The sequence below is a fragment of the Polyodon spathula genome, chromosome 3 (genome assembly GCF_017654505.1).
Source record: "Polyodon spathula isolate WHYD16114869_AA chromosome 3, ASM1765450v1, whole genome shotgun sequence".
Lineage (NCBI taxonomy): Eukaryota > Metazoa > Chordata > Actinopteri > Acipenseriformes > Polyodontidae > Polyodon > Polyodon spathula.
Window position 1 is genome coordinate 9,086,540 of NC_054536.1, and position 288,358 is coordinate 9,374,897.

Sequence of the window (288,358 nt, forward strand, 5' to 3'; positions counted from 1 at the left end):
GTATATAGATGCTGTACTCAGTGACTGCATTGCATTGAGAGTGCTATGCAAATCAACTGACAGCATGCAGGTCATCATTTGAAACAACTCTTAATTCAGCCTTGCTTACATTTGAAGCATCTATTGTTCCAAAAAGATTAAGAATAAATAAATACATAATTCCAGTAAAAATGAACTGTTTCACCTTTATTTATTTATCTAATATTCTTTCTGTGTCTGACCGTATCAACGATATGGAGCACAGATTTGGTAAACAGCTTTATTTTATGATTATCTTGATCATATTACATAATGGTCATTAACCATTTTTCTGCCACATTTGTTGTAACCTCTAGCCACACACACACACACACACACACACACACACACAGAAACCGTTACTTCATACTGTATATACTTATTCTACACAACGCTTTTCACATATGCAGTTTACTTCAAGTTTACAAACCCCGATCCCCTTACAGCTCCATCTTGGTTCTGAATTAACTTTTGTAACAATTCATTCGGCCTGTGTTCCTGTTCTGCTTCACAGTTGCTGGTTTCCTGGGGCAGAAGAATCCCACTGTCCTTGGAAAGACCTGCGTGACTAATAAAGGTTTAAGAAAAAAAAAGCAGCAGTTGGTTCTACAGATGTTAGAGACCGTCTGTAAAGCTCATGTTCTGGATAATTTCATATTTTTAAGTGCACAGGTAACCTCATCAGTTGATAATGTTTTAAATGCCATCAAAATGAAAGTGTAAGTCCTAAGCTATATTAGAAAATTGTGGAGTTCACCATATTGTTGTACTGTATATAAAACTATATATTGTTTTCTTTTGATAAACAAAGCCACCACTCAGAAGGGTATTACATATGCAGTGTATGCTTTCTGAAGTTTAACAGTTGAATCTAAAATGGTAGAAGAGAAAAAGAGTCCTGCAGCAAAAAAAAAAAAAAAGGTCATGGTGCTCTTGCAGTGAAAATTAAGCCATTTTTAAATGCTAATGGCCTTTATTAACAATACACTATAGTATTCATTAAAAGTCATGGGCTGTATGAAATACTATATGCAATATAAAAACGCAGTGCTGTATATTTACAGATGTAGTCCGAGTTTACTTGCTGGCTTTGTTCTGCAGCTCCCAGCTTCATAGTGGCAGTCTGACAAAGACAAATACAGACATCAATAGATTAAACATTCCACTCACGTTTCCACAGTCCTTGTTTCCTCCCATTAACCACAGCAAAGGAACAGATTACAACGTCATGTCCCCCTAAAGTACCCTAAGCCCTGCCTCCTCCAATTCATGACTGACACTTCACTCACCGTACTAGGGTGATGACTCCTGGTACTGTGACTCCACCCCTTTCCAGAATGGCCGGCTTCCAACTGCCCCTGGAATGAACTGCCCAACCATTCAGTACAAGGTGCACAGTTCCTCTTGTACAGTACCCTTGCATGGCGAGAGGGAGATTGTTGATTCAGATTCATTTGCTCTCTGTTAAAATGGGACTGGTGGATGGGCTTATCAACTATGACCATTTTTTAGTAAAAAAAATCTCCAAATGGTTGTTAGGATTATCGTAAGCAAAGCAATAGCATCCATCCTTTCGATTTTTGCTGGGAAAGAACCGCGATCATCAGTCGAAAACTTGGGTAGACTCTCGGTGGGGGTTCAGGAGGAATGTAGAACAATCCAGATGAGCTCAGATTGGAGGTCAATCCGTGCTCATGGAAACGAGGAATGTCTACTGTTTGGAGACTGCAAATGCAAGAAAATATTGCCCCAGAGGGCTAAGAATACTAATTATTAGTCTTTGTGCGGTCAAGGGCTGGTGTGTAAAGGGGAAAATGTATCCTGTAAAGACTGACCACTCACTTCATAATGAATAGGGATCACCCTGTTGGTTAATCATTAAGATATATTGCCTCATTATCAATGTGTAAACAGAAAAGGTGCAAGCAGGCAGGAAAAGTAAGTGAATAAACATTCATTTATCAACTTTGGGAATAACAAGCAGACACTAACAATAACAAACAACTGCACATCCTTATGTAATTTTACACTTCTCTATTTCTGCAGATTTCTGATTAATCTACTAAATGAAAGCCATTGAAGACATGCTGTAAATTGAGAACACAATAATGTGGGTTTGCTATGTGTTTAGAGAGTGCAGAATTTGCTGCCAGATATCTAGTATTTCCATTCTGCAGTGTTTCTGCTTGAATTGTTTTCTAAATGTTGCAAGTCTCAGTGCAATTTTATCAATTTGTACCACTGTTGTAGATACTATATATGTGTGTGTGTGTGTGTCTGTCAGTTTTATTGAAATTAGTCTGAACCTTGAGATCTGCAAAACAAACTACATAAAGAGCATGCCTTTCATTCTTAATCATTCAGTATAACATGTCTGATTATTTGTTTAATGCTTACATGGAGAACTGAAACCTCGACTTGGCCTTCACAGCCTTATCCTATTGCAAGCATCTTTTTCTCCACAAGCTTTGACCTTTCTCATAAAGGCTGGACCTCATCTCAATGATGACTACAATAGAAAGCTAATCTTATAAAGATTTCATTGGTGGCAGTGGGGTACTGGCACTGTTAAGCAGAGAGATTTATGAGGTTGTCGGGAGAGTCACTGCAGCCAGATTGATATAATACACTTGGTATGAATCATGAATGCCACCATGTTATGTTTTGTTTTCTGGAAAGGTTGCATTTAGCTGTAATATTCTTAAGTCTTTTTATTTATTTATTTGTTTATTTCTATTTATTTTTTAAATCTAGTGTGCCCAATTATTTTACCCTTGATTTTCTCCCTGATTTGGAATGGTCAGTAATTATTTTCCCTCACCATAGCAATTCCCCACACAGTTCAGGAGAGCTGTGTGCCAGTGTATTACATGGAAACTGTGAACAAATTAGATGAAACCATTTTTTGAAAAGCTGCCTTTTACAGCCTTTAGAGCTCTACATTACTGTATTCTCTTACAGTACATGTAGTATGTCTGGACAATATCCATTTAATCTTTAAACTGGTGTCACCTGCTGCTCCAGATTGAAATGATACCCACCCCTACATTGAGGTTGAGTGAAGTCTCTGAATGGATTTGATCATTTTCTCTAGACTTATTATAGAACAAATGTTTATAAATATCAAAATTAGGGCTGTCAAGTGATTAGAAACATTAATTAAGGTTAAATTTGAGATTTAAAACACTACTCTCAGTTAATCATGGTTTTAATCACATATTTAATTGATACAATTACTGCATCCATCTCATTTAAGTTTGTTTTATTACTGATGCTACTGTAATGTTGAAATGTATTTTCTATTTTTTTTTTTTCTGGCCAGGTTACAGTATTTGCACTGCTCAGATTATTGTATTAATGTTATCAGTGTAGAATTAATACAGCAAAAATGATTAGTTGCAAGTTTTGTACTACGGAGCTAATGCTTCTGTAGCTTTAACTGGAAGACCTCACGCACTGTAACGTGGCTGCAAGTTTCATTGAGCTCTGTGTTCTAATGCTGTAACTAAAAGTAACAAACCTGTGCCAAAGCAATAAAGAATATTGAAAGGAGACATTGTTTATACACTTCACGAACCCGGCCAGCTCCTCTGAAGAGAACACATAAACTTTACCGGCCTGCTTTATTATTATTATTATTATTATTATTATTATTATTATTATTATTATTATTATTATTATTATATCATCAAAAAAAAAAAAAAAAAAAAAAAAAAAAAAAAAAAAAAAAAAACCTAACCTACCTAGCTGAAAATCATTCCTATTCTGGATTCTCTTTATAGTTTTATATTTATTTACAGTCCAGCATTGTTATTAAAATGTTTTAAACAACTGCTAAATCACAATGGAGTCAGTTTATTACTCACTTTACTGCATTTATAAAGTTTCCTTTATAGTTTCCTTTACTCATAAACTGATGTTTTTCACTGCTGTTAAAAAAAAAAATAATAATAATAATAATAATAATAATAATAATAATAATAATAATAATAATAATAATATATTTTTAAACATAAATGTGGTTATTGAAATAAAGCAGAGCTACATTGTTAATGACTCTGCAGTCGGTAGCTATACACCTACAGTGTCGTACTTAGCTTGATTCATGGGTTTGCAGCGATCCTGAATTTCTAAAAGAGTAATCTGTCAAAACTGACGGGTTTCATTTATTGTTTGTAGCAGAAAAAATACTAGAGTGTATTTTGAGAAGTGAAAGCATGTTTAGCACGCAGGTGGTACAGCAGACTAGATGCACTTAGTGATACTAGAACTGACTTTAACAGTAGATACAAGTAACCCTCTTTCTAAATTAACTGTGAGAAAGTTAAACAATAAACGTCCCATTTGCAAGTCCTTCAGTTTGAGTGCTTTGCTACATAATGCAGTTCTGTGACAAGTTTTGCATTCAATCCTGTCATGCACTAAATCATGCCACAGTAAATTTACAGTATGCTAAGAATAACAAAACAGCGTCGCAAAAAATATAAGCGTTAATCGCAGAAGCTGACTGCGATAATAGATAGCCCCAATTGAAATGCTTACCTGAAAAAAACAGTACATGCTAAATTATATAATATTTCGTTATTTATGTCCACCTGACATCAGTGAAAATAAAAACAATTCTCTTAAATCTGGTCTCTTCTGTCAGAAATGGAAATGTTCACGGGGAACTACATATTACACTGCAATGGGTACATTTCAAGGAGAGAAGGAAGACAACAATTTTTGGGTTTTTTTTTTTTGCCAAGAAGCTCTGGTAAAACACGATTTTACTGTTCAATCTTTATCAAGTTATTGTTTTAAATGTAGTTCTGGATGCTACGGTTTTTCACGTTTTGCCATCAGACATTACTGAGCTCGACTGTCACAGCAAAACCAGCTGTGCGGAAAGTAAGCGCTCCCTACAGCAGTGCAATATGGTGCTGATAGGTTGAAACAATAAGAACCCGCCCACAAATGGCAATAATTAGTGCTAATTGGTTGAAACACTAAATGCCATCCGTCACACAGCAATGCTAATAATATTCTTTCAATCTTTTGCACAATGCACAATAACGTGTTTATGATACTAAAATGGACAACTAGTGGATAAATAATTGTAAACAATGATCTATTATTTTAACATTTTTAGGATAATTTATGGACATAATGTACCGTAAATGTTTATTATTAAATGGATCGAAGTTTAAATTATTAGCACACAAGTTTCGATATGAAAGTTGAACGTTTTCACTAAAGTCAGGCTTATGTGGTTTTGAAATGTCACTTGCTTTATTTACTACTACTTAATCTAAGTAAAAAAATAAAAGATTTTGGTGGTAATTGAACTTGAACTCGTTCATGGCCCCGCGGGAAGATTAACCTGCTAACTTCTTATTTCACTTTTAATACACTCCCTTCCTTATCCTTTTCAGATAGTTTCTGGTAGTAATAAAAATTATTCTTCTCTCTTGACCGCCGTTCTTGCCATTTCCTTAATAAACAAGATTTTTATAATTTTTAATTGTAGCTGACGGCGAACAGATCTTGGGCAAAACCAATATGTTAGTGTAGGGAGAATTGATTGTGACTGTTTATAAATTTGTCCAATTTTCTAAACATCTTTCAATTTTTAGATGTTATTTTAGAAATTTAAAGACAAAAACATTGTTAAACATATTCTAAAGTGTATATAATGCACAAAAAAGTGGAGAGGCAAAATATATAGATTGCCCCCCCCCCCCCCCCCCACACTCCTATTCAAAGTGGGTGGACACCTTTCCTTTCAGACTCACTGCTTATGGAACCTATGACTTCAACTATACTCTTAGTAATTGGGTACATTGGATATTTTTTCAGGACAGAGATGCACCATCAGTGTTGGTCTTACTCTGCTTTTACAACTAATAGGACTGAAGCCAAGCATGGATGCCTGACTGATTCAAGTTCAATGAGTCAGTACTATAAAATGAGTCTGAACTCAAAAGCTTGGCTTTTAGGCTTTTGCTCAGTGCAATAGACCAAAGTACATCTCTTGAGTTTCACCAGTTTAATAATAAAATTAACAGAAATAAGTAAGATACAGAATGTTATGATTGCTAAGGATGTCACAGCATTGCCAAGTTGCAGATTATATAATGTTCTGCCTCAGTTACTGCTCTACACTCTGACCATCCTTTTCTACTGGAGTATGGTAATGGCCACTTTAAGGCGGCTCTATTATACAGGAGAAGCATAGCAAAATGTAGAAAAGCATAAGATCAGTGTGGTAGTAAGGGAAAATCATAGTAAACTGAAAAACTACCAGTTTTACCATGGAAAACTTTTATCAAGGTATTGCCATGCTTAATTATAAGAAAAAGGGACAAACAAAACATTTTTAAAAATAGTTAATATCAAAACATTGATCATCTGGGTGCTACACAAATGTTCCTCCAAACAGCCTGTTTTCCTGATTTGGGAGAACTTGATGGAAAGCAAAACGCTGTGTAAGTGATTCTTCTTCTGATCCTTCAACTCATTTTTTGTTTTCACACCTTTTTGAACGTACCATTGTGTGCTTTATTGACGCTTTCCCAGTGTAGGTGGTTCATTGCCATGCAGCAAGTGAGAGGCCTCAGAGTTGTATTTATTCTAGCTTTTCACATCCCTGTGATGTTCACAGATTAAAGTCTATAGTTCTTGACCAGTCTCTCCAATGCTAACATTACTGGCTTGGATGGAGAATCTCATAAATTACATGTCTGTTTGTACTGGACAAGGGGCCTCTAATTTTCTGCACAGTAGATTGACAAAAGCTGTAATTATGGACTTAAATGGGGAGCACCTGTAACACTACTGTACCATATTGACCATCACTTGCAACAGCCTACACTGTCTTACACCTCTTTTCATTATAGTGTTTTAATACTCCCTATAAACCTCATCTGCAGTATTATGCATTTATTTTTCAATCAGGTCCAAACATATCTGAAAGCAATAGGCTGCCAGATGAATATTTAAATTACTTTTCAATTGAGACACCCACAGTCATAAATAGACTCATTAATATTGTATACATGTTTTCAGTGCCACAGTGACTAGTTTGGAAACATGTAATTAACTATAATCCAAACTGTAATTTGTGTTGCAATTTGCTTGGATCAGTACAAAATATAATGAGTTCATCCACTTTTAGGGGCTCTCAATCTGGGATTAAACACATATTAAATGCTTTGACAAACTGAAGTGTAACACATTTCTCTTCTTGGACAGCCTTGAGAATATTGTCCTAATATTCATTAGGTCATTGTGACTTAGGCCTTCTTTAATGTTAACATCCCAATTTAAATGAAAATAATTTTTGTAAAAATACTGAACTGATCTGACTATTGATTTTCATTACAAACCAAAAAAAGTCTGTTGGTGTCGCTGTACAATAGTGTCCTAGCTTTGCGCACAAGTTTGAACCTCAAGTGAGGAAATATATATTTTTGTTTTTTATTCAAGGCAGCAAAGAGTTTAATATTTTAATTTTAATAGTTTTTTCGACTGAAAGTGAAGTTATTCTTAATTACTATTTTCCCTTTCTCTTAACTTTAGTCCAGTTAACCCTAGGTATCTCTCTTTCTTCAGCCCGCCCCTAGCCAAACTACAATAAATTCATAACCTTTATGTCTGAAAAATAATTACAATAAAAAACGTAAACTCCTTGTCGCTTTTTAAATATACATAATATATACCCACCTGGGCTTATTGTGTGACTTTATACCCTACGTAAACTGAAGCATTGCATTCATCCCAACCATTGGGAGACTTTCAAGATCCTATAAACTCTTGCAGTTGAAAAGTCACATTGTCACGTGAAACAAGTCAAACAGGTAAAGAGAAGATTTCAGAGTTATAATGAGTCACCAAAATTGGGACTCGAGTCAAGTCGAGTCATTGGGGAGTAAAGACTCGAGTCAAGTCGAGTCTTTGACATGCGAAGCTTGAGTTGAGTCACTTAACTGCTCTAGTCAAGTCAATTCAAGTCACCAATCTGGCTCGAGTCACTTCGAGTCCTTAGTTCTGACAGTTCAAGATATCTTGATTTAATCAGGTTAGTTTTACAGGAGATTAGCAGTCTATATATATATATATATATATATATATATATATATATATATATATATATATATGTATAAATACAAAATGAGGATGCACAATAATCTGGTCATACTTGCCCCACTTATGTTCATCATTAAAAGTCCACAGTTTCTGCTTTGTTTTCATCTTTCCAATTTAGTGAATTTGATTCCTTGATCTATTTATAAGCACACTTTGCCACTGTATAAGACTCCTCTGTGCTCCATTGGGTTGGATGTTTAGTAATGAATCATGCCACAAAACAAAGAACATATCTAATGTTTTTTCACTTCTCAACACTGACACTCCCTCCCTTATAGTTTTGTTTCAGATACATTAACCAGAAGGAAAGGAAATTTGGTGGCATTTAATTTCATGTTGAGATATTACATCACAGTTTTACCACATAGGAGACAAATTGAAAAATAAAGAAATTAAGGCAAAATTGTATATAATTCAAAGGTAACATAGAATCTGTACTACATATCTCTCCTCTTAGTGTAAGCTGAGCTATGGAGTGTCTTTTTCCATTAAATGTCAACGAGAGATTTTTAAATAACAGATACTGTTTCACAAAAGCACAAACATAATAAAAAGGTGTCTGCTGGCGTCCTAATGGCATAACAAAATATAATACTGGACTGAAAAAAGTACAAAAACAAATGAATCTTTTAAACATTCTCTCTGGTCACATCTTATACTTTAATATGTATATGCATGTTAAAGTATAAGATGTGCCCGGAAAGAAAGAAAAGAAAACTGATTAAGCCTTAGTGAAAGTCTTTAACTAAGACTTTAAACATAAACCTCTAGTTTCACAGACACTAATTAGTACTGACCTTGGACTATTATTAGTATTACTAATATTAGTTTAGGTAAAATTCCAAATGCTTGTAGTTTTTATTAGCTTGCATTAGCTTAACACGTGTGTACTGTAAACAATGTTTTATTCAGAATTGGATTTAAAGGGAAATTTAAAAATAGCTACAAAGCACCAACTCCCTTAAAAGATATGGTGTCAATAAATAAATAGATAAAATACATACAACCATCCATAACTACATTAAATAAAAAGAGAACAGCGAGCACCAAATCCACCCCTGCAGGTGCTTTCATTGTACTCTCCATGTTGTTGTTTTCATGTCTGTGACAAAACTCAAAATTTGCTATCTTCCTCAGGATTATCAGGGATCAGAAATCTATCTTTGCTTTCTGCCTACACATTCTGATTCTGGGGCTTGTCTTTTGAGCAGGGAGTCAAGCTGAGCTGAGTCTTTGCTTGCAGGGACTCAAGTCAAGTCCATAGCGTCCATAGTGGATAGTGAAGTGAATAGCGTGGACTTGAACTGGCAACCTCTAGGCTATGAGGCTCATCCTGCACTCAATGTGGAGTGCTTTTACTAGATGCACCACTCGAGAGCCCCTGTATGTTTCTTTTTTAACTAGCTTTAAAGTAGTAGTTATTTTTAATAAAAATGAAGAAAAAAATGTTTACCCATGATATAAAACCTTTTTCCTAACAATGCATTTTTTTCTCAAACTGTAAAGCAGTTTGTCACCCGCTACTTGTTTGGCTTTCCATAATAATTTGAAGAATATTCATTCCTTTCAGTTTGATGAATGTGGTGGCTTTGAAGAAACATGAGAAATTGCAAAGGACAATTTGTTTCCACTTTCAGAAAAATGGAGCCGCCTTGAAAATCTATCAGAAGAAAATTAAAGGTCTGAAGTAAGCAGCTCTGACTTAATTTCTTAAACAATAAGTGACTGCTCATGTTGAAAAATGAATGCGGCAACTGTTTATGTCAACTGCTACTGAATTATCATCTATTGATATTCAGATTTATTTCTGCTCAATGAGACATACCAGTACTGAATGGATAGGATTTTGAAACACATACCTATTCATTTTACCAGCTTTTCCCTATAGACCAGTATGCAGAATATGGAGACTGGCTTTCTTTTCACGTGTTATTAGGAAAACAAACCTGATGGTTTAACTTTGCAAGTCTACAGTATTTAAAGTGTTTTTGTAATCCTTAAAAAAGGGTTTCGATCTGATTCAGTCTGGGCAAAGAGGGCAACTTCCCTTTCCAGTCGCTTAATTGGGTCAAGATTGAGTTCCAGCATTCAATTTCTTTTTCAGGGCTGAGTTAAAGTAAAAATATACAATACCACTCAAGTGCCATTGCCATCTATTTCAATTGCTACACTTAATATATGTGCTGTGTTTTCATTTAGTCCGGAAGGACAGTCTACACAAAAAAAAAAAAGAATCATATATTATTAATATAGATGTTTCTCATTTAAAACATTAATAATAAATGAAACCAACATAATTTAATCTTTTTTTTTGTGATCAGATTTTTATTTGAAACATTATTCAATCTAAAGTTTGATTTGAATACAGTTGTTTCTCTCTAGGTTGATGGCATGCCTGCCAGCACAGATTTCCTGTTGTGCAAGTTGGAAGAGTTATTGCAGAAACAGCTGTTGCAGTGAGTCTGTTAACAAACACATGCTTATTATTGTCGTTTAATAATATGACCACCACAGATATTGCTGTTATGGCAGTAACACTCATCACACAGCAGGAACCAATGTTGCATAGAGACAGAACGATAGGAATATATAACAAAAGAGGCCTGTCTACATTACTTATGCATGTTAATGAAATGTTTTGGGATATAGCCAACAAGAATACTGTTTCAAAGGAATGATTTGTATTTGTAATACTGCATTAAGTAATGTTATAGCATAGCAGCTAAGCCCAAAAATTGTGCACTTTATCCTAGAAGCATACACTTTTCCATGATCATAGACATTTCATTTTTGATATAGTGTCAAGAGGACAGGCGGAAATATAAAACATAATTGGCGACTCTTTCAAAAATGCATGCTTTTAATGGTGCATTTGAAGATATGTGCGAACAGTGGTTTTGGGATCATACACTGTTCTTGAAAGTCACAAACACAAAGCTTGCCTATAACTATTCAAAGGTAAGACCTACATTTCTCAAAAGATCTTTTCTCAATCTAGCAGATCAAAGTTGGTGACTACTACTATCCTCCCGTCCTTGATTATGAAGATTGCATTTGCCAGTTCACTTCTACTCAGTCTTTACATAAACTAGATGTACTGCACAACTAGTGCTGCAGATTTGTATTAGAATGCCCCACCTTGACATTGCGACATGTATGAAAAATTAGTCTGGTTTTCAGTTACAGACCGAAGGCTTTATCATTGGTACTGCATTGTGTTTAAGCTTCTTAAAAGATTGGTGTCTTGTTGTTTAACTGCTCTGGTTAACAGGTATGATACCAACTATAATCTGCGTTCCTGGGATTCTGCCAACCTGGTCGTTCCAAGGGTTGGCACATGTTTGGGTAAAATGCCCTTTGCCCATCGACTTCCAATAACTTGTAACTCATTTAACCATGATATAAGGAGTGCATTTGATAGTCTCTCTTTTAAATGTTTTAAAAAGTATCTCTCTAAATTGTTTAGGGCTTCATGTAAACGTTTTGATTAAGGATCTGTACATGTTTAGGTGAATGTCCTTTGCTTATGACTCCTAAAATGATTAAGTCAGGAGTACACACAATATTGTGTTGTTAAATATCTTACAAGCACTTGGACATTGCATTGAGTAGACTTTGTAGTGGTTGAACCCCCCCAAACACGCTCCTGCATGAAATAGAGGAAACCTCTGGCGATCCAGACTTGGAACTGGATTTACCAGCTTGTTAGGCAGCAGTTTTGAAAGTGGCACAATGAACCATTGCCTAAACCTTTTGTGAAATGTAATAGAGGCAGTTGTCTGATAAGACATCTGTAGAAAAAAAGGGCAATATACATCTATAGTGCTAATTAACTAAATTCATATTCTTTCCAATTGTGTTTTTATTTAGTTTGTTTACATTGTGAAACTTGTATTTTGTTTACCATTCCACATATTGCCTTATACAATGTATGTTATGGTAGAAGGACTCATGAGAGCTTACGCAAGTGTGATCATATTGAGTCTCTTAGAATCTGCTGTACATAATAATTATTATCCAGCTTAATAATTTAAAATAAAAATAATACATATTTTACTTTGCAAAAAAAACTTGCAAGTGCATATTGTAGATTTGTTTTTGTTTTTGTTTTTGTCAATTGAATACATTTTGTGAAATTAATTCAATCCCTTCCATGCAAGAATACACTAAAAAAAGTATTCTTAAAATGGATACCTCAGCTACACTGGGAGCTGCTTCAGCTGCTATCAGCTGTCAAATGATTACAATACCAATAACTTCAATGAGCTGATATTAACAACAGAACGTCATATTCGTCAAAGGTTTATGATTCCTCCTTATTTTGACAATTTAATATTGCAGGAAATAGCAATATGTTTGTCGTTGAATTTCATTAGGAAGAGGCATGATTATTAACTATTATCTGACATGGTATTTGATGAGAGCACAGATGTTTTTAAAGTCTATTGAAGCCACAGCAGCATTTGATACAAAGCCTTGCTTCTGAATTACATTCCAATATGAACTTTTTCATTGATGAGCCTTAGATGGTAAAGACTTTTGATTGAATTCATGCTTTAAAGCTTTTCTATGTGACATACTGAAATAGTTTTTTATACAAGATGTTTGCCCTACATGATGTTAATTTAAAAATTGACCTGCATTTTCAGGTAGAGCGTCAGTCTACTATTCACCGTTAAATCAGCACCACCATCTGCATTCTGTAGCAAAGTTATTATGTATTAATTGTCCAGAGAGTGGTGCTGGTATATACAATCAATTCCAGTTAATATGAAACTTCAAGGTACCAGCAAAACAATGTGTAATATCAGTATTTTGCATAATCCGGAGTCTAAGATCTAAATTGAAGTTACAGTAACACAGAAATCATATTTCAATTACAGAACAAACATCAGAGTATTGAGCAAATCGGACACACTGACGACTTACATCAAGTTCGCTGTTCATAGACCTCTATTATTGTACCCTGTTTTTTCAATTGGCTGAAAGATTGTTTGTGGGAATGTTAAAATCTGCAGCAACGTCTTTCTTTTTCCTGTATGGTGATGCAATTAGTCTAATCTGAGTTAACGAGAATGTTTATGTTTAGAACTACAAACAGGACCAAAAAATAATAAGACAAGTTGTTTCATCTCTGGTTATTAATTGAAACAATATTATTATTAACCTTTAAACTATTTCAAAAGTCTTTAAAGCCCCAGAGGTCTGTTTAATTTATTTTATTGCCAAGCACTTTCTTGTTCCACCAGGGAATTGGCAGTAAAACTCCTGTAAGGGACACATGGTATATTTTTGGCATAGTTTTGAATGCGTTTTACAAAATATATAATCAGCTTGGGTATATTTAACTGAAAATGCAAAAATGAGCAATCTTTTAGTTATCCTTTGTTAGTGCATTTACATCAAAGAAACCTTCTTGGTTTCAGTAGTCTAGCCATTTTAGTTTAGTGTCCTTGACATAATTATGGCATTAAACAGAAAACTGTTTTCACTATTTCCTTAATGAAAATCTTAATGATTTATGTAATGAAATCTAATCTCCATAACACCTTACTGTTGGAATGGAAGATGTTAATGCCACAGGAGTCCATCTTTATAACGGTAAAGATAGCTATTTTAGAACTACAAGGCTTTTATTTATTTATTTGCAGTGAACAGAACAAATATTCAGCACTGAATGCGCAAAATAGATAGTGCCCTCTATTGAAGATTTGTGATTGGTGGATCAGAATTCTATAGTGTACAACTTGTATTTATCTTTAAGAGACTGGTTATGTAAATGGGAGAAAACTATTAATAGCTTGTATTTAAAAATATATATACATTGGCAAAAGTATTGTAGTTGTTGTACTTTTATGTTGAACAGGGAATGCTGATGTTTTCATAGTAACTACAATACTGCTAGGAATTGCATTCTAATGTATTATGTATAAAATAAATTCCTAATGAGTTTTTGGCTCACTTGAACTGTTTTGTCATGCCAGACATGCAGGAACAGCAGACAGGTTTTTAGTAACACATACCACATTCACTAAAATAACTTGATACATTTTTAACAAGGAGAAGAAAGACTTTTTTTTATCCATTTCCTGGGATAGAGTTAACCATGCAGATGATTAACAGAGCGGTAGCGCTTCATAATTTAAAAGATGGAGATAACAGAATGCATGCAGAAAATAACAAATACATTCATTGTCATTGGCAAGATAGCTGTGCCCTGGCTCAGTAAACCACGTCTTTTGGAACTGAAGTATTCCGTATTATGTTGATCCATGTGGTATCTATCTTAAAGTTTATATTCTGACCACCACAGGCGTTGCACAAGGCAATAAGAGCTTGACTCATGTCATGGCTGTTTATGTAATTCATCTTCTTGTGAACCATGTGAAGGGAGACCCTCATGCTATACATTGGATGTTGCAGTAGAATCAGAGGTGCTGTTTGTAGTATACCACTCTGTGCTTATTTTGGGCAGAGGCAAGTTACTCTGCAGATAAAAGGCAAAAACTCCTGCTTCTAGGTTAACAGTAGTCTGTTAACGCTTAGTTAGAGAAAGGAGGCAGTTAAGGAAGCAATGGAAAAAAGCAGAACAAAATCAGAAGGAGGGACTCAATCTGTTACAAAGGGTCATAAAAGATAAGCTTGCAACATTGCACAGTGCTGAGCGCCTACGGAAACGCTACAAAAAGAAAGAGCGTGCAAGAACTAACTTTTATAAAGATCCATTCAAATTTGTAAAGAAGATATTCACCAGTGAGAAAAATGGCACACTAAAATCATCTAAGTTTGGGCTGGAGAGATATTTGGAGGAAACACAGATTCAAAAAGGCAGGAGGCTATGTCAGTTCCTTCAGATATTCCACCTATCAATCCACCCAAATACCAAATGAAGGACTGTGCACCTAAGTGGAAAGAAGTAGAGCAAGCTTTGAAAAAATCAAGGGCATCATCATCTCCAGGGCCTAATGGAGTTCCATCCAGAGTGCTTCAGGAGTTCTACGAATCCTGTGGAAATTGATGAAAGTGGAATGGGAAAAACAGGTTGTACCAAGATCGTGGCACCGAGCAGGTGGAGTCTCTATACCAAAAGAAAAGGATTCTACAAGCATGGGTCAGTTTCATCCTATTTCCCTATTAAACGTAGAAGGCAAGACTTTTTCAGCATTATTGCTCAGAGATTGTCAACCTACCTATTAAAGAACTGCTTCATTGACACTTCAGTACAAAAAGCAGGCATTCCAGGTTTCCCAGGATGCTTAGAACACATCAGCGTAATCTGGCAACAAATTCAATCAACAAAAAAGGAGAGGAAGGAGCTCCATGTGACATTCCTGGATTTGGCTAATGGATATTGCTCAGTGCCACATGAACTTCTTTGGGCAGCATTTGATTTTTCATCGTACTGATGATAATACAAATTTAGCGAAAGCCTACTTTGGAGATTTTCAATTTAGTTTTTCAACTTAAGAATTCAGAACTACATGGCAATAATTAGAAGTTGGAATAATGGCAGGATGTACCATTTCTCCACTGGCTTTTACCATGGCAATGGAAGTAATTATAAGGGCATCAAAATGGGCAGTGGGAGGAGAGGGTTTGGCTTCTGGAATGCGACTACCACCAATTCGAGCATACATGGATGACATGACAACAATGACTACAGTAGCCTGCACTAACCGGTTATTGGGCAAATTAACCAATGACATTGAATGGGCATGAATGCAATTCAAGCCCACTAAATCAAGGATCATCTCTATAATTAAAGGCAAAGTAGTAGATAAAAGGTTCTACATTAATGGTGAGGCAATACCAACAGTGTCCGAGAAGCCAGTGAAAAGTCTAGGGAGATGGTATGATGGGGATCTAAAGGACACAGTTTGTATGGGAGAAGTTAGACAACAAACAGTGGAAGGGTTGAAGAGCATAGACAACAACGCTTTACCACCAGGCAAACTGAAACTCTGGTACTTTCAGTTTGGTATACTGCCAAGACTGCTGTGGCCACTGACTGTGTTTGAGGTTTCCTTGACAGTAGTTGAGAAGCTGGAAGCTTTAATCAGTTCATACTTCAGGAAATGGTTGGGAGTTCCACGCTGCCTCAGCAGAGTGGGACTTTTTGGTAAAGGAATACTGCAGCTACCAATCTCTTCTCTAACCGAGGAGTTTAAGTGTGCCAAAGTCTGACTGGAAATGACATTATTAGATTCACGTGACAAATGCATAAGGGAGGCAGCACCTGTGTTGAACACAGGAAGAAAATGGACAGCAAAGAAAACTATAGATGATGCTAAGGCTGCCCTTCGAATCTGAGATATTATGGGACACGTTCAGCATGGAAAAGGAGGTTTTGGTCTCAGTTCAGCTCCTCCTACGTGGCACAAGGCAACCCCGGCTCAACGGAGGAAGCTGGTAGTCAATGAGGTCCAAAGGCAGGAGGAGAGGATCAGGTGTGTAAAGGCCATTTCCCAGGCCAAGCAGGGAGAATGGATGAGATGGGGAAGTGTGGAACAATGCAAGATCAGCTGGCAATATCATCACCTATGGACAATGGAACATAGCAGAATCAGTTTCCTCATCAGATCAGCATATGATGTTCTCCCATCACCACAGAACCTAAATCTCTGGGTGGGTGAGGATCTCTCATGTCCTTTTTGTTCAACACCTGCAACATTAAGGCACATTTTGACAGGATATAAGGTGGGTCTTCGCCAAAGACGGTTTACTTGGCGCCATGACCAGGTGCTGCGTTGTTTGGCCTTAGCATTGGAAGACAAGCATAACCTGACCAATAAGTTGCCAACCGTTCCATCAAAGCATTACACACAAAAGACAATATTCCTCCATCCAGGAGAGCAACCGCCAAGAAAAGGTGTTAAAACCAAGACTCGCTCAGGACAACTGGAATCTGCTTTAGAGACTGGAAGATGCTGGCAGATGTTGGTCAACAGCTTATTTTTCCACCTGATATTGCCACCACTAACCTTCGACCAGACAATGTCTTGTGGTCTGGATCAGCACACCTTGTTCATCTGGTAGAGTTAACAGTGCCATGGGAAGATGCTGTGGATGAGGCGTATGAGAGGAAGAAACTTTGGTATGCTTAATTAGCTGCTGAATCGGAACAGCGAGGATGGAGAGTCCGAGTTTACCCAGTGGAGGTGGGTTGTGGAGGATTTGTGGCACACTCTACAACTCGGTTTCTCAGAGACGTCGGGTTCAGTGGCCAAGAGTTGCATTGCACAGTGAAGAACTTATTTGAAGCAGCAGAAAGGAGCAGTAACTGGCTGTGGTTGAGACGGAAAGATTCTGGATGGGGATCTCAAGCACAATAGAAAGAAAGCAACGCTGATGTACAGGTAAGTAAGCTGGGCTGATCTGAGTGCGGGATGGAGGGGGGTGATGCTGGGACGCCAGAATCACTGTTGAGCCCTCTTGAGGTGTCGTGGGCTAGTCAATGAAACACAGAGGATGGAGGGTGACCACTTGAAGACCCCAGACATGTACCCTACTTAGCTCAATCCAGACGGTTGTCATGCTGATGCGCTGGGGAGACCGCACTGGGTTGATCCCTGGAGCCAGCATTGCAGCCGTTGTGTGAGCTGATCCCTGGAGCCAGCATTACTCTTCAGCAATCAAAACACCAGACAGAAGTATATCTACATCATCAGATTGAAAACAATGTAAATGTATGGAGATGCAGATGGATCACATTAGTTTACTGCAAAGCTACGTCTTAGTTGGCGAGAGCCGAGTTCAAATCAGCATGAAGTTCAATGTCTACTCTCATGTAATGGAAATCATGTTGGTCCCTTTTTATTGCCTCCCATGCTGAACTGTCTCAATGATGTATCGCCCTTCTATTTGACACCCCTTATCTTTATTGTGATATTTGTACTTCACAGAATGTGGACTTGTAGTAAGAGTCAAAGGACTTCTAAATGTTCTTTTTCAAGACACAGCTTACCCTTACAGGTGTAGTTCATTAACCATCTATCTTTCACAACATTCCCCCCGACACGGATATAGCTTTTTCCAGTGTTCCAGCAGCTCCCCTTCTCCTTCTGAATCATGGTTTTGTTTTTAATAACCATTTAATCAATGTGCAATAATTGCACGTTTAGTTACATATTAATAAACAATACATTAATAGGGTGTTTGGTATTAGTTTTACATAGGTTGAGTTTCAAAATATCAAAAATAAAAGTTGTGCCGCAAGACAATAAGCATTACATGTTGATTGTCAACTGTTGCGTACAATGCTGCGCCATACTGAGCTAAATTCTTCGCATCTATACAATGTCAAAGCCAAAGTAAACTAAATGTGACATTGTTATATTTTAAGCTCTACTGGAACAATCAACGAAAAAAAAAAAATCTATTGGTATATTACCCACAGATACAGTACAGTATGCCTTAAAAACTCCTGAAATGAATCTTCACAGATTAATGTAAATCATTATTTTTGTCATATATGACTGCTTCCATTACTTCATCCCTTATGGGTAATGATATTTCCAATGATAACTGCACAAGCGCCTCAATTGCCTTCACAGATGTGCTCCACATATGGGCCTAGTTTTCTGCACCAGGAATCCAAGTGGAATGTTGTTTACATTTTGGCAATGTGGAAATGGCATCAAGATCTGAGATTCCTCACCTGCTCCAGCACTGTGAGGGATTGTTATACCACTGACAGCTATAGAGAAGAACTGGATGAGTGATGTACAGGGAGATGTTGCTGTGCTGACAGATGGGAAGAACACTTGTGTAGGTCAGTAATCTGCTGGGTCAACTGTTTACTGTACAGAGTTCATATTAGCACATACATCAATATACTTGTAAAGGTAAGTTTTGCTCTCTTTGCTTTTTGTGGTGTTTAAAATATTTCTAGATAGTCTATTTTAATCAGTACATAATATATAAGTGTTTCTGGATCATGTCTGTATCCATGCCCTTTGATTTACCGTACAGGTATGTTTTAAAATAGCAAACCAAGTTTTTGTTTCCACAAGCTGTGCCTAAAAATAGCAGAACATTTTGGAATTATATATCTGCAGTATGGGAGTTTGACATGTTTTTTTTTAGGTTAATCTAAAAGCACTGAAAATTGTGGTTACCATGGTTACAATTTTGCATTCCAGAATAACCTGGGTGCTTTTCCCTCCGTTAGCCAGATGTATTTTCTTTCTCGCTAATACAATTTTGGGGGATCAAAAATAAAAAAAAAAAAAGAAACTACAAGTACCTGCTTAACCTTTTTATCATTTTGGTCAAATTCGGCAATTTCTCATTTGCCTGTGTAACACCTCCTCGATACAGGGGGGTACACAAACAGCATCACACATGCCTTCAATATCACAAAATGTAGAGCGACTACGTCAGTTCAGTGCAATAAAGTTGTAGGATAAAGGGAACAAGGTCGCCAGTAAAATCACCTAAAAACATTTTCAAGACATTTGTTTATTGTAAAAATCATAAAGTAGCAACACATTGTTTTCAAGGAACTTGTTTAAGAGAATCCTTCCATTCACCTATAAATAGGTAGAGAGATTTCAAACAGTTAAACAAGGGTCACATTAATGGGAATCATTTATTTTGTAAAGTGCAAATGCAACAAAGCTGCTACCACAAAAAGAGCAGATATACATTTTTAAAGAGCACAGTAACAGCAATAATAAAAGCAAAATACCATGGTCTAAAAGTCTAAACCCACACACACACACAATGTCCATACAGGGGAAGGATCAGAGAGAGAGAGCATCACAATGTAACTTATTCTGTTTCTTAAATTCCGGTTGGCTACTGCCAGGCTAAAAACACTCAAGCCACTCACATTCATTATTCAACATCGGCATACAATCAGCCCAACACTTAGTCGGGATGCTTTATTTACTGATCCATTTCACTCTCTGTTGCACATCGTTCCAAATTCCAAACGCTGCGTTCCCACTCCTGCACAGACAAACACAAACCCCAGGATGGCCATCCAGTCTGTAAAAACATGTGCTATTCATATTCAGGTGTGTAAATGGATCAACAATTCAGTTATAAAGTGTCAGACAAAATAAAGCGTGCACTAATCAAAATCAAACACAATTAGAATATACAATTATAATATAATAATCTTTATTTTATATAGCACCTTTCATAATGGACCACCATCACAAAGTGTTTTACAAGATATGAGACTAGGGTGTGTGAACTATGCATCAGTTGTAGAGTCACTTACAACAATGTCTCAAGACAGAGCACAAGGAGATTAAGTGACTTGCTCAGGGTCACACAATGAGTTAGTAGCTGAGCTGAAATTTGAACCAGGGACCTGCTGGTTACAAACCCGTTTCTTTAACCAGTGGACCACACAGCCTCCTATAACATCATTATAACATACAAGTGCAGAACACATGTGAACAGGACATTCTTAATCCTGTTACATGAAAACTACAAAAAGCACACTGAAGAGCTTCCATCAACGATATACTAATTATTTAGCACTACCATCCATCTTCTCCATGACACAGGACACATTGGGAAATTACATCTTAAAAATTAATCCTCATTAAAATAATATTGGTCAGCACCTTCGAGTGACAGGCAAAAGGGATATCTGCTCCATATCCAAAACAAATATTGTATCTTGTTGCAGCATCCTGGTCACAGAGAACACATTATATTGGACCACACTACAGATTACCATGTCCAAAATATTGCATTTTATAACTATGTCTATCACTGCTTTTGTGGTCCCTGTCTACAGTATATGCAGTAAATATCCTCTTTCTGAAGCACCTCCCATCAAGTGCAACCAAACCTCAAAGGTTCCTCACCCCAAGAAGAAAGCAATGAGACTCAGTAACACAGACATGACCTCATAGCATGCCAACTAATGATGTCTGATCGCCCATAGCCCCAGGGGACACTGTAAAACTAAATCACAAGTTTAGGCAATTCTGGGGGGCTGTACAAATGTGCTGTTTGATAACTTCTATTTCTTCACAAGGAAGCTGCAAGTCATACTTCTTGAAAGTCTTTTAAAAAAAGTAAATTTTGTTGTAGGTTTCAAAGCCTGTACTGCTGTCAGTACACCCATACTTTTGGTTGAAAGAGCATATTTCAATTTCTTCACAATCCTGTCTAAAACACGATCATACATTTTGTTCTGTAGCCAGTGGGTGAGGTAATTCAGTCAGGGAACTGATGCAATAGCTGAAACATTTCTTACAGATTAGACACGTTAACATTTTTATGCATATTATATCTTCTAGGATAACACATTTAACATATAATATATATATATATATATATATATATATATATATATATATATATATATATATATATATAGTAATATAGCCTGCCGTCAGGGAACCCCTGGTATTAATTTTTCATCTGGTAAGTGGAGAGGCTGACTGTAGAAAGCCACAGGCAGGGGGTAGGTTAGCTGCCCTCCCTCTTAGACTAAGCCAAAAAACAGGTTGAGGCTGGGGAGGAGGAAGCAAACTCTACTCACAGCGGGGAGGCAATCGATGAGGTAAGAGTTGAATCCTTTCCCTGACAATCACTGGACAAGTAATTACTTTGTTAGCGATAAGGTACTGCTATTTCGATTGACAATTGTCTGGTTACCAATGCTTAATAAGCTTGATTTGATTGATTAAAAGTGAGTTCCTTGCCTGAACCACCGCTTTGCATCACTGATAGCTCCCAGTCCAGTCACTTCATAGTCTGCATTACCACAGATTGCAGGGGTTGCATTATGAATATATTGGAGCTCATTGTGGGGAGATATTAAAGGGTTCTATGTAAATGTTTGGGGGAATACCAATGTACTTTTCTGTTTCAGATAAAGGTAGCTGGAGCCTGGGAAACACAGGCTATATTTCCTGTCAACAAAACTGCCGCAGTCTCTTCAAACAATGCTGACAAAGTAAGAGGCATTGAAGTAAACCTTACAGATCTGTTCTGACCAGTTATCAGATGTGGCCTGTATAACTTAAGCTCAACCATAATGAAAGGTTTTTTTATTATTTTTTTATTCAAACCATACGTAATAACATGCCATTCTGAAAGCCTGGCTGTCTACATTGTTGTAAAAATAAATATTTAAAACAGCAGAAGGAAATGAAAACTTTGATCCCAGGCTGTAGAAACACCAATATTTTGGAAATAAAAATACATCTGCCATATGCGCTGCTAAATTGTACTTACCTACCTACAGCAACTGCGAGGTGAGAATATAAGATGGGCTAAAGAAACAGACCACCAATATTGATGTGTATATAACACTGAAATTGGAAAATGGCATCTTTATTGACAGTAATGACAGCTAAGTGTCTCTCCAAACTGTTTATGCTGCAATATCAAAAAGTACTTTCCACTGGACTCACTGAATAATCAACTCTTATACCCAGTGCATTCCCACCAATGACCGCCCACTTTACATTCAAAACACGTGTGTGCATGTGCACTAATTCCATTGCTGTGTGCCTGGAGTTGACTTTCCTCTTAAAGACTCGCCCCAGTGATAGAAATGCAGCAGAATAGAGTCTACATGCACAAAGATCAACAACGTCTACAGCCAAGACCTTCTGATATTGTAAACCTTACTAAAGACGCATACAGATGTCTGGTTTATTCCTACATGCTAGACCTGAATTGCCCAATGAGAAAATTGAAGATATTAAAAGATGAAAGCCACACAGCTCCCTGTACTGTGAGGTGACCTTTTCCTCTCTCTCTCTATGACTACTTATCACCGGTAAGTTATGTCCTTTGGAAACACTTTAATCATCCATAGAATTCAATACAAATAAAATATTTGGTTTACCTTATTAAAATTCAGAAGCAAAAATAGATGCTGCTGGGTGTCATTATACATTTCCAGACCTTCCATGACGGCCACTTCATCAACGCATTTTATTCTGCTGAGAGACCCCCAAAACCCCCAAACACAAAAACCCAAAGCCGATGCTTTCAGACTAGAATAGTCTCTTCCTAATCCAAAAAAGCGCTGTTGGCTTCCCTGAGAATAACAAAAGTATTCTCTCATAATTTTGTTTCATTCTACCCCTTTAAGAGCAGCAGCATATCACTTTCTGCTTCAAAATGTGATAGTTTAAGTTTTTAATTTACTGTAATAGGAAAACATTTTTGGCATTTAAGGGAATGGTGTTAAAATTGTTTTCACTGTTCACTGTATTGTTCTCTACCTTCAGGGTTTCAGGAATTAGATGGTCAATCTGTTCTCTTGTAGACAAGCTAAAAACACTATCAGACAATATACATATGCTATATATGACAATCATCATATATAGCATAAGAAAATGTATTGTAGTTACACTGTGGTAGCTATAATGAAGATACTACAATACAGTTTATTACATCCACTGCTTCTGTATCTCTCTGGAAATTCAATTGATAACATTGTGTAACAATTTTTTTTTTGTTAACATTAACATGTATTTATACTAAAGAAATACACAAATGACTACAAAAGATTTAGAAGTGAGTAGTTTTTCGAGATTTACGATTATACTGTAAATACAGTATAATCGTAAATCTCGAAAAACTATTCACTTCTAAATCTTTTATAGTCATTTTTGTATTTCTTTAGTATAAATACATGTTAATTTGGATTCATATGTTGTTTTTTTTCTGACCTGTGAACAAAAAGACACACATTTGCCCGTTTTCCCATTGGAAATAGTGATATTTTGAAATATCACTGTCCTGGTCACAAAAGCAAAGCAAATCATGGGTGTCTGTTATTACAGCTTTCATTTCCAGTTAGCAGCGTGATTTGAATGACAAATCATTTCCAGTAATATGTGTGATTTGAATGACAAATCACTTGGTTTTAAAGAAAAGGGGAGCGAATGATTTTCAGTAATACACATTGTGAGATGCGTTTGGGTTCCTTTATTCTTTTGCATTATAGGATCTCAATCTTTATTGTGAGAATTGTGAGTATATTATTTTTATTTGATTGTTTTGGGGGCAAAAGCTGCAGAATATATTTTAGAATGTAACAAGGGCCCTGCAGGACAAAACAGAATACATTAAGAACCTGATTAGACAAGTCTAGAGGTGGCATACATGAATTTCAATCACCCTCTCTTTAATATTATTCCCACATTTTAATATTATCAGGAATTGTTATTCAGCATATTTGTTTTATAAATTCAGTTTCATATTATTGCAGTTATATATATATAAGTACCACAGATGAGGGAAAGGGGGCGCAGTCCAAAACGTTTGGGCACCACTGAATCAGCTCATTACAGAAAAACGATGACAGGGCCTGACACACATTGCTCCAAACTCAGTCTAACTACAATTTCATCCTCAGACTCTGTCTACTCCGAAAGCCTTACTGAAAGAAATATCCGACATCTGAGTGCCTATTATAACCACAGACCTTTGGAACCCCACAGGACCACAAGCTGGACCTTTAACTGAGGTGTACCTGAGGAATACAGGGTGTTAGTCATCTTCGTAATTGCTGCAGTTTTTTTTAATGATTTATGAGTTACTCATACACACAATGTGCCCTGTAGTTTTTAATTAAGTGGTACCCAAAAGTATTGGTTTCAGATCTCTATCAATCATCAGAATGCATAACTATTAGTTAATAGATACAGCAATCAGTCACATATCCGCCTGTCACATATCCACCCTAACAGTTTAAACGCCACGATCAACCTCTTCAGCAATGTTAGTTTATTATTGAACATAGAAGATTAGTTCAGAGATTGTAGATCCTACCAAAGTTTTCGTACACTGTGTTGTATGTGCTCTGTGCACTGCCATTGCTGGTAGTGTCACGTGAGCTTTTCAGTGTGCTGATATGTAAATAAATCCTGTTCGCCTGCGAGGCATATCAGTTTCAACCTCCGTCTCAATCTCTGTTAGATGTCACTCAGCAACGAATACACCCCCACATGGCAGACGGATACTCTGTCACAAGGATTAATACCCTGTATCTTTTTAAGCAAGGGATTTAGGGGAGGTCCTTAATAAAAGCTGAATCTCAAAACAATAGGTGTGTGACTATAATAATTGTTACAGCTGTGTATAATGATATTTAACACTAGAACCACCGCGGTTAAACTCATTCCTAAAACCGCCACCGACAGTCATTATGATGGTTACAGTTTAACTCTAGAAAGACCAAGGCGGTCATTTGGACAATTTTTGGAATTGAAATTTAAATTGCGGTGCATGTGTTTAAGATACAGAGCTTTCCCGACTTTTACAAAATATATGTACTAATTTCCCTGATGAAGAAAGAATCTTGTAGCTGCAAAAATTAGGGAGACAAAATACTGTCATAGCTATTCTGACGGGGTGACAACTGAACGTGCTGCATGTGTCATGTTGCCAATAATGGCAAAGTGGTTTGCAGTGCGCAGGTGTAGAGTTGATGCAGTTCTCAGGAACAGCACAGTTCAAGGTGAAAAACAACTCTTTTATTTGGCTGGTTGCTTGAAAGCAAAATAATAAATAACTGGCCCTACACAACGATGTGTATGGCCCAGTTAAACCCACAGGATTCAGTCCCGAAATAATAATACCACACCCAACCACACACACGGCCACAATATCCAACAGTGAGTGCTCCAAGTGCAAGTGATGAATTATACAGCAATTAATGAAACAGTAGTGCAGTGCAGTCCAGGGTTGGTGCTGCCTGATTGAGACAGCTCCCAGATTTTAGTTACATTACAAATGTGACAATTAATAGACAGATAGAGATTAAACAAAACACTCACAGTTATTTTTCACTCGCACGTCCTTTACAGGTCTTTTCACAACAATAACAATGGAACAGATTGCTTCACCACATCCCCTGATATACCTTCTATCACGCCCCCTTTGGTAGTGAGTGCAGTCGCTTTTCCTCCAAACCATGATTGACACATCGGCTACCGCATTAAGGTGATGACTCCGCCCTTTTCTGGATGGCCGACTTCCAACTTTCCCTGGAATGAATTGCCAACCCATCCAGTCCGTGGCACACTGTTCCTGTTATACAGCGCCCTCACAAATAAGGAAGGAGATTTATGACTTGGATTCACTTGCTCTCTGTCACAGGCCCCCTTTGGGCTCACAGTTTCAGCTTGTCAGACCATGCACATAACAAACCAAAGGACAATACAGTGTCATTCATTGACTCAGCTGTCATTCCTTTCTGATTCCCTCCACTCCCCAACCTGTCATAACTGATGTATCAATGAATGACACCTTTCTGGTTCCCTAGCACCCAATTAAGAGAAGAGTCAGTCTAATGCAGCACTGCATTATGACACGTATTTTAGATTTCTATACTGACTGTCTTTCAAGATAAGACAACAAAAAGCCAAATGCAACAAATACATGTTTCATATTTACATTCAGCCATAGCCCACAACTGCAATAATATAAGTTTTTGAAGTTGTGGAGGAATAAATAAATATTGTGGATCACATGGGAAGATATCCATTTGGTAGATCAATCAATTTTATCATTTAAACCTTGACTGGATCTTAAGTTTACCGTGTTTGAATAGAAACAGGAAAAAAAAGTCCCCAAAGAAAAACACGTCCCTTTATTGAAAAACGAGGTCATTGTGTAAACAGTCTGTACAAAATGAGATGGATAACTTGAAACAATGACGTCAGAGGACATATTGTGTTCTCCTGCTTTTATGTGTCTGTAAATGTAGTACCCTTAAACACTGAGTAATTTTGTCTTGGGCTGAAATTAATTGCATTGTGTCCTCCTACCATGACCCCCTAAGACACAATTAGGATTTATGCTAACATTCCAGTAGATTTGCCTTTCCTTTAATTATCATGATTTATTATTCATCCAATTGCTTAGTTAAACACAGGCTGGCAATTACATTTTGTCCTCAATATTGCATGAACTGACTTGACTCAGGAAGTCTGGATTAAAATGCCCTGTTCAATGTCACAAGAAGCTATTTTTTAAAGTTCAAATCACAGTGCTTCTCTTCGTTTGTATCCAAATATCAACACAAACCTGTTCCTCGGTTAAACACATAGAGTGAGCTCTATGTTGATAAATGACTCTCTCTAGAGGATGTCTGTGAATTGTTATAATATACAGTATAATAAAAAACATATATATTTTTTTCAATTTTCAGAATATGTCAAGAATTTTAAAGTGACACCCCAGTATCTTGTGTAAAGTCATCAGGTTGTGAATTATTAAAAAAGACCATTTACCGGGTATACGGCATAATTTTCAAATTAATAAAATATGTTTGAAATCTTTACAGTTCTTTTTTGTGGTTCATTCAACTAGAAGCAGCCAGCAGGAAAACCTTTTCATTGGAGGAAACTTCTGGGAACTTGCATCCAGAAACCAGAACTGCAAACTGCACACTGCAAAACAGGCCTTTGGATTCCAAAAGTTCTGCTGTACATGTTTGAAAATATGACCCATATTCATATAAAGATGTGAAAGAATACTGTATTCCTTTTCTGCCTCAGGTTTTAGTCCTTAATTGGAGTTACAGTTTACTTTTTTTTAAAATTTATTTGGCAATAACCTGGATTTGAAGGTGCAATCTTCTGATTGTAAGGCAGTCCTGCAGTCTACAGAAAGCACCTTTACTGGATGTGCCACTAGAAAGCCTCGCTATTTACTTCGTTAAATGCAGTAAACTAATTTTATGTATGATTCTATAATCATACTGAAATAAAATCAGGTCATATCCTGTGCATTGAACCATGGCATAAAGTTTTTACCATTCAGTTTAAACTTCAATGTGTTTGTCCAACTATGCCTCTCCTCTCGTATCAGAGGATAATAATGCCTTTAAGAAAACTGCAGATGAGATTATAGGGCATGTTTTAAATCACATGCTAGTTCACATCTTAGATGATTCTCAAAGCTGTATAGATGTAAGCCAGTAATCCGGTTCCCTGCTGTTCCATTCAGGATTTGCTAAAATGCAGGAGTAGCTAGCTCTAGACTTAGTGTTAAATATGAGCTCATCTTGGCTCTTGACATAGACTTCCCTTTCCGAACGTCCCTCAGTTTCTTCGGACAATTAAAAACCAGGAGGGTTCAGAACATTCCAGGTAGGTAAAACAGATGTGCCAGAAAGTCCAAGCTACACTTCAAAATAAATTAGGACAGGGAATAATTCCATAACCACTGACCCTAACCCTAAGTCTTGTATCTAAAGTTGGGATAATTATTGCATTTTTTTATTTAATAAAACGGAAACATACCCCTAAACCAGGCAGTAACTCTGGGGCAGAGAATATCAAATTGAGAAGTCAATACATTTGATAGGGTTCAAGTCCAAAGATCATTCCATTAGGCTCCTGGAAGAAGACCATTTTGACAGCTCCATATAGATTTGGAGAAAATGATGGTAGAGGAGACTTTGATTCAGGCTGTTAATTGTCAATTAATTTATCGCTGATATTATCTGAATAAATACATGTTTTGTATTGTAGCATATATATTCTTAGCATTTTTTTTAAAGAAATATTTGCTACTGGTAATGCCTCCTGGTAGATTTTAAAAGGATTGAGAGAAGGATGCATTAGACTTCAGTGCTTGAGCCTCTGATCAACTTGTGGCACCCTAATATAGATGGAGAACTATGAATTTGTTCAGACATAGCTTTGGATACATCAAGGGAATACGGTTGTCAATATTTAGTTAAAGGTTTGAATGAAAAAAAAAAAGAAGTCATAATTAAACAACACACTCAGTTAAACAACGTTCTTTATTAATTATTTAAAATAATCAAAATGACAGTAGTTACAGAAATTACAGGCAATTGTAGTGTGATTTTTTAAATGAATCATAGAAGCAAAATGTGAGAAAGCTTGAAACTACAATCAACCTCACAGTAGTACATTTCAGTTGTTGTTCTTTTTCATTTTTTTTTGACAGTTTACAGAAAGTCTAATTCTAAATGCATGACATAGTTACGCTATGTTTGTTTCAAACAATTCATGGATTTATTTTACTATTATATTTTTTTTTTCACAGAACACTTAAATTAAACGTATTTAATTACATCAAAACATTTTGTTTCCTCTTAACAGGTAAACAGGTAAAAAAAAAAAAAGGATTTATACTGTGTAAGTGATGAAAGTACTACAGTAAACCACAATAAATGTACAGCGTTTTAATATTTCCACATGAATCAATTGTGAAAATCATAGCTGAAAGTTGTTAAACAGTCTTTGTAGTTACGCAGGGGTCACTGAAACACCACCTGGTCCTCAGCTGAGTATTACTGTAGTCCACAGATAACTCGTTACCCATTCACTGCATCCTTCTTTCTTTCATTACAAACTTTAGAGCACATCTTGGCACAGCGGTATTAGATTTGCAGATTCAGATACTTTTATTTGATAAATGGCAGCTAACATATAGTATGCTGCAAAAGTGGCTTAATGAAGTGATCTCTCCCTGAAGAATTTTTTTTTTTTTCATCAGACAAAAGAGCTTTCTAATGTTTGTCAAAATAATGCTTCGGCAAAAAAAAAAACAAAAAAAAACAAAACAAAAAAAAAAAAAAAGGTTCCGCAGCCCCCCCCCCCCCCCCCCCCGGTAGCATGTTGAATTATGATGCTTCTTTGGTGTCAGTGTAGTTATGCCATTTCGATGAATGTAATGATTTATTCGTCCAATTCTAGTGCTCCATTCTAAGGAATGAGATGCTTTGTCGTTTTTATTCTAGTGCTCTTTGTCAGTTCTTGTGCAGATAGAGGGTGACAGTGAAATAAGATTGGTATGTGCATCTGGTATGATATGGAAAGCAGCACAGGTAAAATCACTCACTTGGGGATGTCTATTTATTTATTCATTCATTAATTCATTCATTTATATATATATATATATATATATATATATATATATATATATATATATATATGTGTGTGTGTGAACATAATTTAGATATTTTATTTAACATCATGTAAACAAAGAAACTACAAAATGATATCACAAAAGTCTACTGGGAGCCATAATAGTAACATAACGGTTATTTATAACCATAACAGTATTTCATGTTAGATTTCTTTAAATGTCACAGTTTTCCATTTTTGTCAGTTTTTCGTTAAGTATGTGGAAAACTACAAAGCAGTATGTAATTCAGTATGTTAATGTAACATTATTCAGCAGGCTTCATTTGACTTTATGAATTGGTTAATTCTATAAGATGATGCAAAGCCTTTGGCTATATCTGTACATATACATATATATATATATGCATATACATACAGCATATTTTTTTAAAAAAATATTATTGGGAGAATAATTTAATGTAGTTCACTAGGTGTATCACATCAAATTTGATTTGCTTTTCAAATCTAATTCCTTGTCTGTGGTGTAAATCATGTCATCTAGGCTTTTCACTGACAAATACCACTTAGGCAAGACTAGATCCCTGGCCCCGAAAGGCGATATAGAAGCCAAAGCAACTGAAACATACAGACATCCCTATTGCATTTATATTTACAATGCATTTGTAATTACAATCCTGTGGAGTGCTAAAACCACTTGCACTGTTTGATTTCTGTTTTGGTTTCCTAATGCATAAAAAAAATCAGTTCTGATAAAATGCTCTACTTCACACTGATTATAATAAAACAATATATTTACCCTTGCAAACAGTTAGCATGAAATGAAAATCAAATGCTATTAAAATCATAGTCAAATCATTCAAAAGTGAATAAAAAATAAAGTAACTGACAGCGCAATCCTAGACTCCCCACCAAAGATAAACATAAAAGGTATGCATTATGAAACGGGAAGCTGCAAATGTTTCACAACATACATGTTCAAGTGCCAATGCCTGAAAGCATTAGAGATATCATGTAAAAGATTGCATTCAAATATACATATCTGATTTAAAGGTTTCAGCGACTCGCATTGCTAGGGAAGCTCAAAAGAAAACTAAAGAAAAACAATGAGAAATGACCTCACTGCTGCCCCGAAAAGCCTGCTCCACCCAAGCAACCTCCCATCCTAAGTGTAATGACTATTGGGTTACAGCCCCTTAGTAATTATTTCATTCTTCAATTATTTAATCAACTCATATGGATGAACAAAAAGGCTGCCTAAAATTCACAAGAGCCTGTCTTGAGTCTGCTATCAAAAGAAAAGCAAAATTAAAAAAAGATCTATATGCAATTAATATGTGCATCAAACACAAGGGAACTATTGGGTTGTGCAAAATATCCACATTTGATTACAGAAGAACCACGAAGACCCAGCAAAAGCAAATTGATTGTGCTTTAGAATTAATTTAATCACAAAAAAAAAAAAATAATAATAATAACAATCTGATTGTTGCTGGTTGATATTTATCAGACTGTTTTATTTTCTTCTATAGCCATCTGTTCTCTCTTGTCTCAAAGACCATTACAAAACATACTCACCCCTCACCAGTGACCATTTATAATAAAAGGTGACTTTGTGGGGGGTCTGTATTTTATTTAGGGATAGTGAATCACAATTGGTGGACACACAACAGCGTATGACGTGGGAGATGCTAAAGTAAAGCACGCCCCTATCAATACAGCCAAACTGGCCATTATGAACTGCAGAAGATGAGATGATGAGATGGAAGAGGAAGAATTTCATAATAAATTACATGCCATTTAACAGTATAAGTCCAGTATATGCAGTTTATTTATTCAAGAAAATATTGTTATTTCAGGACCAGGAAAAAAAAAAAACGGAAGGGCATGTACTGTGGAATAGTTTGTTTCTCATCATCTCAACACTACCTTGTCATTCTCAGAACTGTATTACCTCTACAGGCACCAAAGAAAACCAGGCCAAAATGTTTGGAATATAATTTGAGATTAACAAGTCTTCCTGTTACTTATGTGTGTGATGAAGTAGTATAAGATATTAAATGACACAAATCACATTGATGGATACTTAGCTATATCCAGATATGACGTATCATGCAATCCCAAACCACCCATCTGATTGGTTAGAGCTACAGTTGCCACTGCGGGAAAATGTCTCAGATGCAGAATAGCGACCTCCTAGCAATATTTTGCTGTTCTAAAATTCTGCCGCTGCGATACTTTTCCGCTATGGTATTTTTTCGTCAATGTGAGTTCAGTTTCATAAGAATAAATGGTGAGGGATATGCGTGGCAAAATGCTGCCTTTTCCGCACCGCTCATGTGTGTCCCAGGCTTAAACAGAGTCACTACTGGTACCTTTCCAGTTAAAGTTCTGCTAATGCTGACTCACTGCTGTTTAGCAACTATTAAAAACATAACAGATATCTAAACTAATGTGATTACAATCCAAAAAGAAAAAAAAACCTCTCCCGAACCCTTTTAGATATATATGAGTGCAAAATTCCTTATCGAAACTAAAAACTTGAAATAACTTTGTCATTTGAAAAATATACTCTCCACCTACACAAAACGGCTGCCTAAATGGTTCTGACACAGGTGGATTTCAGCTTTCAGTGAGCGGTGGGTTTCTGTTGTAATTTAGCTCCAAGGCAATAAGAAATGCATGATTCACGTGACGACTGATCTCTGTGAACTAGATCCTCTCAGGTTCTAGTTTTGTCCAGTAGGCCTTGGTCTAACCTGTGATACGTGTTTCCGTGTCTCTAAGGAAGACTACTGTGTAGTGGTTCTCTTGGATAGAAGAGTCTTTTTTTTTAATTCAAGGCTTGATCCATTAGTCTTTCTTCAGAGGACAGCAGTATGCAATAGCACTTCTGGTTTATCAAAGACTTGAGCAAAAGCCGCCACACCTGTATGCCAGTACAAGTGAGCTGTCCTTGTTGACATCTCATCACTGTTCTGATACAATAAAGCCTTCCTTTTCCTGTCCAACTGGCTCCACTTCAGCGTATGCAGGGTGGCCAGAGCCCCTTCGGAACTTCATTGCAGGCCATCTGCTTGGGCGCCTCTGTAAATAAAACAAACAAACCGGGCATGTTAGGTATATAGCCATAGATGTGAAAATGAAGACTCCTACACTTACAGTATGGGGCATTTTCATTAGCTACAATATTCACAGTTATTGATGTATGCTAACATAACATAAATAATATGATTTTCATTTGGGTATAGGCACATTTTAAAATACCGGTAAATAAAGATTTAGTAGTTTTCCTCATATAAAAGTCCCCAAGATATTTAATTTGAGTGTGTCTGAATTGAAAATAATGTCTGAAGTTTTACATCCCCTACCCCACTATAATCATAAATGTATTATTTTTATATTTGTGTCAGTAGTCAGTACAAAGAAAACAGGTTTCCAAAGTAGTTGAAAAGTGGAACACAAAGTCATTTGGTCAAAGAAAACTAGAAGGGTGAGTTGCAATGTTCCACTTACCTTAGTACTGAACTTAGGTTTGTGTTAACCCCAGTTAGGTCAATAGAATGGTCTCAATTAAACCATATCCCAACAGCCCAAACACTTGAGCTGGCCTTAGTGTGTGTCTTTATTTCTTATTTTAATATACTAAACATGTTAACGTTATTATGACATATAACATTTGTATTATGTTAACAGCAATTTATTCAAGTTGTACAATAATAATAAAAAAAATTAAAATCTACACCCAAAAAAACCAAACAAACAAAAATAAAAATGGAAAATTCAAGACAAGATATCTCCAAAAATTATTTTGATTAGAAATGCAAAGCAGACATGAGGATAACCACTGTTAAACTGGGATATTGCAATTGATCAAAAATGTTTTTTTAACAAACAAAACAAAACAAACATTTATAAAAACAGTTGGCATAATGTAAGGAGAATGTCATGAAACACAGTGTAAAGAGGATAAGAAAAGAGGAGTGCAATCTGTGGCATTGGTATGGGCTGCGTAATGACAATGTGGCTGTGAAACGGTTACATTTCTATTGACCAACACCGTATAGACCAGAGGTCAGAGGTCAGTGTCATGATAACTAACATATTTAGCACACAGTGTTTACATCACCCTGCAGATATGACGTCAGTACCTCAAGTGGTCTCTGAAATATGAAGCTTCGACAGTGTGGGGGCAGCAGCTTGTTAAGATTACCTCCACACGGTTCATTTTTGTTGTATGATATCCATGCTCACACTTGATCTACTGAATCCTATAATATAGTTGTGCATAAAGCTAATATCACACACCTAAAAGCTGTAACATTACTTATTACCAGCATGTAGATCGAGTCTAAGACTGTGGACGGAGGGATGTGCTCTAAATCTGGTCATAAAAATGTCAATTTTAAGACGACTTCTCCTTGTTATGTGAGAATATAATATATATATATATATATATATATATATATATATATATAGATAGATAGATAGATAGATAGATAGATATAGATATATAGATAGATAGATAGATAGATAGATAGATAGATAGATAGATAGATAGATAGATAGATAGATAGATAGAGATAGGTTAGATAGATAGATAGATAGATAGATAGATAGATAGATAGATAGATAGATAGATAGATAGATAGATAGATAGATAGATAGATAGATAGATAAGCAAGTGATTCATTTACGATGTCCAGCTTCAACCGTAGCCTGTTCTGTGTAGGAGTTCATATTTAAACCTGACTAATACTGTAAGTAGTGGCTTGGTTATGTACTGCTGTTTCCCTTCATAACATGCAACCAAGACTTGCATTTAAAAATGGAATGCTTTTATCCGTCTTTTAATAGAAAATGAACAAATCAATTTTAAACTTGCACAGAAAGTAATCTCTTAAGTTAAAGAAGGTTACGTGCCACACAATTTCTATTTAAAAATGTGTGGGTTTCTTTCAAAACATTTCTTATGAATTGCAATTGCTGGATGCAGTAGGCCATGTTCACTTGAATAACAGTTTAATTTTTCAAAGTGTGAACACAGCTTTATATGCCTATGATCCAGAAAGCTAAACAGATCTATCATATCCAAGCACCTATATTGAGACATGAAAGGTTATGTCCTACTACAATATTTTATATGAAAGGATCATTTTAAATAAAAAGAGATTGGACAAATACACATTTGCAGAATCACCTTCAAAATGTCTGTTGTAAGTGTCTCAATCATCAAATCTAATTTTTTTTTTCCCAACATATTCCTAAGAAGTATGTTCAATTTAAAGTCTGCTACTACACTTGGTTAAATAAACCTGTTTGCAAGACATGCTTTCAGTTTGTCTTGCACTTCCTGTGTCATTTCAGGGGCTTCTTTCCTGTTGGAAACATGCTTTTCAGCCAGTAAGATGCTTTGACCCATAATGCACTGCAGGGGTGCAATGATTTTGGAAGTAAAAGAGTCACAAACTCCCTGGAAGCCACATACCCATTAATCTAGTGCTGTACCAGATGTCAAATTTCAAAATGCAAACTCATGTGTGCTAAAACATAGTTTCTGCACTTTTTAATCCTACATTATACAGTGAATAACATTTCTTGTCAGATTTGTAAAATTATTTCTGACAGCTACAAATACACAGCAGTAGGTTTTCTTATTTATCCCTTCAGATATCCTTTGGCTAAATTTCTCAACAAATTATAATTTATGTTAATAAACTATATTGGCAGCAACACACTGCAAGTCTATTTCAAAAGTGAACAGTAACTCACCTCGATGAAGAAGAGGCTGGCGGCGGATGTGGGGTGATGGTACATGTAGACTGTCACCAGGATTGCTGCTGCCATGATGAGAACAATTAACAGGATGCCTGCTATCAAGCCAGCGTGTAGCGAGCCTTTCTTTTCAGCAGTGCTCTCAGCAGGGGAGGCTGCAAAACATTGAACCAGGAGAGCTCTGTATCTCACACGTTCCCAATGGTGTACCATACATTCGTCTCAGGAAGCACTACCTACTGTATATCTGTGAATGAAGACATTTCAAACATGAACCCTTTCTGTCCTGGCAGGACCACAAGGTCCCAGCTTATCTTAGCGCTGTTTAGAGTTCTGAAAGTGCTGACAGGACTTTAATGTCCCATTTATCAAAATAATGTGTAAAAAAAAATAAATGGGTGTTCTGTTCTCACATATCAAGGAATTCCATTTTTAAACTATTTAACTTAATTTCACATTCTTCAGCTCGCCAAAAATAATTCAGGATTGAAAGGGTTAAAGGCTCATTGTATGGCATGGTCTTGGCATGGAGAGAACAGAGTCCACTCAACTGCTCTAAATAGGGGAGGCTCTAAACATCTCAAATATTATCAACCTGGGCATTTTACTTTTAAACACTAAAATACACACTGTTACAAATGTTTTTCACAAAGTCCCCTTCCTCTTATGTAAGTTCATATGTGTTCAGTGGCTACCTCTGATCAAGTTGACAATGCATGGATGTCAAGTCTCAAGGTTTACGAAATTCACAGTTTTCCACAATTTAGAGTCTCATGGCCATGCAGTGGATTCTCACGTTTATGCCTAAGTTTGCTATTGTTTGCAAGGCTGCGAAACCCTTTATAGATGATAAGGCGGTAAATCCAATACAACTGTCCAAGCTTATTATTTCATTTTCGGGGAAGGGCGGGCTCACCCCGAAGAAGTGTGCACTATCATTCTATATTCCTGTAGCTGAGACGCAAACTCCCCCATTACTCCAAAGATAGAATTGCCTTGTTGTCTCAAAGAAACGGTTGGTCTGCGCGAGCCTTCTATGTTTCTGTACACAACATGTCATTACTGGGACAGAGTCGAGACTGACATTTGAGAGTGGGAAATGGAGCCACCTAACAGTAACAGGCTAAAAATTCTACAACATTTTTACCACAGTGGATGACACAGTTTGACTGTATTGTTATTGAAGCATCGAAACTCTGGGGGGGGGGGGGGGGGGGGGGAATGCTTTCTGTAACATTCGTAGCCGTTAAGGTGGCGGTGTCTGAAGTGCATGACCTGACAATGCACTTCAGAACACAATGACACTGTGACAACCTTAAGCAGAGACAGACGAATAAGTTGATAACGTCATACATTCACCAGAAACAAGCACCAGCAACTGAAGCGGGCACGACGGCAGAGATTTTGTTTTCTCAGTTTGCTTAACAGTTTTTTTTTTTTGTTAATATTACAGGCTGATTAAACACAAATAGGGGCCATGGTACCAGAGATGGATCGCCTGCTGAGGGAATTGATTTAGAAATTTGTTTCCATGAGGTACATCAAAGGGCAGGCTGATTTAACGAAAGTGGAGTATGATGTCCCAGAAAAGCAACACGACAATAATATCATAGCAGCTGGTATGTCTGTCAGGACCTTTCCCTGCTACAAGGACCAGGTTCTTTAGGTAAAGGGGCTTTTGCATTTAGTGTTTACTAACATGCAAAATTTAATTTGGTGAGTGTTTTGATTCATGTGTGTGCATGCAGGTATTTTTTACAAATGTTTATTTTATTTGTACTGATTCATGTGCAGCATGTTATATAAAATTAAAAAACAAATCTTGGATCTTTCCATAAACCCTGACTTGCTTAAGTTGAATTTTATTTGTATTATTATTGTTGTTTTGTTTGCTGTTCTAGGGAAGTTAGAGTTTTCTACTGTGCTGTGGTCAAAAAGATGCTTCAGAAGTTCCCTTTTGATGATAAAGTTTTGAACGATCTAGTCATCATGGACCCTGCTAGAATGAATGAACTTACCTATGAGCCAAGTGTGAAAGCTCTGTCCAGCTTTTCTGTAGGACTGTTGCTTGCTTTAAATTTTGTCAATTGTCTTTGGTGGCATCAAATAATCATGGCTTAACTGTGCATTATATATTAACTTTTCTAGATATTTCCATATTTTATATCTTTGTTTTTCAGTTGTGAGGCTTGCAATTAGATTCACCCCCAGTATTGATTCAGAGGTGTTGAGTATGAGGAGTTTCAAGTGGTAGAAGATGAAGCACTGCCCAGCATGATAGAAGATGGAAAGCCAAAGAGGGTGGATTATTTCTGGGCTGAAGTGAGCAGGATGAAAACAGCAGTGTGTGAGCAGAGGTTTCCATGCCTGTAGCAATGCTACTGTGCGAGGGCTTTATCAAGGTTAGAAAAATCCACACTGAATGTAGGAAGAATATGGGGGCTGATACACTCACTGCTTTAATGCATTGCAAGCTAAATGTGAACTGTGTTTGCATCAAATTTCCTGTCACTTCAGAAATGATGCATAGTGCAAAGAGGGCTGCTCATGAATATAATGAAGAGCATCCCTAATGTTTTTGATGATTTTTGTGAACAGCAGCAATTTTAAGAGAAGTGTTTTAATTTAATGTAAAAAAAAAAGCAAATTTTATATATATATATATATATATATATATATATATATATATATATATATATATATATATATATTGTTCTAATTGTTCTAATATGTTTATACCGAACAGGTATAAACATATTAGAAGTAATTAAATCTCTATAAAAAAAGAGATTTAATATGCTAATCTGTTTATAGAACCTGTTGTGGCTTAAACATTTAGAATGCTTTGTAATTGACATTCTGAGTGCAAGATCTACAGAAACAATGTGATGTGTGAACAGACAGGGAGGAAGCTTTACATGTCCAAGGTAGGGGATGGTAAACAGGAATGTGATGCAGGTGTTGTGAGGTCGGCCACACACGTGCTCACTATGCAAGCCTTCACAATCCAGGAGGGAGTGCATTTTGGTGCAATATGGCAAACCGGAGTTTGATTTACATCATTTAGTCAGGAACACAGCAGCACACACTGCACACATTGATTATTGCTTATTTGTCTTTTCCATTACAGTACATGCAGAGTTTTATCACAGTAGACCCGCTTGAATTTAAAATCAACTTGTAGCCGCCACTTTATGTAGACTGTACCTGATGAATGCAGCACGCTGTAACAAGTAAGTGTATAAATGTAAATACTAACACAAGAACAGAGAAGTGTTTTTAGCAAACAGATTAACATTCCGTATTGAATTAGATATTCAAAACTGTTCATTCATACTGAGGTAACAAGAAAACAATCTTTCAGAATATTAGATGTTGATTATTAGAAAATAGCTTATATATCAGGTTAGGGAAAAATGTGGGGTGGGGATCTATCCAGTGTTGGGGAAAAGGAATAAAAGTAAATCTGTTAGATTACAAATGAGTCGAATACAATTATAACTAGTTACAGTAACTATTTACTAAAATATTTTGTTACACTTAAAATTACAAAATTACATTTTACAGAGATATACTTACTTTGTATTTTGCCAGATTCTGCTGGAAAGATTAGAGGATCACTTATTCTCAGTGGGAATACATTTTCTGTGGTGGTGCTCCAGTTAAAGACTGTACAGCTAAACTGAAAATTGTTGTAGGCATCCAGAGCCACATGGAGTATAAGATAAGAAAAATATATATATATACATATACTTAAGAATAAGCAGAAGATTAGCATGCTTTGTGGATTTTACTCTAACACCACTCACAAACTGACCTGGCTTCATAACGAAATGGATCATTAAATATACAATTTTTATAGACGTACCAGAAGGTTGCTGTATTACCCACATGTCTGTGTACTCAACCATCTATGTTTTCAGTTTTAAATTAGTTTTAGTTTTAATATATAAACTTGCTAATAATTCATTTTACACTGTGAAAGCACAATGGGTTTCTACAAGATACGGGTCTACCAGGATTTTCTGCGATTGTGCATGCCTTGTCAAAAGTGAAAAAAACAAAAACAAACTTGTGTATTATTGAATAAAACTGATGTTATGCTACTTGGCTCTCAGGACCAACTAAATAATGCAGAGTCACTTGGGTTGGACATTAGCAGTCTCCCTTCAGAAGTAAAACTAGAAGTGAGAATATTTGACCCTTTTCTTTCCTTTGAGACTCACATTAGGAACATAACTAAATCATTTTTTTTTTTTATCATCGAGAGATATTGGAAAAAATTTAGACCAATTTTCTATGCACCTGATGCTGAAAGACTAGTGCATGGCTCTGTGTCATCTAGGATTGAATACTGCAATGCTGTTTTCTGGAATTCCAAACCGTGCTTTGTCTCGCTTGCAGTTCGTTCAGAATGCTGCTGCTAGAGTTCTGACTAGAAAAGTGAACATATCACCTCTCTGTTGGCCTTGTAAACTTGACTGCTTTTCTGCAAGGATAATCTGCCCCTAATCAACACATTATCAGCAAGCACATAAAGGCTCTGTGTGTTATTCTCCCATGTTGCTGCATTTGTTTCGGCCTCTCAGTCATGCGCTTAGAGTCTGGAAGAAGGGCTGCCCTCAGCCACAGATTCCCTGAAGTTCCCCCTACATCAATAAATAAAAAATATGTGAGTAGGGGTTTTTCCTTACCTGAGTGCTGAACGGTTCGTATTTAGTTCTGTGGGGTGTGTGGTCAGGCTGGAGAGGCTGGCTCTTTCCCCCAGTGCAGTCACGCTCTGGGGGACTGGCCGTGCCTTTCTTATGAAACATTTAAAATATTTATGTCACTATTTAACACCCTAAATGTACTGAATACTTTTAAATAGAAGCCATAGTTATAATGATGCACAGTACAGTATAGTTAGGGCTTCTGATTTTCGGTTTTAACCAATAAAACCCATTAAAACACCCCTGATACAAAAAATAAAATTGATAGCCAATACATTGTGGACACGGTTACTCCATTCACGTTGACTTTACTCTTTTCCCATTAAAAAATAAAGCCTACTACAAAAATAATAATAAATACATTCCCCAGTGCTGCTGGGCAATGTCCCTCCTTCCTGACTTGCATCTATCATTGATTCGTTCTGAATACTTTAAACCTGGCCCAACTACTGAGAGACAGCACATTCCTACATTTCTATTGGAGACTCCACTTGCAAGAAAGCATTTAAATCAAGATTGCAATCAGGATGGAGGCTTGTTAGCAGGATTTAAAGCTGTATTACAGTTAAGATACAGAGGATTAAAAACAGAATTGTGGCAAAATGTAAAAAAAAAATGCCTGCACACAAAAATCCCAGAGGAATGTGCCCGTGACCACAGGGATTTCGTTGTGGAAGACAACAAAGGAAAGAAGGTACAACTTAATGTGCAAGTACTGTCGAGTTACTACTATACATATTGACAGAAAAAAAAAAAAAAAAAAAAAAAAATTCAAGCATTTTGGAAAGTAGCCAAAAACACTAATTTCATGCAGTATATCAATAGTGAAAGCCCCCCAAAAAACCCATTTACATAGAACTCGAAAACAGCTAAAAATAAGCACCGAAAAATACAATAAAACCCGAAAAACAGAAGCCCTAAGTATAGTATATCAATACCTATAGATGATATTCATCAAGCATTCTATAGTAAATGCAATATATTGTTCTACATGTTCTACCAATGATGATCTTCTGTATATAAAATGGACAATAGAAACAACAATTCAATAACAGCAATAACATGCAAGTAATTTCCATTACAAGTACATCACTCAGCTAACCTTACACTAAGAACATTTGGCTAGAAATGGATTTCCGTTTGCTTGCATGGAAGCAATAAACAAACTGACTGCTTTAAAAGCTTCCATTACTGGAGATCATCTAACAGACTGTGATTGTGATCTCAACAGGAACGGATTAAAGGGGACTGCCAGATTGTATTTTTGACTGCAAAAACTATTAAATCCAACTCAGCACCATCTGGTTTTGCAAATATAACAAACCACTGGAGAAGGAGTTGAAATACAGATTACAGCAGCAACCCTGTCCTTTTTTTGGAAAATATATTATCTGGACTACCTGCAAATCCTTGGGGTTTGGGTGGCATTAGTTTAGATGGCAGGAGGATGTGCCGCTGCCTACCTTGTAAACTGTGAGTTAACTAGCTTTTGTCCAGGTGGGCAAGTTGCGTGTCCTTGTATAACACTCCCAAAGCAAGACGACCATATCCATACTGTACCCCCATACTCCACACATATTGTAAAGTGGTAGCCATCACCAGCTATAAATCTGATGAAGTGTGGTGCGAAATGTCTTGTATCTTTTGCCTTTTCGAGGGCATGTGGAAGCCAGGCTGTGGGGTGATAGATCAAGCTGCACATCACTGCGGCAATAAGGGCAGAATATATCAGTAATAGCTGTGAAACTTATGTCCAGTTTATTTCAATAAAATCAAAAGTTTTTCTGGATGCTATAAAAAGCAGCTGTGATTGAACTAAACTACACCCATCAACACTGGTCAAACCTGACCTGGAGCGGCTACTCTCTGCTCACTGCCTAAGAAATCTAGTCTTTTCCATGCCTAGTTTACTAATGATAAAGACTGGAGAGGATATTACATTTTTTAACAAACTTTTTATCATTCTACACTATACACTATGGGCTTAATTTACTAAGGGGTGCTAAAAATTTGCGTGCGTGTAATGCCAAATATATATTTGTATATATATATATATATATATATATATATATATATATATATATATATATATATATATATATATATAATATCTTTAAAACAGGAAGAAGCATCCATACATTTAGTTATGTTTAGTTGTATACTGAGATACAGTGTTGGGTCTTAACTTGTCAGCATTGCTCTGCTTTACAGCTTTCATAGCGTAATGTAGCATAAATATTATTTGTAATGCAGCGTGTAACATTTTGTGAAATTTAATTTAGAATGATATTTCTGTTTTCACGGATACAAGCCCAAGAGCCCCAGAGGTAAGAAGGGTGTCTTTGTGCAGCCAAATGATGATTCATTGTAACGGTTGTCTGACCAAATCCATTTCTCACTACACACACCATGGCTCTTATCAATAAACACTGACATCAAGTACAATTGTCAGAAACCAGTGGGACACCATTTAAAGTTACTGCATAGAAATAAATACTCAACTATTCTCAATAAAATACACATGATTTAACAATTAAACATATGTATGTTGATTTGTGCATAACATTTTAAAATAAACACAACCATTACGGGGACAATTCAATAACTGTAGAGCGATATTGAGCCATGTTTATTATTTAAGTAACTCATGATTGGTAGAATGGGAATTTCTCATGGTTTAATTTTGTAATGCAACATTTTCTATACAACTGGTTCACAGCGGGTACTTTTGTGTTGTGTTTAAATAAAGAAGCATATGAAGTCAAGTAAAAATACTGATAAAGCATTCATTACCAATTTCAAATATAAACAATATAAGCAGCACTACAGAGAACAAGGTTTAAATACTTTTGCTGAGAGAAACACCTATTTCAGTACAGAGACTCCGCAATGTGATGATTTATTGATTTGCAATTGACAGATGATATAAAATTAACCGTGATGGGCGCTCTAGGCCCGATGACTGTGGTGGGCGCTCTAGGCCCGATGACTGTGATGGGCGCTCTAGGCCCGATGACTGTGATGGGCGCTCTAGGCCCGATGACTGTGATGGGCGCTCTAGGCCCGATGACTGTGATGGGCGCTCTAGGCCCGATGACTGTGATGGGCGCGCTAGGCCCGATGACTGTGATGGGCGCTCTGGCCAGAGTGAACGATAAATTTGGCTGGAGGCCTCGTCTGTGGGTGCTCGACAGCTAGCTGCACGAGGCCGGCTGGAAAAACATGAACAATATCATGCATCCCAGTGCCGCAGATAGGAAGTGGCTATTGGCCACCTCCCCCCAGAAGACGAGACCGCCAAACCATGAATCAAAAAATAATAATAAATGATTAACGAAACCCACAGTGACGCACTGCCACCTACCCCCCCAAAAATAGAAAAGTTAATGAAAATGAAGCAGCTGAGATACGGCCCGTCCCCCAGAGCATGACTGTGCTGAGGGAAAGAGCCCAGCCTCTCCAGCCTGACTACACACCCTGCAGAACTAAATATGAACCGCTCAGCACTCAGGTAAGGAAAAAACCCTGCTCACATATTTTTAATTTTTGATGTAGGGGTAAACCTCAGGGAATCCATTGTTGAGGGTAGCCCTTCATCCAGGCTCTAAGGTCAATTCCCATTTTGGCCTCTCTGTGCTTGACTGAGAGGCCGAAACAAAAGAAACGTCCCGGGTAAATAACACATGGAGACATGGAGTCTTTATGTGCTTGCTGAAGACGTGTTTGTTAGGGGTGGATTCCCCTTCCAGAAAAGCAACCAAGTTTACAATTAATTTTAGAAAAGGAATAATGTGACGTCGGTCTATGAGTAAGTAGCTGAAGTCTGTTCTTGACCTGAGCTACAATGGAATATAATTCATATATTACTTATACACATATACATACATTACTCTCAGCAGGAAGTATAATACACCGAATACAATATCAGGCATGGCAAGTTGTGACCTGAGCTTCCAAGCTCACAGCTGTATGAGTGCTACAGCTTTTATTGTGATCATTCTTTATATAAAAAAATATAAAACAGCTTTTCAACTAAGAAAAAAGTCAAGATGTGAACTCTACTATCTTCCAATAGGTATAGCAGTCCAGTTTATTTTAGTTTCTTCAGTCCTTTGTATGAATTATCCATATTTTATTTTCCTCAAATCCTTGTAAATCAAGCTTACATAATTGATTTCATTATTTAAACCAATACAATCAGTATCAAGACCCAAATGCAGCACTAGGCTATTTTCTTATACTGGTTCCTTTTTGTGGAATAAAAGATTCTGCTTGATTGAATATTAATCCCGAACCCAAAGCATTACAGAAAAGAATACAGTTTTCTGAATCAGCAAAGCATTGACGCGTCAGTGCAAATCAACAGAAAAACAATGAATCAGTAATCAGAAGCTAAGAGCAGATCCATCTCCTGGAGAGAGAAAAATGTTCTCCCGCCATTGCCTTTATCACAATAGTTACACTTGGAGTGGTTATTTAATTGTTGTTTGTCACCACCACCAAAGGGAACTAAATCAATAAAAAAAAAAAAAAAAGGTACCATTTTAATGATACAAGGGACTTGGAACAGGGCAGAGCTTTGCTAGAAATGTATTGTTTTGTGTGTATTTAAAAAGAGTTATTGTATTGTCAGACTACACACCATGACAATGTGTGGTTGGCAGCTAATGATTTATTGACAAACTGGCTGTCGACCACGCATTTAAAACTGACTGATTAAATGACTGATAATTCGGAGATGGCCACGTGTCTATAAGCTTATCTTGGTCTGTATTCGGGGTGAGATTTTTGAATGAAGAGAAAGAATGAAAGAAGGAGGTAAAGATTTAATTGAAAATACAAATCGCTACTCGTGCACGGTACTTGTTTGGTGTCAATGTTCTGTGTTCGAGATTTGTTTTTGTGAAACATTTTTATTTTGGCTCTGTGAGCTGTGTTTGTTTATGTCCTTTTGACTTATTTTTGTTTAAATAAATGTGAGCTCCGTGCTTCAACATATAGTACTTGTCTCTGTCAACTTCTTGGTCTGGGCATGTCACCACTCAGCTGTCCTGCCACAAAGCTAGATTCACAATGCTATTTAAAGCCAATTTTTTTTTCTAAAAGGAAGAGGAACACCAATTACTATAAAACCAAAAAACTGTGAGAATTTAGCCCATAATCTGTTTGTAAACAGTATGTCCTATCCATAAATCATTAAGGGCTGTTTTAATAAATGTTTTGTTTAAGCTCATTCTTATCAACTAAATCATGTTGCAGTTCAGGAAACCTTTTGTCAACTTGTTAGAGCGGTTTTATGTACAGATCTACCAGTATATCCTTTACAGAGATGCTGGAGAACTGTGCAATAAGGCAACAAGTTGCTTCTGTGAGGGAACTACACTAGTAAACCCTTCTATGAGAGCTGTATCCATACACCTTTGGCGTATGCCAGTGTTGGGAATCAGGGTTTTCTTCAGACTTTCATGAAGACTAATGGCACAGGATTGCGGTTTGACATATGTAACAAATGACATGGCTATGCCTGCCTTAAGGAAAAATAGAATGAATAGCAATGAGAATTGTAAATGGGTACTGTTAACATTTCCTTCTTACAGGTCTGTTGGGGGTCCAGATTGTATCTGTCTTGTCATACAATACAAGATACAGTATACAGGATAATCAGCAATGATAATTCAATAGCAGTACAGTTTATCTCATATAGTTCTCTTTCTATCCATTGCTTTGCCTTTGGTGACCATATTGTGATGTGATAGGTGTTACAGAAACTTGGTTGTCTGAGAGTGATGGGGACGAATATAATATTTGTGGGTATACACTGTATAGGAAAGACAGGCAGGACAGAAGAGGAGGAGGGGTAGCGCTATACATAAGAAACAGTCTTGAAGCCCAGGTGTTAAACCTGGACAAAGAAAATAAAGCTGAATCAATATGGGTCAGAATAACGGACAAAAATTCAAAAGGCATAATAAAAGGAGCATGCTATAGACCGCCAGATTCAGACGGTGAGCAAAATAATCTGTTATACAATGACATTAGAAATGCATGTAGCAAAAGAGAAGGCATACTAATGGGGGATTTCAAATTCCCCCATATAAAATGGGAAAACCCGGTGGGGAGCACGAGGGATGAAACTGAAATGGTGGAAATGACAAATGACTGCTTCCTAATACAATTTGTCAAGGCACCGACTAGAGGGGGGGCATGCCTTGATTTAGTCTTTTCAAATAATGAAGACAGAATAACTAAAACAGAGGTCAGAGAACCACTGGCAAACTCAGACCACAACATGGTCTCATTTGAAGTGCTTTTTAAAACCCCAAAAGTAATGACTAAAGCTAAGGTTTACAATTTTAGAAAAGCAAACTATGAAGGTATGAAACAGAAACTAACAGAAGTAGATTGGAGTAAAATAGACAAAACATCCACAGAAAAAGGATGGCTGTTCTTCAAAAATGTAGTACTAGAGGCGCAAAACAATTACATCCCTAAAGTAGGCAAATCTAAATGTAAAACTAAACTGCCAAAATGGTTTAATAGATCAATTAAAAAAAAATTCAGCGAAAAAAGGCACTTTACAGAGCATTAAAAAAGGACCAAAAAGAAAGTACGCAGAAAGAGTACACCGAACTGCAAACGCAAGTCAAAAAGTAAGTTAGAAAGGCCAAGAGAGAAATAGAAATGAACATTGCTAAGGGGGCTAAAACCAATTCCAAAATGTTTTTCCAATATTACAACAGCAAGAGAACATTCAAAGAGGAGGTTAAATGTCTAAGAGATACAAATGGCAAAATCGTAGATGAAGAAAAAAAAAAATAGCAAATATATTAAATGATTACTTTTCACAAGTTTTTACAAAGGAGGATATGGGCAACATGCCCCACGTTATACAGTTTCTATCCAGTTTTAAATAACTTTAGCATAACCGAGGCAGAAGTGTTAAAGGGACTAGGAGCTATTAAAATAAACAAATCCCCTGGGCTGGATGAGATCCTCCCAATAGTACTCAAAGAAATTAAAGAAGTTATTTACAAACCGCTAACCAAGACCAGACTGGAAAATTACAAACGTAATACCGATCCACAAAAAGGGAAACAAAACTGAACCAGGTAACTACAGACCAGTAAGCCTGGCTTCTATTATATGCAAACTTATGGAAACTATAATAAGATCCAAAATGGAAAAGTACCTATATGGTAACAGGGTCCTGGGAGACAGTCAACATGGTTTTAGGAAAGGGAGATCGTGTCTAACTAACTTGCTTGATTTTTTTGAGAATGTGACTTCGGTAATGGATAATTGCAAAACATATGACATGGTTTATTTAGATTTCCAGAAAGCTTTTGACAAAGTCCTGCACAAAAGATTAATTCTCAAACTGAACGCAGTTGGAATTCAAGGAAACACATGTACATGGATTAGGGAGTGGTTAACATGTAGAAAACAGAAAGTACTGATTAGAGGAGAAACCTCAGAATGGAGTGTGGTAACCAGTGGTGTACCACAGGGATCAGTATTAGGTCCTCTGCTATTCCTAATCTACATTAATGATTTAGATTCTGGTATAGTAAGCAAACTTGTTAAATTTGCAGATGGCACAAAAATAGGAGGAGTGGCAAACACTGTTGCAGCACCAAAGGTCATTCAAAATGATCTAGACAAGATTCAGAACTGGGCAGACACATGTCAAATGACATTTAATAGAGAAAAGTGTAAGGTACTGCACGCAGGAAATAAAAATGTGCATTATAAATATAATATGGGAGATATTGAAATTGGAGAAGGTATTTATGAAAAAGACCTAGGAGTTTTTGTTGACTCAGAAATGTCTTTATCTAGACAATGTGGGGAAGCTATAAAAAAGGCCAACAAGATGCTCGGCTACATTGTGAAAAGTGTTGAATTTAAATCAAGAGAAGTAATGTTAAAACTGTACAATGCACTAGTAAGACCTCATCTTGAATATTGTGTTCAGTTCTGGTCACCTCGCTATAAAAAAGATATTGCTGCTCTAGAAAGAGTGCAAAGAAGAGCGACCAGAATTATTCCGGGCTTAAAAGGCATGTCATATGCAGACAGGCTAAAAGAATTGAATCTATTCAGTCTTGAACAAAGAAGACTACGCGGCGACCTAATTCAAGCATTCAAAATTCTAAAAGGTATTGACAATGTCGACCCAAGGGACTTTTTCAACCTGCAAAAAGAAACAAGGACCAGGGGTCACAAATGGAGATTAGACAAAGGGGCATTCAGAACAGAAAATAGGAGGAACTTTTTACACAGAGAATCGTGAGGGTCTGGAATCAACTCCCCAGTAATGATGTTGAAGCTGACACCCTGGGATCCTTCAAGAAGCTGCTTGATAAGATTCCGGTATCAATAAGCTATTAACAACCAAACGAGCAAGATGGGCTGAATGGCCTCATCTCATTTGTAAACTTTCTTATGTTCTTATGTTAAGTACTAATTGTAATGCTAAGGACTGTTTAATGTGTACTAGTGTTTTAATGGTTTCTTAATGAATTATGTCAAGTTACCAAGGGTAGTCAATGCACAAGTCAACAGTTTTAACATTGCTACAACATGCCTTCACCCAACAGAGAACTTGCTTCTGTAATCGATTGAAATTCATGCTTTGCCTGTATCAGTCTCTAAGCTCCCATGAGATCTTATTTGGATTCAAATTAGCAACTACTAATCAATTGGATCAGCAGCCTATTTGCATGGAACCTTGTGCTCTCTTTACTCAAAATTGATTTGCCATTACCCAAGGACACATCTGGTCATCATCTTTTATTGATCAGATGTAGTCATGGTTTTTTACACTTCCATTTCATTATCCATCACAGATAGCTGACCCTAACACAGTGAAGTTATGGTTTCATCCTAATGATTACTTGTACTCTTCTGAAACAGTAATATTTCTAATCGAATGAAAAGGAAACACCCAGAGCCTTTAGATTTTGTCGTAATTTTATCTCAAAGAAATTACAAAATGCAATAATTGACACAATTTTTACATTAACCTAATTTCTTCTGGGATGACCCTGTGGGTACTATTGTGGGCAGTTAATATTCTTAAAACAATAGCCGCGTCCTATTATAATGTACAAACCCGTTTTCAGTATCACTCTCTAACAATGATGACGGATTTACTTGTTACATGTACAACAAGCCAAAAATAGACCACATTCCAGACTGTTCAAAGTTCATAAATCGTCTTTGTTCAACATGAGTGACCAAATAAATATTGGGAATCTCTTCTTAGAAAGATAGTATTTATTAAGAATGCAACAAAATACGTTTGAAAATCACACAAAACAGTTACACAATTAATATCCCATTAAAGCAATACAATGAGAACTAAGGTTTTAAACAACAATTTGCCAAAGACATGTTAGTACATACTGACACTACAACAAGGGATTACCCAATTTCTGAATAGATATTTAAGAGTATTGTTACCTAGCCTGGAAAGCAGTCAAGTTTCAGCATACTGTTACTTTGTGTTTCTCTGATTGTCAGGGCCCCTGACCTCAATGGACAGATACTGAGATCTGTGGGGCCCATGTGCAGTCTTATTGAATCTGAGAGAGCAGCCGGTGGCCAGAGATCAGGGAGCAGATCAGGAGAACCGAGGGCCACGGAGCTAACGTTTACAGTCGGCTGTTATACTTTTCAAACAAAGATGGTTTGAATTTTCCGCCACATGCTCCTCTTGGCTAGTTTGTGCCTGACTGGGCTTGATCCCCCCCCCCCCCCCCCCCTCCTTCCTCTTATCTGGTTAGTTCATTGTCATAATTGTGAAAAGCGGCAACTTTTGCTAAAAAATTCTGATTTGATTCTGAATTCCCGTTATTTTTACCATAACAAATGACATTTCTTAAGATACCAAATACGTCGGGTTGCGACTTTGGTTAGACATTGCAAACAGTTTAATTCTCTTAGGAATTTATTACCTGGGTTATTCTGTGCTTATTGGACGGTTTAAGAATAAAAACGCTTGCATATTGTTTTAGATTAATATTGTATTAAATCAAAATGATGTGAAATTTGTCTTAAATCTCTAAATCTTTAAGCTAATTTAAAGCGGACATTTTTGTCTTTCTTTCAGGCTCTGTGTTAAACCCCCTTACCTCACTAGACTGGGTAATTCAATCGCAGAGACGGGTTTCATTATGCTATTGTTTCCTGGGTGCCTGTTGTATTTGAAGATTGGAGATTTGGCAAAGCCAGACAAATTAAGTTAAAGATTGAATTCAATTTAGTTCTGTTAAAATGTAAAATATGCATGACATCTGCAATATATTTTTTATGACAAAGTCTATATGACCTACAACCCCAGTGTAAACTTAATGACCATTTATTGTGTAGGTCTGCTGGACTCCAAGCAGGGTGTTGTCAGAAATGCTTGAAAGTTTTACACTCAACTGAAACATTTTTTCTCGAAGATAACTGCTAGTTTGTTTATTGGCAGTATTGAAAACAGCAGCCTGCCGTATTAAGAAAACAGACATTTTAGAATTCATATTTATGGAATGCTCTTCTTTTTGACTGGTTACTAAAACTGTACCTCTCACTAGCCAATATTCTCTCAAGTGTATTCAATCCTGGCCCCTACCCTGGAGTTGCTGCAGGTTTTTTTCTTCCATGGCTCACGGCTATCTGACCCAAATCTAAAGAAACCCTCACAGCTTGCAGTCAAGTTTTGTTTTACTTTTAATCAGCAATGCTAGCAATCTATGTACTGACAAGAGTAGTACAGTATTCTTCTTCTTCTTCTTCTTCTTCTTCTTCTTCTTCTTCTTCTTCTTCTTCTTCGTTCATTTAACAGTCACTTTTATCCAATAACTTCTGATCACTCTTCTGTTACTTTGCTTTTTTTTTCTTTTTCTACTAACACTTTATTGTAGAGGGAGAAGGTCAGAGGCAGATTAAGGCTTCTTGGGGACCTGGGCACAAACATTATTGGGACCCCCCTCCCCATTAAAACAGCAGTAGAACGCATGAATTGGCCCGTAGAACATTTCCCTGCTGCATTAATATAAAGCAAATCATATCACAATATACTACACTTAAATGAAACTGCTTGATTTTGTAACATATTAAACAACTAAATAAAATACCTATATATGCATTTGGAAAAACATGAAAACATAAGAAATTTTACAATACTAATGCATTGTAAAAGTTACTAATGAACATGAACGATTACAAACCCACAATCGTTAGTCCACTGCCTCTATACTAGCCTCCTGACCAAACACGAAATAATAATCATTGCTCTTAAAAAATTATTTCTTTTATTTTCAGAACCATAATACCTCCAAACAATCTACTGTATATCGTTATTAAAAGGAGGCAGCCTTCCTTAATGGAATATCTTATCAGAAAACACTTGACCCGCAGCAGAATAAGGTTGTTCAAAAGGAAAAAAAAAGTGATACAATAAGATAGATGTATACAATACAATATAATATATGACCTGTGAAACGATAAATACAATTAAACAAAATGTGTAGTTAATTGAAAAATCAACTACAGTTACCTGCATTTCAAGTTTTACATTAGGATGTGTTTTGTGTGTAAACTAGTGAATAATACAATATTCTTCAAATACTGGAATAGCAGCGCTACTGCTTCAGATATTTAATAAATCCCAACAGTTTATATTCACACTGAATAGTTACATCCATGACTCCATGCACTCAAGCCAAAGATCGTTTCAAAGCTAAGAAACTTAGCAAGTAACTGCAAGGTTTAGTAAGTTCAGACAGGTAGCCATATACAACAACACGCACACTCCTAGCATCTGAGCACGCACACATCACTTATCTGTATATTAGGGGCCCAAGGTGCACATGTGTGTTTAGTTTGTAGCAAACAGACATAGTACTGTATTTGATTTGAGAGCAGAGAGGTCTTTCAGCGACAAAATTCTAATATATTTACAAACACCTGGATACTGTATTCATCTATTATTATATTTTATTAAAGAATAGTTATTTATTGCTACATACTAATAGTTATTATCTTCCCTGGGAGAAGGTGGTGGTGTTTTTTTTTCCTTTAAAACAAAAATAAATAATGTGTGTGTGTATATATATATGTTTGTGTGGGGGTGTTATAGGCAGGGGTCCTAGGAATCTGTTTGCTGCAGAATAACACTGATTTTCTATGCTGTCAGAGAATTTGTTGTTTTACATTTGCCAAAAACATGCAAGCCTTTTTTGGTTGTTTATAACCAAGTCAATACAGTTATCATAGATAATCATCAACACAGGCAATTTTGCTTTAATTTTAGTAAACATGCCTGTTCAATAAAACTGCTTCTGGTGAATGAGATACATGAAATGTAGTTGTAGTTTACTTCAGGCTGTTTTTACTACTCAACAAGCTCTTTAAAGATGCTGAAAACAATTTTAGCCTTTTATTTTAATTTACGGAATAACGCAGATATTATTTATTTATTTAATCAGAGATTTTCGTTTTTTTATTGCGTAAAACTAGGATCCCTGGTATGGGGTAATGGTGGAATATAGCAATTCAATGCACACTTGTGAATCATCTTAAATGGGCCTGGCCAAATTAGGATGCAATTTGAATGGTGTACAAATCTGTACAAGCAAGCAACAAGACCAAAATAATACATTGTGGCCATCTAAATCTGTTTAATGTATAAAATCAATCAATCAATCAATGATCCTGAGAAATGTCTATGTAATAATAGAAAGAAATCCATAAAAGAACACCAAATTGTAAATCCACTTCATTTCATAGTGTTGAATAGCCCCCCCGCTGTGGGAAGTTTGTGATGTTAAAAGCACAAGTATGACATGTTATAAATTGCCCTGCAATTAATTAAGCCTTCTGAGAGCACCATATAACAGCCAGCAAACAGCGTCTGATGGATCTTTGCTTTTATGAATGTGCTAGATTATTCACCTGCCATTGCTTCCTCGTTTCCTACATGGCATTGTCTGTGTGGGTTAAAATGCCAACAAGAATGACAACAACAAAACAAACTATATATTTCACTGGGGCTCCAGATAATATACTGGTAGTATATCATCTATTTGAACTATTGCAAATCATTCATATAAACTAGTGTACATATACAGTACATGGGTGGGTGTTTATATCCCACAGAGTTGATGTTAGAGAAAATAATATTGTGGGTGGGTAGGGCATTCCTCCAGTTTGGAAAAAAAAAAGTGGCGATATACTGTACAGCATTCATATAAAAGCATGTCAAGATCGATTCTGTGAATTCTGCAGTTTTGTCACTGACAAATAAACCGGAAAGTGCTATGAAGAATGCTGATGACTCTTATTTCAAGTAGTTATTCACACAATTCTGCCCAGGCAGCCTTCCATTTACAGGGTCTGCATATTAAAATAGTCAAATCCCTTGAAGCAAGCAGTTTTCCCCCCACACAACGTTCAAATTAACGATGTGTGGAGGTACAGTAGTGCAGCAATAGATAAAGATGCTCACACAACAGAGGGATATAAAACATAGCGCTTACCTCCGTGGTCTTTCAAGTGCAGTGCAATTTTTGTGTCATCTACAAAAAAAAAGAAAAGAAAAATGCAAAATATCAGTTTTGCTATTGCTGATATGCACACATAAAAAAGAACGATTCTGCCATATACTTCAGCACTTTCAAATTGCTTTGGCTTCAGTTAAACTGCTATCACCTGTGGTAGTTGAAACATTTTAATGAGGTCTGAAGACGACATTACATTTGGTGTTGAAACTATGGTATCTGTCACCCTTATATTATGAGGCCGACATCAACAGGGATGCTGAATATACTGTTTTGTTTTTCATCTTTGTCAACTGGCAGTACACTCCACATCAATTACACAAAGATTGTGACAGATTTACAAACTTTGTCATGCATATTAAAGACATACTTGCTACAGTACGTCTGTATAGTTTTCACAGCATTGGGAATGCTGATTTAAAAGGAACCCTTCACATTTATTTGAGTAAGACTGAAAAGAAACTTGCCATTTATTACCTCAGAAGTAAAGAATGCACATACACAGAGAAAATGAGACCTCAATGGTATGTCAAAGCAAACTGGAGTGGTCAAGAAAGTATTTAAATCTGAAACCTGAATACAAGTGTTATTTCCTGTGATTGGCTTGCATCCCTTGGGATCCCGATACACACTGGATACATAGTGGTGTGTTCTGTTTTAAAATCCTTAATTTCTATCTATCTATCTATCTATCTACACACACACACATTGACGGTCAAAAGTATGGTGTCACCATTCTTGAAATGGAATGAGGGTTGACCCCTTAATAACTAAATATCTTGGTATCTCTGAAAATGTAATCATATTTTCTTTAAATATTTGCAACTGATTTCAGTGATCAAGCCATCTCATAAGTACAGTCATACCCCCAAATGTTACTGCTTTAAGAGTGGGGCTTCTAACGCCCAGTATTTACGCACTCTGGCCCCTCGATTATTAAATATCCTTGTATCCCTCAATAGATGATTCTCTCCTTTTAATAAAAAAGCCATCCCTCATGTGCAGTGGTACCCCAAAGACTGCATGGGATAATTATTCTTCACTTCACCACAAAACATTTATATTGCAATCTGCCTTCGGGGGAGGAAAGCATTCCTGAAGATTGCTGAAATAATAAACAGAGAACTTGTGGCAATATATTTTTTAAACTCTGCAGAGCAAGGATGTTCAAACAGGTTATTAGCTTCAGTGAGGAGCTGCTCCAAAGCCAAAGTGTGTGTGTCTATATATATATATATATATATATATATATATATATATATATATATATATATATATATATATATATATATATATATATATATATATATATAATATATACACATACATACATACATACATACATACATATACACACACAGAACAAAAGTACTATGACACTGAGAGCAATGCTCTTAAAGCCTTGACAATTGCCCTTTAATTTTGCTCTTTTTTTATTAAAAAGGGAATGTACAAAAAAACTGCCATGTGAAACTGAACCCTGCAGCATCTAAATGGCACCCCACTGTTCCAATGGCTAACAATATTTATTGCAGACGTGAAGTATGAAATCAAATTTGCCTGCAATTAGAAATCAAAGCCAAAAAGAACAAATCCTACTTAAAATTGCATCCCAGTGAGCTCCTTGTCTGTGAATTTCAATTTTCAGCTCATCCCTACATTATTCATGCCTTTTAATAACCAGGTAGCACACAATAGAACAAAACCACCAGACTTATTAGTGTTCATCCAGCAAGTTTTTTTCCTTCTTCATGATGACTGGAAAGATGCTGTAAAGGCAAAGTGTCAACAGTGCCTCCACAGCTTAACTAAAACACATCAGTATTATTTCCTACAGCAGGACTGACTTCTGGTCATCCGTGAGAGAACGTAATTTTCTTATATCACGGAGCACCCAAGCACTTGCATGCACAAAAACATTTGCAGGAAAAATTCAAAACTATGCATTGAAGGAAAAGAACATATAACCTTCTCTCATTTAAGGATCAAACTCAACTCACTCATGCAAGGATACAGTACTTCCTGGTTTTCTTTCTTTGGGGAGGGGAAATCTGATTTCAAGTCTTACACTTGAAATAGTGTAAGAAAAAAAAAACCTCTTTCTTTCAATTCTGATTCACTTACTGCAACTCAACCATGCACGTAGGGAATACTAAACAATTACAAGTGGAAATGCAAACTTAAAACTGTTGGCTGGTGTCGGGAGAGGTTTATAAAGCACCAGCTATAACCTGACCTTTACAGCAATTTGCACCACTGTCTCAGAAAAAAGAAACCTAAGTGTCACAAAGACGGCCGGAGTGGGTGGAGTCAGACCAGAGCGAGGAAATAAATGACAGAGAGGTGTGGTTTGGTGGAGCTGAGAGAATATTTTCGCTCAGCATTTAATAAACAGAACAGAAAATAAAAAGGTTGTACAAACAAACACAAACACAGGACACGGCCCACGTCGCCAAAACAAAAAGACAAACAAAACGGACTAGACAGACAAACACGGTGAGCAGATACTTTAACTATTCTTTTTAACTTTAACTATGCTTTTTATCTTTACCTCTGTCTCCAATCCCGTTTTCCACTCACCGAAAACATGTGAAAACATGCTGCTTTTATGCAGCTGTACCGAGACTCGATTGCTAATCAATCATTCAATTGGAGTCTCGGTACAACTGCACATGAATTAATGAAGTGCAATTCCCCGTGCTCACAAATCATTACATTTTACTTGCACATGAAGTGCTGTGCAATCCTCGTGCCTAAATACAAAATATACATTTTAAACACTCGTGTTACACAGACCCGTTTATATCCCGTGTACCAATGACTATACACCAACATTTAACACATCACACGCAACATATAACAGAAAATACACACAGGGGCGGGCACTTCGTCACACTAAGATATATTGAGGCATGTCCAATTACTTAAACTCAAAACTTTTCTGTTCTTACTGCTTTTCGGGGGGGGGGGGGGGGGGGGGGGGGGGGGGGGGGGGGGGGGGGGGGGGGGGGGGGGGGGGGGGTGTCAATGAAGACAACTTCATTCCCCCCCCAACTTCTCTTTTCCCCCACTAGACATACTCTCTGTGATGCGTTTGAAACAGTAACTCTTTTTTTGTCTGTCCGACCTTCACACTCACAAACTAATTCATGGAGGTCACTGTCACACAGGTAAAAACAAGGGAGGTCCACTCTTGATGGTCTTGATGACTTGCTTCCGTTTCACAACATCAAAAGCAATAGGACCCTGGTTTGTACCTAACTAACTGTGCAGTGTGTCTCCATATTGGATGATCGGTTATACTCCCTGTTATGTCGGAAACAGAAAAGAAAAGGTTCAATTTCAAAGGTAACCCCGCAACTCTTGTGTAACCACTTGTTTGTCTACATGACAATGGCCTCCCAAATCTCATTTTGTGTGACATGGAGCATTAAGACACAGGGAGACGAAAAGCATAATTTTACATACAAATTTACATTGAGAGAACAAGTCGGCTGTTTTTTTTTTTTTTTTTTTTTTTTTTAAATGAACAATTTTTATATTTAAAAACAAAACATATACCTCTCTAAACATTAATTGTAGAAAACTAGTATCTGAAACATTCATTTACATAAATTGAAGCAACTGAATTTATGCAGCCTGCAGTTATTTTTTCTGACAGGAAGAGAGCAGGTTTTTCTTCAGCAGGTTTTCAATCTTCTCTGTTTTGGTATTTTGCCACAGAAGTTTGTGTAAAATGCTACAGACCCTTGAAACAAGGTTACTTGTCTGGCTGGTGGAGTTTAGTATAAAGGGAAGACAACATTAACAGTGGTAAAAACACAAATGTACTTATGAGTGGAAAGAAAGTGATTACTAAAGGCTTTGTTATAGACCCTTTAACCTTAGCATGCTGGCCACCATTACTAGACCATGTCTTATATAGGACCCTGTCCTGTTGATAGTTCCAAATTAATTTTTTAACAGCAACGTCAAAGGTATTGTGAGAGTTTTTGTGAAATTATTTCTTACAGCAAATCTAGTCTATACAATTAAATAATGAATTGGTATAGACATGCAATACCACAGTTATCTTAAAAATGTATTTTTGTTAAGAGTTTAAAACTCAGGAGTTTAAAGCTATCTTCAGAAGGGATCTCAAACATTTTAGCCAGTGTCAGAACATATATGTTCCCCCAGATATTTGTTCCCCATCAGAACAAATATTCAGGAATATTGGTTCCCCTTCTGAATATTTGTACCCCCCTTCTTTTTAGCATACAAGTCTACATCCATACACTTTCAACTAAAACCTTAATTTTAGGACAATTATCCCTAACCTTGTACCATCCAGTCCCCTCTGAAAGGACCAGTCTCACCTACAATAATACATATTAACAACCTGCAAACATTGTTCACATTTACTAGCATTATAAATACATAATTTACATAAAATAGTATAAATGCCAAACATGCATGTATGGGGAACAAATGTTTCCTGGTGGGAACAAATATTCGGGGGAACCAATATTCATTTACACCGTCACAACAAAGTGTAATAATGAACCTGTCCCATATTTATGCAAGAATCAGTAAAAAATACCACACAGTTTTGGTATTCCTTATATCCACTCTGGGCGAAGTGTTTCAGGGAGACAAGTTAATGGTTACATTCTGGTGTATCAGCTGTTCTTAGAGACGACACATGTCTGGGAACTTTATACAGGTGATATTAAAGAGTAAGTAGCAGGGTTCAGAAGAGAAAAACAATATAGCGTTACACATCCTTGTGTGCTGCTACAACTGTTTAAATAACGCACCTGTCATTTTTCATTTCGTTGTTAACACCCTGTCAACTTTTTACACGTATAACTTAAAGTCTGTTTCAAAGTTCTTTTAAACTCTCTAGTGTACTGATAGTGTAAGGATTATTGTCTACTTTGTCAAACAGGTAACACAGCAAGAGCATTCCATGGTGTGGTACGGAACAGAAATGCCAGAGCACTTTTTCTGCATTGATTTAGATGACAGATCTCAAGCCCCAGTGGACTAGCTTGAACATTTTGAAAAGAGCTTTGAAACAGACTTTAAAGTTATAAGTGTACAAAATTGTTAGGATGTTAACAATGAAAAAAAAAAAAGACAGGTACATTATTTAAACAGTTGTAGCAACATGTGGAGACATAATACTCTGTATTTGTCAGAATGCCGCTGCTTACTCTTGGACCTTTTAGTTATAGAACGCCAGGTTAGTTAATTTAACTGTGATTTTTTTAGGCCGGTATAGAAATTTCTTATTTTTTGACTACCTTCCGTTGGGATACTGGTCGGAAGATGTGAGGTTGAAGACGCAGTGCTGGTCGTTAAGAGTCTGGGTGATGTTTGGGGAACAGTAGTGGTGGTAAAGGGATACAGCTGAGTGACTTCTGGGACATTTTCACAAATCCTTTCCTTAGCCTGCAGGGGGAAAAAAAGGCAATTTCCAGCATTTATTTTATTAAAAAAAGTACTGGAGGTAACACACGATTATAATTTCAAGTGACATAATCTGGGAGTTTCAGAAATTCTTATTAAAGAAATTATACTGGATTACCAAATTAATTAAGATTTTATTTCTCAGCACTTGCTGTACAGATAAGCAGGTAGAAGTAATCTAGGCCAGGTTTAAATACACCATTATTGAACTAGGAGTGCGAGTCTTCCATTTGGAAATGGCAGTGGACAAGGAGGGTTTTATTGTTGTGTCTATTGCGACTCCTGTAGCAAAGGAAATGTGTGTGGAGGGCTTAATTTGGTGCTGAAACAGTTATTAAGATCAATAAAAAAAACACTTTAAAATAAATAATACAGAACATAAGGTAGCTTATATAGAGCTTCACTACCCTACACACAAGCCACTGCATTTCCTTATTTCTGACAATCTATGCATTGAAATTTTAAACAGCTCTTGTTTGGAGCAAAGACCATGAAGAAAATATTTCCCCATAAACCATATAATTGATCATGGTTGGGTTGCTCTCTTCTAATTATTGTCATCAAAGGCTTTTATACTGTATAAAATCACCCAGGACCTACAACTCAGTGTTGGCTTCTGACAGCATAGTTGTGTTTAATAAAACAGTAAAAGCTAGAGGTCATGGTATTGATTCGTATAATATAGAATGTGTGGGGATTCCAATGTAAATGACTCCTCCACTAATCTTCAGTGATTTCGGTGTTACCAACCAATTTGGATATTCAAATGTCTTTGTGCATGACATCCATTGCCAAAGAAGTAAATGCTCAAAGGGTGGAAACAAATCATGATGTTTAACAACAGTACAAGACTGGTATACAAGGATAAACACTCCACTAACACATGTAACAAATAAATATCCCTTTTCTTCCTTGGGGGGCGCAGCGTATTGATTAAACACAGTAACCTATGAAGGTGAACAACTAAGCAAATTAAAACCTAATAAACTGTAACAAGCAATATATTTCATTTGAACCTGACGGTGTGCAGTGTTGGGTATTATTATGTATTGCTTTTCCCATTATTGCATTGTTAAATCACTGCATGGCATTTGAAGTAAACATCAAAAACGGCAGCACGGCTTCAGATAGCTGTATTAAAATAATACAATACCAAAACTGGGGTTTGAAACAGCAGCTGACAAAAAGCATTTATTTTCACCTGACCTGAAAAATGCATGTCTCCCAGTCATTTTTAATTTATTTTTTTTATCACAGAAAAGCAAGCAGATGTGGCTGAAGATAAAATGCTGTCATTTCATTGCAATGGGTGAGGTGAAATTGACGTATTTTCAAAATGAAAACGAGATTATTCCTGTTTTCAGCACAGATTCAAGTTAAACTAAAAACTTCTCGTTTCAGTGGTGTCATTATTTTTTTATTTTTTTTAATGCCGCTGCTTTTAGTGCTGATGAAAGCTGAGGGACAGTGGCAGAGGTTACAGTCAGGCATGGTGCAGACAGGCCCTTGGAGAACCTTCCTTCATGATCCTAAATTACAGATTATTTAGCCCTCCTCAATCCTGACTATCACCCCTGCCATTTAGCCCAGGGCCTCACTTATGGAAACACTGCCAACCGTGCAGGATTGTGCATTGGTTTTGAAACAGGGCCTGTGGAGACCATCAAACACATTTTAGGTGGACCTAAGTCACATTTTAGCACAGTTCTCCAGAGGTCAAAAGGATGACTGGCTAGTGAATTAGCCCACTGTGCCTCCTAGCATCTCCTATAACTGATTAACAAGCACGCTGCAGACACATTTAATCGATCCAAGCTTTGTCTTCTATATCTATAAAAGTTAATTACCAAGTTTCAGCAGCTTCTCAAGTCTAACTAAATAGTCTGTGATAACAAGCAGTGCATTCACCAATGTGCCAGCCTCCATAAGAGATCTGATACAAATTAACATGGCTATTCCCATTTGTGAATCTCATTCCTTTGCTTCAACATCATTTAGCATTTACAAGGCAAGGCCTTCGGGAGCAAACACAGTACATATGAATCGTTTCGTTGTGTATTTAACTTTAAAACTTCAAAAGAGCTGTTGTACCTCGTCAATGCAGTTGCTATCTACCCAGTCCTGACGATGACGGTCAAACCCACTGGAACATCTGAAACAAAATAATCAATTCATTAAAACTTACATCCTGGCAATGGCTTGTGCTAATCTCTCGGTGGTCAGTAGTGAGACCACTGATCATACTTCAGTTTAATGGCGCTCACTCATTTCCAGTGTACAGTACACAGTATGTGCTGTGACCTGAGAGCTAGGCTATTTTCTGTTACAACCAGCTTGATCAGCAAATAAGGACTGATGAAATCAATTACTTGGAGCACATGGCGAAACATTGGTCTCAAACTGCACAAAACCCACATTTTTATTATAATAAATAATATAATAAACAACAGCATTAAAGGACATACCCACTGGGGATCTTATATGTATGGCTTACTAAATGTAACTGTGTATGTATGTGTTTTTGTATTATAACTGCTATTTTTTGGTAAATTATTGTACTCTATTCTGTAATGACAACACAGAAATTAATATGTTGACACATAAAGTAATACCCTATGGATCTAGAGATAATAAACAATAAAATGCAGTAACTTTACCGGAATGATGTGATTACAACATTGCTGTTGTGGGTGTTATACCATACATCCTAGATTTACTGAACTTTACTCTGAAGCATGAAACAGCTTGTAGTTATTCAAGTGCACATCCTAACCTAGTGCATGATGTGTGAAATGAGGGAAACATCGACTTCAATCATGGTTCTCTTAGCAACCACATAATAACAAACCCTTATAATCTCCATAAAACAGCTGCCTTTTACCTTACTTCAATTTTAAACAAGCACACCGTTAGCAATTACAGCAAATCACATCGAATGCATCTAACACATAATATATGGACTCAGATGTCAGTTTCAAAACTGATTTATGTGTATGAAAATCATAAACTGGGGATCATGTATGCTAAAATATGGTGTATTAGCATATGTACCTAGCATATGAAAAACCCTCCTGTAACCACCCTGCATGTCCCAATGCCATGAACAGATCCTTCGTATTTTTTGACAAGACTGTTACCAGTATGGATGCTCTTAATTTCAAATCGAGCCATTTCTGTTTGGCTTTTTCACACATGCAGTTCATCAGCTCGTTCAGGCTGATCAATTCCAATAGCTTCCTTGTGGACTTTCATCACCATATCTGTCCCAAGTTTGAGGGATTACTTGTATGATTCATGGTGCTTCCGTCCTTCCCTTTTACTTGTCAACACCAGGGGGGCCACACATAAAAATCCTCAATTACTGCATGCAGATTTCACACACTGCGTGTGCCCAAGTGATTCTGTTCAACTGAAAACAAAATAATAATAAATCTATCTTGCTTAATGAGTAATTTTCTGCTTCATGAAATACGATTTGCATTCTCTGATACTCAATTAGCTAAATTAGTTGAAAGCATAAATATCATTTAGGGTTATTTCTCATTTTTATTCCTCCATGGACAAATACACTGCCCTCTATTTGCAGATAGTGGTATCTCCTCCCCAATCTCCACTCATTAAAACAGGTTGACCCAACTGTGTGAGAATCAGCTCAATATCAATCTGAGACCCAGGTGCCAGGGGTGAAGCCACTGAGCCACTCTTTCACAAGCTCTTGTCTGACATATGCTTATTTGTATTATTTAACTTGCCTTTCTACTGAAAAGAAAGAGTTTATTTTATCTTTGGATGAGCGTTTGAAATGTTCACCCATCTGAATCAGAATTTACTAGTGAATGACTCACACTTTGACCTTTTACACTCTTTGATACAAGGTAGAAAAAAGGGTAGGGAGCAGCTACATCAAGAGAGTGCCTTATAATTCATGTTTTCAAATCAACTCTACAGTCGAGTTTCTTTAAAAAGCTATCAATATAACAAAAATGCAAATTTCCTTTGTGTATATTTTTTTTTGTATGGCTTCCCTGAGCAACACTGGCATATTTAGCACATCCTGTTTCTGCAGGTTGCAGCAAGAGCATACCTGATAAGTTCAGTGGCAAAGCATAGCATGACTTCCAACATGTGTCTGTAGCTGAAACTATGTTCTAATCCAGCACTGTGCAGAGAAAGGTAACCTACTCAATAATGTAGAATACAAACACCCAGAAATGATATGAGCTTTAAAACCATATGGTGGGTACAGTGGACATACACATCCAATATTATCCAGTGGTTTAATTTAAGGAAGGAATAGACGGAATAGCCCTAGTCCACAATGTGTAGCTCCCAGTTCCCAGCGGAAATCAGGTGTTTCTTTTCCAGGTTGAAAGTTTGTCACAATACTTTGCACACGTCTATCGGTCTTGATCCATAATATCTCTCTTCAAACAGATTTTTACTTCGAGATGGTGGTTTTCTGCTAATGTTGGTCACTGCAACAAAAGCGTTGCGGGAAAAGATAGCTGCACGGGCATCAACTATTCTTCTCTTTGTGATTTCAGTGCGTTCGTTCTGCTTTCCCATCATTGTTGCTGAATCGTTGCACGCAGCACCCCAACACAGCTTACAAGCACAACGAATGTACTACGTGTATGAGTAGAAAGCATAGTGTGTGTGTGCATCGCTTTGAGTGGATGCTTTCAGCTTGTTTTTAAAAAACTGAATTCTGTTTTTCTTTAATTTTTATATGCATGAATTGTATTGTGATTTGCTTCTGATATACTTTCTGTATGAAAGGCGCTATATAAATAAAATAGTGGATTGATTTATTTTTATCTTTATAGCTGCCTTAAAGTACCACATAGCAAAACACTATGGTAAGTGTTTCCATTTCTAACATAAAATATAACTTCATTGCAGGTGTTGCTTGTTTTATTATTTAGTGCTCTTTACAAACTGCTCTAAAGAGCAGATCATAATTCAAAATGTATTTCAGCGATACAATGACGACTACACTAGTGCAGCAGTGTGTATCATGCTGTTGTTTTTAGCCCTGACTTGCTTCGAAAGGACTTTTTATTTGGTTTTAGGCAAATCATCCACAGTGCATATCAATAACAAAATATTATTATTATTATTATTATTATTATTATTATTATTATTATTATTATTATTATTATTATATAACATACTGTGGATTACACTTTCTCTAAACAAAGATTTATGTTTTTTTTTTTTCTCTCTGATAATAACACAGCCTTCACTTACTACAAATAGGTTGCAAGGTTTTTGAAAAAAAAAAAAAAAATCTTTCCTCATGTCCAATTTGCTTCACTGTAATTTCTAAAAGTGAAAAATATGGTATTTTGTATCTGTCTGACTAATCATGTTCTAATTGCTGCATATTGTATCAGACATGGTATCAGTTACTTATATATTGTATTAGAAATAAAAGTGTCAGGTAATTCAAATTAGTTTTTGATTTCATGCCGACACACAATTTGCACAGCTACAATTCCTAAAACAAAAGGCAGCATATTACTTGTATTGACTAAATGGTCAGCACTGTACTATTTTTTTTAACCCTGTTGAAATCATGATCCTAAATTACACATTTTCTGACCTCTTTATGCTGGTTTCCCTACTATTTCCATTTCTGTTTTCAGGAGGAAGACAAACATAACAACTGCTACAAAATGCTATCAGGCTGACATATGCAGCTATGAAACTAGGGGTTGGCAATATTTCATATCCAAAGTCCTAACTGGCCATGTAAGCAGAAAATCTAGATCTATTAGTAGATCTATCAATTTGCCTGCCTGGTACCCTGCCCTGCAATGACACTGAGGTTATGGCTTCTTTCATAAAAACACCATGCCTCAGAGTTTCATGGTACAACTTTAATTTACAGCAATAACTTTAAGCAATGCCCAGGGGCCATGGTTTTTGGTACTAGTCCATAACTCTGGTCTTCTCTGAGTTATTATATGTCTACTAAATGGAGCTTCAGAGAGCAAGCAGGTCTGTTGAATTGATAATAAAACAAGTGAACTTCCAAGCATTATCAACATGGATGCAGAAGACAAACACGATTTGGAGAAATGATGCTGCTGCATAGAGCAAATTTTCAAGAAGAATAAATACAGTGCATGCTCTATCCTTGTACCCGAAGATACATACAATTCCCCAAATATACACTACATGGTATTTGAGATCCCTAATTTGAACGTCACCCATTCGCTGATCAGGAGGAGTGATGCTCATTAGGCCTCCTCTGTTCTCATTGACAAGCCCGTAGCCTAATTAACTGCCAAACCTATGCAATGAATGTTTACTAAGATAACTGACTTAATGGCTGAACTTAGAGTATGATGTACAGCAACAGCTTGAGTGTAATATTAACAGTAACTTGAAGCACTTCAGGAGCTGCAGACCACTTAAAAATACTACCGACAGCAGACTATCAATAGCAGACTTCATTTCAAAGAGGAACGGATAATTAGTGAGCATCCTTTTATCTGATGGTATCCCTTCTTATCCAGAGAGCAGGTCAACGCTGTTCAATGTCACTATTACATATAAAAGCGATGATTCATTTTTAAGTGCAGTGAACTCAGAGGTAAACATTATTGGGCAGGCCTTGTCGTTTATTAGACAAAACAAATGATCACTTAAGTGTATTTTATTTGAAATTAGTACAACATCTGTAACGCAATCCCGTAATTCAAAAACAATATTCCACCGATTACTGAAATACATGGAAACAAGGCTGAAAGGAATACAATCGACAAAAATTGATCTTCAGGCTAAACCAGTGTACCGTGTATTATCCCTATTAGTATTTTAGATGCATTAAACTGAAAAAATAAGGCTATTTTGCAGGTCTTGTTGCCCATCTAGAAACAATAATATACCCCTAAATGATGGAGTGGGACAGAGGGAAAAGAAATTTTAATTTTAAAAAGTCATATAACCATCAAGCTCATATTAAGAGATCTGCCCTGGTAACAGTAAATCTGAATCATTGCCATAGTCACACTTATTATTGTGGCCTGAAGTGTGTTTGTAAATATGTGGCAGTATTACTGTTATCAGTGTAAAGGGAGCCTGGATAGGTGTAGACTCAGTGACTGCCTTTATTAATGGGTGAGACTGCAGTGGATATCCTGCCTCCCTTAGGAGAACCCTTTTCCAGTTCATTGAAAGCAACATCATTTCAAGAGTAACCTATGTTCAAAGTTAAAGCACAGTGGTTAGACTGAACTCCTTTCTATGGATTTTTAATTACTCCTTCACTGTGATTGAGACTAAGGGTTGCTCTCCTGGCACTGTGCCAGACAGCCTCAGAGCTTGCAGCTATGCAGTCTTTAACGTCTTATTTTCACAGACACAGGTAATCTTTTTGTCTCAAGCCATGTAACTTTGCTTCACTCCGGTATCCAAACAAACACATGGAGCTCAAACTTTGGGCAAACCCACTTCTACCTCCCGACACATAACCGTTGACTATTAACTGATGCAATTACATGGTGACACTGTGGCGCAGGTCATTTTCATGTAATTCCACCAGTAGTTACTATGGTAGAGAAGAAAACGTTGGTACCCAGTTATTACCATGTTATTGCATAGTTATGAAAGCCATGCAATCTAAAACCCTATCAAACATTTCAGCCCCCTGTTCCGACTGGCTGAAATGACCTTGAGGATATACAAGTAAGAATATGAAATGTTTTTATCCAACAATTCTATCCGCTTCTAAACAGCATTGATTTCAAGTCATGGCCCATTTCCCACTGCCTCTGTCTGTCTGTTTGTCACCATTCTGTTCCCTCCCTATACAGTCCACTCACTTCTGCAGTAGAATAAGCACAACTGGAGTTCTCATGAAATATGAATGCAATAACATTTCATCTTACTGGCTCTAAGGGGGTTGTGCTTTTATTTTTACTCTCTCAAGAAAATCAATATAGCTTTTTATATTGATTTTTTTATGACAGTGGAAGCAACATAGCTCTGCATCTCACTGTGAAAGTTGGAAGGGTAGCTGAGTCTCAGGCATGTATATTGTGACTACGATTAATGCTGAACACGTGATGCAGAAACAGCGCATTTGGGACACTGCAGAGAGAAACAAACCTCATTCAAGTGAGCAATGACCAACTGTACAGAAGGGTTCAAGCATGCCAGTCATTCGGGGTGGTTGCTGGTTGGGTAATGATAGAAAGGGTGTTGAAGAGGTAAAATTATTTTCAATCTCTAGGTGAAACGGCCATGGAAAAGCCAGACTACCAAGGCTTGCAATCAGAACTACGCAACCCAATATAGTCAGATATCATTTTTAAAGATGACAAGAAATCTTTGCAATAAGACATGCTTCTCTCAGAACTGCCCAAATGTAGCAATACAGCAGCATAAAAAACAAAAAAGACATAAAAAAAAATGTGCTCCAAATGTGCTTATTATTTTGAACACATTCAATGAAAGTGTTGTAGAATACAGAAGTTAACACAGACACATACACACACAATGCACTTACTTGGAATGAGCCTACCTTTGCAGTTTGTTACACCAGCTACAGTTAAATCCAATCTGGGAAGAGATACAGGGACCACAGCTTCTGAACTGCAAACAAGCTAGAGAGAGCAGGGGGGAGGAAGGGAAATGGTTTACAATGAACATGGATGCAATGAGCAACCACACCCATTACAATCCGTGTGTGCAGAGAGTGGGTCTGCTCAATTAATCTAAACAGTGATAGAACTAAATACTGCTGTAGTCTCAATTAATAAAACAGGACCCTCCCTGTCATCCTACATGTTTCTACAGGCAGAAATACATGCAAGACTCACGAGCAAGATAACAGGTGGGATGTAGGTAACACACGCACACACAAACACAAACACACACACACACACACACATATATATATATATATATATATATATATATATATATATATATATATATATATATATATATATATATCTACATATATGCACGCAATAAGGTTGACGGGGTGTCCGTACACGTCGAATATCCATATATTTAATGTATACCGATACCCTGAAGGACCTTATTGCTTTTATAATCGAAGTGAAACAGTGGATTTTAAAAAAGCAGATGTAATGTTTAGGGTAAATTTTTTAAAATGTTTTAATTAAATATCCTTATGCCAGTAAAGGGACCACAAAAGTAGTCCAATTTATAACTACAAACTAAGTTAAGATGAGTAAATTGATTGAATTGAAACATGCAAAAGTAAGTAAATATACAGGGTGATTAGAAAGTAAGTTTACCACATCAACGCATGGTGCACAGAGCTGAGACAGCAATTCATTTTTTTTTTTTTTTGTGAGTGCAAGACGCGTTTTTTCCACCAGAATGGGAGTAAAAAAAAATAGTAATAACAACCTCTCTGATTTTAGTAATTTTTCAAGGTCTGTGTCGGAGAGGGGTGGATAATGTGCAGAAGTGTCTTTTTGTATTTTTCTGTAACCACTAAAAATACATTATTATTTGAAATGTGGAAGTTGGGGTGAGTGAGTATAAAGCGAGCGATTATTATTTAATGTTTTTATTCCACAACCCTTCTTTGTGCAACCAATTTAAGTATTACTAACTCAAACTGCCATACAAATAGGCCCTGCATCACTGATGATACTGCTGTCGTTTAATAAGCTACCCCATTTACTTACTAGGAAGAGGAATCATCTCAACTGCTGACGAGCTTGTAATCTTCGTCTTCAGCAGCTCAACTCGGTGGTACTCGTATATTGTTCTTCTGCGAATATCTGAAAAACAACAAAAATTGGATAATGTTCTTTCTACATACCATTGGCAAGAAGCTGGGCCAGGATTTTGTGTGCTGAACTTGATACAAAGTTTGCAAATCATCGAAGGAGATCCCCTCTGTTTTTGAGTTCACCATGTTATTGAAACACGTAAAATACATGAGGTCGGGTGTATGCTTTTACTTCTTAAGATGCAGTAAACAATAATCTTAAGACAGAACAACAAAGGTAGATTTATGAGACTTGCACATTATGTTGTACAGGAAGCATGAAACTGGGCCATGGTTATTATAGACTGTCAGCGCTGGTAACAGTGAAAAATATTCACATTGTTTTCTCTGCGGAGGACTGTTATAGATGAGTTCTGCACACTGAATGATACCACCCATAGTGCCAAACTGCCATCTTTATGTCTTCACAACTGATTATCCTGTATAGATAAAAGGAAGTACAGTTTGTATGTTTTACCATTTTGTATCTAAAATACTTTTAACATATATGTATATTAACGGGAGGTGAAATACAACTAAAATGGGGTTTATTTTAATGATCCTAAAAGCAATTTATTCTTATTTAGAAAAATCCTGGTTACTTTTCCTAAGTGTAAACACCCCTGTGGCCTCACACGGGCTATCAATCTAGTTTCAGTCCTGTTAAGACTTGTCAGGCCGTAGGTCTACATTAAGCTGTTTGAGCTTGCCAAGTGCCAAAATGATTGTTTTTCAAAAACGATAAAGTTTTCTAAAATTAAAAAAATGGACTACATGATTATTTTTTGAATATTATACATTTCTAATTTATTTAGGTAGATATACAGCAATGACTGATACTTCAGTTTTTTTACATAACACTAGTATCACTCAGTCACAGACACACACAGGCAAAAATGATGTGTCACTTTAGGGATGCTTAAATAAAATTTTAAGGTGAATTTTAAACTTAAACCTATTATGCAAAATCATTGACCTTATTGTACAATGGATACAAATCCTGCAACTATTGAACTGTCTGCTTTTCAGAATTCCAGGATTAGTAGAATAGTTAATAGGAGCCAGTGGAAGGGCTACTGTGCGCTCACAAGGCAATTATTGCAGAAATAGCAGACACAGGAGGCTGCAGTTCAGCGCTTCTAATGTAAAAATACAAAATAAAGTAGCACACAAGCAAAGGCTATATTGGTGCAGGGACAAGGATCGCAACCTCGTGCTCCTAGTCCGTTTCCTAATTACTGCCCAGAACAAAGGAACTGGCTCCTTTTTCATGCCATGTAGCCAGGGCTAAATGACAATCAATTAGCATCTGCCCAACTTCAATTAAAAAAATATAAAACTTTAATTATAAACCAAATTGCGTGTGTGGTGCCCCCTAGTCCTATTGCGGGACAGAAATTCACTTTAAAATTTGTGAACCTTGAAATGGAAGACAATTTATCCTAAAATGCCATTCTTGTAAAGCCATCATTTGTAATGCGACATGACCTTTAGGCTTGGCTGGAATGGCTTTCATCTCTGCTGCTCTCTGTCATACTTTCATTGGCAGTGTTGATTGAACACCCCATGTAACTGATGGATTAGTTCCTTATAACAGTTTTTTTTTTTTCTTAAACTTAGAAAAATGTGATTTGCTTGACCCCTGTAGAGACAGGCTAATAAATCTGTTGTGTTCGAGGCCTCAACCTGCATCTCAAAGATCTCATAAGCATCTCATAAGCATCTAGCATTAAAATGTGTGTGGGATATATTTTTAAAGACTGCATTTGTGGATCAATCTCTGCTGCTGCCAGATGGCTCTGTAAATGAGATGTTTACCTAAGAGGTCTTCATCATATGTACATTTCTAACAATACTAAACATAGGGCTCCCTTTAAATCACAATGATGTGTTCAAAATATCAATACAATTAGATTAAAAGGTGATTTATAATCCCTAGTAAATCGAAGGAGTACCTATTAAGTGAAAATAACAACAACAACAAAATCCATAATCGGTATTGTCATTGAAATATAAACATCACTAAGACCTTCCACATTGGGAATTGCTTGGGATTAAAGACCAGTTTATCATAGTGGAGTGAACGAAAAGTTAATTGCATCTGTGCATTGTATAATAAGCCATGATATCACATGTCCAATGCATTCATGCTGCAGCTCCTGCAATGTTATTGTACAGTTCAGCACTGCTATGTGCCTTCTGATATTAACAAAATACTACTCCTGCAGGGTCAGGCAATCGTGGCCACAAAGAAACTTATAGTGCCATTGGAGGTTCCGCTTTATTTGTTTTTGCTCTGCTGGAAGCAGTTTTCCTTGCTGACTCTTGCAAACTGTGTGTGTTCCCCAACGGCAGGTATCATGAAAATAATCTAATTCAACCCCTGTTTCACACAGGGGTGGGAGGGAAGGCTTGAATTCCTATTATTATCTTTTTTAAATATATCTGCATGTCACCAAATAAAGGACTGTTATAGTCTGTAAACTGCCTGACACATATTGAAGAAATGATTGTTACTCTTCAAGTGAATTACAGTACACAGGATACCAATTTACATCCAGAAAGAACTTGCAGACTGACAGTACGCAACAGTAAAACTTTCATACTGCTCTGTGCGGTAAAAGCTACAAACTCCCATGTCTTAATTACTAGGGTTCATTCTATGAATACAGTACAAATACATGTTTTGTCACTGTAAGCCTTGGCAAATCAATGCACTCTAACAGCATCACTTTATCTAATGGAGAATTTATGTTTTTTAATTCTCTCACTGTTTCTGAGATTCTATGTATCCCTCGGGGCCAGTAAATGATTTTGCCCACTAGCAGGCAACGACTCAATTTAAATAGCAAAGTAATTGCTTGACTCATTCATTTATTCATGTATTTTAACTTAGATGATATGCACTTCAGTGGTTAAATGAAAACTATTACTGAGGAACCTTTCAAACCTAGCTCGTTTGACTGTCTGATGCGGATTGAAGTGAAGTGCGGTTCGGTTTGTTTGGAGGTATATGTGAAACCTCTGACAGTGACATAATTGCACCAGGATGCGATTCAAAACAAGAGAACGAACTCGGTACGTTTCCAACACTGCTCCCCCAAAACTTTTTGCAATGTGAAAGCAAACGAACTTCTCCGAACAGCAAACCAAACTGTGGAAGTGATGTAATTGATCAAACGCGAAGGAAGTGTCCAGCCTTTTCACTCAAATACATTTGAGAAACTACTTGGAAAATGTTTTCGCGAGGGATGAACTGGAGTACTGCTGAAACAGAAGCTTTGCTTGAAGCATGGGCTGATGTGTACATAATGGGAAAGCTGGAAAGAACACACAAAAACACAAAGATTGTTTCTGTGTTTTGCGAGCTCTTAAAAAGTAAGGTCTTTGAACAAAGCCCTTCACAGTGCCAAATAAAAGTAAAAAAAACGGTGGCAGACCTACATTAAAATGAGAGATATGCTCCGGTCAAGCGGGAGTTCATCAAAATTCAAAAATAAATGCCTCTGTTTTGATCAGCTTGACGTAATTGATGTGGTTGGTGAATCACCTCCAAAAGGACAGTGTTTTCCACAGAGAGAGGCAACACTATTTCGGTGTGTTCCGTTTCTTCTGCAGTTATTATAATGCATGGGAAAAGCAAGGGCACAGCGCGCGCAGTACCTGTATTCTCTATGATGGAAAATGTTTTTCTACAGAGAACTTCTGCTCAAGTAAACTGCACAAGAACTAAATGCGTTTGTAGGTGTGTGGCAAAGTGGCTGCTGATTATTAACAAGTGCAGAGGTGATGCAGTGCAGGGATGAAACAGACAGAGATTTGTAATCCAGTATGGAAAAGTGTATTTTATTGTTTGTAATCCTGGTCTGGAGACTAAATAATAAGCTCTGGTTATACACAGCGATGCGTAAAACACTGAGGACAGTAACAGGGATTTGCAGCCCTAAACAATGAACACGGGTATCTCTCCCACAATATACAAACACGGTCACCAGTCCTGGGTGCGCGCTGTAATGCTCGTGGTGGGTGATACAATTTATAGAGTGACAAATTGTGAAGTGTAGTTCCGGGTTTTACTTCTGGCCCTTGGCGACAGCTTCGGAATGTGTTACTCTATGAACACACAATTATAGACAAGACAAAAAAAAAAAAAACACTCACGATACGAACACTGTAAACTAGAAAACAACTTAAAGTCAATATCAGTTTTATGATGCATTTGCTGGAAGGGAATTGTAGATTTTAGTGAAGTTCAGCTTTATTATTATAATTATTATTATTATTATTATTATTATTATTATTATTATTATTATTACTTTACAGCTTTTTTAAGAGTTACTGTTTGAGTTGTTCTTTATAAGTTGCTAGCAAACAAATCTGTTTATTTTTCATTAGTATGACTGAACTAACCCGGAGTGCTGGAGAAACAGTCTAGCGCTAAGTTCCAAATGGACAATCACCAAAGGAAAGTGGACTGGCAGTGATCAGTACCCCACTGAGATCCACTGAACCAACATGAAAAGGAATTCGGAATACTTGTCACTTACCAGTATTGCCTGCAAAGGTATTGTTTTTGTTGTTTGTATTGCTTTAGGATTCTCTAAAAGGAGTTCTTAAGAGGTAATGTTTTAATTTATTTATCAATAAAAAAGTCTACTAAAATATATGGTACTTTATTCGCAATTAGTTTTTTCTAATACAACATCAAATTTTATCATCTACTTTATCATTTAATTTAAAGATTGAGATATAATTTAACATAAAGCAGCAGAAGCAGAAGAAGCAGCAGCAGGAGACGCATCAGCAGCAGCAGCAGCAGCAGCAAGAAGCAGCAGCAAAAGCAGCAGCAGCAAGCAGAAGCAGCAGCAAGCAGCAGCAGCAAAAGCAGCAGAAGCAGCAGCAGAAGCAGCAGAAGCAGCAGCAGCAGAAGCAGCAGCAAAAGCAGAAGCAGCAGCAGCAAAGCAGAAGCAGCAGCAGAAGCAGAAGCAGCAGCAAAAGCAGCAGCAGCAGCAAAAGAAGCAGCAGCAGAAGCAGCATCAGCAGCAGAATAATCTTGAGAGTGGGAAAAAAGTGTTCATTTATTATAATTAGGACAATTCCGGCAAATGCCCGATGGATATAGTGGCTAGATCATTGCTTTCACTATGCTGATAAAGGGGTTTGTGAATAAGTTTTTAATATGCCACTATGTTTTGTGAATTTGTGTTTAATGGCCATTAAACTATATTGCTTGGAGTAATTGTGTTTGTGTTTAACTGTCTGAAAACACTTCATCTAAAACAATTTTTCTGCCCCAAACACTGCACTTAATTTTTTCCAATACAGTATCTTTAAATATAATCAGTAAATCGTCCTTAAGTGCACAATGCTATTCTTTTGAAGCAAAATGTTCAGTTGTACTTATTGTGTAAATATGTTTGCACAATGTTAAAGTTATATCATGTAAAAAGATGTACACATTAAATACACTGTAACTATGCATAATAACACTGTAATTAAGTGTAAAAACACACATGTAATTACTAAGTAACAACTACGTAAATAAAGAGTAATTAGATACACAATGTAAAGTGTTACCTTTTTTATACCAAAAAAGCAAAACTAAAGACAAATAGCAAAGAACAAGTTATTTAATTAACAACAGTTATTTAAAACCAAGACTGGAAGGATTTCTTTCTTTGTATTGTACCTTAGATGTAAATAAATAAATGCAGGTATTACATCTGGGCCCCAGTACAATGAATCGGTTGGTATAATTAAAAGACAAAAACGATCATTTCTGAAGTACAGGAAATGGATCATCTCAACTGACTTTATTGTTGCTAAAGAAACAAAAATGGCCCAGTAGGTTAAAAAATGATTTCTACTTGCTTGGAATCTGCTGGATCCTGTGGACGACCACAAACGCATCAGAAAGACCCACTTTGACAGGATGATTGACAGAGCTGATCTGTGTCACCAAAGTAGGAATCTGAAAGACATTCAAATCAAATAGTGAGAAACACCTGAAAATGAATGGCTGCAATTATACCACACCAGTAAAAGAGATGTGCAAGACAGAGCTGCATTTGAAATTTTAAATAAGTCACCATCAGAAAAAAGGGAACTTATTATTTATTGTCATTTTCAATCATGGGCACACTCTTATTCCTTGTGAAATGCTTTCGTCAAACGCTTTTTGAGCAAACATCTCTATGCGTGTATGACCAACACCTGTGTAAAAAAAATAATTCACAACCTGTCATAAAGATGGCTGCAGTGGGTGACGTCAGACCAGAAACCAGGAACCAGGAAATAAACAACAGAGGTGGAGTTTGGTGAAGCTGAGCGATTGGTTTCGCTCAGCATTTAATAATAAACAGACAGACAAAAAAATAAAAGGTTGTAAGACAAACAAGACACAGGACACGGCACTCGTAGTCAAAAGAAAAAGACAAATAAAACGGACTATACAGACAAAACACGGTGAGTTTCTATTATAATCTATTACAATTACCTCCGTCTCCAATCCCGTTCTCCACTCACTGAACACACAACCCAGAGTGAGTGAAAATATGCGGCTTTTATGCAGCTGTACCGAGACTCGACTGCTAATCAATCATTCAATTGGAGTCTCGGTACAACTGCACATGAATTAATAAAGTGCAATTCTCCATGCTCACATATTATTACATTTTACTTGCACGTGAAGTGCTGTGCAATCCTCGTGCCTAAATATAAATATTCATTTTAAACACAGACAGTGTTACACAGACCCGTTTATATCCCATGTACCCGTGACTATACACCAACAGTAACACACAACACGTAACATACAACACAAAATACACAGAGGGGCGGGCAACATTACCACACAACCACAGCATTGAAGCAGTTTAATGGAAGAAGTATATTATTATATAATGTAATAATTATTAACATAATTATTTTCTGCATATGAAAAGCTCCCTAATATTTTATTTGAGCTGCTGAATACAATGCAAAATCTACCTCAGGTTGCTTGGATTTATCTTGAGACGAGAACTGCACCAATAGAATAGCAGGAGAACCGACTCAACAGCTTGGCATGTTAATACTATAGCAGGTGAAGAACCTACCATCGCGTGAAATACTCACATCTTTATAGGCAAAGACTATGCGCCCATCATTGTGCAGGGTAGCCTGGAAGGTAAAACTGCCCAGGCTGTGGCCCCACCACGCAACGGCCCCCCTGCAGACACAGCGCTCTCCACACCGGTCCGGGCCCCCGTTGTGGCGAAGTCCGATCCAGGTGGGGTTTACCAAAAAAACCCCGCCCTTTGCACACCGGCGCACTTCAAGCCATCTTACAAACTGGAAAGAATATGGACGCCACAACCGGCAGGAGGGCTCCACCAAAATCCTGGGACGGCACGGAGGCCTATCAGAGAGGCAACAACGAGACCCGTCACCTGGACGGCGTTGCCACAGCCGTGGAGAGGGAGATTTGTCATAGGGACCTTCCGCGTCCCTTCACCGGGCTGGGTTTACGGACGCGTGGCAGACACAAAGCCATTTGCTCACCGCAGAACACTCCGCCCGTTTGGTGTTGCTCAAACGCCTGGGGGAGACCCAACTTGGAAGAAGGTTACTGGTGATGCGCCCCCTGGGTTTTGGCCCCCGGCCCCGCTATGGGTGCACACCCACTTCCCCCGCGGCCGGTAGTGGCGGGCCCCTGGTCCGCTTGCCTGCTGCGGATGCGCGCACTACAGTGAACTTTGCGGGCGGCCCCGTCGTTTCCCCGTCTCGCGGCTGGGCTGGAGTTTCTTCGCAGGACAGGCCCTAAGCCAGTACACGAAACTCGAGTGGTTTTCAGGGGCCAATTCACTGTCTGGAGCCGCGTCAAACCCAAACCAATCCAATTGAGGCACGTGTCTGCCAAAGGATCTCACCCGCGCAACATCCAACTGACGGAGGGGCCGCGTTTTGCTTGAGATGGACCCGTTCGCGGGTCGCTGTGCCCAGTGATTAGCCTACCCCGCGCCGTGCTAGTTGTAATTGTGCCCGGTGGTCACGTCTTGCCTTGGGGGGTGATCTATGCCCGATCAGTTTCCTGTTTTTTGTCTATTTGTTTGTTCCCCGCCTTGTGCACAATCTTTGCCTCTGACGTGGCGCATTGGCATTCACCATGATACCCACCCCCACCTATTACTTCGGTTGCAGGCACCCAATCGGACCAATGTCCGGGGGTCCCTACTTCGCCGCCCGTCTGTTCCGTCCAGTCCCATGCTCTTTCCTGCAACGCTACCCCGTGTGTTACAGAATTACTTGCGTACAGGCCCCTGTGCCGGTTCTTTGACTTGCCCATGTTATACTTCCTTCCGCCCGTCCGCCCGGGCGCTTGCCGCTCATCGCGCGGGCCGCGTGCTCGTGCGCCCGCTTCGTCCTTGCGGGCGCGCTCCGGTTGTGGTCTTTGTGTTTTTGTCCGTTTGGGCTTGCGCCGGTCCGTGCCCGCGGGGCCCTTCCTTTGTTCCCCGTGGGCCGGGCTTCTGTGTCTTCGGGTGTGTTGTTTCTTCCCGTCCACCCTCCTTTCCCCGTCCCCCCCCCCACTAGGTCTTTCCGGCGGCTCTCCCGTCCCGTCTTTCCACCTTCTTCTGCTACCACCACACTGCCTCAACTCGGCACCTCAGTTTATCGGTGCCCCCCCATCCTCTTGGTCTTCCGTCTGACTTCCCGTCTTCTGGCACACTACTTTGGGCTCTGGAGCCGGTTGGCCCTGTTCCACCTGGCGCCTGTGCCGGCCTGTCGCTTTGATGGCCGTCCGCCTGCCCTATTGTGTGCCCCCCCCTTCATGGCGGTTCTCCGGCTGCTCTGTGCCACTGCTCCGCCTCCCCTTTCCATATCTTTCTCGTCTTTGTCCCTGTGCCGCTGCGTTAGCCTCCCTGTGGGTTGGGTTCATCTCCGTTCCTCGTCGGCTTTGGATCCGCTCCTTGGCCAAATTGCAGTGCTGGGTGAGAGGTCGTTGCGCGTTCGCCCGCGTGTCCATGGCCCCCCTGTCCCTTCCGGTGCTGTGTTCTTAGCCCTGCGCTCCCGCCTCTTAATCTCGTCTGGCGCCCCCCGAGACAGATCCCGCCTCCGTATCCCGGCGGCTACAAGTATAACAAGCAACAGTTGCCTAAGATGCTGGCCGTGCTTGAAGAGCTTTTTGGTCAGTAGAGTGCCAGGGGTCAAATCTATCCGGTTAGTTTAGTTGTATTAGAAAACTTAGGTAATATTCGCCGTACTCCATTACAGAACCGACGTTTCTATGCCCCAAGAAAAGTTTAACTAACCTACACAAAAGACAAACCAACCCGCTCGCCTGTTGAGACACATGATATTAATTCCACCAAGAAGTTACCACCATAACACCACACACGAACACGATCTACTTCTCACTCGCGATATAGTGCCCCCAGAGCAGGATCGGACTCAATGTACTTTGTCTTCCCGCAGACGAAAACCCACGCACACACACCACTACCGGTGTATTCCGCCCCCCCCGAGAATGCACACTGGAGATCTACATAACCACTGAAAATGCAAAACAGGTAAGTAACATTTATTATAGTGTTATAGATTCTGAACTGCCGTGGTTTAATGTATGTGCTGAATGGAAGGGGGTAGTCCAGTACTTTAACAGCACAAGTCTCTTGGAGATATGGGCTCAATTTTAACACACTCCATTTACCAATTATTTAGCATGCAATCATGACAACATGGTGCCAATCTTTACAGTTAAAAAACAAACAAAAAACTACATATTCAGGTTTATACTGTACATCAAAAAATGTAGGACACGTCTTTTGTATCCACCAAGTGATACTAAAAGTCATTACTTACCATTATCAAAGTATCTTACAGTTGAATTTCTAGACACACTGGGGTCAAAGTTCGCCATCAGCGGTGCAATGTATTGTGTGGCTGTCAACATTTTGTGTATAACATCGCCTGTGTAGATAAAACCTAAAACACAAGAGAGACCAATTAAATTGAACACTTATGGGGCATTTGCATTGAAGTAAAAGTTACCACAAGTTAAAGTGTTATGGTTTCAGGCAAACACATCAAAATTAAACTCACAACAAAGACATACACCACATACACTCAAGAACTGATCACCAGATGTATAAACCACATGTTTTAACAGTCAGTTGTGCTAGTGCAAATTTCCAAGGGGCTATGCAATTTGAATCTGCTTTCAATAATGATCTAATGCACATTCTGATATATAAACTAAATGGAGGACATAACAAACTGGTACATTTCTTATTGGATGTTGCTTAAAGCAGTCAGTACAAACACATCTGGTGTGCAATTACAGTTTTAGGATGGATAATGGGTAAGAAATGATGGAACGGATCCGATGTGCAATGGGGGTTTAAGAGAAATCTGCACTGCAACCACTACCATGACATCATGGTTAAAACTGTGACTTTGACTCCTGTCTGGGGTTAGCATAACTTGACAAATGTCTTAGGAGCGCTCATATGGGGATCTTTCTTTGTAAACTATGGACAGACACAGTTATGAACCTAAATAAAATGTTCTGATCTTATGAAAGCTGTTTCATAATGACTTCCCATTGTGTACTTCAAGGTGGTGTCATTGTGCAGATATCACAACAGTCCTTTGCCTTACTTTTGTTTGGACTGGAATCAAACTAGACATTATTGGACACGGGAAAGTGGTTTCATTTTCAAAGGAAATGGCAAAATCCACTGAATTTTTCCACCTTTTAATCCATTAAAAAATATCCTCCTGTTTTCTAACATGATCTCCTTTTTATCCGCTGGAGGATCACATTTCATACAGAATTTTCTGTGGCCCTAAATGAATAAGTAATGAGCATTTAAGTGGTTTTATCCACCAAAATAATATTTCCGGTTCAATTGTGTTAGCAAATGCTATATAAACACAATCAAAAATTGTACCAAACCAGTGGAAAAATTTGTCAAAACGCAAATGCAAACGCAAGGGCAAATTCTTACCAATTGCTTGTTTAATAAGGATGAAACAAACAATCATGATTGGAACAAATTATGGGAGTTTGAAATAACTGCAGTGTACAAAAATGAAAATGAATGCAAACATTTTTATATGTAAACAAAATATTTAAATTAATCATTTATCATTTATTTCAGCATGTTTAATTTAATACACTGGTGAAGATGGGTTTTAGTCTAATATGTCATGAAAAAAAAAGCTGGAATCATTTCATTTTTATGCTATGATCCCAAGCCAAAATACATCCCCAGTATCGGATCAACCCATCGCCTTGAGGACCGTTCATCGACATTTTTAGAAATCCAAAATCTTATTCAGCTTGTGCAGACAATTTACTTTACCCAAAGCTGACCTGAATAAATACCAAAACATGATCTAACTACCCCTTTGTGTCAAAGTGAGACTAGTTTGAATTATGTGTCAAACTATACTTTGGAAATAAAAAATTAAAAAGTAATACATACATACATACATACATACATACATATATACATAAATGCACTGCAGACATACATTTTTAAATAAAATCATCAAACCATCAGATTTATTTATGTATATATTTCAGAAGTACTAAAGTGGGACAAGTAATGTTTAATTGCTGAGTCAATACTGCAACAACAATAATATCAAAACATTCCAAAATCAGAAATATGCACTAAAAAAAAAGGAACAGTGTTAAAACAAAATTGTATAGCAAGTAGCGCATATGAATCGAAATACTGAACACTGTATTGTTAAACTGAAGAGAAATGAAAGCAAACTTATTTCAAGGAATGTATTGTATTTATTGTATGTTCATCCACAACTTTAAACACTCAATTATAAATCCTACTGAAAACTAAAAACAATTGTGTACAATTCTACTCAAATACCATGTTTATATTAGGTGGATGGTTTGGTCATTTTATTTAAAAGCATACATCTGGAACTTATTTATTTATTCAGCCAGCTTCTTATTCAAAATCCAGTTTCTTATTTACATCCCAGCTTCTTCTTCACTAATATGCACAAATGTAATTGAATAAGTAACTGGGCCCAGGGGTATTTCAGGGATAAATCGCATCGGGCTGCTCATTTCAATGTTAATACAAACGCAGGGGGGACCCATCTACTTCACCCATAAGAATTTATCCCAAACCAGAATTTGGTACAAGAACAGTGGGCAAACATAGCGCACATAGCAATATTGACATCGGGTTTAGTGCAGTATTTCAAAGTAGGTACCCAGGAGAGGAATGTGCTTTCCTTTGTTATCTGTGTTATATTAAATAAGGACAGGATGAAACTTAAAAATGGGTTATAAAACAAGATAAGAAAGGAAAGCAAATCCCAAGCTAGACAGGGAAGAATACATATGGATCACACATGTGTGCCATGTTTGTCCGCTGTTTTTGTACCAAATTCTATTTTTAGCTGGGATAAATACATTTGGATGACGTAGAGGGTTCCCCTGTGTTTGTATTAACTATGAAATGAGCAGCCCGAGGTGATTTATCCCCTGAAATACGCCAGTTAATTGTAGTTACATTTGTGCATATTAGCAAATAAGAAGCTGACTGAATAAGAAGCCAACTTCAGCATCATCACATTAACGTTTTTTATTTTATTTTATTTTATTTTGTAATTTTCCAAAGTAGCCTATAGTTTGACACATTTGGGAGTACCCTGGAGAACAATTCAAATTAGTCTCACTTTGACATGAAGGGATGGTCGGATCTTCTTCAGATCAGCTTGTGGTAAAGTGAATTGTGTGCATTGCAATGGAATTGTATTTCAGCTTGGGATCGTAGTGCATACACACACACGCGCACACACACACAGCTGCTTCTAACATAGGATCCACTTTGAATGCCACAGAGACTCAGTCTGACTTGCTGTCACTTTTTTACTGCCGGATAGTCGTATTGACCATCCTGAAGCAGGTGGAAAGTTAACTGGTGGAAGTCTACATTATCCACCACTTTCGTCTTTAGAAAATAGACACGGATTCATAGATCATTAAGTATTCAACCAAAAGAAATCATCAGAATAACTAATGAACCAAACTAGTGGATAGAGTCTTTCCGTAGCTTTAGAAAATACAGAAATCGGCAGAAAAACGGCAATAATGCGATCCTCCAGCAAAAATAACCCCCAACATCTCATTGCCAGTCTACTAAACCACCAGGCCCATCTTAAAACAGTCTAGCAAAAGCTTTCCACCCACAAATTACAATGAAATGCACAGCCCATAAAACCACAGAGCTATAGGGTCCTATTCTAAGGTTTCAACATTCTGTAAATCTGAAATTTCCACCAGTAACGAATCCCGGCAGAATTCCTTTGTAATACTTTGCAGATTATGTAAGCGCATCCTGTCCATTTCTGATGTTTGTTTGTAATGAGATGCAGTCTATTTATAAAAACTGTCCCAGTTTAAAAGTCTAAACTGCTGCCTTGCTGATCAGACACTGTCTTGCTCGCAACCATCTAATAATAAAACGTGGTTCCCAAATGGAAATTTCTGAGAGAATCTCCACAAAGGCTTGGCAGGCAATACAGTGCCCCAGTTTCATACTATTGTAATACATCAAGTGAGAGATCTATACATTCCAATCCAGAATGTTCCAAACCTTCCATTTCCAGAATCACTCAATCTTCTTCTGCCGATAGCATTGAAGTAACTCTTTCCATTAGATCAGCTAACCACAGACGTGTTCACTGTGATTCATTAAATTGTTCGTTGTAATTTGTAATTTAATCAAGAGTTTTTGGTGTCTCATTTTCACTAGTAAATGGAGAAAGTGAGACTTTGGCAAACAGTCCAGTCTATACATCTCTCTATTTAGTTCTCAATATCAAATATCTCAGTTCTCTTTCACAAACCAATTAGTCAGCCATTGACATTTTATTTATTTGGAATATATTTACCAAATAAAGCAGGTGTCTGATTTTAAAGTAGTAATACCTATTTCTCATGTCTAGGGGCTGGAGCCCTTTGACTGCAACTTGCTTCTTGCAACGTGAAAAAGTATCCTTGATAATCTCTTCAAATACTAGCTGAATGATGCACGCCCTGTTTGACTGCAATGGTAATTATAATGCTGCCAGTCTGTTAAAGATCCAGAATAATTGTTTACAGATTATAAGAAATAAGTAACTATAAAGGCATTTATAGACTAGAAAACAGAAGGCTGAAACCATTTTAAATTGTCATAGAAACTGAAAAAGTGTATTGCACAGCGTATTAGTATGCTATGGGCATCATTCACTAAATGGTGGTAAACGACCAGAATTACCGCGTGGCTGGAGGCCACAAAATGAAGCAGCGGTCGCTGTATTCACTAAGCTAATTATATGCACAAATAAACCAAGCTAAATTATTCATTTGCAAGTTGTCACATGGCTCAGAATTATTGCAAGAGGTTTACACACACTATATTGTATTATATAAGGGTACTTGAAAGAAAAGGTAAGTACGGTTCTGAGTTTGTCACAATGATCACGATCCAGGAGGACAGATTGACGAATCTAAAGTTTACAGACCAGAAGCTAAATGTATTAACAGTACTGGTGTGGAATTATGAACGGCTTTTTGGTGTTGAATCCGTGAGAACGTTGACTTCAACAAAGACGATCATCTGGCAAAACATTAAGGACAGAATATAGTGCCTATAGAAAGTCTACACCCCCTTTCAAATTTTTCACCTTTTGTTGCCTTATAGCCTGGAATTAAAAAGCATCAAAATATTAATTTTTTTCATTTATTTACATATCCTACCCCACAACTTCCAAGTGAAAGAAATATTCTAGAAATCTGTAGAAAATAAAAACTGAAATAGCTTGGTTGGATAAGTGTCTGCCCCCCTTGTAATACCAATCCTAAATTAGCTCAGGTGTAACCAATTGCCTTCAAAATCACACACCAAGGTAAGTGGCCTCCATCTGTGTTAAAGTTTAGTGATTCACATGATTTAAGGATAAATCCAGCAGTTCCTGTAGGTTCCCTCTGCTGGGTCGTGCATTTCAAAGCAAAGACTGATTGCTTGTATTTATGACTACACCTCAACTCTCACCCTGTGTACATTCATTTGGACCTTTACAGTTTCCATAATTCTATTTTGTATATTTTAAAGCTATTTTATTAAGCATAGTCTACTTAATATCACATGTACACAGCTGCCTGTATAAATATATGAATGTAGCCAAAATTGTTGCATATGACAAGTAGCCAACCTGCTTCATATGCACCTGCATCATAATCTTCATATATCCCTGAGTGTCTGAGGATGTACGAGTCGTGTGCTGCACCAGGATAGCTGGCGACCACGTCAAGAACCCTCAGTTTCGCATTACACCATTTGTACACTAATGGAGTGTTAAATGATGCAGTGTGCACAGCAACTTCACTAGACCTGGCACTGCATGACGCCTACTAGTAAGAGGCTCTAGATGAGATGTGATCTCCTCATACAAGGCTAGCATGAGCTCTGTGCTCAATCTGTGTCTAGTTATTACCTCCTAGTATGTCTGGCTGGTCCGAAATCCTCTCTCGCTATCTCTTCTTCTCACTCTCCTGTGCAGCTCTTCTGCTCTCACTTGCGCTCTTCTCCTGGTTCAGTGACACTGCCTGGTTTCAATAAGTGGTACTTTTAACACACGCTGAGGCACCTAGCAAAGTTAGTGTCCTTAAGTGAGTATGGTTTGCATATCAAATACCTCCTTCACTGTATTTTGTGATGTAATTAGCATACATTTCCACACATTAACATTACTCATTATATTTAAATGACTCAAACACAGTACTTTTTCCACATGCTTTTTTCCACGAGCTAGGTTGTCTGCCACTGGTTAGTGAACACAACAGGTATACAAAGCACGCAGTAAACTGAGTGCACAACACCTTACTGCTGTTTAGTGAATAAGTTTTTTTAGTGTAGTTTATCACTGTATTCATTTACGGTATATGTGCAGACTTTTTTTATTAGTTTATGTTACTAATTTGTGTTATGAAGACTGAACTCCTCTCTAACGCCCATGGTTCTTCAGGGCATGTTGAAGTTACTCTTCTAGTGGAGGATCTTGAAAGTCTAAAATATAAGAATATAACATAATATAATTAACTGGAGTAGCAAGTTGTAGTAAGGGTGGTGAACAGCTAGTTCGAAACATGTTCATCAAATGAGGGAAAACCTTGCAAAACAAGCTCTTCCTGATGCCTGTTGGCAGCCAATGGCACCTTGTCCCTTGATAAAAACTGCAAAACAAGTTCCATGGTCACCTCCCTCTGATTCTACTAGGGATAGTGTACTGCTAATATGATTGGCTATAGGTGGGCACAGGTGACAACTGCTGGGACCTAAGCCTCTGACTGAATGAAACAATATTGGAAAGTGTAGATGTAAGTGTTGAGGTTATTTGTAAAGTCGACTGATATATGATCAGAAAACAATATGGAGAGAGTAGGCTATCCCAGCTTTGTGGGCTGCCAATCACAATTCATGTAAACATACTGTATATTAATAAAATCTGCTGGAGACTGAATTTAAAAATCAAAATCACAGTTCAATGTTATCCTGTATTAGTGTAAAGCCAAGTATTGTCCTAAACATTATTTATCAATTCACTGCTCAGGGGAAGCTATGAAGCTTTAAATTTGTAGCATTGTCTTTAAAGATATATTTTCCCTTAAAGCTATTTAATTAATCAGTTTTTGCTCTAGAAATTTGATGGGAATCCAAGAATCCAAGTAAGGCCTTAGCTTTGGAAATGTTTCACTCTGAAGAATGCAAATTTGGGACTATAATTCACAGGCCAAAAAGGGTAACAGGCTTAAAAATGCTTCAAAAATGAAAAACAAAGACATGTTTTTCATTTTTTTTGTTTATACAGGCTAGACTAAAAGAAAAACAATGGAAATGCTGCCATACTGGAAAGTGGAAACCATTAAAAAACAGAATTAAATGAGTCATTAATAGTGTAAATGGGAATATTTCACTCATGTTTTAGTTCCATCAGTTACCAAGAAATACATAAACCCACTGACTTCACTGGCCAGACAACTGAAATATTCATCCAAACAAAGGAACATTTTTACCTGTCGTTTATTGGAGTTAAAACTAATGAAACAATTCCATAAATGTTATTTTTCATGGACCTATTCATCGATACTGCAGGTAGGTTAAAGAGAGTATGTTACTGTTTTACTTTGTAGGTCATTTCACCTCAGCAGTGTCGTGGGTCGCTGTCTTTAGAGAAAGCAGACAGCTGATTTATGACAGGAAGTAGGACAGATTAAATTATTATTATTATTATTATTATTATTATTATTATTATTATTATTATTTATTTATTTAGTCATTTAGCAGACGCTTTCATCCAAAGCGACTTACAGAGACTTGGGGGTGAACTATGCAGAGTCATCTACTCAGGACCTTGGTTTTACGTCTCATCTGAAGGACAGAGCACAAGGAAGTTAATTGACTTGCTCAGGGTCAAACACAGTGAGTCAGTGGCTGAGATGTGATTGAACCTGGAATCTCCTGGTAACAAGCCCCTTCCTTTAACCACTAGATTACCTACAAAAATAGCTTTTTTATCCTAATATGGTACCAGATATAATTTTAAAAAAAATATGAATACATGTTTTTTATAGATCTGTGTTCCATTATTTTTGGCATTGTGCAATGAGATGTTTTTCCATTTCTGTTCTTGAGGACAGAAATATAAAATGGATTTTGGCTTGTTTTTCCTGTAACCTAATATATATTTAAAAAATCTAATAAATATTACACCCATTTATATTACTTCATTCTTTGCCAAAAGTTGCCATGGCCATGGTTTGCATTAACCAGGTGCACTCTGTTAATTTCGTAAAGCCTGGATATAACGTTTCTTAGTAATCACTGATGTTATTAAGTCTGCAATTGTAATTATTTAGATATTACTCCTATCACCTCACAGTGTGTTATAACAAGTTTATTAAAGTCAGTTAGGTAAAGAGGGAGGTGTGTTTGCGTACACAGAAATGAAAAAAGTGCAAGACATCAAGCCAAGCTATTGTGTTATTAAAAAAAATTGGTCCCCAGACTCTCAGGTTATGCATTTTACTATGGAACACAGGCTACTTCTGCAGATTCTGCTGCTGCTTCTTTTTCTTCAGGGGGCATGGGCTTGTGCTCCCCCTATTTCCTTCCTAAATTAACATCTGCTAAACCCCTATTTAAAACCCAAGCCATGCATGTGTTTTCTGTCTTGTGTTTTTTTTGTTTTCCACCATCCTCCCCTGCTCCCCCACTATGTTTTCTGCTGCTCCACCTCTGCAACGGTCTCCCTTTGGGGCTAAGTGAAGCTCGCTTCCCAACCTTAGAAGCCCAGTCACTGCTGGCTTTGTCATCTTCCAAGAAGGTTATCCGCGAGACAAGGTGGACCCCTGGCCAAATCTATCTTCTCACCTCTAGGTTGCCTTTGGGGGAAGTATCAGCTGCTTCCCAGCCTCAGAGACCTATCGGTTTGGTCTCACCTCACCTCAGTAAATCCGGAAAACGTCTAGATTCTTGTTTTGCAGTGTTGTCTTCAAAACAGAAAAATAGTGGAATGAATATACTGGGACCACTGTGGAATGAATATACTGGGACCACTGTGGAATGAATATACTGACAGGCACTGTGCTTGCCATTTAACCATGCCATTCACAGCACCCAGGGCCACCTTAAAAAACACAAAACAATTACAGTAGACAGGTAGAGAGTTTTCAGATTTTGTAAAGATATACTGTATATTGGAAATGACTGTGCAGGATTTGGTGTATAATATTATTCTGACATTATCCTGATTTAAATTAAAAACCAGAAGGTTGTTGGCTAAATCTATCGTTGAGTCTGTTTGTCTTTTTTAATTAAAAATGTAAATGCAGCTAATAAATAAAATTCAGTACTGGCAGTTTTATGGCCAGTACTTTATATACATGCATTGATTTTTCTTGGCTTCACCTCTACTGTCTTCTAGATATGATTGAAGTAAATATAGTATTGCTTCTCAAAATGTTCATATTTTAGGTTTTAGGAAATTACCTGGAAAAAGGGCAATGAATGCAGTAGGGAGCCAGGTCATGCAACAACCAGTAAACTATATGTCACAATACTTAAGACAGTAACCTCACTATGAACCATTCCAGTTCAATGCCTTTATAATCATGTACTGCAGGCTTGAATCACAGGCTTCCAACGGAAATGGGATTGACACATTACAGTAGAACCCTAACATTAAGAAAGCAGAACTATGACAAGTTCTAATTTTATTTGGCGACTCTGTATAATAAGATGACTAACAAGCAGGAAGCATACAGGTAATAAAGGGGTATTTTCCTCAGTTAGCAACAAACTGTTATTATAGGTAATTATCATGGTAATACAAGTGGGGTATCTTGTCATTTTATATGCTCTTTTCCTGTAATAATTTATGTTAGTTTTCTGGTATTGTCTGTGATCAATCCAATTCAATTATCAAAGGAGCGGTTACCATAAATCATGACCTACTCATGTCTAGACTAATTGTATGGGCCTCAATCCTAGAGGTCTAATGCACCACTCTGCTCACTCTGGGTTAAAATCAGCCTAAAGTGTTGTCTCTCTTCAAACACAGATATCAATAGAATACCACCACCATGCACATTTGTTAGAGGTTACTACAGTTTCAGGTAAGACTATTCTCATCATTACTACTGTTTCAGGTAAGACTATCCTCGTCAACTCTACTTTCAATGTATTTGGGGGAATGTGTTTACTAGGTATTTATTAATATTCACCCATTAGCAAGCTGTTCTTTGATCTAGTTAATGGTTTGCAAGTCATTCAAATAAAACTAGTAAGTAATTTATGTTTGATTACACGATACCACAACACACTCAAGCATAATGGTTTAGCCCCTAACTGTTGAGCCATTTCAATATGATGTGACAATGTAATGTTTTCTAACAACACAAGCTAAGCACAATTAGGAATGCATGAATCGTACGAGGTGAGTACTCCTTTTTTTGGAATCGATTTACCCCTCAATAGGTTGGACATTTTTAAGTCAAATCAATAGAGAGGAAGGTATAAAAGCAGGGAAATCAAGTAGACCAATTATGTCAAAGGTTAAAGCAAAGGTTGTACATAAAGGTCAACTTCAGAGGAAATGCTTTGTGCCCAAGTGTGTTTGTAAACAGCTTTCCAATCAACAGGAGACATGACCTTAAAAATCTTTCATTTAGTTGCTAACTGCAGTACAGTCAAAGGTCAAACCAAATGATTTGTTTAAATTGTACGTATTCTATCATACTCTGACTGTAATTACATTCAAGTCTAAATACAAACTGAACTTAAATGTACTCTGTATGTATATTACAGAATCCACTGCTGTAAATACAGAAAACCTAGTCTGTATTATTATTATTTTTTTTTATTATTATTTTTTTGTAAATGTTCTTGTGTTGGACTGGTGATTCATTTTTCTTGCTCAGCTTAAATCTGTAAAAAAAAATCTCCTTTCAAAGTTTGTAATGTCTAAGCACTGTCTACGAAAACAATTCCTGAGAGACATGTATATGATAACATCGACCTTAGTCAAATGGTATACATTCAACAAAGCACCAGGAATCTATTACATTTTGAAAAACTAAATGAAAAAAAAATGAATTCAGCACACTATTATTCAACAAATTACATTCCTGCTAAAATTGCGATATTGATTTTCGACACCTGTATTCTGGCAGTCACAGTATTTTTGGCAAACGTGAAATGAAACAATTTGTTCCTGATCTGCCTTAGTTCTGCAGATGTGCAGCATGTTTCTACATGGGTGCAATTCACAGAATCTGAGTGGAAAAATTAAAAAACGCCTGTTTAATATCTCATTAGATACGAGATAGAAAATGGAAATTATATTTATTAGCATATTGTGTAATAAAAGTAAGAGAATATACTGTATTATCAAGGCTGTAAAGCAGTAAAAAAAAAAAAAAAATATGTAAAGTATATATGTGCTGTATGTGATTTTACCAATGGAAATGTTAAATTACATCTTATATCTCTCTCTCTATGTCTGCAATACAACGGTAAATACAAAATTAGAAGCTTCAGTATCATGAAAAAGCAAATAACCATTACCTTCATCTACAGTATGGCAGACAGTCAACATGGTTTTAGGAAAAGGAGATCGTGTCTAACTAACTTGCTTGATTTTTTTGAGGATGCAACATCGATAATGGATAATTGCAGAGCATATAACATGGTTTATTTAGATTTCCAGAAAGCTTTTGACAAAGTCCCGCACAAAAGATTAATTCTCAAACTGAACACAGTTGGGATTCAAGGAAACGCATGTACATGGATTAGGGAGTGGTTAACATGTAGAAAACAGAAAGTACTGATTAGAGGAAAAACCTCAGAATGGAGTGTGGTAACCAGCGGTGTACCACAGGGATCAGTATTAGGTCCTCTGCTATTCCTAATCTACATTAATGATTTAGATTCTGGTCTAGTAAGCAAACTTGTTAAATTTGCAGATGACACAAAAGTAGGAGGAGTGGCAAACACTGTTGCAGCAGCAAAGGTCATTCAAAATGATCTAGACAAGATTCAGAACTGGGCAGACACATGGCAAATGACATTTAATAGAGAAAAGTGTAAGGTACTGCACGCAGGAAATAAAAATGTACATTATAAATATCAGATGGGAGATACTGAAATTGGAGAAGGAATCTATGAAAAAGACCTAGGAGTTTTTGTTGACTCAGAAATGTCTTCATCTAGACAATGTGGGGAAGCTATAAAAAAGGCTAACAAGATGCTCGGATACATTGTGAAAAGTGTTGAATTTAAATCAAGGGAAGTAATGTTAAAACTGTACAATGCACTAGTTAGACCTCATCTTGAATACTGTGTGCAGTTCTGGTCACCTCGCTATAAAAAAGACATTGCTGCTCTAGAAAGAGTGCAAAGAAGAGAGACCAGAATTATTCCGGGCTTAAAAGGCATGTCATATGCAGACAGGCTAAAAGAATTGAATCTGTTCAGTCTTGAACAAAGAAGACTACGTGGCGACCTAATTCAAGCATTCAAAATTCTAAAAGGTATTGACAGTGTCGACCCAAGGGACTTTTTCAGCCTGAAAAAAGAAACAAGGACCAGGGGTCACAAATGGAGTTTAGACAAAGGGGCATTCAGAACAGAAAATAGGAGGCACTTTTTTACACAGAGAATTGTGAGGGTCTGGAATCAACTCCCCAGTAATGATGTTGAAGCTGACACCCTGGGATCCTTCAAGAAGCTGCTTGATGAGATTTTGGGATCAATAAGCTACTAACAACCAAACGAGCAAGATGGGCCGAATGGCCTCCTCTCGTTTGTAAACTTTCTTATGTTCTTATGTTCTTATATACCCCAAGACTCTGAAATATAATCCTTAACAAATTCAATCATAATTGAGTAGGCAGTCCTCTCATTATACTGCTCTATAAACGTGTGATATACATGGACTGTAAACAGGCAGTCGAATACACAGGCTTCGGATCTTGATAACTTGATAACTTGCTTTAGAAAGTCCTTAGACCAAAGAGATAAATAACACTTTAGTACCCAAGGCTCTTGACACACAAGGCAATACACAATACAAGTTTCAAGTAATAGAAAGCACCTGAGACAAAACTGAAAGAGAGAGGGTACGATGGGAAGACAAATACAGATGTAAACAATACATCTAACACACAGTGTTGTGTGATGCACTGTAGTTAGGAAGTATGTCCCCTGTCAGTGAGATGAGGCTAAAAGCTCTAAAAACATACTATTGCATAGTGGTTAGGACATTGAGTTGCATTGTGCCAGAGAGAGAGAGAGAGAGAAAGAGAGAGAGAGAGAGAGAGAGAGAGAGAGAGAGAGAGAGAGAGAGAGAGAGAGAGAGAGAGAGAATGAGTTATATAAGTTATGACTTTACAAACATCACGCCTGTGTAGAACAAACAGAATATCAGGCACCATGTTGTTTTTTCTTAATCAACTATATAACACACATACATTTCAAAACAGCTGTGTAGATGTAAAAAAAAAAATAAATAAAAATAAACTAATTTTCATTATTCATATACCATTTACAAACATGAACAGAAAGAACTTTTTAAAAGTATGCCATATATACTTCCATTGATTTTAATCTCCACCATTTGCAATGGACATCACTTCCAATACTATGTTTGCAATAAATGAGTGAGAGGGTGTATATCCAAGAGGATTTTGAATACTTTGCTTTTTTTTTTAGATAAGATAATCTACCGCTTGACCCATACTAACCATAAGTACATGAAGCATTTTAAAATAATTGGTCTTTCAGCATGACTATACAGTATGTAACTACACAACAGTAATAACATCACAATTGTTGCCTGTGCACCCTTAATTGGATCAATCCTTGTTCTCGTTTGCAGACATGTTCTGCTCTCATCATGCCAACCTTAAACTTGGAAGTTTTCACTCTAAAATTATACTGTCGTCTTTTATGACTCTCTGCTTTCATAAGAAACTTGCTTTGTCCAGGAGGTAGTAGCAGAATGAAGTGCGAAGGGCAAGACAGACTCCAAGACAGACATTTACCTTGTAGAGACCCGAAACCTCAGTAAGATATATCAAAGTTGCACGCAGAGCCCGTGACGCAGTCATGGCCTGCTCACGAGGACATAAAAGCACTGCGCTCACAGATCTCCACGCCATGTTTCCTTCAAGCCTGCTGCAATTATAGACGCAGCGACCTTGAAGGTTAATGGTTACATTTCTATTTCAGGGGACCAGGGTTATGATAACAAACTAACGTTATCTTTCAAATGTGAAATGTAACCATTACCATGTATATATATCACAGACATAACACGGACATAAACAAACAAGACAGCTGCTTCCACACCCAGCAAGCAAAGAATATCACAGACATTTGCAGAGCTTTTTGAGATGTTATAGTAACAAAATAATGACTTGGATCACATCATTGGGTTTGGTGATAAAACAAGTGATCAGGAGATGATCGGTATGCACTACTATGAAGAGATATGTGCATGCAGCCCTACGCTCTGACGTTTCGACCGTTAGATAAAGTGGCATGAATACCCAATTGGAGGCCATATAGGGAAGACATCGTTAAGGGTTTAGAACCCAAGATACTGAGCCCAAAACCATAAACAGGAACTGCCCACACAGCCATACGGTAAATACCCCATTTCCATCACCAGAATTTCCAGAATGCTGCAACTGTTGAAATTCAACCGGCTGGCAGGACGACTCTGTGAAATCCAATGGAAAGGCCATTGAGGTACTTTATGTACAAGCTGAGAGAGTTCATGCCGGTGAATCAACTGGGATGCTTACTTTATTGTTTTATTAGCATTATTACAATTGGATCACCTGATTATTGTGGTGCACACTGTCTCATGCCCAATCAGTTTAGCCCCTGGTTTCAGTATTTGTTCCCCAAACCTGCTGCAGCACAGAAGCTCTTCTATACAAGCATAATGTATGGGCTCACACAAAATTCATACATTTTTCTTGACGCTACAACCAACCTGAGGCCAAACCAAACCCCGATCACTCTTGCGATGACAATATCGCTAGTTTCCATATCACATTTTCTTTATCACGAAACCAAAACTAGCCATTTCCAATCCGCGAAATGGGCGGAGAGAAGTTTTGCAGGAGTAGGAGGGACTGCCGAAAGTAACATGAAAAAAGCTGTTGACCAATCCCCAGCCGATATCTGTGACATTTTGAAGGGGCAGAAACAAGGTAATGAAAAGGCAGGCGAAGACAGCCAGGGCAGAAAAAAAAAAAAGTCTGTGTTGTACTACTGTTTCGTTTGAATATGAGTGAATGAATGCTATTACATGCAACTACTACTACTACAGTAGTAGTAATAATAATAAAAATACATTTAATAATAATAATATAATAATAATAATAATAAATAATAATAATAATAAATAATAATAATAATCTGCTTTTAATTTTATTGTGTAAAATATTGAAAAATATGGACGCAAGTTTGAAAGAAAACACACTCACACACACTTGGCAATTACCTCGTTTCCACAAAGCCTGCAGCATCGTGTTGCATTGTTCTGTCACCGTTATGAAAGCGTGTCACATTCTTTTCATGATTTTTGTAAAAATCCATACTGTGCCCTGGCTTGTGTCAGCACCATGCAATGCCAGCATCCTCATACCAAACTGACATGGTGGCCTGTTGTGCACAAGGCTGTATAGTAACTGCACAAGAACAAAGATTAAAAAAAAAATAATGAATAGAACATCCAAAAACCAACGTAGCACTGTCGCCAGGATCAGTACCGGTACATATTATATAAAATAAGAATTTGAATGAAATGCTATCCAGAGCCGTGAAGAAAAAAAAAAAATTGATTGCAGATTTTTAAACTTTTTAAACAGGCAGAGTCGGGTATTATTATTATTATTATTATTATTATTATTATTATTATTATTATTATTTCTTCTGGCGAAAACCCCAAAGCAAATTTAACAAGTTAATACCGAGTGCCGAGAATTTGGGCTTCATAATGTTTCTGTGTAGGCCAACATGTTGAAGTACGTTACGAGAGTAACCAAATGTTTAAAACTAAAAGTTTATATCTTTAAAAGTAGTTAAAACATTCATACATTCTTTATTAGTATTCTAGTTTGTTTACATTTATTAGTGTAATTTGAGTTTAATCAAAGTTCAAGGAGCACTGTGCCTTTAAGAAATTAATCATTTGAACAGAGGTAGGTGACGTCACAGATGACGTGTGAAAATGTCCATGGGCTTTAAAAAAGTGTACTGTAGTTGTAGCTCACTACAAAAATAAGAAATAAAAGAAAATATATCTAAAAAGCTTTACCATCACTGAAAGAGACACAGCTTCAAGCAAACCTTTCCGTGAGTAGAAAATATTTTTTTGTTTGTACGTATTAAATAAATAATATGTATTGCTTTATTAAAGATTTAACTCGAACTGTGAAAAGTCTTGTGTGTGTTTCGTTTAGCAAAAAACACAACATATATTATGATAATAATCAGAATAATACATATACTAATATTTGATACTGTAAATTATTCATTTTAAATTATTCAGTGTTGTGTGCAAGTGTTCGATATATGATGTCAGTGGAGTGTCTTGAGGCATGTACTGTTTTTTGGGTTATTTTTTATTTTTTTGCAAATATTTATTTGCTTAATATGCAATAGCTTTCCAGAAGTTTGTAGTTGACTATAAAATCCGGTCCAGTAAAAGTCTTGCAACGTAATTTATAGATGGAATTGAGTAGATTTAGTCAGGCGATAGCAAACCACCCCCCCTTCTCAACCCAGCGATAGCTGCTTTTTGAAGGGCGAAAAGGGCTTGTTTTGATTCTGCAAGATTTTGCTTGGAATTTTTCTTGTGTTTTGTTACCGTGAATGCTTTCATGTCCTCGTTCACTAAGTGCTAACTTTGATTTGGTCCGGCCCTAAGTGTAAATACCCTAAAACCCAGGTACTCGTCCATTGAAAAAATTCATCCAAGACCTTTTATTTCTTACCAAGCTATGAATTACAATTTTTTATCACCCAATAACGTTGGAAATGCAATCTTCAAGTCATTATATTTCCTTGGTGGCTATTACAATATTCAATTACATCCTTTCAGAGTGCAAAGATGAATGCAGACATCTTGTTTTAAAAGGACAATGATTCAGCATTAGTCTCCCAATATCCCACAAGTCTATAACATACTCAAGGTCAAATGTAGTGATCTCTTAGGAAAGATGGCTAAAGCAGCACTTTGTGAGCATGCTGAAACCAACAAAGTACAGTCTACCAATTGGTATTTACAATTACTACAAACTACTCCAGAATATTAATTGTGCAAATAGGGTGACCTTTAGAGAACAGGGGAGAGAGATATTCCTATTCACGACTGTTCACTGGTAATCAGGTATTTCATTTTCTTATTAACTTTTTAAACTGCATTTTAATATGAATTCTAAACTGGTAAAGCATAGTTGGCTTAAAAGTATTCTTAAATTGATCCACATGTCTTATTCCTCAAGGGAAAAATACATCAGTATCTTTTTTTTTTTTTTTAAATCTTTTTTATGTCTGTCATCATATTGAGCTGCAACAGATAAAATACTTCAAGGGCTGGGCCGTCAGTTTAAGAGGCCCAGTCAGACCCCTGTCACTCTTTCTGTAATGGCACTTTATCAATTGCCCCTTAGGGCAATGCAATTTTGTTTCTAAATTGTAAGCAGGTACTAGAAGATTGATAAAACAGGCAAGCCCTGTGGTTTGATTTATATCCGTAACTGAATAAAATAAAGTGGTCTGTTGAATTACGCCAACAACCTGCAGTGCTGTGATAATATTCTCCACACTGCCTGCCACTAAATGTTACCTCAGGGTGGGCATGGGGCCTTTATCACCAAAAAAGCAGCACTATCGATTTCCTGAGTCAATGCTGCACAAACTCTCTAAATACCGTTTTGATAGGTAGACAGAAGAGGAGGCAGGTAAAATGGAGGTGTGGTGCTCGCAGTGTGAATGCTCCCCGGCTGTGTTGTGAGGAGAATGCAAATGTGTCACTCCTGTGTTAATCATCCCGTGACTGGTCTCAATAAGCTGTTTCATTTTTCAGTTTTTAACGACTGCAAATATCACAAGGTCTCCATGGCAATTTATCCTGTGCATTAATAAGGACTTCAAGCACATAAATTTACTTCTTGTTATTGGGAGGGAGACAAATGACCTGTGGCTTCCCTGGTCTTAATCTCAGAACAAGCAACTGCATGTTTTTGTAATCAGAGCTTACTATACATTTAAAGTGTGTGGTTTTTTTGTGTGGTTTTTTTATGTTGGTGTTTCACATTACTGGTGCTTCAAATTATTTATCATTCCATGGACCTAACTGTTTTAAAACCACATTGCAAGTTAAAAGACTATTAGATGCAAATTCGCAGTATGCATACAACAACATAACTCAACATATCTCTCACCTTTTCCTGTTGACACAAATTACATCGGACAACAAAAAGAAACACTTGTGAAATTAAATATAAATAAAGACATAAACTTATTGCAGACTTCTCACATTGAATCAATAACGTCTTGGCTTACACCCTATTCACAGCATTATGACAAACCTCACCCCCTCTACAAACACTAATTGAGGTCAACAACTCTCCAGAAAAATGTGTTAATAACAGCTAAAACATGAACTCATTAGGGAAGAAACATACATTTGCGAACATTTTGATTGGTTGTATTTAAATCAGTTATTAACCCTTTGACTGTGGATTGCATGAGAAGAAATAACGCTACAGCTGTGTTATGAAGCTACAAACAGCAGGGTGTGAGCTACAGTCATTGGAGTAGCTAGAGGGGTTGTTTTAGGGGTTTGAACCCCTCCCCCCGAAATTCATCATTCAACTATATCTTGATCCATCACCATATCCCCCTCGTCCGAAGCGAAATCCTGGGGATCCATCACCAACACCCCATTGTTTAAATGGATGTTGTTTTCGTCAAAGATTTTTGTCAGAGATTATTATTTATCAAGTTACTGTATGCACAATGAAAGGCAATAGTGCTTCTGGTTTGATTTATTACTGTACTTGCCGAATGTTCTTGTTTGCTTGTTGCTATTCTCAGGTTTATAGGGGCACTGCACTACCTGGATTCTAAAAACCTGAAGTGCTTTTGGTACCTGACTTAGCAGGAACTGCAGGAATGGAAGCCTACAACACCCTGCGGACTCATTTTAGATCCTGGCTATAAATCAAAGCTTTCAATTCTGAAGTACAGTACCTTGACAAACAATATTAATACTGTGACCTCTTGCAGTTCAATGGTCCATTAAATAGATGTGTAGCATCTGGAGTGTACAGTATATGATTCTAGAGTTTACAGCAGTGTAGACGTTTTTTCACTTGTAGAATAAATATGTGCAGTATTACAAGGCTTGTGTGGTTTTGGACCAAACAACAGGAGTGAGTGACTTTTCCTAAATTAAACTGATTTAATTACAGAATCATTTAGTTACAGAGGGACCAATTTACTGATTGTTTTAATCCAGTGTAACATCCACAATCATGTAAGAACTCTTTCACAAATCAAAGTTGTTTCTTCCTGGTTCTACAACATTTCATTTTTTTTTTTTTACTGCAGTAAATACTCATAAATAGCCCTATACCCCATCACACCACTATTGGCCTTTAACAGAAGAGAAAGTTCACAACTGAACTTAAGTAGCAGCAACAGAAATCTGGTGCAAAATTATCTTAAGTGGTATTTTTAAGCAAGAAGAAATGTATTTTGATGCTAGATTTACCGGATCCCCTCTTGTCAACACCAATAGGCCATGAATTGAAACATCTTCAAAAGAGTCGAGTGATGACAGGAAGGAGGAGTATTAATCATGTAAAATGACTGAGCCAAATTGATGGTGCATGACAAGAATGATCATTATTGCTGGCAAAAGTTGAAGCCTGTATACTTCAATGCATGGGTTCTGTAAAACTTAAGCCAAAGAGTTTCAAAATAACCTCTTGGTAGTGTGTTGTTTGTCACAGCTAATGAGCGATTAAGAACAGTGGGTGAAGTTTTAAAGTTCCAAAATATTTTTATACTATTTCATTTCAAGCCGAGACAATGTTTAAGTGGGAAGATGAAAGCTATCAAACAGAAGCTTTAGGTTTATTCCTCCATTTTAATGTCTCTGCTTTTCAATTTTTATGCTTGAATATGGTGCTGTTTTGTATAAGTGATTTAAAAACTACCACTTAGGGTTAGTGTTTAAATAGTGTTTACATTGATTATTACTAGAGGAATAATTTACAATATTCCCATACAGAAGTGTCTGACAGGGCTTAATAAGGGTTAGGGTTATGATGAATCACGAATCACAGATTTCTGCATATTCCAGTACAATCAAAGCAATGACAAATGCAAAACTGCATTTATTATTATGGAATGATTTCCTATAAAACCCACTTATGTCTAATAAAGAGACTACAGTATGCATTCCTTCAAGCCTAAATACTAAAAATGACATATCGATCTAAAACAAGTAATCAAAAATGTTAACCACATATATTAGAATCTTTTGTTTGAGGTTAAAAAAATAAAATAAAATACAAAATGTCTATGAGTATTCATCAAAAAATAAATAAATAAATAAGTGATTTGTGACAAGATTATTGCTCAGCTAAGCAAGGTTTCCACTCTATCGATGTCATATGAAAATCACACTTAACTTTCAAAAGTGTCATATTCCCAGTATCCTTTTCTTTAGCTGATCTGCAACAAGTCTACCTTTCTCCGATTAGGGCACCTAATACCATGCTAATTTCGAGCTAAACTGCTTGCACAGGGTTTGAAAACCATCAGCATTATATTGATATTCACTTACCACCAGTTGCCACAGTGATCTCACGAAGGAAATGTCCATAAAACGGAAAGTCAAACGACAGATTCACTCTCTGCATGGAATTACAAAAGAATGCAGTCAGTTAAATGATTCTAAAAGAATAGAATAAACCAATAAAACCCACTCCTTTTGTTTCTCTAATACTTATTTTCTTATTATCAGATTAAGAAATGTTTCATCATTACCAGTTCATGACAGTAAGAGGTTGCTTTTCATATTCCCTTCTGGAGGCATTAACCAACCTTATTTTAAATCAGCAGTTTCTGACAATTCTAACTAGTAGCTTTAGCATAACAACTGACAAACACCCCATTGAACTAGTTGTTAGTGAAATGTATACTAATATTTATTATAAAATATTTGATAGTCTCTTGCATTTCTCTGTTTTCCCCACTGTTTCACATTCAGTTACATATGAGATCAAATATTTCATATCAGATTTCTCTGAACAGTGATGGATTTATTAAACAATACAAACTTGCTCATATTGCAGATGTTTTAAAATAAGTTCTTTGAGGAATTCAGTTTGAGGCTCAATATAACTGAGTCATCTGAGATATATTCAAAAGGAAATTGTTTTGCAGTTAATATGACAGTGACAATGAAGTATTACCACTGTTTTGTTTGTGTTCATATGTTTTACTAATAGTGTTATTCACAGTAACAATATGGTTTTGTTTGTGTTCATATATTTTGGTAATAGTGTAATTCCAGTAACAATATGTTTTTATTTGTGTTTATATTTTTTCTTAGTAGCGTAATTCACAGTAACAATATGGTTTTTGTTGCTTAGCTATGTACTGTAGATAACCTTCAGAAAACATAAATCACACAATACAGTATTTTAATCTCTTTACACACACTGTCCTTATTTGTCAACTTACAAGACATTGGTTTTCAGCAACTCCACATTTAAACAGGTATATACTCTGAGAAAAAAATTTGCTATTTTGAATGGAAATGTTACTTTCAACACAGACAAAGGGTCTATATTTTGGCTACCGTGTTTAGTTTGCTTTTTTTACTTCTCAAAATTGGCCAGAAGCAACACAACCAATCTGTCACTGTAGATTAATAGGCTTACTAACAAAGCATGTAAAAACTCAACTAGACGAATGTGTGCATGTGTCAAAGGCAACTGAATTAGAAATGCACTTTTCTAAATGAAAATTCATTACACCTGCCGCTGACAAGCAATCCTGTACTGCTCCTTCAGATTTAAACTGCCCAGGACAGAGGAGACAATATTGTGAGGGAGTAATTTGAAAGATGCCAGAAATCTAAGAACATACTCATGTTCAACCATAATTGTGTTCTTTTCAAACTGTACTTTAGTTTTGGTTGTTTAAATGAATAAAAAAAAATCCTACGAAAACCAAAGGGGATCATTTAACAGTCTCAAAACACAGCTGTATTAAAAAAAATTAAAAATGCATTAACTAAAAAGTTTTGAACTCCTGAAGCTGTCAGTGCTAAATGGTAACGCCATTCACTGTCACAGACAAGCAAAAAGGTGGGGCAGTGATAAAGGGGTCAGGACCAATGACACAAAGGTAATGCGTGGTATTTAAAACACCTAACTATAGAATGCACAATCATCACATGTCAAATGTGATTATGCGCGACAAGTTGACTGCACATTGTTTAGGTACTGTGGATAGAGTATAAGTATTTGCATACATACAGTAGGGAAGACTCCTATTGTATAGTAATTTGAACCTTTCCAGGTTTTCTTGTGACCCTTATTTTAAAGTTAGAGTACAAAGGATGCGTGTTACATGTAATGAGCTGGAATGGTTCAACCTGCTACAGAATGAGAGTCTTAAACTGATCCCTGATGCTGTATGGGCAACTATTCAGAAAAAATCCTAGTCACAATCAAACTTCTGAACCCTAATTGATTAAAACAAAAACAACAAAAAAAAGAAAGTACCCTAAGCATGTTTCTCGAAAAAGCAAGTCACTGTAGCAGGGCAGGAGCCCTGCTCATGAAGAGGGGTTTTTGTGTGGATGTACATTGTAAAGAGTGTGTGTTTGTTGTAAATAATTAATGAAGTGTCCGACGCTCCTGGAAGAGCCTGCCTGCTGTGTGAGATTACCAGCTGTGGACAATCAGCAGGTAGGTGTGTTCCAGCGGGGCGTCAGGTATAAAGAGGGCCTGTTTATTCTCCTTAGGGCTATTGTAACGCCAAGGACAATGGGCTAAATATCATCCCTGCTACCTGGACATGGAGACCTGGCTGTGTAATCTTCTGATCGCTGTGAGAGTGACCCAGGATCAGAAGATAAAGACAGTGAAACCACAGACGGCCCTGCTAGTAGTCAGAGTCGGGGTTTGGTTGTGATTGAACAGAGAAGATTAGTTCAGGGATTGTAGATCCCACTAATGTATAGTGAGCGAGGTGTATAAAGCGGGACCTCCACGCCTCCAGGAGTAGCGCACGCTGTTTTCACAGCACCTTTGTTTTGACAGTTTTTTTGTACTGTGTTTATTTTGTTTTTTGTTCGATGGCCATATGTCCCCCTGCCTTGTGGTCTAAAAGACAGCTTTCTAACAAGGGAGAACTATATAACTATTTATAAGTAGGGAAGTATTTTTTTTTGTAAATGGCTTTTTTTTCTGGGCTCTACACGGTCTACAAATAGGTATTGCAAGAGGAAAGATAATAGTTACTAAAACAGAAAAAATAGCATTGCTACATTCCAAATTGATAATTTTATTATACAAAAATGTTTCTAAATATTTAAATACTTACTTGAAAAACAGTAAATGCTAAATCGTAGAATATTTCGTTTATGTCCACCTTTTAAAGACATTCTATTTTCACCATCAGGGAATTATCAAACAAAAAAAAAACATAAATCAATGTAAAAATAACAACACACATGTGAAATGTCTCCTCCTTGTACTGGACAGAGCGATCTTCAGCAGAAATACTTCCAATCTTTGATGCAGCTGGTGTCTTTTTCATTTAACATTTTAAAGAAATCCTGCCACTCTATGCACTGTGTTCAGTTATTTACCAGAAGCAAACTAAACCAGCTGCTAGGTTCCTAAATGCATCGTAACAGGTAGTGTGTCAATAAGGAATGTTTTTTTTGCTGTATTTATTTTTAAGTGATAGACAATATGTATATTTACACTATTCTGTCAGAAATGGGAATTTTCACGTGGAACTACATGTTACACGGCAATGGGTACATTTCACAGAAATTGTGAAATCTGTGATAACCGTGTGTGAATGACTCTGAGTCAATAATCTCCCTCCCGACCAGTATAACAGGAACAGTGTGTCCCAGACTGGATGGTTTGACAGTTAATTCCAGGGTCAGTCAGAAGTCAGCCATCCAAAAAGGGGGTGAAGCCACAATACTAGGAGTCATTGCCTTACTGCGTAGGCGATGTGTCAGTCATGGATTCGAGGAGACGTGATTGCACTCGCTACCAAAGGGGGCGTGACTGAAGGTATATCGGGGAATGTGGCCGAGCTATCTGTTCCTTGTGTTATGGTTACGAGTGGACCGATAAGGAAAACCAGTGTACTAACTGCGAGTGTTTGTTTGTTTTGTCAAGTCTAGTAATTGTTTTGTACAGTAACCCGGGGAGCTGTAGCGAGATGCTAGTAATAAACCCGGACTACACTTCACCACAGTATTACACTACCTACACCAAGAGCACTCATTCTGGACTTTGTGAGTGTGCTGTGTTTGTGTTTATTTTGTGCATAATTTTTTCGGGACTGAAATCTGGTTTATGAATGAAGCAATACACATCTGTGTAAAGCCTGTTCTTTATTATTTACAGTGGCTCTCAAAAGTATTCACCCCCTTTGGACTTTACCACATTTTATTGTGTTAAAACATGGAATAAAAATGGATTGAAATTAGGAGTTTTTGCCACTGATCAGCACAAAAAAGTCCATAATGTCAAAGTGAAAAATAAAATCTACAAATTGTTCTAAATTATTTACAAATACAAAACTGAAAATAATTGATTGCGTAAGTATTCAACCCCTTGAGTCAATATTTGGCAGAGGCACCTTTGGCAGCAATTACAGTCTATTTGGATAAGTCTCTACCAGCTTTGCACATCTGGACACTACAATTTTTCCCCATTCTTCTTTTCAAAATTGCTCAAGCTCTGTCAAGTTGGATGGGGACCTTTCGTGAACAGCAATTTTCAACTCTTTCCACATATTCTCAATTGGACTGAGGTCCGGGCTTTGATTGAGCCACTCCAGGACATTGACCTTTTTGTTTTTAAGCCACTCCAGTGTGGCTTTGGCTGTATGTTTGGGGTCACTGTCCTGCTGGAAGGTCTTCCACTTGGTCTCAGAGTCTCCCACATGCCTTCTGGCAAACTCTAGCCAAGATTTGATGTGAGTTTTTTTTCAACAATGGCTTTCTTTTTGCCACTTGCCCATAAAAGGACAGTTTTGTGAAGCACCGGTCTATTGTTGCCGTATGAACAGTATCTTCCAGCTCAGCCGTGGAAGACTGTAACTCCTTTAGAGTTGCCATAGGCCTATTGGTGGCCTCCCTGACTAGTGCCCTTCTCACCCGGATACTCAGTTTTTGAGGACGGCCTGTTCTAGACAGATTCACAGTTGTGCCATATTCTCTCCATTTCTTAATAATGGACTTTACTGTGCTCTGGGGGATATTCAATGCTTTGGAAATGTTCTTATATCCTACCCCTGATTGGTGCTTTTAAAGAACCTTATTCCAGATTTGCTTTGAATATTCCTTCATCTTCATGATGTAGTTTTTGTTAGAAAATGTTCTAACCAACTGTGGGACCTCCCAGAGACAGATGTATTTAACCTGAAATCATGTGAAACACCTTAATTGCACACAGGTGGACTGCATTCAAATAATTATGCGACTTCTAAAGACAACTGGTTGCACCAGAGCTTATTTAGGTGTGTCATAGCAAAGGGGGTGAATACTTATGCAATCAATTATTTTCTGTTTTATATTTGTAATTAATTTAGAACAATTTGTAGATTTTATTTTTCATTTTGACATTATGGACTTTTTTGTTTTTATCAGTGGCAAAAACTCCTAATTAAATCCCTTTTGATTCCATGTTGTAACACAATAAAATGTGGAAAAGTCCAAGGGGGGTGAATCCTTTTGAGAGCCACTGTAAGTGTTGCAGGCATGAAACCCAGCCTATTAAAGTGCTGGTTTTCACTGTGAGCTGTCTTTGTGTCCAGTAGTACTAAGCACCACATCACATCTACACCAACGCACTGCAAACCACTTTGCCACGCCAAGAGAATAAAAATACAGCCTTAAATTATAATGATCAGTGTCTTACACCCAAGACCAGGAATGATTACTGGCATACTATGCTGAGTGGAGTTTTATTTTCCTAGACTGCACTAGCTTTCTGCCAATTTGAGTTAATTTTGCTAGACCCCTTCAGAGACCTGCAGTGTTTATTAATAATTGCTCAGTATTTCAATACAAATACACACCTTTTTCACATAGCAAATATTTCACTACTTTAGCAAAACAAACAACATCCAATGAAAACAAATATTTGTGTGTTTGAATAACTATGGTTGGACAAATATCCAAGATGGATTTTCACATAGTAAATAATGTAATCTTTGAACAAAAACACATGTAGTATGGCATGTGTTTTTCATTCCACAAGGCTTGTTCAGTACTCTGTCACTTATGCATTGAAAGGCACCATATAGTAGCAGATAATATACACCAAACTTGTAAACCGAGCATCTGTTTTTTTACATCTTAACCTGTAATTTACTTACAAAGCAGCCAAATCCAATTGCATAGAAATGGGTCAAATGCTTTAATCTCTGATATAAGTGGGTTGTAGAATAATTGCCAGTTTGGTTTCCTTTATACACCAAGTCCCCCAGTACTGTACACGCAGGTCTGGGGAAAACTTGGGAAACATCCTCCTAAACCTGTTCATAAGAGACAGCTTCAGGAAAGCTGTGGGTGGAAATCTGCAGCAAAATCTGTTCACCAGAAAGGTTCAATAGCATTCAAATCTGGTGGCTTGGCAAGCCAGGGGGGAGGTTGATGAAAGTAAAACCAATTCAAAATAACGTGTGCACTGAAACCATCTCTCTGACAAGGTAGTACTGGGACTTCACGACAGGCCACAATTCCAGGAAGTGTTCTTCTGTTAACAGGTAGTGCTTTCTTGTCCTTCCAGTGAATTGTAGGACCCAGGCCATTAATGTAAAATGGATCCAGACATTTATAGAACCTTCAGCCCCCTATCAAGCACACATGGATATATTCTTCCTTGAGATCCCAACACATAAACACTGCTAGTTGGACCAAAGTTTGTCAGCCACCTGCGTCCACATATCATGGTCCTTGCACCCCTGTAACAGTAAACATGCCTCTGTGTGGCATGTGGAATTCTGCACACACTCTGGCTGCTGTAATCTGTCTTGTGATAATTCATGTTAAAGCTCAGAAGTGATGATCTTTCCAGTAGAACTGTGCTCAAACAACATTGTATTTAGGGTTGTATAGTAAAGCAGCTACCTAAAGAGTACCCAATAACAGCCCTTGACAGTGTGTTGTGCCTGCTATAACATAAACTGACATGTAGCACAGAGTACCTGTCATATGGATCATATATCTGACAGCATATTTACAACCCCAAGATACAAAAGTGTAATACGTAGAGACAGTTTCCTGTATTTAAGGTGAATAAGGGAGATCTTGTGCTGGACTGTCTGCACAACTAAGGGAACCCTGTTTTAGTGAGTAATCCCCCACCCCTCACCCCAATGCAGCACATCTAGAACTGAAAGACATCCAAACTATACAGCTACAAGCACAAGACTAATTTAACATTCAGTGATACCAACCCTCACTCCATTAGTATGAAGAATACCCATTTATTGAGGTCAGTTTTGAACCTACATAATAGAAGAAAAAAAAATACTTACCCTTAGTATTACTACACACTGGCACACAAAATTCAAAAGCAATCACTGTGGTCCTGTAAGGGTTATGTATATGGGTATGTTATATGTGCTTTGCTGGGGCCTCACTTGTTTTAGATTCCTAAAGTTCTGCACCTCAGCAGGCTATCAGAGAGAAGGGGAGCCGTGGATAAACAGAATCAAGTCTCAACTGGCAGCCTGTAAGAGTTGTTGAACATTCTGTAAAGTGGGCAGGAAGAAGCTTCACAGTGTTGTGTTCATTCGACCATACCCAATTCTCAATTCAACACAGAAGGCAGCTAGTTTCTTGGTTGAATGGGCATGAAGTCCTCTGGGGGGGTGGTCTTATTTTGCAAGTTATTGGATCTCCAGGTGCAATCACAGTGTGTGAAAACATTGAACCTGCTAAAGTGAAACTATTGTCTGTTTAATTATTTAATCCATGTGTTCTTTTGTAGTTAATGACACAGCCTCTGTGCTGGAGAATTTAAAAATGACGATGACAGCATTCCTGCAGAGCAGCTCCTACTGAACCTCTTGTCTTAGAAAGGAATGTTTTGTTGGGATTCTAATGGCAAAAAACTAAACTGTTGTTATATAGTCTGCTTCCTTTATTGATTTAGTATTAAATTAGGATTTAGTATCTTCACATTCTTGTCATGTCTGTAACTAATAACCAGATATGAAATGCCAGAGGAATACATTTCCAATGCCTGGTGGCTGCAGAAGAATTGTCAAATTAATTGTCAAAATCTAAGTCAAATTATAGCAATTGGTAAGAATAATTTTCCCTAGATGACAAAACAGTACAACATAATAGAGATTTAACTTGGTCGATCCAATGAAGCATGAATTAATTGTGCCTATTTGCGTATCATATTTTTTCAACAGTTTATTACTTTGGTTGTTCGAATATTTTGATAATTTATAATTTAGAGCACCGAACAGTGCTTAGATCTGGAACATAATTGCTGTTAACTGGACCAATGTATCAATTAGGTTGAAGTAACTGAATGCAGGTGTTTGCACTCTAGCTGATTATCCAAGGTAATGTTTTGATTTGAGTGGGTATCTTTTCTTACTGGGTTTTGTTTTTATTTAATACAACCCTTTGCTGCGCAGTGTCTAATAAATTTGACCTCGACAAAATATTAATTAAATAGGTATGGAGCATACCCTGGGCAGTAAATGGTTAACCCTTCCTCAAGATAAATATATAATTAAAGATATAACATTTATAGGAGTCATCTATGAGTGGTTTTCAATCCCAGAACCAATGATCTATATGGTCTACGGTGCTGGTCCTAGAATCTTCAGTGAGGCAAGTACAGAATGTATTGCCAAGCCATATCCATTTGATGCTGTCAATCGGCCTCTAGATGAAGTCATTAGTAAAGTCATGATCACCATTTTTATTCCAGTTACAACTGTATTTTTCAAATCATGTGTAAGATATTTAGTCATGAATGAACAGTCAGCAATGAAAATGCACTCTGCTATTTAAACTGTGATAGTGCTATATTTTAAAACATGATAGTTTCTACAGTGCTGTAATGAAGGTGATTCATCTTCTCTTGAAAGTGTTAGTAACACACATGCTGTTCACAGAAGTCACTTCTTATTGTCACAGGGAAATTAAGTCATTTTCCTATTCAGAAAATAATAATAATAATAATAATAATAATAATAATAATAATAATAATAATAATAATAATAATAATAATATTTCATTTGTAAAGGTTAGGAAGAGATTAAACTTTTTCAGTTAAGAAATGGGTGTGTGGGGAGGTTCTTTATAAAAATTTTAAAAAAGGCCTTTATATACATAAAAAAAAAAAGTATCTCTAGACGCATTTACTTCATGACACTTTTCAGTTGATTTTTTTTAATATAAAATCAACAGCAGTTTATACAGTTAATTCAATGGCAGTCTAGTTATAAATGCGTATCCTGCTGGGTATCATGTGGCAAAGACTCTATACTGCTCAACACAACACATGGTATGTGGTACTGTAACTCATCCTTTAGTTAGCATATATTTTGTTCCTGCCTATAAAAAGATCTACACGAATGCTTAATAACTAATGCTTGGTTTGCTAAATAACCTTTAAAGTAAAATTATTTAGTTTTTACTTTTGGATTGTTGTCAAGATCAGCTTTGACCTCATGCAACTGTTGAAGTTTGAGTTGTGGGTATTTTTTATTAATTTGATACTTCGTAGTACTACTTTGTTAAAATATGAAGGCAAATGCATGAAGTTATCTGATTTGCTAGAGTTCTTGAGGTGAATGCCAGTGAATGCCTGCTATTGTCAACATAAATCCTCAACACGTTTCTGGAATTCAATGCATTAATCTGCCACAACTATAGCCTAAATGCATTTGAAACTTAAAGCAATAATGTTGAATTACAAATCTAAGATGCCTGTGACAGAATACAATTTTACTAAACGAATATTTGTTACAGCACCCTTTTGTACTAATGGTACTAATACAAGCAGACACAAACTAAGATTTGCATTACCTTTCTGAACACTATACATTTTCATTACATTCATTCATTAGGTAAAACAATTTCAATGAAACCTTACCGCAGCTTGACGATGAGTATTTGATAAAATCCCATGTATCTTCACTTTGTCTTTGTCCATTTGATCAATGTTGACCCACAACTCTTTGCTTGTGGAATCGGATGGTCCAAATGTTTTAGATATGTAATAGTTGTGATCTGTGTCTTTCTGTAAAAAAAAAAAAAAAAAAAAAAAAAAACACAAACAAAATTTTTAATTGTCATATCACTATAAAGTGTCTGTCACTTCCTCGTACCCATCACAGATACAGGTCGGATTTATTAGAGAGTATAACATGGAATAATAATAAGCATGCATTGTTAAGTAGTACTGTTGAAAAGCTATCTGTACATTGATTCTTTTACAATTAATTTAACCTACTATAACAGCAGCATATTAATACTATTTTATCTGACCACCAGCATACAATAATGTCTTGTAGAGCTTAGATGATAGTAGACTATCAGTGTAAGTTTTACTCAGAAAACTTGCAAACCATAGATTTCATATTTCATAGACTACATTTCAGTGACCTACTGGGCTCTGTTGTAACGACTGAAGCTCGTTGTTCAATATCACTGATACTTTTAAACTTTCTGTCCATGTTTTAATACACAGGGCAGTTACAGAAAATTGAGTAGCGCATTTACACAAAAGTGTATGCTACACATCTTTTGTTTTCCTAATGTTTTTTCTAACTTGTATATGACAGTGCACAGTGGTGAAGAATAATCTTATTTAAAAAAATGTTATACTGCAACATATGTATATTAAAATATTTTTTGAACTCTTCATCTGTTTAAGAAATATTTCTATGAGGAAATAATACAATATGTTGATCAAATGCGTCCTCCAGAAATACAGTTTTGGAGGTATGCAGTGTGGAAGCAAAATAAACAAACGTTTCTGTCAAATCGCAGATGGTATACACAGCTTAAACCAAAACAGGGTTCAAAATAAGGCTAATAAATACAGTATAATCGTAATTCTTGAAAAACTACTCACTTCTAAATCTTTTGTAGTCATTTTTGTATTACTTTAGTATAAACACATGTTAATTTGGATTCATATGTTGTTTTTTTTCTGACTTTATGTGAACGAAAAGACACACATTTGCCTGTTTTCCCATTGGAAATAGTGATATTTTGAAATATCACTGTCCTGGTCACAAAAGTAAAGTTTGTGGGGAATAATAGCCATTTTCTATACTTTTGAGGCATAAGCAATTAGGAAATAACACTTACTACCCAGGAACAAAAATTGTGTTACACAATGTAATTAATACACAACACAGACACGGTCACTTCTCCCGATAGCGAGTGCTCTTGCGCAAGTGTAGTGAAAGACAAACAGTTTGTGAAACTGTGGTGCAGTGTAGTCTGGGTTTAGTGCTGGCTTGTAGCGACAGCTCCCAGCTACTGCTTAGCTGTCTAACAAAGACAAATGACAAACAGCTAGCACATCAAACAAACAAAACATGAAACACTCATTCACTCTCTGTCAGAATACTCCACAGACTTCACTGGATTTAGAAAAAGGTATGTTTCTAAAGAAAAGGTAAGTGCTGGTAGTTTAATCTTAGTAAATCTGTTTCAAATTTGAAAAACAAATGCAAACTTTTAGGATTATTAGGCATCACTAATTTCATGTAATTGGCAAAATCCTATCTAATTTACAATCTAACTTTGGAAAGTTTGAGCTGCACTATTAAGCAAGTAAGCTATTTCTAAGTGTGCTTGAAAAAGCAGTTAGATATATGTGTAGCACTGCAACTTCAAGAATTAAGTGAATCAAAGTCTCCAACAGCAAACTCAACCAAGAGTAAACACCGTATTACTTCAATTTGGTGCCACCCTCTACTTAGACACCCTCGTATTGACACCACAGTCATGTATCAGCGTTATAATAGAGGCCGCCCTCGAATAAACGCCGCTATCAATAAAGATTAAGGTATTTTTTCTCCCCCTAACGAAAAAAAACACACACCGTAAACAAATAAATGCACAATACTGACTATGTACATGTAACGACCCGAAGAGACGAGAGCCTCAATCTAGCAAGTAAATTACAAACTAATGTACACACACATAGTAAGCACCTTTTATTTTATGGTAGTACAGTTCTGAAAGAAAATGCAAGATATACTACATACAGAACCCTAACCCTAACCCTTCTGAAGTTCTTATAGGTGGTTTTGTTATTTTGTTTTCAGTTCAATTGTAATTCCCTTACTCAATCCCATACAAATAAAAACAAATGTGCTTACTATCCATGAGAAGATTTAATTTCGGTTTCTCTTACAGAGAAATTACAAACAAGCAAGTTACAATGAGAAAAAAAAAAAAATAACAGAGTAGGATATATTGTAGTGTTTATAGAAATCAAGTTGATATTCCGAGGAAATTTTTGGTGCAGAAAAACATCGACGTCACTCTTGGACTTAACTGCAACACCAGCATTGTTCCACCCCTTAACAACCAATACACACTCCTGATTCGCTGGTAGAGTACTCCCCTGACCTTCCAACTCCCACCTAATAGGCCCTCGGTAATTGTAACCGATAAATGTACTGTAGTCAAAGTAGGTTAGCCACACACGCTGCTACATACATAATAAAATATTCAAGCGTTTGAAAATCATAGTATTATTAATAAAGGTCACCCTTGTATAACGGCCGCCCTCTTTTAAGTGCCACAGTCATTTTGATCAATTTAACATAAACCCCGCGGCGCCAAATTGAAGTGATACGATATATAGAATCAATATATCCAGCTCAGCTCTGTGTCTATGGAGAAACAGCACTGAGGCGAGCTAATAAAACAATACAGAATCTTTATCTTGCAAAGGAACACTTCATCTAAACTCAGAAAATATATAATTATATATATTTGTGTTAATTATGATTATTGTATTTTGTAAACTTATTTTCAAGGATTGTATGGGTCATGCTGCTTAGTCAAATCAGCTAGTGTTATGTAAAAAAATAAAGTACAGTTTAGTGTTTTATCAAATGCCCTAAAAATTGATAGTACTGTAAGTGTGCAACAGCATTAGAGATGCCAGATCGAAGAGGGTGATAAAGTGATTTTGATCTGTCTGCCTCCTTCTCTGTCTCTCTTGCACTGACATTGCCCTGGAGAAAGCACCCATTTATGCACACTGCTGCTCTATCCTGCAAGCTGCCTGTAGCATCTGACTAATTACATTCCAAACCTACTTTGGTGGAGAGTTGCAGAAAGCTAGCTATCTTGTGCCAATGTTTTCCCTCTGTGGTGTCCCTTAGAAGACATGGTGATTCATGCGCCCTTCACAAAGGCAAATCTGCCCGATTCTAGTCTTGCTGAAGCACCCCCAGATGAGTCAAATTTTCAGCTTTGCCCAACACCTGGTCGTCTAATGGTTAGACGGAGACCTGGAGAGGCCTACAAGCCACAGTGTCTCGCACCCAATGTGAAATGTGGTGGAGGATCGGTGATGATCTGGGGGTGCTTCAGCAAGGCTGGAATCGGGCAGCTTTGGCATGAATCAAGCCAAGTACAAGGTTGTCCTGGAAGAAAACTTGCTTCCTTCTGCTCTTACAATGTTCCCCAACTCTGAGGATAGGTTTTTCCAGCAGGACAATGCTCCATGCCACATAACCAAGTCAATCAAGGTGTGGATGGAGGACCACCAGACCAAGACCCTGTCATGACCAGCCCAATCTCCAGACCTGAACCCCACTGAAAACCTCTGGAATGTGATCAAGAGGAAGATGGATGGTCACAAGCCATCAAACAAAGCCGAGCTGCTTGAATTTTTGCGCCAGGAGTGGCATAAAGTCACCCAACATCAATGTGAAAGACTGGTGGAGAGCATGCCAAGATGCATGAAAGCTGTGCTTGAAAATCAGGGTTATTCCACCAAATATTGATTTCTGAACTCCTCCTAAGTTAAAACATTAGTATTGTGTTGTTTAAAAATGAATATGAACTTATTTTTTTTGCATTATTCGAGGTCTGACAACACTGCATCTTTTTTGTTATTTTGACCAGTTGTCATTTTCTGCAAATGCTCTAAATGACAATATTTTTATTTGGAATTTGGGAGAAATGTTGTCAGTAGTTTATAGAATAAAACAAAAATGTTCATTTTACCCAAACACATACCTATAAATAGTAAAACCAGAGAAACTGATAATTTTGCAGTGGTCTCTTAATTTTTTCCAGAGCTGTGTGTATATATATATATATATATATATATATATATATATATATATATATATATATATATATATATATATATAATATATATATATATATATATATATATTTATATACATGTTATACAATAAACACATTGTGTATATATTAGGACTGACACATTATATATATATATATATATATATATATATATATATTATATATATATATATATATATATATATATATATATATATATATATATATATATTAGTTCAAAGTTTACATGATGCAGTTTATAAATTGATTACATGCATATTATAGTTCTGTAGCTAAATATTATCTTAGGCTGTCCAGGTAAGTTACACAATCAATATGACTACAATTTATTTGGTTGGGCATAATATGAGGGAGAGTACAACGCGTTGATATATGTAGATAACGTTCAATGTGCTGTGAAAAAGAGATGCCTTTTAACGGAGTATTAAAAGACATAAGTAATGGTGTATTCATAATGCTGAATTGAATAATGTAGCCAATCTAGACTTTGGCAGTATTCTATGTGACAAAGGATAACAGTGTGGCAGCAGTGAGACCACTTTAAACAACAACACAAAAAAAAAACAGATTTGCAGCCAAGGAGCACAGCAAGGGTTCCTCTCTGGTGAACTTGACTTGCATTTACTGCTCAAATGCATCCAGAATTGTGATTGGACACTTCAAAAGCAACCTTACTTGTTCAGACCCCATGTTTAACATATTTTTTAAAGTATTGTGAAATGAAGAGCTTGAAACAAAACAACATTGCTTGTTTGCCCTACTTTTTGTTTGTCACAGTTTAATGACTGATTGCTCCAGTCCGACAGATGCACATGTCAAGTGTGGAATGAGCTTAGCCTGTTCGAGCCCAGGCTCTACTGCATAAGATTATTTATCACAAAACCGACAAAGTGGCACAGATTCAGCGGCCTTGACAAAATAAAAACAATGCGTGCTGGGGAGGGAGGGGGCGCATTTGGTTGTTCCTGCCAAGTTGAATATGTGGCAGTATTCCTACACTCTACCTGGCATTTGGTTATGTCCTTGATTGTTAGAACAACTCAAATGCTTTAATCTCTAGTATGGGGAGACTGTTTTTCTAAATCTGATTCCAATTTCAGATTTTTAAATAACTTATCCACTAGATTGTTTGAAACATTGGTCATGCTTTTAAAAAGGGGAGGCACAGACCAGAAAAACAAAAAAAAACAAAACATAATTAGCCCAAACTATTTAGCTCCTTGAACCTGAAGTCCATCTCCGACTGATTCCATTGCCTTGAATTTTAATGAACTGTGCAGGCTGAAAAGTGTCATGAAGTAAATGCGTCTAGGGATACATTTTTTTTAAATATATAAAGGCCTTTTTACAAATTTTTTATAAAGAATCTCCCAACACACCCATTCCTAACCTTTACAAATGGAAAAAAAAAAAATAAATATATATATATATATACACACACACACACACACACACACACACACACACACACGCATGTTTTGACAGTTAGATGTTACAAATCTGGCTTAAATAATGACTGGGGCAATGTGCCCTGCCCCTGTGTGTATTTGTGTGTTATATTTTGCGTGTGGTGTGTTAATGTTGGTGTATAGTCATTGGTACACAGGATATAAATGGGTCTGTGTAATAAGAGGGATTTAAAATGTATATTTGTATTTAGGCACAAGGATTGCACAGCACTTCACGTGCAGGTAAAACATAACATGTGAGCATGGGAAATTGCACTTAATTCACGTGCAGTTGTACCGAGACTCCAGTTGAATGATTGATTAGCAATTGAGTCTAGGTACAGCTGCATAAAAGCAGCATGTTTTCACTCACTTGGGGTTGTGTGTTCGGTGAGTGGAGAACGTGTGTGGAGAGGAGAGGAGAGTAGAGTAGAGGAGAGGAGAGGAGAGGAGAGAATTAAAACTAAAGTAAATAACTATTTTGACTCACCATGTTTGTTTGTCTGTTAGTCCACTGTTTGTTTAAGTGTTAGTTCATGCTGTTTGTCTGTTTATTTTGGCATGAAGTGCTGTGTGCTGTTTTTGTTTAAATCTTTTATTTGTTTTGCAATAAACCGGCGCAAGCAAGCGCATTTACCATATCACTCGCAGTGCTGTGTGTTCTTTTTTCTGGTCTGACGTCAGGAGGAAGAGGAGGAGGAGGAGGAGAATGAGGAGCCCGAACGTCCTACGTCTGAGTGGGAGGAGCCCGAACGTCCTGCGCCCAAGAGGGGGGAATCGGAGCTTCCACAGCCCAAAAGAGAGAGCCGGTGAGTCCACACCTTGAGAAGGGGAATCCCACGGCCCTATGACCCAAGTCACCAGCAGAGGGAGAATGCCTGCTGGTTCCACCTCCACCAGCAGAGGGTGAATGCCTGCTGTCCCCATCTTCACCAGCAGAGGAAGAATGCCTGCTGTCCCCATCCCCACCAACAGTAGAAGAATGCCTGCTGTCCCCATCTCCACCAGCAGAGGGTGAATGCCTGCTGGTATCACTTCACCACCGTCACTACCCTGAGGAGAGAAGCAGAAGCTGCCTCTGCCTCCATCACCTACCTCTGCAAGTGAGGAAGAGCTGCACCAGTCACCTGCAATAGACGGAGACTACACACTGCTCCCACCTTTGCTGCCAGGGGACTACACACTGCTCCCACCTCCACCGTTTCCACCATCAGGAGCAGAGCAGCAGGAGCTGCCTCTAGCCTGTCTCGTCCGTCCTCGACGGCCAGGAGCGGAGGTGGTGGCTATTGCGTCCTCGTCTCAGTCGTCCTCGACGAAGAGCAGAGGTGGTGACGGTCCTCGTCGCCTCGCCTCTGCCTTCGCTACATCCACCAGTAGAGGGTGAATACCTGCTAGTTCCACCTACGCCAACGTGGGTGGAGGGACTGCTTGCTCATTCACTTACCAGCACGATAAAGGTGTGGATGCTGGTTGCACCCTCCATGACGAACGACGAAGGTGTGAGGCTGGCTTCCTCAGTCTCCCACTGCATGGGCGACCAAGGGAAACGGTGAAGACTCCTTCCCGGTCTTACACTACGACCGAAAGGAGGGCGGGGACGCACCCGAGCTATTCTTGACCCTTTCACACCATCGCGGGCCGATGTGCACACTGGACCGGTTTTCCGGGAAACAGAAGGATGCGTGCACGTACAAGCGCCAAGGATGCCTGACTCACAGCTTGGTAGCAACCCGAAAGCTGCCGGCGCCTAAATGCCACCCAAGGATGCCTTCACGTCATCGCTCAAGGATGCCTGCCTCGCTTCACCCAAGGATGCCTGCCTCGCTTCACCCAAGGATGCCTGCCTCGCTCTGCCCAAGGATGCCTGCCTCGCTCTGCCCAAGGATGCCTGCCTCGCTTCGCCCAAGGATGCCTGCCTCGCTTCGCCCAAGGATGCCTGCCTCGCTTCGCCCAAGGATGCCTGCCTCGCTTCGCCCAAGGATGCCTGTCTCGCTCCGCCCAAGGATGCCTGCCTCGCTCTGCCCAAGGATGCCTGCCTCGCATCACCTGGGGTTGCCTACTAATGCAAAACGATACCAAACTTGAAGACTTGTGGCATGTTTTCAGTGTGTTATCACAGGTAACAACTATTTTTCTTGCTCAGGCATCAAGTTTAGCTCCATTATCGATTTTTTGTTAAAAAAAGGGTCTTTCATCCAGTGCTTTTCCTTAAATTTTTCAAAACCTTGTGCAGGGAAGTAACAACTAAAATTGTCTGGCATAGCACAGAGATGTGATTGCATGACAGTGTTCACTTCGCTCATGTTTTCTTCACTGGTATAACAATGCTGGGAATATACAGCACCGAGAGCGATCACTTTTCAGTCCTGCTTGCCACAATGATAACGACTTTTGGATCACTTTTATCTGTTGCATGTTGAAACAAACCATTGCCTTTTCCTTGTAACTTTATGTTCAGTTCATTTAAAACTGATAAAATTTCAGCTAGAAATGACAACTTGAATAAGCAAGTATCATCATCAAGTAGATTCAACTCGAAAAATGTGAATGTCATCCCTGAGTTTGTATACTCATGTTAGCGTTCTGTCCCATGGCAATACTTACTTCAGTGTGAAACAGTAAATAAGCATGCTTCGCACACATTTCAGAGCAAAAAATTCAGAAAGCCTGCTGTAGCACAATCTGAAATATCACTCTGTAGCACAATTAGAAATATCAGTAGACTTGTCAAGTTGGGCAGCAAAGTTACCAGCTGACTCAGCAATGCCATGTATTCTTCGATAAATTGTGTTATCGCTGAGAGGAATACATTTCAATTTTTCATCGAAAATTGTACCAACTATATCCAAAGCTACTGGAAGAATTACTTTTTCCGCAGCTATATGGGCCATTTCCACTTTTGTAATGTGGTGTGCAACCAAATATGATGCTAGTAGTGCCTTATCATTCAAAGTAATTGACCGACTGAGAACTCGCGCTGAAAGCTTTAATTCCTGTTGCTTCCTTTGGAAATATTCAAGAGGCTTATTTGCTAGTTCCCCATGCTTCTTTTCTAAATGTCTTTTTAACTTCGATAGCTTTAAACTCTCATTTGCAAGCACCTCACTGCAAATAACACACTAGAGGTTTGGATCTTTGTTTGCTTTTGCACAATTTATGAAACCATATTTTAAAAAAAAAAGAATCACTGTGCTGCCTCGTTCACAACTTCGTTTTCTTAGTCAATGGTTCAGATGAGATTCCCCTGGCAGGCGGCTGGTCAGACTCTGAAACTTCCAACGAAATCATATTGAAATCTCTGCTGTCGACAACATAACCTTTAAACTAGTATTTATATTTTCAGATGCAGAAGTATTTCATGGTTGTTTTTCTGCACTTCTTTTTTTTATTACAAAATGATCAATTTTTCAGGATGAAGGGTTAACGAATTAAGTTTCCAAACTCAAGTGGCTGTTAAGTACTGATGAGAAATTGTCGATACTGGCGAACGCTTTCAAAATGTCGATTAAGGCAGTGTAAATGCACCATCAGAGAATTCTGGGAAGTGTAATGTTCTCTCTATAAAAAAAAAAGTAAGGGGTGATAACTTTCAATTCGTCAGGTATTTAAATTATCAGAATGTGCTTTAAAACACTAAAAAGAAAGTTCAAGATACTCTAACTAAAAACAAAAAAGAATATGGAAAAAAAAATCATGACATTTTCAAGTTGCAAGCATGACCCGTACTTTGAAAACCACTGTTACAGCACTCTCCTACCCTTTAATTACATAGTTTTGAAGCCGTATTATGCACAATAAGCTCCTTTATACACAACGCTGTGAACGAGACACTGGTTGTTAACCACTATTTACAAAAATCTGTGACGAAGATATTAATGAATGCATCTGGACCTTTTACCTGGCAGGTGCCAAATATGCCAGGACATAATGAGCTCTATTGATAGGCAACTCATTGCGACACCTGTCACTAACTCTAAGGACAGTTGTCCATGAAGGAATATGCTAAACACATTTCGATAAAATGTTAATGCATATCCCAATTGCATTATATTTTAATCAGTTCTGATGACAACCTGGTAAAAAATAAACATGGACAACAAAATGCTGTTGACACTCATGCATGCTATCTTAAGTCAATTCTAAACAAACGACAATCTCTCATAAATATTTAATTTACTGATGTTTACAAAGCAAAACCGTCCTCAACACAGAATACTAATTTGCAAAAAGAAAATCTGCCAAATCATATTTCCAGACCAGTCAACTCTCCCTTATTTGCAGGGACTCTCGTGTTGTTTGGACATTCATAGATAAAACCCAATAAGGTATAACCAAAAGGAATTTTACTGCGTATCAGTATTGACACTGTTAGTTTTAAATGATAGTTGATGTCGTAACACAAAAACAATAGTGTTTTTAATAGAGCCCATAGTATTGTATAAGGACACGTTAAACTAAATGATTAAGCTAGGTGAGTGAAACTGATGAACGTACAGGCTAGTAATTCAAATCACATGCAATTAAGCATAGCTATCCTCTCTACATGTACAATGCCAATAGAATCTGCAAGGGCTCTTTTCTCAGGAATTTGATTTGCATGCTCTTTACTAAGGCTCCTAAGGATATTATCCAGGCCAGAGCAACACATGCACATTTTCAATGGAATCCTGGACAGCTGATGTAATGCAAGCCTGAATCCCAAATACCACAAGTTGGCTCGAGATGCCATCCTGCAATACCAACATGGCAAGACTCAGGCCTCAAACATGTGGATAATGACTGCTGATATAAAGAATGAAATGAAAAGAAAGGAGAGGCTAGAAAATCAGGTCCACACCATAGCCGTTTCTGTAACTGCAATGTATCTCCAGTCCTCACCCTCTATAACACTATAGACATACAGCCATAGTTACAAAACCATGCTATTTGTGTTCCGCCTTATAATGAGTATAAAAGGGCTACTGTAATGGCATTGTGAAGCAAACAGGAGCCACGACCCTGCCATGTTATAACCGATTCCGCACTATAACAAGATACATTATAACTTGGTGAGCACTGTAATATATATATATATATATATATATATATATATATATATATATATATATATATATATATATATATATATGCTGTAAGAAAATTGTGATTTTTTTTTTATCAAGTAGTTGTGGCCACTGTGTATTAAAGTTGCAGTTTTGGCATGGTCATATATATATAAGTAGTTTGCATGTACAGTATATATTGCAAGATGGATTTTTGTTCATTTGTTCAAAAACAACAATAAGAAAAAAACATACAAATACATAACTAGAATATAAGTTCTTAATACTCCCTCTTTATTATCATTTGGCTGCTGACTTTAAATACATGGCAGCTGGCTTCAATTTAACCATAGCAATAGGAAAGAAGATCACTTATTGGCTAGAGAGGATGACGAGGCATACCAATCCCCCAGTAGAAAAAGACAATTTGAGAGTGACGTTTCCCTTTCAGCATTATTTTGGACCAAAATTACATATAAATAATAGAAACATTGTCGTCATATTAAAAGTTGCGGAAACTATAAAAAATTGTGGTCTGTGTTAAAAGTTGAGGTTTCTGCAACAAATTCACAGCCCACGCGCTATATATATATATATATATATATATATATATATATATATATATATATATATATATATATATATATATATATATTGCAGCAGGGGTTCAGGGGACCCTCCAGGTAAAACAAAAATAACGTACCTGCCTCTCCCAATTTAGGAAGGAACACAAAAATACCCTGCCAGCCTAACTTGTATTATTGTTAATTGTGCGCAGCTGGTAGTATTGGAAATTGAAGCCAGCAGCCAGTACAGTCGGAGCTGCTGAGTAGAAGGAGACCGAAAGTGGTATTCTGTGTCCGAGCAGTCATTGTGTAAGTACTGTGCTGTGCTTATTTTTGTAAACAGTGTCTTTTCTTTCTTACAGGTAAACGGTGTGTCCCATCTAGTAAGGGTGTTCCTGTGTGTCTTAGTGCTCAAAGGCAGCTAGGTATTGTTTGGTTTATTTTTATTTTATATTGTAAAATAAAAGTGTGCGACAACGCTGAGCTTTCATTTCCTGTGTTAGGTCAGTGTTTTAAAAGGGGCAACAAACCTTTTACAAGTATATTGACAAGTGAAGGGAGTGTTTATCCTTCACAAAAATAGGATAGTCTATATATATATATATATATATATATATATATATATATATATATATATATATATGAGAGAGAGAGAGAGAGAGAGAGAGAGAGAGAGAGAGAGAGAGAGAGAGAGAGAGAGAGAGAGAGAGAGAGATTGTGGTAACATGACAGACAGTCAAGGCTGGCCAGTGGCAAAAATAGCACTCAACCAGAGACAGAACTGTAGTTAAGTGTTTTATATGCATATTTATTTACAAACACAAATCAAATAAAGCATGGGAGCAACCACAAGCATGACTCTTACTGGAGCACTAACTAAACTTTTCCAGATCCCTAAACTATAAGCCGGTTACCGGTTCAACAAAACACTTGTTACACACAGGCCTTAACACAGACCTGGTTTCATACACCTCAATATTGGGACCAGGTGTGACTCATTATTGGCTCAATAGCCAATTAGCCATCAAGGTATTCACGGTGATGTAGTCATATTTCAAAACCCTGGACTACACTTTCCCCTTTCCTCCCCCTCATTCCACATAATTACCTCTATTTGAGCAATCATGCCTTCATCATGCCCTCTGAAAGCCAGTTCTTGCTTGCCAAAGTAAACAACAGAATGAATAAATCATTTCTTATAATGCTTACCCTCCTATATTTATGTCCTGCCTCTGTTCACTAATGATTGGACAGCTGCAAAACTCTGGCAGATCTTTGACACTCCCATTGCTTAAACTCCCAAGACCTTCAACTGAAACAGAGAATACCTTCAGGTTTATGTCCCGCCTCTGCTCACTCATGACTGGACACCTGCATAACAAAGGGTAGATCTTCGACTATCCCATTGGTTATACTTACTCAAGGCCTTCAGCTGAAAAATACCTTCAACTGTTTATGTCCCACCTCTGCTCACTTATAATTTGACTGTCATGGATAAAATGCAGATCTGCTATTGGTTTTATTTTATATAAAAAAAAAAATTCTGCATGATTAATTTGTAAAAAACAATAATCTCTTTAGCTGATTAATGATTAATCAGTCCAATTAATCTGTTAATCGGAACAACCCATATATTAGTATGCATACTAAATTATATTAATATTCACACAGCATATGAAATATATATATATATATATATATATATATATATATATATATATATATATATATATATTTCATAGTAATATGAGTTTTATGAACACCCTCATAAACCATCAGAAAACGGAAATCCTACCCGGCAAGATTTTTAACTCATTTAAACCAACATATTCTTAACCACCATAGGCTTAACAGGAAAGCATGAACCAGATTTTGATGAAATGTGGTATAGCGCAAACGTAAAGGATTGCACTGTCCCCTTCACATTGTGTTGCACAAAAAGTGGAAGGTAAAAGCAGCTCGTAAATCAGGATTCACAATCCCTTTAGAAAAGAGGAGGAAGAAAGTAACTAGAAAACAAAACAAAAAAATCTATGTGCCATGTGTACTTTTCTGAGACTAAATCAATTCTCAAAGATCTGAAATGTTTGCCCACCTGGGCACTGAAAACGTGCTCGTTACAGAAGCCGTTTGAAGGCTTGCTAGTTCAACCGACGGCGGGTCTAATCAAATAAAATTGCGGGCAACAACGGTAAACAGTCACAGTTTTCCTTAACTGTATAAACATAAACATTATTATGTGCCAATAAAAGGAAGAAAGATGAAACATTTGAGCACTCTTGTCTGACAGTGCCAATCATAAAAGTTTTGGAGAAAACTTTTAACTATTTCTAAGAGAATAACTTTCCAGATCCCTTTATACTGTAGCAGCTGTTATGACACATAGGTTTTCCACTGGATGTACTGGGGGTGGGGGGTGGGGGGGTGGGGAATAAAACACACACTACATTCCAAGTCAAGGTGAATGCTGCACACATTGATTTCATGTTTACAGTATGTACAGCCTTTTAATGCGATGTTAAAGGGACCTTTATTACCTATATTTGTGTGACATCACTCCATTAGAAGTAGAGTGCTTCATAGTGTGGTGACTTTCTTGTTGTTTTATTACTGTCTGCTTGCAATAATTATAGATTGTAACAGAATACAGGTGTTCACAGCAGCGCTAACACCTAAAAACAATATTTGAAGCTAATTTTGTTCAAGCCATTTCCTTACGATATATGCATACTCTATTGTAGCAAATTTAATGGTGTTCACGCACGTCAAAGTCAGGGAAAATATAAAGTCTGGTGATCATTCTTTCAGTTATCTTAAATCATTTATCAGATTAAAATAACTAACAGGTTATTCAACAACATATGAGATATTTCTAAAGAAAAGACCTTCCAGGAATGTCCTGTTCCTAATTAGGGGGAGTAAGGCTCATTCACATCAGGCAGTTCTACGTTTGTATATAAAAAAGGTTTTCATACGTTCCACTCAAAAAGACTATGCAAACTTGATTAGTGTTACACATACATATTTGTATTGAGTTTTCAAATATCATACATGCAATCTTATAATACAAACATATTCTCAGATATATAACTTTAAATCTAAACCCACAACCCACACCTTCAGTGATAATTATTACATACTAGGAATAATATGATAGCAAATGTTAATTAACTTTAAACTTTAGAAAAATGTTATAAAAACAGACAACTGTAAGGGCCTCTTTTCATTTTGCAATCCAGCAACTTTGTTTTCAAAAGGTTTTTGCTGACTAATGCAATAAATAAAGTGATACAGATTTTTGTTAACATTAGCAGCCTTATCAGTTAATGACTTGCAATGCTGAATCTTGATCTGCCAAGGTAGTGCCCAACATTCCATGAGGTTTAATGGCGGTAATAAAAGTTAAAAGAGAAAGATAGTTAGAGTACATTAAAACATTGCTCAGAGCCCTTGGCTCGCAATAAAAACGGATCCCTGGCAAAGCTAATTGTGGAATTCCCTATTAATTTATTGGGTAGCTCCATCTCAGTGCTTCAGAATGTAGAAATAGGGGTTCTGTTATTTTTAAATGATACCCGCAAAATTCCTTGCAAAAGAGGCTGTAAGGGCAGCATGTTCTCTATTGCGCATGCTTTTTCTAAAGCATTTCTTAAGCATCTAGGATTTTTCCAAAAAGAACAAATCTGGGTTTTGGGCAGAGCACTTTGAAGTCACACCCTGAGACTCTCTAATTTGATGTCATTATGAATGGCCTTTAAGAAACTGAGTGAGCAGCTATTTTACATTTCAGTTGAGGTCACTGAAATGCTGCGGTGTCTGATGTCCAATGATACGAGTTAAAACTTAACAGCCAACGTAAAGATATTGATTTATTATATTTAAATGCCAAAAACTGCTTCATCTTTAGTCCTCTTCATTATAAAGCAACTAAAAATCTGTAGAGTCTTTTATAACTCCAATAATTTCTGGACTAAATGTACTTCATAAATATATGTCAGCAAATTAAATCTTGCCCAAAGGATTTTCTAAAGAGAGTACTGTTTAGTGGGGTATAAGCTCAGGTCTACAAATTTATTTTTCACACAACACTGACAATAAAGCATGCCTAATTTGCTAACCGCTACTGTGGCAACCACCCACTCAACAAAAACATCAGAAACAAGCCTGGAGTCTACATCGCTCAGCCTTATCTTGGCTTTCACTTCAGAAGTAGACACCATTGTCCACAGTAATCTTCAACAGAGTAAGGGGCTCTGAAGATTACAGCTCATGCTCATCAGTTCTCAAACTACAGCCAATATTTTACACATGATTGGGAATACTGCTGGAATTCTTATTTATTGGATTTCTATCGTTGTTAAAATAATAAAAAAAATGTGTAAATCTTTCTATTTATGATGTGGTGACATGACTAACCAAGAGTAAAGTGGCAATTAACACACTAAGCCACAGGTCTATGCAGAGATGCAATGTGATATGGACATATCAACTTTTACAAGTATAAGTAAGACATGATCGGTACAATCATTTTCCTTTCTGTACTGCTTAGTTTAGTTCATTTTTCCTTTCAGTATTACTTTAGTGCAGTTATTGCACCTTTATTTTTTCCTTTATTTACTTATTTTTTCCAGTAAAACTGTTCCTTTGTATTCACTAGAAGCGGTGTCCAGTCTGATTATTTCAATATAGGTTGGTCCTACATGATTTTGAATTCAAACAAGGTACTACATGATTACAACTTAAACTGGTCCATATACAGCTCAAAGAGCCATCTGCCCAACGTTTGATATGCTGTACTTATCTTTCTGAAGGGCACATATGTTTGAATCAAAATATTGGAGGTATTGATAGGTTTTTGATGGCATGACTTGTTATTGTTTGTATTCAAATCCATGATTTATACTTACATGATGTAATGGTGTTCTCTATCTATCTATCTATCTATCTATCTATCTATCTATCTATCTATCTATCTATCTATCTATATATATATATATATATATATATATATATATATATATATATATATATATATATATATATATATATAGAAGACAATATTTTTACTTCTACTTTTAAATCTGTATTAATTTAATAAATCATAGTTTGATATAAACTTATATTTATATCATCATGCAATGCTGCTGCCTCTGATGATCAGCCTTGATTTGGCCTCCTCAGTGCTTCTGCATGCAATTAATTAATTTTGTTAATTTATTTAAATGTTATATATTTATTGGAGTTAATTAGTTCATTCTTTTCTGCTGAGTCCCGCTGGCATAATCATGTTCGGTCTATTTATCCATTTACTTTCTTTTACGCTTCTATATGTTGCATTGTCTAATTTTAGCTGTTCTAGTACTATAAACTTTACTTAATTTATGTAATGTCCTTGACTGGTGAAGTGCTGTACTATTGGTTAACTAATTTTATTAACTTTCTTATTTCTAATTAATGAAAGGTGGTTCTGAATTATTTTATATAACGTTGTTCGAGGCTCTCCAACATATTTCATTTCATCACATTGTTCACAGGCTATTCCAAAAACAACAACGCTATTTTTACATTAGGTATTTTTTTAGTGGATATGTGTTGTTCTTGTGTTTAATTATATTTTTACTTTTGTTCATGTATTTACACACTTTACATGTACTATTGCAAGTATTTGTAGAACCTGTTCTGTCAATATTACCGTGAAACTGGAAAACAGATTCTTCTCCATGTGTCCAAAACCCCCAAAATATCACCTACAAATCGAATGTATTCTAATACTAATCCGAAGTAATTGTTCTTCCCATTTCCCCATGTATGTACTGGCAAAATACATTCCTAATTTAGATCCTATTGCTGTACCATCACTTTCTTTGTAATTCTTATCAACAAATGTAAAACATATACATCTCGCACATTATATAGCCAATCAATATTTTTTCTTGCCATGTCTTCTTATGTGCACTTCATATAGCTGGATTCATTAACAACATATTGAAAAGCACCTTACCTCAACTTGAGTGTTATTGTCATTGTCCTCTTCTGTAGGAAAGTCTGGGAGCCTCCAAGGGTCTGAGGTGTCCTGGTCTTGACTGGCTCTGTTATTATCCACTGACTTTGGAGAGGACCAGTCCTGTCTTTTCCATCTGTGATTGTAAAGTCTTAAATTCACCTTAACATTCTCATCTGTTTGAGGCAGGAGATGTGTGAATAATACTCCTGGGGAGGGGGGGGGGGGGGGAGAAGAAATATTTATGGAGATGAATAGATAATTGGTAGTACATTACAAGGAACATGGGGTAGTTGACACTGGGGTTTCATAATAAATGAGTTTGACCAGGGTGTCCTCAGTTCACCGTATACTAGCGACCGGCTGGGCACCTGTGGGTCTGCCTGCTTGCAAGAGGCCCAGAGCTGCCTGGTCTTCCAAAGCTGTAGCTTTGAGGTCGCTGCATGGTGGGCCTGCAGAGTGTTGAATGTTGAATCCACATTCTGATAAGCATGAACACCCAGTAATGAGAGTCATTCAGGACTTTGACATCAATGCAAGGAACTAGAAAACCATAAGGAGAAACTAAGGAAATGGAATCATATTATTTAGTTAGACAGCAGTTAAAACAATATTAAAAACAAAGCTGCATAATCTAAAATGTGCCCACTACTTCATACTAACAAAGCCACCAGACAAATAAAATCTAAACAATTCATATGAGACGGCAGACCTTAACGCATTGAAATACCACTGCTTTACATAATAAACTATGTAAACTATTTGATCAATTTCTCTACTTGTGTGCACTGTTCCAACATTTTGAATTTGAATACATTTTTTCTTTCTCCTCATAAAATAAAGAAAATGTAAATAATCAGAAATGTTCATGTCGTTTTGATTTGTACAGCTGTTCAGGTGGAAAACACAGCTTCATTAATCTCACAGGGTTTGCACACCAGGTACAGATTGGGTTATTTCCATTTTGATATGTCCTGAATGTTATCATATAGGATACATCTAGAAAGATATTGGACCAAATGACATAGTGTATGGAAAACACAACCCTTCATTCTTTATTATTCATGTTACTGACATCATCAGAATATTATAAGCAATACATATTGAAATAATTTTTATTGTTAATTGAAGCATACTGTTCAACCACGCTGTTACTATGAACACTGATATAACAATATAGACAGTAAAAATGTTTAAGTGTGATCAGACAATCAATCCTCAATTACTTTTACTCTACCCTTAAGTCACCATTTCAGCACCTATTTTAATATATTATGCAGGCTATGCATGCCTCATACCCATTATCAAATCACTGATCATTTCCCTTACCGAGACATTACAAAGCAAGTCATAGTTCACTGCTTTTTTGGTTTAAGCTGTGTAATGAACTGTATTTCTGAAATACATGAAAAAATGTACAGGGTTCTTTTGATGCAACATCTTCAGCTTTTTCTGTGCAGAGACAAGCACATCTTTTATTTAAGTCTGTAGAGACCATTTTTTAAAATAAAGTAATAACGTAGACCATGACATGTAGTTAACGTGCAAGACACGAATCGACTGTCTATTTCTTACTATATAACAAGTCACTGCAATATTCAACTGACAAAGGTGGTAAAAGTAAAGAGCCTGAGGTGTCTTTACCATCACCAGAAAACCATAAATGATCTGTGCTTTACCAAGCTTGTCTTTAATACAACCTGATTAGAACATGCTTAAATATCATGCTATATATTTTACCATGGTACATCACAGTGAAGGAAGCAAATTTTTAGCAAATTTTGCCAACTCCAGTACTAAAAATAAATGTAGCACAATCTTAGACAAATATGTAAGTGAGAAATCGATCAGTCTCGTTTGTCAATGTGTTATAGTGTCAAGGCACCAAGTTGAAAAATTGTTTAATGTTTTTTTTTTGGTTTATTTGTTTGTTTGTTTTTTTTAAATGTTGTGCAATATTTCTGGTAGCTAATTCAGTGACTATGACTGAAGGGTTATTTTAATTTTTGTCATCCTTCATAACAGTTTTAATATACAATTAAACATAAGTTATTTATACATGTTGCAGAAAGATATATGCCTTAAATATATACAGTATGAACCCAGCTCAAGGCACAAGTCTGCCAGTCAAAATACATCCACACATCTGTCAAATTAGGGGGTCTTCCAATTTAGAAATAACACACTGCAAGTTCAGTTACAAGCACTAGTGATTATTTCACTAATGTTATTATTAGTTAGAATTAACCAAATGTAGACTATTTAGTCTGCTAAATTTTATTCTCAATACAAAAATGATGGGACTCTGATTTGGTACTGTAGCTTTAATAAGAGCGACACGCACTGTGACGCTGCTCACTGCTTGAGCAAGGTTGTGTTTTCGAATGATCTTCTTCAGATCGGGTTCAGGATGAGTGAATTTTCTGCATCACGATGACGGGGTCATTCGCAAAACAACCCCACTCTGAACACAAAAAGATCCAGTAATTAACCTCAACCAGATATGGTCGACCCAATCAGGATGGTGTCGTACTTCAGGTTGAGGTCCTAACACGATTATACTGAAGTGCCATTATGGGCCCGTGATCAGGTTAACGTGATAAAGAGCACACTTCATTTCTTTGATTTACTGGACCTCCATACTATGCAGTACAGCTTGTTAATGGATACCATTGGCTATAATAATAGGGGAGAGATTGAATTTCACTGCCTGCTTGTTTTCATGTCAGATATTTTCAAGCACCACACAGGAACTTGTTTTAAAAAAAGGGGAAAAAACACTGTAAATCTGATGCATTTGACTTATATATATATATATATATATATATATATATATATATATATATATATATATATTTTTTTTTTATAGTTTAAATTATGTATAGTTTTTGTTCACCAATATTCGTCTATGACAAATATCAGATATCTGTTTTCTTGTGCTTTAAACTAGTCTATATAAAAAAAGGATTGTATGAACATTATTACCTTACTTTTGATAATAACATAGATAATTGTTTATAAACAAAAAACTCTTTAGCTCACATCGTAACTGATAACGAATGTTTCTGGTGACTGTTATTTGTAAATAATACTTAGTAGTGTTAGTGAGTCAACTTTGTACAGGACATAAACGGGTTTGTAGTTATAACAAAGATGTGTTTGAAAGACTGGAAGTATTGTAAAGTCTCTCAGGTCATAGAATAACATGTCTGTATCTCTAAGCAGAATACATAATAATAAAACAAATACTTTTTTTTTAGTTGCTGAAGTACTTTATAATGTTCCCCAGAGTGCTCTGAAAAAAGCACACCAATTCCAAGATTCTACTGTAATCATTTTTTTAGTGAATTTTAATAGTCTCAGATTCAGCCAACAAAACAGGTACTGGGAGAGCATCACACTGAACAAAATGATTGGACCTTAAAGTGTTAAATATGTAAAAAAAAAAAAAAATATATATATATATATATATATATATATATATATATATATATATATATATATATATATATATATATATATATATATATATATATATATATATATATATCAAATGTGGTGGTATGGTATGTTCTGCTTTACAACTGCTTGACCTGTCCGTTCTGGAATTCTCCTTAATCTCACTTTGCTTATAGGCCACTGGCAGTCTCTATTACCTTTATGTTTGAGCCTTTAAAATCAAATGGCACCACATATTGGTAGTTTCAGTACCCTGCCCATCCCTATTGGGATGTTTGCCAAACACTGAGACTTGCAGCTCCCTCGGTGAGAATGAATTCCCCTGGCATACTTATTCTTCACCAGGCTCTGTTTCATTCTGTAACAGGAATGCAACTGTTGGACTGGAACTGTTTTTGGCCATAACAGTTCTTCTTTGAGTCTCTTTATTATCCTCTTGGCCTGAAGCCCCCCATCTCAGCCTCCACATCTTCCTCCTGCCTAGATATCTTCAAACCACTGCCAAACCTTGGGCCTGTACCTCAACATGAGCCAACAATTCACTACTTTGTCCCTGGCCACTTTGTGAAGAAAAAAAAAAGTTGAAAACCACCTCTTTTCACAGGGTGCTCCAATTCTAGTGGAAAACCAAATTTCTATGCACTTATGTGATTTTATTTGGAAAGGGGGAAAAAATCCACAGGACACGTTAGGAAACCATGTATACCAGTTGTTGGCACTATCAGATGTTACCAACCAGTGTAAATTGTATTAGTAATTAGAAGTCCACTAAAATAAAGCCAAGTAGACAAACACAAATACAACTCAGAGGTCATGGCCTGTTTGTAAGGTTTTAGTTTTGTCTTCCTAATTAAATACACATGTGGCCTCTCATCTCTGTTAAATATGGTCAACAGCAATAGTACAAATTCTCTGATCAGGACTGCGTTAAAAATGAAAAGGCCTCATACTTGACACTTGCTTTCTATTATTAGACTGGCAGTTTTCCTTGCTGGATTGAAAGGTATATGCCCACCACTAGACTCATCCAGTAATATTAGGTTGTACTTTCTATTACAATTGTAAAATACATTCAGTCAATTCTCGTTAATATGAATTTCAAGGGACCAGTCATTCATATTATCAAGAGTCTAAACCAAATGCCTACTGTCAGTTTTTATTAAAGTTACAGTCACGCTGAAATCAAACTTCAATTACAGAACAATGAAAAGCATTATACATTTTAAAGTATTGTGCAGTTTATTAGAAGTAAACTTTTAAAAAGTATACATTGCAAATGAACAGCACTTGCAATCTGTATGTTGCATTCTGACTAAGGGAATTTTTAAACCCCTATAGATGTCCTCAACATCAGGTATTGACCAAATCGGAAACGCTGATGACCTGAATCCACAGTTTGCTGTTCACAGGCCTGTATTGTTGTACACAGTTTTTTCAGAATAGCTGAAAGTGTTGAAATGTTGAAATCTGCAGCAACATCTTTCTTTGTCTGTATGGTGGTGCATTATCCATCGCTTTCAATGCCTCCCACTTTTGTATACAAGGATATGATGCAAGAGCACTATGGCAACGTGAAGTGCATCATAGGATCTGTTCCCAAAACCACGTTAAAATATACCAGAGAGGCACTGATCCAGATGTTAATACATTTCCCAATATCCTTAAAAGTTCTGCCAGTACTAGCAATACGGTACAGTAGGCATACAGCAAGTCATTTACAGTAGCAAACGCTTTGAAATAACTACTGTCTCTCCAATTTTTTCTAGTTTAGATGTGGTGTAGAAAATGAAAAGGAAAAACTCCAAAAAGCTAATTCATAAAGCAAAGGTCAGTTGCTACAATATCACATGTTAGAGCTTTTAGGCCTGGCCTGTCTTATTCCTAATTAATCTACACAACTCTTGAAAAGCTCTCCTGCTAAATTCACAGCAGTGCATTGCAACATGGTGGTAAAGGAAACAACAGGCAGGTATTCTGGTCTCAAATTCACAGTTTATTTACAAGAACGAGCAGTTCAATAAAATAAAGGCAATAAACAATAACAAACACAGGATAAATAAAAGGGTTTAACATACAGGCAGGTAACACACACAAAGCTAACAGTCTCTGCATGTCCCTCCCCCCAAATTCTGCACCGTTGTTCGCACTCCCCCAATCACAGGCATGCATTCCCATCCCACCACCCATTATCCCAATACACACACATAGTCCACTAATCCCCAATGGGGGCTCTCCTGCAAATGCATATTTGCGATCGGCTGCAGTCCCATTGTCCGCGGGAAGGGGGCCCTTAACTCAAAAACCCGGGCTGGATGTGATGTGAGAGAATGTTCGTAGAAGTGGCTACTCCTATTTGGCAATTTGACAAAAACAGTTCTTACCATGCTTTCCGCTTTGACGATGCCTGTCATGAATTTACGCTTTGTGCAAAAATGTCAACGTTTTAAATAGGTACCATAGAATTCATATTGTAGCCTGAATCCCATGTCAGTCAGTCACTTCTGTGTCTAAATGAATAAATGTTCCCACTTGTGTAAAGTGTTGGCACAGAGCAGCAGGTGCTGGAATGCACTTGAAGGCTAACAAAATGATATTGAACAGACAAGCTACATCTAGAAGAATATACTCCCTTGTCATTTAGTCCAAAGTGTTTATAAACATCACATTACTCTGCAGGGGCCAAATTCACCTGTGAAATGCAGCCTCATTAAAACTGCAGAGTGTGTGAGTTCTTGACAAAACATAGCACATACCTACTGCTTCATAGAGAGCTTGTTAGAAAGCTAGCATGATCCTGTGCCCTAGGTTCATTGCTGTTTCACACACATGTTTGTACAACAGTACTGAAAATAAATATTAAGGTCATTCTTAAATGAGGTATGTATAAACTTAAACAGATGCGCCTATCCTGCAGCAAAAGACACAAAATCAAAGCATGTGAATAAAGCAGGCAGAGGAATCCCAAAACATGTGACCTGAATACTTGACATGAGTCATTTGAGCCACACTTTAATAAGCTTCATTGACCGAAAGATGAATTGCCATTTTGAAATCCTTTTAAATTCCTGAAAATAATAACATTCAAATGTTTTCTAAACATACGTAGAGCCACATCTTTAATTAACTCCTATCTTTTTAAAGATGATAATTCAACAGTAATGTACAAAACTAAGAAACAAACAACTTAAGGGACATTCAGTTGTATTACTTAGATATTTGATACTACTTTTGCAGCTTTGTAAAAAAAAAAAAAACAGGAGTTAATTAAAGACTGGAATAAACTCTTTGGACATTTGGTCCATGAAGTTCAACATAAAATACTGCACTACTTGTTACATTTAATGTGTTCTTGTCTATTTAAATAATAAAACACAATGAAAAATAATGACTGGTTTGGCAAATAAATATTTGGATCGGTTTTGTTATAATAAGATGCATCCGGGACCTCTGGGATTATTTAAGTAACTGAACAGACACATATGGCATTTCCTAGCAGCTTTGCCTTGCACAGTTACAAACTACTGGTCCCCCAATATTGATCCATTACCCACTAGACAGCAATAATTCTTAACTGTAAAGGCGAATGGATCTAATTTTTCTTGCAAAAGCACAGCCATAAAAGCACTCTGTGGAATGAAACTGAGACAGGAGACACGGTATCAACAGTTATGTTGCCCTGTACACACACTAACTTGAAAAATGTGCATGAACTGGAACAGAAGAAAGGGACAGACATGATTTACTATAATTAAATAGCAATGGCAACACTCCTCCAGTCTCCTGTTCAGACCTGGCTGGATTACACAAGAGCTACGCGGGCTAAACAACACATTTAATTGGGTTGTTTTTATATGTGGGTTTTAAACCGCTTAATTACACACACAGATAATTGGCTGTGAACTTTTCAAGCAAATTAGCACCTTCTTCAGTCGGACATGTCTTGAGCTTTTTTAATTCCTCGGTTCCTTATTACTTAGCACAATTCATCAGCCAATATATTCTGCATCTCATGGTCAAAAACTGTTTTTCACGTGCCATTAATTTTAAATAATGCTGCTGTCAATTTAATATTGAACTTGAATATTTCTGTATTCTACACAACAGCAATGCCGAGTGCAATGCGAGCACTGTTTTAACCTCCCATTCCATTCCATAAGAGATGGGCTTCCCTTGTGTCAGGTTTGAGGCTTATAATGACACAGTAAAGAGGGAACATTTTAAACCACTGCTTCATAACCCATATCTCTAGCCACTATGTGATTCCGTTTCCCTGCTTTCACCACTGTGGGTTATTCCGTATAATCTGTGGTTCACCCACTTCCGTCTGGTCACCAGTAAGCACACACACTAAAATTAGCTACAGCAAAGGGGAACATGTACAGAATATAGAAAGATTAATTCATCTGAAGTGCAGGATACTGTATTGATATCTTTTGAGAAATGGGAGCTAAATGAGGCTTAGAGTCAAAATATTTCTCATTACCATGTTTCTTCTTTATTTTTCTTAAACCTATTGGAATGCAATATCTTTCACTCTTTCAGATGCATTTGGGAAAGTGTCTGCACTTAGATGTGCTCTGTCTGTCCTCCCCATGGGCTCAGGAGCACTTCAGTTTCATTGAAGCTGACCTGAAAGAATAGGCACAAAGGCACTGCTGCTAAAAACGCATACACTGTAGGCACACAGGAGGAACATACTCTAAATGCTTTACACCGACTAAAACATACCGCAGCACAAAATAAACAACGCACAACATGACCACAACAAAGTAATGTGTGCCAAACATTGAAGTGATTCCAGATTTCACAAGTTCACCAATTCAATTGTTTTATAAGCTAATGAATAAACGAAAATACCAAACAGGATCTGAACTATATTAATTATTGAACTGTTATGCTTGCATATTGTGTGTTTATGTAAGATACTTGACTTTAAGTTTAAAGCTGCTCTATTAGTGATAGAACAGCCTGTAGGAGCATTTTATAACTGTAGATAATAGGTAGCCCAATGACACGATAATAGGAAAACATGCAACACCTATAAAGAAGTCCCACTGCTACAAAGATAGGATGTATTTACATATCATCTATTTAAAAAAGCAGCAAGAATTATCAGGAGAATTAACCCTTCTGTGAATCATTAAACATACAGTAGCTGACTGAGTTCAAGAGTATCACTTTGTCCAGCTTGCAGCAGTTCAGTCCTGACACGTGACAAGAAAAAATATTTACAGACACTCAAGGTTCACGCAGGTTTCCCTCGCAGGAGGAGTTGAAGGTCTTGCTTAAACCCTAAAATTGAATCGGCATGTTTCCTCAACTTCTAACTTGCTGTATCCTTAAATATGACTGCCTTATTCACCTCAATGAAAATGTTCATTTTCAGAAAATTTCTATTAAAACAGCTGCTTTAAGCTGCTGTGTAAAACAATCTTGCTCAATTTTACACAAAATCAGAATAGTTTAGCCTCATGTACAATAGTCATCAGAAACCAGATATTATTGTCTTAGCACATAACATTGCAGAGGGTAGAGTTAACAACAGGCACACATACTTCCTTCCTTGAATCTTTCTGTCCACTCTCTCACTCTGTGAATTTAACATCCATCCTTTCTTATGTTCTTATGTTCTTACTACCAGCAGCACTAAGGGGTACAAACTTCATACGTGAGCTATGTTGTAGGTCTGGCAAGCAAGACAAGCATGTGAGCACTGTGAAGAAGCAGTTCCTCCAGTCCCTCTTTAATATCTTCTCTAGAATACAAGACTCCTTTTTTTAAAGGACCGTACAGTACATACACATTCCATCTATTACTTCACCATGAACGTCATGATTCTCAACTGCAAGTCTTTGATTGCCCTTCAACACTGTGGTAATCCTGTCCTTTTCAATGAGTCACGGGTCATCGATTCTTGACTGGCAGAAATAAGGTACGTGTATCTTCTCCAAACCCTGCAGCAAGTGCTTTATATATATTTTATATATATATATATATATATATATATATATATATATATATATATATATAGATATATATACTTTAGGTAGGCTATTCTATCGTCAAGATGAAAATATCCTCTAACTTTAATCCGAATGGACTGCAGATGTGGATTCTCCAGTGGGATGTCAGAAGTGCAGGAGGAGGCCTCATCATTAAGTTGTCTTTTAAGACAGTTTCGATTTACTTTTGGTACCTGACAAAAACCAGTGCATCTGACTCGGTAGTTTAGTAACATTTCCAGTCGTTAAAACAGACCCATCCCAGTATGTATAGTTTTTTTTTTTAAACTCAACTAAACCGTACTGCCGCACAGAGCGCTAACCTGAGGCTGACACGCCCCCGCCCGTTCGTTCAATTGCTTGCTCGCCCCCTCCCCCCCCACTGCTACCCCAAAACAATGTCCCGATTTTGTATTTTCAAAAGTTGTCAGGTATGCTAAACTGATGTAAAAAAGAGAAATAATTTACAAGCTTTAAATGAAACCTATAAATCAACAAACGAATACATCACAAACATACTTCAATGTAGCCTAAAGTTCAAAAATAGGTTACTGTACATTGCAAAATAATCCACTAGTCTGCATGAAGTAAAACATGCTGAAAGTTTGCAAATTCACTTTTCTCTTTCTTTGGTAAAGAAATAACACACAATAACAGTGAAACAACGATAATCCAGGTGCAGTGGTGTTTTATTTTATAATCCAAATCAATTGACCATGGTAAATAATAATGAATGGTAGTACACAAGGCTGTGTACTACACAGTGTAACCCAGGGGTTCAGTCCCGAAACAATAAACACAATATTAAATACACACACAATATACAAACACACGGTCCAAAGTGAGTGGTGTAGTGCTTGTAGTGGAAATACAATTTATCGTGAATCAAGTGCAGTGTTGTGCGGGTTTTGTGCTGGTCAGTAGCGACAGCTCCAGATCGTGTTAGTCGTCTAATAACAACAAACAAGTATATAATTAGACACGACAAACAAAACACTCACGATACACAATACGGTTCTCCTTCCGGGTTAGCATTAACCATAACAAAGGGACAGATCACCTCGCAACATCCCCTTATATACCATCAATCATGACCCCTTGGTTAACGATTGCAACCACCCCCCTTCTAGATGGCCGACCTCCGCCTAAGCCTGGGAATGAATTGTCTGGCCATCCAGTCCAGGGGACTATTCCCTTTACACAGCACCCTCAAAGGTGGGGAGGGAGATTTATCACCAAGAATCATTATGCCTCTGTCACACCTCCGCACAGGAGTCAGAAACATTTGTGGGGGTGTTCTGAAACGCCTACAGCATATAATAATATACACCATTACAGTTCTTACAGTGGGATAAATGTATAACATTAAAAACAAACTATTGTAGTAAAATCCTCCTGACAAATATTTCAAACATCTGAACTCTCTCTTTTTAGTATTTCTATTTACCTTACAAATTAGTGTTCTCTACACTGCCTGGTCAACAAAATTGAGACTGTCCTTACTAGTTCTTGTCTGACAGCACTACCTGTACACAGGAGATCTGAGATATTGTTTGCCATCAAATTACAACATTCCTTTGAAAGCCAAGTTTGAATACAAGTTTTATTATATATACCCCAACATTCATTATAAAGTGCAATCTTCAGCTTTTCAGTATAAAACTACCATTTGTTTAGAAATGACCATTTACTAAGTAATTAAAAAGAAGAAAAAAAATCTGAAAATCTTGCACACATACAACAGGACACCAACAGATCATTTGTTTTGTTACAGATTCCCAGGAAGAAAAAAAAAAAAAGTTTGCAGCTTTAAAGCAGCACTTAAGATTAATAGTGTTGAAGTGTCCTCTGTCCTGGAACGATACACCTGTACAAGCTGATGGACAGAAGGGTCAGTCTACAGTAACTGCATTTTCTAATACCTGCTGCATAATTTATAGAAGCGTTTAATGCGTGCAGCAGCCTTTAAGTAGGGCTGTTGTGTATCATGGGAATACCGGGCCCCGTTTTCCTTTTGGATTACATAAATGTGTGATGTGTGTGTTTAAATCAGTGTCCCCATTCATGTTTTTAAGGAGTGTAGCTTTACACTATATAGGTTGCATGCATACTCAAATAGCATTTTGACTCCCATGGGTGTATTGCACTGCTTGCCACACAGTTAGTGTTTTAGCTCAGTGCATCATAGCAGAAATTGGCTGAAATAAGCTACTCTTGATTTTGCCACATTGTGCTAATTTCTGAATTTATAAACAATGAACAAAATCACACTTTCACACATACGCTGACCTTTTTGATGCTGTTAATTACATTAGCTTCTGCTACTGTATTTACCACATAAAGGTGAGCACATTTGTGCTTCAACATTGCTCACTTCAGCTGGATTCCAGAATTAGTACTAGTATAACGTGGAGAATGCAATTTCTTAGACTGAGTTCGTTCTGCATTCTGTTACCATAATGATGTATAAACTCAGTATAAACTATTTTATAATAATTTACTTCTGGAGTGGAAACAAATGCTTAGTTCTAAGTGTAAAGCTGTCAGCTGCTAATGTGCATACATTCTGTATGTACGCAACCTGATCAGACAAACTGAACTGATAATTGATACCTGGACCTATTATGTGACAAAGTTTAAGACAGAAAGGACAGAATGTCAGCTGATGATAATGGAACACCCCTTGGATCAATAAGCAAGTTCAGTTCATGAATCCCATTAGCCGCGATCAGTTGTCGGTCTTATTTTTAAACATTCATTTTTTTCCATGCCATGCCATGTATTCACACTGTATATCAATCTTTCATATATCAACTGAATTCGTAAATAATATTGGAAAAGCTAGCTCTCTCTCTTTCTCTCTGATTGTTTGGCCAATGCCTAAGAGGTGAGGTTTGTCAGCTGACTAAAAGGCAATCCTAAGACTATTTAAAACATCTAACTTATTTGTTGACAAATTGTGAATGAAATAACTCCTGCCCTGAGCAGAGACAAACAAGGAAGACTCCATCTTCCGCCAGTTTTTTCCATAGAGACTAAAATATTTTTACAATAATTGCAGCCAAGGGGATTTATTGATGGAAATGACATGACAAGACATTTTCAAATGATTAATGAGACATACTACTGTATGTAGCTAAGGAAAGAAACACAACAAATGTTGTTCTGCAGTGAAATCTGCTTGGTGATTCCACTGGCATCACAAAATAAACAAATAAACATTGCTGCTTTGAATTGCCCCCATATTTACCTTCAGCAGAAAAGTGTATTGCATTTGGACTCTGAGGAACTAGACATTCAGAAACCTGTCTTTTTAAATACGTTTATTACAAACCTTTTGTCATACTTGTAAACTAATCAAAATTGTAAACACTCTGAGAAGATATATAAGTTGCTAGGTATTTCCCTTTAGTCTGTAATTTTGTATCAATTATACACAATTACCAGTGTAAAAAGCAATACTTCCTCAGGTACTGTAACAAATTAATTGACATATTACTAGATAAAGCTAGCTGAACTGCATACTTTAAAAAAAAAAAAAAAAAAAAAAACATGAATAGCACAACAACAACTAAATAATAATAACAACAGAATTGGAGATAAATGGAGATAGTTGGTATTTTTTGTATAATTGTGAAAACATGCATTCTAACATTCAAATTCGTTATGCAAATATCTAAAACTTATGTTTTCAAATGTATATGATCATATATATGTCATATTTGACACATTAAATGTAAAAATTCTTTATTATATGTAAATAGGTCAACATTTCTATGAGAGACAAGTAGATATTATTAAGAGAAAGACGAACATAAACTATTTCAAGATGTTCTGTTTTGACAGGAGGAATATTAGACATCTGCCATGGGTTATGGTTACATTGCATGGAGAGATACTTAAAGTTTCCTCTTATACATACTTAGGCATACAGGATGATGAGCATCTTATGTTTAACCATCATAATGAGGACCTAAATTAGGTTTCCTTTTTAGGAATATTGTTTTTTTCTCAGTCTACCAGACTAAAGGTAGTGACTGCTGCTACTATTCTTCCCATGCTTGATTACAGCGACTATATCTACCAGTTTGCTTCCAAGCAGTATTCACACAAATGGCATACTAGAAGTATAAATAAATACTTTGTGGGTTTTTTTTTTTTTTTTTTTTTTTTTTTTTTTTTTTTTTTTTAAGTACTGTCAAGTGTCCCCAGTTGCTCCCCTGGCGAGGACACTGTCAGGTTGAGTGTGGGGGTTGTCATGCGATTGGGAGCAGCTAATGCAGTTGAAAAGGTTTGATAACAATAGCATCATAAAGCAGGTTAATAAAAGAAAGTAATAAAGCAGCCCCTGTTCTGCCTCATCTGGGCTACGGAAACAACCGGGGGCTTTCTTTTTGCAGACTTTGCCCCCCTCTTCCAAGAGTGGATACCAAAGCAGGAGAGCACAGCAGGTCACAAGACTTAAAGCACAATGTTTCGGTGCATTAAGACACAAAGCTTAGCGGAACGAGTTGTGGATATTACTGAAAGCACAAGGATTTAGATTGTGAGAAGCTTGTTCCACTGTATTACGGCTTCGTTTTAACATGAACGTGGAAGGCATGTTTCATCAGAGTGTCCAAGAGTCCGTCTCTGTCGATCACAGACTCTGCTTGAACGGAAACAATTCTTGCACAATAAAGATGGTCACAAAACACTGTAAAGCAAGCTCAAAAATAGTCACATTTTCTGACAGGAATCAAACTACCGTTACAATATACATCCAGAAACAACATAGATACAGAGTGCAGAGGAGTTTTATTTCAGTTTTATACCAGTTAAACGGTTTTAATCCTTTGCACTTTCTTCCGAATAGTGCCCTCTGTGTAAAGCTATTCACATTTTGAACATGCATGACCTGGGTTGACATGCCTCTAACATTTATACTGCTGCATGCACACTACAATATTTGTAAAGAAATGAGGGTTAAATAACCTTGTTAGTTCCATCTCATCATAAACAGCTTTCTAACATCAAGTGAATAACTGGCTTACAGCACACAATACATTGGTTGTTTCATAAGAAAATGAGAAAGCTTTATAACTTTCAGTGACAGTAAGAAAAGGTTCATTTTACTTTCGCATTACAAACTAAAAACACTATAAAACATTATAAAAGGCAACAACAATTTGTAAGCTAATGATGTTTGTCTTTTTAATGTCATATGAATTAAGAATGCAGTTGAGGGTTACTGTGTAAGAACAGCAAGAGGCCACCGATACAGTATAATCAAAATGAATACGTCTCTGATAAAAGTGCATTTTTTGTTGTATTCTTCATTCACACTAAAGGAAGCTTTGTAAGTAAAGGTAACGTCCTTATTAAACATTGTTAGAGGATTGTAAACCCACTCAGAATTAGCTTATCTAGCATATATATGCATTAATATATGCAAATTAGGACTGTATCAAACATGTAATCTAACGAGAGTCTAGTAATAATTCTGATGCATAGCATTTCCTTCATATAAATCCGGGCTGCCACATTTTATTCACTTTGTCATTTTCTGACCTCTACCCCAAGCTGATCACCTCACAGCTGTAAGAGAGGAGTAAACGGAAAGCGATTGCTTTCACTGAATCTAATTCCGGTGAGGATGAGCGAAAGTCATTTCTAACTGATGACTGTTAGAAATGGCACAGAGCTCCAGATCTCACTGTCCACTTTCCACCAGACCGAAGAAAAACAAACGAAACACCCGCATTCAAGCTCATCGCGTCTGAAGGGTAGCGTTAACAGGATTTACAGCGCTGAGGTAATGTAGAGGGTTATGGGTTATGCGTAATGCCTTGTACATTCCAAACATTGCACACATAGCTGGCTGTAATCTACTGTCTTCGCCAAGTGTTAAGTAGTGACTATTTAGACATGTCTCTCTACTCTGCTGAAGGAGACTGGCTACTTTTGTTGTGGTTTTTTTTTTTTTAAACATAGTGCATGTTAGCCTCCAAATCTGGAGAATGTATCTCACACAAAACACTGCAGCCAGAACTCTCACTTACAATCCAAATCAGGCCTTTTGTTCCTTATATAAGTTAATTACATTTACAAAAATACCATGTGGATCAGGTCCTTCCCGAGCAAGCTACTTAATCCTGGGCCCTAGTTATACACAAAGGTCAGAGAAAGCTGTTATATAGTATATTCCATGTACTATATATGTTTTTACATAGCACACTGATCTTGCTCACTGTAGAACATGAGATTCTGTGGAATCATTAAGCTTGCATAGTTCCCCAAACAATCTTTAAGCCTGTATGGGCAGACCATTGCAAAAACAAACTGTTGTGGGATGCCACAGGAATATGCTGGTTGTTTGTCTCCTGACAGTAGAACAAATAATGGAAAATAAAGACTCCTGTCATGATGAACTATACTCTGTTTTGTTCCAACAAAGTCTGCTTCATGTTGAATGTTGTTAAGTAATTATAAACATGATGCATTTAACCACAGGAAGCGGATTAAAGGGTCTGACAAATGAGAGGGAAAATAAACCCACCCACACGCGTACGCACACACACATACACTCAATAGAAAAGTACTGTTATCAGCAGCATGTTTGCTAAAAAAAAAAAGCTACCCTAAAAGCAAGGGTACCATAACTGACTTGCATATTCTAAATTAAATGTGGCCAATCAGACTTTTTTAATTTCTAGACCTGTGGACCTTGAGCAGTTAAAGTAAAATAGATGTGACGCTTTCCAAAAGACAGACCGTGTCTATGACGGAACGGGAATAGCTTGTACTAAATGTTTGTCTGTGGCTCAAGCCTTACAAATGCCCTGAGGGGGAGAATGTATTTCTTAAGCACCCAAAAGAAACCATAAGCTGTCAATATTTTGACTGTGTCTGGCAAGTAAATACCTCAGCCCTTGTAAAACATTTTTGTGTCATGACTCACTTCAGCGCTAATATTCTTGGGACATTCACTGTCTGAGGGGAAAACTTTCAGTTTTGAACAGTTTTGGGTTATCGATAATTGCTCTTAAAGATACTAATAAGCTGGTGTTGCTCTATCAGTAGCTTGTTCTTTAATTTCATGTGTAACTGGTACTAATGTGTTATCACTAAGAACCATGTTGTCTTGTGTTCTGTTAAAAAAAATGAAAAAGTCATGGATTTACTTGTTTGGTCTGCTATGCCTGTGATAAACATAAGGTCTCAATGCCTTTCGACTAACCCTATTGAGCTACACCAGATTTAAATACAAACAAATGGAAACAATTACCCTCTACAGTATATCAGCATGCATTTGCTAATGTAGCGCATACTAAAAACAGTGCAGTCTGGGATAATGCGGTAGACACATTTAAAAATAATGTATGCAGGGGGGGTGTAGTGAAGCTCTGAACACCACACAGAGACAAGCAAACAAAACTGCAGACTAACACAACTTTACAACTAATTCAGGACAAGTCTCACCCACATGCACATCTTTAGTTTGTAAATAGAATTTACAAACAATCATATTCCTGAAGGTTTATTCAATCCACACCTGATACGATAAAAGAAGAATCGGTGTAAAGTAAGCTTCTACAGGCAACAGTACCAAGAATGGTATTAAAAACAATTTGTTATCCCAGTAGAAAAACTGGTGACACCTTCACAAAACCTGCAGCCTGCCACCCTGTGTGCTTGGGAAAGAAATTGCCTACTTATATTAGATTGTATTTGGAAAGCACAAAATGAATGGGCCTCAAAGGGTAATCCATTCTGTGTACGACTTTATGATAAAAACAAGCAGTTTAACCACTGCACAAATGATCCTGTCTCTGATCCAGACCCCCCCCCCCGTCACTAAACCACAGTAAATGAGCAGAATTACCAGGTGGCAAAGGAAGCCACACTGCGTGCAGAAATGAAGCAGCAGTTGCTCTATTCACTAAGCTAATTATATGCACATTTGCAAGTTGTCGAATTGCGCAGAATTATACACAAGGTTTACCCACACTTTATTACAGTATATAAGGATGCTCCAAAGAAAAGGTAAGTACGGTTCTGAGTTTGTCACAATGGACAGGGTATGGTGGTGGGGTGTGTGTGTGTGTGTGTCTTGCTTCACCTAAAGACTCACAGCGTCCAGCGGGATAGTAAAAGCGCAGAAAGTAGTTGTTAATGCAAGATTTATGTTTAACTCTTCTAATCAAATAAATGTTTGTTTGTTCAACTTGATCTTCTGATTTAATTTGTATTAGAAAACGATTGAGTGCAAACAGCCAATCAGATTCCAAATCTAGCAAGTTTTTATTTTGCATAGATGCCCTCTGGAACGTTGAAGTGCTTACCTGTGAATTACATTTTTAATTAATCCGCCCATAAATACCATCTTTTTCCCTTAACATTCTAATCTAAAATTAATCTGATTACATAAAAAGCTACTTAAACATACTTTCTGACACTGGTCTAGAGACAACGGATATCATGTCTGCGATAGGATATCGTAATGAAGGCTCATTACGTTAATGTTAAGGGAAAAAGATGGTATTTATGGGCGGATTAATTAAAAATGTAATTCACAGGTAAGCACTTCAACCTTCCAGAGGGCATCTATGCAAAATAAAAACTTGCTAGATTTGGAATCTGATTGGCTGTTTGCACTCAATCGTTTTCTAATACAAATTAAATCAGAAGATCAAGTTGAACAGCAAACCAACAGAAAAGACATGATTGGTCCACAATTCTGTCATCAGTTGGATCCAAACAACACCCTCCCTCAAAACCAGCCAGTCAAACTGCCAACCCTGTTTCAGTTCTTTCCGCACCAGCCAATCCACTAACAGCCAGCTTGAATGAGGCCCCGCCTCCAACAACAAGTCTCTAGTCTGACTCAATTTACCACACAGACAATTCAGCAATTGTACATGTCCAGTTAAATTACAAGAAAGAGTAAGACCCCAATAAATAAATATGTTAGCCAAATAATAATAATTTTAATAATAATAATAACGTTTTCTCTACGTATATGCCATTTTTATATTCTAATTATGTTTGGGACTATTTTTTTTTTCAAGATAAATATAGGTTTTAAAGGTTTTTTTTTTTTTTTTTTTTTTTTTTAAAGAGAAAATAAAGAAATAAATTGTTTTCTAATAGTGATAGAGCCCTCTCGATGCGGGCTCCACCGTGTGGTTAGATGACCTTGAAATTTGTTAGCGCCCTCGTCTACAGCTCGAGACGCATAACTCCAGTCACAGTCATCTACCACACGGTCATCAAGCACTTGCTCAGTCAAGTAAAAGTTCACTAAAACGAGACTTTTTGAATGTAAAGTGATGTTTGATTGCTTGTATTTATGTCTGCACCTCAACTCTCACTGTACATTAATTTATTGGACCTTTACGGTTTCCATAATTGTCTTTTGTATATTTTAAAGCTATTTTAAACATAGCCTACTTAAATATCACACGTACATGGTGACTATATAAATAAATTAACATAGCTAGAAGTATTGCACATACACCTGCCTCGTAATCTTTATATACGCAGGCTGTTTGAGGATGTACGAGTACATTGTACCACTGTAACTCGAGCAGCTAGTGAAACGATCTTTAAAAACGTAACAAACTTTTGCTGGAAACGAGTCGTTTAAAATGGTCTGTGTTGGCGGCAAAAAAAAAAAAAAAAAAACAAGCAGACAAAACAGATTTTTTAAAAACAACCTCGAATGGCAATTTCAGCAACATTTTCGAGTTTTATCATTCCCATAGCCTATTTTGCTGTCTTTAATCCTAAAATATTAAACACAAGAGATCAGCCATTGCATTCTGGGAGATGTAGTTTTCTGTCACTTTAAACTACATCTCTCAGTCTCAACTGCACCTGCAGTGTTACATGGGATATACGCTCCCCTCTGCTCTTTTACCACAATACCCCACTTAAATCTTTTTACAGCATATCATTTTTGTAACGTTTCAATCAAATGTTATGATACCCCTTAAACTACAATTTGAAACAGTTGCTTGTTGTAAACTCTGTTTCATTTTAAAAACAGAGTGCTGCATGACATACAGAATAGAAAACAACAAAACATCTGACAGAACTTGTCCAGCTGCAACGCTATTGCCATTAGCAGGTTTACTGTGAGTGTAATCGTCAACGATTTGAACTGATGACTTTTGTCATAAAACAAAATGTGGAAACTGTACAAATGAATTCATTACAGATGTTCCACTGTACAAGGCATAATGGGTGGAGATTATGTATCTTTATTTCCATTTTAAATTTATGAGTTTTACTTGCCGTCAAAGAAAAAATGACTTAATATTACAAACTTTAAAAAAATTGATGCCATACAGGACGATCTTCATATGTGTTTTTATGAGATCTTTTAAATACTTTTATCAATGCAGGCTGCAAAACCGCAAAATCTATGGAAAGTCTGAAGAGAGCCAAAATGTACTGTTTAGATGGAAATAATTCCTTGCAAGAAGAATGGTTTCAGAATATAAATATTTGGCACCATTCATCTGCCAAACTTGAAGAAGTAAATTATAGAAGCAGGGAAAAAAACGGTCTCACTTTATTTTAAGGGCTGTTTTTTGTTGTTTATTAACTGTTAACAAACATCTAATAAACATGTTAATGTACATTATTTATTTTCTGTTAACTGTTAGTTAATAATATATAATAGGCCAGCTAAAACTACAAACACCAGAGCCCTTTGGATGATCAATCAAACACCACAGCCCTATGGATGATCAATCAAGCATCAGAGCCCTATGGACGATCAATACCCAGTCGATCACATGCTTGAAATCGGTTCAAATTTTTACTGTAGTAATTTTTAACAAATTTAAATCAGGTTTTTATCAACCCCAACCCTTAGCTAAAAAGTAACAATGTTTGTTCGCAGTTAATAAACCAAAAAAACAGCCCTTATAATAAAGCATGACTAAAAAAAAACTGTCAGCAACAACAAAGGGAAGATTTATGGCTTTTGAAAAATCTAAGTCATAATGAAGAGTTAAGCAAAATGTAGAACTAATAAAAAAAATGCCTCCAAGCAAAGAGCAAAAAAGGGACAAACAAAGCAATGCCAACGTTTGTTTGCTTTGAAACCAGGATATTAGAGCCAGTTTTTTTTTTTAAATGATTGAAGAAACATGCTACTTGAATCATGAAGATTAAAAGTATAATGAAGATTTTTAAACAAAGCATATCGTTTACAATAGGAGAAATGTTGGTGGTTTCCAAACAAACACAAGCTGATGTTTTACAGAAACATCGACTGTTGGTAAATGAAGAGGTCAAGAAGAGGCTAATAAAATAGCAATGACACAGTTCTGATAAATGTACAATACACCTTCCCCGTAAATCTGAGACAACATGTAAACAGCCAGTTCTGTTGTGCTAAAAATAAGCACCGAAAAATGGAATTAATAAAGCCCGAAAAACAGAAGACCCAAATATAATGTACCACTTTGAGTACCGCTCTGGCTAAAAGTGTTGCATCATCCTGTAGAATTAACAAACGTTGCTTCATAAAGTCAAATTAAACTTGCTGAATAATGTCACGTTACATACCGCTTTCCATATACTTAATGAAAAAATGACAGAAATTTAAAAATGTGACATTTCATAATTTATCACAAAATACTGTACTACTATTATGGCTTCTGGTACTTTCACTTTGTAGTGTCTTTGATTTTAAATAAAAGATCTAAATTATGTTCATATTGTTTTTTTTTATTATTATTATTTTAAATGTTTTTTTTTTTTTTTTAATTATGTCTCAATCCTAAAATTCTAGTGATGCAAAGCGTTTGGCCAGAGCTGTACAGCTGATCAGTTTAAAACAATTTTCCAATACATATATTTGGTATTGTAACCATATACTAAAATCTGTGACATATTCTCAAAACCGAGTCCTCTGTTTCCAACAGTACTTCAGAAGTACAAAACAAAAAACTACTTTTAAATGCAAAATAAATGTGTGTGTTTTAAGTTTTCAGACTAGGTTTGTTTGGACTTCCTGCAGTCTAGTCACAAGACTGAAGTGGTGGTTTCAACAGAGAAACAAGTGGCCAGCCAAGAACCTGAAGAGAATACAGAAATGCTCAGCAATGAAATGCAACAGACCCAGTTAGAGTTACAGAAATCCATTCTGATGTTTCGACAGGTAGCAACAATCCATCTGTGTAGGTGTGGACAGAAATCTCTGTATACGCTGTGACAGAGAGAGGAAGAATCCAAGCTGTAAATCTCCCTCCTGACCAGAAAGGGCGCTGTGTAAGGTGGGCAGTATGCTTCCCCGTAGACTGGTTGACTCGATGGTAGGCAGAAATCAGAAGTTGGCCATATTGGCGGAAGCGCATAGTGGCACTTGCACAAAATGAATCTCTTACGATTGGCTACAGGGTAGGCACCGATTGGAGAAAGCCTAGTGCCAGGCTGATTGCAGGGAGGAGTTGGGTAATACAAAGGTGACGCAGCTACGCGAGTGCTCCCCTTTACGCTGAGATTGTACAAACCAGCCGGAACCTGTTTTTGTTTTGTTTTTGTCTTGGCAGAGGAGTAACTCAGAGATCGGGAGCTGCAGCCATGGAGCCAGTTCACAACCACTTCTCACAGCCTCAATGCACAACACAGCACATCACAGACCCTCACACCACTTTCACCTGGATCACAGAGCACAGTTTCGTGCACAGAGGATCCTGGTTATTGGAGTGTTGTTTTGTTTTGGACTGCAATCTGCCGTATTTAGATTCCACCATACCATTGCTGGTATAGGGGTGACTTGCTTTTCTTTTGTACATTTAAAATAAATCCAGATGTTTTTGGGAGTAATAGTGTTGTTTGTGTTATTTGCCATCACACCACTCATCACCCTTTCATAATGCTTATTCAGTAAGACAGATGGCATTTAGATTTAGAGTGATGCAGCAGCACATTGTATTGGAAGAAAAAAATTCTGAACAAGATGGATAACAGGCCATTGGAAAAATTGAACCCTTTGCAGTCCTATGTCGGACCAGGTCCAACATTACAATTTTCCCTTTCCAGTTCGATCAAAAAGACGTAAAGCACTCTAAAAAAAAAAAAGGGGGGGGGGGGGGGGGGGTGTGGGGGGGGGGGGGGGGGGGGGGGGGGCGTGTGGGTAATAGAGCTAGCAGCTGCACCAGGGATAAGATGGACACAAACAAAGGAGATAGCATCCTGCACAAAGAATGCAGAGCTTTTTTAAATAAAATAATGACTTGGATCGCATTATTGAGGAGTTTGGTGATAAAACGAGTGATCAGGAGAGGATTTATTAGTATATACGTCTATAAAGAGGTATGTGAACAATACAGTGAACAAGGGGTGAGGCTTGGCTGGAGATGTAGTACTGATGTTCGTTTGCCATGCAATGCATTTTAAACCTGTTTTACTCTGGAAAAAAAAAACAATTTTAAACAGCGCGTGTAAAATAAACAACACGTGTGAAAATAAATTGGACCCGACGCGCCTGACAAGCGCTGAAGAAATGGACTGCAAAGGGTTAAAGATATTTAGAATTCAAGATAGTTTCATTTATCCACCCTTGAACTGATTTTATATGAAAATAAGTACACATTCAAGGAAGGAGAAAATGTGATCCTGGATTTTGCACATATTGGACTGAAGGTAGTTAGGTGTGCTTGGGGGAAGACAACTGGAAGAGAGAAGTGCTTTTATACGCATTTGTTTCAGCTATGTTCAAAGTGGTATACTGTTATAGAAATGGGAACAAAGATTATATGAAAGTACGTCACTTCCCAATGGGTTATGAAGGATAAAGGTATATTCCAATAAATTAATGTACAGATAGTCCACCAAACCTTGGATCTCATCTTTCATCTATAGCCTACTGGTATGTCTATAGTACATGTTAAAATCAGCCCTAAAGCTGTGTAGTTAGACTGTCCAAATAAAAGTATTTTCCACAGAGATTTTACTTATCAGTATATTGCAAGTAGAGCTGTCTTTTGCAAACACAGGCCTCAGTAGTTCAACAGTTAACAGTATGGCATGCCAGGTCCTCGGATTTGAATTTCAAATGCTGTCTGAGGTCTGGTGAAAAGCTTTAGCTATGCATAAAGAAGGCTAAGAAACCATTAGTTTGTCATCTCATGGAAGAAAATAAGGAGTGACAACCAACTTCTTCTATGCAGAAAATGCGTTCTCCTCTCAGGAGTTTTTTGTTCATTACTCTTTATGTATCATTATTTTGGCAAACACCACAGTGTAGTGTAGGGTAAATAATGCAAGGTTCTTCTTGTCACTGTGTATAAATGAGTGAATGAGTTCAAAGTGTTTGCTTAACCAGTCAATACATTCTCCATTCAAGGTTTAACTTAATATTGCCACCTTCAACAGTAGAAACATGCAACACTAATTATACCTAAACTAAATGAACGCAGATCTGGTTAACCACAGGACATCTGCTGCAAACAAATGTCAGTTTTGAGCAAATTTACAGCAGCTTTCCACCAACATCATGGGTTTTGTAAGGTTTTAATGGAAATGCTGATGTGAAGCATCTTTTTAAATACTAAAAGAATATCTTGCCAAAATCTGAAATTGTTCCAGTCCTGTTTTGTGATCTTCCTCACAATATACTTGAAATGTTTTCATTTGGGAATGATTTTGGTTTGAATTCAGGACAGATAATCAGGAAAAGAAAGCATGAAGAGCTATGTAAACATGTACTTTTTACAAAGTTTGAGCAAAATAAAAACAAAACAAAAACAACCCCAATTTTGTCCCATGAAAACAAATACCAATCTTAGACCTTAAATGAATGGCTATAGAACAAAGAATTTGTGCCATCAACCTAAGAGAACCTAACAGAAACACACATTAACAGAGCGTTGTTAAAATTTTTTACTTCAGTGGTATTAGTAGCGATAGCCTAATGGAACAACTTTGGCACAGCACATTAACAAATCTCTATTATGCTGAGGGAATCTTAATGGAAACATGTAACACATAATTACATTTAAGCATCCTCTGCGATAAAACAAAACCACAATTATGTATATACAGTTGGAACATTTCTGTAACAGCCTTCTAAAATCTTACATCATTGTAAACACACTTTAAAATGCCATGCATTCTTATGATGCATGATACTCAAAATGTGAACATAGCTCCTCCTTAATTACCCTAAAATGATACTCACTTGCATGGCACATTGACGTTTGTTTAACCCGTGTCATATTAAAAAAAGGACAGAGTCAAGTAGATTATTTTCAGGAATAACAGTGCTGCAATCATAGCGTGCTGCCGCTATTCTTGTTATAAATGTAGTCAATGTACAGATTCCTGCTTCAGAAAGCAGTGCAGTACCTGTGCTCTCAGCTTTCTCTAACACTGTGCGCTTATACACATAAAGTTGAAACAACCTTTTTTTTTCATTTAATCTTCTTGTCCCTGCCTTTAATGCCAATGTCTCCTTTGTCCTGGTAAAATCTTTTTTTTTTTTTTTTTTTTTTTTTTTTAAAATCACTATGTGCCATCAAGAAGCAAAACAGGTAGTATAGTTTATGAATGATGTAAACCCACAAAATAATGCATACATTAATTCTTAAAATAATGTTCTATTTGTTTAGGTTTGGGGTGAGAGATAATTGGGCCCTTAATGACACCAACACTTTCAACCATTTTAGTCCTACAGAGCTTGTATATCAATAGTAAAAGTTCATACATTTCCCCACTGTTCACCAGAAAGAACCACATCTCATCATCTTTCTGTGCCTTTCTTCCACAAAACCAGCAGCTGCATTAAACAAAACTGTGGATAAGGCTTAGGCACTTGAGATGAGAGACTTAATTCTGCCCTAGCAAGATGCAAGGTTCTAGTTAACAGAAAATCAGACAAGCAGTTTAATACATATTATGAAGAATACAACCTGGATTATTTTTTACATTTTGATATACAGAAAGTAAAAGTGGTGTCATAACATACACTGTTGTGCAAAAGTCTTCGACATGTTGCATTTTTCTACAGCATTATGAGCATCAACAATGTACTCAAAGCCTCCACTAGTGTTTTCTACAATTATAACAACCTTGACTTGCATAAAGAAGGAAAAACACTGAGTGAAATAGCTCGCATCACTTGAAAAATTGTAGTGCCCCTTCATGGTTTCTGGTTCATTTGAATCTGGTAGCTTTTCAAAAACACAACCGAGACACCTTAGACTTGTGGGCATGTTTGCGTGTTAGAACTTTACTTGTTCCACACTCAGATTCAACTTTTAGTTTCTTCTGTTTGTAAAGGTCAAATTATAATTTTTTCAGCATCCAATATATGTAACTTCCCTGGCTCAATTGGTTTCCAAACTGTTCCTATTCTTTCTTCCTTGGGGCTCACATGTTCTAGTGAGAAGCAGTGGTAAAAAAAAACCCACTGCATGCACAATATAAGTGACTTTGCAGGATCAAGAGTGAGAAGCATAAATAAAAACAACACAGGAATGCAATAGTCAGATTCTTGTTGCAAGACACAGGCGACATTGAGGGCACTGAAGATATTAGTAGAGATTGCTGGACGTCCTCCAAGAAATAGACCTGGCACAGGGTAAAGCCATGAGGAAAATATGATTAACAACTTCTTCAACTTCACACAACATCTACTATAGCACTCAAACCAGGCAGTACAGTAGAGCAAACTCTAAAACCCCTTTCACACACAAAGGCCCCTACTGAGCCATCACAGAGAGATTAAAAAAATTATTTAAAATACCCATTCACCCAGCATGAAATTGCACAATCTATGCCAGTATAATATCGTCATAACCCTTTCACGCAGCCAAATGGACTGTAGGAGATGACATTCTGCATAAAGTATTAATTATGTATTTGATTATTAGTTTCTTTACTTATATGTTATTTTCATATTTTGAAGCGGTGCGGTCTTTTTGGCGCATCACAGTTTTTAAATGCATTTTTCTCCAAGGATTTGGCAGCTAGGCACCTGTGCTTTTTAACCTTTCCTAAATATATATATTAAACATCTCAAACCATCAGTACACCAAGGGTTGCAGAAACTTATGGAGACATAATACGTGATACCTAAAACTACAGCAACTTTCATTTTGACTGTCATAGTAAAACAGTGGGTTTATCTTAGTGCTGCTGAACTTGACAGCTTCACCCTTGTTTTGGATCGCCACAGGAGACATTTTCAGACGTGATTTATTTAAATCAACAGCTGTAAAAATACTTATTTTCTATTTAAAAATACTTATTTTCTAGTTCAAATGAATAGACCAATACAACACAGGACTGCACAGCAGGTCTTAGGTGTGATTATGTTGAAAAACAAGCAAAAATAAGTTACTGAATAATAGTGGATCAAACCAGCTATTGCACAACTGGAGATGGAAATTTCTGTTGAATAGCTAACAGAGTCGAACTCGGGCACAAAATAAAAGGGTAAACAGAAAACATTTGTATAAATAGTCAAACAAACAAATCTCGGGCACTATTCTCTATTGCTTCACAGAGTGTCGTAAGCTCCCGCTGCAAATCAAAAGTCGTCTCTGAGCTGCTAAAACCAATCTGTTTTATAGCTCAGCATTTGCAATCATAAGTCCTGTTCCAACACCACCCCCAAGTCTTGTGTCAGTGCTCGAGTTGTAACAGGTTTCCCTCATGTGTAACAAGCAGGCTGCAAAAACTTTGTCACAGACAATGTCCTTAAGCAAAACAAACAATAACATCAAAATGTCTGATTTACAAAGAAATTATGGGAAAATACAGGTGAGGAAATCGGAAATAAAGGTAAGCACTATGTTTGGTATGCTAAACACGCTGTTTTGACTTCATTTAACACAGAACAGTTTCTTAGCATGCAACGCTGCACTAGTTTTATACACATTTTAATAGAATGTATAAAGACCGCTACAGTAGTTCTAGTAATGTATGTACGCCCGGCAGTTCTAGTGTTAAAGCATGTGTAACTAGCTAAGCAAGACATTTGCAGTCTCTCGTATCTCGTGTCTGGGCAGATAGCCAAAGTTAGCAGGCATCTAATCATGTGTGGACATAGTGTGAAAACAGAACACCACAAACAAAGAACAGATTAGGTTAAGACAGTCTGTAAAATGCTTAAATGTGATGCACTATAGAATGTTATAGATTTGGGTGAGTTTCCCCCCTTACCAGTTGTGTGATAGTAAAGTGGATCCATATTGATTGGAAGAAATGGGAGTGGAAATGCTAATATCATAGTATTTAATGTAATGTTTTTGTTTGAATCGTCAGTCACTTCCTTTAACTGACTCCATATGACGCCTGCGTTGTGATGCAAGCGTATACATTGGTTCATGCTGTGACCGGGCGTCTTTTCTTTCTTGTATACAATGTTTATACGATTGTATTGACAGTATTTCTTTTATGCATATAAAGTATTTTTGAACAAACATCATTTGTTGATCATTCTCCCTACAGGATCGTGTGAGTACAACTTTCAAACCTGACAGTCAACAAATCATTTTCATGGCAACGGTGATTCACCCATAAATTACAGAGTCACGCACCGTCGCTTCTATTTGTGAATTCACCTCCTTGTCAGCCTGTAAAGTTAACAATTCCTTAACTTATTCCAGACTCCAATTACTACCTTGTTCTTGATCAGCCACTGTACTTAAAAAAAAAAAAAAAAAAAAAAAAAAAAAAAAAAAAAAAAAAAAACTACGTAACACCCACAACAAAAATACCCAACATGTCCATTATACAGTCACGTGGGATGTTGATTTTCAATCCACTCCCACTATAGCGCTTCAGTGCCGGCATAGCCTTTCACACAGGAGTTAAGACATGTCCATGCCACCTCGCGAGCAAAAATTTGATGGCTCTGTGATGGTATAGGCAATTCACACAGACCAAAATGCTGCATCAGTGCCGGTTCTGAGTTATCGTCTGTGTGAAAGGGGTATATGATAAGCAGCACTTCCAATCCATGACAACCCAACAACAGAGACTAAAGCATTCCAGAACAGAACCTTCAGGAGGATTGAGTTACTAAAATTCAAAAACTGTTTATTGCAAATGTGCACCCAATTTGGTCAACCAAGGCTCATCAAGGTAAAATGAAGCTTGACGTTTGCGCTATACAGAATGATCCAACAAAAAACACAAACTGTGGCAAATGTACTATTTTCTGTGATTGAAATGGGAATAGATTTAGATTACTCTGAAAAAAGCTGGTGTACTGGAGCAAAAGTTTAGTAAATCGGCCCATTATTTTAAAAGGTGGAAGGTTTAATTAAGGGAAAGTTATTACATAATAAATATGCACTATGCATTGCAGTAACTAATTTGAAACATGCATTAATTAACTGTAACTTGCTCCCTGCTCAGTAAACGTATGTTACAACAAAAAACAATTGCAACAGAGAACAATTGTTTCAAACAATCTGCATTCCCTAACAGGGCTCCCACATTTTTAAATGCATGCTACAGCATTCTTCTTTGCAGGACCCACAACCTGCTGTTTTCCTTTTATGCTTCTGATAAATTAAAGGCATCTGTATGAAGAGCTGTGCAAAAATGGTCTGATCTGATAGGGCGACAGTGACAGTCTTTATTCTAGTTAAGAACACCAAACTCTGTGCACTCAATAGCATGTAATTAAAATATTTATGCAGTGTAGTCTTTTGAGCCTGCATTCTTTTTGACAAAGAAGATCTGTCTGCATGCTGAGGTGGGAGAATTAAGCTTCTTTAGGGGGGGAGGGGGTAAAAAGGAAGCAAAGCAGGGTCAGTACCCATGCTTTTGTTTAATTTTTAGCATTCCGACAACATCTTAAACAGCACAACCCTCCTCCCTCCACACTCACGCACATTTACACACCATGCTGGGGTGCTGGGAAATAAAGAGGACAGGTTTTTGTAAGCAAACCTCTGACTCAGTGATGAAGCTGCATACAACACCTTTCACAGTCGGCAGCTGCATCAAAATGATAATTAAAACATCCGAGCTTTAGGCCTTGACTCAGCAATTAAAGTTCTAAAACGCTTTAAAACACAAATTGTTTTACACTTGACAAGCTGATCATTTAGGTCAGGGGTGCCCAACCTTTCTGCATGGGTGGGCCACATAGATTTAAGGGCAACCTTGCGTGGGCCAAACAAATAAGATATTTTCATAAGATTTTAAAAGAACCATAAATATAGGTTCCAGTTTTCAATGTCTGCCAATTTAAAGTCATCTGTATTTATCTGCATTTAGCGTTATTAGATTGCAAATGCTTGTTTCTGTGCACAGGACTATCTCTTTAAAATTAAATAAATAAATAATCCAGAGTTAAAATGTCAAATAAAACAAGCATCAGAAAAAAAAATCAGTAAAAAAAACACACACACAAAAAAAAACCTCTCTCTCTAATTACAAATAAAGAAAAATATACACTTACTGACTTAGTGAGAACTTTGAGGTTGTTTCTGAGCTACCAGCTTCTCAAAGTTTGGGTCAAACGTTCATCATGCAGGTGGTGGTCTGTCAAGCGTGACCTCAGCAGATTTTTCGCAGGTTTTGGAATTGATTGTTGGGAAGCAGGGAGTAAAACTCGACCAATTTCTTCTCGCGAAACATATCCTTTAAAACTGATTACACTGCAGATCAATACATTCCATTTGAACAGAACCAGGGACATTATCCACCTTGGCAACAAAGGGGTTTTTAAGTTTATTTTAGCTAGTCATGATTTTTTTTCGGTTTTATTTTTACACAAAACATACAGAAGGAAAAAAAATACAGTGGTGCCTGCTTTTTTATTATTATTTTGATCTTTATTTCCTGTAATCAACTTTTTTTCTTTTTTTCACGGTACTGGACAGCATTTCTTTCGACTTCACGCAGTTTTTTATTTTAAATCTTCTTTCTTGTGCAGATATTACAGTGCAGTTACAGTAGCCTACGTAGATATTAAGAAGTCAAAATAAATGCTGTCCAGTTGATTACAGGAAATATAAAAGGTTGGCGTTGTATTTTTTGTATTTCTTCTGTAAGCGTTTTGTGTAGAGTTGAAACATATGGCTAAAATAAACTTAAAAACTCCACCTTGATGATTCTGTGATGAGAGTTACCATGGTTACCATATGTAGCCTACCTCATTTTGTTTCTACTCATGGGGATGGCTTGGAGTGCTTTCATTACGGAGCAGTTTATGTGGCTTGCGTAAAACACTAAAAAACAAGCAAGTACCGTATGCGAAACGTGAAGACTGTAATATAAAACCTGTGAATCGCTGTAAGTTATGCTGTGCCAGCAAGCAGGTCGTGGATCGTATGAAATGCTGTGGTGAGCCGTATCAGGCCAGCAGGCCATAGCTTGGGGCCCCTGATTTAGCTGCAAAGGTTGAGTCTAGTCCCATTTGAAAAAAATAACCATTTGTTTTTTGGCAATACTTTCAGTACCAATGACATGGGGCAAATTTTACTGATTTTAGCCATGGGACACTTTGAGAACTTTTACTCATATGGTAAACAGGAGTAATCTACCCACCAACCAGAATTTTACTCCCCCGTGATAAACAAGACTATTGAACAAAGCTCAAACAAGTAACAGAATCCAGCTACTGCATTCATTCTACACAATATCTCCTCCTAAGACCAATGTAAGGAGATTTTGACATGGAGCAATGTATAGCATTAGAATTATTCCCAGGCTAGTGAGCTGTTAGAAAAACAAGTCGGTGTAGGAGCCAGAAAAAGCTGAAAAGGCTGAAATAATGTGCCTGTTTGATAAATATATATCATCAGTTACTTAAATATAAATATATATCATCAGAACACTTAAATCATGCTCTACTACAAGCACTTTTGTGTCATGTTGATTCTTTTGTAACATCTGTAACACGTTTTTCTTGCAATTTGTATATATATATATATATATATATATATATATATATATATATATATATATATACACACACACACACACACACACACACACACACACATACGCACACACACACACACACAGGTACATGGAAATAAGATCCCTGCAAAAAAAAAAAAACAACACATTGCAAACCTTGACAGATACAAGTCAAGACAAAGTGGGATTTCTCAGCTGCATCACAACAGGTTCATGACCTCAAGCCATTACATAAATCAAGAGGCACTGGAAGTGGTGCATGGCATGTGCACACAGGAAGCTGGGATACAATTTGCTTTTGCTAGTGCATGAATCAATCTTTTGTCCTTCAGGTAGGCCTGTGCAAACAAATCTTTTATACTGAAATTAGGGTAAGCTGGTATAGTAGTTACTACCAAGGCACAGCCTAAGACAGTTTGGAAAAAGAATATTGTGTACTGTGTGTAGGGTTGCCACCTTTTCCACAGACCAAACCCGGACATGTTTCTGAGTCAGCCTAGGCCTAGCAAAACTGCTGTATACTGTAATACAGTTTAAACACAATACCACCAGATCTTGATACAAATTAATAACCATTCAGTATTTAGAGTGTTCTGCTCTTGATATTTCTAGCAATCAAACTTACAGCCAGAGTCTACTCTTATCTGAGACAAGTAGCTGTGTTGATGAGTAACGCCATGGTAAGTCAATGCAATTTCTGAAGCCACGGTGCTGTTTACCTGTTTGTTTTTTCACAAATAATTTTTCCAGACAGTCACTGGATTTTTGAGCTTGAAAAGCCCATTTGTGATTTTTGTGATGGTCAGAATTATTTTACAGACGTTATGTCATGGCATGTTTCACCCCCCCCCAATAAATATTAACAAACGTTATTAATACATGCTAAAAACTACAAAACAACGTCAGCATTGGTTGTGTGTCGGTAAAAAGAGACAAGATTAGTCAATTTACTCAAATATGGTTCCGGTTTTTCAATGTTTCGAATAACTGAGCTTTGGCTAAATATGTAAAGCATATTATACATACACACACGGTTATATATGGTTTAACTGTCATTATATATTGTAGTTAAACTATATTTTATGTATTTTTGTATTAACTGTAAAGGTTATGTATTTAATCACACACAGATCAATGTAACACAAAACATCCAGATATGATAACTAACAAAAGCAATACAAGTATAAAAATTAAGATTAAACCAATAAAATAAATGCAAAAATATGTTTTTTACTCTGTTGACTCTTAATTGCAAAACTGAATTGCCAAGTTACTCGTTTACGACTACAGTGGGGGGTGAAATGTCGTAAGGAGGCGACATTTGCCATTACACTACCATATTCACTTGGATTTCCAGGTTCTGGTGAAGGATCCTGTGACAAGAAGACCCTGTTGCTGGTTCTGGAGTGCATATGTGTCTTTAAGGAAGCTGCTCAGACGTGCAATAGGAGATGCGTTGCTAAGCAACTAATGGAGCAGGTGGGCTCACCCAGCGCTGAGCTGTTCGGGAGATTCGGATTGGCTGGGGGGGCGTGCCCAGGGAAGCTGCGCGGAGCTCAAAAAGCATCTGCGCTACAGCTCGAGTCTACTGCACGGCCATAGCCATACAGACGGCGTGGAGAGAAGATTGCTGTGATTTGGTTGTTTTGTTGCAGACACAGTGTTGTTTGTGTCAACCTGGTAGCTGAAGCTATGGAGCCAGCACTAACCCTGGGAGCATCCACCCCTGCACACGACCACAACCCAAGAGAGCGTCCTCTCCACAGGATTAGCTGCTACAGAACCCTTAAACTGCAAAATGGTGGTGCTTGTGAAGGAAATGCCTAGCCGAGAAGGCTGGGAGCCCAGGAATAGGTTAGTTTAGGGAATATTGATCCCAAACAGTATACATACAACTATTGTATGTCAAAGAAAATATTAAAAGGAAGGTTGGTGTTTCATAGGAGTTTTACTTAAAACCAGACATTAGGACACCCGGGTCTGTTAATTCCTGCTACCCAGCCACAGATGCCATATCACAGCCTGTCTGAATCAAACCCACACAGGTGGCAACCATAGCTGTGTGTGCTGCTAACTTTTTTTTTTATTCTAAGGGCCTGATTTCTACAGCTAATCACAATCCTCAAAACTAAAAAAGCATAACACATAAATATTCAGATGGTTAGATTAAAAAAGTCTGCACATATTATATTGGGTTACATAAACTACATACAAAACGTTACAATTGGATCTGGCAATTCAGTCATGTAATGAACAGACCTGCTGTCTGGTCTGCAAAGTGGAAATAAGATTCCAAAAAATGAAATTGTACCTGTTATTCGTTCACAATGATTCCTGACAGTATGGAACAGCACAGTCACACAATGAACCACTATTTAACATTGGTAATGGAACACCACGTTGTAGCTGCTTGGAAACAAGTATATTTCTCACAACTATTTCAAAATGTCAGAAAAGTGCAGAGCTAAAAAACAAACAAAAAAAAACTGATTAATAGAATAATAGAAAAGCAAACACATATTTTGTTCACGACTACACAGTTAAATACAATATTTGGAAACTATAACACATTTTTAAAAATCTGTTCTGTCTTCTGTTGAAATTACCAGTAGCACATTTTCTGCCCATGTTTGTAAGTAGAAATTACATTGCTTTCACAGACCCTGGCCAGAAGTCATTATCACAAGCATTTATTTTAGTAACAGACTTCATTTAATCTTGGTACAATTTCTATGATTATCTATAAAAAGACGGCATTTAAAATAAATGTTAAATATACTATAACTATATATATTGTGATACAACTATCGCAGTGTCCTGCCAATATGGCACTAACACTACACCCTCCTTCTATTTTAATTGAATTTAAATGTTCTTTGTATAATACCTGTCATGGCAACAGCTTCAGCTTTCACGCAACAATGTTGCTGACATCTGAAGATGAAATGAAAAAATCTTTGTCATGCATTTGTCACCTCTCGACTTGACTATTGCAACTCTCTACATGGTGGTCTCCCGGCACGCACCATAAACCGACTGCAGCTAATTCAGAATGTCGCTGCCAGGATCCTTACCAGATGTAAAAAACGTGATCACATCACCCCATCTTGCCCAGCTGCAGTGGCTACCTGTAAAGTTCAGGATTATTTTCAAAACTCTCCTGCTCGCCTACAATGCCCTTCATCAAACAGGTCCCGAGTACCTCCTCAACCTGCTGACCCGCAATGCCTCTGCCCGCAAGCTGAGGTCCTCCGACTCTGGACTGCTTGTTATCCCCAAGCAAAAGTGCACCACACTTGGAGAACGCACTTGGATCAACTCTCAAGACCCACCTGTCAGTATGTACAAACAGCTCATTATGCACATTATTAGTAAAAAAAAAACGTGTGTGTGGTTGATATGTAAAATAAATATTATAGGCAATTTCGATAAAAACAACAGCCGAGTTCTGTCTTCAGAAAAAGCATTGAAATGTCCCTTTACACTGAAAAGATTGTTTAAATTATTAACTGAGAAAATTTAAAAAAAATGCTTGATAATGTATGTCAAAAGTGTATGAAATGTCACTATATAACACATTGCCTTCTCTGAGCATTAGTGCAATTGTCCATTTTACTAAATGCCTTCTCTCTGCAGATAGGGGGCTGACTTTACTCTCAATGTATTGCGTTGTGCAGATCTACCATGAGATGGCACTAAAGAGCATGAAGTGCTTCATGTGCTTCGGCTCAGTGAATCTTTTGCAAACCAAAAGATTCAGAGGGTTAAGTGGTTCAGGAGGCATCACTTTTCCCATCATTAGATTTCCGGCTCTTTTTATACATGTGGCCACTCCCCAGTTATCACTCAATTATCTAATTGGGGAGTGGCCACACCTGTGATTGGCTGGGCCAGATTTAAACACAGCCCTGCCAACCCTACATTCCCACACACAAACACACACACACTATTTACATTTTAGGGCTTCACCCTGTCACAAATAGCCTTTCAACATTTTATCTCCTTCATTTCACTTTTAAGGTTTAATTTTTTGCTCTTCATTTTCTTCTTTCTTTTTAAAAAGTAACCTTTCTGTTCTTGATCCCAGGCAGTAGCTTGCTGGAATTCCCCTCAACTGGCATTCCCTACATCATCCATCAGCAGGTTTCCTGCTGAGGTGGGCTGTGAATGGAGAAGCACTGCATTCCCTCCAAAGCAAACGCTTGTTCAAACCCATTCTGTGTGGTCACAGGGGGCTCTCAACTTAATGGCCCTGTAGCTGCTGGCCTCAATTTTCCTCCCCTGACAGCAGCCCTCCTCATCACTAGGAATGTCTTTCACACTCCCATGAAGCAACAGTAAGTCACCGCTCAACATTAAAAAGGTTTCAAATCGGGGAGTCATGATCCCCATAAACTACTTTAAATCAACTCAGAGGGAGACAAGTGGAACTGGTAGATATGCAGTACCTTGAGTAGCTTTGACAAAGGTCTGTTCCTATGGAAACCATAGCTCCTTCTGAAAGAGAGGAAACCTTAAGAAAAATGATGGACGAACTGAGGAGGCTCTGGTCAAGACTCACAACAACTGTTCACACGATACCTGTTGTTTATTTATTTACTTTTTAAAGCTAATCAGAGCTACTAAACAGTATTCTGTTGTGACTGAAAGGTGAGCCTTTTGCATTGACACAGTAAGATACTTTTACTTGATCTCTACTATTTTTGGAGGATTTAAGCAGTTAGCTATCAACACTTGATTAATTTCATAAAATCAGATTTTGCTGAGTACTGTACCTCCATCAAGTAAATTTTTAACAAATAACTGAAAAGTGCCCTGTGCTCCCTCTCCATTTTTTAACCATTAAGCCACGTGGTGCTGTAACTATCGCTGGCAGCCCGAGACAATCGCTTTGCAGAAGCTGGCCGCTCTCTGTAGCGGTAGCAGTAGCTGAAGCTGTGCCACACTGATAGATGTGAAGCCAGCAGCGAGGTTGGATACGGATCAGCAAGTAGCCTGGTCACACATTGACAGACTGGAAAAGCACTCCCTTAAAACCTAGTCAAGGGAAAGGATGGTGAGAGAAAACCCAAACACAGAAAAAAAAATACACTTTCATTACTGCTTCACAACACAAAGGAAAAGCCATCACTGGTCAGCACAGGACGTAAAAAGTAAAATTGTACCAGTCAATATTAATAACATAATGAAATAAAATATCAAGAAATTCAACACCATTCAACTCATTAACTGCTGAGAAAACAATTTACTATACAGAGCACCCATAATGAAAATGTGTTGCTCCCAAACACAGGTGCATTCACTGAAACATCTATGCTTCCAGTGCTTGCTGGTAGTTTATTTGCATGCCATTTCTGATTTTTCACAGCCAGTCTAGCTAATATCAGTATACTATAACAAATAACTCGGTGAACTACTCAGCTGTATGGCAGTTCACAAAACATCCGACCAGACGAATCATAAAGGATGTTAAAAACACAGTACCTGAAGCTGAGAATGACCTTAAACAGGCTACCTTAACAGCTAATCACTGGAAAATGAAGACAATCAGTAACACTCTTGTTTGCCTGTAGATATATTTTGCTGTGGCAAGTTTAATAATTGATAGAATTGTGTTTCACAGATACTGAAAAAGGAGGTAATTGAACACCAATTGTCATCATTCCTCTAATCAAAGTAAAGCCAACATACTGAATCAGGGAAATACTGTGTATAGCATCTATTATTAATTGTCTGAGATAAGAATGGAAATGAACTAACTTGCATGCTCTACTCCTAGCCCATTATGAGTTTTGTTTCTCCTATGCCTGGAATTCCAGTGTGAAAAAAATACATCAGCATATTATATTACTAATACTTTGTAATGTAACTTTTGAAGCTTTCAGCTAAAATTTAATTATCTCACACATACAAGTGTGCCCTTAAGTACTCACACACTATTACTTTCCAAATTACACTCCAGAGTAGCATGCAATAAATGACTTATTTTAATTTTGATTGTACAGACTTATGAATTGAATCAAGCATTAATAGATAAACTTAAAAAGGTTTGTAAATGAAGACAGTTTCAAGCAGTTCAAACTGATCTGTTTAGAAGTGTGGAAAAAGATATTCCCTGACTACAAAAAGTGTGTGCATGGTATAAGAAGCCTTCTAGTAGCAATCAGTTTCATGAGCAAGCAGATCCCCATGAACTATGTAGTGAAACCTCCACTATATTCCTGTCACTGGGGATATGCCTCACCAGCAGTGGATAATAAAGAAACACTGAATCATTGTATCAGTCTAACATTTTTGTTCATTTCTATTTTAGATTAAAAGGACTAAAATATTTATTGTCATTGAAAGTTACGTCATTAGATGCTAATGACCTGAAGCCCGCAAAGCTAGGCACAGAATACTAAAATGAGGATTTCCATCCACCTGTCTGTTTGTCTGTCCAAACGTCCATCTGTCTCTTTCACAGTGCACAACTCATAAACTAAGTAGGTTATGGAAGTCAATGTCAAAACGGTAGACTATGGCATATACAAGGATTGTGGGAAACCTTTGACATTTGACCTCCAAGTCAAGGCCACAGAATACCAAGCCAATTATTTGCTTTCGATGTTCTCATGATAGAAGTAGAATCAATTATCTGAGAATTAAACAGTGGGGTACGAACTTGGTTTCTATCAGGTTTAAAGTAAATCTGTGAATCGCAAGTACATCAAAATAGAGTCTGTCTTCGCCTTTCTCAAAGTACCATTGACCAAGAACCAAATCCTTTAATATAATCTTTCTAAATGTAGTTAATTACTGTATCTTTGTGAGACTAAAGACTGTTACAATCCTACTTTACAACAATTATATGATTAGAAATTTGCAAGAGCAACGTCCACGTTGATGAGCTTTTGTGGTAAGTTCACAAAAAAAATATTTTTGAAATCTGAGCATTCAGATATTCAAGGTTAGAGCTTGTTAAAAAATAACTTGTGTTTTGCTTAATAATAACTGAATATATTTTAGTGCTGGGACAAACACAGGACTTCCATGTTTGGATATTCACTCAATTTAAATATTCATTTGGATATTCGTTAATTTTCAAAAAGTAATGAAAGTCATTATATTGCTCATAACGCAGGCAGAGACAGCATAGTAGCAGGGACGAGGGGCGTGGCCCCTGTGTGTGTGCGCCTTTATTTTACAGCAAGACCTTGCAATATGTAACGGGTTAAAGTAGAAATATATCCCAGAAGTAAAGAATACATTGTGTAGGCCTTACTTTACCCCAGTGAATTAACTACAAAACAAAGGATGCCAAATAGCAGTTCAAGTTAAATGTTGTTTTGTTTATTCCCAAAATAGATAGTATGAAGTTGACACCGCCTTGCCATTGTCGTTTCTTCACAGAAAACAGCGGCCATCGGCATATTTTCTTAAAGTAAAAAACACATGTCTCTTTTATATATATATATATATATATATATATATATATATATATATATATATATATATATATGTAATGCAGCTACACAAAAACAACACTCACCAACTCCTCTCTTTTAATGGAGCCCTGGGCTCTCCTTTAATATGATGTGGCTGCTCCCAATTCACATCAATTGTTCTATTAAGGAGCAGCCACATTCTCACATATTTTTGGCAGGGACAGGAATTAACCCCATCCCTGCCAACAACCACCAAAACACAAACACACCAATTATTCACAGGCAGATCGAGAGCTCTGCCACAAAAGGTATTTTTGTAATGTCTAGCGAATACAAACATCTAATTTTTGTATCCAAAAAAAATATTTTTTCGAATGTTTGGATATTTGTCCCAGCACCAATATATTTTATTTAAAAGTGCATAATACAAACTCAACCCTGGTCCAGGAGAGCTGCTGTTCCTCCTGATTTTTGTTCCAACCGTACCGTAAATTACTTAATTGGACCAATTAAGTGGTAATTAGACACTTCATTGCACCAACTAATCAATTTAGTACAGCTAGAACAAAAACCAGGAGGGACAGTGGCCCTCCAGGACCAGGGCTGAGTAGCCCTGGTATAAATAATGGAAAAACACCAGTGTGTTACATTTAAAGTTTAGAGAGAATTTAAAAAAAACAACAAAAAAAAAAAAAACACGCTAGTATTTAAAATGTCTTGCTTGCAAACATTTCAGGTTATGGCTCTCAGTAACATGAAAATTTTGGTACAGGGCTCATAGGGTCAGGAAATACAAACACCATTACTGATTGATTACACTTTCTACATAATATGGCTAATAATTTGAATTGTAACATGTTCAGACGCTTATGACAATAATAATAATAATAATAATAATAATAATAATAATAATAATAATAATAATAAATGCAGTGTATGTTGACTTATTTGTGGTGCAATAATATAGAATACAGGAATATATACAATAATTAGAAATAACAGTATAATCCATCTAAATTAAAAGAGTTACATGGACAGAATCATGTTCTATAAAGTACAGTATTTAGAATGACTTATGTTAAATACTACTATACATTTGCATTATACATTTCATGTATCTATTAATTGTCTCTCTGTTACACACTACATTGTGAACATGATAACTGGCTTGACTCTGTATCAGTTTTCACCAAACTGTATTCAATCCCAGCCTTCTATTTATGTTTGGGATTGACTATAGTCTTTTACTTGCTGTGCGCTTGTTACATGGCTATGAGGACCCTCTGTGCAGTATGTGCCTGCACTGGTTTTCATATAAGGTAATGTTTGCAGATACTGGAATACATTATTTTAGTTTAATTGGGTCAGGCCGCTCAATGATTTCTTCAGTATCTGAAACCACAGAAAGTCGATACTTACAGGAGAACCAATGTGACAAAATGTTTGGGTGAAGAAATTCTCAATACAGAAAATACAAGCGATCCTATTGGTTAACTTTGTGTTGATCCATCCGGTTTCCTAAGGATTTGTATCTTCTTTATTTTTAGCACAAAACCACCATATTACAAAACATTGTTCATTTCACACAGCTGTACTACATGTTACAACATAGTACATGTTTAATTTGAATTGAAACCAAAACAGCTTTTAATGTTGAACCTGTTAACCTTTTGTGTTTTCACTGTCCTCCTTTCACTTTTTAGAACGCTTCAGGGTGGTTCTGTAATTCTGCTGCTGATTATTTTGCAGTCAAAGCTATTACTGTTTGTTTACTGTTTAATGATAAAGGCCTATAGTGTGTCTACAATTTCCTTCAGCGTGTGATGATATGAACTTTCAAAAGATCTTGCTGGATGATCATACAGCATGTAGAGCCAAAGGCTAGAGGGAAAAAAATGGTGCAACACAATACTGACGCAAAAGAAAGGCTGGGGGCAAATTTGAACTCAAAGGTATCATTCCTAACAAAGCTAACAAGCCTGATCGGGATTTTTAAAACTACATCTGTGAATTAATTACATAACCTTTCATCTCGCTGCATAAAAGCAAAAATAGTATCTGTGGATATTCAACAGCCCATGATTACTGTCTAAATTAAAGCACTGCACACCGTCAGATTAAATATATTTGTGAGGGGATTTATAGAATGCACAGACAACAGGATTCAATGAACAAAAAAAAAAAGAATGCTGGATGGTTGTTACGCATTGCTCCAAGCCAATGAGGAGCTTGCAAAAACCTATTTACTGAACTAATGTTTTAAATGATTACCCATCACAGAACAGTAGATGGGGTTATTCTCTGTGTTCTGATTACAGACACTTCACCCTGCAGCTGTTTGGTCATTACTATTAGACCAGCATGCCTGTTGAAGTGGAGCACTGCTGCTTTATTAATTTAATAACACCGTCCCACCACTGAATGATTACTCAGTAGAAGTGGCATGCTAAAGCCTCTTCTTCATGTGCAAGTAAACCTGAACACACTGTCATTTTCTGCATGAAGTCACATAATTTGCACTTCGAATCTGCTGAAGATGTGTCTGACAGAAAACAAAAACTACAGCTACAGCTGGTGGGAGTGTTAATCTCAGAACAGATCATGGGACCCATTCCTGTAAATCATTTCAAACATGCTGATCTGTGATGTTTTGAAGACACAAGAAGCCTAGCTTTCATCTTACAGTCCACGTTCTTACATTGATGATGACTTATTATAGTCAAAGATCCATCATGATTTGTGTAAAAGGCAGATAGGAGTTTACACATTCCTTAGTGCACTTAATCAACATTTCCCTTTAAATGGTGTGTGCTTTACATACGTTCTACTGCATGAAAACAAAAAACAAATCCATGGATATTGTCTATTTTTGCAGGTTTGCCCAAAATCTCACTGAATGAGATCATGAAAATGTTATGAAGGTGCACTGACTGAAGACTTGGGGCTAATGTACAGTAGATGTTTTCATTGTACTGCAGTATAAAACTAATGATTAACTGTTCAGTGAAATTTACATCGGTTGACAAAAGGCTTATTTCTTACTTCTGCTTGCCAAGATGGAAAACGCGCAGATTGTAAAGGAGCAATGTTTGTCAAATCATCACAGCTGCATTTGTTAACTCGTTTCTGAGGTGGTCTTCTGGGTTAGGGTAGCAGCAGTTTTGATTTTTTTGAGCTTGGGTAAGGGTAGCACCAAAACGACCCAAATTAATAGTCATATTACAGCTTTTCTTGTCGACTGGTTTCGCTGTTGACATGCAGCCTACGTTTACAGTAACTTTATTTTAAAGGATTTCACAACAATGCTTATGATGTTCCTGTCGCTAACCTGCTGGGGAATTGCATATTTCACAGTTGACTACTGCCAGCATGACACTTTCCCTCCTGCCAGCCCGGATACAGATCCTATAGATTATGACCTACATTTTTTAACGTTCTTAGCGAAACGATTAAGACTACCACTTGCCTCTGGGCTCGCCAATGACAAAATGTTCATTCAAAAAGCACGAAGCTGTCAATCCGCTAAACAATAATAATTTATCTTAAACAAGACAATTAAGGGCAGTCGTCACAGTCTCATCAATCATCTGTCTTCAGCCATTAACCAAGAATCTTAAAAAAGGGAAAGGTGGGTTTTTTTTGTAACGGGAGCTTACAAATTCTAGTCACATGGCAACTACTGTAGTCTGTATTAAATAATTCAATCGTACAAATACATCTTGGCGATTCATTTAGGCAATGCGATACAAAACAAGACCAAATCAAACGTATGGTGTATCTAAGGGGTCTTACCATTATCTTACAGAAAACCACACATATACCTGCCTTCTGCACATCTGTAAACTTAAAGTGTACATCAATGTCTCTGAAGCACACTTTTTATTTTATTTTACAGCAATCAATTATCACTTCAATTGTTAAAACACCTGTAAACAATCAAAAATATGTTCCAAAATAAAGTAATTAAATTCAAAGCGACCTTACCGTTTCCTCCCTTTGTAGTTTCACAGTGAGTTACATGAAACAGATTTCCAAAGGTCTGAAAAAGTAAAAAAACTCCAACCATCAGGTCGATTTTGTTTACACAGGACATAATGCAGCGAGTTCTTCCTCAGCTCGGGGTTTGCTGACTTTTTCAATTAAAAACGAAAAAAAAAAACCCAAACAGTTTAATGCCAATCCCCCGCTCCTTCACAGCTCTGATCGCCTAATCAAGGACTCCCAAGTCTCCCAGCTAGCTGTGCTGAACAGACTGCGAGCTCTATCTGTGTGTCCACAGTCCAACAAACGAAAGTGCTGCTCAAAATACGCGGGGTCAATCCAGGACCATATGATTGATTCTAATGGGGGAAATTAAGTCTTTTTTTTCTTTCTGGGTTAGCTATTTGGAACTTGTTGCAGACAGACAATTTTTTTGTAGTCCGAAACCTTTCAAAATGACCCAACTTGCTTTGAAGTTTTCTTCAATTTATTATAGCGATTTGAGACGGTTTAAATTAAGCAGATCAGATTTATTTTAACGAGTTCGTAAAGACAGCCTGCTGCCCAATTAATCGCTGTGCCGGTATCTGAGAAAACATAACGGTTCTCTGAAATCCAAACTGCACTGCAAGGATCAAGAGAGGTTCAGTCGAAAGCCAAGACCTGTGTCGCTCCAGCTTTTGTTTTCTGATGAGTTAGGGGTCTTAGCATAATAGTTGTCCAGACAGCACCGCTTATGCTATTCAATCTCGGCTCTCTGCTTACTTTCCCACTGCGTGCAGATACAATGTGTCTGTAACCGGAAGTATTCTATCCAATTGCTTCTTGAAGAGAGAAAGACTGAGTGGGATGGGTTAGATTAGAGCGCATAAAAACAAACTCACACAATCCTATACAACAACAAAAAAGCAACGTGCAGTGTATATCTGCATTGCAAAGCCAGCATGAAATGAAGCCTGTCAGAAAATCAATTAACTGCTTTTTTTTTTTTTTTTTATTACTATTATTATTATAGATACGAGGGTTATGGAAGTCACAGTATGTGGAATATTTGTACGGCAAACGTGTCTCATGATAACACTACTTTTTATGTTGTTGCATTTTAACAAATCCAGGTTTTTCTAAAGTAATATATATATATATATATATATATATATATATATATATATATATATATCTATATCTATATATATATATATATATATCATACCCTTTCCCCTATATGTATGCATGTGTGTGTGTGTGTGGTGTGTGTGTGTGTGTGTGTGTTTGGAAATAAAAATCAGATATGCTGAGTATAAATAATTTAATTAATCATTTCCTTCAAAACCAATAGCTTCAGATATGTGCACAAACACCCATAGCACACTGTAAGCAAAACAATACAAATATTTATTGTTACCATTGTCCACAACAGTTCTCCCTTAATGCACAAGAACGCCTGGATTTGGTTTTCTAATACTCCACAGGGCTAGATCTAAACTGTTGATTACTAACTCAATTACATTCCTGAGTAACAGCCTAAAACAATATACACCCACAGAAGAGAACAGGAGACACAAATGCCTTGAATTATTAAAGTACAACCTTTAAAATACATCGTCCCCCAATCCTATTAACCCTATATAATAGAATAGCATGCATATTTAAATGAGTTATACAATACTGCATTGAATCTCATATTTATATTTACACTAGCCTGGGGTTTAACAAAATCTTAAGCAAAATTCATCTGAAGCTTGCATTCCATTGTGTTATGCAACTGAAAAAAAAAAAAAAAAAAAAAAAAAAAAAAACATTCTGTGGGGTGATTCATTCTAGCATGGATCCCAGGAATTAGGTATCTCTATCCACATCAACTATATAATGTGTAAACATCAGTATTTCGAAACAGCAATAATGGTTTTCAAGGGGGTGAACCTGAATGATTTAGGTTGTGTAGATAGGGGATGAGTTCAAAGCCTCTAATATAATAAGTGTGTTCACAAAGCTGGAATCTGGGACTTGTGGAGTTCTAGCATCACACAACCCCATATGGGTTTCAAACATCCTACTATATGTTTCTGGATTCACAGCAAATGACTTGATTGACTGATATTTACTTACCATTTTATTAAATGTTTATTAATTTAAGAATTTGATTGTTTACTCAATTTAACTTTATTGTTTGTTCACCATTGAAAAGGAAAGTAAAATACAAAAAGTAAAATAAAACACACCTAGTGTAGTTTGTTTAGTCTATAGTGAGTTTTTTGTGTTTTTGTGTTTCTGCAGTTTGCTTCCTTCTAGACAATGATGTGACACTTTTCATTAATTTTCTCTTTGGACTATATTTTACCTTGAGATTGTGAAAGATACACACTTCAAATGAGTCATTTAAAGAGTTGGGGTTTGTGATATCAGCTACAACTGACGAATAAGTGAAATTACTGCTGCAAAATCTCTCAGATTGTCAATATAGCAGAGTAGGAAGAGCACAGCTGTCAAAATGTAATTAATACAATGGGTAAAGCCCTTCTAATCTAAAGAGGAGTTACTAGGAAGTTTAGACGGGTGCCTCAATCATTATTCTTGCCAGGGGTGTGCCTGCTTCTTTTACTATTATGGAAGCTTTACCAAGAACACTGATCTGGAAAATGGGAACTGAAAAAGTTATTTTTTTCTAACTTTATGTAACTCTACCACCCCACTAACACACAATGTTTAGTATTGATGTTTAAGTGCCAAGTGGTCAAACAGGCCAAAATCAAAGCCTTATGACTCACCCCATACCGGCCATTTCCTGTGAAAAGAAATCTCAATATTGCCATGGAATCAAAGTAATTTTATTCTGTCGATATTGCCACATAGGGGAATGTATCAATTACGGTCAGACTGGGCATTTGAGTATACTGGTGAATTTATACTGGTGAGTCTTACACATTTCTTTTTTTCAATTAATGTGTGTTTATTTAAAAAAAAAACAAAAAAAAACGTGTGAACCAATTTTATAACAATAACATGTCTTCTGGCAGTATGAACTCATATTAAATAATCTAATATCTTTTTAGAACCTAATTAACACACCATGAAGCAGGATTTCTCTACTCGGGGTGGGTCACAGGGTGGGTCACATTTGGTATTTAGACTACAAGACCCACAGCTGCACTCTGCTGGAGTTTAAGATATATTTTATTTTAATGAAAGACCTGAAAAAAAGCATTACATTTAATTCTGTAAAAACATAATCTCTTTCAAACAATTTCAGCAATGTATAATCCTGCTGCATATGAACAAACAGAATGAACAAACATTATTTTTAATTGTAGTAAAGTATTTACTTAATTGTGATAAAACAAACATATTTTTGTATATTCTGTGCCCATAAAGGCTCATTTACATGTGCAGAACTTGTTACAAATGTTTCCAATAACATGCAACATTGCATTCACATTCGAGCATTGCTTAAGGGCACGTTCACTAATAACACAAGATACAAAATGATTCCTTCTAAACCTCAAATTACTGCATGCATTAGCTACAGTATGTGGATCGCATATCATAGTAAGGTTCACATGCATATGCATATGGGTACAAAAGGTTGCGTGTGTTGTAGTTTATATTTAAGATTGATTAAGGTCTGGGGATATCTTCAAATCTTTAATTTGTCTTTGGTCATAATATTAACAGTTTTTCAGCAACACATATACAGGGGTGCAAATCGTAGTGAAAAGTGTGCTAAACTATCTTGAAAGTTTAGCACCAGATAGCCTACTGGCCCTAAATGATCAAACTCTGCCCCAATCAAGATCCATGCGCCCCCCCCCCCCCCAAAGAGTTTTTAATGTTTTGTGTTTCAGTAAACCCCTTCTCTCCTGTGGATGAGTGTGGGTGGGTAGTCCTGCCCCATCACCTACAGTTGCTAAAGAATTTTTATAAAAAGAGAAGCAAAAAGAGAAGAACAATGTAACATGTTTACTGGCACCACAATTTAATGTTGCTGGTGGTACATGAGGTACCTTGATTGCAAATGCGTTCGATGACCACATATACAACACAAAATACAAAATCAGAACTGCTCCGCTATGCTCTCTTTCTCCTCTAACAAGGACTGCGTTTAATAAGTATTTCAGTTGAGAAGAAACTGGATAATGAGGGTTAAAATATGGCTATTAAAATTATCTATACAGGAATAATGATATATTTGCATTCCTCTAAAGAATATGCCATCTTCTTTCATTGCCCAGGCTTATTCATTATTGTCTGTGTGCAAATGTAGCATTATCCTAAACAACACAGGACGTTTGCCACAAGTAATGCATTGCAATCATAGATGAACAGATTATTATTGGTAAGCGCTAATATAATAGTTTGCATGTAAAACTGGTAATTTTTCTTTCAGAGCTGATCAACTAAAGGCTGAAAATAAAATACATTATACGGTTTGTGACACTGCAGCCAAAGTGGTTGAAAGGCGTCTTATATTCTGAATCCGTTTAGAAGAAGCTTTCAGCAGATAGTCATGTATTTATTAATAATTCTGACATGTTGTTAGCTTTTTTTGTGACACTTTAATTAGGTGTATGACCCCCATGATACATTTACACAGCCCTTGTGTAGTTCCTTGCTAAGATACAGCAAAGATGATAGTGTAGAGCAGTTTCAGTTTATCTATTTATTATTTATTTTTCTGTATTACATGCATTAGGTCTCCAATTAATCTTGATTGATTGTAAAAATGTGTACCTACCAGAGAAATGAGTGGAGGGCTTGACCAGACAAACCAGGGGCAGAAGGGAATTGCAAAATGAATATGAATTACTGTAGATCCTTGCTCTCCTCCAGTATCACTAACAAGAACAACCGGGTGATTTGCTCAGTAAATATACATAATATAGGTGTACGGTAGGTGACAGAACTTGAGAAGTGATGTCAGAATCTATCAGACAAGCCTTGATTCAATCTGAGCTCGCTTTGCTATACTGGTACCATTCAAAGCTGCTTATTTCCTGAGAAAGACTGGAGCTGGCTGTTATGTGCTTGATTTCTCTCTGTTATTGTATGTTAATAAAGGCAGTAATGTTTTTGTTTTTCTGCTGGGAATAAGCAATTGTTTTCCCCCATCACACCACTCCTGCTAGTCTATACTGAAAAATAAAAACACTAAAATCAAATGTTTTTTTTTTTTTGTTTCTTTCTTATACTAGGTAACAGGATGACAATGCCTTAAACAGCTGCACAATGATAACTATTGAGAATGTGCAAAACAATGGTTTTGCTGTGTTTGAATTGTTTTTTACCCTCAGTGCGAATCTCTTTTATTCACATAGTAAACAGGAGTATTCCAGAGGCTGGCAGCACCCTTACTTTTCGATTTGGTAGGCATTATTAGTACATGAATGCCAGAATGCAGGGCAGGCAGAAAAATTACTAAATTGGTTTTAAACTATTTTTTTCAACAGAGAGAACTGAATATGCCACTGCTGCACACCCACCACGAACAATCAAAAAAAAAATGATGTTCACTATTTATTTTCTAGTTCAGCTGAAATTAAAGAAGTCAAAAGACAAAGACAGATATTTTAAAACAAAGGGTAACTGTTACTTGGAATGCTGGCACCACAGCTGAGGTAAGAAGTGCCATTGCCCCTTGTCTTCTGTGAGCACTCAATAACATAAAATACACTGACAGAATGTTTATTTTTAGTACTGATGTATAACTGATGCTTCTGTGCCTAAACTTATGGCTTATTTGCAGGAACCAGAATTTCAGAACGAGAACAAAATCTATTGCATGCACCCAGCTTTGCTTACTTTAAAAGCACATGCTGTCAATATGAACTGAAGCCGTCAAAATCCAAAATAACATCTAATAAAAAGAGTATTAAAAAAAGGTTGTGGTCCTGTTAATTGTTTATATAAAATTGCTTTTCATCAAAAATGTTTAAGGTTTTTTTTTTTCTTTTTCTTTTTAGACAGTCAATTTCAATTTTCCAACACAGCTAACAGGCAGTGATTTTATCAGGCTGCAAGCACACATTAAATGCAACCTTTGTTCTTTGGTGGATGTGTTTACAACATCAGCAAAGATGTCAGGATGCCACAAAACAATGATTTTTCATTTATCTGCAAGAGCTTGCCAATTCATCCTTTTAAGTTTTCATTTTACCACAATTCAGTCTACAGTCAGTATAACCATATGAATATAAATACAAAACCGGTTTAAAGCATGGATTATTAATTTATTGTTGAACAAAAAAATTGCTTTTTTTTACATTATGTACTTTAAATTTGTATACATTATGTCAGTATCAGCATGTATAATTTAAACAAACCAAATTAGAAACATAACAGATCTCTGATTTGTTTTACAGTCGTTCTTTTGTTCAAATGGTTTTCAACACTGAAAGATGATTATTTTTTGAGCTTCAGGACATCACGCAGTAGGTTTCACATCTCCAGCAGAAGATACATACAAGGGATTGGCAAATGAACGAGCAGTATCTGTTTGAATGCCAACATCCTATTAACATATCAAGACATAAAAAGCAGTTTAAAACAGTTATTTAACATCGTCACAAAACCGTAAAATGGACATTGGGCAAGTATGATATAGTGTACCTGAACACAGGTAAGTGATATGGTACTGCATTGGACTAGCAGACTTTATTGGTCCATTTATACCATTGGCTTATCTAAATGTAGATGCCACTACCACTGCACCTTAGTAAAAAAATACTGTAGTGCCACTGCATGGGCTTTGAAGAGGATTGTCAAATCCTGCTCCTCGTTCTTTGGCATGTGTGTCTGCACATTTACCCTTCCTTTAACCTCATTCTGTACAATCAATAAAAATTTCAAGTCCAAATACCAAGGATGTCGTTTACTCCCTTCTGGCATTATTGTTAAAAGTAAATAATGCTGGAAAAAAGCCATCTGTTCCTATATATAATGGTGAATCAGGAAAGGCACCAAACGTGACTGGAGGACTATGTCTTCAATTTGCAATAAATCCGTCCCTATTACTATTTGCAGGATGGATTTACATGTCTATTACAGCAGGGCTTCCCAACCCTGGTCTGGAGGACTCCATGTGTCTGCTGGTTTTCATTCCAACGGAGCTCTCAGTTACTTAACTAGACCCTTAATTGAACAAATAATTAGCTTATTTGGGGCTTAATTATTCTCGGCTCCTAAAATGTTATAGCTAACTTCAAATCTGCAACTGTTCAAGCGCTGAAAACATGTAAAAAGGTTTAATTAGGCAAATGATTAGTTCAATTAAGTAATTTTCGATTTCAGTTTTTATGAAAACCAGCAGACACATGGAGTCCCCAGGAGCAGGGTTGGGAAGCCCAGGCTTACAGGCTAATAAACTCCATTCTAATATGGAGCTTCTTTTCTAGCATCCTTCCAATATGGACTTAGTTAGGGGCTTCCCTTAGGATCTTGCTGATAGTTAGATTTCCCATACCATCATTTTTAGAATAAACTCGTAGAGCCATTATATCATTTTCACTAGAATGCAGACAATTAATAATAACACTCTTTATTTTATATAGGGCATTTAATGTAAAACATCTCAAGGTGCTTTACAATTAAAAATAAACATCTACAAACAAATACAATACTAGGCATCCTTTTTGGGTAAAAGGGCACTTGTTGCCAAACTATGCACCATTATAATTTCACAGACTATGGTTTGTTTATGATAAAGATAAAGTTGAACCAAGGCACAGAACCTCTGCTTGCCATTTGTAACTTTCAGTGTTCTAAATATTGAGTGTCAGTTTAATTAGTTATTGACAACTCTAATATACTGTTTTACATGTTACACTAATAACAGTTTAGGTTTTAAATAGTCCAGTTTCCAAACCTGTATGATTTTATTATTTTTTTAAAACATTTATTTTAGTTCCAGATCTATATCTCATATTATGTGTCTCTTGTTCATTTAAGATCCGAACGGCTTTGGGCAGGCATTTGGATACAAGCCATTGATTTCTTATAATTTGAACTCTGACTTATTTGCAGCTATCTCACTCTATACAGTACCTGCACTGTAACTGTTATAAAAAAGCGCAACATTCTACATCACTGTTATCAGACCGTTGTCATAGTGAGGTAAGCTGCCTTTACACTGCAATGTAATGCCTTCCACTGTAGTTATATTTTCATGTGGATAACAGCAGCCAGTCCACTAACACAGTAGCTGTGCATGGGACTGGTGTACTGATCATGGCTAATTTAACATTACCAGTATATTGTAGAGCTGGTTTAGGGAAGCATTGATAAGCCTCATTATCTCACTGTCATAAATAGCCACAATAAAAAACATTTTCCTGATCCCTACCTCCTGTCGCTCCTCCAGCCATAGATAAACACTTACATTAACCCCAGGGACTGCATCGTTCATGAAGAACTGAAAGGAAAAACACAGCATTGAGGCACAAATCTGGAAAATAGTGTTCAGGTTATAACAGTTCCAAACTAAGCACTTTGAAAGCAATGGTGGTACAAACAGGATTTTTAACAAGCCTTGCACAGATGGCAAAAGGATTTTGACCACAAATTGAAGTAAAAAAACAAAAACAAAAAAAAAAAAATACATTATACTTCATTTATTGGAATGCTGATTCAGCATGTGGAGCTCGTAATGGAAATATAACATTTTTCGACACCAGGTTTTTCAGAGAAAATATCAGTAACAAAAGCAGATCTGGTTGTTATGCTGGTATGTATTTACAGTATGGGCACTTTCATGGTTGACTTTGTAATGAAAAGCAAGCTGCTTCTTCTCAGACTGATTATCATTTAAATTTCGCTTCAGTGGTTGAGCAGGGAGACTGGTTTGAGTTACGGATATGAGTTTTATAAACTAGATTCACTGCTTTAGATGGATGTACATCACACATCTTTCTTCACATGTCACACACCGGCTTCTATTGAATTGTTTAAATGGAGGAAGATCTAAAAAACACAGTTTAAATCAATAAAAGATGGGGTCTTTGACAAAACTAAAATATATAACAGTGTCTTCAGTGTATTTTATCTTAAAATTACTAATACAATAGTTATACGGTGGTGGTATTTAGATCCGCCATTGTTTAGATCAACTGAATAGACTCTGCTTTTAAATTGAAAATACAAGTTTACTACAACATGTATCTATGGAAACTATACTTTTGAGACGTGTGTTGCTAGTAGGAGTGCAATACAGGGAAGATGTATGGAATTGTTATCAGTTTAAGTCAATATGTGGAGAATGTTATTCTGCATGTTTACTCTGCAAATTCAACATGCACAACAATAGGACATGATATCTTATTATAATCCTGATTTTCCAATTGTGTCATGCTTCCCATTGCAGATCTAGAAGTCATTGGAAGTGGCAATTACCTCAAAACCCCCGTAAACATGATTTTCCACTATTCCATAACCCACCACAGTAGATTTCCTAAACACACAGAGGGGAAAAAAGTCATTTTCTAAATGATACACTTAACTTTTCTCCAGTATCTATTTCAAACACATTGGTGAAATTATACAAATTCCTGTTAATGTAACACAATTAGAAAGAATACATTTCGGGGAAAAAAAAAACACTTGAATTGACTTATTTTATAAACAGAATAACTAAAACTGGTAATACAAAACAATTTGGCCAAGTGCCGTTTATAAAAAAGAAAACAGTTCCAAAAGTTGTGAATCAGCCACTATCACTTTCAGCACACCATTGCTTAGAGTACTATACAAAAGGTGCCTGTAACAGGGTAGAAGCCCTGCACATGTAGATAGGGTGATTTGTTTGGAGTGTATAAATAAAGTTATATATTTTGAATTTAAGTTTGGCAGGGATGAGGTTAATATCTCATCCTTGCTAAGTCCATGTGAGGAATATGGCTGAGGTTTAATTGAGGATCCATTAGCCCTGCCACAAGCTTTAAAAGAAGACCAAATGTCTTTGTTCTGGGAGAGATTAGTGTAGGGAGAAGACTGGGAATAGCAGATTGTGTGCTCTGTCCATGTGTCGTTTGGGTGTTGTTTTGATGTATTTTCTGGTTTTGTTTGTTTTGTTGAATATTAAAAGTGGTCAAAAGCTCTGGATTGTGTCCTCTATTTCTGCTGCTGCCCAGCCTTGACACCACTACACCCTTATAGTAAATACACAGGATGTCACCCAATGCTCCTCAGCCAGGTCTGTTATGCATAGGGTGTGCATTAACTTCTGAAATCTTCAAATTCACTGCCCTCCACATTTATGATCTCTTACAGCTATCTTCCCTCACTTGCACATGTTCTCTGTAACCAGTTGTGCATCATTAGTGGTGCTAATGTGAAGCAGATTCTGTCACATTAGAAACTAGACTCAGGCCAAACAAAACTGTCCCTCATTAGAGGTAAAGAGTTTGAATCACTTAGATTTTTGTTCACTAATGCCTCTACACTGTAAATCTAGCTCAAGCTTATTTTTACATTTGCTCATGCTCTTATAACACAGAAGTGGAGCTGAACAACAGTGATCCTCTTGCAATCACTACTGTATGTGATATACCTGCAGTGTTCCTCCAAAGTGTGGCTCGTCTTCCCCAGTTATATGTGCACAGTGATGATTCAGATTCACTCCCTTAATACATAACCAAAGCTGAACATGCTTAAAACACAGAGAGGCTTATTTTCAAAGCATTTACTTCAGTCTTTAAATGTTAATGTAATAAAACTGAGAAAAACAAACAAACTAACAACTTGAGGATTCCCAATGAGACCTTGAATTATTTTACTTTGTAGCATACAAAATGTATTTTACTCTTTTAAAAAAAATATCTTAATTGGACACTGGGGTAAACATTTGAAAATTCAATACAGTGCTTGACAATGCTTAAAACTCGTAATGGCAGAACAGCATTAGTACACAGTAATGAAGTTTATTAAATGAGACTGGCTTTTGTAAGACAAGCTTTATTAATTACCTTATGTATTTTGATCTCTTTAAATCACTAAAATAGAGATGGGTTCAGGGTTGCTTTGAAAAGGAATGAAGGAGTGACGTGTGCAAAAAAGACCTTACTTACTGAGGCAGATGGCAACTAAGGGAAAAAAAATTTAATCAATTGAATTCAAAAGAGCAGACCCTTGTATGGAACGATTTTAACAGTGCACTTCCTTAGACAAGCTTCCTACCAGATCCGTTTTCATGATAAGGCACTGTGCTAGCTGTTGGAAATGGCTTCTCTTTCAGATTACAACGATTCCTCCACAATCCTTGTTTACATCTTTAAAGAAAAAAAAGAAACTACAGCTTGAAATTCACCGTTTATCCTCACAGCAGGCTACAGTGCTGGAGATATGAGGTCAACGTTTGAACATGCCTCCACTGCTTGCTCAAAAGAAGGACTTATCTTTTACAATTTATTTTCTGCATGATAAAAAATGACAATGTGGTAAAAAATAAGTTATTATTACGGTTTCAACAATTACAACAGCTATGGAAGATAATGCTGTAACACCAGACCACTATCACAGATATTCCAACAGTTTACATTTCATACACATTTGGATTCAGTAGCATGATAGCTTGGCCTTTGTCAAATGAACTGAATCTGCTTGGGCACACCTGGTCTGATCTTGGGTTTTCCACATGTTGGATTAGGATGAGTTAAGATACTATATTTAAACATGTATTTAAAGAGGCCAAGTACAATTACACATTGGGAGTCTCCCATAGTTTTTCATCTGGTATACATCAGCTTGATTAAAAATGAATGTTGCACAGAACTCCCGTGTTACATTACCCGTTATCTTTTCATCAACTTCATTTTTTTTAAATTGTTATCGAGTAAAACAAACAAACAAAAAAAAGTATGTTCTTTTAGTGAACATTCTCAACCTCTAATCAAAGAATTGCATGATTTATACCTATCTGTCATATCAGTACTGGACAAGATTTTTCAAAGTCTGTTTTTAATAATATAACATTTTGTAATCCAGCATAACCAACAGAGTAGAACAGTTGAATGATAATCAACTATTCTGTTTTTACCTCCTTAAAAACATACTTAAACAAAAAAAAAAAATCAATTGCCTGTGCATTAAGCTTTGTGAATATGGTTCTGTGTTTATTGTTGCTTCCTTAAACATTAGAACTCAACAAGGATAATCCATATTGCTATAACTTTGCAGCCAACATTCATCTCCCATATCTTTTATTAATATTTAAAAATATGCTGACTAATGGTAGGAAATGTATTATTGAATTACAAAAAGGGGACTTATTTTCTTCCTACATAATCTAGTTAATTACATATTCAAATAAAGTCACTGGATATTCGAGTGGATAACCACGGGGAATGTACAGGGTGAGTCTAGACTTTTCTTGAAAATGTTACAGATGTACTCCTTTCAACTGGAATGTCCCCTTCTCTTCATGTGAACATTGGCTGCAATGATTGGGAAGATGTAAAGTAAACCGAACTTCAATGACATCTATGATGAAATTAAGATGAGGTGCTGCCCACAGACTGACCAACCAGGTATATAGAATAACATTAGTGACACGAATTGTAATATGACATTGATGCAGGGTTTGGTGCAAAACAGTAGCGGCAGCTTTCCAGAACAACCACATACAGTAACACAGACTGACTCCTTGCAATTGGCAGCTTTTGCTGTCCACTGTGGATGCAGGTCTTTCCTGGTCAGGGTTGAAGAACATTGCCATGGGTGGAAGCTTGAAACTGCTGTACTTGGCTTGTTCAGTATCTGATATAAGTCAAATTAGCTTTTTTGTGAAAAATAAAGTGAAGCGATACAGACAACCCAAGGATAAGCTTTCACATATCTCTGGTTAGCCACACAGTAAGAGGAAGTCAAAGTGTTTGCTGACATGTCTTTAATGGTTTTGGCACAAGCCATCTTGCATATTGCTGCTGCCAGACGTCTGACTTGTATAATGAATACTGCGAGGGTGGTGGTTCAGCTGAAACCTGAAAAACTGTGATTGGTCAGAGTACGTAGTGCACAGACTGTAGAAAAACCATCACTGGGGTATCTGGGGTAGAATTGTTGGTTCAACATATGCTCATTTTGTGGTTGTTAGGTTTTAAGATGATGCAGATTTTAGTGTGTGGCTTTTGTAAATTAGTTGATTTTTTTTAGGTTTAATTGTACTTGTTACCAGTGTTATATCTGCTAACAGTTTGGTCATTCTTATTTGAAGTGGTTCAAAAAGCAAAGCCACTGTGTAAATTTGGCAGCTCTTTACATTGCTCTTTATAACAAACCTTACACTAGTGTGATGATTTAAAGAAATGAAAAGCGATCGAGATTGAACACCACTGGCAATTTACAGCTTGAACGCCTTTACTGTGTCTGCCTCTTATTCCAACCTAAGAGATTGCTCAGCTTAGTATGCATTTATGTGTCTTCTTTAAAACAAATGTTGCCAGCTTTAAAAAGCATTGACAGGGGCCTGTCTCTGGTGTTAAGTGTTCTCAACTTAGCCCCCAGGTGGACATTAGTCCATATCTCAAAACCTACACACAATGGAAGTTTCAGCTTGAAAGAGACAAAGGATTCAATTGCAAGGGGTGTTCGTTCCATTTTGCAATGTGCCTGCAGAGCAACAAAGGCAGCTTACTGACTCCCCTTACATAAACACTAAACTCACAAACAGCAAAATTCACAGAAAAACAAGGAAAAACAAAGACAGGATAATCATCTACATAATGTCATACTTTACACTGTTACTGAGCAGTGGATTACTACCCAGCCCTGCAACTGCACTACAAGCTTAACTTTAAATAAAACTAGTTAACACAAAGCACTTAGCATTATCATCAAAAAACATTCAGTTGAGACAGAAGAACCCTGAAACATTATACTTACTGGCACATAGGGCCTGCCATTTCTACAAAACACACCCCTCCATTCATACAGTAATCACTCGGGCATTCTGGAAATACAATTAAACATAAATTATATTTACAGAATTAGAAATAATGCTACTTAAATCTGAAGGCAGAGAAATAGACAGTGTATGTCATCATGCATCAGAACATCCACTGCTCGCACACAAACAGAAACATGTCATTGGTTCTTTCCTCTCCGTGCTCTCAGAGTTAAACCACTAAGCTGGCTGTGTTGTTTATTCACTGTTTGTTTCCTTGATGATACCTGATGCTAACAGTTAGTGTCAGCTTGTGAACAGGTTTAGCAAACAAACAAACAAAAACACAAAGGGTGGGATATAAACCGAATAAACTAAGGGAAAACTGGACTCACTGAGCCCCACAGCAGTGTGTAGCAGATCTCCATCATATTGAAACATGCTTTACTCATTTAACTAAAAGATATTATGGGAAGGAAGCTCAGTAAAGAATAATACACCTTTACCTACACACTGTAGGATCTGATCATTTGCCTAATTCTATTAGTTGAGAGGCCTGGTTTTCTTTTTCTTTTTTTAATCTTGACTTCACATGTTCGGCATGTTGAAGCGCACTTCATAAAACTCGGATTTTAGTAACAGCATTATTTACTTAACCTCTCTCCAGTGGCCCTACTGCTACTATGTTCTCATGATGACTTATAATGCAAAGTCAACCATTTTCAGTAAATAAACCCACTACTTCTCTGTTCTCTATTTGGTCAGACAGTATACAGGGTAAGCACAAAAAGACGCTTTTTTTCCTTGCGGTTCCCCATCAACAGGCAGTCAGCCATGTGAGAATATGACTAGACTGATTAGACTGATTGGATTGGAGTAGAACTTTAAAAAAAAATACATAAACATGTGAGAATGTGGACAAGTCAAATTGGAAATTTGACTTGATCACAGTAGCTGGGAGAGAGTTCCTCAGTTAATTCCAGCTAAGCATATTTGTATAGTACAGTACATGCCAGAGCAGCAGGTTGTGATTCTGCTACTAGTGCACCGAGATATGCTTTGCTTGTGAATTTCATTATTTTGTTTAACTATTTTGTTTATTGTAAATAAATGTGAGCAGAACAGCGCTTAACTGCAATCTATGTCTCCTGCCTCTACTATTCCCGCTGCTAACCAGCCTGTCCATAAGGCTACCCTTCCACAGGGACCAAGATGGAAGGAGGGGGCTTATAAACACTGTATTGTTGCACAGTACAGCAATGGCCAAAACATTTACATCACTCTAGACTCTAGGGCCTAGAGAATTAATTAATTTTGCTTCATAAAGTCAAATGAAACCTGTTGAATAATGTTATGTTAAAATATAATACCTCTTTGTAGTTTTCTATATACTTAACGAAGAACTGACACAACTTGTCATTATTGATATTATTTTGTAGTTTCTTTGATTACATGATGTTGAGACTACAATTTTATGTATATATATATATATATATATATATATATATATATATATATATATATATAATTTTTTTAATTATGTCTCAATCCCACAAATTCTAGGTGATGCAAAACTTTTGGTCATAGCTGTACTTTAAGTCTTTTCAAATTTAAGAAAGTACATTAGAAAAATCTGGGTGCTGATCCAAAAGTTGGCTGACATTAGCGTGACATTTCCAAAAAGTGTTGATTAGGGGAATTGAGGAAACCAGGAAAATGGACCAAAAGGGACCATTCACCACAAATAGTAACAGTGATTACCTCCATTGGTTCTAATCTGACTTGCTCTCACCTGTGCAACTTGACCCATCAGGCTGGAATTGAATGTAATCTGCAATGCCATTGCAGCGCTGGGAGGCAGGCACACACCTTCTTGTGTCTTCACACAGCAGTGAACCGTTCAAACACAGTTTAGAAGCTGCAACAGGTAAGCATTGTGTTAGGAAGGTGAGCATCCAGGAGCAATCTCCTTTGTTGAAATCTATCCTGCTGAGAAAAACAACAGTACTGTACCGATCACAAAGACTGGATATGAAACAGTGTAAGAAGGGATGTGACAAGGCGAGAGTTCATACTTATGCTTTCATATTCATGCTTTCATAAAATATTGTTTGCTTCAGATCTCTGTTTTGATCAATATAAAACGTGAGGAGAATGCACGTCATCTTGCAGAAGACATTTGCCGAAGGGTCTGTTCACTTAATAAATGATAAGTTATTAAATATTTGCCAGGGATTGCAGGGTTTTGCTGGAACTATACTGACCAGATCTGAGGCCTTTCATTGCCTAGACCTCTGTTATCCCACTAAGCTTCTGAACCTACATCTCTTATCTAAGAGCTTTAGTTGACTATAGAGGGTATTTTTTTTTTTTTTGACAGGAATTTCTTCCAACCGCTTTGAAAGATGTTCTTTTCATCTGTTTGAAATTGGCTTCAAGGATTTATTTGGTTGATTAATAAAGTCTTGAACTTGTGAGTCCAGTTGCAGTTTTTGTTTACTATTAGATATTACTGTTTTGTGTAGCTTCCCCAAATCACAGCAGAATCTGAATGTAATTCACTTTGCCCAAGCCACTTCAAAAACTGTCCAAAGATGGTCGTGAAGGTTCATTCACATGTGTTGGACCAGTAATACATTTTCAGTGATCTGAAGTTATTTCTAATGAATAGTGTATTGCAAGCATGTCTAAAAGTACTGAAGAGCTGGTGTTCCTGATACAGTAATGCAACGCAAAACTCCAAATTCATAAGACACCCATGTATCTTAGACTTAAAGTAATAAAACAGAGGAGGAAGGGAAACGTTTGTTTTAAATCCAGGTTTATTTCACTCAGAATTTATAGAGTAACTATACATCAATAAGAACATGACTCACTTGCATACATCTGGTTGCCTTCAAACTGCAGACCTACTGTTTCTTCTCATTCACCTGATGCATCAACCTTACTGGATTGATGAGATAACTGTGCACTGCACTGTACAGCACTTGACCAGACTCCTGAAATACTGTCTCACTTGAAATGATGAAACGACCATGGCTGCATGAGAATTCACAGCAGTATGATAAAGTGGGTCAACCCATTAACAACATGCCAGGCCTGCTGCAAGAGTTTCAAAACCAAATCCCAGAAGGCCCTGCTGCTGGGCATTCTCACAGCTTCCAGTAGGTATTTCCAGATTTTAAAATGTTTCAGAGTTTTATTGTATTATTATTTTGCAGCTGTGGGTTCAAAGGAAATTGCAGTATTTATTTAATGGAATCAGCTTTCATGTACATGCCTTTTATGAGAAAATGAGCACAAATTGAATTCCCCTATAAAACTAGGCAACTAAATTGCTTCTTGGCTGTTGAAAACAGTTGTGGTTTCCCTTATTGGCTGGCAATTACTAAAGCTTTTTTTATGTTTTAATATTTGGTCTATCAATCACTAATATCTCTCCAAACCACAGTGTTTTTAAAGATTTGTGAAGAGACCAGTATTCTTCAAAGTTTTCTCATACAATTGAAGATCATTGTTTATCTTGTGTGTGTAAAACAAAAACAAAAGGTACAAGTAGATTTTTCTAGCATTTTGTTACTTGGACAATAAGTTTTATTTTTAAAAATGACACACCCCTGGTACTGAATACATTACTCGTTAGAGATCCAACAATTTTGCAAAAATACTTAATCTTGCCAAAAACACACATTCCATTCTACTTCAGTGAAATGAGAACCAACTGACAACAAATGATCGGCCTGTCTCACTAGTTAATTTTTTTTCTTAAACAGGCTTTTTTCTGCTGAGCTTCCAAAATACATGTATGCAAGCATACTGTTAAACAGTTAATCCAACACTGATCACTTATCTAAGCAGATCACCTTAAACGACTTCTTCTCTAATTTACCAAATTGGTATGTCACAGAAAATGAGTGATGGTCCCATCTATTTTGGGTCCATATACCATGTTATTATTAACAATATAAGTACAATTAACAGAATAAGACAAGACATACAAACTAATACATTAAAAGTATACAATTGTTTTCAACTTCTTATTTTATATAAACTTTTTGTTTATTTAGTTATTTTCTAGTTATATCCATTGTTGTATTTTACTATTTTATGATTCTTTAATCCTTTTGTACATGCATTTACTTTTGTGTTCAGTGTAGTTCGATTTCTATATGAAAGACAACGTCCCGCAATGTACTTTAGTAATTTAACTTACATCATCCAGAGGTGATAATGTGCATGGTTACTATATGTGGAATCTCACTATTGCAACATATTCTGTTTTTTCTCTTATATACTGTTTTTAACTAAGGCTTTAAGCCAGAAGGAGCATCGCCCAAACCATTTGTTAAGACTGGCCTCTCTGCTTATTACTGTTGATTAACACATGCAACATACTGCACAGGGATAATAAACAGTCTTGAAAAGGCTCACGTTTACAATGTCACACTTGGAAGGCAAGCGAAGACTGAGAGCTTCAGCGCACAGCACACATGAAATACTTTGTGAAATCATTGTATATTGAAATAGCCTGAAAGTTGGTAAATTAATATAAGTAGTATATTTACAAAGACTGCTGGTTGCTGACACCACATGCTGAAGGGGTGAAGCAGAATAGAAAGCAGACACACTGCAAGTGTTGCCCCATTCAGACAACTGGATGTTGTTGTAACTAAATGATAAAGACATAGGGCTTGATTGTCATACTATTTCTAATTAGCCTATGTTATTAAATATTAAGTTTATACAAACTTTATGAACTTAAACACAGAAACATTCTACTAATAAATGTAATGACAAACATTGACTGGAAGGCTTTTTCAATGTCTTAATTTTAAGAAGTAAAATTCTTCACGCATTCACAAACACACTCGTATAAAGATTTCACTACATAAATATTCAGATGGTGTATGATTCGAATTTTAAAATCAGTGAGATGCTATGACTCATCCATTTTGCAGCAATCAGAACTGGCTCAGATGTTTATTAATTCCAAATCTTACGATGGCTGTCTTCTTTTTATCTGCCCATCCAATTGAATATTATCATTGATTATCATCCCATTTATATGGACCAGTATTTACCTACTGAGAGGTGGAAGGTAGGAGAACGAGAATATTTTAAGACCTTATTTTTAAAAGCAAGTACACTAACTTACCTATAGTATTGATCATCCATTTGAATTGTTCATAACAACATACTGCACCTGCTAGCAGACTACTAGTTACCTACTGGCCAATATGATGAGAATATAATACTAATGTTCAATCCTATGGACTGATAGCAATCAGACTGGTCAATATGTTCAGACATATAAAATCTTTCACAGATTTGATTAAACTTTTCTACTGGAGGCGGTGTTATTGACTCCTGGTAATCGATTGCATATCTTACAATGGAAGTTGACATTTTGAATACTGCCTTGCAATTGACCGTTACAAAAACAACTAGGAACTGATAATCATCCTCCCAATATTGTCTTTAAGTAAAACATTTTAGGAGTCATAGGTGAACTGGCTGTCACAGATTAGGGAGAAAAGGACATAAATACATTCTCGAAATCTACTTGCATTTTTGGGTTGTGCTAAAATGGTAATTTTAACAATGGCAATGTGTTATATGCCCTCAATCACCAGAGAAGTGGTGTGTATAATACATACCTGCACAGTATAAGCTCTCCAACTATGACCATTATTCACTTGATTTTATGCATATATTTGTACTATGAAAATACTTCAACAACATCATGTGGAAGGATGTACCAATGTTCTACACAAAGCCATATATACATGCTTACCATTTATTTATTTATTGAGTGAAGGTGGAGAAACCTTTTGAGGATTACATGAGAACCTAGAAGTGAACCTCTTGTGGTGTTGATCTAGTTTACAATGGCCACGGGTCATGCACAACACTCATTTATACAGTACTGTCTTTCTGTGTCACTTATACCTGCATTAGTTCTACACTGCCAACTTAAATGATGGGAATACAATTTTTTTGTTATTTATTTTAGCTGAGTAGTATGTAGGTGTGTACTGTGTTCTGTCATTTAAGACTTATGCATCTGTTAATACTAGACAAAGGTATGTGACCAAATGAAGTCACTTCGATACAACACAATGGGAAGAATAAACATGACAGGGGGCAGGTAAGCCCTTTGATGGATTACAAACTGGAAATGTACCTCCTGAGGTATGCAAGAAGAGGTACAATCAAACTAGTGATTTTCTTTTTCATCTGCCTGTATGAGAAGCCATGCTGAGTGGCAGTAGCTTCATCTCTGAAATACAACAGAGGTATTTTGCTATGCTTGTATGGAGACAATGAGACAACTTACGACACCTAAATTCATCTTCAGCGCTGGGGCAGTCAGCGACTCCATCACATCTCAACAGGGAGGGCAGGCACTGCTCATTGCTGCACTGGAACTGTCTGTCCCCGCACTGATCCTGAGGGGGCAGGGTGCTCGGGTTCTTAGTGGGGCAGTTTGACTCGTCAGACTCATCCACACAGCCTGGCTCCCAATCACACAGCCAAGTCAGTGATATACACTCGTAAACATACTGACATTGGAATGAATCCGGGCTGCAGGTCGGGGGTTGAGGTGTTATTGGGTCTTTGGGGATAATCAGGAAAAAAACAAACCTCAGTAGGGTTTTGAAGTCATTTAGAAATCCAGTGTACTAGAGTTAAACACTTTTTTGTCAAGTTGCCTAGCAACTGAGAGCAAATCCTTTACCAGACAGCAAAGGAGGGAGGTGATTTTACTTCCCTGCAGGAGTGCAACCCTGCTACTTTCTCTCAGGAAGAGAAAAAACAAAACAAAAAAAATTAAACTTTCAGCCTTTAGCAGGGGAGAAATACAAACAGGATAAAAGACTATCAAGGCTTTTAGGCAGGGAAATAATTTAAAGTTTAAAACTTATGTACCCTCAAACTCAACTAAGAGCATTAAAGAAGCAATTGGCTTCGCTCTTCAATGAGGCAGCAGTAAACGTAAAAGAAAAGAAAAAAACAAGAAAAAAGTGAGATTAGTGGCTTGACGCTCACACCTGCATGCACATACTCTTGCAGCCTATACTCTTGGGAAAGTAGTGAAAAGAAGAGGGAATCATTAACATGCAACCATAATGTGTAATCCATGGGGCACCACACTAAGAAAGTGTCTAGAGCATGTAGAAATGTTAAGTGGGGCCCTTAGTTTGCAGGTCTTAGTTAAAAGGGACAGGGCAACGGGATACATTTCAATACAATAGGTTTATGCGTTTAGTTAAGTGTATCCCACTTCTGTCTGTCTGTCTGTCTGTCTGTCTGTCTGTCTGTCTGTCAATATGTTTAGGTAAATGCTGAAGTTGATGACAATTAACTCAAACTGACATTCTCTATGGTGTATGCAGACATATCAAAAGATGCTGCGATGGTACTGTTGAAGTAAGTTTGGGTTTGTTGCTGATAACCATGCAACTATTTGAACTGATAAAGATTCACACTGTGTTTATCTCCTGTTAATTCATTAAACAAAAATGCACTTAGAGAACTGCTTTGGGATATGATATGTTTGATGTGAAAATGACAAAAGGAATTTCCTGTTGAATTCATTTTCACAAATATATATAAAGAATTGTTATGTGTTGTTTTGCAGTAACTCAGAATAAGGGTTATAAATGAGCAAGCTGGCTGTGCACATTTTTAGACATTTAGAGTTCATTTGAGCAAAATAAAATTCCTCCTATTGCTTTAGACTTCATTCTTCTTTTATTTTAGAAATGTACAGGAAGCTCTGGGGGCTGCCAAGGTTTTTTTTTTTTTTTTTTTTTTTTTTTTACTGGTGTTGTTTTGCTTTATTGCTTTAAATACTATCAGGTTAACTGAGGTTAGTTTTGCCCTGGGTTTCAGATTGCCTCCATTTTTAACTCTTACCTGCCTGCAAAATCTTAAGCCTAAACATTGCAGGTTTTGCAGCTGTTTTTTTGGTTGTTTATATTTCTGAGCAAAGCCATGTTAAACCATAAGCAATTAGACTCCAACACAGCAGTGGGGGAGCAAGTAATACTACCCATAAGGGAGTGAAAATGAACAAAAGACGAACACTTTTATAATGTATTATTTTCCTTTCAGGTAAAAGATTCAAGAGCGGAAAGGCTGAGTTAAATGTTCATTTGTGTTACTACTTTAGGAGTTGTGAGTAATGGGAACCTTCAATTCTATTATCTACTAAGCTTATGGCTAGTCTGGATTCAGAAATGTCGAATTGTATCATTTCCATTAAGATATACTGCCTAAGAAACTCAGTTTGATTACTAAAAGTACCAATGTAAATGCTCTGGAATATACAGTATAAAGACATTTAGTAACAGTTTTTTTTATTTATTTTGTTTTTTAGCTCCTGGAATGATTTGTTATGAAAAATACAGCTGTAGCTAAAATGTAATAGCTTCGGTTGAATTTAAAGTAAAAATGTAATCTTGATTTTAAAAAAAAATCTACAAAAATCCAGTTGCCAAAAACACATTTAACGCTGTATTTTCTTATTATATCGGCAATCTCCGTCTACAAATGCACTCCGAAGCTCAATTCTGCCAACGTACTGCTTTCAAGATTTTAGAGAATTGCAAGGCTACTATATGCCACTTTCTCCAGCCATATAAACCTATTGACAGTGAAAAAACAAGGTCAGTTATTGCAACGTTACAGCCCAGAATTGTGAAAGGTGATGTTTTTTCTTCATACTCATGCAATTTAATGTTGGTCAGGTTCTCTCATAGAAATTTGAAAACAGCTATTGAGAAATGTAAAACTTTTTAGCGTTATTTATTTGTCACAGTTAAGGCTATCGTTTATCAGGTTCTTGTCTACAAGTCTGCTTCAAAGTTTAACCTTAAAGAAAACTTACAAAAACTGACAAAGTACAGGATGATGATGTTGAAAATAACCCAAACACAATCTCTGCACTATATATGGGTGGATTGTTTTTCAGCATTTCAAGGGACACAAAATTGGCAACTTGATGGACTCTTGTTTTCCAAGGTGTTGGGATGGTTCCAGTGCTTTATTGATGTTGTCGTGAGTGGTTTCTGTCAATGTTACAGTAAATGATGTAAACTTGCCTAAAGCTGGCTGTAAACTTGAATTAAATTTGTTGGTATTTCATGTGTGTCATGCTGATGGATGAGATTATTTAAACCAAGTTGCAGCCAGTCTAAATCATTACAATAATTACTTAGCAGTGTGTGTGTGTGTATATAATCATTTAACTACAGAAGGATTGATAGATACATAAATGTGTGCAGAGGTTACCTAAATTCTAATTTTAAAATCAATCTTCTGATTAGTATTAACACTGGTCCCACTTTTTTTGCATGGAAGACATTTTGATTCATTGCATGTTTTTTATACTTAAATTTGGGTTGTACAGATTTTTTCTTCTTGGTTTCCAATCACTACCTGTTGATTAGGTGATTCCACCTAGACCACGGATTGAAACTGGGTAAAAGCCAAATTAAGTAATTTTGTACCAGGAAATAGGAACACTTACTTCTATAGCACTGTATTCATGTTCCAAAGAGAAGTATAAAATACAAGCAAAGCACCAAGATCGGCAACAGAAGAAGAGGACATGTGACAAGCCTTCGTTAGCAGCACTTAATTACAAACAAATATATACCAGGGCATTCCAATGTAGATCACATTGCAGGAAGACAAACAGGGACAGTGTAGGTAACTGGCCCTCTTGCTGTGTGTTGTATTTAGGCACAACTGCAATTAATAAAGGTTCTCCACCACAAGAAGTAGAGAGCTGGCCTTGAAATACAACTGCAGCTTCCTTCTTTAATGTAGACAATTTCGAAGCCAAGACCCTCCACATCTGAACCGTGCACCCGAACTACAGGAAATTAAATCTCCTAGAGGCAGTTTATACCTAACGTATCAGCTTTTTAAACAAAGCCTTGTTCTTTAACCATTACCTGGAATTTCTTCATGCAAATCTTTTCTCATCAGTCATATGACACGGTGATGTACCTTTGTGATGAAAACTAGACACCAAAGTTTACAACAACTGTTTCAGTACTGAATAACACTAATAACGAATTCTAACCTTCAATGTCGCCATATGTCTTGAGCCATACATGTGGTACCAGAAGCGTACACGCAGACCCCAAGGCTTGCTGGGTAGGGCAGGTTTGTTGTTAGTATTGCAATGTCTCCTTCTATCTGGGCTGCAGAATTGATGTAAATGTATCTCCCTTTACCATCTTTAAAAAAAGAAAAGAAATATATCTTCAAATATGGCAATGCATTATAAATGTATACTTAAATGATAAGGTATATATGGTATATCAGGATTAAAACTACAGGTGGCAGCTTTTTAGATTCTGTCATCTCAATCACCTGCGCAGATCATTTTAAAGTAGCTTTGCAACTACCTCCACAACTAGGTTGTGCTTTCCTCCATGAAAAACTACCCAATGGTCCATGTTCTCAGATAACATTTGACCCAGTGTATGCAAAGGGTTGGTGCCTGCTTGCTCACTTGCATGGGCACGCACGGACTGAAATACCATTACATAAGAGGCTGCATAAGCCCTTTCACACCATCAATATTTGTGTAACAAAAGGTTACAAATAGCGCTCAACAGAAGGTCCCTCCAGATCACCTTCTATTCATCTGTAATAGAAGTAGCCTGACACTAGATCAGCAAAGCATGCCCAGGAATATGATGTATAATAGCTTGTATTTTTCCTGAGGAGTTTCCACAGCTGACACCTTAAATGCATTATAAGATATTAGCAGCTGACGGGCATGCTTAATAGTATTCAATATGGACACGTTGTCAACATGTACATGTACTGTAGTATGCATTTACTATTAATCACTAAAATAAAAATAAAAAAAACAACATTCACCTTTTGTATTTTTTGAAAACATAAGCATTTCCCAGGTGTTCGAAATAATGTACAGCATATTCTGAACTGTGTATATTTGAGTTGTGACCTGCAGTTTAAAACGTCAGTATATTTTACCACATTTATACAATTTCTTTGACGTGCTTTATTATTTTATCACTTGTATATCTATGAGACTAACATGTAGAGAAACTGCTGTAAAGTTCTACGATTTAGCATTGGACTGCATGTGCGATAAATAGGTTTTCCAAGTGGCATAACCAACTGAATTGAAGCTCCAGAATGTGAGAATTGATGCACGCTATACTTTTAGAGCATGCAACACATCCACACCCATCAACGATCCTCTTTCTCACAAGGTGAAGTATGGAAGTTAATTCTGTTATTGTAATGTTTTTTATTCAAAACTGGGTTACCGTGGATACATTCCATCAGCAATTACAGATGCACTTCATATGGTTCCAACTGAGGCCTCAATTAGGCCTCTGTTCAGTACTGTTTTCTTTGCCTATGAGAGCCAATTAATTAACATGCTCATATTTAATTTGGCAGGCCATTGATAATGTGGTGACTTAACAAATGCAACACCCCACAATCAAGGTCAGGGGATGTGAGATCTTTCGCAGATGCTTTAAAAATATAAATAAAAGAATAATCTTAAATTGCCCTGTCGCCAGCTTTGACAGACGTTAGGGTTTCTATTCAGATTTAGGTTATCTCTGAGTCTCTATCCAATTAAAAATGTGACGGCACAAGGTGTGACCTAAATAAGTTTACAAATTCATACTGCCCCAAATTCCTTGCTGTTCTATACAGCATGCATGCCTGCTACCTGATAATGCTAGTGCTTTTATCAACCTAGATATGATAAATAGAATATACAACAGAGTTTACAATCCATTGCTAATGGGTTAGCATGCCAGTACACAGCTATGGAAATCAAACAGTTCTTTTTTTGTTTCACTGAGAACTCCAAGGAAGACTTTTCTAGGGCAGGTACACTGCATGTGACTCACTTAGAGGTATGATGTCATGAGGACTCAGGGATATGTTGCTTTGTCCCACGGATACGCCAGCTGTTCAATTAAACCCATTGTAGCACCGCTTGTCATTTGGCCACATGGGAACAGCCATTCAAGCAGACATTGATAAAGCATGGTTTTGTGCATTCCCTTTTGCATGTGTTCTTTCCCTTGACTTAAGGACCATAGCCAGCCACCTAGGCACATCTCTTGAAAGAGAAGGTTATTGAAAGACACTTGTTTGTGAACCTTGTTGGTAAGTCCAGGATATTGTATACTTGACTATCTATCATGCAATACTAAAAACATTTTACAGGTCACCTGAGATAAGAGGTCAGCTCTCTTACTGTCCAGCAAACCCCACTGAATGAGACAGGCACCTGAAAAAGCAGTCAGAAGTGTCCACCTGTGGTGACAAATTCATTTGGTTTTCCCTGTATTTCTAATTATGGACTGCAAACATGCTTAATCCACTTTAAACAGCTCATTCAATGCAGCTGTCCTAGGCTACAGAATGCAATAAATTCTATTTTATATGGAAGCTGTAAAGAATTACTAGGGTCAGAATGTATATGGAACCTAGATGCTTTAAACATCACTGTTCTCTTTCTCTCGTTATCTCTCTCTCTCTCTCTCTCTGGATTGTGGGTTGTGGGACCGTGTGTGTGAGTTGTTGCCAGTCGGCACTCACTGCGTTATTTTGAGTTTTGAATCTTTTGCTTTTGATATTTATTTATTTATTTATATCATAAATTAATAGGCTTGCGGAACCCGATGGGTTCTCACTCTGGCAGCATGAGTGGTTTAACCCGGAGACACGGCTTCAGGTGTATTCCTGAGAGCTCTGTCTCTGTGGAAGAGGTACTGTTAGCGGTGGGAGAAATGGTCGGGTTTGATAATGTTAAATCTGCTTTGAGGATGAATAAGGCCCAAGTTGTTTTCCTGAATCAGGAGCGATTGGTAAATCGCATAGTAGAGGAGGGTTTTTCAGTTCATAATCCCCTGATTACAGTGATGCCTTTGTCAACCCAACTCACTAAAGTCGTTATTTATAATGTTCCTCCTTTTATAGATACTGCACTGTTGGAAAGAGAATTGTCTCGCTATGGAAAGATAACGTCCTCTATTAAAATCATTCCGCTGGGCTGTAAAGCAGAGAAAATCAAACATGTAATGTCTTTGAGGCGGCAAGTGTTTGTGTTGCTGCACAACCCCAATACTGTCCTAGATGTTGCATGGAAATTTAGTGTTGAAGGCAGAGATTATATTGTGTTTGCCACTACAGACACCATGAAATGTTTTAATTGTGGAGCACAGGGGCATCTTAAACATACTTGTCCCAAACTACAACCAGACCCTTCTGCTGATACTGACGCTGGGGATGGGGAGGTGGACAGAGAAGCTAGGGGAGCTCAGGAGGAAGAACCGGTGAGAGAACGTCCTGTACCCCCACCCCGATGACTGAGACACACTGAAGTGCAGGAGCCCGCAATGCAGAATGCCGTGGTGGGGACTTCTTCGGAGAATACGGCTGTGACTGAACAAGATGGTATGTTAACGGGGAAAATTAAAAAACGAAAAATGGAAAAAAGGATTTCTAAAATGGCTTTGGGGAGTGGGGAGAAGTCTATTTGGGGCCCAGCACTGGCTTCCCAAGCCAGCGGTGGAGGGTCTCAACCCCTGTGTGCGGTGGGGCCGAGCTCTGTTGCCATGCATAGTGGCAGTCAGGTGGATCCGCCTAGTACTGCCGCTCAAGGCGATACGCAGCCTGGAGGGAGCTCCGCAGGTGAGTCTAGGCTTACCTGGGGCGAACCCTGTCGTTCGGGGAGGGCTGAGGACATGAGCGCCAGTTCTCACACTGGCGACATTACAGCCTTAACCCCGGACGCCCCTTTTGAGTCGATCGTAATTGCAGAGAAAACATGAGTTGTAGATCAGGAGACTGAAGAAGCAACTGTAGAATCAGAGGCTGCAGAAGAGAGTGAATGGGGAATGTCTGAGTGCAGAGAGGAATAAGACAATGATGGAGAGGTTTCTGACTTCTGTTGCTGTTTTATTTTCTCCTGGACTGGGTGCAGTGATTTTATCAATTCATGATATTTTACCAGATAAATTTTTAAGAGAGCAGTTTTATTGATCTTTTTATTATTTATGCTCCTAATCTAGGAGGAGAAAGAATTTTATTTTTTAATAAATTATCAGAGTTATTGGGAAAGTGTGACCTGGCGCATTTACTCGTGGTGGTGGTGGGGGGGTGGGGGTAATTGTACTTTGAATTTTAACCTTGACCGTAACCACGGGGAACCCCATATCCAGCCTGTGAGGGAGCTGACTGCTGTGTCTAATTGTATCATTTCCATTAAGATATACTGCCTAAGAAACTAAATTTGATTACTAAAAGTACCAATGTAAATGCTCTGGAATATACAATATAAAGACATTTAGTAACAGTTTTTTTTAATTTATTTTAGTTTTTAGACTCCTAGAATTCATATTAATAAGTTCATTGGTTGCCAGTTTTCACCCTCATCATTATCTGATCATCACTTTGTGTCCACCACTGTTTCTTTACCCTCTGAAATTCCTGGTAAATCTTATTGGCATTTTAACATCAAACTCCTGCAAGATATTCAGTTTTGTTAAAACTTTAAAAATTTTGGGCTAATTGGCAGAAACAGATGCACCGGTTTGACAGTTTGAGACAGTGGTGGGACTTTGGTAAAAAACAGATTAAAGACACTCGTATGACAACAGCAGTCAGTGAGCTAGAAAGAGAGATATTGGAGAGGCAGCTGGATGACCAGAGCAGTGAGATGGCATGTCAGAGCCTGAGGGAAAGGAGGCAGTGCCTGGGCAGGCTGCTAGAGCAGAGGGTGCAAGGTTCGTTGCTCAGGGCCCGCTTCACTCAACTTAGAGACATGGATGCCCCTACAGCGTTTTTCTTTGGCCTGGAGAAGAGGAGGCTGGAGAAGAAACAGATCCAACAAGATTCATGTGGGAAGGAGGTGAGCAGCCCAGCAGAGCTGAGCTGAGTGGAGTTCTATAGTGACTTGTACAAAGCTGAGGGCTGCGACCAACTGGATATGGCTCAATTACACCAGGGTCTCCCTAGACTGAGTGAGGAGGAGAGCAGGCAACTGGATTCTTCTTTTGCTTTCCAAGAGCTTTCTAAAGCGGTTACACAGCTGTACAATGGCAAGGCACCTGGCATCATCAGACTACAGTCAGAGTTTTACAAGCATTTCTGGCCCCTGCTGGGTCAGGACCTGTACCGTGTGCTGACTGAGTGCATCAGGGAGGGACAGCTCCCTCTGAGTTGCTGCCGTTCTGTTATCACCATGCTGCCAAAAAAAGGGAACTTATGCAACCTTAAGAACTGGTGTCCAGTGTCTCTGCACTGTTGTGAATATAAGTTGTTTTCAACCCCGTCCGGCTGCGGGGTTGCCTGGCGTCGGAGTGCACCAGGATCAGTCTTACTGTGTGCCTGGATGCTCTATCGCCTACAACCTTGTTTTAATTCGTGACCTTTTAAATGTATCTAAACTTTTTAACCTGGACTTTGGCTTAATTTCCCTTGATCAAGAGAAAACTTTTGACAGGATCACAAATATTTATTTGCCAAGCTTGGAAGCTTAGAAGCTTTTGGTTTTGGTCCTGTTTTTATTTTTTATATTTATCTTTTATATTTTAATGTCTTTAGTACAGTCAAGGTGAACAACAGTCTGAGCCGGCCTTTCCCAGTGCAGAGGGGAATTCAGCAGGGATGCGCTCTCTCCGGAATGCTGTACTCCCTCTCCATAGAGCCCCTGCTGCATCAGCTGCGCCTGACTGGCTTAGCAGTGCCCGCACTGCCCCACGCCCTGCCCACACAGCTATCTGCATACGCTGATGATCTCAATGTTTTTGTCACTAGAGACAAAGATGTAGCCACCACTGCCTATAAAGGAATATTGTAATTGTCAGATTGTTTGTGTTTTTACCTTTAAGAAGGTAGTGTCTGTTCTACTTAGAACCTTCTGGCACTTGTAAAACAACATATTTTTATACAACTATGCTCAGTAAAATTCAGTTTAGCAGCTAATCTGTTTTGCAAATGCTAAAGAGCTGGGTTTCCAATGGAAGCTTGATCTCCAAGCTCTTTGGAATGAATGACATTTTATATAGCCAAAGCATACAAAAACACCTGCTGTTCCTATTTAATTTTACTGCATAAAGACAGAGTACAATAATTATATGTGCAGCATAACTCGCACTCAAGGTCTGGTTGTTTGCTGAAATATGAAGTTAAGAAATATGAATATAAATGAATTATATTTTCTTTGGAGAAATACATTTTATTAAATACACTTATTCCCTGTGGACTTACATCATCCTTGAAAATAGTTTACAACAAGCCTGGGTTAATCATAGCAAAGAGTAATAAAAACACATAGAAGTATGGAAAACAAAACAAACCTGTAGGCTGGGGGCATTTCAAAAAGGTAAAATGTGGGCTTAATCAAACGTTTACCAAAAGTGTGAATACATAGTTAAGCAAATGAGATAGTTATCTATATTTTGAATGGGTAAAAAGAAAAAACTATGATGTACCTTTGGAATGATCACTGCTTGGGCCTGTTCCTTCTGCCACTGAACTCTAGCCAATACTCCAGTCAAAGTCATCGTTCATGTTTTGCTCTAGGAAGCATTGTGCTTCCCAGGACTCTGTATCAGCCATGTTACAATTGCAGGCACTAGGCATTGACAGAATGTCACCTAAAACAGGAAGAAAAAGGCAAACAAGTTTAAATCCAGTCCTGTTTCACACATACCCTTAAATCAAACCTGGACCAATTACAGTAGCTTAAGTCTGAATAATATTCAGATTTCAAACTTTAACATTCATATTGCAACTTACATTGATTTGCTGTGGAATGCACTCAGTCTCGGCAGCTCCCATTTCTGAAGCAAATTGATTAATGAAATGTTTTGGGAATATCAAGATAATTAGTATGCAGCAGGTCAGAAAAGAATAAATTGGACAAGTATCCCAGCCCCAGTTATATGCAACAACAATTGTTAGAGGGTAGCGTATTAACTTGAGGTTCCTGGAAAAAGTTTAAATATCTTTATCAGAAAATGTTTAAATATCTTTATCAGAAAAAGTTTAAATATCTTCATCAGAAAAAGTTTAAATATCTTTATCAGAATTTTGAAAACACTAAAATCCTACAACATTGCCTTACTTGCATATCTCTATATAGTATATTGCTATGTCCTTAGATACATAGTCTACACAACTGACCCTTTTTCATATTTGTGAAAAACATTGGAAAGAGCTTTAAGCTTTTACATATTAAGGAATTAACAAATTCATCCCTATGTGTAGAGCTAGCAGAGAATGTGCTGGCAAAGTAATTGTCTGAAAATTGGATTCTGTATTAAAAACATCTCTATAAACTTCAAATTGTTTATTTCTTCTGATATACATATGAATACAGCATTATAACCAATTATAACACACGCCCGTTTTAATTAGTGGTCCACAGTATCAGCACTAGGCAATTAATTCACTATTACATAATCCTATATAAAAAAGTATGTTAATTGGTTCACATGGGCTTTGGTTATGTTGTCATCTGATTGCCAATTATACAGCACTGCAATTATTTGCTTGGGCAACAAGGAAATGCTAACATGAAAACAACTTAAATGGGCCCAATTCACAAAGCTTATTTGATTCAAATACACTGAAGTTAGTTGTGTTGCTGATCTTTTTTTTTTTCTTTTTTTTTTTTAAACTTGGCAAATGCAAAGCATCTGGTTATACTTTCAAAATGAGACCCACACCACACTGCCCAACAAGCAATTATACCGTTCCACTAATGCACGCACTGCTGGGGTACTTACTGCAGTCAGTTTCATCCCATTCATCCTCACAGTCTGGCTTGGAGTCATAGATAAGGTGGGATTCAATACACTTTCCATTCTTACACACATAATCAGTGACCACAGGGCACAGCCCTGGCAGCTCCAGCTCCTGAAACAGAAATCACAAAGATCAATACTCCTTCATTTAATAAATATAAATGTGTCTCCTCTTAAAATTGCTTTCATATGAAAAATCAAGAGATCAAATCTTTTCATGATCTCTTTTAAACTTATTTTCTAACCATTGATCTAATATTATATAGAATAATTTGATTAAAGTAAATTGTTTGTTATTGGGAAGCTAAAAGGTTACTGAATACAGCTTGAGATCACATTACTATGTGCAACTGCTTTACAAATATTATTCCTTCAAAGAAAATATAAACAGCTTCACAAGCCAACTTGACATTTTGTGTGTCCCCAATTAAGCAACTGTGTTCATTAAAACATTAAACTGTTGCACTTTATCTGATATGAGCTCAGTTACAATGAAAGTGGGGTTTTGAACAAGTATAAAAAATACAATTTCTATACACTGGAGTCTATGAAGCGTGGCTGCAGAATATGCTCTGAGAACTGCAGCAGTGGTGAGATGAATATAAACACACAGCAATGTTTGAAAGAACCGTGACTGTGTAGTGCAGTTCTCATCTGAATGGCAGCCTCCCTAACAATGGGGTGCAATCAAACCCTTTAGAAACTTATTAAACAGGTATTTTTTTAGTGGTTATATTATTTACATGACAAGTTGTAGAAATCAATAACTGTATGCAGAATGATTACTTTCAGCAGCTTTATTTCAGCATATCATAATAACAAGATAGACACACTATGCATTCTTTTGTAATAAAAATAGGAGGCTTTGCATAAACTATGAACACACTGAGAAACTCGCCTACTTTCTCCCTTTAGGTCACTGAATAGTGTAATTACAGGTGTGCAGATAATCAGATTTTCAGAGTAATTCTCTTTAAGATGTTTTTTGTCGTTAGGTATTTAATGAAACCAAACAGCCAATTAACTTTTGCACTGGTTGATTTAAAAGCCCCATTGGAAGCTGATTTTCCGTTCACCTCGGAAGCTGATATTTTTCCTGCCATGTTGACGTTGTAAAGTGATCATGAAAATATGTTGTGAAAGTAGCAAATGCAACTGATTTGATACATATACATGACTTCCTTTAGAGCTACCTCTGTGCATTCTGGGCTAGATACTTCTTTGTCAGTTTTAAATCTTGACTTGCCCAGGACTAAAATCCCCAATTCACTGTTGAGATGATGCATTTACTGTATTAGGAAATTAGCAACATGAAGTCAAAATGATTTTATATCAAAAGGATAAAAGAACAGTAAGACAAACAATCACAGATAAAATACGAGTGGCTTTAGATTACAGCTGGCCCTATATTAAATCATACTGTCAGATTAGGACTGATTGGCACTCAATAATTGTGTAATCAAGGGCAGCTAAGGGAGCGCTTGGTTTCGTGCCGAGTAATAAACATGTTTTACTCCACTTAAAGAATCCCTAACAAGTTAAAACATCTTAAAGGGAATTATTCCTACCTTTTTTATGTAAATGTTTTGAAGAGAACTAAGTGGGCAGAGTCGGCTTTACGGAGTTACTGTATAATGTAATTAATGGCACTAAACATTAATAGTTTTTTAAATCCTCAAATTCTATCTTGTAAAACACATTATTGTAAGTAAGTAAAAGTTTGGGGGGGCTGGATTCACTGTCTGAGACAACCGTGCTTTGAAGCATTTTCTTGACTGAATATTGTGCTCTTCAACAAATTTATAGGTTAGATAAGCATACATCTGTAAAAGAAAGCAGTCCAAGCTGCTTTGAATTACTAGCCCAACCTCTACAAAGCCTCAGGATTGGGAAAAGTGATGATGCTACATAACAGTGGCTTGTTTAAGTCACTGAGTAACCGATCTGGATAATGAATTGTTTTTGCAGTTAGGATTATGGAAAAATAGAAGCCTTTTGTCCTACTGACACCAACTCAATGTGGAGTCTGTTTTACTGTTTATTTTTGTTGTCTGACTTCTGCGCTTTAAGACTTTGTACCTGACCTATGACGTTATGGCTGATGTAAAAACAAGCCATCACAAAGTAGAGAGGAATATTTTGGCAGTTCATATTTAGCTTGATGAGAAATACTTCTACAGGGACTGGGTCAACCTCTAGAAACACCTGCCATAATAAGGTGTAGGGTCACCACTGACAGTCATGGCAGCACAGATTTAACACCAGAACAATGCTCTGGAGGCATGCATGAGCTTCGTTATTACCACACGGAATTCCTTGAGGGAGGCTGGAGAGTAAATCTGCAGCCTTGGATATAGAATCACTTGCCAACCATGCATTACAATAGGAACTGAACCCCCATAGTCATAATAAAGTTGTAGCAATGCCTGTCACATGAACGTTTAAAGACAAAGATTTCACCTCTAGCAAATGTGTTCTGACTCGAATCTTTTTATTTTTATTTTTAACAATTGGCTAGCTGCACTCAAGAATGATCTGTAAATAAAAGTCTCCTTCCAAATAAGCCATCTCATTCTACATTCATTCTCATTTTTGAACCACACCTACTCAAGGTCACGGTACTTAGGTGGTCCGAAGGTGAAGCATTCCATAAAGTGTTTCTTGAAGACATGATTTCAATAATTTTATAGATCTGTCAGTTTTCAAATCTGGCATCGTATCTGCGTCGCTTCAGGTGTGTATGGTCATGTCGCTGTGAAAGTATCTTGTTGTCCGATGATAAAAAACATACCTGGCATGCAGTTAACAAATTCAATGTCACCTACAGCAGCTCCTCCTCCAAAGTCCTTGGCTCAAATTCCTTCAAATATCACTTCAAAGTTTCTCGTCTTCCTCACTGGCACCTCAGCCATGTTCCACTTGTCTCCTTGGTTTCCATTCATGTTCCACAGCTCTGTAAGACGTCTCTTTGTCTGAAAAACAACAACACTTAAAAGCATGAGCATAAGGTTTTAGAATTGCTTACATTGAAGTGCAATACAGGGAATGCTATAACATAACTGTTGTATACTGTGCTGTATATGCTTTGAATTTATAAACATGCATAATTTAAGGTGGCGATTGTAAATATTCATCGTTTTGGTTTTTTTTACAGCTACAGGCTATTTACCAGAGCCAACAGAAGATATCACAGCATTAATTGGAAACATGTCAAACATGTGTCCTTTCCTTTTTGCAAATCAAATGTCAGCATGCTCTTCTATTTTCTGGAGATTATTGTGTATTTATGTTGTTTCTTGTGTTAGTTATTGAGTTAGGTTTTGAACATACTGGCTTAAAACACTTATAACACTGAAATATGAGATTAGGCAGTTGTCAGTGCAATGACTGACAAAGAGGATGTGAAGTTACCTTTCTGTTAAGCAATTGTATCACTAAAGGGATATAGGCGAATTTTGCCATTTAGCATAAAAATGTTTATTCCTGTTAATGGAAGAAATGTGCTTAAATGCGTTAGAATTTTGCCTGGCATAAAAGTCAGATGCCGAGGTTTGATGGTTACAGAAGTCTGTCCATCTGCCATCCCCCAACATGTAATACCTAGTATCTGGCGATGACAAGAACTACACATACTGTACTGTACCACTAGCACGGAAATGTATGCCTGATTCCACTTTTTTCGAACCCTTATCTGATCCCAGATCGATTGTTTTTCCAATTTCAATTATTAATCAATGAATTATCAAAATGAATTATCCTAAGCCCACACAAACTTGAGTAGGGGGTTGGTGTTTTAAGGTGGGAGGTGACCAATTGCGGCCATGTGTGCATTGCACAAGTGAAGAGGTATATGTCACAGGTGGTTAAACCAGTGGACCTAGAGACATTTAAACACAATATTTACTTTTTCAAAATGACCCACACAAATGAATATATGTCAAGGAACCACTGTAGTTAAGGGTAAAGGGTCTGGCCAATTAAACAAGACAGCATGCTGGTAGAATCCAGGTCCATTCAGTATCCCTAAACTCATTATAGAAATGAGACTTCTATTTGAGGGTTTTATTCATTTCTCATACCTCATACTGCATGCCTTTAAAACACCTTTCCAATACAGAAAGATGAATATAATGAATTAACATAGATTAAAAAGCACAGATGTTACTAATATAACCCAGGTATCTTTATATCACATTATGGGAATCATAATCATTGAGAACTATTGTACAGCACTGTGTTGGTTAAAATATGAATCCAATATGCCAGAGAATCACATTTGAAAATGCTGTACCATACATTTTGTGGTAAAGAATACATGTTGTTGAGTAGACCAAGAATTGGGAATGCTATACTTTTTCAGTATTGTACTGAGTTGCATGGCTTAAATAATCTATTTTATGTTGACTTGACAAAAAATTCTGAAGAAAAGTGGTGTACAGAGGTCAGCTGTACTATATTTGGCAAAAAGGAAGAATGAAAAAAAGCATACTATAAGTTCCAACTGTAAAGAACATTAAATCCCACATAAACATGCCCGGTAAATGCAGCTGATGTAGCAGATATGCCTGTTATAAACCTTAACCCTATAGACACTCAGCATCTGGAATCAGAACGCTGTTTTCACCACAGGCCCACACAAACAAAACACTCTACACAAGCCTCCTGAGCAAAACTTAAAACATCACTGCATTTAATCAATTATTTCTTTGTGTTGTAGAACCATAATACCCCAAACATTGTACATCACTGTAAAAGAGACAACCTTAGCAAGCTTAATATGCTACACTGTTCCAGAAATCTCTCGACCCGCAGCAAAATAAAGCTGTTCAAATGGAAAATCAGCCTTTATAACTAATAGTGTTAATTTCCATAGTTGTCAAATCTCCTTCAATTGCTCCTCAGACTCAATTTCAAAGAAACCGCTTGCAAAACACATAAAAAAAAAATGAAATCCTACTGGGTAAATTTGCAATGACGGATTGATATACTCCCTTTCTGTATGGATGTTGATGTCAACCAATCTAAGCTTTCCATAAAGCTTTTATCGCCCAGGCTAGTGGTGTATTTGTGATCATCAAAGCAAGACACTTTAAAGTTAAAAGCATTGTGCTAAAATAAGTACATATGGAATTGGTTCACACTGTCCTATCAGCTGTTACCCATTTCCCAATGTGGCACCATCAGGAGAATAAAATAACAGATTCCATGCTGATGTCACGATTTGTTTTACAGTTATAAGGGTAAAACCACATGCTTGGTGCTGCAGTTTTGAAAAGCCTGTTACTCGCAGGACGTGGGCACTCTGAGTCCAACAACACGGCCTTCCAAGAACCTCTAACACCTTTCAAGTGGGATTTTGTCTACATGGGGTGGGTCACAGAATCACCTTTTCCCTGATGTGACACTTAGATTACTATCAAAACCAGTGCATCTCAAGATGTAGAAAAGTTCAGCTGCATTACATATTTTTAGCAACTTCATATCTTCCCCACAGGACTAGCCAGGGAGTATTAGAGTTACTGTATCAGGACACTCCTGGGATAAAGCAGCAGTGCTATTTCTAAACAGATGACTGGCCTACTTACAGTTATCTATTTTTAGCCATGAGGAAAAGGTGCTATTGAGTAACAGCTTTTTCTTGAGCAAAATGTTGTTTTTGGATCTTGTATTTACATTAACTTTAACGAGAATTTTAAAACAACGGTAAGTTAAAAAATAAACTGTAAACTGCTGTATTTTTTTTTTTTTTTAATTATTGCATTTCATCACTAGGCAGATCTTTGTAGGTTTTGAAGTTATGGTTTACTAGAATTTAGATTTTAAAATAGTCTTTGAAATGGCTATTTTTTTTTTGCTATTGCTTGTATATACATACACTGACATTATGTTTAATAACAGTTGTTGTTAATCCACTTATGTAGTTTGATACAGTGTACTGTATGACATGGTGTGTGACAGAAATACAACGATTCTTGGTTATAAATCTTCCTCCCCACCTGTGAGTGCACTAAGCAGCGAGAACAGAGTTCCGTGGACGGGCTGACAGTTCTTTCCCAGGGTTCAAGGGAAGTCGGCCAGACTGGAAGGGGGTGAGACTCCGTTGCAATAACGGATTGACCCGGAAGGGAAACGACGCGGCAGCCGCAGATTGGAGAGGTAGTTGCACTCGTTTACCAAGGGGTCATGTGTGACAGCATAAAAAGGGGACAGAGAATCGTAACCTGTTCCTTCATTTGGTTTGAGCTTTTAAACTGTAAGAACTGTGAGAGACGCTCTGAGAAATAAACTTTTGTGACTGTTTTTGTTTTTTGCCTGTAATTGTCTTGTTTTGTAAATTACTAGATGGCTAAACACGATTCCGGAGCTGTCGCCAAGGGCCAGCACCAACCCAAAACAGCACTGCATGATTGTCACTAATAAACTGTATCACCCACCACAAGCACTGCTGCACGCACCCAGGACTGGTGACCCTGTTAGTATTATTGTGGGGCAGATATTTGTGTTTATTGTTTGGGATTCACGTCACTCAATATACATTGTTAAGTATTGCCGGGGTTTTATTATTTGGTCACCAGACCTAGATATAATAAAATTCCTTTCCAACTGGATTATAACTCTCTTTATCTGTTTATCACGCACTGCTTCACTCCTGCACCTTTACCCACTTAACCACTTTACCACAAAGTGGTATCCACAAAAACATGGCAACTGGAATCAAGCCTAAATGAATGTGATACTAAAGTACAAAGTACAATGGCATCCTATCTGAACCAGGATAGGAATGAATTTATTGCTAAGCAAGGAACAGCTTCAACACCTAAAATGGGATTCTCCAAGGCAGCATATCTATGACATCAATGACATAGTGGGTGTCATATCAAACAAATGTACTCTTTGACTGGTGACAAATCCTTCACTGACAATCAGTGAAAGACATATATTGGCAGAACCTGTCAAAGATAAGACTTGTGGTGTGTCCTTTAAAGACCAAGTGAATGACTATTACAAAAGATTTATTACTAAGGCGCTTATTTACTAGCTAACTCCATTTCCACAAAGTCACCAAATCTGAACTATGCCAGGGAAAACCGATGAGAACTAGTTGGAAAGACAGGTTGCAAGCGAAATGAGTGAGGCACACAATTTATGAGAAAGAGGAACTGAGAATACATTTTATTTTATTAATTATGTGTTTGAACTCGCAGATAAATGTAAATAGTCATCTGAGTTTCTCAGCTAAATTTAAAAAAAGAAAGACAACCTTAAAGATTAAAGGAACCCTGTAGTGTTTAACTCTTCCACTGCAAAAAGAAAAAAGAAAATCAATTCTGGTATCATTTTCTTTACAAATAAATGACCAGCGTACTGCTTGCCCAGACGTTTGGTGTATATGCACCATGATAGCACAAGTGCATGCAGGGTTAACTGCTCTGCAATGGAATATAAGAAATGATTTAAATATACTGGGCCTCATTTACGAAAGGGCACTAAATGTAGCTGTAACAAGCTGTAACAAAGTGCCCGCCCCTGTGTATATTATCTGTTATGTGTTGCGTGTGGTGTGTTTAAATGTTGGTGTATAGACATTGGTACACGGGATATAAATGGGTCTGTGTAACACGAGTGTTTAAAAATGTATATGTGTATTTACGAGGATTTGCACAGCACTTCACATGCAGGTAAAATGTAATAATATGTGAGCACGGGGAATACTTCATTAGTTCACGTGCTGGGATTCAAGTGAATAATTAATTGGTAATTGAATCCCAGCACAATAATATATAGATGCACGTTGTCACATACTGGCGGTTGGGTGTTCGGTGAGCGGAGAACGGGATTGGAGACGGAGGAAATAAGTAAAGTAGTAATAATAATAACAAAGTATCTGCTCACCGTGTTTGTCAGTGTCTGTCTGTGCACCGTTTTGTTAAGTTTAGTCTGTTTTCGTTTGTCTATTTATTTTGGCGTAGAGTGCCGTGTCCTGTGTTTTTCGTGTTTGTGTAAACCTTTTATTTTGTATTAAACCGGCGCCAACAGGCGTCTTCATCACTTCATTTCATCCGTCCTGTGTTTTGTGTATTTCATTCCTTTTCCTGGTTCTGACGCCGCCCACTTCGGCCGTCTCTGTGACACATGCATATTAAGTAGTGAGCCTAAAGTGCACCATACACCTAAATTTACTGCCCCAATTACTAACACAGAACGCATTTAATTTATGTGCACACTATTTGACTAATTTACATACCAAAGTGTGCACACTACATATATTGTGAGCGATAATTTAATGCGCACGATATGTCAGAGACTTATCCGTGACCACCGTGATATAAGAAGCCTCAGCAGTCCAGGTGTATCTTTTGGTCAATGGCTTATTGTGAAAGGTGGCGGTGGCTTAAATTGACCAAAAATGAGCGATCAACAGACACAGCACTCAGCAGGGGACAGGCAGAGGCAATGCAAACTAAAACTGCATGCAGAGGAGTTACACGTTCTAGTGGAGGAGGCTGTTTTAAATTATAATAACTTCTTTGGTTCAGCCTCTTCTTAAGCTCCTGCTTCCAGAAAGCAGGCAATATGTGCAGCCATACAACAAAAGGTCAATGCCCTGGGTCACAGCCAAAGAGCCATGACATCTTAAAGAAAAACTGACTGAGATGAAAAGAAAAACTAAAGAGAAGACTGATGAGAACTGGTCTGCGGTGTGAATAAAGCTCATCTCATTATTCAGAGCGGGGTGCCTCATTTAAACACATTGTTGTGCATTATCATAACAAATCACATATTCATTCTGATTACCATAGTGTGGCACAGTAAAATCAGTGTGCGCCATAATATGCCCATTATTTTGCGTGACAATTAATAAAATTGCATTGCATAATGTGTAGTGCCCTTTTATAAAACGAGTTAATGATATGATGGCAGTGCTGGAAAGGTTGAATAAACCAATCAGTGTGCCTCAAGACACTCTCATGATGACGTCACAGTTCAGAAGACTGAACTACAGTGCCTATAGGAAGTATTCACACCCCCACCCCCCCTTGGACATTTTCAGAGTTTGTGGTGTTACAACCTGAAATCTTGATTCATTTAAATGAAATTTTTTTCCCTTTGATTTACACAACCTACAACACTTTGAAGAGGCAAAATAATTTTTATTGTGACACAACAGTTAATGAAAAAAAAAACTGAAATGTCTTGGTTAGATAAGTTTTCACCCCCCTGAGTCAACGCTTGGTAGAACCACCTTTGACAGCAATTACAGCTGTGAGTCTTTTGGGGTAAGTGTGTACCAGGTTTGCACATCTGGATCGTACAATATTGGCACATTCTTTTTGGCAAAATTGTTCAAGCTCTGTCAAGTTGGATGGGGATCATTGGTGGACAGCAATCTTCAAGTCTTGCCACAGATTCTCAATCGGATTCAAGTCAGGGCTTGTCCTCAAGGATTTGCCTGTATTTAACTCCATCCATTTTGCCCTCTACCCTGACAAAGTTCCCAGTCCCTGCCAATAAAAAGCATCCCCATAGCATGATGCTGCCACCACCATGCTTAACAGCAGGGATGGTGTTACCTGGGTGATGTGTGTTGTTGGGTTTGCGCCAAACATAATGCTTTGCATTTAGGCCAAATAGTTCAACTTTTCTTTCATCGGACCACAGAATCTTTTGCCACATTTTTTCTCCCACATTCTTTTTATACCCCTCCCCTGATCTGTGCCTTTCCACAACTTTATCCCAGAGCTGTTTTGAAAGCTCTTTGGTCTTCATGGTAGTATCTTTGCTTTGAATGCACTACCGATCTGTGGGACCTTACAGACAGGTGTATTTAATCTGAAATCATGTGAACCACTTTTATTGCACACAGATGGACTCCACTTAATTTATTGTGTGAATTCTGAAGGCACTTGGTTGCACCTGAGCTTATTTAGGAGTGTCATAGCAAAGGGGGTGAATACTTTTCTAATGAAGACCTTTCAGGTTTCTATTTTTTAATTGATTTGTTTTTTCAACCCATCACCCCACTTTTTCATACATTGAAAGTGTTGAGTAAGTTGTGTAAATCAAAGGAAATAAAATCCAATTTAAATGCATGAAGATTTCAGGTTGTAACACAACAAACTGTGAAAACATCCAAGGGGGGTGAATACTTCCAATAGGCACTGCATTTGAATTTAAGTTTGATGATGATGAGCAATCGGGTTACAAAACAGTACTGTATCTGAATGAATCACTAGCGGTGCCAAAAAGGTGTTCTTTTAAGCGACGTTCCTGTTCCTTTCTTCAGAGCATTTACAAGGGGAAAAATCAGTTTCACCACAAGGGTATTCTCTTAGGCGAAATGTTTTTTTAGGAGATGTTCCTGCTGTATTCTGAAATACAGGACTTTTACTTGCACATGTAGCGCTCAAAGTTAAATCTGATTATCTTTCCTTTCATTCATTATTAATTTAAGATTTTGGGACAGAGCATATTATTCACATTGTTTGTTGCACCCTCTTTGAATACCTTTTACTATATACAGTAACTGGTTTAACTTTGTTATTTATTTTCACTGTTAGAAATTATTATTAGTAGTAGTGCTATTATTCACTTGTTTATTCTGTGGGAGTGTAGAAGGGGAGGGTAGGTGATCAGGTGACAAATAATAGAGTTGAGGTTAAATTTCTGCTATAGCGCTCAAGATTTATGTGTTTTGCAGCACAACGAAAAACCTTGGGCCGGTACCAACAATGGTACTGGCTGAGCGATAATACAGTGTATGGAAACTGAAAAAAATATATAAACATAAATATAAATATTTTAGATGGAATTAAAAAACCCTAAATTAATCCCTGTTCTTGTGCACTGAATTTAGTTAATTTTTTGTTTACCGTAAAACTACAGCAAACCAAAATTATTTATTTTTTTGTCTTGGCTCTCCTTTTTATAACAAGACACTCTGCCGGGACACGCCCAACAGCCGGTCAAAGAATGCACCCGTCCAATCATTGGCTGGGATTCCCTGTGAACAAAACACTGCTGGCAGCGTATCACAGGTGCAGCATCTGGCTGTCTCCTGAAAAACACACAGGCACTCGAGAAGCCAGTGGTGGAACGCTGTCCCTGTTACAGGGAGAATGTATCACACTGTACTATTTTAAATAATGAAGCTGCACCACTAATATAGACACTTAATCCAGGGGCCCAATTATAATAGCTACTTAAAATAACTGTTAAAAACTTTGCTCAGCATCCTTCATTGTCAGCAGCATCTTGCAATGGTCTTCCTATGTACATAAAACCTGAAATTGAATAAGTGAATACTGAAATGCATCTATTCTTACACAGTGTAATACTGTGTGTCATTTTCCCATCCTGCAGGGGAATAGTGCTATGGCAATACATTATTGGTTAAACCAACTAAGAAAACTCAGCTACACTACTTTACAGAAATAAGGTTTGAAATAAATGATCTTGGTCTGTCTCCAAGTCTTAGTTTCAATCCCTGCACAAGATTTATTACTGCGGGGGTCCAATTTATCATGTGATTTTCTATGTGCTAACCTGACCAATATATTTAACCCAGCAAGGACTGTTTCTCAACACAACTTCAAAATTAGCCACACATCAGCCAGTTTCAGAAATACAAGTCTTTCTTAAAGAAGACGACCAACAATGAAAAAGAACTGTAATTATATATATAGGCCTATACTGTATATTTAAATAGCAATCACTGGAATAGTATATATGCAAGTTATCTTATTTGGGCCCATGTTTCAAACATATTGTTTGTGTTAAAACAAAAGGGATACACATTTAATGAACTTCAAGTTTAGAAGTCTATAATGTGCAAAAGCATTATTCAAAGCCAATCACTTGAATAGTTAATCCTCTATAACCAGAAATGTGCAAAAGCTGACATGAGGCAGACTGTAGTGATCAGACCTGGGATAAATAGTTATAAATATGGTTTGTGAAAGGTAACTATTATTTGAAAATATTTAAATATGAGTAAAGTAATTGAAATACTTGAGACTCTTCATAAATATATAACTGTAACATACAGCAGCTTAATTATTACCCTGCATTCTGAGCAGGATAAGCCTTGTCCTAGTTAACCACTCAGTTATCTTTTGGAAACTGCTATATTTCAATTAGATTTAATTTGATCATTTAATTGAAATAGTTGAATATTTTATTTCAGTAGGTAAATATCTGAAAACAATGAAATAATGTATTTTTAACAACTGGTTTAATGGCCTGTTTTGAAGTTATTGATATTTGGTACATAATTATACATTTAAGGTAATAATTAGGTTTTAGTTTTTGATTTTTCAGCAGTTGACTATTCAAAAACTAATATATATATATATGGTCTGGTAGTGATATGTAAATATGTTAGAAATGCATTCCTATCTGACACAGAAAAAATATATTACAGGACAATTCTTCGCATTAACAAATATTTGGATACAGGGTTAAAGTGATCGGTACTGAGAGAAACAGCAAACCAAAAGACATGTTACACACACACACACATGATATATTATATATATAATATATATATATATATATATATATATATATATATATATATATATACACACACACTGAACAAAAATATAAACGCAACACGTAAAGTGTTGGTCCCATGTTTCATGAGCTGAAATAAAAGATCCCAGAAATTTTCCATATGCACAAAAAGCTTATTTCTCTCTAATTTTGTGCACAAATTGGTTTACATCCCTGTTAGTGAACATTTCTCCTTTGCCAAGACAATCCATCCACCTGACAGATGTGGCATACAAAGAAGCTGATTAAGCAGCATGATTATTACACAGGTGCACCTTGTGCTGGGGACAATAAAAGGCCACTCTAAAATGTGCAGTTTTGGCACACAATACAATGCCACAGATGTCTCAAGTTTCGAGGGAGCATGCAATTGGCATACTGACTGCAGGAATGTCCACCTGAACTGTTGCCAGAGAATTGAATGTTCATTTCTCTTCCATAAGCCACCTCCAATGTCGTTTTAGAAAATTTGGCAGTACGTTCAATCGGCCTCACAACCGCAGACCACATGTAACCACGACAGCCCAGGACCTTCAGATCCGGCTTCTTCACCTGTGGGATCGTCTGAGACCAGCCATTCAGACAGCTGATGAAACTGTGGGTTTGCACAACCGAAGAATTTCTGCATAAAGTGTCAGAAACCGTCTCAGGGAAGCTCATCTGCGTGCTTGTCATCCTCACCAGGGTCTTGACCTGACTGCAGTTCGTCGTCATAACGGACTTCAGTGGGCAAATGCTCACCTTCGATGGCTACTGGCACGCTGGAGAAGTGTGCTCTTCACGGATGAATCCCGGTTTCAACTGTACCGGGCAGATGGCAGACAGCGTGTATGGAGTTGTGTGGGCTAGTGGTTTGCTGATGTCAACGTTGTGAACAGAGTGCCCCATGGTGGCAGTGGGGTTATGGTATGGGCAGGCATAAGCTACGAACAACAAACACAATTGCACTTTATCGATGGCAATTTGTCGCCAGGATCTGTACACAATTCCTGGAAGCTGAAAATGTCCCAGTTCGTCTACGGCCTGCATACTCACCAGACATGCCACCCATTGAGCATGTTTGGGATGCTTTGGATCGACGTGTACGACAGCGTGTTCCAGTGCCCGCCAATATCCAGCAACTTCGCACAGCCATTGAAGAGTAGTGGGACAACATTCCACAGGCCACAATCAACAGCCTGATCAACTCTATGCGAAGGAGATGTGTCGCGCTGCATGAAGCAAATGGTGGTCACACCAGATACTGACTGGTTTTCTCATCCACGCCCCTACGTTTTTTTAAGGTATCTGTGACCAACAGATGCATATCTGTAATCCCAGTCATGTGAAATCCATAGATTAGGGCCTAATGAATTTATTTCAATTGACTGATTTCCTTATATGAACTGTAACTCAGTAAAATCTTTAAAATTGTTGCATGTTGCGTTTATATTTTTGTTCAGTGTGTGTGTGTGTGTGTGTGTGTGTGTGTGTGTGTATATATATATATATATATAATTGCAGGTTCTTATATTAGAACCTGCAATTACTCATGCTGTTTGACCTTATTTAATTAGATTTTTATTTTTTTAAAGTCAGTGATGGAATAAATAAGGTTTTATATTAACAAAACGGGTATCTTCATGAATATAAAACTTGATTTAGTCAATCAAAACTCACTTTAAAAAACAGTTACAGCCTATATGTTTGTTTTCAACTTGTACTGCCTGACAAAATAAAATTTAAAAAATACCTAAAGTACAACTTGGGATAAGTTATTAAGATTAATACATTCATGGTCAGAAAATGAGGCGAAGCAAAAGGCACATCAAATTTAGAACACTAGTTATTAACGCATCATTATAGAACTAAATAATGAGAGATACAGAAACAAACCAAATGGATTGTCAAATAAATTTAAATAAAATCGATACAATTTGAAGAAATGTGTTTAAACCAAACAAGCAGATCCCAATCCAGTAACAGCACACCAAATCAGGTGTTTAGAACTTGGAAAGTAGGTTGCAGTGACCAACATTAACATTTATGGAACAAGATTTGCCTAATTTTGTCAAGCCATTCATAAGACATAAGCTTTATTCGCTGAACAAATCATAAAAATGTGCCAAAGTTGGTCACAACCACCAAGACTATAATAATAATCTCAAGAGTGTAAACTGAGGAATGTCCTTCATAATTGGATATTTTCCAAATTCAGATGATAACTGTGACACACATACGGGTTCCTCTCCTCTATCTCCCCACGGGGACCAGCAGGGGAAACTACATTGTTGCCATTTTAAATCAGACTGACGGGATGCTTTGCCTATTTGTAGCTCTTCATCAGCTTTCACATTTTTAAAATATAAAATACCCAATGCGACCCCAATTGCCCTGAAAGACAGGAGTAGCATGAGTTGTGAATGTCGTCTTCAAAAGAAAAAAGCAGAAAAGCAAAAAAGACAAACTGGGGAAACTAAAAATGCATTAGTACCAAGAGTTATTTTTTAATCTAAATGGATAATTGCAGAACCTTGCATGTGATAAAAGCAATCCTACAACCCATGTATTGTAACTACCAGCAGCATATTTAGAAATACTGAAAATCAGGGGAAGTAGTAAGAAATTAGGTAGCAGAAGCTTAAATGACATTCACAATACAGTAATTGCAACAAAAAAAACCCTTCAACCCCCATTCGTATAGGTTGGTAACATAAACCTAATAATCTCATCTTGCTACTTCAAATAAGATGATGGTATAAAAAAAGGTTATCAAAAATGCTGTATTGCTGATTAACATGATAAACCTGTTGGACAAAAAAATGGAAACACCTGACATTATGCTGTCAATCAGATGTAGGACAGAACTTTTCCACCATAACAATCTAAATGAGGTTTTCTTTTTAGGAACAAGAAAGTCTGCTCCCTGTCTCGCAGGTCAAAGTTACTGACTGCTCCCATTTTCCCTGTGTTAGAGGATGGTGATTATATTTATCAGAATTTGAGGTTTTTCGTTAGTATTGTTTTGTGTTTGGCCATTGTCTCTTTTATTGTTTTCCAGGACCCCCTTGTAAATGAGGCCATGGTCTTAATGGGCAAATCTCCTGGTTAAACAAATAAATAAAATAAATACATCAAAAAGAAATAAACTGCTTAACAGGTTTTTTTATTTGGACTTCCTGTCCATTGTATCCATCTCACACAGATGCTACCTCCCACAACAGCATTTTCCCATGCAATCGTTTATCATTAAATTGTTTATAAGTCTAAAAGTATTTGTCCCTCATTTTTGCATATAGAAAGTCGGAAAAACTTTTTATTTTAATGGCTGCAGGCATCTAGTTTCTCCAAGCCTATCAAATGTGATTTGCCAGTCCTCTCAGATCAGTCACTCCAAACAATCCCATCGTAGTGACAAGCCTAATCACAGGAACCTGTCCAGCAGTGAGCTCCTTCTCAAGGGGCTCCCTTCTCTACCTTTCTCCAGCCTCTCTAATCCATCACCTAGCAATAGGACAGATAATAAAGAGCTATGCAATCTTCAGCTTTACAGCTTCTGATTGTTCTACAGTGCTATATATGCTAGCAATCTGGAAAAGAAAGTGGTTTAACAATTTAATAGTAAATAGAAGGAAAAAAAGCTCTATGAGCTGGCATGGGGGACGTTATGAGAATGCTCGACATAATAAGAGGGACCTAATTAGCTCTTTAATGCTAATGAATGGGGTGTGTGTGTGAACCTTAATCATCGTAACCTTTTGTAACTTAATTTAATTAAACTTTTTTTTTTAGTAGCACACTACCTTTGAACATGTATTGGGAATGTTGGAGAGTACTGTAAACTAACAGCCATGATGAAAGTATTTTCATAAATAAGTTGATGCTGTTATAATAAAACCACAGTATCACCCTTCTCCTACATATTCCTGCTTCAGGAAATATAGGACCGGAGCCATCCGGCTATCAAACCCATCCTGCACGAACATTGGGTGATTGCATCTGGTTCCAGTATATAAAAAAACACAGAGGTTGTTCTTGTTCTTTACTTCATAAACTATTTTGAATGTATGTAATTACCATTATTTTGTCCCAAGGACTTCCTACTGTACTGTTTGGGGCATTTGTCATACTGTACCTCTCCCCTCTCAGACTCATTGCTAACTAAATACATGTGTATCCATGAATAGATTGTTTTCAAATATAGTACACGCAAATGATTTCAATGGGTATTCCATCTCACAAGAGAGAGATGCAGTTTGCTAACTTAAATATTCCAATTCTCGGCTCTAACCTTTACTGGGAGATGAATGAGGCATTTCTATGGAGCTATGTACCGTATGTTGTGCTGTGGGGGAGCTGTGCTGGGAGGGCATAAAACATAATAACATTACATATCAAAACACCCAGATCCTTTCGTGTGCTGACCCCAGAGGATGTTTTAACCTTTCCCTGCTTCTTAATGACCTCAGTCTTTGAAACAACCCGTTGTGGCTTGTGGAGGCTCACTAGTGCTGCTTCTAAAAGCTCTTTATGTTAAGCCATTTCTGTGAGACTTCCCATTATCAGATCTAAGGGGTGAAAGAGTTAATACATGTCACTGATTCTGCAGTAATATTTCTGGCTGGCAGAGTTGAGCCTTTTCCAATGATAACATTAGAGGCATTTTTTTCCTCCCATGAAGTAATAGCAGGCTTTGACAGTGATTAAAACACTCTGATGAAGTATCATATATCAATTTGCACTTTCTGGCCCTACTTTTCTAAGTAATTTATTGGTACCTGCAAAAGCCCAGCAACTGACACTCAATTGAATCTACTGCACCCTTTAACATTAACAAAGAAGTAAGTATCCCACTTGTAATTTGTAAAATAAACAGTATTGTAATGGTATAAAATAAAGCAAAAATGGGAAATAAGTAACTGGCAGAAAATATTCATCATATAGAATATGAGATATGGACACAAACTGATTGCATTAGTTTATTTCTGGCTGATATGCACAGTAATAGTTCTATTTATACATTATTTTATTTTAAATAGAGAAAACTGAAAAGTTTGTTTGGAGGTACGATCTACAAAGGAACACTGGTGATAAAAACAACTTAAAGTTCAAGTTCTGACCGATTTGTGTAATGGTGCAAACGTTAAGAGTGATTTTCTAACTCACTTACTTCACGTTCTAACTGTCACAGCACATGAAAACAAAAACCCAGTGACATTAATTTGTGTGATTTGTCCTACTGAGAGCAATGCTACAAGATAACAACCTGATGAGAACAGCACCCTCAGTCATTTAGAAGACAACACCGAATTTCCAATAATCTTTCCTAGCCTACCAACAGAAAGATTAAAGTCAGCCAGGGTAGGTAATATTTATTGGTTTAATCAGTGTTTTGTTCTTGAAGCATGTGATATGTTTGTGTGCCTTCATGCAATTTACTTTAGTGTATGGGAGAGTTATTTATTTTTTTATTTTTTTGTCTTTTTTATTTAGTTTATTTATACAAGTTTTTGGAGGTAAAAGTTACAAATAACATATAATTCCCATACACTTACAATTACATTTAACCAACACGGGACTCTTCCCAAGACGCATACAAAAGCTTTCATATATTCATATGGGGACTGCCTATCGAAAAAGCATGACAAAGCTAACTGCATCAGTCAGTTCTACTAAATATTTTGGCTTCAAATGATCCAGAAATGGAGACCATGCATTTTTTTTTTAAAAAGGATCCTCTTGTAACATTTTTTTTCCAGATTAATAAAGCTTCTTCCATTCACATGCTACTGTCTGCTTTTCTTGGCAACTAATGACTTTGCAACTATACTGCCGCCCTTCACCAATCCAGTCTGAAAATCAGTGCGGTCTACCAAGAGTACCAACTGTGATGACACTGGGAGTGGCCTGTTATATACAATATATACAGACAACATTTCAAATTTTTATTGCAAAAGATTGGATTTTTTTCACATGTCCAAATAATGTAAATAATCATCTTTCTTGTTCTTACATCGAGAGTATGTACTGATATATCAGTCTGCTTGATGTGTGACAGAAATGATGTATACATTTTAAATGAATTAAAATGAGAGTCTGGTATTAAATATATCACCAGATTTAAAATCACATATCCATCACCAGTTGTCCATAGCTATGTCTAATTCTAAATCAGGGACCCACCTTTGTCTCAAATCATTGAGCAAATTATTATTACTGATAACTATGTTACAGAATATTCTCTGGAAATAGTTTTTGTTCCACGAGACGTGTCCGCCTTTTCTAATTCTGTTAGGGTACTTTTTGTAGTTTTCCACTCTGCATCGTACATGCATCATCTTAACCGTAAATATTAAAATGTAAAAATCTTTCTGGGATGGCAGTTTTATTTTTTATTTGGGTAAAATGCACTATATTGTCTTTGTTTAAAATGCAGAGGTACTGTATCACTGATGCACTAGTTTATTTTTGGCAGAACAGTTGCAGACAGTCACATCTGCTGTGGTGAGGTGAGACTATACAGTCTTTGCTGATTTTGCCTCAATAAACCTGTATCTCAAAACACTCTTTGAAGACACAGCTATCGAATTCATTTGTTTCCTCCTCTGACAGTATTTTCTAGCAGGGTGATGTGTTTACTTTGGTTGGCCCTATATATAACAACTAAGTATCTATAGACAAGGACAGATTCAAGTTTATTTTGTTGGTTAATACTGTACTGTGTATGCTAAGCATGATCCTCATCATGTTATAATCCAGCAACTCAAAACCACTTACTATAAATCACCAACAAGCTATTAAGGTAAGCGCATTCAATATCACGAAGCAAAAAAGCAGACCTTGTACCAATGAGCACCCATAATTCATGTGTACCATATCCACCCCTATCCGCACTGCAGTCTCTCTCATAGATGACCCTGAAGTAAATTCTTATGCCAATGGGTTAATACATTCACTTCAAGTCTTTCCATTTAATACATAAAAAACAGTATATTTCACACAATGTGGTGGCAAATCAAACAGGTGTTGTGAAAAAAACTAAATACTGGATTATTTTTGGCTCTTAAAACATGTCATTCATCTTACTGAAAATGAATGTTTCACAAAATCACTTTTTTGTAATGTTATATGTTAAAAAGACTGAAGAAACCAAATCAAAGGACATTGGCTGTTTTTCTGTATGAAAATCCTCTTTTTTTCATTGTATAAACTGATAAAGATTAGTTTTAAAATGTACTTCTACTTTGTTTACTGACACTGCACTGCACCTACAGCAAGATCTCCTGCACCTTTGTAACCAGCTGACTTTCAGATAGAACATTAGCAGCTAGGTAGAACTGACTATTGTGGATCTGTGGACAGAGATGAAAGGGCAATAGATTCACAGCTAGATCATTACAGTAGATCCCCTTGAGTGTAGAATAACTGCAGTATTTCCATCTGTTTACGTGAACAACCCACCCCCACCCCCCATATAATAAGCATGTCTATCGAGGTCAGACAGGAATATGTCTTATTTAGGAGCATGACTATGTGAGGTAAAAGAAATTCAGATGGAGTCAAGCTTCTTGAGCATAAACAACCTCTCTCAGCAGGAGCAACAGTGAAGACATGCTGGTGCTGTTTAGCATGAAGTGTTAGCTGCTATATTGGATAGGGAACATCTTTAGCTGGTGTATTGCTGTCAATTAAGCTGGGAGAATCAGTAGACTGCAATATAGCTGTGTGGATTATTAGGCACTTTCATAAAATAGATTAAAAAAGCAGAAATATTATACAACGAAACAAAAGACCTTTTAAATCCTACCTTCACAAGAAGCCGGATAAGCCCAGTGGCTTTGGCAGAAAAATAATACCAGAAAGCCAGCTTGCACGTAGCTCTGGACTCTTTCCATTTGGAGCTCTTCATGTGAGATGTGTCACCTTTCAGCCCATCAGAGGAGGCCTCGAAATACACAAAGTGCCCTGAGAAAAACAAGAGTTTTATAAATCAATTACTGCTGCCTTTTGAGATCTCTCTCACTGAGCACATTGGAAACAGATTACCTTTGTGATGATACAGTAGGTCACTCCAAGTGGCGGGACAGGTACATTAAGCACTGTGGACAATGCAGACCCACATCAACTTCAACACAACAGATGAAGCAAATCGAGAAAGTGAAAGACTGTGGAGTATTACATTTGTTAACAAAACCATGTACTGTACAGTACTGTAACGAAGGGCATAGTGTAGAACATACAACAGAAAATAAAGATGTTTTAGTTTGAGCTTGAATTGGTGTTCCTGTTATCACTGTGTGACAGAGAGCAAATAAATCCTAGTCAACAATCGATCTGTGAGGGCACTGTTTAACTGGAATAGAGTGCCTACTACTGGCTGGTCTGGCAGTTCATTCCAGGGTCAGTTAGAAACCAGTCAGCCAGCCAGGAAGGGGGTGGAGTCACAATGCCCAATGTAATCACCCTAACGTGGTATGTGTTGTGTCAGTCACTGATTGGAAGAGATGTGACTGGACTAGCTATCACAGGGGGCTTGACTAAGGGTATAATTGGGGATGTGACAATTTGGGATGTGTGTAATCTGTTCCTGAAGGACCCATTTGGGAAACTGACGTAATTAATTATCGTGAGTGTTTAGTGTTTTGTTTGTTTGATTGTGATAACTGTTTGTCTTTTGTCACTGTTAGAAGGATAACATAAACCGGGAGCTGTTTCACAAACTGTTGTCTTTCACCCCACTTGCACACGTGTACTCAGTCTGGAGAAGTGATCGTGTCTGTGTTTGGTGTAGTTATAAAGTGTCATATTATTTTGGGACTGAAACCCTTGTTTTGCACAGAGCATTACACATGGATGTGCAGAGCCTGTGTTTATTATTTAAGTGTTATTAGCATGCAACCCAGCCAAATAAAGGAGCTATTACTGTCTTGTGTGTGTTATTCCTGAGCACGGCACCAACTACACCTGCGCACGGCAAGCCACTTTGCCACACAGTGGCACAGATAACTTCGAAGAAGCTTGCTTATTCTTTGGTGTACAGTACACCATATGTATTGTATTGAAGAAAGTGGTTTTCTATTATGTGATGGAAATACAATGATTGCATCAAAATGGTAGAATTGTGCAGCCTTTTCTGCCAAGTTTTTAACAGGAAACCAAGATGACAGTTGCTTAGGACAGCACAGGAGGGAAAGTAGCAAAGGCTGAACTAGCAATAATCTGTCCCAGACAGTTTTCCAGCATTAAATGTTTCCATGGGAGCAGTCCAAAGAGTATTTCATCTTCATTGATGTGTAATGTACTGACTGTGGCTCTCTGGACTATTTGTTGTGCTAACTTGAAGGTTGGACTGTATAAAAATAACAAGGACAAATTATAAGGCAGGGTGTTGATTATTACCTTCTATACATTTAGCCTGTATGGCTGCACATTATCATGATGGCTTCCAAACCAATTTCCTTAAAATCTGTGAGTGATAATAACCTATATATATATATATATATATATATATATATATATATATATATATATATATATATATATATATATATATATATATATATATATATATTTTTTTTTTTTTACACATACCACATTTTTTTGTGTTTTAATTCAGCCAAAAAAAAAAAAAGTGTAAACAGATTAGTTCACTTGTATCAAAATGCAAAGGTCATTTGTGGTTCCACAGCAAGAAGGGAATATTCAGCTAGATTTATCAAGGTCTTTGTACCAAAATAAAATCTGAATACTTTTTGTGAATAAAATAAAAAACTGTTAAGTTACTGGTAACAAACAAGAACTGGGGCATACAGTACTTTTGAGCACAGAAATTAACCCTCAGTTGTTTGTTTCTTGTTTGTAACATTAGCAGTTGTATTATACAAAAACAAAAATGATGCAAACTATTTTGGTGTAAAAACCTTTGTAAGTCTGTCCTATAGTGTACAATGTATACATTTATGGTATTCATTATAAGTGTATAGTGTCAATAGAATCAAAATGAACAAAAAATCATATTTTTCAGTTACCATTTTCATCCCCCAGTGTGTGGTCGATCGGAGGTCGAAGACTCTTCATCGAGCCCGCTCCTAGCATCCAATCAAAGTTATCTGCTAAAGAATTTCTCCATCCGCAGCGCCCCATCTCAAAGTTGCAGGAGATGTCACATTCTTTCTCATCTGTATTGTCTTCACAGTCATTCACAAAATCACAGCTTTGTTCTGGTCTATAACAGTTTCCATTCTGACACGCCAAATAGCCATGTGGGCAGGAGCCTGAAAGTAGAAGAAAAGGGCTCCAATGGTGAAGCTGAAACACGTTCCTTCAGGGGTTAAGCTAGGGTTACCAGGGCACCAGAAACTAGGGGGGTGGTCTAGGGTGTTCAGAAAAAAAATGCCGAGTGATCCAAAGTCATCCGAAATCTTTGAACTTTCAGAAAGAATTGCTTCTTTTGTTGCTCTACAGAAGACAGTTTCCATATTTAAATGGTTCTTCTTTGAGGGGCCTCAAGGGCTGACATGCAGTCTGTCACCAGTAAAAAGTATAAAGTGTAAATGTCAAGTTGCATCATGGCATACATATAGTTTCCCTGTAGTGTTTTATGTTTCCTTTAAACAGCAACGCTTCATAACCATTAGCGATTATTTCCTACCGTTTTAATCCAAGGACCATAATAATCCTGCTATGACAGACAACTTATTTTGATTGCATATAAAAAACTGATACATTAATTACAAGGAGCAGTTTTCCACACAATTGTCCCCAATTTGTACATGACCATCAGGCTCCCTTGCCTGTTACTGACATCTGCTGGTACAGAGTTCCAGAGCTTGTACTGACAACTCTTTTGCAATAGTACAGTTTAGAGTGTGTTATAAGAGATATATCAGTCCCTTCCATCCCTGAAGGGGTGGTCACAAGGTTCCAAAAACCAGTGAAATTGTTATCCATTAAAACTGGTTCTGTTCTCATCACGTTACGTCCCTCTGCAGTTCATTTATATTACAGTAATAGGTGGAAGCTCAATGCTTTGCACAATATTCAGAAATGTGGAGTAGGCACCATAGTTTCCATGTAGGTATGCTGGTATCAAACCGTGGTGATTATGGGGCGAGTGTGTAAACGACAGCACATAACAATATTGCCAATGGGGGTTCTGGAGAGTATTTATATGCTAATGCAATTACATATAAACTGTCTTCTAAATCATTATAAGATACTTCCACGAAAAGACTCATAACAGATATACACAAGGGACATAGGCATTAATCAATCATTCAGTTTGCTTTAAAGTTTGAATCCATGGATCCTCTGTGAGAAATGTATGGTCCCATACAGGGTACAGTACTCTGAACCAGAGATATAAAGTACAGACTCCTAAAATACTAACAATAGCTATGTTTAGAATGAACCTTGGCACCCAGAATACAAAGTTCTTTATAGGATTTTGATGTCAGAGATATAAGGAAATAGTTTAAGTCCACTAAGCCCTGTAACACTTTTAATGGATTGCTGGCATTCTTATTAAGAAGGTGTCTTTAACACCAAGCCTAGGAATTATGGGAGCTCATTCCCCCAGACACAGATGCATCACCATGACCACAAAGTACTTGTTTATTATTTTATAAATTATGTGGCACCAGCACTAAACCTATTGATAGTTCTCTATATAAAACGTACCATGTTCCTATTCAATATAGTTAGCCCACCAATATCTGATCCTCATACAATGTCAAACTCAACATGGTGGTAAACAGAAGCCAACAAAACAAAATGGCTTCTCTTGAGGAGAAAGTTGCTTGTAAAACCAGGAGCAGTGCCAATCTGTTGCTTTACCGAGGAACTAAACCCTTGAAAAATCCTCCCTGTGTATATCTTCATGTTTCTGTTTGGTAACAAGAAAGGGAATAGGGATCTGTAATGAGCCAAGACAGCAGGCTTCATGTGAAGATGAAGTTATGGGTCATACCAGCTCAAGTAATTAAATAACATGTGGATAAGAAAATCATGCTATTTCAGATGTCTGATGATGGTAAAAAAAAGAAGGTTTTTTGATGATGTTTGACCTCATTTGTTACCATGTAGGGGGTGACCAAGACAAAGTCATTACCATTTTAAAGCTTATTTCAAGTGCTTTATACACAGAAATAAATAAAGGATGTAAATACTGCCGTCAAGTTACTATCCAGTGCCAAGTTATTGTATCGCTGCCATTCTAACTTCCAAAAATTCATAGCTTTTAGGCACAGGATAAAAGGCCTCTTATTGTTCAGAGCGAAGAACACTGCTGTACATGATTTGGATGAACAGCGTACCATTTTTCTCCTTTTGGAAATATGCACCACATTAAGATAATTTAGTTTAATAACACTGGCTCCACATGTCTGATCCATTTATTTGAAGCGACTGTACAATAAGCGCCTGTGTCTGAGTCTGTAACAGATTGCCAACCAAACAAAAACCGCTGATATTCACAGCAAGAGGCCACACACTTAGAATTTTTTTCCCCCTTTTTAAAGACAACAAGAATTATCTCCTGGCACTTCTGAGTCTTGTTCAGCTGAATAACTATAAATCTGAAGGGGCAATTAAAGTTATAAAGTCTAGACAGTAAATAAAACCTCTCAATATATGTTTTTACAAAGAAAGGGCTTGTAAATAAGAAAAGAGTGTTGAATTCTCTTAAGAGTACATGTCCTTTACTTGCACTTGACTCCTAGCAAACAGCATGTGTTTGGTCTTAGATCCAGCAACAGCTAAATAAAGAAAGTTAATTTCATAAAATAAAAAGAGACATATAGATATTACAGTTAGATTAAAAGCCAACCTTGGCCAAAGCTGCAAACTAATTTAGTGAAAAATAAAATAAAAAAAAGTGTCTGATACATCTGCACTGTTTCCAATCAGCAAAAAAAAAAAAAAAGTCTTGCTTTAGTAGTTTTAAAATTGCACAAACCTCTAAAATGCACAACGCCTACTAACTAATACAATTTTTAATTGTTTGCAATGGGGTTTATGTTCCATATCAAAATATAGAAAAGCATTTATTTTGAAAATGGAAAATTTAAGTAGAATTAAAACAGAGCTATGTGATTGTAATGGAAGATGAGAATTTGTTTAATTAATTGCTTTAATTGAGTGTAGACCTGTCGGGATGTCTCACTGTGTTGTACTAACACTTCTTCACTGTTATCAGTCCTTTTTTGGTAGTGGTTCATAGCAATCAAACAGTGACCTTTTCAGCCAAAAATAGGTTGGCATCTATTTAAACATCATTTAAACAGCTCTGACTGCTGCATTTTTAACATTGGGTGTCTATCTACCTATGACAAGACTTCAAAATAATCTGATCCCTATTTAAGCATAACACAGGTAACTGGTTCCTGCAACTTTTTAAGGAGCTTCTTGTTGTTTCCATCTGAAGGAAGACCCTGTCCACTGCACCCTGTCCAAAGCTAATACTTCTAGCAATGGTCCCACTGTTACATTGCTGTGAATCGTGTACTTTTGTAGATTTGCCATTTGCAGTTAAAATGAGGAACTGAACAAGATGTCATGTTTTTTTTTTTAACCCTATATCTTTTATTATTCATTTGTCTCCATAACTAAGAGCTGAGCTGAACTAATATTGCCAAAGTCTCCTCCCTTGTTTTTTTATTATGATTTGAATATCACTTTTCACTTTCTACAATGGACCCAGCTCAGCAAAGGCTTCCTCCATTGCGATCTGGTTAATAGCACCATTTTGATTTTACACAAATTTCCTTCAGGAAGATTGTTTCAGAGTTGCAAAAACAGTTCTACATATAATTCCAATAAATCTCTAACATGAGTTATCTCTTTAAAAAATGACATCACAGGAACAATGCATCATTGGACACATCAAACAACATTCTGAGATAAAAGCTCAAGTTGTTTTGGAATATTACATTGCTAATCAAATATAAAGTATTACATATGCATTAATCCTATGGGCTATGTATTTTTATTAAATTGTTTTTCATGTTTTACAGTAGCAATAGGGTTTGGTATAAGGCTGTTCATATACTGTGTATATATATATATATATATATATATATATATATATATATATATATATATATATATATATTTCTAAATACATGTATTATGGATGTATTAATACTTCATTAGAATTCAATAGGAAATACTATTTTAGTTTACATATAATTCCATTTGAATTACTATCTCTTATGATGATAGTGAGTATAGGAACATTAATCATACTGGGTGTTGCCACACATCCTTTGCATATAATCATACTCTTTGTTGCACCTACATTTTCTAACACAGATATGCTTCTAAAATACAACTGTATAAAACTGGCTCAATGACATGTGTTTTTTAGATACTTGTGGTTCAACTTAAAGTATGTATTTCCATAATGAGAACTACTAAGTGCAAAAACATACATAGGTAGAGTGGTATGTAAACATTATGCACAAATGTGCCTGTTGTGGAATACAGAGCATTCAGAAAACACATGGCTAATTTGCAAAGAACACAATGTAGCACACATCCACTGATGCCTTTACTTTCATCTAACATTCTGCAAATCTACAAGTCATTTACAAAAGCAAACCGACAATAAGTAATGCCAGCAAGCACGGCTAAGGCTATAATAAATCATCAATCACTATATCCAGCATGTCATACAAAAATAACAAAGGTACCTGAGGGAGGAAGTGGTGTTGGTTCTGTTGGGCCAGATGAAGAAGCTAGCAGGCATTCTCTGGTGAAAAGAATATTATCCACAGAAATGAGTTGCTTCATGTCTTTCCCAGCCTGCCCTTCAAACATCACCACAAAGTCTTCCTCGACATGCAGTGACAGCTCTCTTCCTTGCCAGTAGTTCCCCTGGTCCCCAGTTAAGTTCAGAAGTAACAAGTATTGATCTGAAATGGTCACCTGGTACACATTCAGTGTTCCAATACCATTTCCAGCCATGTGGAGGTAGAAAATGAACTACAACATCAGAAAGCAAAATGCTAATTTGATTGTCTATTTTCAACCAAAGCAAGACCTTATTCCCACTATCTTTATATTATTCACCTGTGTGCTGGGACACATGCTCTCGTGCACCTTAAAATGTACTTCCCATCATTCTAGAAGGCAAATTGTTACCAGCTTTCTATGTTACTGACAATCTTCTGAATTTGAAGTGCATCCTTTATAAATATTGAATATATATACAGTGCATACATGGTATACCTTAGCAGCTGCTGTATGAAATGGGGTGACATTTACCCACCATGAATACACTCTAGAAGCAATCATGTCAGAAGAAAAAAAAAAAAAAAAACTACCAGTTGTTGAGATAACAGTTTTACTAAGTGTGCATGAACCTGCATCAACACTGTGATGCCAACTGAACCCTTCACATCACTGCTACAGTTTTACATCAGTTGCTTTCTTTAAATTATGCAAAGCAGTGCAGCACATTCCATTTTGGCGCCACCTGGTGGCACTCACTTCCTTCTCTTACACTCCTCCTTCAGACTCGCTCTGGGTTATCTCACGCGCTCCTTTCACCTTTCCCTCTGTCCTTCACAGTTCCTTCTCCATTCAAGTCCACACGCGCTCTCCCGCTCATGGCTATACCCCTCCTATTAAGTCTCCGGGGCAACCGCCCACTACACGCACACACAATCCGGACACACACACACTAAAGATGTGTCCCGTACCGGTACAATACACAGAACATTAAGCAAGACATACAACATAACAAACATACATTATATGTATATATATATATATATATATATATATATATATATATATATATATATATATATATATATATATATTACATTGTTACCCATGTACAATACAACTAATATATATATATATATAATATATATATATACTCATATATATATATATATATATATATATATATATATATATACACACACACACACACTCACACACACACACACAGGTGCACTCCACTTATAACAGACTCCAAAGGACAATGGAAATCAGTACTTTATGAATGAAGTACGTACTAAACACAATTCAAAATGCTGTATGTAACTGCGACCATAAGTACCTTCAATATAAATACAAGAAAGCTTAACTGTCAAAGAACAGGAGTTTATTATCTCTACAAAACATGTAATAAGTACTACCATTTTATGAATGTATATCTTTGCTAAATGTAATTAAAATTGTATACATTATATGTTTAAACTGTACAATGGCTGTGCCAACAAAAAACAAAGAATAAAAGTAAACAGCAACCGTTTTTCATGCCTGACGTCAAATCCCACTGTGACTGTCATTTACTGTCCCGGATTTACCTTATTTGTGCAAATTATGTACCTGTAGAACAGGAAAACTGTGCATATTAAACAGTACTGTATATATTAAACTGTACGTATTAAATGCAAAACATCTGCCTGTGGAACATGTTGTTTGGCAGAGACATGCCTCCTCAATACAAAGTTTGCATGTGTAGTTGACTGGGCGGTATGTTTTTAGTCTGATTATTTATTTATTTATTTATTTATTTATTTATTTTAATTCCAAATAGTTACCTTGCATTCTTTACTGTTCCTGCTGATAGTTGGACCTGAAATTCTGGCCTTGTTCCCAGGAGTCTGTGGCAGTGCACTCTTGATGTAGATGTAATGTCCCGAAGTGTCTCTTAGTGTATGGTCTGTGTTCCAATAGTAAGTGTGCTTCCAGCTTTCAGAAGCCAGTCAAAATCATCTGTATGCCACTGACGCCAGGAACAAAAGTCAAATTCAAAATTACAGCGCCCCTCGAAGGTTCCTGTAGGAAATAATTACAGGTGTGAGAAAGATAAAACACAGTGGTCCAATCGTATCCACACATGAATGTGGTAAACTACACAACAGCAGCTTTAGCAGAGCTTTTGGATACTTGGTTAGTCTAAACTCCCTCAGATAATCTCACCTCAATTCAGTAAAGGTTCCTACTTTATTTTGTCTCTTTTCTATGGTGCTGCATTAAGAAAGAGCATGGAGGTTCCGCTATCCAGCCCAAGAAGGATTTGAAAGTAGCATGAAAAAGAAGAACTAGCTGTAGGAGAAACCTGGACTTTTTACCCCGTGTAAGCTACAAGAGGTGTGCAACAGAGATAAACCTAGCAACTGGAAACGTAGCTATAATTTCAGTCAGTAAATACACACTTGTCCCCAAGTTCCCTTGTTCACATCAAAGTGCCCAGTCTTAGCTGTCACCTAGAAGCAAATGCTATCCTAAACATAATCCCCAATAGAGTGTCTTTTAATTCCGTAAGATGCCGTCTAACCCTTGCCAGTGACAAGTTCATTATGGGCATCTTGCCTTTTCAATATTTAATACTGTTTGCAGGAAAAGACTGTCAATATCGAACATAAAGGTGATCACAATTGCAGAAAATGGTCTGACTCAGCAAGGTAGATTCTCTCCTTGAAAAGGTAATTATTACAATGTTTTGGGGTTTTGGTCTTGTTTTTATTATTTATATACTGGGTGACAATGCAAGAACAGAGAAGGCACAGTTACCAGACCACTCTTACATTTCAGCCATTGGCTTGTGGTAAATATTTCAATGAATCTGTAGTGACCATTGGTGTAGTAAAAAACATACAAAAACAGGAAAAAGCTAGCATAAATGAAATCTGACTTACTGCAGATAAATGGATTCTCGTCAGAAGCATCACAGTCATTTTTAAAGTCACGCAGACTGTCTTTCGGGACACAGTATTTGTTGGCACATGCCTGTCTGGAATTAGCAAAGGGGCGCAGTTCTCAAAAGAAATGTCATCCACCACTACATCTCCAGTGTAACTCACACCACGCTTTGCCCTCAGGATAATCTGCCAGAGTTAAACAAACACAATTAAATGACTGTTGCATAATGCATTAGGCTCAACTGATGTTTTATTGTGAAAATACATTTCTTGATGAAACCACAGATTACTCAAATTATAAATCAATTCAACACCCATCTGTGCAGCAATGTATCTTGTTTTATAGCATTTCTACAGATACACTATAAGAATGAATAATGCAATTGAAAAATAGTTTAATGTCAGCATTTTAAAAATACGTACATGGGAAAGTCACAACATCTTCTACAACTCTTGCAGAACATACTATACCACTGACATTATATGAAGTTCAGTTTATGAAGTGAAGAAAACAAATACACTTCTAGAGTTCCACTAATTCCACTACATTATACAGCTTGGGTGATTCTTCACAGCACTACACATTTATGACTAACTGCCTCTAAAGTAAAAACGTGCTTTGTGACATGTCTGATTTGTTGGAGCGATGGCAGATGTGCTGCTCTAATTATTTTTTTTCCCACTAGATGTTTTAATGAAGAGGATTCAATATGCATAAAACCTACACTGAGGTGCGGCTTAAGGCTATCAAATCATGTTACCCCCTAAATCAGACTATTATGCTAATGAGGGTAGTAAAGAGTTAAAGAATGCATGAACATACATATGTATTATCTTGAATTAAAATAAAATAGTTTTAAATGATCGACATAAATATCAATATAGTATTATTTAGCTTCAAAATATTGTATATATCTACTTGTGCAAGATTTATATATACACAACATGTAATACCATACAGTACAGTGTAAAATGTACAGCAATATAATGGATATGGTACAAATCTGAATATTACACAAAATAGACAGACAGACAGATGGACAGAAAGAAAAAAATTAGAAACCGAACCTCAGAATTGTAGAGGATTCCAAGGATTACTTCTCCTCGTCTCCATTTGTTACCTTGGTTTCCACTCTGAGACCAAACCTCATGAGTTACATTGCCAAATTTACTGAATACCTGAAACACAAATACACATATGACTTACTGTAGCCTTTTTAAGGTTTAAGAAGTGAAGCAGTTCCTCCATCACTAATCTTTCACCCCATTTTAACCCAGGGATATGCTGGTTTTTTATCTTTCTTACTTTTGCTCCTCTGCCTCTCTCTCTGCCTCCTTTGCATATGTGTCCCACCCTCAGGAGGTCTGCAATTTGACCAAATTCTCAATTTGAACTGTCAGCATACAGATACCAGCCTTGAGGAGTCCCTCTGGAAAAAAATGAAAAATAAATACACGTTACAGTCAAGTTACTACAATGCCACTTAAATAAGTGTCCTTTCTGTCTTTTTCTAATTACCACCATGATGCAAATCATTTTTATTTTAGATTTACTTCTGGGCCTTAATCCTAAATGTGTGCTCCTTTCACCGGATATCCCTTGCAGCTGTGGATTACTGATCCTCTAACATCAAGGGTCAGAAGAATCATAGGTTTTCTGATGGTTTTCAATGGAAGGCAGGGTCATATGCAAGCTCTGTACATGTTGAAACGAATTTATTCATAGGAAGGTCAATAGTCAGAGCTTCATTATTGAAGATCAAGAAGAATGTCAAACCTCTAAAACCAGGAATCATGTGTACACATTAATTTACATTTTTGTACGAGTACTTGAAATTACATTCTACAATGGAAACAGTATTATCAAACTATATCAAAAAGCAGCATAAAGCGCAAATGTTAAAGCAACATTAGCGGTCCAATGATAATCATTGAGGGAGTAATGTACTGTGGGAAGAGCTGCACAACTGAAGCCTGCTAAAATATTGTTTACATAGTAAAATGAAAAAGAAATTGACTGCTCAATAAGGACAAGTTTTCCACATGCATTCTGTTTGTGGGTTTATGAATCAGAAAAATAAAAAATTATATATATATAATTTGTAACATTACCACTACTGGCAAAAACATCAAGAAATACAATAAAGAAAATAAAGAAAAAGCATATTAAACAACATTTGTAAAGTGTTTTTGGGCAATTTTCTGCTCACACTGGACAGATTAATTCTACAAACTTAGCACTTACAGTCGTGTGATGATGTTTTATATTTTAAGTAGTTTATTGGTGATGATGGGGGTTGCTGTGTTTGTGCTTTATTCAGAACCATTCCTGAGCTTCTTCATTCACATAAAATGTATGTATAAGAATGGGCAAGTGGATTTCATTTCATCCTGTGCACACAACACATGCATTACGATGCACAGGAATCAAATGATTGAAGCAAGAATGTTTTGACAGTTATCACTTTAAATGCATGATTGAAAATGGACCTTGTGATATCTTTTCTAATGACATTTAAATTCTCTGAGATAAATTATAATTGACACTTCAAATAACCAGACAATAAAGGCCTCATACCTGTGTGTTGAGGTCTGGTTTGTAATTCTATACAGCTGAATTGTATTTTAAGATGACTCTACCAAAGCAACCATCAATTCATCGACACTATTTGCAGTGCACAATTTAAACTGTTTTGACAACATGTGGAAATATTTACTAAATACATACTGAAAAGTGCCATTTGTAACTTTGTTTATACATCTCACAATAGTTTGAAGCAAACAAAAAACAGAACAGTACAGTACTTACAAAGTATGGTCAATGGTGGGCCTGTGGTTCATTTCACTAGGGTGGAGGGTGGAGCCTTGACCAGTTAACCAATGAAAATCATGTTCTACTTTTGAAGATATCGTCATTATATTTTGGTACCCGCCATGCATATTACCTCCTTCAAAATCACACATTGGATGTACTGCAAGGAAAATGTTTAACAAAATGTAAGGACACCCTTAACACTCCTTGTAGCTGCATGTTAGTAATCCATGTTAGTTATGCCGATAAAAGCAAACTAACATTACAAAACTAGAAATAAACCACTTGAAAGGGCAACTTAATACAGGTGTGAATTATCACAGTAAGCACTTCTAATGTATTCTACTTCTTTTTTATGTTTGTCTCAGCTCAGTTGTCACAAACCCAGATGTTTAAGCACCCCTGTGGCATAAAAAGGCTCTTAAGCATGCCTTTTCTCCAAGATCAGCAGTTACACCAAAGAAAACCCATGAGTCTTTCCCCTGCAAACTCTGCCTCCAAAGGATGTATGAAATGCCACATGTATGTGGTTTTTTTAATGGTCTATATCTAAAGCTGAAGGAACATGATGCCCCTTTATGGCTTAGAACTTAGTTTCAGGAGACTAGGTTTCAGGCGACTGCATGGCACACCAGGGGTTTGATATAGCAAAGCTACCTCAGACTAGGTCTCCCGGAACCAGGTTTCACGTCACTGTTACGTCACGTCACATCACGTCACCTGAAAAAGTGGCATCCTATTCCCTCAGCTTAACATACACCAGGGTGAGTGTGGCAGGGAAGCAGGTTTCATCTACCAGCTGAACTTACAGTAGATAGAAGACATGTTTGAGAGCCAGTCTGAGGGCACAGAGGTAATTTCAACTTCTGTTTTAAAATACCTACCATAACACTGTCAATAGGGTTTACAGCCAGCATGGTCTTGTATTACAGTATATAACATTATTTTATTTATAGATAGATAGATAAAACCCAAAAAGTAGTCTGATCTGCAAAATATAAAGCAAACGTATCAGTGATGATTCATCCATTTGTATTGTATTTTCATGCTCTTCTAGCAATGCTACTGTACCAAGAGTATACTTGTTTGAAGTGAATTACAGCACCTAAACTACAGTATGACTGAAATGAGTCAGATTGTGATTTGTGACACATTAGCTTTCCATGCGATTCATTTGCATTTCAGATTCTAAGACCTAAATGAGACTGCTCCAGCAACAAGAACTTCTCAGGCCTGGGATAGAATCAGGATTCAGCACAATTCACACTGTGTACCTGAACCAGCGGCTCCAATAAAGAAGCCAAGAAATGGATAGGTTGACAATGAATTCCTCCATCATCCCTCGAGATGACTGTCATTCCAGGGCAGACCTGAGACATTCTTGAGGGGTAAACTCACATTGGCTGTTCCAATGAGAATGTGAAAGTGCTGCCATTTTTTGAACATGCAGTATTTGGTTTGCATGTTGCATTTATACGAGAAGTTCATCCTTTGGCAAATGTATTTTTATGCAATGTTGGTCAAGGGGATATGTAGCTGTGTGTATGGTAGTAAGAAATAAAACTGCCACACAACTACAGTCCTACTCAGCTCTATATAGGTGTTTATATGAGGATTTAGGCATCAGTATGTTCAACTAGAATAGCACTAATGCTTCAAAATTAAATGCATGCGGATAGCAGCTAAGCAGTGTGTAAAACAAAATGATATAGCAAAATGTAGACATGGCACTTTCGTATAGTACAGATTACGTCAAATCAGTCACTAATCTGAAGGGGGTATGGGCCCAACTGGTTCAGATTAGTGAGACTACTATAGTATAAAGATTTTTGTTTTTTGTATGTTACCCGCAGGTGAATTCATCTGATTTATCGGAGCAGTCATCTCTAAAGTCACATCTGTTCATGAGGTCAATGCAGTGGCCAGTAGCTCTGCACACAAACTGGTTTACTGTGCAGTTGTGAGGGTGTGCAGTGGTAGGGTTTGAGCTTCCTGAAGGTGTTGTTGGGGCTGTTGGTGGTAACTTACCTGGGCAAAGACAACACAAAAGCTTTGTCATAAAATGGCATTTCATATTGTTATAATTTAAGGCTGATTTTGTGGTGCATTAGTCACAATATGACTGCATTTTACTTACATTCTGCCACATTACTAATGTATTACATTTACAGCGATTAACTCCACTATGTAGTGCAAGCAAACATCACTTTTCTGGGTTGCTGTTTGTATAAACAAGTATTAGGAACATCACTTCCTTTGTACGCCTGAGCTTTTTTAATGAGTAACATCTCTTGACACTATTTTAATTCCAGAAATGTTGATGCAGCCTATTGTATTCTATTGATACAAACAGACTTTCATTTGAATTACAATTTAGCTATTGTCCTTTAAAACTTGCTGGTGCACAGCTGCTACTTATTCAGTGCCAAGAAAAGTGCCCTAGTGATTATTTTCACGCAAATCTAGTTACACACACACACACACACATACACACACACAAACACATCATTCATCACTACAAGTTTGACTTTTGTCCTTTGCCTGTCATTGAATGCAACCATTTTAATGAGTTTTGGAAAACAAGGTTTGCTTTAATTATACTTTTGCAGAGTAAGGGGGGGGGGGTCCTGTTTAAATCAGTCAGGGTACAGACTTGTATTGAAGTGCTCTCGAATGATTTGCATTTATTGTTCAGTGAACTAAGCGCTAAATCACTGTAATTAAATCAGCTTTTCCATTTCAGGTAATTTATAAGTAAAATAAAAGTACCTGTCTTTATATAACCTGTCTCTATGTAATGAAGCGGCACAACAACACTAAAAAGAATGCTGCATTGGCACCAGTATGACCCCTTAAAGTGTGACTTTATATTGCTGTATACAATAAATCCAGTTAGAACATTCTTAATGTTATTTATCTGTTTCAGTGATAGTGATCAATCCTGAGGTAATGAAAAGAGAATTTAACTGCCTTTAACTGTTACTAAATATCAATGAAAGTAGTTGAAATTGAACAATAAATACACTCACCATTATCGAGAACACAGTCCATGAAGGACAGATCGTCAATTGCAATATCTCCATTAAAGTCATCACCCACAGTACCTTCCACCAAAATCTGTTAGAAAATACAAAGGATAAAGAAATTGCTTACAACTTCAGCCATCAAATTACTGATACTGGCACCACCACTGCATACAAATGAAGGTAAACCAATCACATCCTATTCAAAGATCTAATATATAGAAGTTATTGAGAATAGAAAGCAAACAGGTATACATCCCAGATAGTTAAAAGAGATACAAAACAAAGGCACACATTTTTCATGGTCTTTATGCCAAAATATTTGAATTACACTCAATATACTATTATACTAATATTCAATCTACAAATGATAAGTAATATGTATATTATACAGCACAACAGCAAGCACATTTGAGTCTTTTCAGTGGTAAGGAAATTGTCATAAATCACTATAACACAACACACAAGACCACATCATTTAAACATACTGGTCTGACATAGTCACCTGGCTTGGGATACCTTCACTCATGCTCTGGCTTATCCAGCCAACAGAGGGGACAGAATTTTAGTAATGTCACAGAACAAGCCATTTTGAATTTGAATGTCTTCATAATGTACAAGGGGTTTGCCAAGTTATCGGATTGTACGAGTATCTGTATCAAATTTTACTTTCTTTTTTTTTTGTGAGTATACATAACATAAGTAAAATATCTATTAGTTTTATACCTGAATAATAATACATTAAAATGGCTCCAGATCACAACTGGGCAGCAATGACTGTATATCTCAAGTCTAAGGATAGATAGCCTCCATATTCATACAAGAAGGGGGGACTGGAACTTTAAAAATAGTCTGAACGATAAATTCATTTTTGACAAAATGAAGGAATTGTTTGGCAACTTCATGAATAACACTCAGGTGTCTTGCATGCACCATGTCTCAATGCAGCTGGTGTTTTATTAGACCAGGAACAATGCGGTAAGATATCTTCTTATTTGAATCTCTAAAGGCAATGCAAACTTAATAAATCCTTGCAATAACTATATTGTCGTAATAAATACTAAATAAAGTGCACCATAATAAAAGAGAATATACAAAATTAATGATTGTAAATGACTTTAGAAATGTAAAAAAAAAAAAGAAATTAATGTAGATGGTCATTTTTTTTTTTTTAATGCCAGAAGAACTGCAGGGTAAATGGCTTAGGAAGATGTATTGTAATTATAATCGATAAGGAAATTACTGCTCTGTTAAATTTATAGCAAGTCAAACTAGGCAATAATGCATTACTAAAACAAGTCCTGTGTTCCCTGTAGTGCCAAAGCCATTAGACAATTGATTTCATGCAGGAATGTTAAACTGACTGTGTCATTGTTTTCAAATCAGCATAAAAGTCTTTTTCATACTTCAGACAAGCACCCAAAAACACAGCCTATAACCCAAGAGCAATATTTCTTTAGGTTGCTTGTTTTCTGATGGGAGGTTTGGCAATTAAAACTACCTGAAACCATGCTACATTGCCAAAAATGTTCAGAAACCAACATGCCCCAAACCAACCGAGATGCTTTTTTTACGCTGTGTTATGGGGTGTGGATTCTGACAGACTGGAGAGAGACATGGAGGTGACGTTGACAAGGCCGCTCACGTGCACAGGATTTATTTACAAAAAAAATACACAAACAACCGTGTAACTCTACCAGCAATGGCAGTGCAAAATGTACAAAGGGCAAAAGAAAAACTACAGAGGGTGCCATGAATATAGTGAACACCATTCCTAAACTAAAAAACTTTAAGATTCCTAAACTAATCCCTGTTGCTTTATAATAATGAAAACTCTGACCCCGTTTCCACACACGGTGCTCAGGGCTTTGGCTTTCTCTTCACAAGTTTTCATCCCAGATAAAACACACAGTGATCGTAGAATTTTGGCTTTTACAATTCATTAATAATCATTTATTTTTATATAGCCCATTTCATAGTGGACCACCATCACAAAATGCTTTACAAGATACAAGACTAGAGTGTGTGAACTTTACATCGGCTGCAGAGTCACTTACAAGAACGTCTTACCCAAAAGACAGAGCACAAAGCGATTAAGTGACCTGCTCAGAGTGACACAGAGTCAGTGGCTGAGTTGGGATTTGAACTGGGTACCTGCTGGTTACAAGCCTGTTTATTTAACCACTGGACCACACAGCCTCCTATATTAGGGATAAGTCAAGCAGTCAGTCAAGGAAATACAGCTGTCCAATCAGCTGTGATTCCCTGTAAAACTCAGCTGGCAGCGCAATTGCGGCGCTTCTGGCTCAGCCCTGCCAATAATGCGGTGCAGCATTTCAGTAGCTAAGGTTTCAATTACCGTATACTATAGCTTCAAAGCAAACAAATTCCTAGAGAGCATCTCTTTGCATAACCAAGAATGCTTCTCGACCCAAAGGAAAGATTATTTTACAGAATGGAATGACAGAAGGAGAAGATCTCAGATGACACATTTTCAAAACACACTGCCATGACTATCTACATTACCTGTTGCCACCAAAGTAACTAGCATCTTATCTCAATTGAATTAATTGTAGAGCAAGGATATATTTTCCATCAAAGCACAAAGATGACAATACAATAGTATGTTAGCTGGAAGGGTTGGTAGCTGGTAAGGTACAGGGTTTCTCTTAACCAGATATTGCCTTGTTCCCCATATTTGACCCAGAGCAATTCTCCTTTGGTTTTGGTAGAAGATCTCTTGCATACAGACAGTTTATAAATATGCTGCCCAAACATGTGATAGTAAAAGCAGAAGATGTATGGCTTCTTGTCACTTGATATGGTGGAATCAAAGGTTTAGCTGAGCAGCACAGCTGTGTCTAGGAAATTCTGGTCTGATGCCTCTATGTAGAGATAATGTCCATCCACAGTTCCCAGAGTGTGGTCTTTCCAAGGCCCTGTCTGATGTTGCGGTGGGGCCCTGGATTCATGCCCAGTCAAAGTTATCAGCAGTACTGTGTCCAACTACAAAGCCCATTTTCAAAGCTGCACTGCAGATCCATCACTGTCATAACAAAGGAATTAAAACAGTTTGAAAGATTAGTTACAAGACTGTCAAATAGTGAGAAGCACCCCTTTTAATTTACTCTACAAAATCAAGAAAGATCAATTTGTAATATTGTAACCACTTTTCACTATTTTATTAATTTCATAATCAATTAAACTGTTCTCAGTGATCCTTGCTGTATTTTACAAATGTTCCAGTGTAGCTGAGCAGATATACACCTGACAACAAGATGACAAAAATCCCACAAACAAAAATGTGTTTATATTATACCCAGTCACTTCTATTGATGAATAAAAGTATTCGCTTACAGCAGTGGTCTTCATCAGATCCATCACCACAGTCATCTACGAGGTCACACACAAGTAGACAGTCAATGCAGGCCTTTGTATCTCGATAGTGGAACTTGTCTCTGCCTTCACAGCTTGCCGCGGGTGGGGGAAGGGAGCAGTTTTCAAAATAGATGTCATCCAGTGCTGACACCCCATCAAAAACAGAGGGTGACTTTCATCAGGGTGAAGTGAAAAGGCTGCGTAAGACGACGAAGCTGTACAACTGCCTGCAACCACTGGTCTCCTTGATCGTATAAAGTCCTCCATATGACAGTGGTGCTGCAATTCTCACCCTCTACTCGTAAATTCATGTCAGCTGCTCCAACAGCCAGGCCATAATTATAATGCCTGGAAGACCATTAAATAAATTAATATACACTCAAATTCATTTGGTATTACACTGTACAAGGTAACATTAAATTTTGAATTGAGAATTGCAAACAAAATGCTAGAATGTCAAAGTTATTTGTCATGTGTGCATTTTTCTGAATACCACCCAATTCTAAAATTAAAGAAACAAACCAATACTCCTTACAAGCCCCAAACATCAATGTTTCAGTTCTTTATTTCTCTTTAGGTTGTTTTGTTTGTTGTCTCATTGGATGCAGTTTCTTACTGAAAATAAAAGGGCTAATGACAATTTGGAGTAGCAAGTATATCACTACTGCAATAAATAAAAAGTAATAATATAGTAACAATACCAAAACGACATTGTACAACCTGGTGCAGATTGACTGAACCTGGGACTCCTCAGAGCAGCAATCTGAGAAAAGTGGCTGCTGTTTTTCAGAGCAAACATGAAGTGTCCTTGTGGCAGGCTGGCGAGTGGATAGACGCCCAGAGACAGTCTGTAGTTCAAAAAAATAACTATTTTATTATAAATAAACACAAAAATGAAAGGGCACAAGGGCCAAAATAAAGGGATTTAAACACAAATAAAGCAAGACAAAAAGCAAAAATAGCAAAAATAACAATGTCCAGGCTACACAAACACACAAACACACAAACACACAAACACACAAACACACAAACACACAAACACACAAACACACAAACACACAAACACACAAACACACAACCTACTTCCTCAGCTCCCTCTCCCTAAATGAGAAGCAGAGGCCTCCTTTTATGTCAGGTGACTGGGTGCTGATTGATCGTTAATTAAACTAATCATCTAATCAACCCCAGCCACCTGAACACAATGAACCCAGGCAGGTAGAGGAATTTAACCCCATCCCTGCCAATTTCTAAAGGGCAAAGCTGTGCTCTGCCACAGTCCTAAAAAGATATTAAAAAAAACATCAATGTTTTTGCATGTATTTATCAAACAATAACAAGTAAAAACAAGGAAAATCAGTCGGAACTAATTCATTCATCCTTATTTTTAATACAAAGGTCTTTAAGTAATTGTCTTCATTCTGAGAAAAGTTATTTTATAAAATGTCATCTTGAAGAATAACTTGTAATGTCAAGGTATTTGCTTTCTCCTGCTGTGGCCCACATACCCTCTGTTGTATCTGTGCTATGGTCCTGTGGAGGAGCCTGACTCTGGTAGTCAGGATGAACAGTGACTTGCTCCTTCTCCAATCAAACCCATCTCCTGGAACGTTCTTATACCAGCCACACGCATCCACTTCAAAATCACATGTACCAGCTGAGAAAAGCAAACACAACAGCTAAGCAAATGATTGCCTAGAATTATGTCTTATTTTCTTTGTATCAAGAGATACTTTGTTTATCACGGTCCTATCCTGTCTATTGGATTAGACGTGAAACCAATGTCCTATTGCAAGTGACTCTACAGCAGCAGCAGTTGTGATGTTCACCTTCCTAGTCTCAGTAAGTTGCTTTGGATAAAAGCACCTGCTAAATGACCAATTAATATTTCATCCACGTCACAATTTTGAGCACTGTTCTCTGGAAGATATTTAAACAGTCTTTCAGCTTGCTTTGTAATAAAACATTATTATTTTTTTGTTGTTGTTCACAGTAAACAGTGATGAAATAATTTTGTTGCGTGTCCCATAAATAGAAATGTAAAGGGATAAGGGGGGGGGGGGGGTTAGTAACTCCTAGAAGAACACATTGTTACATTATTTCAACACTAATGGCTTTTCTTCCCTTGGAAGCCCAAGCTCATTGTCTAAATCATTACCTGTTAGGTTATTAAACCTGGTTGCATTGACCTTGACATGAAAAATAATTGTAAACACTCTATCTTAAGGTGAAATTCACAAGACTTTTTCATAAATCATTTTGCTTTATCTCACTTCCCTCTGCAATACCTTAGGCTGTTGCTTACCACAATCAGCTTCATCATCTCCACTGGGGCAGTCTGCAGTAAAATCACAGCGTTTCTTTGCAGGAATACATTCCCCAGTATCACATGGAAAGAACGTTGGTGGGCACTGAGGTGTGGGTGCTGGTGTAGTGGAAATATTCACTAAGAACAAAACCAATCTGGTGAAGCACTTCATAAAACTGAATCTTAACTGAAATACAAAAAAAATAAAAAATACTGAAGACTAATGTGCAGGAAGCTTTGATATCACCAAATACATATCCGTTTGCCTTTATGATAAAGATTATATCCATGTGCACACATGGATTTAACTACAAACAGACAATGCACACATCAGAATCTGTTATTCAAGAAATGTCATCAACCTGCTCTTAGTTTCCAGCTGGCGTCTTCTTTAAAGATCCCAGTTCCATCATCCACCGCCACAAAGACCCTGCTACCAGCATGGCGAATGTAATAACCTGGAAGGCTTACTGCTTCCAGAGCATTAAACCCTGGAACCATTTGTTTTTGGCCAACCAGAATGAAGCTGGAGCTGTATCTTTATTGCTAGATTGAATCTGTTTGATAAATAATTCCACTTCCCTACCAAGTTGATTCTTGGAATGCTGAAGAAAGTAAGACTCATTCAGTGCTGATTTAAAGGAGACGGTCTCAGAGATATTCTGATACAGACCAGGAGAATAAAGGTTAAAAACTGAAGCGATGCTGTCAGTGACATTTGCAGTAAAAGCCTTGCCGCTGTTGTCAATTGTCAGGCCGATCTGGTTTGGTAAATTCTTTGTAAGAAACACAATCTGGTCGTAATCTGATGAAAAACAAAATGACTGTCAGTATTAGAAGCTGTCCTGAAGCAACAGGGAGAACACTGGGAAGTTTACTTCTGGCACTAGTACATAGCCAACATGACATTAATTAGAATAAACTACAATTCATTATCAATAATTATTGCTAACCAGGCAATAATTACCAGAAATCACATAATATTATAACCATTAAAACAGTTAAAAGAGGTAACTACAAAGGTACAGGTATAGTCACACACGGTTACATAGTTTGAAAGTGATTGCTTAGTTTTAGCCTTATGTGTAACTAGCATTTGTACTAATGAAGACACAACTGATCATACTATGATTTAGATGTACTTTGTTTTTGAAAAGGAGGCTTTACTGAGTAAAAGGTATGTTATTGTAATATTCTGCAAGAAAATGCTAATGTAAATTAATAATGCCAGTTCTGGGAACTATAAACTCTCAGCTTAAATGTGTAGGTCACACTTGCCTTTATGTTCCGTCGTGGTATCAGGGAGCAACACTTCTGCAGTAGTGCACGCTGGGGTTATACTTATGTCATCTATCACAACAGAAGCATTGCCTAATGAAACAGAGACTTGAAGAATAATCTGTTTAAAAGAAGGAAACACATTTAGTACTTTAAAATCAAAGATGTTTTCAAATGTTGATGAAAGTGTTTATATTTTAAGAAACCAGTACAGTAAGTCAATTAAATAAAATAAAACTTCTAACTAAAAAGGTCACATGCAAATGACTGATCTTCATAAGATGAAAACAAACAGCACTTTCACGAGATGCGAGATCTGATAACCAATTGCTTTTTTTACACAGTCAAAAATGCATTGAACAGCACATTGATTGTCTTGTCACAAGCTCTTTGGTGATAGACAGGTTTGGCAGGGAAGAGGTTATCTTGGATGAAGCCACTGGTCTTGACTGGAAGGCCAATTTACTAATAAACACTTTCCTGTGATCACCAGAGTCATAAAAAGTGACTGAAGGAGGTAATTTGACAGGATGAGACAGGGAAATCAAGTTGTGCCTTGAGGGACTGATTGAGGACCCCACTACTGACATTTCCGAAGACTTGTTTAAGTAGGCATTCGGTAGAGGTAATCAGTAGCGCTGGCTGTTTTCCTGACCTTAAGCCTCAGCAATCAGTTCTTTCACAGTGACTCATTAAACACATTTGGGTTACAAAAGTATTTTTTAAATCTTTAAAGCATTAACATGGAAACAACTTGTATGTGTTCATTGCTCTGCTTGCTCATATGGTCAATACCTAACTCCAGCTTCTTCTAAGTTACCTGAAAGGGAATCAGTGTTTCCATGGCAGTTGGTTCTATGGTTATTTCAGCCTTTTCCCATATGTTGGATGTATGGTTTATGATGTAATCTGCCATCCTTTAATCACCACCCAGGGCTGTCCTTGTGAAGTTCACCAGTTTGGCTCCTTCAGACAGCTGATACCAAAACCTCACCTGATAAACGTACAGTAAGTTCATTTTTATTAGTCTGAACAAAGACAGATGTATCCAGCTATGTAGAGTGTTTTTCAAAAACAAAAGATGCAAAGTAAACTTGTGCAGCAACCAAATCACATTTCCTTTCATATATATTTTATACAGGTATAATAGATAAGTCGTACATACACGTGTCTTCATTCCTCCCCACTGTCAGGGAGCCTGCCAAAAATAGGTAATTGAAAACATAAATAAAATATTTCTAATACTAAGGTTATTCGTCCTAATAGATTCTGACATGCTTTTGACTTGAGATTTGTGTCATCTGAGATTTTATTAGAGCTAACAAGTCAATGAATGAGCATACTATTTCCTGGATGGCTTCAAATGAAAAGCTTAAGTAACTGCAGCTTGTCAGTTTTAAATGTATTTTTCTTCTTGTCAAATCCTAATATCTACCTTGCAAATAGGCAATGCCAGGGATTGTTTCTGTATAACAGGGCTACCAAGCTGAGCTAAAACCGTCGGGTCAGAATGTGTGTTTGGAGTTAGATAGAGAAATGAGCCTTAAAGGCAAAGAACACCATGCTTTGATAAATCAGGCCCCTCATTGAATGAGCATACTATTTCCTGGATGGCTTCAAATGAAAAGCTTAAGTAACTGCAGCTTGTCAGTTTTAAATGTATTTTTCTTCTTGTCAAATCCTAATATCTACCTTGCAAATAGGCAATGCCAGGGATTGTTTCTGTATAACAGGGCTACCAAGCTGAGCTAAAACCGTCGGGTCAGAATGTGTGTTTGGAGTTAGATAGAGAAATGAGCCTTAAAGGCAAAGAACACCATGCTTTGATAAATCAGGCCCCTCATGGGCACCATTTCTGACAAGTAAACTCCTGGGCAATTACCACTATTACACATAAAAACACATTCTCGTCTTTATCATTTATTGTTTCCTGCCTGTACACATAGTATTAATCCCCTGCATGTTGGCATGTACTCAATTTTATACTGATTGTTGTTGTTTATTCTGTAACACAGTATTTCCATTTAGAACAGGTAGACTTTTACTTGATAATGCAGTAAAAAGAAAATTAACATGGGAATAAAACATAAAACCCAAGGGGCATAATTTAAACGTTCTTAATTAATTACTATTAGAACCAGAACAATATTAGAACCAAACAACTAATATAATACAAGGTCTCTTACGGCTCCTCCTATCATTTGGTACATTTACTTACATTGTTTTCTAACATTAAAATTGAGTTTGCGTCTACCAAAAAAATAAAAGTAAAAACACTTAGATAATTTTACCTTTGGTACTCCTTGAAATAAATAAACCATCTCTGTAGAGTTTACTAACCGTTGTGTGCACTGGTAGTGTGGTCTGTGTGGGGAATCCCTGGTTGGGTAGATGGATGCCCTTCTTATCTTATCCAGTCCGCATTATCTGAGCTTAACTGTCCCCAGCTGCACAAATTGGATTCAAAATTGCACATGGTGTAGTTGGCTTAAAAAAATTAAAAACATAACATCCTTAAATATTTAATAAAGCAACAATAATATTTTCAGATGCAACACACCCTTTGTTTAACCTTTTTGACTTTCCTTGTTTGATGACATTTCAATGAAAATCACTTTTTGTCCCAACTTCATGAAGCCCAAATGTCAGTTTATCAGAACCAGCCTTATTAACTGGTCTGTATGGCTTATTCACAAGCTGATATCTGTGCTTAGGGTTATAGTGACACTCAGGGTATTAGGAAGCTTTATTAAACAAACATTGTATATTATAAAAAGTTACACTCTCATTCTGATTACAGACAACCAAATACAGTTAATGTACAAAATAATGATGGAATCGTGAAGTTGTACAAATCTTTTTCAAAGGTGTCCTACAGCAAACTTCATGATAAAGAATGTGTAAAAAAACATGTATTTGAGTTTTTTCAGGATTCAATAGTAGTTAATATTGGATCTCTATTTTTTTCATGTGTGAAATGTCTTTAAGCTAAGATTAATAAAATCAGATCATTTTGATGTGTAGTGCCAAGACAATGGTCTATGACCACCAGAGAGAATGTTCTAACCAGCATAAGATATGATGTCTGACTTTTTGGACACCCTGTATGTGCAGGACACCAGGTCTGGAAAACACTTGCTGTTTATCTAAAGTAACAGTGTTTAAAATATATATTGCTTTAAGCATTTATATATATAAAAGAACCCATCTCAGAAATCTACAGCAGGTTTGTGGCTCTTCATCAGCTCCATCACAGCAGTCTATCTGGTAATCACACACTGAACTATTAGGGATGCAAGAGCCAGTCCTGCAGGCAAACATTTCCACAGGACAGACTGGCACTTCCACTACTCCACAGTTAGATAATTTAAAACTATCCAGTGCTAGGAATCCAGTGGGGCTTTGAACAGTCCCTTCAAAAACAATCTGCAGAGAAATATAACACACTTTGAAAACCACCAAGAGATTGCATAACAAAATGATTCACATATTGTCAATTTTGAAATTAGATGACTATTTTGGAGAAAGACTAGGTTTTAGTTTGTTTATTTGTTCTGAAGGGAGCCATTCCAGATTTCATTTTTTTGTAATTGTTACCCTAACTGTTCCTCCCAATAGATACCACTATGTAACACAATTTTTGTTCCTGGGTAGTAAGTGTTATTTCCTAATTGCTTATGCCTCAAAAGTATAGAAAATGGCTATTATTCCCCACAAACTTTGCTTTTGTGACCAGGACAGTGATATTTCAAAATATCACTATTTCCAATGGGAAAATGGGCAAATGTGTGTCTTTTCGTTCACATAAAGTCAGAAAAAAACAACATATGAATCCAAATTAACATGTATTTATACTAAAGTAATACAAAAATGACTACAAAAGATTTAGAAGTGAGTAGTTTTTCGAGATTTATAATTATACTGTAAATACAGCATACACTAAGTGAAAGATTATAGCTGAATGCAATCAGAAACACGTACAGGAGGCTGGGATTGAATAATAAAATGAAAACATGTACAGAATCAAGAAATCCATCATCATCACAATGTAAAGTATCCCAGACAGATGTTGAAATGTATTATACAAATTATAGTCATATTTAACATAAGTGATACTAAATACTGTATTGTATAGAACAATGATTCTGTCTATACATCCATTCTATCCAAGTAACAAGCATTATACTTTCTTTCTATTGAACCCACTTTGGGGGTTGCAGGTAGGTTAAGGTTAATAATAGTTAAGGTTAAGGTAGTAATAATGCAAAATATATATATATATATATATATATTATATATATATATATATATATATATATATTAAATTGTATTACAAAAACAAATTGTGTACTTAATTATGTCAAAAACTAATCATGTAACACCACCAATAAAATCAATATATATGTACGTGCAGATGGCATCTACATCGGAGTATGGATATAACTGAAACTAAATAGATCACCGTTTCTGTACCACGTACCATGTTATGATTACATTCGATTATTCCCCGCTCTCAGCTGTATATATTAAGTAAAGATCTCAGTTTTTACGAAGTACATTGATGTGTGTGAGGATTGACCATAGACTGACATTATGAAAAGGCAGCCGTGACTGTAATGCTCACTGAACATAGCTGCTTGGAATCCTGTTTGGCGCCGAGTAACTGTAGGATACGTCATTTCGCTCCATGCCACACAGCCAGGTCAATCAAGGTGTGGATGGAGGACCACCAGATCAAGACGCTGTCATGGTCAGCCCAATCTCCAGATCTGAACCCCATTGAAAACCTGGACTGTGATCAAGAGGAAGATGGATGATCACAAGCCATCAAACAAAGCCGAGCTGCTTGAATTTTTGCACCAGGAGTGGCATAAGGTCACCCAACATCAGTGTGAAAGACTGGTGGAGAGCATGCCAAGACGCATGAAAGCTGTGCTTGAAAATCAGGGTTATTCCGCCAAATATTGATTTCTGAACTCTTCTTAAGTTAAAACATTAGTATTGTGTTGTTTAAAAATGAATATGAACTTATTTTCTTTGCATTATTCGAGGTCTGACAACACTGCATCTTTTTTGTTATTTTGACCATTTGCCATTTTCTGCAAATAAATGCTCTAAATAACAATATTTTTAGTTAGAATTTGGGAGTAATGTGTTCAGTAGTTTATAGAAAAAAACAAAAATGTTCAATTTACCCAAACAAATACCTATAAACAGTAAAATCAGAGGAACTGATAATTTTGCAGTGGTCTCTTAATTTTTTCCAGAGCTGTGCATGTGTGTGTGTGTGTGTGTATATATATATATATATATATATATATATATATATATATATATATATATATATATATATATATATTATATTATATATAATATATATAGGCCCTACAATGTTACTAATGACTCTATAAATTGTTGGTAAAAAGGACAGGAACCTTACACTTAGTGATGGTCTACTTCTTTGTGGAATACTGATATGTTGTTATCTAATCTTAATTATCTCATAGTAATGTTATAACTGTAATCTGATATGTCGTAGCAGAATATAATTTGCTGAATTTTGAATTACTATAGAAATTGTAGAATGTGTTGCATATAAATTGTAATAAAAACATACATGGAATAATTATCACAGAAAATAAGAAGTCATTATCATATTAGTAAACATCCAACACAATGAACTTAAGGTTTAGCCACTATTAACTTATTAGGAGTAAATGTTTTTTGTTATTGTTTTTTTATCCTACAGACACCTTTCGAAATCACCACAGGTAGTTAGGTACTGTAGCTGATACTCCTACAGTACCTTCAGTGGAGTTGAGGCTGTGATCCTTTAGTGGTGCAGTCCCATCCACAGCACTGTCAGCAGCCTTCATACGTTGCCATGAAATCTGTTCTGTTGGCTGCTCAGAATTCCAGCCACATTGGTCAGACTCAAAATCACAGACATCAGCTGCAGTACAATAGAGAAATATTCAGACTGTGCAAAGAACGTTCATGTAATTGCATTGACTCCTACACAAGCCCTATTATAAACAGTGTTTATGTCTTACCATTGAACAATAGTCTATTATTTTGTATTGAGCTGACTGGGCCCAATTTACACAGCTTTATATTTACAGCTGGTTTCACATACCTTGAACTTTTGTTTAGCAAGTAACTCCTGTAGTATCACTTTGTCTAACATTTCAACCCATGTATTTCCTTTACAAGATAGCAATAATATATATATATATATATATATATATATATATATATATATATATATATATATATATTTGTACATAACATATAATAATCAAACTTTAATGAATGTAAAGCAAAAGCTGTGCTGTGTCAGTAGTTTTATAGTGCTAAATTTCATGTATGGCATATACAAATTGTAATAGATACATTTTCACTTACGACAGCTATCTTCGTCAGCTGTGTCAGGTGCGCAGTCATGAATAAAGTTGCAGAATTTTATGTTGGGAATGCACTGACTGTTACATGCACCAAACCCTTCAAGGCATGACAAGGCTGCATCTGCGTATTAAAAGCAGTTGTATTGGAAGATGCATTAAAAATAGCTGACACAAAAAAATGTCCTAGTCTGACCCAGAGGGGAGTACTACTTTAAAACTGTCCTCACCACCATTCAAAGATTAATATTAACATTTCATATGTTTCTTTCCCCCACTATCCCTGAGCTTTCCATAGTTGCTACTAATGAGAAGCTTTTATGGGTCCCTATTCCTGACGAATGATAAGGCCATGCACGTAGCTGTGAAAGTCTGTCAGCAATTTTCTGCTTTGTTCCCCTGCTCTCAGGAGTCCTTCTGTTTAGGGGAGTACAGATATAGGATTGAAATGTAACCGAGGTAGCAAATAAAGATGCCGATTGGTTCAGTCATATATAAAAAGTTACAGTGTCTTATATGTAGCATTAAAGGAGTGATACTGAGGCTTTTAAGTGTTTTTTCTTATCTCTATTTAGCACTAGCAACATTATCATTTTCTGCTATCAGTCTCTTGGTTCATTGTTTGTTTATTTCAATGGAGGTATGCAAAAGATTTATTTACACGCCACAGTACCGTGTAAGGATTTCTATTTGGTAACATTTTTGTAATGAATTCTTACCAGATGCTGACACACATCCTTTACTGAAGGCAATGTCGTCAATGGCCAGTGTTTCAGATGGCCCGGCAACAGCAAATATTCTTCTCTGAATTACCACCTGAAGTATTTGTAGGAACTGAATTAAAACATGTATCCTAGGCGTGGTGGACAAACATTTAGGGATGGTGTGTTCAATTTAAAATACCAAAATACAAGTTGTTTTAATAATCGTTAGATTTATGTTAGCTGATCGAAGTACAATTGCACTGTGTACACTGTGAGGTTTAATGATCTTTATTCAGAATGTATGGGTTCTTCCAGCCTGAAACCATCTGGTTTATCAGTCTTTTCTCTGAAACATTAAGTCAACTGTGGATTTTCAAGGCACATACACAATTTAAAGCATGGTGGTTCTGTACTGTAATATTTATTTACTAGATGAGAAAGAACAAAATACAAAGAAAAAATATCTTTCTTCCTCTGATTATTCATTGATTATTACCTGTCTGACACCATTGTCTGAGAGCATCAATTTAGAAAACCCAAACCCAAATTTCTCTGTGCTGTTGATAGTTACAATGACACATTCCCACTGCTCTTGTTGGGCCACCTTTTGCTTCCAAATCTCTCTGATGTCTCCATCAAAATGGGTCCGTATTCCTATATTTAGTGCTCCACTTAATCTCCCAAACTGGTAATAACATTTAACCTACAAAAAGAAAAATGTTTAGATAATAGGTTTCTTTGACAGCTGTTATTAAATAATCATTGCGATCATACATCACCTGGCAAGCTTGAGCAGTGTTTGTTGGAAGGAAAACAACACTTCTTAAACCTGCAGAGGGATGATCTCCACCTTGGTCTGACAGAGATAGGTAATGGGCTGTCAAAAAACAACACAAGAAAACCATGGTTGTACGAATTGAGGTTAAAAATCACAAAGAAGCATACATAGTTACATTCATCTGCTCTTGATGCATTCGAGCAAGCATTGCCCACACAATAAAATCCCTCATCTCATTATACCAATGCACAGTATTTTATTCAGAAAAGGATCCGATAAGAGAAAGACAATATTATGTGTACTGTTACAAATTAGACTTTTTCATGCTATTACTGAAGGAACTTACTTACTTATGCCTGTTGCCCCGCCTGGGACATAGACCGCCAACAAATGCTCTCCAGCCATCCCGGTCCTCAGCCAATTGCTCCAGCTGTCCCCAGGTGTGGCCTGTCCTCTTCATGTCTGCCTCCAGGTCACAGTGCCATGTATTCCTTGGGCGACCTCTCTTCCTTTTCCCCTGTGGGTTCCAGGTGAGGGCTTGCCTTGTGGTGCTGGATGCAGGCTTGCGGAGCGTGTGGCTGATCCATCTCCAGCGTCTTTGGAGGATCTTTTCTTCGGCAGGCTGCTGTCTTGTCCGCTGTCACAGTTGATCATTACTAATTCTGTCTGGCCAGAGAATTTGCACGATCCTTCTGAGGCAGGTGTTGATGAAAGTCTAGATTTTCTTCATGGTGGTGACGGTGGTTCTCCATGTCTCGGCTCCGTAAAGTAAGACAGGCTTCATGATGGTGTTAAAGATCCTGATCTTGATGTTGACTGGCAGGTCTGTGGATCTCCAGACGTTCTTCAGTTGTTGGAAAGCTGTCCTTGCCTTGCCAAATCGCGTTCTAATATCAGCATCTGTCCCACCCTGTTTGTCAGTGATGCTGCCAAGGTAGGTGAAGCTCTCCACCTCTTCTACCGCCGCACCTTCCAGCCAGATGGGTGTGGTATTTGCTGAGTTGACCTTGAGGATCTTGCTCTTCCCCATGTGGATGTTGAGGCCCAAGCAATCTGAGGTTTCCGCAAAGGTGCTGGTCTTTTTCTGCATCTGTTGCTGGGTGTGGGAGAGAAGGGCCAGATCATCAGTGAAATCAAGGTCGTCCAACTGTGTCCAGAGAGTCCATTGGATGCCATTCCGCTTTTGGGTTGTTGATGACTTCATAACCCAGTCTATCGCGAGCAGGAACAGGAAAGGTGATAGCAAACATCCTTGTCTCAATCCTGGCCTTACTTGGAAGGCGTCGGTGAGTTGCTGGCCATGGACCACCCTGCAGATCATCCCCTCGTAGGGGTTTCGGATGATGTTCATGATCTTCTCTGGCACACGATAGTGTCTCAGCAGCTTCCAGAGGGTCTGTCTGTCTATGCTGTCGAATGCCTTTTCATAGTCAATAAAGTTGACATAGAGGGGTGAGTTCCACTCCAGTGACTGTTCCAAGATGATGCACAGCGTCGCTATTTGGTCAGTGAAGGATCTATCCTTGCGAAAGCCAGCTTGCTGATCTCAGAGCTGGGGGTCGACAGAGTCCTTCATCCTGTTCAGTAGGACTCAGTTGAACACCTTTCCTGGAATGGACAGCAGAATTATCCCTCTGTAGTTGGAGCAAGAGCTGAGGTTGCCTTTTTCGGGAGCTTGATGAGGTAGCCTTCTTTCCACTCTGAAGGAACTTGCTCCTCTTCCCATCTCCTCCTTAGTAGGTATACTGCAGTCGATCGGCAGGTCGCTATCAGCCGGCTGGATATCCGATGGTTCCTGTGGAGCTGAGCTGGTCTGTTCAGCCGATCCTCAAAATGCTCCACCCATCTGTTCCTCTGCCCATCTTCATCTGGTATTGTCCTCCTGTAATACCTGTGCGGTTTCCCAAATGATCACATGTTGGACCAACATTATTAGTTAAGCCATTTCTCCTGTTCCATGTGGTCTGCAAGTCATCACTGTGTGTCATGTTACAGTAGTCATGTTCAAAGTCGCATCTTTCATATGCAGAGCCTTTAAACAAGGTTTCAGGGAAGCATGATTGAGAAAAAAAAACATATAAACAACTACCACAGTAGGGCCTCATTTATGAAGCGTTTACCGTACTGAAAACATTGTTACCGTGTGCAGTTCTGTACCCTGTACACTAGTCCCGTGCAGAAAACAAGGATTTAGCGGATACAAAATGAAACGGGTGGAATACCGCTGTCGCCCCATTTGCATTTAATTAATGTTTACATATGTAAAGCAGCATGTTAAACACAGATAATGAGCTGCCATACATTCATGAGCTATTTTCAAAAGTCTGATAAGGATTTTGCTCAGGCAAAATGACCAAAAATTCTGCCTACTGAATGTGCCACAAAGTGGAGAGCTAGGCTGCAGAAGCTGTGTAGTGATTTGAAATGGCAGATATTTATGGTCCTGTATAGCCATAATGTGTTAATGCGACACTATGATTTTCTGGGGGATAATTGTAAGTAGACTAAGATAAAAAGAAAATATGATTAAATAATTTAGTTTCAATTTAAAATCATATTTTATTTATTATCTAGGCATCCTACAACAATGTGAAGCCTACAACGCATCAGCATGGTTTGTTTTGTATTACATGTAGGATAGACTAAAAAAAAAAAAAGCCTGCTAGGTATTCAGTTGATTTTACTACTGTACTGTTTAAGCCTATTGTACATATCTGTATTAACTAAACTAACTAATAAATAAATAAGTAAATAAATAAATAAAGAAAATAAAGAAACTCCTCCCCAAAATAGTGACAAAAAAAATGTAGCGAAAAATGTACATGTTAAGAAATACATTCTTAACCTCAAATTAAAATAACAAAACAAACAACAGGTCCGACCTACAACTGAACTCGGATCAGGAGTTGTGGTCCTCAGAGCTTCGCATTACGTGTGCGGTGTGGAGTAGTGGTTAGGGCTCTGGCCTGCTCACCGGGGGATCCTGGGTTCAATACCATGACTAGTCCTGAGAGCTATATGTTATACATGTGCTCAGTGTGGAGTAGTGGTTAGAGCTCTGGCCTGTTCACCAGCGGGTCTTGACTTCAATATCATGACACTGCTACTGTACCCTTGAGTAATCTATTGCTCCAGTGAAAACCCAGCTGTATAAATGGGTACCAGAATTTGTATGTAAAATAATTAAATGTAACTCGCTTTGGAAAAAAGCATCAGCCAAATAAATAAATTGTTATTTTTATTATAAATAGGCAAGAGCTCCATCGTACTGATGAAAAACCCTCCTGAATCGACCTTTATTTCACATATCTTATGATAAATACCTACCTTTATTCAAAAAAAACGCCTGGAACACTCCATTTGGGATGAAAATGATGCACATAATAAAACTAAGTGACTATAACATAATACTACCGAATAAACCTACAAAAAACAACCTTAAATACCTTTACTGATCAAATAGTGTTAGAAGCAAATTTCAACTGTTTAAAAAGTTACAAAAATTGTACCTAAACATAGTTACAATGTACATTTTTCTGTAGGTTATTTCTGGCTTTAACAAAGTTGGAAGGTTGTGTTGTAACAATGAATCTTGATGAATAAGAACATAAGAACATAAGAACATAAGAAAGTTTGCAAACGAGAGGAGGCCATTCGGCCCATCTTGCTCGTTTGGTTGTTAGTAGCTTATTGATCCCAAAATCTCATCAAGCAGCTTCTTGAAGGATCCCAGGGTGTCAGCTTCAACAACATTACTGGGGAGTTGATTCCAGACCCTCACAATTCTCTGTGTAAAAAAGTGTCTCCTATTTTCTGTTCTGAATGCCCCTTTTTCTAAACTCCATTTGTGACCCCTGGTCCTTGTTTCTTTTTTCAGGCTGAAAAAGTCCCTTGGGTCGACACTGTCAATACCTTTTAGAATTTTGAATGCTTGAATTAGGTCGCCACGTAGTCTTCTTTGTTCAAGACTGAACAGATTCAATTCTTTTAGCCTGTCTGCATATGACATGCCTTTTAAGCCCGGAATAATTCTGGTCGCTCTTCTTTGCACTCTTTCTAGAGCAGCAATATCTTTTTTATAGCGAGGTGACCAGAACTGAACACAATATTCAAGATGAGGTCTTACTAGTGCATTGTACAGTTTTAACATTACTTCCCTTGATTTAAATTCAACACTTTTCACAATGTATCCGAGCATCTTGTTAGCCTTTTTTATAGCTTCCCCACATTGCCTAGATGAAGACATTTCTGAGTCAACAAAAACTCCTAGGTCTTTTTCATAGATTCCTTCTCCAATTTCAATATCTCCCATATGATATTTATAATGTACATTTTTATTTCCTGCGTGCAGTACCTTACACTTTTCTCTATTAAATGTCATTTGCCATGTGTCTGCCCAGTTCTGAATCTTGTCTAGATCATTTTGAATGACCTTTGCTGCTGCAACAGTGTTTGCCACTCCTCCTACTTTTGTGTCGTCTGCAAATTTAACAAGTTTGCTTACTATACCAGAATCTAAATCATTAATGTAGATTAGGAATAGCAGAGGACCTAATACTGATCCCTGTGGTACACCGCTGGTTACCACACTCCATTCTGAGGTTTTTCCTCTAATCAGTACTTTCTGTTTTCTACATGTTAACCACTCCCTAATCCATGTACATGTGTTTCCTTGAATCCCAACTGCGTTCAGTTTGAGAATTAATCTTTTGTGCGGGACTTTGTCAAAAGCTTTCTGGAAATCTAAATAAACCATGTCATATGCTTTGCAATTATCCATTATCGATGTTGCATCCTCAAAAAAATCAAGCAAGTTAGTTAGGCACGATCTCCCTTTCCTAAAACCATGTTGACTGTCTCCCAGTACCCTGTTACCATATAGGTAATTTTCCATTTTGGATCTTATTATAGTTTCCATAAGTTTGCATATAATAGAAGTCAGGCTTACTGGTCTGTAGTTACCTGGTTCAGTTTTGTTTCCCTTTTTGTGGATCGGTATTACGTTTGCAATTTTCCAGTCTGTCGGTACCACCCCTGTGTCAAGAGACTGCTGCATGATCTTGGTTAGCGGTTTGTAAATTACTTCTTTCATTTCTTTGAGTACTACTGGGAGGATCTCATCCGGCCCAGGGGATTTGTTTATTTTAAGAGCTCCTAGTCCCTTTAACACTTCTGCCTCAGTTATGCTAAAGTTATTTAAAACTGGATAGGAACTGGATGACATGTGGGGCATGTTGTCAGTATCTTCCTTTGTAAAAACTTGTGAAAAGTAATCATTTAACATATTTGCTATTTTTTTTTCTTCCTCTACGATTTTGCCATTTGTATCTCTTAAACATTTAATCTCCTCTTTGAATGTTCTCTTGCTGTTGTAATATTGGAAAAACATTTTGGAATTGGTTTTAGCTCCCTTAGCAATGTTCATTTCTATTTCTCTCTTGGCCTTTCTAACTTCCTTTTTGACTTGCGTTTGCAGTTCCGTGTACTCTTTCTGCGTACTTTCTTTTCGGTCCTTTTTTAATGCTCTGTAAAGTGCCTTTTTTCGCTGAATATTTTTTTTCTTGTAACATTGTGTCAAGCGGTTAAATTGAGATCAAATTCTGGTACCTATTTATACAGTTGGGTTTTTATTGGAGCCAAAACAGCTTTTTGTTGTTGTTGTTGTTGTTGTTGTTGTTGTTGTTGTTGTTGTTCCTTGTGACGGAAAGATGAGTTCTGGTGATGAATCTTCCTCCCGACCTGCGAGGGTGCTAAAGAACGGGAGGAGAAGTATCTGGAAGGGCTGGCCTGACAGTTCGTTTCCGGGTCAGGGAAGTGGGTCAGCCTGGAAAGAAGCGAGACTCTGTTGTAAGACCGTATTGATTTGAAAGGTAAACGAGAGGCAGCTGCAAGTAATAAGGCAGCTGCAACCGTTTACCTAGATATCATGCGGGATTACAGATAGGGGCCAGGGGAACGCTGATCTTTTCCTTCGTTTGGGTAAAACGCTGGAGAGACAGAAGGATCGAGAGAGGAGCTCTCAGTAAAAGAAAAGAAAGAGTGTTGTGTGTTGTTTGTGTCTCTGTAAATAACTGTCTGTGTTTTCACCACTAGACAGCTAAACGCACAAATCCGGAGCTGTCGCGAGGGTCAGCACGAATCGGATCACCACTGCACCAACCGTCACGAATTACCCGTGTCTTCACCACCGCACACGCACGTCTGCACTCACCCAGGATTGGTGACCGTGTGTTTGTTTTGTTCGGGACTGTGCCCTGTTATTTCTATCCCCGGGCTTTACACATTGTTGTGTATAGCCGGGGATTTATTATTTGACGGTCACCAGACCTGGATTACAAATAAAAGCACTTTTTCCACTGGATAGTGTTGTCTGTTCATCACTCCTGCACTGCATCACCGTGACATCTTTTCCCCTTACCTACCACTTTGCCACATTCCTACATACAATATAGTTTAAAATAAGCCATGCTGATGCGTTGTAGACTTCACGTTGTACGAAACGTAGATAATAAAATATTATTTTCAATTGAAACTAAATTATTTCAGCATATTTTCTTTGATTTCTCTCTCTCTCATATTTTTTATCCCTGCCACTAGAGCTACCAGTTTCACAGGAAATATATCACTATGACCTATGCCCACTGTGTGCACATGTAGATATACAGTAATATATTAGCATATCATTCTATAAATATAATAACAGGTAAGACAATGCATTTTAATACCTTGGTGTTATATATATATATAGTATATAATATATTATATATATATATATGTATTATATATATATATATATATATTATTACATAATTGGTGAGGTGGTAAGCAGCAGTTAGTAACATTACAGTAATGTTCATGGAGGTCAATGACCACACCTCCAGGAAACTTTTCATTGCCTTTTTGTTTGTACTTGTGTTATTGTTTTTACATGGTTGCCAAGTGAAAATGAAAATACCAACCGTAATCCAAGTGAAAAGTATTTACCCATGTATTTTTTCTCTGTATTAACCAAATACATGTGCTGAATCTAACGTGTAAGATTGCCAAAGCCCTGAGTTTTCGTAAACTAAAGACCCCCTAATTAAACGTTCGAGAGGTTGCCACAGTTTCCAAAAAGGTGCAAAAAATGTTTGTCGTTTTTGATGCAGCTGGTGGTGTCTTTTGAAGGGAGTTGAACTGGTACAGCGTCGATGAAATGGTTTGCTTTTTCCTCTAAGCAGTGTTCTTTTACCGGAAGCAAAATAAACTGTCTGCCAGGTTCCTAAATGCAGTGTAAGAAGTAGTGCGTCAATAAGGCAAACATTTCCTGTATTTATTTTTAAGTGATAAAGAAATGTATATATTTACACTATACTTTCACAAATGGGTATTTTCATGGGAACTACACTCAGTGTTACACATCAATGAGTTAATTTCATGGACTTTGTGATAACTGTGAAAAAAAAAAATACAAAATACCAAATATATTCTACATTAACTGAACTGAAACTGTATTCATTTTTCAGGCTCTTAAAATGCTTTGTAGCTTTGATTTTGATTGTTTTTTTTAATGTTAATTCATGACAGTTATAGGCAGCTTTACCAATTCCATTTTTAACTACATAAGTGAAATGTATGAGATCTGTTTCATGTAAATGCTGGTAATTGCTATGGCGTTTGACCTCCTCCATATTTAATGAGTGGGCTTTAGAAGGATTCTGCATCATCAGAGAAGCCTTGATGTTTTACCATCTGTTCTTGTCAAAGTCAGCCAGAATAATAGCCAAGGCATTCACTGCTTATGCAATTATCTGACAAAAACATCTTTGAATAAACAATGTACTTTGCCATGATGTGACTTCAGTGTACAAGAAATATTGGGTTATGAACTATTGCGAATTATTATTCAACTATGTTTCAATGCATTACAGTAAATCTGACACTTGTAATAGCAGTGCCCTAAACATACACTATAGAACAATATTTTAGTATGAAATGTAGCAATACTGTGGGACACTAAATAAAAAATAAAAAATTGAGATATCTAGCATCAAATACCTTTTCCTTATCCGGTGATCCAGAGGGAATATTTTTCATCATGGATCTCATTTTGAAATCTATCTTACATTCAACCAAATCCAACTGCAGTACATAACGACTGGGGGAGACCACACTGTTTGAAATTAGTTTATGTTCAAACACTCTTTTCCATAATTGTCCTTGTTATATAAATAGAATACTCATGAGGATCCATAAAAAATAATTTGGGGGGCTTGTTGGATATTCTGCTATCCTAATTCGTGGAACAGCTACAGTGCTCTATGAATACTGATGGTGTATCCTCTATAAATAATACGCATGTGCTGCTGACACATTAGATATGTATAAAACACATATACTGCTCACACATTGGATATGTATAAAACACATGTATTGCTCACACATTGGATATGTATAAAACACATGTATTGATCACAATTTACAGTTCATGTGGCCACAGTAGAAAAATCTACACAACCATTTTTCTTTACTTTGGCACAAGGTAACATACTTAGCTTAACAGAAGACAGATTCAAACCTGCCCAATGATAACCTACCAATACCTAATTTACCAACAATTCCCCAAGATGCTTCATTTCCTCATCTGAGGCGGCTTTTGAAAGGACCATAAATCTGTATGAATAATTGCTGGCCTACTTTCAAGCAGCTCACATGGCTCTGCCCTGCTTCTATGGACCCTGCTTACTGTGCAAAACTATAAAATACTTTAAGGAATGTTTAGGTATTGGCTTTTCTAAAAGCACATTTTCATTAAGAAATCAAGACTGCCGCTCATGAGAGGGTGTGATATAGGGCCTTGTATGTCAAGAGAGAAACAACACGAATTCTAGGAAAAGACTTGTCCTTGGGAAAGAAGAAACATAGAAGCAATGCATCAGGGTTTAAGTGCCTTTTGCTTATTTAAAGAAAGGAAAAACAAACCAGTTGTGTTGTTTTCTCCTCTGGGAATAAACTTTGAAGAGGTATGTTCTCCTCGCCCCCAACCGATACTAAACTGTGGGGAAGGAGAGTTCCTCTTACCCCCATCACGTAATAGCACCATTAAGATCCTGTTTCACTCACAATACACCATTTCCTTCACCTTGCTTTCCCTGGTAGTCTCTGCAGGTGTTACCGACAGCTTTGTTTTATAGAGCTGACCTGATAAACATGTTGAGGACAGGCCAAGATGATTGGAAGAGCTGACAATCATGACTGAAACCATTAATCTAATTAGCTCCAAACTATCCACCTGCCCTTAACTAAGATGACGGTGAAGCAAGAATGATCGTCCCACAGTATCTTCATCTCCACCAGGGTCTAAAGCCCTGAAGTTACTGTGTCCAGTACATTCCATCTCAGAAGGCTTGTTTATGTTTTTCAAAGCACGGTTTAATCTAAAAGAATGCATATGCACTCTGTAAAAAAACACCCTTCTAAAAAAAAAACTAAGCTTGTGTACACTTCACAAATATTGTATATTACAATATTACTATAAAACATCTTTAGCTCATGCTGTAATTTCTATCCATTATGCAGTTATCTGAATGATTTAAACTCATGTTGCCATACTTAATCTCTATATTGACCAGACATACATGAAGGGTAAATGAAATGTGCCACGTTTGGGTGTGAGGGTGTGATGTGTTCAAATTCATAAACTTCTGTTTCTGTGTAGAGCACTTGGCTTAATGGGGCGGCCCTGTTACTGTCATGCTCTTAAAAAAAAATCATCCAATTCTTCTGCTATTGGTACTGTATGAACCTTGCTGTTTCAGAGCTTCTCTCCATTTCAAGTGATAGAGACTGGGACAGTCATCAACCTATCCGACTCATTGCCAGGAATTCAGCTCTTATTAACCCTTCCAACTACAGCTTGATAAACCCTTTTCCAAAAGACACATAATCTGTAGAACATTTATAATTTGTTAATTTAAATTTCATAAGCAGCAATATTTAGCCTTAAGAAATCTCTCAACTAATTGAAAATATTACTCAAAAATTCTGAATCTTGAATTACAGCTCTTGATTTCTCTATCTTTTGACCACATTAGGCCCCACAGTCACCTTGCCTAATTAACCTCCAACGTCTACCAGTTTTAACAACATTCTTAATCACCGAGTAGCCCGTATGCTCTGTGATTAATGAAGTTCATGCTGAACACCTTCTATTCACGTTTATGTTTTATGGAGATTGCGATGAGTAGGATTTTTCATCAGCTTCAGATCAACTGTGTCAGATCACAGGAAGATCAGTTGATTCATTTGCCAAGATCTACAAAATTCATGCATCAATATCTTTTTACCCACCAGCAAAACAGCTTTAAAAAATGCTGTTGTCTATATCCATCTTATCAGGACAATGTCCTTGAGGTTAGAGTCTAATCTTGTTGCCTTCAAGGCAAAACCCAATTCATAATTAACCTGAAATGAAAAACAGAAGAGTATTCTATTGTTTTCAACAATGCACATGTCTATTTAACCTGCTGTTAACCTCTTAAAATGCTCATAACTCTATTATTTTTTATCAGAAAACCGAAATCAGTATATCACTCATTGGACCTCTTGGTATCTCTCATTTATTTTCTTACTAAATTGGCAAGTGGGACAATTAACTTGTCTCAGCAATCCCTTTTACTCAACTATATTGCAATGCACTTTACAGTAGCTCCCACATGTATGGCATAGTTTAACTGAAAGCTTACTGAACCTGCATTCATTTATGATAATTACTTACTGTATGTTGGTTGCAGTAAAGACCTGCTGCTACTAAAAAAGTTATCCATTAAAAACATGTATCCTCTTTATGCAGTCATAACATGTATTATGCTTGTTGTTAGAAATGTAAGCATCATTATAGAGAGTCTAATAGAAGACATTCATAGCAGTGCAAATAATTAAATGGTCTTCCTGGAGCCTACAGCTCTACACAAAATCCTTCATTTTTTTAGCCCAATTACTGTGTAATTGAAATCGACCGAATGTCGAACTCTGGTACAAAATCGATTGAAGTACCATTCAACAAGTAAAACCAACAGGATATAAAAATGTATCTTTTAGTAATCTTGTAAAAAGATTATGAAAACCTTTGGCTATCATTAAGGATCAACAACAACTTTTTTGGAGTCTTAAAAAAATGGCATGAAAATAAGGTAATAAAGTACACAACAGAATCTATAAAGGTAAAATAATGACACATTTGAGAATAATGTTTGAAATAACCAATACAGCTGTGGATTTATAATTGAGAAAAACAAGTGGTGAAACAGATTTGAGCCATTGTAAATGCTTTGCCTAAAGAAACAGGAACTTCGCTTAAAAGGACATCTTTTTGGCACTGATGTGCCCAGTTTTGGTGCATCCAGTAAAGGCTCGCTGCATGAAGTACAGGATGTGCCCTATAGCCTGGAGAATGCTGGATTGAGTCTAGGTTATGCCTTCGACCATCATGGCTGGGAGTTCCCAGTGGGCGGCGCACAATTGGCCGAGCACCACCTGGGTGGGGAGGGTTCAGGTTGGCAGGGTAATCTTCAGTTCACTGCGCACCAGCGACTCCTGTGGTCAATAGGAAGCCTGCAGGTCTGCTGTAGAAGCCACTCAGATCTGTGTACTATGGGTCTGGTGGCTTCGCTGTAGACCTGCAGCAGGAAAAAAGATGGCTTGGCAGGACACATTTCGGAGAACACATGTGTCTACAGTTGTTTCCTGAGTTGGCATGGGAATTGCAGCTGTGAACTGGGATAAAAGTAATAATTCGGCACTCCAAATTGGGGAGAAAACCGAGGTAAAAACCACTGGGGATGACTAAATTTATATAAATAAATAAATAAATAAATGTGACTTGTCATTGTGAGAATGTCTTGAGGTACACCAATTGGGTTATTCATTGTCTGGTTGTATATTCTGATTTCCATGTGCCCCTCATCACCACAAAATGGCATGGAAACAAAAGGCAAAAAGCGCCGCTGTTTCTCTTGCTACAAAAAAGTTGGAAATTGTTCGAGCTCCTGAAAAAAACCTGAATTGCTGAAGTCACTGAGCAATTTGGTGTTTTCCATTCTGGTGAGTTGCTTCACCATTCTGATAAATAATTTTGTGTTAAATAATAAATGTTTTGAATATTGTTCCTGTACAGGTATTCATAATTAATCTAGAGCTGCATTTTTTTCTATGAGATTCCAAAACATGGGAATCTGCCTCATAATTAATCATCATGGAATTAATTACCTGTTGACATTTTTTAATGTGTGTAGGGGTACTGTTTTAATTTAGTTTGACAGTTAGTTCATTAACATTAGTTTGTCTGCTACTTTATTATTATAGTTTATTAACATACATTTGCCTATTGCTTTTCTGTTACTGATTCTTTTCCTTTCATATGTTGATGCACGTGCGTCATGTCAAGTAATAAATATTTATGTAATGATTCACATTGTGTCTGGTGGTCAACTCCATCTTAAAGAACACTTTGGCTAAGAGAACACTTTACTTGCTTCCCGAGGGGTGTTCTCTTAGCTGGAGATTACTATTTTAAAAAATGATACAACCAGCAATAAATAGCAATGTAATTATCTTTCCATTTTTTTTCTCTCAAAACAACCAGTAATTAATAGTAATGGTTTTATTGACACATAAATAGTAAACAAATACTAGTACAGCATCAAACCTTGTCCTGCCTTTCCCACAGCAGTTCCAGTGGTCCAGCAAGAGAGGTTCTCAGGTAAACCCTTATGGCACCCACACTATCTCCTGACATGTAGTAGTAGAATCACAGCTGACACTCTGGGCCACCAGCCAGAAAAGGGCTGCCTAATTCTGCTTGTTGTCCATTTTGATGAGGGTAGTGAGTATCAGTAAACAAAAACTACCCTGGACAAAGAATAGGACACAAAGTTGTGTTAATGGTGAACGCATCATTCTATGTTTGAAGCATTCCTTTTAAATTCAGGAGGTATAACAGCAACAGAAACAACCAGTCTGGTTTTGGAACAGTAGATATGCATGATATCGTACAGTCACGTACAGCATGCAGTCACATATTTATGGTACCTATTGTATGGTAATTATACTGTAATGAATCAAATCCAAAATCAAATCTGGAGTGTTTTACAGTACGACTTACACACTTCTACAGTGGGTTGTCTTACTTTGTCATTGAAGATGACAATATGTACAGTTAGGAATTGTACAATGTATGATGGATGAGGTTATACACAAATTAGTAAAACACATTGTCCTATCTTCAATGCCATTGCCAGGATAAGTACTGTGATAATATTCACAAAACTTTAATAACTGTTTTAAGGAATGTTTCTTTAAAGACTGAGAATAAACAAATCAAACATTGCTAGAACATTTAAAAAAAGGTAATTAACAAAACATGCTCTTTAAGTTTTGTGAACAGATGCAATAGTTCCATATTCAGTGAAGCTACTACTCTTACTCATACTCTTCCCCACAAAACATTTCTAAACACTTTATACATTATATATTGTACAAAACAAGTTTACAGCAGTTTAGAGTAGTTTATAAAGTACGATAAAAATGCTTTATGCTTATGCTTTATAAATATATACATGTAAGATTTACTGAGGGGGAAAACATTTTACAGTTTTCTTTTTCGTTCTTTTTTTGACACAATGTAACAATGGCTTCCTTTTCTGTAAGTATTATTTTATTTTATTTTTTTCTATGAGATTCCAAAGCACGGGAATCTATAATGAATCATCATCACGGAATTACCTGTTGACATTCCAGTTGTATGGTCTCGATCAGGTCCAAACATCACTGTAGGTTCAATACCACCTCTGCCCACAGTCTAGTTCAGCTCATCATTCAATTGAACCCAGTCAGAGGCCAGCTTCAAAGTCGCACCAACCAGTGTACGCATCTAGAAACTAGTAGTATGCTACTGAAATATGAATACAACACAAACACATAGAAATTGTCAGAACAAGAAAATACACTGGAAAGAAATCAATTGAAACAGCATTTGACCACTTCCTTATTCAGAATATGGATTAAAATAAGCCCCACATGTGTTATGTATTGCATTGTATTCAGTATCCAGTTCAGACAGACCATCTGTAGCTGTCAATGATTTATCCTGACCACCAGCTGAGCACTGACATGTGTCAGAATCAAAGCTACTTAGAGAATGCCTGGCTCATTCCTTTGGAGGACACACCATAATTTAACAACTTGCCGCTTGATTTAATGACTTCAGGCCATCTATTGATTAAAGTCTGCCTTGTTCATAAAGCTGTCAATATGTAATAGCCTAGGGAGGTACAGTGTGGACTGGTTCTTGACATGAAACTACTGCTGATGGCCTGCATTAAACATTTGGATCCCAAGTGCTGATAATGAGGCAATCAAGTGTATTTATTGTTACGCCTACAACTTGCTTTCACAATTTCAAAATCAGGGATTCATGAGAAGCACTTCTGAGAATTTCACCAGACAACTGATTGCATGTATTCCATAGACTTATTTTCCATAAATACAGTAGCCTATACGCTAAAGTAAAAAGAAATTTGTGCTAAGTATTCATGTTTAAATGTATAGAGTTAAAATAAAATAAGCACTATAAATGTATGTGGGTGTGTTTTTTGTTTTTTTTAAACTGTAAACCACGTTATTTCGGACAGTCCATCTGTCTCCCGACATGTCTGGTTTAGCAAAGGACTACTGTAGTTTAAAACAGGCTATTTGTTAGTTTTTAAGAAGTTTAATGTTCATCTTTGACTGAGAAGTTATAATTTAATTTCATGAAATAGTATTCGATATCTGCTTTTATTTATTTTTTTTATTTGTTTCATCAAATTAGAATATGCAGTAATCTGATTTAGAAAGTGTTCTAAAATAGATTTCAAATGTGTACTAACTAGTTTTGACCTCTATGGACTACTATAGATTACCTTCCCCAGCATCATGAGTCAGAGTGTTGACACCTGCTGTACACCGAATGTATTTCAGTTGTAATTGTTATAAAAAGCTATAAAAAGTGTATAGCCATATAGCACCCTCTAGCGTGCAAATCACATGATGGCTTGTGAAATAAATGGCACATCACACCATCATCAACTGCATACCTGTCAACTTTTAAAAATACAGTCGGGAGATTTATTTTGGGCTGGCGGGGAGGGGTGGTGGTGCTGAATTAAGATATATACATACCTTACTGTTTCCCCTGTTAGAGAATATGTAAGTAAGGTAATAATGAATTACATTTGGCAATCTAAACTATCGGAATTTCTTAGACTGGAGTTCACACCTCTTTATCAGGAGTCTCCTGACGAAATGGGGAGACTTGGCAGGTATGCAATTGTGTTGCAAATGTTGACAGCTAATTGTGCATCACTGCTGTCAGAAGATACAGTTCCCATTGTAGGTCAAGTTACATATGGACAGCAATATATATATATACACACACACACACACACACACATACAGTGCCGAGAAAAAGTTTGTGAACCCCAATGATAATTATGGAAATTCCATAGTTTTACCATGATAGCCTTCTTGAAACAAAACCAACATTTTCTTAAATATCCAATAGGGTTTATATTAACCAAGTCCATGTCTTTTGAAACAAAAATGATGTATTAATTAGACAAACAATGAGTAATTCAGATTCAGGGTATGTGAAAAAGTAAGTGAACCCCTGGTTTTATCAACTCAATTAAGGTGATCTTCAGGGGTGAGTTTGGGAGGCCCCATACTATATAAAGATCAGAAAATTTGTGAGTTTGGTCTTCACCATACAGGTTTGTGGAAACATGTCATGCCATGATTAAAAGAAATCTCTGAGGACTTCAGAAAAACATTTATTGATGCTCATCAGTCTAGAAAGGGTTACAAAACCATTTCTAAGGATTTGGGGCTCCACCAATCCAATGTCAGACAGATAGTCTACCAATGAAGAAAGTTCAAGACCACAGTCACTCTACCCAGGAGCGGTTGTCCTACCAAAAAAAAGGTTAGCCATCATTTTTAGATTGTGATCAATTATTAACTAACCTTGAACATTTCTCATGTGAGTCACAAGCAGGTCTTGTGTATCAGGTTATGTGTAAAAGTTTGGAGCACATCACAATTGAATGAATCATGAATCAAACAACTATAACTATGATGCAGGATTGCTGGTTAGCTCAGATTGTTTGATTGTGATCAATTATTAACAAATCTTCCACTGAACATGTTTCCCATGAGTCAATGAATATTATTATGTGTTTTATCTAGCAGACGCCTTTATCCAAGGTGACTTACATACAGAGACTAGGGTGTGTTAACAATGCAACAGCTGCTCACTTACAACAACGTCGCACCCGAAGGACGGAGCATAAGGATGTTAAGTGAATTGCTTAGGGTCACACAGTGAGTCAGTGACTGAGCCGAGATTTGAACTGGGGACCTCTTGGTTACAAGCTTGTTTACCACTGGACCACAGCCTCCTTGATTTCTGCACACACATAGTAAATACAAATAGAACAGACTTACCTACTAAGTGTGCAACCTGTAGAGTCCCTATCCCAGAGCTATATATGTGATACCAGAAAATCAACAGGCAGGTAGCACTAGCCTGGCGAAGATTAGGAGTCCTCAAAACTGCATGGCTGCCCTCACTTCCCAAACTGGCATCAACATAGACATAGTAACCTACAGTATTAGCCAGTCAAAATGTTAGGGCACTTTCAACAGACACCACAAGTCTCTTTGGAACTCAGCCCAAAAAACTAAAACAATAGACATATCAAGACTTGTAAAAATGGTGTGGTCAGTAGTGGGTCCAGTGTTTGCATTCTTTTTCAAAGCTTTATACTCAACACTACTTTAAAATAGTTTTGCTTCCCATACTGTTTTTTTTACCTGACAATTTTCTCATTGCGTTATTCGCAAAACTTACCTAACACTAAGAAACATGATTAATAGATATGACCAAAGGTAGTGATTACAATTATAACACCATGTAACATTTTTTTTTTTTTTTTGTTCCTGGGTAGTAAGTGTTATTTCCTAATTGCTTATGCCTCAAAAGTATAGAAAATGGCTATTATTCCCCATAAACTTTGCTTTATTTACAGTATAATTGTAAATCTCGAAAAACTACTCACTTCTAAATCTTTTGTAGTCATTTTTGTATTACTTTAGTATAAATACATGTTAATTTGGATTCATATGTTGTTTTTTTCTGACTTTATGTGAACGAAAGACACACATTTGCCCGTTTTCCCATTGGAAATAGTAATATTTTGAAATATCACTGTCCAACATTACAATTTTCCCATTCCAACATTACAATTTTCCCATTCCAATCCGATGTCGGACCCTGTCCGACATCATCAAAAAGACATAAAGCACAGGTCTCTAATCATTTTTTCTCCGGAAAAAGCAGAGAAAACCTTTCAATGGCCAAGTGTGTATCTGATAGCCCCATGCACCACAGAGATAACATGGACACAAACAAAGGAGATAGCTGCTTCTGCATCCAGTGCTCAAAGAATATCACATACATTCACAGAGCTTTTTGAAATGTTGTAGCAGAGGTCCTCAAAATAATTTTGGCACAGGCATAAATTGATCTTACTTGGCTGTTGCGGCATGTTGACTATTGCATAGGATCTTATCTTACACACTGCCTTCTTGCAACTATATATATATTGTCCATCGCAATGCGACAATATATATATTTTTCCAGAGCTCGATATATATATCTATAGTATATATATATATATATGTATGTACCACATATATATATTCAGTGCTTACAGTGCTTACCGTATATATTAACACCCCGCCGAGTGCTCTCACGAATGATTGGACAGTTGTCAGATCTTTCACTCGTCTTCAATTTTCATGCAAAGTACGTTTATGAACTTGCCGGAACTAGCCTGTAGACGCATTTGAACCGTCTATTGACACTGAGAGGTTAACCAATTTGAATTTCAACACTGCACGGCACTTGAAACAGACACATTTTATGTCCCACCGAGCTAACTTATGATTGGGCTACCGCAGAGACAATGCAGATATTCAACACCTGTCTGTAATTTAGGCAGGCAGGTGTATAAAAGCAGGTTGAAATGTGTGTTGTCTGTCTATGTGAAGATTAAGACCTGTGTGGAGACAGTCTATGTATAATGTGTTGGCAAACAGGTACTTTGTGTATTTAGAAGTGTTTTGTTTGTTACATGATATATTAAAAGTGGGCCAAGGAGCTTAACTGCAGTTCTAGGTCTGGGTCTTCTGTTTAAAGGGCACAAACCAGCCTCGACCTGGGGGCTTTACCACAATACATATACTGTACACAAGTACATATACCATACATATACTCTACACATATACATATACAATACATATACTGTACACAAGTACATATACAATACATATACTGTAGACAAGTACATATACAATACATATTCCGTACACAAGTACATATACAATACATATACATAGATAACATAAATGTAATTGCTCTGGTTTTGACTTGCTGCTTGATAACTTGTAATTATTATGGAACGAATATAAGCATTAAAACTGTAAAACTGTACATAAACAGGATATTTCTTTTTGGTGCAATTTGTATCAGATTTAATTCTAAAAATCTACAGTCTGCATTGTCTTGTCTTTAAGAAAAGTCAGTGGTTTTCCTGCCTGGAGGTTCCCCTCCCTCCATTTCAACTGCTGAGCTCTCTGATCAGTATAGGCTCTGGGTCAACAGAATCAAAACACGACAGATTGTTTAATCTCCCCATCTTCTTTGTAACTTTTTAAAAGAATGTAGAATTTAAAAATTACTAATCACTGCTCTTCATAAACAGTTACTGTCTTTTTTTTTAAATTGTATATTGTAGTGGTCATATACATACTATATACAAGGAATATATGTCTCCAGTATCTCAGGTCATCCCCAATTCATTTGATGGTACCCATATTGCCAGAGTAGCAGATCCAGCCTATAACTGTTAAACATCAAACAGGTTTCAATAATACAGCCTTGCCTCAAATCTGTGTATGTAAAAGGCATTCTTCATTTTAATTTAAATCCACAATGATTAAATTACATATTCTTTTTCATCTTCTGCATGATCAATGGCCAATGGTAAGGCATTCAATCATACACCAACTAATCTTCATATAAAAAAATGCAATGGTTTCATTGAAGAAAATAAATGAAAGCATAAATCAAGGAATAAGGTCACATCATTCTTAATTAATCACTTTACACATTTATAATCTGCAATTTGTATTTTGACAAATACTTTTGTAATTTTTACACATATAAAAGGAAGACTATAACAGACCTATTACAAAGAGTTTAAAAGCATTGCATGCAAGTATTATTCAAGCAATCTCTGTGTAAAAGAGATTTTCATTCTCATTATGCAAATAGGCTGAATCAATGCAAAATTCAGTGATTTCATAACCGAAGCAGTAATATATATTCATTACAAACATTTAACTGAAGACCCCAGAGATGTACCCTACTTAGCTCAATCCAGACGGTTGTCATGCTGATGCGCTGGGGAGGCCGCACTGGGTTGATCCCCGGAGCCAGCATCGCAGCCGTTGTGTGTGCTGATGTGCCAGGGAGGCAAATAAGCTGATCCCTGGAGCCAGCATTACACTTCAGCCATTAACACCAGACAGAAGGATATCTACATCATTATATGAAAGGAAATGCAAATGGATGGAGACACATATGGATCACATTAGTTTACTGTAAAGCTACGTCTTAGTTGGTGCTTATCTTGGCGAGAGCCAAGTTCAAATCAGCATGAAGTTTTAACATCTACTCTCGTGTAATGGAAATCGGTTTTACTAAACAATGTACACTCTTATCAGAGCAAAACTGATTTTACTATTAAAGTCTACTTTCACAAACACAATTAACTGCCCAACAAGTATATATACACAATGACACTGTTTTAGGGATAGAATGGCAACTCCAGACAGACTCATTGTCGCTGAAATTAATAATGTTTTATTGGTATAGCTTATTGGACTGGAAAGTGTTTTAGTGATAGAAGATTTTTAGTGTATTTGCGCATATAAAATAATGTATAAATTAGGGCTGTTCTGATTAATAGATTAAATCGAACTGATTAATTAACTAAAGATTTGATCGCAGATAAAAACATATCACACATTCTTTAATACTAGTCAGTGTATACTGTCACAGCAGGACTGTTCACAGTTACAGTAATACATATTTAAACATCAGGCTCTTGAATAGCCCAGGGTTTGCAATCTGTTTATACACCTATGTAATACTGTATGCATCTTACATATTAATTTTGTCTATGTGCTGAACTCACCACAAAAATCTTCATCAGCTCCATTTTTGCAGTCTATCATGAAGTCATATACTTGAGACAGGGTCACACATTCGCCCCATGCACCTCTACACTGGAACTGGCATGAGGGGAGGGGGAGGACGGCTCAACCAGACAGAAGGCTCCAGACTCTATCACTATATCATCAATGGCAATGTTGCCAAGAGGTCCGTTTCCCACCACACCTTCAAAAATGATCTAATAAAACAGAATTTAAGACCGGAATGGAATTTAAAGTTGTATTAAAGCACAAAACCAGTTTATATTATTATTATGTAAACAGTACTGTATTGAATAAATGTTGTTTTGAAGTGATAAGCATTTTTGTATTATTTATTTTATAACAGCAAAAGCAACAATCACAGTGAATACCATTAAAATGCCACAAACTTAAATACAAACTACACAAATAAATATTATATTGTACTTGGAACTCAACATGTACAAAACCTAGTAGAAAAATATTCGTCTACACATACCTGAGCATCAATATGAAGTTACATTGTGCATAACTTGCGGAATAAAATCATATCGTTTTTCAATAATGTACTGAAGGAGGTAATAAGCTAGGTACTATAAGAATGCATTAATCAAATACATTGCTGAAAACATATGTATTATTGTGACAGAGAATGAATGATTGTTGGTGTTAGATCTCCCTCCCGACCTGCAAGGGCACTATATAAAGGGAACAGTACCGACAATTCATTCCCAGGGTTCGGCGGAAGTCGTCAGTCAAGAAAGGGGGCGGAGCTACAGTGCACTAAATAAATATTGACCCGGAAGGGAAACGGTGTGGCATCCATGGATTGGAGGAGCGGTTGCAGTCGTTAACGAAGGTGTCATGGTTGACGGTATATAAGGGGCCGTAGTGATGTGATCTGTTTCTTGTGATTGTTACGCTAAGACCGAAAGGACCAGTATTGTGAAACTAACCATGAGTGTTTTGTTGTTTTGTCTATCTGTCTAAAACGCACTGTTTGTTTGTTTCTTAGACTAGATGGCTAACACGATCCGGAGCTGTCACCCATAGCCAGCACTAAACCCGGACAACACAGCACTACTTGTTCACCACTGTAAATTGTACTTTCACCACCTGCACTACAGCATGCACTACAGCATGCACTACAGCATGCACTACAGCACTCACTTGGATAGGTGACCGTGTTTATGTTGGGTGTTCTTTGGATTATTGTTTGTTGTTTACGGGATTGCAGCCCTTCATTATTCCCAGCGCAATACACATCTCTGTGTATAGCCAGCCCCCCTGTTTGTTTTCTGTTTGATCATCAGACCCCTTGGATATAAAATAAACAGAACTCATTTCACCCGTAATTTGTTGTCTGTCTTTTCATTGCTGGATTACTGCACTGCACCTGCTCTACACCTACGCACTACTTACCACTTTGCCATAATTATACACACACAGAGGCTCATTTTACTCTACAAGTAAACAGGAGCCATGTGTGTGGTACCCTACAGTATAAGAAAGACAGGTCTTTTTGCAACTTAGTGATAACTAAATAATAATATAATAATATCGTTATATAGTGCCTTTCATAGTGGACCACCATCACAAAGCTATTTACAGAGGTAGGCTGTGAACTGTGCATTACATGTACAGTTGCTTAAAATAGGACACTGATTTAACATCTCATCCACAGGATGGAGCACAAGGAGGTTAAGTGACTTGCTCACGGTCACAAAATAGGGTTGCTATTGGCTAGCTATTGGCTAAACAAATAAATAATTAGGTATAAATCAATAATTCTAATAGTGGTACACTGTATATACCCAACTTAAAGGGTATATGTCAGAAGTGTAGAACTGGACTGCCACAAACAGAACCAAAAATATGCCCTGCTTGCATGCGCATGGTAAAGCATTTAAAAAATATGTTTGAATGCAAGGATGTACAAGGTTTATCATTTTTTCATCTGAATGTTGAACCAGGCAATGCGAAGAGAACAGAATATATGGGGTGTGATATAGATCACCCAGTTAAGTGGGTTCATCTGGGAAAATTAGAATGCAAAGATGGGGGCACGACTAGCCAGGTTCTTTGCAGGTGTTTAAAACTGTCACCCACACCTGTGATGTCCAGGGATGGATCCCAGAGCCTGTGGTGGCTATACACCCACTGAGGGCACAGCCAGACAAAGACTTTGAATCCTGCTGGGAGCAGTCTGCTATCTTGGATATAAACTGGACATTGTGATTACAAGACCTTTGTTCAAGTAATATTTCAATGTTGTAAGACTCTGTACTGGCTTAGAAGTTGTTAAAACAAGCATGAATGTTATTGTAGAATCTGTGTTAGCCTAAATGAAGATTAAGTAAAACAAAAAATCTATGACCTTTAATAACTCTGATAAAGCCTTTTTAGAATGTGCTTGCAGCTAAAGTTTATCATGAGCAAGAAGCAGCTTAACCCTGACAGGGGCTCCTTGCCTGTAAATTAAAAAGTACCAAGCTCTTCTTTGTACCAGAAGGATTGTGTTTTTGCAAACATGGCTAAATTTATTGACACAGGCAGATACTTTAATTCAAAGACAGGTTGGCTCTTTATTCTTATCTAAAGGGATGGCACTCCCTTGTTCCAGAAGCATATATTTTAAACTAAGATGCTTTAAATCAGAGACATCTCATCTTTATAATGTTTATCTTAACAAAGTGAGAAATATCTTTATCTTAACAAAGGGGGAAATATATTTATCTTAACAAAGGGAGAAATATATTTAGCTTTAGAGATGATCTCATATATCCTGGGGTTAGAAAAATAGGGAAAGCATGGTACTGCATATTATTAATTTTAAGGAACAGCCTAACATTAGAAAGTACATTATTCATTTTAGAGATAAAGGCTGTCTAAAAAGCCAGATGTTTTAGGTTTAATTAAGCCTTCTGGCACACAAAGCAGAGAAAAGGTATAAGTGTCAGGGCAAAACTGCAGTTTATTCATCAGTTGAGTTTGGTAACACAGACTGAGCTGGTCCACCTCTTGCAAGACCTTACTGCGAAGCTGACTACTTGTGTTGTATTCAGAGCCTCGAGTCTGGACAACTGTCTTTTCTTTGTCCTGTTTTATATTTCAAGACATTTTTCTCTGAAAAAGCGAGTAAGCATAACCTTGAATGTATATCTCACCTATGTTGAAGCATAAGGGTATAAGGATAGGATTATTATATTAGCTCTAGAGAGGATGTTATACTGTATGCTTTAGGTTAGTTTTGGGTGTTTTAGTACGTGCTGTAACCATACTGATTTATAGTATTAATGCTGTTAGTTTGCACAGACATTGGACTGCCCTGATTGCCCATGAGCTAGGATTTAAAGTTGATCTGCGATCACTCGATCCATTTAAGCATTAATAAATGAAGGCGTAAAGATATACTCTGATTCATTAAACTGAATAAACTGAGTCTGTGTGATTATTCTTGATTGAAGGTTGTCTGGGTATGTGAAAATCTGCAAGCGAGTACACAAACAGTCCACTGTAGGCATTTAAACCATCTACTAAGCCTCCCCTGGTTCTTTTAGAGAAGTGGCTCCCAACATGTAGTCCGTGAGTAAACTCCAGATGGTCCGCAAACAACTCCAAAAATTCGGTTACGGAAAATCCATTTCTACACAATCACACATTGTGCTACTATTACTAAGCAACAAAACAAACAGATTTAACCATGTGATATGAATTATAAAATAAGTATGTAGTCTCCATTTTCACCCTTAATCTGTTTTCTTTTATTACCTGTGTGTTTATAAATTAATATATATTACAGTTCCCTTTGATCCAATACCAAGCATCACCTTCAAAGCTGCCATTAACTAAAACAGCTTGTTAACGTGAAACAAATACTCGCTGAAAAAAGGCGCTGATGCATCCATTAAGATACGTACCTGGTATAAATAATGAAAAGAAACACAGTGCTGGTTATTTAAAACCTTTCAATAAATGATATGCAAATGTTTTTTCTAAAACTACATTTACTGCTTTTAGTGCTTTTCTAATAGAAAGCAATTATGACATTATATTTAAGAAGATAGAAAGTATTTTAGGATTTGATTTCTTTAAGTTTGCCACATTACTTTATAATAAAACTTTATTTGTTCTGGATTCACAGTACTTTGGTTTTCTTCCACATTCTAGAACTGTTTCTGGGATGCTGTTTTGCAAATGGACAAATACTGTATTACAGTGTTTTGTTTTGAAATCATTTTTCACAGATTTTATTTAGTATACATGCAGTACCATACTTTGGTATTTTAGACACACTGATATATCTGACATTTGTTCATTTATAATGCTCTGACATTAATAAAGCAACTACAATGTAGTATAGCAACACCCTATATTTTCATATACCCGATGGACCCCTGAAACCAATTCAATCAGAGATGACAGGTTCTGCGATATACTTACTCTAATTTTTATTTTTATTTTATTTAATCATAAATGAAAATGGTCTAAATAAAGCAGTGGACCCTAGTATTCTATACAACTGAATAACATACTTTGATAAATAGATTTCAGAGTGCTTTGTTATAAACTAAAGCCTAATTCCATGTGATTAATTGATATGGCACATTTATGCTGGCATGTTAAGTCCAATTCATTTATTTATAACTAAAACAAAACCGTACCAAATACTGTGCCCAAGTGTAACAGGGGAGACTTGTGCTGACTCTTTGCGCGCACTGTGGGGAAGCTGACTCTCTAGACAATGTGGGGAAGCTATAAAAAAGGCTAACAAGATGCTCGGATACATTGTGAAAAGTGTTGAATTTAAATCAAGGGAAGTAATGTTAAAACTGTACAATGGTATGATTAACCTTTGGTCCCGTCGATTGTGACTGTGTTTGTCCACTGAGTCTCTTCCAGTCTAACTGATCATAATCTAAAGTATTTTTCCAACTGCAACTTCAAAATCACAATATCCTAACGGTAAGCAAGGTCCCTCCAGGAGGCTGATGTCGCCAATAACAATAGCTCTTAGCACCTCAGGATTAACAATTCCCTCAAATGTGACCTGCAGAGAAAACAAGGGTTAAACATTGACTGCAAAAACAAACATTAAAATAGACATAGACAAAAGTTGTCAATAATAAAAAAAATGTGAAATGCAAAACAACTTTTTGACAACCTAAAAATCAATGGACCATTTTTACTCTCGTGGTTTCACAAAACTGTCAAATGCCTCTCATCTGCCACATCGTGTGACTGTAACCAGTTCCTAGAAGGAAATGGGTAAATCCATGCTCCTCTGAATTATGACATGCTCTGAACATACAACAGGTGATCACTTTCAAGACCTTGATCCATAAGAAGAACACAAGTACATAAAAAAAAGTTTACAAATGACAGGCCATGAAAGTGTGTATTTGCCGATATGAAATGAAACCTTAAGGCAAAGCATACTATTTACAACCGACACAATGAGCACTGGCTTTTGAGGTAAGTGCTAAACCAGTTTAAGCATTCACTAAATAGTTTTGAATTGTAAATGTGGATCACAGTCCATGTGATCCCTGTGCATCAAAATGAAGAATGAGCTGTACTTCCACCAATGCATTTCTCTAGAGGATATTAATGAGTTTGTACCTGAAATGCAACAGGGCTGTTAATATCCACTTGGGCTGCATTCCACTCAGTGTCTTGGTGTCCCTCTGTGCTCCAGACGGGGTGAGTGAATGCATTCTGTCTTCTCAGAAACACCCTAAGAAATGGTTTGCCACTGCCGGACATATAGTACCAGAACTGCAAAATAAAATCCCAATAGTAAGGAAAGGACATCGTTTAGGAATGTGCCTGCACCATGTTTGGAATCTCCTTGTTTTAATTATAATGAGAAGAAATCTGTTTACTGTGCATCCCCAGATCTCTGCGCTCTCACAGTGTACCGACTGGACTGGGTGACCTTTTAAAATGAACAGTGCCTATGCCTATATGTCTACTCGATCCAGAGAGCAATGCAGCTGAAAAAACCTGTGGATGAAGAATCTGAAAGTAAAGTCATATCACCAACAGCATGGTTAACAGGTGAGTGGTTAAAATTGGACAGATGACAACAGGCTATTAGATACACCACTGTAATTTAAATTGCTCTGTCAGAATATCATAATTACTTAACTCACTGAATCATGCTGTGTAAGATGTGTATTTAATTAAAACAATCCCAGCTGAAATCAAAACAATGTATTGAGAAGTAGCTTAATAATTAGCACACCGCCAGTTCTGCAGCATGGTGTTTCATCTGAATTGCCATGCAGATTGGCAGAGTTTGTGAAGTCAAGATTTTTAATAAAAATATTTCTATATAATTGGGAATTGGTGCACTGTTCTTTGTCTGTCTTTAAAACAACAGCTGTCTAAACTGTATTTTGGAACAAAGCAATTAAAAAAAAAAAAATCTGTCTTTTTTTAATGATCCTATTATTACACCAGTCCAGTGCAACTTTATGTGAGCAGAGCAGAGTTCAGCTTCAACAACAAGTATATGTCCCGTTCCTGGCAGATTTCCAGTTGGCAGGTGAGTGCATTTTTTTGTTGCTTAACAAAGTTAAGACCAAGAAGACAAGGCAACAGTTAAAGAGTACAAGGGGCCATTCTTTAACACAACAAAAAAAAGAAACCAACTGTAGTTACAGATACAGAGCAAAACAGTGAAATAAGAGTAAATATAAATTACCCGTAAGCAGGGCTTTAATAGTCTGTGGAGAAGTCACTGATGTTGCAAAGTACACATAATGACCATTTAGTGTCATATAACTGTGATCAGTGATGAGACCTGATGGGTTTGCTAGACCAGATCCCAAGGTCCAGTCCAAATCTGAACTGGCAACTTTGGAAAAGCCACACTGGCCCTTCTCAAAGTCACAGTCTCCTAAAATAAAAGGCTGTGACAAAGAGCGAATGAATCTGGATCAACAATCTTCCTCTTGACCTGTGAGAGCACTGTACAGCAGGAATTACCTGCCATACTGAATGGTTTGGCAGTTCATTCTGGGGGAGTCGGAAGCCAGCCATTCAGGAAAGGAACAATGTCGCGGTACCAGGAGTCATCGCCCTAGTACGGTGAGTGAAGTTTCATTCATGAATTGGAGGAGGTGTGATTGAACTAGCTGTCGGAGGGGGCAGAGCTAAGGGTACTTTAGGGGGACGTGAGGTCGTGATCGGTTCCTTTGTTGTGGTTGATGTGAGGAAACGAGAACTGTGTTTTGAGAGACGGAGCTAAGCAGGTGTTTGTTTTTGCAACCATGTGTGTTTTCTGTCACCAGACTGATCGAGCATGGAGTTGGGAGCTGCAGCTTTGGGGCCAGCGATTCACTTGAACTTCACTGCACTTGCACTTAGCCGACTCACTGTTCCAGCACCGCAACTACACCAAGTATAATTATAATTATAATGTTATAAGATACCATGCTGTGCAAGAGCAATATAGCCCAAGCTATGAAAACCTGTGCCCTCCAGTGTATTCATTTCTAGGAATAAAACTAGTTTCACAGAATTGCAGTACCTAGTTACTCAGCTTTGCTGTGATGAAAAGACTGCATTGGATACCGTTGCACACACCGTGCTTTTCAATTACCATTGACCATCACAATAGTTCTCAGCCATTGAATTAGATTGACATAACTACAGATTCAGGGTCATAGAGTGAATGAAATCCGTAAATATGCAAAAATATGGCAAGACTCAAGCTTCTTGATAAAAACAACAATAGAAAGGTCAATGATTTAATCATACTTGCTGAAAGGGTATGGTTTTGTGACAATACACAGTGCTGACATTACTCAAATACAGAGACTCTTAGAAATGAGGCTGCCCAATTTTTAGCCTACACACTAGAGTCCAGTTTAATATATAAAGGTGTCTCACATTACAGTACCCAATAAACGATATGGGCGGTACATTTAACTGATATGTCATCTCCAAAGGTAACATTCAATTGTATTAACATTTCATTTTGATGAAAACTAAGCAGAAGAGAAATATATAAAAACTGTCTCAAATTTCGACCACCCTGGTAAACCATGGGTGTTTTAATTGGAATTGAAAGTACTGTTAATAGAACCGTGAACCCTCGCAGTATTTTAATTAAAACATGAAATGAAAAACTCACAAGCTGATGGACAGGGCCCTGTGTTCAATGAGAGGACATCCAATGCAATGACACCAGCCCATTTATTTTCTCTCACAGCTTCAAATAGATTTCAACGTTATTGTTGCCGGTAATGTAAATCTGAAAGAAAAGAAAATGATTAAAAAAGCGGTAATTTATTGCTAACAGTCAAGTACGCATCTTATCATCTTCACAATTACCTTATGAATCATCATTTAAACAAAAAAAAAAACTTTTTAATAGGAAATGCAATGCTTACAACTTCTCAAGCAAAGCATTATTTATCAGCATCATGTCAAGCTGAAATCAGTGTATGATGTAACAACTTATTAACTCAATTTTCTTTACTTATACACATGAAAACTGTTAACTACACCAAACAACACAATCATTGCTTACTAGGTATTCTTTACACAGGATAAATAAATCACCTTTATTAGCCGTATTAGTTTTGCCTAATTTCATTTTACAGTTTTAAGTCTAACAGTCTTCCAAGAGGATATTTTCTAGTTGCAGAGGAAATTGTTGTCGTCTCTTGCATTGGTTGCGTCTGAGTTCATCCGAATCAATCATTCAGCAACAGGCGGTTGTGATATGCTGTTAGCGGCAGCCATTGTTACGTCCCAATATGTGGGCAATGTCTTGTATATCACAGGATATACATGTTTGGAAAGTCTATGGCAGAGTGAGTTGTGCTTTTCATATAAATATGAACAAATCAAGCATAGCACAGCATGGTTACTGAGGCATACTGGGTAATGCGGCTTGATTTTTGATGCAGTGTTTTGGATAATAAAGTTTACAGTTCCTTCTGTGTGATTTTAGAAAGGATAAATGTTGTCCAGTCAGGTTGAAGAAGACAGCATCTTTGTCGATATGGAACTTTATTAGCGAATCCGAGATGTGCTGCAAATTCATTTGTGATTCAAGTTTCAGCTGGAGATGTTGTATAACTGCAATGCTGTAATAGCACATTGAGCAGTATAATTACATAGCTGAGTGTATATTTGAGAGGTTTGGGTTGGATTTGTGGTGTTGCTGCATAATAAATGAATGGATATCCGTGCTCTAATTTGCTGAAGAAGCCTTGAACATTGTATAAATAACCAATAACCCCAGTGGCAAAGCAAAAAAAAAAACAAGCAAACAAATCTGCACAACTTACCTGTGCATAGTTCCACTGTGGCTCCCAGGTTCCTTTCTTTATCCAAGTAAGAGTGTCTTTAAATGCTTCATGATAGTACACTTTCAAGGAGCCAACGTTCCCTCCAAACATGTAATACCAGAACTTTACACAAAGATCCTCTGAGGCTACAGATACAGAAGCACTCTGGATCCTTGCTCTGGCTCCTGTGACTTGACTGCTTGCATCAATATACATGTAATAACCTACAAAAAGAAAATGCATATGGCCATAAATCATATATCTGTGTATGTTTTTGCATCATGTATTTACAGTTTGCTGCCCATTTTAGGATCGAGCTATAATATCGTTTGATCACCATCGATGGTCAAGCATGTGCATTTTTATTTCTTTTTTAGTTTTGACACCAGTTCCTCTGCTTGCTTGAGTTTTCATGATGCACATTCGCACCATGTTCAAAAAGGTTACTATATTTGGGTTCAGGCTAGGCAGATTGCAAACCACCACTTGACCACAATCAAGATGAAAATAAGGTAATGCGTTTATTTAGAGGAGTTTTGCATAATCTAATGTAATTTAATTGAGGTAATAGTTTAATAATGTAGTCGTTATTGAGTATATTATCAGTGGCTCTATTATGTTTTGGGAAACGATGGCTAACAAGGAGGCATCGTCTCAGCCTTAGAAAGTAGCAACATTTTTTAGTCATTGAAATGCTCATCATGATGAAAAGAATCGTCGCTGCAGAAAAAAATTAAGTTTCTGTAATAGAACAGTACCATCCCTCTTTAATATTGATGATGAAATCAGCCATTATTAACTAAGCTTACTGGAACCACTTACGGAAACCTTCACTTTTAGCTTTAAAATATCTATTACTTTGTACAACTACTCCATTGGAAAAAAAGGATTTGCCTTTGGGTAACTCATTTGTACTAACTTGTTTTTTTACTTGTAACATGCTGGATTTAGATATGTGCTACAGTACATATACCATGTGGCTTGCTAATTCACTTTAACACCATGCTTATTTCCTGTGTACTTAATTTCTTAACTAATGTATATTGTATATTGTTTTTACTATAACTGTATATTCTTGCTCTCTCCAGTGTACCCATGTTATCCTTATTCATTGTAACAAGTCATTGTGTAAATAGATGCATGTACATAATTAATATATTTTGCATAGAAAAATAGACTAGCTGTTGATAAAGTGTTGCTAATCAAGTAAGCTCATGAAGATAGTAAGTTTGTGTTTAAAAAGAAGTACATGTATTTCTGTAAAACATTATCACTATAAAACATATATTTCTGTTTTGCTTCCTATAACAGTCTGAAGATATATAATATGCAGCTGCTGCAGAAGCTTGTTTGATTGGCTCAGTAGGTTTCAAAGAGGAAGGACGGTTGTCTCGATAGCTAAAATTAACATTGGAAATGTACACCAATAGTAGTATATACAAGGTGGGGAGTGCAGAGGCTAAACTACAAAATAATACAACAAACAAACACTGAGGTTTTATATTTTAACGTTTTGGAATTTTGGAATCCCTGAAGACCTTCCCCGGAATGTTTCCTTCCAAATTAGACTCCCGAGTCCACATGCACCAGCAGTCAAAAACTATGAAAACACTGATCCTTTGAAATCTTGACCCCTGCAGACCCGGACACTGCGTGCGAGTAACAGGTTTGAAACAAGCAGCCAGCACTATTCCTATGTATTTCATGTTAACCATGACTTTCACAAATGTACCACACTTTACCATAGTTAACTGTGGGCCAGTTTACATGTTGGTTTGTTTCACATGAATGGACAATGTGCATGAAACTTGGCAGGGAAAGCTTGTGAAAATCTCAGTATTTTACTGTGAAAGTTTCAATTTCTTGTGAGATTCAAGGAAATGCTTGTGAAATCAATGCCCACTTACACATGTAAACACGAGTTTCTCGTGAAAATGTTAATTAGCTCATTCAAGTCCTTTCCTAAAGCGGCTATAAAAGTCACATCGGAATACGTAAGTTGCCATAGTCCAAAGATGGCAGCAGGGAAATTAGTGTCTTGATTGCAGTATTTCCTTTATCAGATTGATGTTGTGGATAGCCCCATTTTTTTCTCTGTCTTCCCTAGAACTATGCATAATGCTAATCATTTTAAATGTGTTTCTAAATGTGTTTGTACTTATCAAGTTTCTGTTTAAAACTATTACTAAAAATGTTTGATAAACTTGTGAATTCAGGTGTTTACAACTACTGTACAGTACTTCAGAATACACCTGCAAATAGCTTTCCAAACAACAGTCAAACATCTTTATTGTAAAGTACTACTAAGTACTATGTTTAATTAGAAAACGACTGAGTGCGAACAGCCAATATGGTCCAGATCTAGCAGGCTTCTATTTTGCATAGATGCACGCCGTAACGTTAAAGTGCTTAACTGTGAATTAAATTTGAAATCAATCCGCACACAAATACCGGCTTTTCCCCTTAACATTCTAATCTACAACTAATCTGATGACATAAAAAGCTATTTAAACATACTTTCTGATGCTGGTCTAGGGACAAGTAAAATCATACCTGTGACAGGACCCTGTAAGGAAGACTCAATTCATAGTTACTGGACAGAAAATCTACAGGAAAGACGTGACTGTTCCACAATTATGTCATCAGCTGGATCCAAACAACACCCTCCCTCAAAATCAGCCAGTCAAACTGCCAACCCGAAATATCAGAAGTAAAAGGTAAATATAGGAGAAAATTATTATATATATATATTAATGAGAAAATAAATAAATTGTTTTCCAATAGCGATAGAGCCCTCTCAATGCGGGCTCTAACATGTGGTAGATGACTTTGACTTTCGTTAGCACCCTCGCCTTCAGCTCGGGACGCATAACTCCAGTCGCGGTAATCTACCACAGGGTGCTGCTTAAATGTGTATAACTATACTCCAATGCAATTTCTCCTAGTTACTTATGTCTGAGCAAAACACTGTGTCCATCCTCCACTTATGTCCATTGGAGCAATGAAGAGACTTGGGTGTTAATATCCATCAGGAAAGAGGATATGATGACGCAGCTTGATACAATGCACAACACAAACATTGTTTAACCCACTCTCAAAATAAAATGTAGTGTGGAATTTTCATGACTTATTTCTTGGGAAACTCAGGGTTCACTTCAGCACGCTTCAGCAGATTCCACCCCCTCCCTTGCAAAGCCCAAACGACTGTTCACCCACCGCTAGGATGTGGCACCGTTTATTAGTAATAAAGATGTACCCCCTCTCCCCTCCCCCCCACAGATGATGTGTGGAAAGCAGTGCGGGCAACAACACTAAAACGAAGCAGGCGCTATCCATCAGCAATGCCACACACAATGACAAGCAGATTCTCTCTCGTGAAACTGTTCTCTGCTCATGTAAACAGTATTTTGAGGGACTTTCACGGTTAACAGCATGAGAATCTAAGTGGGCCGTCAGCATGGCTAATTTAAATCTGACCCCACTCCCCCTCTTCTTCATTTGCATAGCATTTGGGGAAAAGTAGGCATTCCAAAGGGAAATGAGAGGCTTTACATGTAAACACAAAAAGGCAACATGTCCACGTTTGATTCACGAGATGTCTTGAGAAAAGTCAAACACTCACGTAAGGCAGCCTTGTGATGCTCCTTGCTTGTCTGTGGTTTAAACAGTTTTCACAAAGCTTTTACTATGATTCACTGTACTTCAGTATATCACCATAAATGTTTAGCAAACTCTTATAAGGAACAAAGTCTAATCAATATATTTTTAAGAAATTAAAAAAAAAAAAAGGAATGTGGGTTAATACATTGTAGATCATCATTTTTTTTAATTTTTTTTATGAATTTTATGGTTCATAATTATATGAGAACAGACAGCAAATAATTCACTAAGGGATGGCTGAGCTTATTAAAAACCAAAATGATATTGGAAATCTGCCCACCTCTTGCGCTGCCAGTGGTGTGATCTCCTGCTGGTTCAATTGAGCCGGACCCTGCTGACCCCCGCTGCCTCAGCCAATCAAAATCATTTTGCGGGTCTAGTTGCCAGCCGCACAGGTCCTCTTCAAAGTCACAGTCATTAGCAGTGGGGGCTGAAAAAGTCACACACCATTCCATGAAAAAAACGCAAAAGGAAAGTTCAACAAAAATGTTAATTGGTCAAGTGATTTATTGCCCTTGTCAGAACAGTTTTTTCACTTAACTTTCTGTGAAACATCTATCTCCACGGGGAACACACGACTTATTCTCAACTTAAAGAGGCTACAACTGTAATCATTTTATTGCACACAAAACTTCATACAATAATGAACACAATACCGGGTATTGCATTTTGTTTCTACAAAGGCAGCTCCTTAGTGATTGTCAAATGTAATGTTAGCAAATATAAATAACGACATACACCCTTCTGGACATAACAAGGTTGTAATTCCATGAGAGTGATGATTTTTTTAAAAAACAAACATGAAAGTACAGATTTCCATTAAGGGTTTTTTTTTTTTTTTTGTTTAATAAAGCATATCATTCAAATAACTGTCAGAAATGTAATAATATCAATTTATAGTACATGTATGGATATTTTATCTATACTGAACATACAAGAGGGTATGTGATTAATTATGACCCATTTATGCGCTTTACTTTCAGAATTAAATTCCCTATTATATGGCTCAAACTAAATCCTCTCTTAGTGCATTTGCGTTATTTAGCTTCAACATATTTCTCTCTGTCTTCTTCGGCTCAAACTTAAAAACTTCAGATTGTTGTTATGTGGTAGTGACTTTGACAGCAAAGTTGCTTTGCTGTTTACAGGTAAAGATTTTTAAATGCTGACACCAGACAAATGAATGTATGCAGCATTATTAAATACAAGGTGAACATAAAATATTACTACTGATGACTAGTGGGGAACCTAGTGAACGATAATAAGATGTAATTATAGGACTCTTCAATTTCAGTTGTTTTTAATTATTTTTTATGTGGTTTTAATACATTTTGCTGGACTTTGTGATTGTTTGTATACATTGGTAGGTGGAACTGTGGAGATATCTGTGGTTGGTGGAGGTAGAGAGCAGGACTCAAGATGAAGTGCAGTGTCATTAATGGCGACGTCACTGCTCAGACCAGTTCCTTTTAGGTATACAAATATAAACTGTGAAGAGAAATATAAAGTTATGTTGTATTTATAAATAAACTGGAATACATTTCATTAGAAAATAATACATGGTCCTACATGCCCATAAGTTACTAAATATCCAACGTAAAGGGTTATTTCAGTATTTATTTATTTATTTGTACTTCTGTTACATGGTCTTAGTCCAGAGAGGTATGGTAAAGCATAGGTATGGATTGTAAAGCACTTGGGTGTACAGTATGGTAAATCATATCAAAAAAACATGGTACTGGTAAATGCATTGTATAACCATGGTAAAAGCATGGGAAAACTGCAGCAATACCATGCAAACGTTACCGAGGTAAAAAGAGTAGGCAACACTACATATCTATGTAAATCATGTTTAGCATAGTTGGGGGGGGGGGGGGGGGTTAGGAAAATACAAATTGAAGCAGTAAATAATTGAGTCACTTCAGAATTTTGATGAGCAGAACCAACAACAAGAGAATGAAAGGAACAACATCCAGGATCCCATTGACAGTGGTGACCAGACAGCAAAAAGAAGGGAGGTCATGATTGTTGGGGACTCCATATTGAGAAACACAGCAAGTTCAATTCGCAGTTTGGACCCCCTTACTACAACAGTGTGCTGCCTTCCGGGAGCCTCGGTCAAGCACATCACTGAGAACGTGGACAGGCTCCTAGAACGAACAGGAGACGACCCGGTAGTAGTCATAAGAACATAAGAACATAAGAAAGTTTACAAACGAGAGGAGGCCATTCGGCCCATCTTGCTCGTTTGGTTGTTAGTAGCTTATTGATCCCAAAATCTCATCAAGCAGCTTCTTGAAGGATCCCAAGGTGTCAGCTTCAACAACATTACTGGGGAGTTGATTCCAGACCCTCACAATTCTCTGTGTAAAAAAGTGTCTCCAATTTTCTGTTCTGAATGCCCCTTTTTCTAAACTCCATTTGTGACCCCTGGTCCTTGTTTCTTTTTTCAGGCTGAAAAAGTCCCTTGGGTCGACACTGTCAATACCTTTTAGAATTTGAATGCTTGAATTAGGTCGCCACGTAGTCTTCTTTGTTCAAGACTGAACAGATTCAATTCTTTTAGCCTGTCTGCATATGACATGCCTTTTAAACCTGGAATAATTCTGGTCGCTCTTCTTTGCACTCTTTCTAGAGCAGCAATATCTTTTTTATAGCGAGGTGACCAGAACTGAACACAATATTCAAGATGAGGTCTTACTAGTGCATTGTACAGTTTTAACATTACTTCCCTTGATTTAAATTCAACACTTTTCACAATGTATCCGAGCATCTTGTTAGCCTTTTTTATAGCTTCCCCACATTGTCTAGATGAAGACATTTCTGAGTCAACAAAAACTCCTAGGTCTTTTTCATAGATTCCTTCTCCAATTTCAATATCTCCCATATGATATTTATAATGTACATTTTTATTTCCTGCGTGCAGTACCTTACACTTTTCTCTATTAAATGTCATTTGCCATGTGTCTGCCCAGTTCTGAATCTTGTCTAGATCATTTTGAATGACCTTTGCTGCTGCAACAGTGTTTGCCACTCCTCCTACTTTTGTGTCGTCTGCAAATTTAACAAGTTTGCTTACTATACCAGAATCTAAATCATTAATGTAGATTAGGAATAGCAGAGGACCTAATACTGATCCCTGTGGTACACCGCTGGTTACCACACTCCATTCTGAGGTTTTTCCTCTAATCAGTACTTTCTGTTTTCTACATGTTAACCACT

General features: G+C 37.0%; 1 protein-coding gene and 2 pseudogenes across 1 annotated transcript; all 3 read right to left on the bottom strand.

Moving 5' to 3' along the window:
* Nucleotides 1–30,249: 30,249 nt before the first annotated feature.
* On the bottom strand, nucleotides 30,250–170,066 carry LOC121312623 (plexin domain-containing protein 2-like). The gene is made up of 14 exons (XM_041244337.1): nucleotides 169,267–170,066; nucleotides 126,507–126,715; nucleotides 109,233–109,379; nucleotides 99,680–99,749; nucleotides 79,075–79,201; nucleotides 76,355–76,448; nucleotides 75,110–75,209; nucleotides 69,153–69,248; nucleotides 68,009–68,090; nucleotides 61,567–61,627; nucleotides 59,310–59,457; nucleotides 54,001–54,039; nucleotides 35,757–35,914; nucleotides 30,250–33,071 (listed from the first exon to the last, which is right to left on the bottom strand). Exons 1-14 carry the CDS (start codon nucleotides 169,373–169,375, stop codon nucleotides 32,955–32,957), a joined length of 1,557 nt encoding a protein of 518 aa, XP_041100271.1. The 5' UTR covers nucleotides 169,376–170,066; the 3' UTR covers nucleotides 30,250–32,954.
* Nucleotides 170,067–200,864: 30,798 nt separating this feature from the next.
* Nucleotides 200,865–252,027, bottom strand: LOC121307707 (annotated as a pseudogene).
* A 150-nt stretch (nucleotides 252,028–252,177) lies between these two features.
* LOC121307718 overlaps nucleotides 252,178–288,358 on the bottom strand; it is a 69,517-nt pseudogene continuing 33,336 nt past the window's right edge.

What these genes read in the sequence shown, in the direction of transcription:
- LOC121312623 (XM_041244337.1), bottom strand. Translation starts at nt 169,375, where the DNA reads ATGTCCTGTGTAAACAAAATCGACCTGATGGTTGGAGTTTTTTTACTT. An exon ending in ATACTCATCGTCAAGCTGCG is followed by an intron (nt 99,750 to 109,232) that starts GTAAGGTTTCAT and finishes AATTCCATGCAG; the next exon opens with AGAGTGAATCTGTCGTTTGA. An exon ending in GCACTTGAAAGACCACGGAG is followed by an intron (nt 35,915 to 54,000) that starts GTAAGCGCTATG and finishes AATGTTTTGCAG; the next exon opens with CCTCCCCTGCTGAGAGCACT.